The sequence below is a fragment of the Eubalaena glacialis genome, chromosome 3, assembly GCF_028564815.1.
Source record: "Eubalaena glacialis isolate mEubGla1 chromosome 3, mEubGla1.1.hap2.+ XY, whole genome shotgun sequence".
Taxonomy (NCBI): Eukaryota; Metazoa; Chordata; class Mammalia; order Artiodactyla; family Balaenidae; genus Eubalaena; species Eubalaena glacialis.
The window spans coordinates 134,229,712-134,465,962 of record NC_083718.1 but is presented as its reverse complement, the minus strand read 5'-3'; the positions used below and the strand labels follow the sequence as shown (position 1 = coordinate 134,465,962).

Here is a 236,251-nt window from a genome sequence, read left to right as displayed (position 1 = left end):
AGTGTAATAAAATGGCAAATGCTTCCTTTCAGCTTTATTAAGTTTTTCTAATGTGGATAAGGAATCTTTTTCTATTCCCTTAGGAAGGCAGGCTTCTGTCCCTCATATATGTTCTTTTCCAAAAAGGACAAAGTTTCAGGGGACAGTGAGAATGTAAATCTCTGCAGTATGGTCTAGAACAAATCATATCTGGGAGGGATGGTCACTAAGCTAGCTAAGTTCTCGCTTTCCTCTTTCATTTGTCTTTGTCCTTCCTAGGGGCTGCCCCTTAGGAGTCAAAGTCAGAAATCAAGGGCATCTCCTCCTTCCTGGAGGGAGGGCACCAAAGCCTGATAACAAAGGCCTACTGTTCCACTTGAAGAGATCAATCTCAGGAAAGGAGAGAATAGAACAGTTAACCTTCAGCGTCTCTTGAAATCTTTGCTTTAAAATAATTTGTATTTTAAACACCTTAAAAAATGTACATACTTTTGGTGGACCTGCATATTCTAAATACTTATGTACCTATATATAAGGAAAAGGTCACACTCTTGACTATTAATAAACACCCCCATGTTAGGAAGATGCTTTCTTTGTGTTTAAGAACAGAACAGGACCCATTAGAGTTCAGTAAAAAATGCAACTTGAGCAGTACCTATGATAAAATTTTCTAGAAAGTAGAAAACTAAAGAGTGCCTAGAACTATGCAGATACAGACCAACTCTCACACATATCATTTAGATGGACAGCTGAAATACCTATGTGGCCAATCCCCGCACCCTTCTTTAAGTGTTGACCGTTGCAGGTGCCCTGGCAACATCTCTTAAGCACTAAGAAGTGGAAGCCATCTAAATTCCCACAAGTTATTCTGAAGGAGATTCTGAAGAGAAATAGCAGATACGGTTTTATATGCAACAAAACCCCTGAGGTTTTGTTTGCTCTTTGAGGTTAAAATCAAGGATTGTCAAACTCAGGTTAGGATTAGCCTAAAGGTGGGACAGCAACTGTATAATAAAGGGGGTTTCAAAAAGTATATGAGTTCAACCATGGTCTGGAAAATTAGCTGCCATTTGGCGATGAAGCGGTGGGTTTAACCTTGAAGCAAGGTTAGTGTCTTTGTGCAGCAACTTAGAAAATGGGAGTTTATTAAAACTATTTGCAATGGACTGTGTAGCACGCTTGAATTTGAAAATGAGATCATGCTTCTTAAATTCTTAATCAGAGGGATTCTGACCTACAGATATCACTTTGGGCATATTTCTTAAGATCAAGTTTGAAAGGTATTGAAAAAGCCCAGTATCTACATATCTACGTATGGTCAGTGGTCAGTATGAGAGGCCATTTTTTTTTTTTTTGCTCTGTTAAATTGAACTATCTGTTTATTTAGTCAACACCTCACCTTAATCCAGAAAGGACAGCTATCGAGTGTGATGCCTCCCCCTTTTAAGTTTTTTAATAAAAATTACATATATTTAAGGTGTACAACATGATTTGATATACAAATACATAGTGAAATGATTACTACAGTCGATCTATTTAACATCTCATCTCCTTACATAGTTACCATTTTGTGTGTGGTGAGAGCATCTGAAATCTACTCTTTTAACAAATTTCCAGTATTCAGTACAATATTGTTAACTATAGTCATCATGCATATTAGATCTCTAGACTTATTCATCATATGCCTTCCATGCAGAGATCATCATTCCACTCAGCTTTTTTGATTTCCAAATACTTGTGGTAGCTGAAAGCAATAAATGTCCTAATATTGGCAAGACTGGCTATTTGTGAACTATATGCTGAACTGTATGATAAACTAGAGAAAACTATGTAAAATTTATGTCTGTAACTCTTTAAGGTACATGATACAGCAGGGAATCACTTACACAACCTCAAAAAAATTGAGAAGGGAAATCAATCGTTTAAAAAAATGAAGGAATCAAATTTAAATTCTCAATACATCATGAGATGTGTTATAACTGTTTCAAATTCTTGTCTGAAGAATGAAGGGATGTTGTAGAACTATTAAATATATTAGTGTCAGGTGGCCTCTTGGCCTGGTGGAGAGCTCAAGTTTGTCCAAAGTATGATCTACCAGTGAGAGAATTAGTATTTTAAAAAAATCACAGCAAAAGATAATCATTCTTTAGTTTAAGGCAGACCATTTAGTCTTCCTCCAAGCAACTGCTGCCTGATTTCAGAGATAACAGAAATTAAAAGCAGTCTCTTATTTATCATATGTCAAATTCAAAGGCATTACTGCTTGTGAAGACCCTATTATATTTTATTTGCCTATCTCAGAAAGAGATCTGCTGAACTGTCCTTAGTGCTTCATGTAGCTTTAAAGATTAGTCCTGCATCAGGTTATTCTAAGGCTTTCTACCCGCAGAAACATACATGTCTCAAATCCTGAAACTCACTGAAATATTGATATAAGAAGTTATTTTAGCATAAGCAAGAATACTGTACTCAAATTTCTGTTTATTATCAAGTTTGCCTCCCAACTCTGCAAGTAGTAGAAAATAAGGTGTTTTACTGCATTTCAGAACTCTGTATGCACTCTTGGAAAAACAGAAATTTAATGGGCTTCTGGCATTTCAAGAACTCACTGCTGAGACTGTCAAAGGATTCAGTAAGGAATTCTAACAACTAGAACAGCAAGTCATTAGTGAGAAAGAAAAAAGCATCTCTAGTGAAATCTATGGCCAGTGGACTTTAAACCACACAAACAGCATATTTTATTCAGACCATTTGAAGTTAGACATACCCCAAAGACAACTATACAATAATGGCTTGTCTCCTACTTCCTGGGTGATGTTGTTTTTAGCTTTTAATTGTTAGGAGGGTGGATCAGGTGAAGGGTTTCACTACTACTTGAAAACTAGCTCTCCAGGAAGGGTGAAATCAAGTCCTCTATAGTGTGACCTTCCCTCATCTCCTCAGGGGAATTACATTTAAATATGGGCCAAAGGCTGGTCACAGGAATGAGACATTAATCATAGGATTTCAGAAAGTAGCCTTTTGGGAAGCTAGAGGACAGGACAGGTGTCTCCCTGGAGCCTCCAAAAGTGCAATATGTAGGTCTGCTTTCTCAGATTAGGCTGAAACTCCAAGTGCTTGTTACAAATTGTCTTGGAATCCTCATCTGGTTTGTTCAGTTTATTATCAACTCCAGAATGACAAAGGAGGGTACACAGGAGTACTTGTATCAGGTAAAGTGAAATAATTGTTTCCTAAATAAAACTAATTTAAATTCTAGGTTAATTAGCTGCCTTGTTGGGGGGAGGGGGGAGAGGGACCACAGATTTGAAAGCTGTGTTTTTTTTGTTTTTGTTTTTTAATATTTGGGAAGATTTTCAAGCAGTAACATATTAGGTGTGCAATACTCTTGTCAGGTAGTGTGTGTTGGCTTTGGAAAGGTGAGAATTGTTACAGCAGGCTGCTTTCATTTATCAAGCTAAGCATGGACATGCCTTTTGAAGGGCATCTTTGATCATATGGTTAATTTAACCTTTGGGCTGAAGAGCTCAACATCACCAGAGATGGATCTGAATTTTACAGAGTCCCCCTTATCCAAACTACAGCACGCTTACTGCTTTCTTCCTGCATTCCCCAGATAGCCTCCAGGACCAGAGACCGGCACGTCATTTTGTCCATTTTCATTGGTCTGGCCACACAAGGAACATCCTGTTTAAATCTCAAGTGCTCAAATTGCCATGTTGAAACCAACTATCAATTTTCTCCACATTTAATTCTCAGCTTCTTGTCATTTTTTCATTTTTCTGCATTGGTTCCCATGGTAACAAGTCTGTTGGCAGAGAAAGTGTGACTCTGCTTTTAGCCTTCTGCACAATACAAAATCCTTCCAGTGATCCTCAGGCAAGTGTCATATAAAAAGGCAGCAAGAGTACAGTTCCCTAGGTTAATGCCTCTAATCCCTTACGCTACCACATGCACTTCCCACCCTATTCCCCAAACCAGGCCTGCTGACCCCAGAGAGGAAAGTCAGCATTCAAGGACACTGTCCAGAATCCCTTCACCTGTCGATACAAGTACTGAAAGGGCCAGGGCCCTATATCCAACTACAGAGGCAAGGATTGAACCTTTTGGTTCAGATGGCTTCCTGTTCTGTCAGTGACTTACCTGACATAAATGCATAATTAATGACATGTCTTCTGGGGGCAGATGGAGAAGCAACTTGCCCTCATTTTTCTATAAAATTTTCTCAGTATGCATCTGAGATGTATACAGCCCAGGAGATAAGTATGTCTTGAATTATCCTTAAATCAGTGTCTAGTGATAAGACAGTAGGGACAGTTAAACAGATTTTTTCCTAATAAGTAAAGGGGTACGTGAGAGGGGGCCAGGGAGTCATCCCAGAAAACTGAGCTCCTGAAGAGGAAGAGATAAAGATTTAGTTAAGTGAAGAAGACATTGTACCTTGTGGCTGAATGTGAACCATGGAGCTTCAGTCGGCACAATTCAGGGTTCAAGTATGGAAATCTAAGGAAATGAAATAAAATGAAAGCTAAGGAAATGGGAGTGTAGGGAAAGGAGTTTTTAAGAGTGAATCATCTGCAGAAAGGGAGCCTGCAAATAAGAATGGCTTCATGCAGACTTTGGCCCAACTCTATCCACAAAATATTTTTCCAAGTAATGTTTATTATATATTTTCTTTTGAATTTTAGAATTCCTTTGTGGCTTGACATTAAGTTATATGCCTAGCAACCCCAAATCTCCTGTGTCCTCAATATTTAGAAAAAAGCAGGAACTGTTCATCAGAAATTAAACAGTCCTCATATTTGAATGTGCTTTTAACTTTTTTCTTTTAGAAAAGTTAATGAATTCAGGGGAATGAAAATAGATGTTAGAAATTAAAATATAGGTATCTAAGCTATAGTTAAGAAAACTGTAAATGATTCCTTTTTTTGTTGGGTCTTAAAAAATACGTGATGCTTATGCACACTGAGTTTTAAAGTTAGCAGATTATATTGTATAAAGGTATTTTTGGCCCTTTAGAAATTATTTTCCTACATTAAGAAAAGTTTTCTTATATTAAAAACTTTTTATTGTGACTCAGGTTTTATGTCTCTGTATAGACATACATAGGTGTTTTTCTTTGCACACTTGTTTTGCACATGTAAAGTAATGAGGTGAAATAACGCCCAGGTATGCAGGTCAACTGACCTTTATGATAGCTAGAGTAGTGAAAGTATTTGATGAATGGGAAAAAAAAAAATCACATTATATTTCTTTGTATCTTTCTCTCCCTAATCCCCTTCCCTTATTTAGTCAGGAGATCTTACGTAATTTTTTGAATAGTCCACAGGAAAACCAAGATGAAACTCTCAGGCAGATAGAACATAAAGCAGTTCCCATATTTGCTATGGTGATTTATTTTCAGAATGTACTGCTAAAATAAATGTTATTTTCAATACTTGCAGTCTTTCCACTCAGAGGACTCTTACTGGTCTTGAATATGGAAAGGCATCTGTTCAGGGCAGAAAGGAATGTTTTATGTTAAGTTTTACTCTAGAAAATTTGGTTTTAGCTTTGATGACACCTAGTGTCAATGGAATGCAATAAATGTTTAATACTGCTTGATGGTGTTTAGGCATTTCCCTTCAACATCCTCAACTACATTTTCCTCCTCAAAAATGCAAGCCTTAGTATTCACGAGAAAGATAATTCATAGACAGATAAACCAGATATTTTTGTGTCAAGAGCCAATCAAGTTTCTCTCTGTACTCAGTGTACAAAAGGGACTAAAGGAAGCTTAAGGACAATGACACTGTCTTCATATGAAAGAGGAATTTTTTCCTAGTTGAAAAATCGGAGGTAAAAATCTACTGAATTCTGTTTGTAAATTTCAAAGACCATCAAAAACAACCTTGCAAAAAGTAAGGTTTGCAGGTACTGTAGTTTCATTTTTCCCACTTTATAACCAGCCAAGGGCATGACCCCACCCAGATGTATATAAGTAAACCATAAATATGAACCATGGTCTCTTTTTATTCAGAGAAGAAATATTAAATTAACAACAGCAATTCTAAACAAAGATAGTGATTAAATTTTAATTGGTTTGTTAAGAATTAAAAAGAAACTAGATACTATGTTTTTAGGATTTTTAAGTATCCATGAAAATTCTCTCATTCCTAAACTATTTGATAACTGATTTCTTTTGACCTCAGTTATTTTGGGGCATAATCCTTTTATTACTGTATAATGAAGCTCTAATTCCACCTATTTATATTAATATTTTTCCATATGCTAAACACATGCACACACACACAAATTTTCCATTTTTCATTTGAGGTCATATAATTCAGTTAGTGAAATATTTCACTCTTCTGTAAGTTTAAAAAAAAATCCTAAGCAGTGATGCAACATTGGGCCACTAATTCAGTAAAATGAAGACAGTCTCTAGACTCATATTCTTTTATGACATCTGACTTCTCTACCATATGTGCAGCTAAACAGTGACATCTTAAGGCCAAGTAACTAGAGCTCCTTTAGCCAGAGAAAGAACTTGAATTGGGATCTGTTTTCAAAGAAATTCCATTATATTATCAAGTAATTCTCAAGTTTACAATTTGCAACTGGTAGATCTTTGTAAGTGCTTCTTTATTTATGACTTCTTTTGCAGTCTTTATGAACATTTTAATGTGCACTAGAGTAAACACTAATATTTTACAGACATACTGTATATTAATGCATGCATTTCACTGCATAGTTTATTGACACTACCCTTGTAAAGCTTTTATGGAAGAAACAACAAGCCACAGCGGTATAGCAAAAGAGGCTTAATTTTTATAAATTGGGGCCTTTTCTGTCTCTTTGCTAGCTTAGGTGGCTGTATACAAATTCGGGTGGGAGGGGGCTGGAAACACCTCTTACCATTTAAGGTTTTCTACGTGGGTGAACTCTAGCCAATTCAAAACAAATTGCTTACTTTAATAACAAATTTTACCATTTTATAAAAAGTTAAATCATGACATGTTTAATTGAAATGGCTGTATTGTAATTAATATTTTGAGATAATTGTGATTTTGAGCTCAAATTATATACAAAAATTGTCATTTTTGTATGTGTTAAAAAAGAAATTACTGTATCACAATTAACATACTTTTTAGTTGAATTACATATTGATGTAAATAAAAACTGAATGAAGACATATTTACTACTTTATTAACATAGATTGTGAATGTAGTTAATGTTTTTTTTGCAGTATTAGACCATGACAACCTTGAAAGCTGCTTCATTTTATGTGCAAAGAAGTCCTATGAATCTATATTTTAAATTTACTGAATCAGTGAAATTACTTTGTCAGTTAATTTGCAAATGCAAGCTGTATTCTCTAGTTTTATTTTACGTATTGACACTAATCAGTAAAGGTGTACAATGTGATTAGAATGCATTTTGAAGATGCTTTCTGTACAGATACAAAATACAGGGACTAAAATAATGCTGTGCAGTGTATAGCAGAGCCATTTTTCGGCTTTGGTGTACTCAACTTTTTCAGTATTTAAAAAAGTGTTTTGAATAACATAAAAGTCTCTTTATTGTATAAATAATAAAATGTCACCTTATTGTAAAATGGCTTTTGTTTAATACTGAAGCAGATTTCTTAGGCAGCCACAGAGTTGTTGTATGAAAAGGGCATGTTTCTTTTAAACCAAAAACATAAACATTGTAATCAATATTTGAAAAATGTAACTTTTTAATGAACATGTAGTATTTATCTTTATTAGCAATGATTTTTTTTCATAATATGAGCATGTCTCAATCATCCAAAAGCTATCTATCCATCCATCCACCTGTCTATCTATCTACCTACCTACGTACCTATCCACCCATCTATTTATATAAACTAATATACATTCTATTGATTAGTTACTTAATAGAATCACATAGTATGCTTTATAATGACTGACTAGCCTATTTCTGATATTTTTGGTATAAATACAAATGTTTATATTTGATTTTCATCAAATATAACAAATTCCCTTTTAGAAAATTACCAATGACTACAAGCATATTTAAAAATTTAAGACCCTGGAAATAAAAAAAATGCACAAGGATGGATTAGAACACATCAACAGAGTAATTATATATACAAATACCTGCTTAGTAAGTATTTAAACAAAATACATTTCAAGATGTCTATGTAGTATATGCTATTATTTTCTGTTGCTGTTATCCATAAAAATTAATAAAATTTCAGTACTTTTTTTTTAAAGAACAAAAGGTATTTTTTAAATGCTCACGCGCTGAGGGAAAAATATGCAGATCCAGTTTCTTTAAATTTGTTGAATCTAGAAGTACTAGATTACTGTATGGAAACTTAACACTAAGACATCTTAAAAAAAAAAAACAACCCAGTCAAGTTTTAAATTCAGAATTGTGAGCGCAATTATAACAACATTTTTATTATTTTCTCCACTAATAACTATATCTTATGTAGCATTTCTGTGACATTAGAAACCCCGACAAAATGATTTCATGAAACATGTAAAAAAGGCTAGGAAAAAATATTTCAACTACATAAACAAAAAAAAGACAGTAAATATTAATTTGAAACTTATACTGACACCAACCATGTCATAAAAGTTCTATTATGGATAATGAAAAGTCTTACTTTTTTAAATGCCAAAGAACAGTATTAAATAAAATTCAATTCAATTTTATATCCAATAAAAAGGTAGAAATTGGATGGTCATATTCAAGTCAATTGGTCATAATATACGTAACACAAACAGAAATGGGAAAAAAATACCCATCTCTACAACAATGCTTTGTCATTATAAAAATATTAAACTATGATAAATAAAAATTCACTTTTGAAGAAACTGTTTGCTGTGTTATAAGGGAATGAAAGTGAGGATAAATCTTATGCAAAACATTCAGAGCAAATGTATGAACGCTATATGTGGTTACACCATTATAAATGTACATGATACCTTAGAAATATGTTAGTTATCAATTTAAGAACTCTAAGAATTAACATGACCAAGATTATGTAACAACTCCAATTTAAGTAGGAATTCGGTCTCTCAAATATTCCAGAATAGCAGCTGTTCCTTTCATTAATATGGCTGCTCGAGGAACGCGGAACGGATTTCCATCTAGTAGCAATGTCCTAAACAAAGGAGAGAAACTAAGAATTTAAAACATTTTCCATTAGGGAGGCTTTTCTTCTAATTTCATTTGCTATTTTATAAGTAAAATTTGTGTGTTTTTAAAAATTTGTCCCTTTTCAAATCTAAGCATTAAAACAATTGGAATTGTAACTACAATAATGACTGAAACAACATTAAATGAATATTATTATGTGAAAGGTATTGTTCTAAGTAACTTACATTCACTGACTCTCTTAATTATCTTAACAACCCTGTGATGTAGGCACCATTAATATTTCTATTTTATAGATAAGGAAACACAAGTTCAGGAAGGTAAGAAAGGCTTGTCCAAGATCACACAGCTATTAAACAGAAGAGCTGCGATACGAACCATCATTTTACCCATCACCTTCTCAATCCTATAATGACCATATACTAAATGGTTGAGTTATATTTATACAAGTGTTAGAATGAGCAAACTGACAAATACTCATACCAAAGACTATAACATAGTCGATATATCCTTTTCCACACTGGGAACATTAACACGTCTGCCTTCATACTCCTTCCCTTGACCAGACACATATATAAAATCTATTTTAAATGTTCTGAAATGAGGTTCAGTTTAAGATCTAAGGGCTGGTTGATTTGTTTCTTTATTTAATTAATGAAATATCTTAAATTATAAGATAGAGACTTTTATATTAATTTTCAATAACTTAAGTGTTTATGTAAATAAAAGTCAAAGGATTCACAGCATATTATACCGTAGATCTAAATTATATCTTCAAATATTCCTATGTGCCTTGGGAATTATTTTAAAGAATGATTTTCTTAATTTATAGAAAAAAAGTTAATTACAGTCAATCTTCATTACTCAAACAGACTTCAAATTTGCTAATTTGCCTATTCACTAAAAGTTACCAGTAACCCCCAAATCAATACATGTGGCATTTTGAAGGTCATTTTGGACATGCACAGAGCAGCAAAAAATTTGGGTCACTTGACAGGCACATTCCCAACTGAGCTCAAACAAGGTGACACTCTGCCTTTTTTGTTTCAGCTCCCATACTGTAAACAAATGTTCCTTCCATGGTCTATTTAGTGCAACATTTTTTGTATTATTGTACTTTTTCTTGGTCATTTCACTGTTTAATATGGCCTGCAAGCGTAATGCTGAAGTGTTTTCTAGTTTTTCTAAGCACAAGGATGTCATGTATCTTACACAGAAGATACATATGTTAGATAAGCTTCATTCAGGCATAAATCACAGTGCTGTTTGGCCATAGCTCAATATTAATGAATCAACAATATTAAATAAGGCGTCTTAATACAGAAACACACATAACACAAGGTTATATGTTGATTGGCTGATGAAAACGTGACCAGAGGCTTGAAAGAGCCTAACTCTGTTATTTTCCCTAGGGAGTAATGGTTTAGTATTCACGGAATTTGGTGTTCACGGAGACTTTACAGAATACAACTATTGCACATAACAAGAATCAACTTACTTGTCTTCTATAATTCAGTATTATGAGGTACCAGAGAAAGATACCAGTGCTGCTCTAGTAAAGTAAAATATGCTAAACCATCACATGCAGTTTTCAATAATTAAATTTTTCTGACACATTCTGTTAACTACTGGGCTTTCTGTTCATGTCTCAAATTCCCTTTATATTCACTTAACAAGCACTTATTAGGTGCTTACTATGGTCTAGGCACTGGGGTAACTCTTTTCCAAAGGAGGACAAAGAAATGGTATAAATGAGTCCAAACAAAGCAGGATGGGAAATCAGAGGAGGGACTAACTCTGCCTGGAATATCGGAAAGGTTTTCAAAGGTGATAATTAGGTTGATTACTGATAAAAGCAGGGTAAAGGCACTTGAGGCTCAGGTAACAGCAAACACAGAGTAAGAAAGACCATGCTGGCCTTGAAAAAATGGTAGTAGTCTGTAATCAGATACTGAAAAAACTTATATGCACAGCTAAGGAATTTATATTTCCTTGACATTTTTATGCAGTAGAGTTTCAGATTATACACATACATAGTGATGAGAAAAGTATCACTAGAAACAATCAATTGCTATATTTACACATATACGTACTGTATAAACAAAACTAAAAAATATATTTGGTAACATTTGAAAATCAGAATTGGGATTCGGAGTTTTGTTACCTGTTATTTTTAACGGGACATTAAATTTTTTATTTCAACTTGCCTGCAAGAGTACCTCAAAAAAACAAAACAAAACAAAACAAAAAAACAACGCTTCAACAAATCGAATGGAAAAACTTAGTAGAATGGTGCATTTACCTTAAGTTCACACAATTACCAAGCTCTGGTGGAATTTGTAGGAGGTCATTATTTTGAAGGTCCAAGGTAATCAGATTTTCCATTGTCTTCATTTTCTGAGGGTCCACAGACCCAACCTGATTGTTACTAATCAAAATTGTTTCAAGTGTGGGAATTCGATACAGAACTTCAGGTAGTATTTTGAACCTATTAGAACATGAACAGAACACCTAAATATATTAGAATCAGAAGCAAAATCATTCCTTCAAATAGATGGTCCTAAGTTTGATATCATGAGATAGTTTTCTTAATGTAAGTTTTTAATATTTGGTATAAGTTCTGCATTTAAATTTTTCAGAAAATTTTTAAAAACTGGATTAATTCTGGAAACCTTGAAATATATGTTAAGTGGACAGACTTGTAACAGTTTCTATTTAATGTATAAAATCAAACAAAAGTTTGGAGTAAATTCTCCTATGTTTTTCTTTTCTCATTCAGGAGACAAGGAAATCTTCCTGAAATGCTCTCTGTATAATGTCTCCATGTAGGTATTCTTCCTTAGTTCACTTTTACTTCTTATGAAAGAGAATCACTGCCAATATCTTAAGTAAAAGTTAGAGATTTATAATTTGCTTTGACTTAAGCTTCAAAACTGACTAGTTTTGTCATTTTTTCAACAACCAAAAATACACTCATTTTGGTTTTTGAAAAAATGACAAAACTACTATAGGCTGCTGGCTTTCTCACCCAAAGCAACCCTGAAGATGCCACAAGAGAGATGGGAAAGCTTACGGCTCTCAGAGCAATTCTCAGTAATTAACACAAAATCCCTGAGGATCTCTTGGGGGACAGAAGCTAGTTTGGTTTTAGTGTGAGGCAAACTGCTGCCTCAACTAGAAAAGACAAGGATGAGCTGAAAGAAAGCTTTACAGTTGGCCTTTTCACTTCCCCATACTGCCCTTCCTTTGCTGCCTTGATGTTTAAAAAAAAAAAAAAAGCAGTAATGAAGGGTAAACTCAAGGCACCTCTGAAGTTACAGAGGGATCGGAGAATCAATAACAAGGAGTACAGATGGACCAAACCACCCTAAGTAGTACCTCCTCTTTTTCCCACACAACCCATAAACAAGGTAATTAAAAAAGACATAGCTCACCAGTTAACACAGAAGTTAGGGTTAGGTTTTGCCAGCTCCCCAAAAGACATTAATTAACAATGCAATTGATAGCTCAATAGAGAACCGATAGTTCAATTCACAAATAAAAATTAGAAGAACCCTGAGAAGTGCATATATTCTTAAATAATGACAACAGTGGTATAACCTACACATGAGAAAACACAAATAGAGTAGACGGAACAAAAACTTAAACAGGCAATATTTTAACATCACTGCGCCTTAGATTCCTCATCTGTAAATGAGGAATAATAATAGTACTAAACTTATATACTTGTTATAAGGATTAAATGAATGCATATGAAGACCTTGGTATAGTATCTGTAATATATTAAATGATAGCTACTAATATTTACATTAACTTGTTACCAGAATCAACTTTCACCATAGGAAACAATATGACATAGCTGTTAAGAGCCCAACTTCTAGAGTCAAACCACCTGAGCTCAAACCCCAGCTCTATAATCTATGTGAACCTTAAGTGAGTTACTTAATTCCTAATCCTCGATTTCTAAATGGACATAATAACAGAACCTACCATGTAGGGCTTTTGTGAGGATTAAATGAGGTAATACATGTAAAGTACTTAGTCCGGTGTCAGCAGATAATAAATATTAATAAATAAGCTCCCAATAAATATTAGCTATTCTTAATTATTAGTAGTATCTTCATAGTGTTTACAGAATAAAATCTAAATTTCACTAGGCATAAAAAGCTCTTGAAGGGCTGGCTACTGCTTACACACCCAACTTCATCTGTGACTTCCACTCTTCTACTTCCCCACTTTATGGTCCGAGCCATATTGAACTTCTTGACGTGTCCCATCATTTTCTCACATCCTTGTGCCTTAGTACATGCTATTTGCTCTACATGGGATGCCATATACCTGTGTGTCTGGCAAATGTCTATTTTCCAAGCCTCAGTTTCAGAGCTACCTCCTCTACCTTCAAGTAATCTCTGGAAACACCTATGTCTATGCACTGTGCTTCCACTACAGCGATTAGAATTATTTATTTGCATATTTGTCTTCCTACTAGCTTACAGGTTTCTTAAAATGGGTAAAAGAAACAAAAAATCTACTAGACATCAGTTGTGAAAATTCTAAAAAAGCAACATCACTTTTAATTCTAAGTAGAACTAAGTGAAAATAAACCTGGATATTTAAATAAAGAAAACATATAGGGCCTTTTTGTTTATTTGGCTCTTTTAGTTGTATTCTCTAGTAAGATCTACAAATTTTCCACAGAAAATTGTTATTCAGATTTGTCTGTTCTGTTTCTCACCTATTAAAGGAAAGGTTGATTGTTTGTAGTCTTATCAATGATTCCATTTCTTCAGGCAAAGAATTTAAAAAATTATTCCTAAAATAGAGAGAAAAAAGATGATTTACAAAGTTTGAAAATTTGTACAACTTTAATTTATAATTAAAATGTTGACCAGACAAAAATTTATGCAGCTCAGTTTGTCAATTTTTGATTTCATTAAGGCTGTGTCCTGAGAATTCTGAATCGGTCAGCTGCTTCAAGTATTTGATTAATGTACCAAATCCTAATAGCAATGTGCAACCAACTGATACTGCAATTAACTCTTCAGTAATAGATTTAACAGGGTAAACACTGTAAACTAATCCCTTATCTCTTTCAAACTGCAATCAACAATACTTTCCACAGCCAGAGCCCTTTCGGTTATGCTTATAAATACTACATTATTTGATATCACAAGTATTATAAGTATTTGATGAATAGAAATATTTCACATATAGACATTAAATTCTACTCCAAAAACAAGTGATAAATTACATGAAAAAGATGAAACAGGAAAATAAAGAGATTCTATATATTTAGAAACTTGGAGCTTTCTACTACATAAGTATTAAGTAAGTCCATTTCTACTCTAAGTTTAGAATTTCAATTTGCACAATGTGTAATTTTTTAAGATCTTACAATAAAACACAGCAGTAAAGGGAATCTCATTTACTACGGAAAAGGTCTGGGAGCAATTTTAGAAGAAAGGTTAACAAGAAGGTAGAAGCATTCTAGAGGCCGTATAAGTACTAATAATAGAAAATATTTGTGAAAAAGTTATATCCAACTAGATGACTATCTATCACAATTGAATAATTTTCTCTAACCTATATCTTTGCATTCAGAAGTCAAGCCTAATATATGAGTCATACTTTCTCAACTCAACATATGTTCTTTTTTCTTTTCTCTGTACTTTTCTCCAGTTATTGTCTTTATTAATTTGTGCTGAATAACACAATGATGGTTTCTATAGTTTCCTGGAATCTTATACCTACTGACAGCAAACATAAAAGCGTATTTTAGTCACTTAATTAGAAATTTCCAGGTATAGTTATAGACAGAGGCATGCGCGCGTACACACACACACACACACACACACACACACACACACACAGGAGAATGGGATGAAAAATAAAGTCAGCAGCAATGGGGGCAGGAATTTATTCTCACTGTTCCATTAATACTGAACTAAAATGAGGTTTTAAACTGTTTTGCCAGTGTAATTGCCCCTGGAAAACAGAAGCAATTCCACATTTAGCAGGAGCAGAGTTATTAGTATATTTGCTTTAATCCCATAAAAAAAAAATTTTGTCTGTACAGGAAGAATAAATCATCAAACAGATATAAATAGCTTATTGTAATTTAACTATTGTTTGAGCAAAGCAAGAGCAGCTAAAAATAACAACATATGAGCAGTAAGAAGCCCAGGTAATAGAAACATATTTTACAAATTAAGTTTTAAAGCCCAAGAAAATAAATGACTATCTAACCCTGAAATACCTATTATTACCCTCAAAAAACTGTGACACTTCTGATCCTGTCACTTCAATTTAGGACATATTTAAACTAAACTTCCTATTACCTCTGTAGAGCCTTGAATAGTTTCTTTTCTTTTTATTGCCACTCATAGTGTTCTTTTTCTTTATTTCTTGCCTTGCATGGTTAATATAATATTTTGAAACCAAACAGGTTCTTTTTGAGAGAAGTCAAGCTAGCTGTTGTGCCAGCATAGCGTTTTGACAGTTTTAGGCTAACAAAGAAACAATGTGAAGCGAACACTTTCCATGTGCTATCTGTAATTTTGCCTAAGCATGAATCTAAAGAATGTATTAATATTTTCTAATATTTTAAGTAATTTTGTCTTGTCACATAACTTGTAAATTACCTTCAAATGACATCTGATTAAAATATTTCCTAAATGCTTAATTACAGATTTCTCCTAAAATGTTATTAATAAACTAAAGACCAATTTCTTTTCTTAGAAAAACATGAGGGAAAGGGCAAAAGTTAGGTAAAACACAAAGCTAAGTTATTATTAAAAAAGGGAAGCAAGGCTTCCCCGGTGGCGCAGTGGTTAAGAATCTGCTTGCCAGTGCAGGGGACACAGGTTCAAGCCCAGGTCCGGGAAGATCCCACATGCCGCAGAGCAACTAAGCCCGTGGGCCACAACTACTGAGCCTGCACTCTAGAGCCCGCATGCCACAACTACTGAAGCCTATGCGCCTGTGCTCCGCAACAAGAAAAGCCAAAGCAATGAGAAGCCCGCACACCACAACGAAGAGTAGCCCCCACTCGCCACAACTAGAGAAAGCCCACACACAGCAATGAAGACCCAACGCAGCCAAAAATAAATAAATAAATAATAAATAAATAATTTTTTAAAAAGGGAAGCAATAGTATCAATAAATACCTCAGATCTAAAAAAGTTAATTTTTGAAGCATACATAATTCCAAGGATATAAAGGAAAGCTTATTAAAACTGAGATTGACATCAGAAACCATTTCCTTCAGTTCCACAATCCTGAAACAAAAATAATTTTTAAATGTTAATACTATTTGAATTCACTGTCAGAACTTCAAAACTACAAGCAGACTATAGAGGAAAAAAATCTTATATCATTTTTGCTAATTAAGATTTTCTGTAACTGTTACTTTTCTCATAAAAATTGCAATCAGTTTGGATGTGTAACTGATCAAAATAGGTTTTTAAAAACAACCATAATATTATCTGTCCAAGAATTTCTATTTGACATTAAGTGTAGATTGAAGTTTAAGAAACCATTCAGTTTATATTTAAACCAATTATGGACAAAAAAAATTAAACCTAGGCAATGTTTATACTATATCTGTGACTTGAATCCATAAAATAAATTGTTAGACAAATATTCTGTAACATCGTAGTTATCATTTTAGACTCCATAATATAAAACCATCTAAGTACCAGAAGTATCTGATACATCAAAATGCTTTTTAAATATGATATGGCAACATTTTATAAGTATAGTATCTCTTATCCAAATTATCATTTAATCATGATTGCAAGAAAACAGTAAGTTAATTCCTAGGTTTGCTAAGTGTTACTACTAAGCAACTTAAGCCAAATACTTAGAGAGGAAGAATTAAATACTTCTAAGTAAACCTGATCATAATTTAAGAACAAGAGATGTTATATATGATTTGCCAAAAAACAGAAGTTAAACTGTACATCATTTTTTTCTATCATATTAGCAAAGAAAAAAAAAGAAAGAAAGAATATCAAATGCTGTGCTAAATAAGATTCTGTGAAAGATACCATGAGTCTGGATATGTAACTGATAAAACTTTTTTGGAAAGCTTTTGGACTTAGGTATCGAGAGCCATACTCTGATTTAGTAATTCTTCTGAAAATTTGGCTTAGAGATACAATGTTTTGTTTTATTTACTGCCATAATCAAGCTTATGGTATATATATAAATTACATTTTTAAAGTATTGTTTACAACACAGGAAAATGTTTATGACAAATAAACCAGTCAAGATATGAATTATATGTATAATTCTAAATGGGTAGCAGCTTGAAATAAAATATGCCAGGAAGTCAATAGAATAAATCAGTGATGAGACCATAAATTACTTGTCTCTTCATTTAGTCCAATATTTTATAAATAAGTATTATTTTTGCAATCAATTTTGTGACTTGTGAAAAAAAAATGACGAAATAACTGTGGTAACAGAATAGCATACTGTTTTGCATAAAAATAACCAGACTGTGGGATAAAATGAGAAAGTAAGCAATAACATAATATCTTTTAACTCCTTCCATCTTCATCTCCAATCAGTTTGTTTGATACAGGATCCCCAAGGCAAACTTGTCCTATCTAAGAGCCAATCTAAATGCTCAACTATTCTATCAAATACCTTCTGAACACTTTAAACAAGAGAGAAAGAGAAGATGAACTAGATCTCCTTTCTCAGTGGAATCTCTTAAAGTTATCATCTTTCAAGATCTACATTCCTCAAACTATTGTCTGTAAATAAAAAGCAAATAATAGTTTGTCTGACTTTTTAAAAATTTTAAGCATCTAAAAAAAATTTTGGGCAGTCAGATGAAATTTCCCCAATACATCATCTTTTTTTTTTTTTCTTTTTTTTTTAAGTACTTAAGTATTTATTAAGTGCTAGGCACTGGTTAAATGCTTTAAGTGGATATGTCATTTAATTTAATTCTTATAAATAGGTCTATTATTATCCCTACTTCACAGCTGAGGAAACTAAGAGAAGCTAGTTAACCTGCCCAAAGCCACAAAGCTCATAGATCTGGGATACAGATACAAGCAACTGGCTCTATTGCCCAAATTCTTTATGATTACCCTATCCTGTCTCCCATACTGCTGTTTTAATTGCAAGGCTATTTGTCAACTTTCTTTGGGTATATAGTTAATGGCAAGGTAACAATCATTTTTATAAGTTCAACACTATACTAAACTAATATTCTCTCAAAACCTAAAGATTTTGCTATAATTAACATCCAGAGAGATGTATTAAACAGTACAAAGTACAATGCAAATGACTTCTAATGTTTGTAAATGAAGAATCCTTTTCTAGGAGGAAAATGTTAACAGAGTTGTCAATTTTGCTTTTACTATCAGTGGAAAAATTCACTGGCTTGGCAATTCATTAACATAAAGCCCAAAATTCCTATTAATCTACATGAAATTGGCTTTAGATGGTCTCTTAAAACTTTCCGCTGATATTTCACTATATAGGAAAAAAGTAATATTTTTAATAATTCTAATACCTATTTTCCAAGTTTAAAATGTAAAAGAAAAAGGAAGTTTTAACCTATCTCTCAGAACCAATGTTAAAAGTGTCTCAGGGAATACTTAAGTAAATTTTACCAAATCCCTCAAATATTAACAATGTAAGAAATTTTACATATACTTTTTAATTAAAAAACTATGAAAAATAATTATTCTTGCAACTAAGATGCAAGTACAACTGAGAATGATTCACAACTTAACAGAAATAGCATCACGAACAGTTCTTACCTTTTGGGAATTTCACATAGCTGATTCTTACTGAAGTTAACAGAAGTGATAATGTTACTTTTTACTGCATCAAACACTTCATCAGGAATCAAAGTTGTTTGTTTATCACTAAATGGAAAATGGTTTAAAATGCATCATTCTTAGCAATCTGGAAAGATATGATTATTGCTTTTCATTTTAAAGGCCTTTAAGGATTTCATAAGGAGATTTTTCAAGGTAGTTGATTATGAAGTTCTGTAAAAAATGCCAAAAAAACCTGCCAACCCACAAAATGTTAACTGTTAGGCATTCAGACAACATATTGTGTCATAACACTTTGCGCCAGACCTTCTGTGTAGTCATATACTCAATGGGAATAAAAACAGAGAGATACCTTCAGAGCCTAAGATGTCCAAAAGTCATACAGTAAAGGAACAGTAAATAGATTCCTCTACCTCAGAGTAAAACTAAATGTATAATTTAAAAAACTGTTCTCACCCCTTTTCTTAAAAATCTCTAACAGAGGTTAGCTCTCAACTTTCTTTGGGTATATAGTTAACTATAAGACAACAATCATTTTTAAAAGTTCAACACTGTACTAAACTAGTTTTCTCATAACCTAAACCAATTTCTCTCTCATTTAGCATGTGAAAAGGCACACAGGGTAGTGGCCTTGGATTAAACTATTCCTGGTTCTTCCATTAATAAAATAAGCTTTGTAATTTACCTTCCTTAAACCTCAGTTCTATGAAATTACAATCTGAAGAATTATTCATTGTTATTTATGTCAGATTTTTTGCAAATATAAATACATTTCCTTTTCATTAAAATTTTCAGTTATATTTTCAATAAAATATAAATTTAATCTTAAATGAAAGTATAGTAGAACTCTGACATTTGGAGATTTAACAATTTGATGTTACAATTAGCTGTTATGCTTATGTTATTCTTTTACAATTTTTAATGCCTAACCTCATCCACTTAAAAGAATCTTCAATGGAATGTCGAATGACTGTATGAGCAAGAAAACAATATTACATATAATGTGTGTTATGGGAGAACTGTATAAGAAAAGCATACAGTATACAGAAAGATAAAAAGATTAAAAAAAAAAGATAAAAAGCCTAGATTTCACTGTTATTATGCCTTCCACTTTTGCTTTCAGGACCCATTTTCTGCTGTGCAGATGGAGCACTTCTATCTTTTCCATCAGAAATGCTCAAGTCATGGGAAACTGATTTATTCAAATTAAACTTTGAAGATTTATACTACTTTTAAAACTTTAGTTAAAGGCATTTATGCCTTAAGATTGGGAAATAATTTATATTTTAAATAGGATACTCCGGTCCAATTAAAGTCTCCAAGGAAAACAAATTACAATAAATTTAGAATCAAAACAATTTAAGATGTATGGTCTTAAGTGCTATCTTCATTATGCTTTTGTGACATCTGTACCTTTAAAGAATGGGAATGATTATACCTCACCAAAAAAAAATATTGTATCAATACTTTATAGATTTTTTAAATGATTAAAAGCAAGAGCATATGTGAAGCACCTAGTACAATGTCCAGCACAGAACAGAAACTCAATAAATCATATCCATGCAGGGTGGAGAGAATGGAAGCCAGAGATAAAAGGAATTTTAAGCTAAGAAATTCCAAGGCAGGAATCAAGTCTGTCTGATCATTCGGTGTATTACAACACCTAGCATAGAATTTGACACATGCCTAGTAGACTCCAAAAATATCTACTGAATAAATGGATATATTATGTGTAAGATAAGACATGCTAAATTGCTATGTTATGCTATGAGAAGAAGGACACACTACAAGTATGGAAGAGTACTACCCTGTGTTACAGTGTCAAAGAAGGAAGGTGGTTTAGGGTAGTAATTTCTATGTGAATGGAACATAACAAATCTGAAACAGAGACTGAATCTTAACCACTCAGCAGGTGGTACCTACTGATACATTAAGGAAAAGAGGCCAGAAATTAATGCTGGCTGTGTGGGTAACTGAACAAATCCAGTCACTATCTGACTTGAGTCTGTATTCTTTCTTATTTTCATTACAATACCCAGACATGAGCTAATCACTGCAAGAGCTTTGACAGTATTGGTTGTTTTTATCATTGTTGCCTTAGATAGTACTGAAGAATACTTGACAACCACTTCCAATCTCTGCATAGGTATCTTCTTTCTCCAATCGAACACACACCCATAATATATAAAAATTATTAGGCTTCTGCCTCAGCTTATATAACGACATTGTAATTATTTCAGGTTTAATATATGTGCTACCAGAGCACATTATTATGACATATTATTTGACTTGTATTCAAATATATAAACAGAGTACAACCTCTCACGCTTTGCCTGCTTGAGGTGTTCATTAAATAAATGATACTTATTTTTTAGTTACCAATATAGGAGCCCCTCCAATATAAAATTCTCTCTGGATGCTGGTAACTGAGTCAGAAAATTTTATTACCAATGAATACTGTCACTCTTATTTTTTATAATAATAAAATGTTCTTTATTATAAAAATTTTACTATTAATGACCATTTATCTATCTCTTAAGCCTAATAAACACAAATCACCTAAGGAATGGGCATTTAAGTTCACTGTACTTTTAATATGCTTTTATCTCATCACTGTTTTTGCAATTGCTATTATTCTAAGTACTAATGCACTCTGATGAATTCTTCACCAATTTTTCTGAAGGATTATTTCTGAAAGTTTCCTATGTGTTTTGCAACATTTAAAAGAATGAATTACATACCTATAGTCTAATATTTTTAATGTGATGATGGCGTGTACATTGACTCTAGATTCACTTGGTAGTGTCATGGCAGTCTCAGTAACAGAATCACTTTGGCTAGGTCCATCATCTGGCAAAAGAAAAGTTATATAAAAACCAATATTTATACTGCAAAGTCATTTTTAAAATTCTTAAAAATACTTAAAAATAGTTTACATGATTTCTATTGATAGATATTACTGGTGAAAATATCTTTTCATATGCTTTATTTCCAATATCTCAAATCTAGATCTAGAATTTAATCTTATTTAATAGAAATAAAGTTCAAAATATTTTAATAAATCCTACCATAAGAAAGTTTAGGAGTAGGAAAGAATAAAGAATAACTACAATGTCTCAGAAGAAACAATGACAAGCAATCCTTCCTCTTAAGCAAAAATAATATGGTATTACTTCTAATGAAGGAATTTGTTAACAAAGGAAAAGTATTATTTCCCAAAAATTTCTACCAAATAGGCATCTGCCTATCTTTTCAGTTTAGGATACTATGAAGCTGATTATCCCCAATCATTTAAAATCTGTCAATTTGCATAGTCAAGTAAGCTTTTGGTACATTACTCACATTAAGATCTTTCTTAGCAAATGTAAGACTTTATTTTAAATAGATATTTCCTAACATGCATACCTACTTACACATTTACATACAATCAACCCTTTCACTAATCTCCAGAGACTGTTTAATGTTTCACAGTCATAATATGGCATAAAAAACAAAACAAACAAAAATCATACACATTTAAAAGAGACAGCTTTGTGATTTTTTGGCAAAAGAGACTTCAGCAATCTAGACAGAAATAAAATAAGACTATTAATTTTTAGCGATGTAAAAATGATAAAACGGTCCTAGTATTCATATGTTAAGAGCAGAGGCTTGCCAAAAGAACATTAAAAAAAAAAAAAAAAAAAAAATCAGTAGTATCCCTGATCTTGCTTCAACCCAGTAGGCATTTAATGAACATTTGTTGAATAATACCAAGTGTATTTCTCTTGCATTAAGCTCATCAGTTATTCATTAATCAATAATTATTAAGTGATTATTTTCCACACAAATACATATCATATAAATATTTTATTTACAGAGGTAGCACAGAATAAATGACAGAATATCAAATAGAAATAAAAGACACCGAGAGAAATATTAATACCAAGTGAAATGCTTTGGTATTTAGAAGTTCCCTAGTGATTTGGTTATATCACTTTAAAAAATATGTAATACGTATTGCCAAATTACATCAGCAGAGACACATATTAAACCAGCAACAAAACCCAGCATTATTTTTTAAATATACATGTATATCAGCATGATTACATATTGAAATAGAATATTCTCAACACTTTCCAAAGAGCTACTTTTAATAATCAGCATCAAGGAGAATGTAAAGAGAGAGGCTGTTGTCTCTTGGGAGGGGACTACTGTGAGACATAGATTTATTTTTCATTGTACGTTCTTGTATATTGCTTGAATTTTTTTTACCATATACATTTATTGACTTTTTGATTAAAAATACTAAGATGGCAATATTCCATAAACTGATCTAGATTCAATGCAATCCCTAGCAGAAACCCAGCTGACTTCTTTGTAGAAATTAACAAGCTGATTCTGAAATTTGTATGCGATTGCAAGAAACCCAGAATAGCCAAGACAAACCCGAGAAAGAAGAATAAAGTAGGAGGACTTACACTTCCCAATTTCAGAACTTAGTACAAAGCAATGGTAATCAAGATAGTGTAGTACTGGCACAGGATAGACATACAGATCAATGGAATAAAATTGAGAGTCCAGAATAAATCCTACATTTATAGTTAAGTGATATTCAACAAAAAATGCCAAGACCATTCAGTGAGAAAAGAAGTCTTTTCAACAAATGGTACACAGAAACTGGATAGTCACAAGCAAAAGAATGAAATTATACCCTTATCTCATACTATATATAAAAATTAACTCAAAGTGGATCAAAGACATGAATATAAGAGCAAAAGTATAAAACTCTTAGAAGAAAAAATAGGAGAAAATCTTCATAAAACAGGATTTTGCAAAGGACTTTTAGATATGAAACCAAACACATAAGCAAAAAAAGAAAGAAAATGATTCCATCAAAATTCAAAGAAAACTTGTGTTTCAAAGGACCCTATCAAGAAAATGAAAAGACAAACCCACAGAAGCCTAGAAAATATCTGCAAATCATATATCTGACAAGAGACTTATATCTAGACTACATAAAGAATTATTACATCTCAATAATAAAAAAAATTAAAAATTGGGCAATGTATCTCAAGAGATATTTCTCCAAAGACGTACAAATGGCTAATAAGCACATGATGTTCAACATTATTATTCATCAGGGAAATGCAAATCAAATTTACAATGAGATACCACTTCATACCCACTAGAATGGCTAGAATCAGAAAGTCAGAAAAGAAGTGTTAGTGAGGATGTGGACGAATCGGAACCCTGATACAATACTAATGAGAATGTAAACGAGTGCAGCTGCTTTGTGAAAAACAGTCTGGCAGTTCTCAAATGACTTAACATAAAATTACCATATGACCCAGCAATTCCACTCCTAGATATATATGCAAGAGAAATGAAAACACGTTCACACTGAAACTTGTAAATAAATGTTTATCACTGCATTATCCATAATAGCTAAAAGGTACTGCAATTCTTTTTGAGGTGATGAAAATGTTTAAAACTGACTACGGCAATGGTTGTACTTACCTGTTAATATAGCAAAAAACATGTAGTTGTACAATTCTAATGGAAGAATTGTATGGCATGTGAATTACATGACAATAAAGCTGCTTCTTATTTAAAAAAAAAAAAAGCTGTATTTCCCAGCTCCCCTTACATGAGTGGCCGCAATATAAGTTCTGACCAATGGCATATGAGAAGAAGTCATGTACAATACAACAGCTTAGTATATATCCTAATACATTTAATCAACCTTGTACCTTATAATGCCATAAAACATACCTTTTTAAAGTACAGAAATCATACAATGTCTACTCTCAGAGGACAATGAAATTAAACTAGAAATCAATAACAGAAAGATAACTGGAAATTCTCAAAATATGTGATTATTAAACAACACATTTCTAAATAACACATAGCTCAAAAAAGAAATCTAAAGAGAAATTCTACAATATTTTTAACTACATAAAAATAAAAACACAACTTATTAAAATCTGTTGTATGCAGTGAAAGCAGTGTTTAGAGGGAAACTCACAGCACTCAATGCATATACCAGAAAAAAAGAAAGATCTAAAATCGCCAATCTAAGTTTCTACCTTAAGAAATTAGAAAAAGAAGAGAAAATTAAACCCAAATTAAGAAGAAAAGAAATAAGAAGAATTAGAGTAGAAATTGATGAAATTGAAAACAGGAGATCAATAGAGAAAAATCAATAAGACCAAAAGCTAGTTATTTGAAAAGATCAATAAAATTAGTATGCCTCTATGCCAGGCTAACTAAGAAAAAAGGAGAGAGGACACAAATGACTAATATCAGAAATGAAAGAGAAGATATCACTGCAGGTTCCACGCACACAAAAAGGATAATGAAAGAATACTAAGAACAATTCTATGTTCACAATTTTGATAACCTAGATGAAATGGGTGAATTCCTAGAAATACACACTCTTCCAAAACTCACACAAGAAAAACCAGACAACCTGAATAGGCCTATTATCTATTAAAGAAATCGAATCAATAATTAATAACCTTCCAAAACAGAAAGCGCCAGGCCCAGACAGTATGACTGGTGAATTCTACCAAACATTTAAGGAAGAAATTATACCAATACTCTACAATCTTTTTCCAAGGAAAGAAGCAGAGGGAATACTTCCTAACTCATTCCATGAGGCCAGTACTACCCTAATACCAAAACTAGACAAAGAAATTGCAAGAAAATAAAACTAGAAAGCAAAATCTCTCATGAACATACATGTAAAAATCCTCAACAAAATACTTGCAAATCAAATCTAAAAAAGTAGAAAAAGAATTATACACCATAACCAACTGGGATTTAACCCAGGTATGCAAGGCTAGTTCAGCATTCAAAAATCAACTAATGTAATCCTTCATACCAACAGGCTAAAAAAGAAAAATTACATGGTCATATCAGTAGATGTATAAAATGTGTTTGATAAAATCCAACAGGCATTTATGATAGAAACTCAGTAAAACAGAAAAAAGAGAACTTTCTTAACTTAATAAAGACCATAACAGCCCTACAGCTGTTATTAATGTTGAGAAACTTGAAGCTTTCCCCCTAAGATCAGGTACAAGGCAAGGATGTTCCCTCTCTCCACTCACCCCTCTTCAGCACTGCACTGGAGGAAGTTCTTGCTAATGCAATAAGACAAGAAAAGAGATACAAGGTACACAGATTGGGAAGGAGGACATAAAACTGTCTTTGTTCACAGATGGCACAATCATCTTGTTAGAAAATCCAAAAATAACCTCCTGGAACTAATAAGTGATTATACTATAGTAAGGCTGCAGGATATAAGGTTAATATATAAAAGTAAATTGTTTTCCTCTATATCAACAATAAACAAGTAGAGTTTGAAATTAAAAACACAGTACCATTTACATTAGCATCCAAAACTGAAATACTCAGGTATAAATCTAATAAATGTGAATAAGAACTATATGAGGAAAACTATAAAACTTTGATGAATGAAATCAAAGAAGATCTAAATAAATGGAGAGATATCCCATATTCATGGATGGAAAGATCCAATACTGTCAAGATGTCAGTTCTTCCCTATTTGATCTATATATTCAATGTAATTCCAATCAAAATCCCAGCAAGTTATTTTGTCAGTATCAACAAATTGATTCTAAGGTTTATATGCAGAGGCAAAAGAGTCAGAATAGGCAACATAAAATTGAAAGAAAAGAACAAAATTGGAAGACTGATGCTATCCAACTTAAAGACAGTAATTAAGACAGTGTGATACGGCAAAAGAACAAAGAGATCAATGAAGAGAATAGAGAATCCACAAAGAGACCCCCATAAATGTAGTCAGCTGATCTTTGACAAAGGAGCAAAGGTAATACAATGTAATATACAAAGGCAAAGGTAGTCTTTTTCACAATGATGCTGAAACAATGGGACATCCATATGCAAAAATTAGCAGCTTTATTCATAACTGTCAAAACTTCGAAGCAACCGTGACGTCTTGCAGTAGGTGGGTGAGTAGATAAACTGTGGTACATACAGACAGTGAAATATCATTCAGTGCTAAAAGGAAATAAGCTATCAAGCCTTAAAAAGACATGAGGGAAGCTTAAATGCATATTACTAAGTGAAAGAAGCCAATCTGAAAAGGTTACAGACTGTATGCTTCCAATTATTTGACATTCTGGAAAAGACATAAATACAGAGACAAGAAAAAGATCAGTGGTTGCCAGGGATGGCAGGGATTGTGGGAGGGAGGGAGGATGAATAGGCAGATCACAGAGGATTTTTACAGCAGTGAAAATACTTTGTATATTACAATGATGAATATATGGCATTATACATTTGTCCAAACCCATAGAATGTACAACACCAAGAGTGAACCCTAAGGTAACTATGCACTTGGGGTGATTATGATGTGCCAATGTAGGTTCTTCCTTTGTAAAAAATGTACTATTCTGGTGAGTGTTGCTGATACTGGGGGAGGGTATATGTGTGCAGGCAGAGGACATACGGGAAATCTCTGTACCTTCCTCTCAATTTTGTTGTAAACCTTAAACTAGTCTAAAAAAAAGGCTTTAAAAATATTTTTGATTATTCTGACATGACTTCTAACTGATTTATATCAGAATAATCAATCTTTCTTGAGGAGAAAGTATATCTGGAGAAAAAAGGGCACTCTCTGGCAGAAAATGAGAGTCTTAGAAAATTATGTCAATTTATTTGAAGGGCAAAGTGGAAAATATAAATTACTTAAGTATACAATTATCTTATTTATTTAACATCTACTGACTGACAATATGGTGCTAGACTAGGCTGTGCATAACCAAGAGTTGTGAGCTAAATTAACAGCTACTGTATTTAGCCACTAAGTTTTGGAGTGGTTTGTTATGCAGCATTACACTGGCACAAAAAAATTTTTCTTAATGTTCTACATGTAGTGTGTGCTACAATAACATACATGAAATAAAAACTGGAATAAATCACAATTTTAGTGAAACATTAAAAATTAAATTTATGGTAATTTTTCTGTTGGTGCATGTTTATGCTAAATTAGCATATCCTAAAAAATGTGTTTTGTCTTTATTTTTGTCAGAACTTACCAAAACTATGAATGCAGCAGAGATTCAAATGCCTGTTAATATACTTCCCAGTCAACAGAACCCTTATATTATACCATAATAGTCAAGTTTTGCTCTTTTTTCAAAGGTAAAGCATTAGGTGCTTACAGAATCTTTTTTTATATTTTCTAATTGGTACAGTATAACACAACTCAAAGAGATTAAGGATAGAACAGTATTATTGTGAATTTAATGATTTTTTAAAATAATTTCAGCATATTTATGGCCTAATGGATTCAGAATTAGAGCCACACCTGCCAGGGACCATTTTCTCTAAATATTTATACCAAAAATACATGTAAATTTATATACTATTAACTCTTTACCACTTTTCATGTTATCCTTCAAAATATGGGAGAAAATAGAAAAGTACCTTTAATCTTGCTTCGTAGATATTTTAAGACTTCTTGGGTTCCTTTCTGAAAATGTGGGGAGAAAGACATATTCACCAAGACATACATTGCAGTTTTATAGGTCAACGTGTATGTTTCAATATCAAATTTTAAAACCAGCACTGAATTCTAAATATGCTTACATTTATAATTTCTCTTCGAATTGTTCTCAAAGGATTTCCTTCTAGTGCCAGGAATTTCAAATGAAGTTCTCCCAATGAACAGGGCAGACTACAAAAGATTAAATTGATTTCAAGGAAGACATTAAGGGTAAGTATAATTCAACCAAGTAGTAGATTATAAAACTAACATATAACAAACTATACACCATAAAATAGTGTCAAAGAAAGCCCAAGTAATTTAGGCCTAAAATATTTCCTCTCGAAATAGATGCCAAACATGTTTAAAAAAAAAAAAAAGACAGAGATTTGTTTCGATACTATCATATTGTGATTACTAAAAAAAGAATGTGAGCTATAAAACATTTGCTAAATTGTATCCAGTGCTAAAAAGTAAATGTAAGCAAATAAAATATTTCCTAATTGAAAAAAAATGAGAAAGAATAATTTTCAACTTCATAATTCATATTTTCATTTAGTAAGGAAAGTAATTTTTATCTTTGGTACACAAAAAGATAACCAGTTTATACACATAAATATTAAATCTCAAAATCTATTAAGCATCTATAATATACTAGGCATTGGTGTAGGGATATCAAGAACTTTCCCTTAAAAAGTTTTTAGTTGAACAAAGGAAAAGGACACATGTATGGCTAACCAAAATATAGGAATTACCTTATGTTGCTGGTGAGCATATAAAATAGCACAGCCACTCTGGAAAGTGGAGTTTTTTAAAGTTAAACATACACTCACCATACAACTAAGCAATCCCACTCCTACATATTTACCCAGGAAAAATGAAAATAATGTCCAACCAAAGACATACATGAATATTCACAATAGTCAGAAAATTGAAAGTAATCCAAACATCCATCAACTAACTAGTGAAGAGATGAATAAATTGTGGTATATCTGTATAATGAAATAACACTCAGCAATAAAAATGAATAAACTATTGATACACAAAATCACATGAATGAATCACAAAAGCTTTACACTACAAGAAAAAAGACAGACACAAAAACTATATGCTGTGATTTCATTTATATGATATTTTTAAAAAGGCAAAACTACAGTGACAGAGCACATCACTGGTTGCTAGGGGTTGGGGATATGAAAAGGGGATTGACTGCAAAGGGTAGGAGGAGAATTTAGGGAAACAGAAATGTTCTTCATGACTGTAACAATGGTTATACAATTACATACATGTGTCAAAAATCATCAAATTGTATATTTTAATTGGTAGATTTTATTGTATGTAGATTATACGTCAACAAATGAATATATTTTATATATATATGTAATAAGACAAGTGCTAAACAAGTAAAGTTGCTCTGAGAGTACAGAAGTAGAAATTAGCAAGGGGAGTAGAGGGAGAAGGGAGTAGCAAAGCCTGGATTTGGGCTTAAAAAGAATGGAATTCCATCAAGGCAGTCAGGCAGGAAAAGGGCATTCTAAGGTAAAGAAAATGAAGAAAAAGTCAGTGCATTTACAGTTCAGTGTTGTCAGAGTAGGATACCTGTGGGAGTGAAAGATGACAAAGAGAGAATGAATGAAGTCTGACTGTGAGATGTACTTGACTGTTACACTAAAAATTCTGGACGTTATCTTGCAAGACAGTGATTCCCAACTGCTGGATGGAAAACCAGACGCATCAAAATCTCCTAGGAATTTTTTAAAACAAAACCCAAAACAATTCTAAGGTTCCATTGTTAAAGATTCTGATTCATTGTTGCCTCAGTATCTGCATTTTTTCTTAAAGCTTCTCATGTGGTTCTGATACATCGCCATATTTGGGAAACAGTGCTATAAGAATGGAGAATCATCAAAGTTTTTTAGTAGAAGAACAACCTGATAATTTGTACTTTATAAAAATAACTCTGGTAGCATTGCAAGGAATCAATATTTTAGTTAGAGGAGATTCTGGAGGGGTACAAAATGCATGGAATGGTCTAATATCTAGGAAGTATGAGATCAGATGAAAGGAAGGAAAATACTTATTAGTTTCATTATGTTCTAGGCCCTGTGATATATACACACTTTATATCCAGAGCTCTGGAGAAAGAGAAACATATATATCAGAAATATTTGTACCCATTACTTTATTTATTTAATATTATTTGTCATCATTTTTGTTTTAAATATTTGCTTTCTGCTGCTTTCACGTAGTAGCCAAAATAAGACTGTTATGGGGAAAAATGTATATGTCAATATTTATGAGGCAAGCGATTATTTCATTCATTAGTTATAAGTACTTTTAGGAATATGCAGGTCACTTATTAATTCTGTCAAAAATAGAAGTGAGTGGAAAGAATGGTCATTGTCCAAGCATTCAAATCTATGGTCAAGATGTGCCATATGGGGCTTCCCTGGTGGCACAGTGGTTAAGAATCCACCTGCCAATGCAGGGGACATGGGTTCAAGCCCTGGTCCAGGAAGATCCCACATGCCATGAAGCAACTAAGCCCACGCGCCACAACTACTGAGCCTGCACTCTAGAACTTGCGAGCCACAATTATTGAAGCCCGCACGCCTAGAGCCCGTGCTCCACAACAAGACACACCACCGCAATGAGAAGCCCGCGCACTGCAACAAAGAGTAGCCCCCACTCACCGCAACTAGAGAAAAGCCCGCACGCAGAAACGAAGACCCAATGCAGCCAGAAACAATAAATAAATAAAATAAAATAAAAAGATGTACCATATGCCACATGTACATTGTGAAAACAATTTTGATTTTTAAAAATAGTTATTGATATATACACATAGAAGAAAGTCTATCTTGCTTAACCTTTCTCCTTCTGTGAAGAGCAAACCATGTTTCTGACATCCAAACATAAAACTTCAGACACCTAACTGGCATACAATCCTAGGTGAGTCTGAGTCTTTTTTTTATGTATCTGTAAAATAATTCCATCTCTAAATATTATGGTTTTATAACTCCTTATGATTCTTTGCTCACTACCCTCTTCCTCTGCAGCTCCAACACAATCAATTGCTAAATACTACTTATTCTAACTCATCACACCTTTCACATCTTTCCTCTTCTTTCCATTCCCATTGTCACTACAGTTTAGGTCCTTATTACATAAGAGAAAAATCTACAAAGCTGTCAACTCAGTAAATTGGATATAACAAGTGCTCCTTAGTGATCATTATTAGATTAATAGAATTTTTTAGAATTCCCGTCTACAAAACCACTCCTATCCAAAGTATCTGACCCACTATCACCAATTTATTTTTTAATGAGATTACAATCAAGTTGGTTTTGTTCTTAATCTCCCCACCTCTTAATTAATGAAAACTGGCTCTTCACAGGCATTTTAAGGACCTCTTTCACATGGCCTCAACTTATCTTTCAAGACCTAAATTCTCATAATCTCCTTTCATGCACCCTACCGTCTCAACTCGATTCCTTGCAGTTCTCTCTATATATACCTACAATTTATTTTCTAAACTTTCAGAGCTTTGTTTGTGCAGTTTCCTCCTGCCAAATGAGTCATTCTGACCACCTTACACATGCACTTGAAAATAGTGGTCATCCTTCAAAGATCACATGGTAGGACTATAATGAGGCATGACCCTGTGAGTACATTTAAATTTTGTGCTCTAGGCAATTAACTTGCTTCACCCTGGTCCCAGTTCTATAATATCATCTAAAAATTTTACTTCTTCCACAAAGTCTGCCCTGATTCTTCTCAATAAACTGTGATTCCTGTATCTCCTTTAAACCCCCAAAGTATTTCGTATCTCTCCCATGGCTTTACGTCATTTAACAAATTCAACAAATATTTACCAGGCAGCTTCTATGTACCCACGCACTGATCTAGGAGTTATTCATAGAGTTTGTGTCCTAGTAGGCTGGAGTAACTGATTCCATTAGCATATTAAGCTTGCTGCCAAGAACAAAATCTTTGTAGGTCTACACATGATACCTACTCAATAAACATTTATTGAATTCAATTTACAAAAGAGATCTCTACATGCTTTTATAACTTATGAATTACAACCAAATACAGACATGATTTCTTATTCATTCCATCTTTAAACTTACCTACTAATATCATTGTTGCTTAGGTCAAGCCTTTCCAAAGATTGCAGGAGTGTAATTTCATCTGGAACAGATTTTAACTTGTTATCTCGCAGGTCTAGCACAAGGATAGAATTCAGATGCTTAAGGTGTTCTGCCCCCAACATTTCAATCTGGTTTTCACCTACATGTAATTCCTACAAAAGCAAAGATCAATCATGTGTATTTCTGTATTCAACTTTATACTAGATAATGAAAATAAAATTGAAATCTTGATTTCAAATCATTGAAAAACACATGGAAAATTTTCTAATTACTAAGATGCTTAAATCTTTAATTATATTTAAGCGATCTTACAGTTAAAGAAAAATGACAAAAAGGAAAATTTTCAAGAATTTCCTAGTAATTTAAAAATTAATTAAAGGTTTAGTCTGGAAGAAAGTTCAAAGTTTATAAAACCAAAGCAGAGAAATGATTTAGTAGTTACATTTATAGAATTAATAAAAACACAAATCCAAGAACTATACTGATAAAAAATTAAAGTTTTAAAACAAATCAGTACAAGTTTAAAAAGTTATTTATATTATAATAAATGTTTGTTACTCAACATTTTTATTAGTGATTATTATATATACTGATTTCTCACTAGCAGAATCTAAGATTATCAGATAGATAATTAATCTTATTAAATGATAACTTTTTCAGTTATTTATATCATTGTCACCATTCTGTTTAAAAGAAACTCTTGTTTATGGTTTCCTTTGCTGTGCAAAAGCTTTTAAGTTTAATTAGGTCCCATATGTTTATTTTTGTTTTTATTTTCATTACTCTAGGGGGTGGGTCAAAAAAGATCTTGCTGTGATTTATGTCAAAGAGTGTTTTGCCTATTTTTTCCTCCAAGAGTTTTACAGTGTTCAGTCTTATGTTTAGGTCTTTAATTCATTTTGAGTTTATTTTTGTGTATGATGTTAAACTTAAAAGCTTTTGCACAGCAAAGGAAACCATAAATAAGACGAAAAGACAACCCTCAGAATGGGAGAAAATATTTGCAAACAAAGCAACTGACAAAGGATTAATCTCCAAAATATACAAATAGCTCATGCAGCTCAATATTAAAAAAACAAACAACCCAATCAAAAAATGGGCAGAAGACCTAAATAGACGTTTCTCCAAAGAAGACATACAGATAGGTGGCCAAGAGGCACATGAAAAGATGCTCAACATCACTAATTATTAGAGAAATGCAAATCAAAACTACAATGAGGTATCATCTCACGCGGCTCAGAATGGCCATCATCAAAAAAAATCTACAAACAATAAATGCTGGAGAGGGTGTGGTGAAAAGGGAACCCTCTTGCACTGTTGGTGGGAATGTAAATTGATACAGCCACTATGGAGAACAGTATGGAGGTTCCTTAAAAAACTAAAAATTGAACTACTATATGACCCAGCAATCCCACTACTGGGCAAATACCCTGAGAAAACCATAATTCAAAAAGACACATGTACCCCAATATTCATTGCAGCACTATTTACAACAGCTAGGACATGGAAGCAACCTAAATGTCCATCAACAGATGAATGGATAAAGAAGATGTGGTACATATATACAATGGAATATTACTCAGCCATAAAAAGGAATGAAATTGGGTCATTTGTAGAGATGTTGATGGACCTAGAGTCTGTCATACAGAGTGAAGTAAGTCAGGAAGAAAAAAACAAGTATCGTATATTAACGCATATGTGTGGAATATAGAAAAATGGTGGAGATGAACCTATTTGCAGGACAGGAATAGAGACGCAGACATAGAAACTGGACGTGTGGACAGAGGGGGATGGGGGCACAAATTGGGAGATTAGTATTGACATATACACAGTACCATGTGTAAAACTGATAGCTAGTGGGAACCTGCTGTATAGCACAGGGAGCTCAACTTGGTGCTCTGTGATGACCTAGATGGGTGTGATGGGGTGGGGGGGGGGTTGGAAGAGAGGTCCAAGAGGGAGCGGATATATGTATACATATAGCTGACTCACTTCGCTGTACAGCAGAAATGAACACAACATTGTAAAGCAACTATACTCAGAAAAACAAACAAAAAACAAAACAAAACAAACATTAATGTATGAAAGTATACATACAGAAAAGCGAAGCATAGCAAATTTAAATACAATGTTAATGCTATACACTTAATACCAAAAAAAGTAATTAATTTTAAACAGACTTTATGATGAGGTAAACATGAGTTGGCAACTTATAGAATTAGATACGTATTCATTCCTGGTATTCCAGGTTTCCTGCACTATGGTCCCAACTTACTTTGTTAGTCTCATCATCTACTACTTCTCCAGTTATAAACTACTCTCCAGATGAAATGGACAAATTCTTATTTTTAAAATTGATTACTGCTTTTTTAAAAAAAATCTATTATTAACAATACCATTAATATATTTAGTCTTTAAAATTCTAAAAATAGGAATATAGGAAAAAATAACACATAACTAATACATATTCTCAATGTAAAATATGTTTAAAATTTCATTTTCATGATTAACTTTCAGAAAATGTATAGTTATTTAATAATCAACTAAATAGTACCTTTAATAATTTACAAGAAGGAAATTCCGGTAGAAAACGTAATTTATTCCTCCGCAAATAAAGCAATTCTAGTGATTCCATGCTAGCCAATTCAGAAGGTATAGTTTCCAAGAGATTTGAATTACAATCCAAATGCTTTAATCCTGTAATATATATTTGGTGAAACACAAAGATATTTTAATAGAGAAAAAATATTGGTTTATAACTGTATATACATTCAAAGAATGTGTACGTAATCACGAGGACTTACAAACCTGTGATGTTCTATACTGCTATAATAATCAAGAATCCTAGAATACCATTGAATTACATAAATGTAAACTAAAAATGTTTTACTTTTAGTTATAATTAAAGAGAAACAATGATATTAAAATCAATGTTTAATAATAGTTCAGGTCATCTTTGTAAAGATTTAAAAAACAAAGTACTCTAGTACTCCTTTAAAGTACTCTACAATATATAAACTATATACTACGAGATTATTTCCCTCAGTAATTATACATCTTTAAAAAGAAAAAGCTTAAGGTAAACATACATGCATACTACTCATGTGAAAGAATGTCAAGTAACTCTGGCCAGTAGTAGCTTAGACACATCTGTATTTAAAACAGGCAATTGATGTTCTGTCAAAAACCCTTGGATTTCTATGTATTCCCTCCTATTCTTTCATCTACTCATACTGCCTCTCTCCCTGTCTTCTTTCCTTCCTTTCTTCTTCTAATTTTTTTTAAGTTACATTCTTTCTCTAACACCTTAGCTAACACTCTTGGTAAGGTATAAGATAGCTCAAGAAGAATGTTCTCACTTGCAGCATCTCTCTCACCTCCTGGATCTTTCTTAAAAGGCAGAACAGAAAACAAAAATGGAAAAAAAGTAAAGGTCTTCTTTCTCTTAAGACTTTAATAAGCAGTTTTCTCCCTAATCCATATTACAGGTTCTTCCACTTAACAATGGCCACTATATATTTTCCACTATATATTCTCAACCCTAAAGTTTGAATAGGCAATATGCATTTTACAACTTTTTTTCCTGTACTTTGAGCCTGTCAATTTTAACATAATTCAACACTGAATTGATGTACTGCCTTAGACTACTTCTTTCATTGTTTAAAGAAGTTAACTGCTTTCCAAAACAAATTTAATAGTACTACTTTCAACTTATAATATGATAATTTGTGTATTATTTGGCTAGATCACTGAGAAAAATGTCACAATCTGATCTACCCTAGATCCAATAAATTCTATAAAGCAAGTTTGTTTTAAATTTAGAAACTAGTTTTCACAAGTGCTTGCATCTAAGAGCACTGATTGAGAATAGAAGCAGTACATAGAAGAAAGTGAGGTGGATGGACCTAGAGTCTGTCCTACAGAGTGAAGTAAGTCAGAAAGATAAAAACAAATACTGGGGCTTCCCTGGTGGTGCAGTGGTTGAGAATCTGCCTGCCAATGCAGGGGACACGGGTTCGAGCCCTGGTCTGGGAAGATCCCACATGCCGTGGAGCAACTAGGCCTGTGAGCCACAACTACTGAGCCTGCGCGTCTGGAGCCTGTGCTCCGCAACAAGAGAGGCCGCGACAGTGAGAGAGGCCTGCGCACCGCGATTAAGAGTGGCCCCCGCTCGCCGCAACTAGAGAAAGCCCTTGCACAGAAACCAAGACCCAACACAGCCAAAAATAAATAAATTAATTAATTAATTTAAAACAAACAAACAAACAAATACCGTATGCTAATGCATATATATGGAATCTAAAAAAAAAAAAAATTGGTACTGATGAACCTAGCTGCAGGGCAGGAATAAAGATGTAGACATAGAGAATGGACTTGAGGACACGGGGTGGGAGAGGGAAGCTGGGGCGAAGTGAGAGTAGCATCGACTTATATACACTACCGAATGTAAAATAGTTAGCTGGTGGGAAGCAGTAGCATGGCACAGGGAGATCAGCTTGGTGCTTTGCGATGACCTAGAGGGGTGGAATAGGGAGGATGGGAGGGAGGCTCAAGAGGCAGGGGATATGGGGACATATGTATGCATACGGCTGATTCACTTTGGTGTACAACAGAAACTAACACAGTATTGTGAAGCAATTATACTCCAGTAAAGATTTAAAAAAAAAAGAATGTTTATATATGTATAACTGAATCACTTTGCTGTACAGCAGAAATTAACACAACATTGTAAATCAATGATACTTCAATAAAAAAATAAATTAAAAAATATAAATAGTAAAAGTAAAAAAAAAGAGCAATGGGGATGGAGTAAGAAGATGCAAACGCTGGCTCTACAATTTACTATATAATTTCTAAGCCTAGGTTTCTGAATCTTTAAAATGTAAATAATATGCATCCCTACTAACTTGTAGAACTATTGTGGCAGCAAAATAATATATTTAAAAGTATTCTGAGTTACAAAGAACCATACAAATGTTAGATACTGTTCTTGGAATCTCATCATGAATAGTGAAATAATAACTAAATGTCCTACTGGTGATAGCTTAAAAGTATCATTGTCATGGCTAAAGGACAGAAAGCATCTGAGCATAATTATATAGTATATTAGAAAAACTGCTGTAAGTTCAAAGTATTTTTCTATTGACTTCGATATTTGCTCCTCTCTCTCAATATTTCTACTCAATTTGTGAAAAAAAAAATGTTTACATATGCACTCCAGATATATTTTATGTTTAGCTCTACTTTCTGATACCTTTATTGAAAATGGCAAAGGCAAGCAGAGTCAACTACTGGTATCACAACTAAAGGCTCCCCTGAAATGTCAATTCAATTTATGGCAGATTTAATTTATGCATTCCTGTTATAAATTACAAATAACCATTAATCTAAAGTAAAACAGCAGTGATCATTTTGTAATGTATAAAAATATCACTATCTTCTACACCTGAAATAATATAATATTGTTAGTCAATTATACATTAATTTTTAAAAAAGTCAAACAGCACAATTGTACAAATTCACTGCAAAATAATCTGTAATCAACTGTACGAAATCACATCTATGACTTCCTCCACAAAAGGGAGGTTTAAAAAAATGAAAAGGCTCATATATGATTAGCAAAAAAGAGTAGTAAGATCTACAGCTGACACAGTGTGGTCATCAGCTAAGAAATAATAATAGTTTGCCTTTAGACAAAAAAAAAAAATCACTATAAAGATTTTGGACTCTAAATCAAGAATTCTAACATGATTAAGTATACTTACTTAAAAGGTACTGAAATGTACCTTCAGTTTTTTTTTTCCCTTAATATTAGCTCTACAATACACCAAATATAATGGTTCAATGGTAAACTTTAATGGAACCACTAAATTTTAACTTTTTTTTTAAAAAGAATTGACAATTTGGGCAAAACTAGACTATCTCTTGACATTATTACTTATGGACCTCAAGGAGGATACAGCTATAACACAACCACGTATCATAGGTGGCATCACCTAGGAAAGGGGAATGACCTCTTAGTAAATGTTGAATAAATGACTGAAGACATAGAATAGCTCAAAACCTTAATCAATTTCTCAGGTATACAATATTACCACAATTTATAACCTTATATTCTTTTTCTCTTTTTGATATGCCAAAGTATTATTTTGGCAGTAATTCTTTTTTTTTATTGTTTTGTTTTATTATTTATTTATTTATTTATTTAGGCTGCGCCGAGTCTTAGTTGTGGCACACAGGATCTTAGTTGTGGCATGCGGACTCTTAGTTGCAGCAATGCGGACTTCTTAGTTGCGGCATGTGAACTCTTAGTTGCGGCATGCATGCGGGATCTAGGTCCCCGACCAGGGATTGAACCCGGGCCCCCTGCATTGGGAGCATGGAGTCTTACCCACTAGACCATCAGGGAAGTCCCCTGGTGGTAATTCTTTACAAAGTTGCTAGACTACAGTGGCCTAGAGAAAATCTGACTAGTTGTTATTGTTTGCATTTACCACCACAAAATCTATTATTTTACTTCTCTGTAACTATACAAAAATTTATTTTTTTAAATGTAAGTTGCACCAACTTCAAATTTTTTTATTTTTTAAAATAGAGAAGATTTACTTTTCATTCCACTTATTTCTGCAGGCAAACTCTTCAGCTGATTACTGGAAAGATTGAGTTGCAGCAGCCTGGATAGAGAAGCAAAACTAGCAGGAACAGTTGTAAGATGATTGTTCGAAAGATCCTTTAAAAAGAGAAAGACAAAATGAATGAATGAACAAGTAAATAAAGAAAGAAAGGATCCCTAAGGGGAATTTCAGAATTTTGAGGGCATTGCAACATTAAAAAAACTATTTACAGATGATATGTTTTGTAACTCTCATTCACTGACAATTTCACAGATCATCATTCATTACCTCAATATACTCTGTGGGCCTACTATGTGCCTAATAATGTAGCAGAGAGGAATTAAAATGAATTCTGACTTCAAAAATATTTTACACAAAGGTTTCTGTTAATATTAAGTCATGCTGTACCATGTTATCATGTTTTCAAAAAAAAATCTATTTGTTCATCCAATATTTGTTGAGTACCTATGATAAATCAGGCAAACTGTATGGTTAAACTGTAATATGAAATGAAAAACATCTTTGCAAGAAAGAAAAATTCTTGGAAGAAAAAAAAGTAAGCTGAAAAAAAATGGCCATTTTAATTTGGGAGGAAAAAAATATTCCCTCTTGGTTCTGCTGACCTCAGCAAGTCTGCTTTAACTAAGTACAGAAGTCTACTCTACTCTCTAGTTTTCACTCATTCAAGCTTGCCTAATTAATCTATACCTTGATGTTGCTTTAAGTCTTTGTTTTTGTTTTGTCTTTTATGACAGAATATTTTTTTGAAACTCCCTTTAAAAGACAATGTTATGAATCAGGTATTCTTCTTACGACATTCAAATCAGATATAAGTACTACACCAGCTATCATCAAACTGTTAGGTAAGGCAAGTGGCAACAATGAATAAGAAAAAAATGACTTAAAGGAACTGTTCTCTGAAGACTATGATTTAGTTTAACGTTAAACAACTGTAACTCCAAATAAATTAAGATAGAAAAAGGAAAAATGCTAGATCAGTGTATTTTTTAAAACATACTGTTATTATAATAACATAAAATAACATATTATCATAATCTACAACATCAGTATAATAATGTACAACTCAAATACTCTAAGGTCTAAGAATCAACAGATTACTAATAAATAAATATTTTGTAATATCAAAAGTTACTGACACTAAATGCAATGTAGTATTCTGAATTGGATCCTGGAACAAAAAAAAAAGGACATTAGTGGAAAAACTGGGAAAATATTATAAAATCTGTAGTTTAGTTAGTAATATTGTACCAACGTTAATTTCTTAGTTTTTACAAATATCCCATAGTTATGTAATATGTTTGCCCATTAAGGTGGGTGAAGGGTATATGGGAACTCTCTGTACCATCTTTACAACTTTTCTGTAAATCTAAAATTATTCCAATATCAAAAGCTAAAAATAAAAAAAGTTTCTGATAAAGAAAAGATTCACAAATTCTTAAGTTTTAAAGAACCCAAAACAACAGAATTGCTAAGAAATATTTAATTACTGCAGTTAATGACTAAATTAGATACAAAATAAGTACAGTGCATATAAATTAATCATTATTTATGCTAAGTCATTTCTTCAATATTTAGTACCATTGTGTTAAGCAGTTTTTATATAACTTTAAGAAATATTACTAGCTTAAATTATTATAGATCTTACACTTTTAATGTTTTAATATATTGTTGCTCACATTTACGATTTATTTGACAATGAGTCCTTAAGAACACAGTTCTCAGCTGAAACATCCTTTCATTATGCAATGACTATCTGGTAACCCATACGGAAAGTTTATTAGGTTTCCTTTAAGCTTTCTACTAGGCTCTTTTTTTTTTTCTTTTTAAATCAATTGCTATCTTTTACCAGTAAATTTTATAAGGAAATCTGATGGCTCCTTCCTTTACCATTCATTTCACCTACCTATGCCTTTTACTTTCCAAACCTTATTTCCAATCTGATCAGATTGAAAAACAAAGAGCTACTGAAGAAATGGTTGAAGAGAGTATGTATTTTGATTTCAAACACTAGAGCAGATGGGTGAAATATCAAGAAAAAAATAAGTAAAAGAAGCAATTTTTCCTTGAATAAAAAATAAACTTTAAGGCTAAAACGACTAATGAGTTTTTCAAAACATGTAATTGTGACTAGAACAAGAATGTAACATGAAATAACTATGTGGAGTAGAGATTTATATTAGAACATCTGATCTAATATAGCTGAAGTCTTTCAGATAGGATACCTTACAGTAGAGTCTTACTTTTTCTGTGGTAAAGTGGGGGAACAAAAAAAAGGATACACTTTGAAGTCAGATTATTTTATGTTAAATTCCTAAATTCCTTATATATTAGTTATATGACTTTGGATGAGTTACTTTTTACAAGTCTTAGTTTCTTATCTGTAACGAGGATAAAACTATCTACTTTGTTATATGTATAGCAAAGTAATATGTAATATGCTATATGCATAGCAAATACAGTAATATGCTATATGTATAGCAAAGTGCCTATTGTTTGTATTATTCTTAATAATATGACTAAAATAATACTTGTATTGCTTTATGGTTATCTCTATTTAAGATGTGAAGTGGATAGAATAAAAATTTTTACCAGGAAATATGGCCATTTTGAAAAATAGGGTAGAAAAAGCAGGCCCTGAAGGCATTATCTGGACACTCAGAGGACAAAAGGGCAATGAGGGCTACAGAGGAGGAAATGAGAATGGATATTAAAAAAGGGAATTGGGATACGCTAAAAACACCTTTCCTCTATTGTGCTAAGCCATAAAAGCCTATGAATAACAAAGTCATCCTCAATGGCTCCTTTCCCAAACTCTATTCCTAAATTAAAATCTAAGGTGATTTCCTTCATAAGAAAAACATAAGAAAATCAAATTTACAATTACTAATTTAGCAATCTAATTGTAATTCACAGTTTCTGATAATCTAGTCATACAATCAGCTGCCCATGTACCCATGATTTCAATCATACATCCAATTTTTCAGTTTAATGAAAAATCCCACCAGCCCCAAATTATATAAATATTGCAAAATCAAAACTTACTAAATCTTCTAAGTTGGAAAGTTGTTCAAATCCCCTTGGTATGCAAGTTAGTTCATTATGCTGGAGATATAGGCCCTTCAGGTTTCTTAGATTTGTAATTTCTTCAGGGAGTATTTTCAGCTTGTTATGGCTATTGATTGATAAAACAAATGCTGAACAATTTGGTGACAACACAATAAATATTTATAAAGGCATTTTTGCTAATCAACTACCTGGGTTCATTAAAAAAAATGAAGTAAGGTTACTAATTTTAAGTACTTCCAAACTTTACATCCTAAAAGTAAACACCCATTAAAATGACAGTAATCTAAAGTAATCAAATTGAGAGTTTCAAAGAAATAAAGATTTTTAACCAAACATAATTTGTGAACTTTTGATTGGTTCCTTTTAATCAACTTGATTTTACATATAAAAGAATACATTGGGCTATAATTTTTACACTGCATATGAGTTTTAGAATTTTGACAAAGATGTGCACATACATACACTACAATGAAGTCACATTTTACATGGGGATTAGGTTTCAACTTAGCACTCAAGACAAAAATAGCTATTTCTGTTTGAGGGCCTGGCATGTCCAGATGAATGCAATATGCAACTCCAGTCTTATTTTTCACCAAATAAGGACTGTTATTTGAGGAACTGTTCTCCCTCAAACCAGTTAACTCCAGAAAACTGCAACTTTATCATGCTGTGTTAGATAGATTTATATCTATTTTATAAGCCCCAGCTTTTCAAACTATGTTTTGAACACTTAAACTTTTTCATTTTTTTCTCCTAAATTAAATCATCCCTAATCCCTTTCCCCCTGTGTATATATAACATATAAGGCAGTTATTTTTCTTGAAAGTCTGAGTGTGTACTGAAGGGCAAACAGAGTTAGCTAGGGCCTTAGCCACCTGGCTTCCCATGTACCTATCAGTGAGTACCAGATGCATACCCATGGAATCCCAGGAGTCCTCAGAAAAGTTTAAAAACTACTAATATCGAAAACATGAAATTTTCCTCATTATAACCACTAAAAATTATTTCATACAAATAAAAAGTATTTTTTAAAAAATCAACTGGCCTTAAATTTGTAAAACCAGAAAACATGCAGGCAATTCTAAAACAAAAAATAAAATAATCTGAGAATTAAAACTTAAAATTATTATTCTGCTTAATCACTGTCTGAGATAATACAAAACATTTTTTACATGTTAGAAAAAATGTTTGAAAAAAATTTTAAAGAATGTTAGATTTACACCCTTATATTCGCAATACTGAAATAAGCTTAAATTTTACCTGACATTAAGTTTCTGAAGATTTTCTAACTCTCTTATAGCAGAAGGAAGGGATGTCAGCTGATTATCATGTATCTAAAAGTTATTAAAAGACACAGTCAATATCTTAGTCTTATAATTAACCATGAGTTTTGCTATTGTACAATATTCTCTGATGATAGTCTCGTTATTCTAGCTCAAACGCATAGTTGGGCTATTGGTAATTTGTTTTGAGTATAGAAGAGAAAAGGAGTTTGAAATTGACCAAACTGCTGCTCATAAATCATGAAGTGATAAGAGATCAATTTTAAATACTACAGTTAAAAAAAAAAAACTTCACCTCATTGAGTGGCACTTCAATCTCAAATGAGAGATGACAGGGTCAGAAATTAACAGTCCTCTGATGGTATGATTTATGTCAACATTTACAAAAAATAAATGAGGAGGGGGACTTCTCTCATGTTCTTACAGAATCATATTGCTTTCAAGGTACAAGGAACCTTTAAGAGAACACTTATGCCAATCCATTCATTTTACAAATGAAGAAAATAAAAACTTCTCTAGAAATCTGACTACATCCAACTTTTTCAGACATGAAATGGAAAATTTTTGATGATCCTAAGTAAAGTATATCAGAAGTCTGTGGATTATGAAATAAACTACTCATGACATGGCAACTAGGGATTAAAAACATAGTCCCTGAATAAACACACAAAAATTTAAGCCCAATAATTTAAGTCAGTCTTGGAGATAAGTTACCCAAAAAAACCCCCAAAAAACCAAAAAAAAAAAACCCAAAACCAAAAACAAAACAATATTAAATACTTGCTTTACCATCTAGAATAATAATGATGATAAAAATAATAGCAATTAAAAAAAAGACGAGCAGCAGCAACCACTTGTTAAATACCAATTCTGTCTGTATGCATTAACTCATTTAATTCAAAGAACAATTTTTAAAAACAGGTAGTAGTACCAGTCTCGGTTTATAAATGTGGAAACTGAAGCACAAAGAGGTAACTTTCCCGAGATCACACAGCTATCAAGTGGCAGAGTCAAAATTTGAAGCCTGATGTTCTGACTCTGCACTCTTAACCATTATGCTATGTCGAACACAGTAATTTATTCTTCCTTGCACTCTACCAATTGAACATGGGTCTTCTATTTCTCAAAGCCTAAATTTAGCTTTAGAGTCTCTTCAGACAATGACCCATATTTATAATCAGTCAACTTACATCAAGAACAGTCAGTGCAGGAAGGAGTCGGAGGTCATCAGTAAGTGACTGAAGTTTATTGTTTGATATGATTAGTTTGGTCAAATCTGTCTGTTCCCACCATCGCTCAGTAGCACTGAATGAAAGATTCTGATTAGCTTCTTCAGGGATATCCACATTTATTCTCCAAACACACTGAGGCACTATTTCCACCACCACCACACCAAAAAAAAAAGAAGGGAAAGAAGTGAGATACTAAGTACATATGTTTATAACAGCTATTCTGCTTATCTACTGAAAAGTTGTTTCTGAAACACTAAAAAAAAACTTTCAAATAAATCAAACAAATAGCAATGAATTACAACTACATTACAGTGGAAGTTGATTTTATTCCAAAACAGAATATTGGATATGTATTTTTCATATAAGATCTCACTTTTATCTTCATTCAACTATATTTACTATATACATTCCCTGCACAGCACTAGTGGTTAGATATACAAGACAAATAAAGAATGGACTCTACCATTATGCTACCATAACAGAGAACGTATGGAAATCAACATTTAAACTAACTCATTTATATCTCATAGCAACTCCGTGAGGTAGGTGTTATTTTCACTTTACAGATGAGAAAAACGGGGCACAGAGAATGTATCATTTACCCAGGGTTATATAGCTAGATGGGATTTAAACCCTGGAAAAACTAAATTGTCTTGCTTCTCAGTGAATATTTGTAAGGTATATCTGACTCTGGTAGCTGCTTTCTATTTTATCTGACGTACAATTTTATTTCTTATACCATCACACAACATTGTATTACTTCTGTTGCAGCATATACAGCAATTCCTTTGACACTGCAAATAAGACTGTTCAAGTTAAACAGAAAGAGTCCAGGTTTATCACTATAACACTTGAAGATCTAGAAAATATTAACTTGCTCTAGTGCTACAGCAGAACTATTTTAAATAGTCCTTCATTCCTTGATACCAGTAGGATGATATATGGGTATGATCTAGAACTTTAGCTAATATTAATAAAGGCAACCATTGGTTATGCCTTACAGTTATTAACTATCATTTTAGAATGACATTAAATGGAAAGGTGTGGTCAAAGTTTCAAGTTCACGACACAATCAGGTCGAGCAATCCAACACAATGGTTTTACAGAAGCAAAGCAAAGTTCCTGAAATCCGTTTACTCAAAAAAAATGAGGTACCTATATTTGTATTAGAATAAATTATAAGATCCCTTTCCTACCCTTCTCTCTGCCTAAGCAATCTGCATTTCTCTACTCTTCTATCAATGAATCCCCAGCAAATGGGAATAAAACAGAATGAAAATCCACCCATGTTTATGGACAGAGGTTTATTTTTAAAGCAAAGCAAAGAAACAAACAAAAACCACTCTTTCCAACTCTTTGAGCACAAAAGCAGCATAAAATGTATCTTCACTGTTGTTGTTATTATTATTTTGGTGGGTAGATATGGATGACTGAGTGGGAATGAGAAACACACATCAGCCCAGCACTAGCATGTGAAGTTACTGACACCAAATGAGTCAATAGAAATGGGTACGTTTATGTATTTGACTAAAAATCAATGTTACCCTTAAGCAAAAAAAAGTTACAAATGTGCCATACCAGTTTGGATCACCAACAAAAAGCTCCAGAACAAGAACAACAACAAAAAAACAAGGCAAGACAAAACAATACAAAACATAAAAAAAAAATGTATGGAAGAAGCTATGTGATATGCACAAGTCTACTCCTAAAGAAAATATGTAGAGCATTGTGCATATATTTTTCTCTTAACACCTATACATAGGTACATTAAGACGATTATATTTAAAAGGCAATGTAATAGAAAATATCTTTTTTTGTAAGGAGGAAGGTGGAGAACACAAGAAAGTTGTATACAACACAACAACAATATCTGTTACCCATCAACTACACTAAATGAATGTTAAAATTTTATCATTATTACTTCAGATATTTTGGTTAACCAAATTTGTCTTTGTAGGAACTATCACGGGATGGATAATTGTTGATACCATACTGCTGTTATTAAATATGTATCAATTTGCTTTTCCATAAACATTGACTTACTGCTCATTCTTTTCCCCATTGTTTGTGAAATATCTCAATTTCTTCAAGAGTTTATAGCACCAAGATTCATGTCACTTTTCTTCCCTCCCCACAAATATGAAGAACCACTGAAAGGTATATTGTCCTAATTATTGAGGAATTCGGTGGAGCCATCCTAAAAGTAGCTTACCAAGTCACAAAACAGAAACTACTAGGTAAAAAATAAATGTCAATAGGCATATAAATGTGAAAAAAATTTACTATGGAGTTAGGTTTATTTGCTGTATGTAATTTTTAAAGTTATATATATATAAGTCAAACATATACATAAATTAAAAAATAGTACAATGAAATAATGCTCCACATACCCACCGCCCACATTTAACAGTTATCAACTCATGGCCAATCTTGCTCATATATAATCCCATCTCACAATGATCTAAACTACAATCTTAGGAAGATAGAAGAGAACAAAGTAAACCCAAAGTAAACAAACAAAGAGTAGAAATCAATGACATAGAAAACAAATATGGTAATAGATAAAAAGCAATAAAACCAATACCCAGTTCTTTGAAAGTGGGAATATCACTATCAATCTTACAGATATTAAAAGGATAAGGGAAGGGGCTTCCCTGCTGGCGCAGTGGTGAAGAATCTGCCTGCCAGTGCAGGGGACACAGGTTCCAGCCCTGGTCCGGGAAGATCCCACATGCCACGGAGCAACTAAGCCTGTGCACCACAACTACTGAGCCTGCGCTCTAGAGCTCGCGAGCTACAACACTGAGCCCGTGAGCTACAACTACTGAGCCTGTGTTCCACAACTACTGAAGCCCGTGCCTAGAGCCCATGCTCTGCAACAAGAGAAGCCACCGCAATGAGAAGGCTGCGCACCACAATGAAGAGTAGCCCCCCCACCCCGCTCACTGCAACTAGAGAAAGCCTGCGCGCAGCAACGAAGACCCTAAAAATAAATAAATAAATTTATTTTTTAAAAAAAGGATAAGGGGATATGATGAACAACTTTATATCCATACATTCAACAACTTAGAGGATATGGACAAATTCCCTGAAAGGGGGAAAAAAATAAAGCTCAACAGCAACAGGAAATCTAAGTAGCCTTTTGAAAGGGTTCCTGGACCCAATTCCAGTGTGCATATTGTTCCCCACACAATCAATTCTCAGACACCCTCCTGGTGTCTCAACTCTGATACTACTAGAGGACATAGAATCAGATTCCACAAGTAAAGGGCTCAGTCCCACAAAACTGCCCTCCACTTCAGAGGCCAGTCACAAGCCCAGCTTACTACCAGTACTTCTGATCAATTGCCTGTAAATCAGAGGTTCCCACGACTCCCTCCTTGGGTTTAGTTAATTTGCTAGAATGGCCCAGAGAACTCAGGAAAACCCATTTACTCACTAGGTTACAGATTTATTACGAACGATATTAAAGGATACGAACCAACAACCAGATGAAGAGATACATAGGGTAAGGTCTGAAAAAGGGAGCTTCCATCCTTGTGGAGCTCGTGGTCCGGCACAATGGCACATGGGAGCATACTGGTTCCCTAATGTGGAAGCTCTCAGAACCCTCTCCTTTTTTGGTTTTTACAGAGGCTTCATTACATAGGCATGATTGATTAACTCATTTGCCATTGGTGATTGATTCAACCTCTATCCCCTCTCTCCTCTCCAGAATCAGGGTTTCTGATTCTGATTCTATCTGTGGTTAGTTCTCCTGGCTACCAGCCTCCGTCCTTAGGTGTTTTGCAAAAGTCACTTTCATTAACATAAACTCACTTGTGGTATTAAAGTCTTGTTAACAAGACACCATTTCACTTTTATGGCTCTGAAGCAGTTTTTTGGGGGTTTTGTTTTTGTTTTTCAGGAACTGAGGAGAAGAAACCAAATATTATAACAAAGGATGCTCCCATTGCTCTTATTATTCAGGAAAATTCCAAGGGTTTTGGGAGCTGTGGGCCAGGAACTATGGATGAAGACCAAATATCTCTGAGAAATATATTTTGGTCATCTGAATGACCAAATATATATATTTCTTATAAATCACAATAACGTACATTGTATCTACCAAAGAAATTAAACTTGCTATTTAAAACATTCCCACAAAGAAAACTCCACTTCACTGGTGAATTCTACACACATTTAGAGTAGAAATGATACTGATTCTACAGACTGCTTCAGAAAATAGAGGAAAGAAAAATTCCCAGCTCATTTTATAAAGCCAGCACTACTCTGATACCAAAATCAAAGACATTAAAAGGGGGGGAAAAAAAACAAAAACAAAAAACCAAATCTAAACACCATGACCAAGTGAGTTATATAAGGAATGCAAGGCTGCTTTAACATTTGAAAATGAATCAGTGCAGTCGACCATATTAACAGAAAAAGAGTAACACAACATGACTGTCAAGGAATGAAAAAAAAAAAAAGCATCTGACAAAATTCAACAATCATTCAAGATAAAAACTCTCAAAAAACTAGGTATGAAAGGGAACTCCTTCAACCTGATAAAGGGTATCTTTGAAAAATCTACAGCTAACAAAATACTTAATGGTGAAAAACTCAGTGCTTACTCTCTAAAATTGGGTACAAAGTGAGGATACCCATTCTTACTGTGTCAATATTTTACTAGCAGTTCTGACTAATGCAACAAGGCAAGAAAAATAAATAAAAGCCATTCAGATTGAAAAGGAAGAAGCAAAACTGTTTCTATTAGCAGACATGAACATCTATATAGAAAATCTTAAGAAAGCTACAAAAACAATTGTATGTAATGAGTTTGAAAGGTCACAGACTTCAAGCTTAATATACAAAAATCAATTGTGTTTCTACATATTAGCAATCAGTAACTGAAAACATTCTTAAATGCTTAAAGATTTACAAGACATAACATCTAAAACCACGAAATACTCAGTGTTAAATTTAACAAATATATGCAAAACCTATGGTATGAAAATACAAACTATATGAAAGACTTATGGTTTTTGCTGTAAAAACTTAAAGAAGGTCTAGATAAGTAGAGAAATATACCACGTTACAGCTTGAAGACTCAATATTTTTAAGATGTCACTTCTCAAAGTGACTTATAGATTCAGTATAATCCTAATCAAAATCCCAGAAGGCCTTTCTGTAGAAACTAACAAGCTAATTCTAAAATGTATACTGAAATGCAAGAGAACTAAAATAGATTAAACAATTTTGAAACAGAAGAAAGCGATAGGATTTAACAGTACTTGATTTTAATTTTTACCGTAAAGCTTATCAAGACAGTGTGGTATTAGCATAAGGACAGACATACAGACCAACAGGAAAAAAAAAATGAGTTCAGAAAAAATTCTAGGCAATAAAATAATGTCAATTAATATTCAACAAAGTTGCCAAAATAATTTAATAAGAAAGGAATAGTCTTTTCAACAAATGTTCGTATAGATAAAAAATGAACCTCAACCTTTACCTTGTGACACACTCTAAAATTAATGCCAAGTAGATCACAGACTTAAATGTAAAAGATAAAACTATAAAAATTCTATAAGAAAGCAGAGGAGAAAATCTTCACAGCCTTGGGATGGATAAAATTTCTCAGTATAGAAAAAGTACAATCATAAAAGAAAAAAATTGATAAACTGGACTTCATCAAAATTAAAAACTCTTATGTTTTTCTAAAGAAATTGTTCAGAAAATTAGGCAAGCCTCAGACTGGGAGAATATATTAGATAGATACCAATATAGATATATAATATATCTGAGGACTTGCATCCCCAGAATATAAAAAGTCTTATAACTCAGTAAGACAAACAGCCCAATTAATAACAGACAAAAAATCTGAACACTTGGCAAAAGATATACAAAAAACTAATGAGCAGTTGAAAAGATGCTCAACATCATTAATCATCAAGGAAATGTAAATAAAACCATAAGGAGATACTGTAACACAACCACAAGAATGGCTAATGTTAAATATAATGACAATACAAAGTGTTGGTAATGATGTGTGGCAACTGAATCTCTCATGTTACTAGGGACAAACAGGTTGGTGAATTCTTATAAAGTAAAATATGCACTTATTATTATATGTCCAGCGATTCCACTCTCAGGTACTTAACTCAACAGAAATGATAACATATGTCTACACAGGCTGTACTTGAAAACTCATAAGCATTTTCATTCATAATAGCCAAAAGCTAAACACAGCTCAACAGGTAAATGGATAAACAAACTGAAATACATACATACAATGGACTATTACTGTTCAACATTAAAAAGGAACTACTTATGTAAACAATATGGATGAACCTCAAAAAACATTATACTAAGCAAATCAAAAATTGCAAATGTATAATTCTATTTGAATTAAATTCTAAAAGAGGCTAATCTATATTGACAAAAAGCAGACCACTGGTTCCGGGGAGCTAGCAGTGGGGGTAGACTGACAGCAAGGGGAACTTTTCAAGTACTGGAAATCTTCTTTATCTTGATTTTGGTAGAGGTTACACAACTGTATATATTTGTCAAAACTCATTAAACTGTACACTTAAAATGAATGTACATACTGTTTCTAAATTATACCCCAATAAAGATAACTAAAGACAAAGAGTGACAATTTTTTAAATATAGATGATGTAATATATCAAGACAATCTTATGAATGCAGATGTACACATATGTATATATGTGAATGAATAAAAAAATTGAAGTGTGTATATGTGTATGTGTGTATATATATATATATATGTTTCTCACAGGGTAGATAATGCCCTTAAGCAGCACTACCCAAAAGACCTTTCTGCAATGATGGAAATATCCTGTATCTGCCCTATTCCATATGGTAGCCACTAGCTGCATATGGCCAATGAGCACTTATAATGTGGCTAAAGTGACTGAAGAACTTGATTTTTTATTTTATTTAATTTTGGTTAACTAAAATTTAAATAGCCATATGTGACTAGAGACTTCCACAATGGATGGCATGATCCTTAAACACTGAAAAAAGATTTCTTTACATGTTTTTTTGGGCAATTCATTCTTTCTTCCATTGACAACAGCTAATTACAGAAATAGGGAGTCACAAATGGGTTGACAGCAGAGAACTGTCTAATTTGAGGAAGATACTTACAAGTGGGTAGGTGAAGAAACAGAGAAGAAATAAAAAACACATCTAAAATGGTGTTTACATGGATGAATAAAAGAATGTGCAGCCAGTAAACTACAGGAGCAATAAATCATGAGATTTAAAAAATTTTTTTGACTCCTTTGGACAGTTTCATAAATATAATGATCATGCACAGTATACAATAATAACTGTTTACTTAAGGCAGAAAATCATACCCATTAAAGTCTATATCTAGTCTAGGTTGATTACCATCTTCTAAAAGATTGTAAATATATTCAACTATGATACACAGTATAGCATCATGGACATACCACTGACCAAAGAGTCAGGGACCTAAGGCTCTGGTTTAAACTGTATAACTAATCAAACTGGCCAGTAACCTAGTATCTCTGGTCCCCAGTTTCCTCGTTGATTAAATGAGAGGGCCCTACTGTCACTTAAATGCTAGAATCCAATAATAGCAGTACAAAAAGGCTTTTGCTAGGTGCAGGGTAATATTTTGATAATAGTTTATCTTACAAATGCCATTTACTAGACTGTCTACCCAATTATGAGCACTTTAAAAGAATAAACCAATAGATCAAGTCACTCTGTAAAGGATCCGGGAAAGCTCATTGATAAACATTCCAATTTTCTCCACAGTAGTTTATGTATGGCCACCAATGGCCTCATTACATTAAACAAAGAATTCCAAATTGATAAACCATAATATTATAGTGTCACTTTGAGGCTATCTTTAAAGTTTAACACACACACACACACACACACACACACACAAACACACACCCCAAAGTAAAATTAAAAAGTTATATGGAAGGCATTAACTCAGTTGCAGCTTTAGGTTGATTCAAAGGAATATATCTTTGTGGTTTAGAACACCTGAACCATTGTTATTTTAGAATGCATGAAGAGAACACTTCTTTCCTGAAGTCCAGGATACTGTAAGAAAAAAGCGAAACAATGTTAAACATATAAAAAGGAAACATGTTTACTAATCACTTTAAGAGAAAAACATGCTTGAATTTATTACATTAACTTGAGGGTACATTCAGTTTTATAGTGAAGACAAGCCTCACTGAAACTATAATTCCATTCTTCCCAGACTGTATTTTTTCTCTTCTACTCAAGAAAACATATTAAAATGCAAGTGAGTGAACATGATATTAATATAAGGGTAAGTTTAAGTTTGCACTAATTTATTAAATAAACTTTGGCATTGGCGATAACTTGGGATACACATCCCATCAGGTTAAAATATTAACATTTAGAAATATATCAACAGATCAAGAAATAGGAATGGGATTTTCAATTAACTATCAAGGTCCTTGTTTTATAATCTAAACAAGTAGACTTCCCTGGATTTCAGTATACTAAAAATTAAATGTTCACCTCAGATTTTGCCATTACATATGGATTAAGGCACTTTCCTCGTGTTTTCATTTCTAAGAACTGTTTAAGAAATAGCTTGTTTTGATGATCTACTCACCTGGAAGCATAGTTTCTTTCTGGAATTATTTGTTATAAAATCTGGATACTGTGGTTAATTCTCATTAGCTTTTTAGAATATAACAGTAAATTCCATTAAGACAATCAGGAGTCAAAATACAGAGTTAAGCTAAATAGTAAAGCAGAACATGGTTAATACAGATTTAAGGATGGTTATTTAAAATCTTAGTAAACATACGGTTTGTTACACTTTTTATCATGTCACAAAAAACTGTACAAACTGAATATGGCAAATTTTCATTACCCTAAAACAGACAACATGACATCTTGAGGCCTAGAAGCCCTAGACCTATTTACTTAATTCCACAAACAGAAACTAACCAAACTGCTCTCTTCAAGATAAGGAACGATAGCCTTACACCCATATTTCTCTTTCAAATAGTATGGTTTCCAAACTAATTTAATTGGCTTATTTAATAAATTATCCACTTACCAATGTTCCTGTCAGTTCAACAGTGTGGTTTCCTTTAGAATTTACAGCATTTGTTTGTTCCAAACACTGGCCCCTCTTACTTTCATTAAGTTTTTGATGAGTCATTCGAAAACATTCCTACACTACTGTTCTGCCACGGTCATGCAAGCACAAGGCAACAATCAATACCTCCTTTTCAATTCTACTTTCATTTTATCTGGTCCAATGAAAAAGAGCTGCAATATCTATACTGAACAAAAGATAATATATTCCCACACTGCTGCTCATAAAAAGAGCTGTCACTTAAAATTTCCAGAATATTTCTAATATTCTTCTTTGAAGTTGGTTACTATTAGTTATTTTGTTTGGGTATACCTTTCTAAGTAACTTATAGAACTGACACTCAGAATGATGACTCTAAAACTGCCAACAATATTTGGATGTTTAAATTAATCACAATATTCATAAGATAGACTATTATCTGATTATTTTAATGACTCTATTTTTCAAGTGTCCCTGAAAAATGTACAAATAGAAGTCAAAAAAGCAGAACTCAGTACAATTCCAAATTTGTTAAAAATAAAAAACAGAAAGTAAATTAAATATACATATTCACACACACACACACACACACACACAAACTATAAAAGGAAAACCTCTAAAATATCAACAATGATAACCGAAGACGGTTATTTTCATTTTTTATGCTTTATATAGATTCTACTTTTTCTATAGTAGACATATTGGTTATATAAAGAGGAAAATAATAAATAGTATTTTTACAAAAAAACTAGGACCTAGTTCTTTCGCAAAGGAACTAGAAAAGAAAGTGTATTTAAAAACCCTCAAGAGTCGACAGATTTCAGTTACCGGTAAATATTTATCTGCACTGTACGGGTACCAGTTAACAACCCCATCTAGTTAATAAAATGCCTCACAGCTCTTAGAAGTGACCGCATTAAGAAGAATCCATTCCAGGAGGCCACCATTTAAGAACAAGAATCAATAGAATTTTTGGGGGGAGGGATAAATTGGAAGATTGGGATTGACATATACACACTACTGTATATAAAATAGATAACTAAATAATAAGGACCTACTGTATAGCACAGGGAACTCCACTCAGTACTCTGTAATAGCTTATATGGGAAAAGGATCTAAAAAAGAGTGGATATATGTATATGTATAAGAGATTCACTTTGCTGTACACCTGAAACTAACACAACATTGTAAATCAACTATACTCCAATAAAAATTAAAAAAAAAATTAAACCAAAATAAAACAAGAAAAAAGTAACAAAATGGAAAGAATGAAAATAAAATAATATAGATTTAAACTCAAATGTATCAATAATTATATTAAATGTAAACAGATTAAATGCTGTGATTAAAGAAAAAAAGATTATAGCAACCATGCTACAGGAAGGGCTGAATTACCTTTCCATTCTTACAACAGAAAATGATACTGCAAAACCACTGTCATATGAAGAAGTGACTAAAGAATTTGATGTCAAAAATGTAGGAAAGAAAGCATTATAGAAATCATGCACTGTATATAGCTGTTAGGTAGTTAGTAAAAAAAATATATATTGTTATCTTTCTGAAAATTGGAATGTTTTTGGTATTTGTTAGCTTTAAATTTTTTGTTAGCTTTAAATTTTTAAAAAATGTATTATGATTCCTTTCAAAATAAAAATCCACATTTGCTCTTAAAAAAAAGAATCAACAGAATTTTAACTCCTTTTTGTTATATACACCAAAATTAAAGGCTAGGTTCTATTTTTCCAATTTAGAAACACTGGACCTGACTGCACTTTACAAATACATTTATATAATCACATAAATATAAAGGAGGAAAGAAAGACCTGGAGTATACAGTCTGCCCTCTGTATCCTTGGGTTCCGCATCTGCATATTCAACCAACTGCAGATCAAAAATATTCAGGGAAAAAAAAATTCCAGAAAGTTCCAAAAAGCAAAACAAAGGCCCTCCTAGGTTTTTACCCAAATGAATTGAAAACTTATGTCCACACAAAAACCTGAACACAAACAGCAGCTTCATTCATAGTTGCCAAAAACTGGAAGCAACCAAAATGTCCTTCGAAAGGTGAATGGATAAACAAAATGGTACATCCGTACCATAGAATATCATTCAGTGTTAAATGAAATGAGCTATCAAGCCATGGAAAGACATGGAGGAACCTTAAACACACATTACTTAGTGAAAAAGGGCAGTCTGAAAAAGCTACATACTGTATGATTCCAATTATATGACATGTTGGAAAAGGCAAAACCATAGAAAGAGTAAAAAGATGAGTGGCTGGGACTTCCCTGGTGGCGCAGTGGTTAAGAATCCGCCTGCCAACGGAGGGGACACGGGTTCGAGCCCTGGCCCAGGAAGATCCCACATGCCGCAGAGCAACTAAGCCCATGTGCCACAACTGAGCCTCAGCTCTAGAGCCTGCAAGCCACAACTACTGAAGCCCGCGCACCTAGAGCCTGTGCTCCGCAACAAGAGAAGCCACCGCAATCAGAAGCCCTCACACCACAACGAAGAGTAGCCCCCGCTCTCCACAACTAGAGAAAGCCCGCGCGCAGCATCAAAGACCCAACACAGCCAAAAATAAATAAATAAATAAATTTATTAAAAAAAAAAAAAGATGAGTGGCTGCCAGGGCTTCTGGAGAAGCAGGGTAAGGAATAAATAGGTAGGGCTCAGGTGATTTTTAGGGCAGTGAAAATATTCTATATGATACTGGAATGGTAGATACATGACATCATGCATTTGTCAAAACTCATAGAACTGTATAAGACTAAGAGTGAACAGTAATGTAAATAATGGACTTTAATTAATAATGATATATCAATATTGGCTGATCAATTGTGACAAATGTACCACATAATGCAAGATGTTAATAATAGGGGAAACTATGAGCTGGGGAGAGAGGGTGTATGAGAACTCTCTGTGCTGTCTGTTCAACTTTCTGGAATCCTAAAACTGTTCTAAAAAAACCTTAAAGTATGGTTGTTGGGGGGAAAACGATTTGCTATTGTTGTTGTTGTTAAAGTATAGGATTCCAAAAAGAGACAGGAGGCTTTACTGTAGACACTTAGGGGCAAGATTTCAAAAGACTTTTTTTGTTTGTTGTACTAAGAACTTTATGCTGAATCTTGTGGGCTACTGGGAGTCATTAAATGTGAATGACATAGTAAGATCTTTGTTTTGGAAAGATAATTCTTGGTAATGACACTGATTTAGAGGGTGAGATTTAAGACAAGAAATTCAGGAAACCACTTAGGAGGCTATTGGAATAATAATAGCAATGGCCATTTTTTACCATGTACTTTTTATGTACCAGGCCTTTTGTGTGTATTATCTCATTTAAACCTTAGTAGGTCCTATTCCTACTATCACATTATAAACGAGAAAATAAAACACAGGGAGATTAAGCATCTCAAAATTACCTGAGCAAAGATATGGAGATAAGAAGTATGGCCCCATACTGGACTACAAATAGTTCAGAATTACAGCAGTTTGGATATCAAAGGCTGAGAGACAAGAGGTGAAGTTGAAGGCTACAACTAGATAAAGAAACACCTTTTATATTATGATAACAAGAATTCCTTTTTTATATATAAGCTATAGATACCATGTGCCTCTCCCATTTACATCCTTTGTCTCCTATGAAATATTGTACCTTCAACATAATTTGCTGAGTACCTAGTATGTGCCAGATATTATGTTAGGCTCTGTTTATACAATAATGACCTAAACAGCCCTGATCCATGTCATCGTGAAGCTAGGAGTCAAAATTCATTTGCTCCCTGAAACTTTAATAGACTAAACCATCTGGATCCAATCAATAAGTACATTCCAGCACACACTTAGTATTTGGGAGTACTCATTCATTTACTTATTCCTTCCACAAATGTTTAATAAGAATCTACTATGTACTAAGCACTATTCTGAGTGCTAGGGACACAACAATTCATAAAACAAAGCTTCTTGACCACCTACAACTAATACTCTAGTGGAGAAGAGAAGACAATAAACAAATAAATACATAATATAAATTCTGATAGTAATAAATGCTATTAAAAAAACAGAGAATACATGTTAGCAATGGTATTTAGATAGGGTAGTTAGGAAGGGCCTATCTGAGCAGAGTCCTACAGGAAGCAGAGTGAACCCTAGTCAGGTATCACGTAGAAAGTTCCAGGCTTTGGAAAAAGCAAGTGTATATGCACATCTGTAGTTTTAGAATACTAATGTCCCCATTGATTAAAAGCTTTTCTAGGTAGAGCAGAGATTTTGTCATATACCCTTTCATTCATTCAGCAAGTATTTGTTTGCATGGTCAACTCTATACATGGCACAATAAAAAACGCAGTCATTACAAGGAAATGGAAGCTTTTAATCCCAAGTAGCCTTAAACCTAAATATAAGTAGAGGAAAACAGGAGGAATGCCATAATCTCTCTCTCCCCACTTCCCACTCCCTCCCGTATACAACAGAAAATCAGAAGAGCATCTGGCTATTATTCATTCATGGTGTTCAGATTTGTGCTTTTTATCTTTACTAGATTTTCAGCATAGCCCCAAATTCACTCTGTATGGCATCCATCTTGATCTTCAATTTAGGATTATGTTCATTATTCCTTGTATTTAGGATTCTGTCCAGTTGCACACAGAAAAGGGTCTTGATAGAGAACAGTGGCATTCACTCTAAGTTCACAAAGGAGCAAATAAAATACAGAATTTTAGCGCTGATAACTGCCCTAAGTGATTAAGTTAAGAGGAGGAACAGAGGGCCAAAGAAACAAAGCATGTGCCCATCACTTGATAGCTAATTTAGTCAAACATTATGTTGTTTATTCCATAGAATGTAGGAATCCCAGAAAGCGCCCCGTTTAAATTTTGACCGTATTCCCAGCACATTCCCTGCACCAGACATTCCTGGAGCGAAAGGAGGAACCGAACGAGCTGACCGAACCAGTGGAAATGTTATGAGTGCCTGAATTCGAGCACCGGTATCCTGGCTAGGAGCCTGGGCCAAAGGCGGCCAAACCCAGGCCAGAGGAAAGGGAGGCTACGTGGGGCAAGTGCTTTCTGCCAGGTCGCACAATCGGGTCGTACTTCTGGATCTTACCTTCACTGAGGTTGCGGCCCGACAGGTTTAACTGCCCGCTCTTCCTCGCCGCCTTTAATAGCCCCTGGGGTACGGAGGCATCGCGGTCTCTCCTCTCAGCTTGGAACCCCGCTCGGGGATCCCGCCCAGCTACTCCCTTCAGCCGCGACATGTTCAAACCCGGCTGTTCAGAAGCAGAGCCCCGTCAGTGACGCTTAAAGGTGGCGCCGCGGAGCCGCCCAGCCCCTGTCGGGAGCGCGCGCTCCGTGCGCCGGGCCTTCGCTTTCGGCGGCGCGGCTCGGCTGTCGTCACCGCCAGCGTCTGGGGCAGGAGGACCGAGGGGCCCTTCCTGTTGCCGGTGCCGGCCTTGTGTCTTGGAAATTACTTCGCTCAAGTAAGTGCGTTTAACGGGCTGAAGAGGGGGTTTGCATTTATTGTGGGCACTATTACTGCGACTCCAACCTTCTCTTCTGTGCTCCCGCCGCGGCGAGGGTGGCAAGAAAGGATAACCTTCTCTGCTCCCCTCGCCTGGCCGGAACGTGGGCCTTGACTAAAACTTGAGACCTGGGCGCGGTCTGCAGCCTCTCTGGACCCCTGCCTGTTTGTCGCTTTTGGTGCTGGCGCCAGACCTCCGTTCCGCGTAGGAAGTAAAACCAATTTCTGTTCTTCGGGCCTATACTCCGGCTCCTAGCCTTAGTGTACCTCGACTGTTGTTGCACGGAATTTGTAGCCCAACATAGGAGGTAGTGTGAAATGGAAGGGTTGGCAACAGAGAAGGAGACAAAAAAAAGAAAAGAAAAAAAAAAAAAGCTTCATAATGAATGTTCTCTCTACCGGACTGTTTAGGGAAGCCAAGTGGAAGCGCAAGCTTGAGTGTAGCGAGAAAAGCTTGGATTTCGGAGCCCGAGAGCTACGAGTTCGAATCCCAGCTCCTTCTGTAGCTTACAAACTGTGTAACTTTAGGCAGTTTACTTGACAGCTTTTAAAGCTCACTCCTTTTTCATTAATTTAGGGTTAATCATTCCTCTCTCATTCGGTTTTTTTTAAATAATTAAGCGAAGATAAAGTTTTAAATATTGAGAGCTTGGTGAGGAAACGGATTCCATCCAGTTCAGAACGGAGGATGAAAGTTTTGTGCAGTAAGTCGCATATCTTGGACAGTTAGTTTCTGCCTGAAATATACAGCTTTAGTGAGTCATTCAATAAGTAATTAATAACTCATCCTCTTTAGTATTGTCCTGGGTGCTACACTTTTCTTTTGCCCAAAGTAATTTTGTTTTAAAAGCATACACCGGGAGATATCCTTTTAACCCCCCCATCAGCTCGGCTGTGGATCATTAGGATAATTAAAAGGTAATATGACGGCCCGCTAACAAATTCTGCAGCGCACACGGTTTTGCCTGAGTCCACGTTCTTGCCAACCGTAAAATTAGGTTTCTAAATCCCCACCCCCTCGATTATTTTTCTTCTTAATTCTCTGGAGTCCTTTGCATTGAAAGTGAACAGCAGAAAACTACCAGTAATTACACTATCAAACAAGCTAAGAGTGGGTTTTAAAGCAAGGAACATAGCAGTTTTTGCAAGGTCGCTAATAAACACCCCCCCCACCCAAGTTTGTCTTGACAATAATCATTATAGTTACCTTATTGGGCCCTAAGTATCAGGCTCAGTGCTGATAATACCTCTTTTACTATCTCTTATTTAGCACAAGGATCAGTTTTACAGGTGAAGAAATTGAGGCTAAAAAGGATTAAGAAACTTGCCAAAGGTCATAAGTTTCTATAAGTGGTACGACCAGGCCTTTGAACCTAGATCTCTCTCTCTCTAAAACCTTTCTTGTTAATCATTATGATTTGCCTAGTGGCTTTTATTTCACCATTTTCAACTTCTGTCTTCGAACCATTTTTAGGGAGACTTCAGTTATGTTTTAGAAGGTAATTATTTATTAGAGAAAACCCTTTTTCTCTTTTGTAGGATGTAGCAGCCTACCTTTGGAGGATTTAGTCAAGTATAAAATTTTACAGTAGCCACCTCTCCCCCTACAATAGATTCTTCTTTCAATTTTTTTTTTAATTATAGGAAAGATACAGTTTTTTGATTTATTGTGCTTCTACTTGAAGTTAAACATTTCATTATTGACATTTATAGTATTATGTTGAAACATTGTTGCATTTTATATAAGAGAAGCATATCCTGATTAATGGCAGAGTAATTCTGAAAAATCCAAGTGACTGCACGCTTGTGGTAAACTTCGATAGATACAAACTGACATGTATAAAAATTTTACAAGTATATATCTGTAGTACACCGCGTATTGTACCTCTGTAGCAAATGCAGATTGAACAAGTGAGGGTGAAAATTATTACCTCATGCAATCAGGAAAAGCATGTTTCATCTCAAACTGATACAAACTGAAAGCTTATCAGCTTAATTGAGGTTCTTTATGAGAAAGTGTAGTTATATATAGTTATATTCGTGGGAATTAACACTGTATATTCATTGTATTACTTTCGAAAGAATGCATTAAAGCAAAAAATCCGAACCTTTTTCAACATGAGCATTGAAGCTAAAGTATTTGCTTTTTAAAACAAAAAGATGGATTATTAAAATAATATGAAACGGATATCTCCTGTGTAGGGGCTGGAGACTACTGCATAGCTGCCATTTGTAACAGAATTTGCCTAGCTACTGTTTATTATATTCATTTTATTAAAGTATGGAAGGTTTCACTCTTCTAGCTTTGCTAAATGAAAACAAAGTGAAGAAACCAAAAATATATTGACTCTAAGAATTGTATCAGCCAAAGAATGCTGTTCTGTTTCATAATGGGAAGTATGACTTATCAAAGTAAGACAGAGCAGCTTATCACCACCATTAAAATTTAATAAGGCATTTTAAAACATGGCTGTGTTATTCTTATGAACATTGCTACATGTTAAATATTTTCAAAGTTGAAAGCTACAGTTGGTAAGATGAATTTATTGTGGCAAAGGAAAATGGCATGAATTTGTGCAAATTTTTGAGCACAATTTTTTTTAAGGTCATCAGGAGCAAAGTGAATTTGATTGCAGACATCTCTAGGAAGTTTTCTTTTTCTGTAAAATAGGAGATTTAGATTTAGCCTATACTGAATCAGTATAATGTTCACCTTTCAGAACATTGCCTTATCTGTGAGAACTGCTGTTTTATGCTAACGTTATTTATTGAGAGAACATTCTACTTTTTAACACTGTCATTGACTGGAGCTGTTGGACCTAACATGTATTGCTTATTAAGTATTCTTTGAGTTGAATTTTTTATTCTCATATGCTTATTATTCAAAGTTTTCTTTCTATGTTTGTCCTTAGTCTATAAATAAGTTGGTTTGAATTATCAAAATCGAGAGCAAAATTATATTGCACATGGACTCCTCGTGTTTTAAATATTCAACTTTAATGGTGCTTGTTACACATCTTTAGTTTCCTTTGAAAATTGCATTTTGCCCATTTGTTTTCCATTTAGGCTTATAACTGCCAACTTAAAAGTAGTCAGTAGAAAACATGCTGTTTCCTTGAAGGTAGTACATATTTTGTATATTTATTCATAGTTTCAAATGTGGCTTTGAATTGTATTTTGTTGTCATTGGAGCTTTGTGTGGTAATTTTTTCTGGAGACAGTGCATTTTATTTTAGATTATTTATTTGTGCATCCTTTGTATGTTCCCTGTGCTTCCCTTTCTTATTTTTGAATCAGGAAGCAGTGAGCTTGCTCTAGGAGGTTTAATATTTGATATAAATGTTGTCTTCTATTTCTCTCTACTTTCAGTGTAAAAGAATTACAGTCCACTAGCTTTAGGAAAATATTTTTACTTTCCTCTTATAAAAAGGTTTTTACATTGCTAATGTTTTTCACATGAAGTGGAAGAAGTAGGTTTTTTTTGTTTGTTGTTTTATCTGAATTACTTTGTTTTTTTTGTTTGTTTATAGTTTGTTTAAAAAAAAGAAGCTAGAACACAGGTGGTGGTTGTAAAGCAGTCGCTTATGTCACTAAATAAAAAGCACTTATGGTATTATTTCTTTTTCTAAAATCAGCTGAAAATATTTCCCATTATCCCTAGTGATTCTTACTCCTAACATTTAATAGCTGTTTTCTTGATCGTTTTTCCAAGATTAATGTGTTGTGTGATTTCAAGTCTTAATTTTAACATCAATTGTATAGGTTTTATGAATTTGTTTAAAGTAGTAAAGTAATACAGAGATAAAATTAGGGCACCAAATCTGAGAATGTACTTCATAATACTATTCTTTCTTTGTGTTAACAGATACAAAACCACTGTCAAATAAATCTGTTTAAAGAAAAATCATTTTAATTAAAATCCACTATTTTAAAATTTGACTTTATATCACCCCTGCCAACATTTTTATTCTATTGGATTTGGCTTGCCACTCCATTTGCTCAATACTTCAAAAAGAGACATTAAATAATTATACATGGTAAATGTTCTATATAAGCAAACGTCCCCAACAGTTTTAATGAGACAAGATATGGCCCCTGAGACTTTATTCTTAGTACCAACTGAAGTTGATACGGGGGGAATAGTAATAATTTGATAGTTTGTTGACATTCACAATTGATTTTTATTTAAAAATTTGATTGTTAAATTTGGAGGTGGAGTATTTATACTCACAATTGCAATTAAGAAAAATGTTAGCTTAACTTTCAAAATACCTTCAAGAGTGTCCACTACTTTTTTTCTACATCATTTTTTTTTCCATCCTTTAAAATATCACAGTTACATATACTTAAGTGATTTGAATGGTACTGTTATTGGGGGGGTTGAAATACTAGTGAACGTTTAAATACTTGGTCTCCACAGTGCAAATCTGTGAACCCAGAGCTTTTGCTCTTCATCTTTGTAGAGATACATGTTTTGCACTCATCACTAAATTTATCTGCCATTAATAAAGCTTTGATTTTTTTCCATTATAGAGCTGCTGACCTTTTTGCTTCTCTTTTGATTCCTCGTTTCCTAAAAAGTTATCTTTCCACAATCTCTTCCTTCCTTCACAATAATTATTTGATCAATGTCTCCACATGCTTTAGACTTCAACATGAGCTAATTGTGGCTTGAAACTAACTGCAGTTCATAGTTAAAAGTGGCTGAGATGGAAATTGAAGGAAAAAAGCATTGTGGCCTTTCACTTTAGCGTGTATCAAAAATTCATACTGTTTTGTGTATTTACTAATATTTTGCTTTTTTTTTTTTTAATTGGTGCTTTGGTTATTTGATAGTCTGTTGCTCTGACCCATGTCACAGTACTTTTAAGATTGATCAAGCATATGTGGAGTTGTTTGTCTTTTGAAAATTAGAATAGCAATCTTGCTCTAAAAATATGGAAAAGTAATTGAAGCCTTCCTAGAAAGAGTTTTCCATGAAGCATTTGTGTTTTATCAAAAAAATGTTTTGTTTAGCTGTCATCTATCTACACATGCTATTGGTAAAGTGCTGCTTTAGGAACAAAATGAATATGAAAATCTGAAATCTGTCATCATGTTTCCATTGCAGCAGCCTCTTAAAGGAGAAGGAGCATCTAATAATAGTATACCTCACATGTTTACTACCACTTACGAAGTATTTTCACATTGACAGTAATGCTCTAAGGTTAGACCAGAAGTATCATTGTTATTACTCATCTGTTGAAGAGAAGAGCAAGTGGAACACAGACTTTCTTGTAATGGTATATATACCATTTGTTGAATACCTATGTCCTGGGCACTGTGCTAGGTGTTTCATATCCATAATATTTCTAATCTTAAACACTTTAAGTGGTATCATTATCTCCATTTTTCACATAAGGAAATTGAGGCTCACATTGCCTATTACAGTAGTTGAGAACATGCATAGGGGAATGGGAATGAGGGACTTCTACTTTTTTACACTCATATAGTTTTAATATTTTACATTTTGCATTTATTATTTTATAATCTTTTTTAAAAAAATATGCCACCAAAAGCCTATATTAAAATGTGAGATCTTAAGTAAGAAACTCCTCTCACTATATAAATTAACTCTTTTGATTCATATCTTTCATGTAAATGATGAAGTAGTAATAGTCCAAGATACTAGCCTAAAATAGAGTGATGGTATAAAATGGAACACAGTTGAGGTAAACATTTTTCAAACTGAACGTTTTTAAATTGTAGATTAGGGATAATAATAGTAGTTGATATTTATGTTTTCTAAGCAATTGTATTCTCACTTCATCCAAAAAACAACCCAGTGAGTTGGACATTATTATTATCCTCATTGTTCAAATGAGGAAATTGAAGCACAAAGGAATGAGCCAAAGATTGCAAATACCTTAATTGGTGGCAGAGCCCCTTTGGTTTGACTCTAGGCCTGCATTCTTAATCACTGTAGCACCTTTCAAGTGTTGTGAGGATTAAAGCACATTTTAAAAGCATTCAGTTAATGCAGATCCTCAAATTACTGAGTTGAGTACACTTTCGGTTTTATCAGTTTCATAAGACTCTTTAGAAATAATTTTCCTTCATGATGAGAAAGTTAATTTTATAGCGTAAGGGGAAAAAGAGCTCAAATTGTGCAGATGTCTAATTCCTTGATCAGGCAAAACTCTTTAGTATTAAAATGCTTGAAGCTATTTACTTAGAATAAAGATACATGTAAGTACTGGATTTTTTTTCACTTTTTTTTTTTTTTAAGATTATGATGCAGTCCCTGAAATGGCCTTTTCTCAGTTGAGACTAAAAAAATCTCATATAACATAGAGGATAGCAGTGAGTAGTCAGTACCTGGAGCTTTCCCCTCCAGATATTTCTGTTGACCCTATTCATTCCAAACGCCAATAAATCTGTTACAAATAAATTGATTGTGATTGTATGGACCACAGCTGAGAGTACTGTGCATCTGGCTATAGGCAACAGTATCCTAATGCCCTAACTCCTTTTCTCTCTATGTTAATCATAAAAACAAACTTTGAAAAATGAAATGAAAAATACAGATTTTTGCCTACAGTTTCAAGGTGTTCACAGACCCTATGCTGTCAATTTTAAAATGCAGATATAGAATCTCTGCTATTGACAGACAATATAAGTTAACAAAACAAGTATTTGGAAGTAAGTAGACTTTTTCTGTTCTGGTGTGTGTCTGTCCATCCATCTGTCCATCAGCCCCCTAATGCTAACTTATCCTTTAGTCTCTCCCCTTCATTTTAGATGGAGCAGAAAAGGGAGTGTGGGATTTACAATTATGATTTTAAAATAGATACTAATCATTATAGAATCATCTAATTAATAGAATTAGAAATAGAAGAGAAATACAATTATCTAATTTGTAGAAGAAGAAAAACAAAACAGATCTGCAGGTAAGTTTGTTTTTTTTTAAGTTATGGTTTGTAAGCAGCAATTTATTTCCCATGTTTTTCTTACTGCTTTCTATAGCTCTGGGGGGAAAATGTATAGCCAAATACTTTGAGAGTTTCTCAACCAAACTTCCTTGTAAATCTAACAAATGCATTCCTGCCTTCATTCACCAAGCCTTTGTTGAGTAGATTGTGTTAAAGCTTCTAGCACACAGATGATACTCAGTAAGTTTTTGTCAAATGCTTACTTTGTTCCAGTAAAATATTGTTGGATATCAGAAACACAGAGATGAATACATTGCCTTCCCTGTCCTCAAAAAGTATATTTGGTAGAGGGAAAGAGCTGCTTAACAACTAATTTGGTAAAAGACCTGTTGCTTGTGCAGATTTGCAAAATTGTGTCAATTTACGGCAGCGGTCCCCAACCTTTTTGGTATCAGGGACCGGTTTCATGGAAGACAGTTTTTCCACAGACTGGCGGGGGGGGGGGGGGGGAGCGGGGGGGGAGGGGTGGTTTCAGGATGATTCAAGCACATTACATTTATTGTGCACTTTATTTCTATTATTATTACATTGTAATATATAAGGAAATAATTATACAACTCACCATAATGCAGAATCAGTGGGACCCCTGAGCTTGTTTTCCTGCAACTAGGTGGTCCCATCTGGGGGTGATGGGAGACAGTGACACCTGAAGTATGTTGCTTATGTCCAGTCTACTCTGTAAGATGCAGCTTAATTGTCACTTGCCACTCACTGATAGGTTTTGATATGAGTCTGCAAGCAATTGACTTATTATGGTCTCTGTGCAGTCAAACCTCTCTGCTAATGATAATCTGTATTTGCAGCCACTCCCCAGCGCTAGCATCACTGCCTCAGCTCCACCTCAGATCATCAGGCATTAGATCCTCATAAGGAACACGCAACCTAGATCCTTCGCATGTGCAGTTCACAGTAGGGTTTGCACTCCTATGAGAATCTAATGCCGTTGCTGATCTGACAGGAGGCGGAGCTCAGGTGGTAATGCGAACAATGGGGAGCGGCTGTAAGTACAGATGAAGCTTCGCTCCCTTGCCCACTGCTCACCTCCTGCTGTGCAGCCCAGTTCCTAACAGGCCACGGACCCATAGCGGTCGTGGCCTGGGGATTGGGGACCCCTGATTTAGAGGACTCTACAATCTTTTCCAATAGTGTGAACAAAGGTGGCTAACAGTAACAGGTAAGTTGACTTACCCAACTGGGAACATGGTGTCCAGTGGGTAGAGTTATTGTACATACCTATGGCTATTCTATTTTTTAATTAAAGAATTTCCATCTAAATACATGAGGTCTTTTTCTTTTCCTTAGAAATATCTTTATTGCAATTGTTCTTTTTCCCAGTTTTATTGAGATATAATTGACATACAGCACTGTATAAGTTTTAAGTGTACAGCATCACAATTTTACTTACCTATATCTTGAAATGATTACAACAGAGTTACTTAATATTCATCATCACATATAGATAGAAAATAAAAGAAAAAAAAAAACTTTTTCCTTGTGATGAGAATGCTTAGAATTTATTCTCTCAGCAACTTTCGTATATATCATACAGTATTGTTAAGTATACCTATGTCATACATTATATCACAAGTACTTATTTATCTTATAACTGGAAGTTTGTACCACTTGACCACCTTCTTCTCATTCTCCCTCCCCTCACCCCCACCTCTGATAACCACAGATCTGATCTCTTTTTCTGTGAGTTTGGTTTTGTTTCTTTGTTTTTGAGATATAACTTCTTTATCTATACATCCATCGATGGACACTTTCCATGTCTTGGCTATTGTATATAATGCTGCTGTGAACATGGGGATACAGACATCTCAACATGGTGTTTCCGTTTCCATAGTGGCTGCACCAACTTACATTGCTACCAGTAGTGCACAAGGGTTCCCTTTTCTCCACATCCTCCTCAACTTTTGTTATCTCTTGCCTTTTTGATGCTAGTCATTCTAACAGATGTGAGGTGTTTTGGAGTTCCCTGTATAGTTTAGATATTAACCCCTTATCAGATATATGGTTTGTACATATTTTCTCCTATTCCATAGGTTGTCTTTTCATTTTATTGATGGTTTTCTTTGCTGTACAGAAGCTTTTTAGTTTGATGTAGTCCCACTTGTTTATTTTTAATTTTGTTGCTTATGCTTTCGACGTTCAAAATATCGTTTCCAAGTCCTACATCAGGGAACTTTTTTCCTATGTTTTCTTCTAGGAGTTTTATTGTTTCAGGTGTTACATTTAAGTCTTTAGTCCATTTCAAATTAATTTTTGTGAGTGGTATAAGATAGGGGTGTAGTTTCATTCTTTTATACATGAGATCTTTTAGAACCTTGATACTGGAAAGAACTAAAGCTTGTTCATTATGACTGATAGGATTGGTACTGTTTTGAGGATTTGCATAAAGTATTATTTTCTAATATTCTTTGAGAGACTTTCTTTCCAATATCAAGCATCTCTTTAAATTTTTCTTAGTGTGGTGGTAGCAGCAGTTCCCCACCTGTGAGCAATAGGGCACTGCTATCGGGAGTCTTATTTTTCATATTTCAAAAGCCTATCAGAAATTATGCACTATAATATGCATGTATAGGCCAAACATGACTAATAGGCCATAATATGACTAAAGAGGCCAAAATGACAGGTTACTTTTTGCTTTGGAAATAGCATCAACCATTAGTAAGATTGGTAATAATCTTCATTCAAATATAACTGGAAGCCTTCCCAAACCCACTCCCAAAAGTGAGCAGTGGCTCTTTCCTATGCATGCTTCTTTCACTTCACTTTCCACATGATACTGACAGGATTTTCTTATAAGTCTCTCTCTGAAATATAAACTGTAAAGCATTTAATCAACAAAGAAAATGGTCTTCCTACTTTCCTTGAAAGCTTCAAACTTGTTCTCACCCTGAGTACCTTTCTAATCGGCTATTTCCTCTGCTTGGATTGCTCTTCTGCCGGAAATTCAAATGGCTTGCTTCCTCCTTTTAATAAAGTTTCAGCTCAGATAACACCTTCTCCCCCATCTCCTATCCTGGTTTATTTTCATCACAGCACATTACTCCCTTACGTCTTTGTTTTTGTATTGAGAGTTTGCCATACCGAACCTGGCATTTCATGAGATCAGGAACATTGCCTATCTTTTGTCTCTGCTGTATTTCTAGGGGCTAGGAAAATCCTGAAACATAGCAGGAGCATAATAATATTTGAAGGAATTTGTGAGGCTTTTTTTTTTTTTTTTTTAACATTTTCATGATACTGGGGTTAAAGTAAATAAGACAGACATGATACTTGTCTCCAGGTTCTGTACTTTTTATAGTCTTGTTTAATTGGGAGCCTAAATAAACCTAAAGTGATTTAATACTAGTATAGATTGGATATATTTATTTGCTTTCATATGTTAGTTATTTGCCTTTAGCTATTTCATTTCTATGGGAAACAGACAATAATAACACAAGGTAGTTACTTAGTTATTTAATCTATTTATTAGACCTAAAAGGATCTTCAAAATTATGATTCAGCTCCTCACTCAGCTTCTGACTGAAGTAGGTTCTTAGAAGTGAAGTGAAATTTCCTCAAATCACAATTAATAACAAGGTAGTATTTTATTTTAAGCCAGTCTTCTGGCTGTAAGTCCAGTATTTTTTTTTTTTTTTAGCTGCTAGATGATTTGAAAATAAAATATTCAGAAATCCTCCTTATTAGAACTATTCTTTTTTTGCCACTGTTTCTCCATATGGAAGCACCATCTATTTGTGTGTTCAGTAAGTTTTTATGTGTAACCTGGTTTCTGAGGACTTAAAAGATTTATCACAGAACTATGTTTTTCTTTGGCTTGAATTTGTAATTTTAATTATGTAATATGTCAAACATACAGAAAAGTGTGGACTAATAGAAAAGATTTCTGTGTATCCACCCCAGAGAATAAAAAGATGTTAACATTTAAAAAAACAAAAAAAAGACAGGCATGAACCCTGCCCCTGTATTGTTTGCCCTTTTGTCATAGAACATTGTAGTGTGCTTGGCACATTGTAGCCACTTCTAATAAGAGTTAAATGTATCAAGTGACAAAACTGAAACAATTTAGTAAGGTGTTTGATGCCATTTATTCAAAGGAAAACAATCCATGGATTGGGAGAGTACAGTGCCTGGCAAGCATGGAGCATTCTTCACAAGGGATTTTGGGCAAGAGGGAGTTTTATAAAGAATTAGAAGAAGCATTGGCCAAGAGGTGGAGAACTTCTTCATAAGGCTAGCAGGTCCTATTTTCTAGGGCAAGGTAATCTAGCTAAAACTGAGTTGGAAGATTGCGATTTGCTATGTTAGGTTTCCTTGACAGGTGTTTCCTGTAAGTGCTGGCTGACTTAGGTTTAGATTTGTTACATGGGCTGGGCTACTGTGGCGGCCTCCATTTTGTGGGTACTGATATACTAATTTATCAAACTGTTAAGAATCTGTATTTGGCAGTTACATATGTCTGATTCAAAATAAGAAAATTAATTATCTGGCATCTTTTATATTCACAGATACACATTTATGAATGACATGCAATTAATTGTAATTTGTAATTTTGCTAGGCTTATATTCAACCTACCCATCCCTTTGTATAAGAACTAGCAGAAATGATGTAACTAGTAAGAAAACCTAGCCAATTGGCTCTACATCCAAATCTCAGTAACTTTAGTTTCTAATCTCTAACATTACACTCTCAGTTGCATTATTCCATAGAAGTATTTACTAAAGAAAATATTGTATAAGTCCTCAGATTTTGGCCTCCAGAAATATTTAGGATCAAGTAAATTTTTAACAATTGTCCTAGAATAAATGACAGTCATTAAGACATATTTGTGCATGTGTTCAACACATTTATTGGGCATTGACTATGTGACAGACATTGTGCTAGGTCCTAAACTGACCCAGAAAACTCAGAGCTTTGTGGGGGACATGTCAGTATAACAAATATATGTACCTCTGTTGTTGAGTGGCGAGAAGGAAACCCTAACTGCTTGCAGAAGTTGTGTCAGTGAGGCAAGGAAGGCCCTATGGGGGATAGCAGTTAGATAAAATGAGGGAGGTCATTAATAATTTGTGTAAAGGCACAGTGAAATAAAAGATTTTGTCAGGTTTGGGAACTGCAAGTCATTGGATAACACTGGATGAAAGTGGGCGAATAACTCACATGAGCTTGAAAAATTAGGCAAGGATCTTTTTATGATCAAAAGCTTCAAAATTATTTTAAGCAAGAATATGCATGTAAAGCAGGTTTTTCTGTGGAAATTTTAGATCACATACTTGTACATATTCAGGTACTGTAAAGTGTTCTTTAAAAAAGTGAATTTGTATCACTTCTCGGCCTTTTGGCTAAGATCAAGTGTAAAAGAGTGAATTTGTGAAATTAGCTTATAAAGCACTAGTGAGTGTAACATTAAAATATATTTTTTCTGAAGATTTTAGTGGGAAAGCAAATTCGTCACAAATTCAGGGTTACAAAGGTGTGTAAAGATTTAGAAAATTTTATAGTGGTAGGGAGGAAAATCTTGATAGCTAGGGTGTAAATTTCATTAGTAACTGGACAGATCTGTAGAAGATACTCTGTACAAAGAAATATCGTGGGCATTTTTAATAAGAATAGTTGCTAAAGTATGCATGCAGTTTTTTGCCGGGGAGTGGAGGCTTGCTTTAAAAAAAAAAAAAAAAAAGTTAACGCCTTCCACTTTTCTTGTCTTTAAAAGAAAAAAGGGAGCCGAGAGGGATGGAAATGACTCCTTTCACTAGACTGCGGTGCCCCTCGCGTTTCTCCGGCTGTGAGTGAGGCTTGCTGGGCCGGCACGGGGCGGAGCCGATGATGACGCGCCCTTGCGCCGCAAGGCATTGTGGGGAGCTCGGGCCGCGAGTAAGGTGGTTGGAGCGAGGTGGGGGCGGCCGTTTGTTTTCTCGTGGTCTCGAGCTCGCGCGGTCTCTTCGTTCCCCGCGGCGACCGGCGGGGCGGAGAAACGGCGGCGACGGCAGCAGCGGCTGCAGTTTCGGACACCGTCCTGTCCCCTCTCCGGCGAACCGGTTCCTCTTCCCCCTCCCTCTCACTGTTTGTTGTGTGTTTGATGTGTTAAAGCAGGAGCGAGTACGCGAGCAGCGCCATGAGCAACACTACCATCGTCCCCAGCACTGCGGGCCCGGGCCCCAGCGGCGGGCCGGGGGGCGGAGGCGGCGGCGGAGGCGGCGGCACCGAGGTAATCCAGGTGACTAATGTCTCCCCGAGCGCTAGCTCTGAGCAGATGCGGACCCTCTTCGGTTTCCTAGGGAAGATCGACGAACTGCGCCTCTTCCCGCCTGAGTGAGTATCGTCCACCATCACGGTTTTTGCTAACTCCTGCTCAGCCTGGGCCTAACGCACAGCATTTCCTGCAGGCCCTTGTTCATGCTTCCCTGGGCTGGCTGCTTTAGTTGAGGTTGCCTATTGCGTTTACTTATGCAAGCAATCTGTGCATTAGGCCTAATAATAATGCAGAGAGGCAGGGCCAGGGTTTGGGGGATTAGGAGACGCTTCTAATCTTGGGTTTTTTTTTTCTTTTTCCTTAAATTGTGCCAGTGTGGTCGTTCTTTGGGCACTTAAATCAAGACATACTGCCCACTTGATGTATTTTGTATATAGGTTAATCTCTTTATAAACAAATGTTTGAATTCTTTGGAAAGTAACAAAAATATTCATTTCTATGTTAATTTGATATTGAACTTTATAGGCTGGTGTTCAGTTAATGCTAAATATTGTTGTTCAGTGATTCTGGCCCAGTGAACATAATTCAGAGTTAATACTCGTTTGGACAGACAATTAATTCAGTGAGCCTGAGTAGTTTTGTAAAATGAGAAAATGAGTTATAGCTGAAATCTTGGGTTTTCATTTGTTTAAATAATGTACATATTTATATTTCAGAATTGTTCTTCAGAAGGAATTCTGTAGAATGTTAAATTTTTTAATTTGGGGTATATGGTTTTTGTTTTTATCCTATTGTCTCATTTCTTATTTGTATCACAAAAGTATTGAATGAGTGCAGTAATTGTAAAGAAAAAAAATAAGCTCTGACAAAATGTGGTAAATATTAGAGCAAAAATTTGAAATAATAAAACAGTCCAGTGCTCTTGGGGAAGAGTGAAAATTCAGATTTTACTGTCAGTGGGTACTCAGTACCCGCTGTACCATAAGAGTTTTATGATGTCACTTAAGTACTAAACAGGAAATTGGAATCCTCAAGGAATCCACAGTTGTGGATGTAATAAATCGTTAACCTCTGTACACTTTTCTAAAATAATTAATGGAAGTTGATCATACTGCGGTATTTAAGTATTACTGTATTTCATCACTTTCTACTGGAAGTATTTTCAGATGATTATTAGTGTTTGCAAGTGTTGTGTTGTCTTTAATTTTGAGGGAATATACATGTGGAGGGAGATTTCAGAGTAATTTACATGAAGTGTAGACGTCTAGGAACAAACATGTTTTTGTTACAGTTATTTTGAACAGAAATTTGCTTTGACAGTGAAGGACAAATAGCTTTCATAATAGGAACTTATAGATGTTTTGCTGTTATTTTCTCACAACGTACCCTTTATTAAATTGTTACTAAAATTAATAAACAGTAAAATGGCAGAAAATAAAAGTGACACATCTGATTATTATCGATGACTTGATTGTAATCTTTTTGTTTCTCAAAGTATGTGAGATACTGGATTTATTTATGAAAAAATTATTTCCGGTCCAGCAAGTCATTAAGAACTTTTTTGTAGTTGCTGACTGTAAAATGCTTTTATTTTGAAGGTGTTCTTTTTATGATACTTTTATAAAAAGATGACGAAGTGTGGGAAGTTTACTGGATCTTTTACCTAACGCCTGGTCCATATCTTAGAGGGAGTCATGATGGAACAGAGTCTGGCTTTTGATTTGTAGTCAAAGGAGTGGTTCCATCATAACCAGGAGAGTTTTGTGTACCAGGTAACATGATCTGGGGTGCTATGCGTTAAGAGGATTCTTTCCCCTATATTGGGAGGAATAGATAAATATTGACACATTTTTGCTCTTTGACTCCTTCATATATGCTCCCACATACAGATCATTTTCTTTTCTGAAAATGTATAAGGTAACAATATAGTGAACGTTACGTTGCCTAGTGGCTTTTCCAGTTTGAATAGTGTGAATGTAGATGCTTACTTTTGTTCATTTAACATTGTTGTTTTTGTTGTTTTTTTAACTAATTTAAGCCTCAGTAGCTAATCTGACCTGCACAATTTGGAAATACTTTATTGACAATTTCTTTAAGCTCGCTACAGTTTTCAACAGTAGTTTGCTGGGGATAATGTGCTGTGGAGCCCCTAGCAGTCTAAAAGGGGTTCATCATTCCAAAAATACTACAAAAATTTACCCTTATTCGTAGAATAACATTGAATGACTCAGATCACTTAAAATTCTATTGATTGTAAACACATTTGGTGTTTGATTTTTTTTTTTTTTTTTCTTTTAATGGGTATGTGTGTATTTCTCCCAAAAGATATTCTTATCCACCTGGAACTCTTATCCTAGATATGCCTGTGACAGGCTTGCTTTCTTTTGTTGCTCAAATGTCACCTAATCACACTATATAAAAACACAACACCCCTGCTCCCTGCCTTCTCTATTCAGTTTAACTGCTTTTTCTGTGTAGCACCATTCACCAACTTACAAGTTTAACTTCCTCCCTCTTCTAGAATGAGGTCCCTTGGGGTCATCAGCATCACCCTAGGGGCATTTTTAAAGAACTTACATGACTGAGCTCCAACCCACACCTGCTGAAACTAATTTCAGTTCTAAATGCCTGTTTGGGGGAAAAATTCCTAGGATCTGGGATTATGCCAGACATTTCACTGACAACCTCCTCAAGAAGGTGTCTCCCTTTGTTTCATTGTTGAACCATCTATTTCTTGGTTCTTTTAAGCCAGAAATTGCTGGCTTATAATTTCACCCAGTGATAATACAAACTCTCTTCACAGGAAATAGTATTCTATCCCTCTCTTCAGTATGATAGCCCTACCTACAGCTATCTGAAAGCATCTGTCAGTGTTCCCTCATTCTTCCTTTTTAAAAGAAAACGTTACTTTGATTCTGGTTTTTCTTAAAATGAATATTGAAAATTCAACATGGTTTGTCTCTTGTATGCTAAATGCTTTCCTATTTTATCTTGCTCAGTCCTTACATATTCAGAAGAAGAAGGTATTTTACCCTGTTTTACAAATGAGTGAACTGAAATTCACATACGTTGTTCTGTATACGCGCAAGCCCCTCTACTAGTGTCAGAACTATTATTCGAACCCCAATGTTCTGATTCTTTTTTGCCACTTGATCAGGATTTCCTTGATTTAGCCAAACAACTTGTGAGTGGAATCATTCTTTTACGCCTAGTAGGTATTCTTCAAATGTTTGATTTTAGTGGGATTTCAGAGTGGAGAATGTAACAGGAGTCCTTACCAGGTAATGATCCTTGAGACGCATATGCCAGTTACGCAGTAACTGAACGCTACTTATAACACTGCAGATAAATTCATTACTAACTTTTCAGCGACCAAAAAGAGATACTTTAATGATCATATAAGTAACTTAGTATAGTTAGGTAAGGGAAAGAACATAGTTTACCTTTTAAAATTTTTTAAATAAATGCAACAATTTACTGGATTTCTTTAGAACTGGATAAGAGCACATGATGGAAAGGGCATATGAGGTCAACAGAGTTGTTAACTTTGCCACACACTTGCTGTTTTGCAGGGTTTAGGAGATGCTTTGTTTATAAGCTCAAAATTCTCTGCTCAGAAATGGTTAGCTCAGTATTAAGTTGGGGGTTGAAAGAACTTCTGACCCAAACCAGCAGTTCTACTTTAGCAGGCACAAATATCAGCTGCGGATCTTGTTAAGAATCAGAGCCTTCCTGTAAAAAAAAGGGATTCTCAGATTCAGTGGGCTTGAGATGGAAAAGAGTAATCTGAATTTTATGTGTGCATCCCAGAAGATTCTGAAACAACCCTTAGAGGTCACTTAAGAAAGTAGAGACAATACCACCACCAATCTTGCTCCTCAGTTCTTTTCAGCTGCACTGCCTCTTCTATATTAATTCTTAAAGATAAGGAGTAAAGACAGTCTTATTTGTAGCAGTGGTACTTGCACAAAATTCTAGGGTATGAAAATTAATTTCCAGTATCAATTCTTTATCTTAACATCTCTTTTATTAATTTTAACTGAGAAAGTATGACAGTATACTTGTGGGACCAAATAGCAGTGGTTTTAAACAAGACCATTTAAAGTGGAGAGAAATTAATTATTTGTCCTTCTGAGTTGTCTTACTGTGACTTTCTTTTCCGTGATATTTAAATTGTTTGTATTTTGTCTTTACTTCACCACCACTTACAGGTTTGATATAGCCAAATGTTGCACAGACGTGAGTGGATAGAAAAAATGTGAATTATTTAAGATCGCCAAGTAAATGGAAATACATTGGGAGCATGTAGGCATACTTTCCTAATTTTTTTTTTTAATTTTATTTATTTTTTGGCTGTGTTGGATCTCTGTTGCTGCGCGCGGGCTTTCTCTAGTTGCGGCGAGCGGGGGCTACTTGTTGTGGTGCGCAGGCTTCTCATTGTGGTGGCTTCTCTTGTTGCGGAACACGGGCTCTAGGCACCCAAGCTTCAGTAGTTGTGGCTCGCGGGCTCTAGAGCACAGGCTCAGCAGTTGTGGCGCACGGGCTTAGTTGCTACGTGGCATGTGGGATCTTCCCCGGATCAGGGCTTGAACCCGTGTCCCCTGCATTGGCAGGCGGATTCTTAACCACTGTGCCACCAGGGAGGCCCCCTACTTTTTTTAAAAGAAGTGTTATGTTTATATTCTTTAAGAACCTAATATTTGATAGTCATTATCTTTTTCTTTTAGTTAAATGGCAATAGATGGTATCAAAGAAATGGTAGAGGTCACTTTTTAAGAAATTTAAGTGCTTACTACCTGCCAAGGCATTGTGTTAGATGTTAAGAACATAAAATGATAGCGTTTAAAGAGCTTTTTAATTTAGTGGTAACAATGTGGATGTCAGAAAAGAAATAGGAAGAGCTATATAGCTTTGGTACTAAAACTAATGAAACAGCATTCTTTTCAGTATACTGGGTGCAACGTTGTTAATTTAGACCAGTGATGCTTTACACTAAAAAAAATTGTATCCTTTCAAAAACATTTTGCAGTAAACTTCTGTAACAAGATGGCTTAAGTCCATTTCGATATCTATGATACATACATTGACAGCTTTGCTTTGAACCTATCTTTACCCTGGGTGCATATTAAAATTGTCAGGGAGAATTAAAATAAAGAAGGCAGCACTCAGTACTTCATTCATCAGAGATCTTGGTGTAATTGTAGTTCCGCACCCCCCCCTCCAACTCCCGCCATGATTCTAATATAAACCAGGGATGAGATGATTACTATTACTACTGCCTTAGGGTATTGATTTTCAAATAGCTTTTGGTTTGGTGTTAAGGCAACCCCTGCCTTTGTTTATTTAATCTTTCCCTTTCACAGAGAGTTTAGTGGCAGAAATTTAACCATCTTATATTTTTAAAAAACAACAAAAACTCTGCTCTTTTTCTAATCTTATCTTACTTAGACCTCCCATTGCTTGCACCTTAGCAACTTGTTTTTGTTTTATATAAGAACGCAATTGCCAAGGAGAGTGACTCTTTGCTTATTGAAATTTTGCCTAATTGGGGGGTGGGGTGTAGTATTATTCCCATGTGTGCTTAATTTTCTTTTTCTCTGTGAAAGTGCTCTAGTGGGAGAGCCTTAACTATTTATAATGCCTGGGAGTTTTAATATGCTGTAGGTTTAAGAGGACAGGGCATTTAGTGGCAGATCAAGAAAACTCATTGTCAAATAGATGTACTTTACCACAATATTCGTTTGTCCCTAAAATGGAAAGGTTTTGTTTTTAGCTCTGAAAAGTTAGCCATAATGAAAAGTTTTCTAAGCCAAAACTAATTACTTGTTACTTGTATTTTTAAATGGTTGGTATTGTTATTATGAAATAAATGTTGACATTTTTGTGACCTGTTCAAACTCTGAGACTTTACAGTTTCAAGCTGTTTGTAACTTGATGCATTGTAAATTTAAACAGTGATTGTTTTTGTGTAGGTGCAGTTTGCTACAGTCAGTTCTGTGGGTAGTACTTTATTGGAAATGTCACGTATTTTTGAACTGGTTAACTAATATGTGTGCAGTTACGTATTTTTATCTGCCTCTTTTACTTTTGGAATGCAAGTGTCGTTTGTGAATCATTCATTTCTGTTTTAGCTGATATTTTTCTCTCCTTTTATGTTATCTGTTTATTTTTTAGTGATTCGCCTTTGCCAGTCTCATCCCGAGTCTGCTTTGTTAAGTTCCATGATCCGGACTCAGCAGTTGTGGCACAGCATCTGACAAACACTGTATTCGTTGACAGAGCTTTGATAGTCGTACCATATGCAGAAGGTTTGTGCTTTGTTTAACTTACCTATGTGGGCATCCTATGATGACCATCTACCTCAGTGTAGTTTTAGAGTGAGCATTAGTAGCATGTTAAAAATCTAAGCTATTAACATTTTGAAACCCTTGTTATACTGTGGTCCATATTTTTACATGAAGGCTTTCTTTTTAACTTAAAAATTCAAAATCAGGTCTGTTTGTATAAGATATTTAAGCTTTTGAATTATTTTAAAGCATTTTCAAGTTCATTAAAACCATATCCCTAATATCTACTTAGTTAATTTAATGTTGTTTTATGAAAAAGTTCTGAAGGTGAACAGTTCACGCCATGCATATTTACACAGAAACCTTCAAATAAATGCATGATGTTGTTTCTGTTTTGAATAAATGTGACCAGGTTGGTTTTATTCCTTAGTGATTCCTCTTAGTGATTCTTCTCACTGATAACTTTAAAAAATATATCCCACATTGAATTTCAGTATACCAAGGGTCGCAATGATTTTGGTTTTTATGAAAGTTCAAGATTTCCTATAGCTTAGGTGCCAGATGGGCACTGGGTGTTTTGTTTTTATGCCAGATTTTCTTGTTCATTCTTGCTATATTTTCTAGAATATCTCTAAATAATAAATTCTTCTCTCTGTTATTTGTGTGTGTGATTTTTGTAGTGGAGAAGGCAAATGCAAAACTCTTCCAGATGACTGAAAAACAGTGGGTCCTCTGCAGCTACAGGGGATTCTAGACATTAACTAAAGGCCAGCAAGCACTCAAGTCCCCCAGGTGTTTTCCTGGTGTAACCATTTGTTAACTACATTTTTCTCTCTTTTTACATTTTAGGCTGTTAAAGTAATTTGGCAGAAAAATAATGAGCAGGGTTTTTGGATCTAAAAAAGCCACTGTGACAAGACAGCACTCTATTAATTCCATTTTGTAAAATTTTCTAAGACATATATTAGTTTGTTCCCAATGTACTGCTACTTTATTTGCTTTTTGGTAACTATAAATTTGAGTCAAAGACGTCACTGAAATATGTTAAAACTACTGGATTTTATTAACATATATGCTGACCGGGATATAAATGCTTTCCCCTTTCCTTAGTGAACTGGTCAGTGGAAGCAGAGTCTTGATATTGTTAACTTTAGATGCTATCTTAGATCTTTGAATACCGATGTGAACATTTACACCATTCCTTGTAAAAGTTGTGAAATGTCTAGTCCTTAAAATTTAGAAAAATTGCCTCTGTGGTTTTCTAAAGAAATTAAATTGCATTCATAGTTGGGTTAAGGCATGCTATATAATAACAGTAGATCTATGTCCGTGATATTAAAGTGTATGAGCCCAATTTTAAGGTTTTAAAATATATATATGCTGATAAACTTATGAGTTAGTATGTTTTGATTAAGCATTTTCTTTTATATCAGTGTGCCTGTTGTAGGATAAGACTTATCACCAAGAGAAAATTTACAGAATTCAAATTTAGGATAAGTAAAATGTAGAACATAGCTTTTGGAACAAGGGTCAAATCATGTGAGTAATTTACAAAACATTAGTTAGCCTTTTAATTTAAAGAATTCTTATTGGCTAAGTATTATAGTTCCCAAGCCCTGAACATAATACAGTATATCATATAACTGGCTTTCATAAATATTTTTAGACCATAATAATTTTTCTGGATCTGTTTTGAAAATGAAATATTTAGGGAGTACATATATAGAATTACAGAAATATTTAGTTCCAGAATCTATTAGTGTATTACTGTAATTTTTGGTATGGTATGCTGTATTAATGTTACCTCCGCTAAATATCTGATGTACTCAATCCCTTTGTCACCATTCACCCTGGTTTTAGCTCTTACGCTTTGGTGTTGGTTCTTGGTCAGTGTTTTAGAACAATAGACACAAAGTCTACGGTAAGGAATAGTCTTAACTGGTAAAACTGAGATAGCTGGATTTGGAAGGAACTCTTAATAGTAATGGATTTGGGGATTATTTAGGTTCCTTGGTTAATGTTTGTTTCTTTTGTCTGTTTCTTTTTCTTTCGTTTCTACACATTCATGCAGTATTTCATGGTTCTATCAAAGCAGCAGTAAAAAAAAATACTCTTGACGCATGAAAATTAACTGGTGAGGGGCCTCATTGCTATTTTTAAATTGTAGTTTTATTTTTAAATAGTCTTTTTTTAATCAGAGGATCAGATGCATGACTTTTTTTTTTAATGGATGCAGATCTTCTATCAGGTGTCTCACAATAAATTCAAGAGGATTTTAGTTTGCCAGAAATGTTGCAAATGCACTAATTTTAGTAAGATGTTGATACTTAATATTATCCTCTTGAGACATAATTTTGCATGCAAAATTATCCCATAATCTTTGTAGGTTTGTTAATAATGATGCATTAATGCCCTATATCTAAATGATCTTCTCCCCCCCTCCCCCCTCCATAACTCTTGGTATCTAAATTGATGACAGCTCTGACACAAGCAAGATAACAGTGCTGTGTAGTATACATTTGTTTATATTATCGGCACTTCTCAGTTTAGGTGGAAGGAACCATTACCTTTATTTAACAGTGGTTTTTCTTTTTTGTTGTTGTGTTTTACAGTTCTTTTCCCTGGTTCAGCCTGAACTATATACCAGGCCCTGCTGAAAATACCACCCAACAGTTTTCTTCTGCAGCTTATCCAGTTTCTCTTAAGTGCCCTGTACATATTGTATGTTTTATGATGAGATGCAGTTTCTTAATATGTATTACAGAAATACTACTGGTATTTGCAAATATGTAGTTTAATTGTATTATTGAACTCTCATTTTGGGGGCTTGGGCACATTAACAGATTAATCCATCTGTATAGGGCTTTTGCTGTTGGATAGAATTTAAATTGTCTACATAAATATTTGTCTTAGGGCCCTTAGATTTTATCTGAATACACAGATAAGGCTTTAAAAACAGACATACATGTTGTTTTTGGCTTTAGGAGTTTGGCTAAGTTAGCTTTTCAACTGACACTATGTAGCAGCATTTTTGGTATGGTTAGCATGGCACATGTTGGAACATAAAGCATTTTACTGTACAGGTAAGGAATGTGCCATGTTGTTTTACTTATTCTCTCTCTCTTTCTCACTCACTCCCACACACACATCCTGTGTGTATTCAGAGACCTTCAGAAACATTCATATTCATTTTCATGAGTCAGCAAAAGCCCTACGCTTGATTCCAACAGAATATTTCCTTTACATACTTTTCTTCTCTTAATTTTTACAAAATTTGTATGGTAGGTGTAAAAGAAAATCATAGTAACTGTACCATATTATTAACCCCTAAATCAAACTTTTTTTGTCTTGTGTATCTTGATTTTTCTGTGTGCTTTATAGTGAAGCAGCCGACACGAGTCGTTGTTCATAAAACAGCTTTTGAAAGTTGAGAGCACACCCCTGGAGAACCGACTGTGCTTGCTTACGTTTGGTTCATGACTTAAAAATCGAGTACAGGTGATGAAATCTTGGCAGTGTTAACAAAAAAGTAGTGTGTATTGTGCTATTTTTTTTTTACTCTAGAAACTTAACCATTTGTAGAGAAAAAGGAAACAGATTTTCACACATTGAAGTTTCATTCTGACATAAAATTAATGATAAATAATCATAGAAATCAAGCTTTATATTTTAGCGAACATAAATACTTTCAACAAACTCAGGTGGTGTATCAGGGAGACATTTTCTGGGTGTTTTTGTGTGTTTTCTGTCTTGGAAAAGAGTGTGTTCTAATGCATGGATGTTTCTCTGCAGGAGTTATTCCTGATGAGACTAAGGCTTTGTCTCTGTTGGCACCAGCTAATGCAGTGGCAGGTCTTCTGCCTGGTGGTGGACTCCTGCCTACTCCTAACCCACTTACCCAGGTATTCGTTCTGTTGAATTCTTGAAGAATGGAAATATATTTGTGCTTTTTGAGCGCTGTTGTGATTCTGGTTCATATACTGTTATCACGTGGTCAGAGCATTGTAAAAGGCTGTAGTTTTGTAATCATAAATATTAAAGCGATAGTTTGTGTTTTAAGAACATTCTGAAAATTGTAAATATCTTTTATCGGTTTTGTCACTGGCTCTCAAAATAGCCCGTAAGTCAGGAGGCGTAAGATTTCTGTTGCACATGTTGTTTAAAATAGTATGTTCATTTGAACTACAAAAGAAAATTAAGGTGAAGTTCAGACTTTTTTTTTTCTTTCTCCATGCGCTTTTATCTTGCTCTTGGGCTTTAAATTAAGTAGGTGGCTTAAAGTAAAGATGAATTCAAAGATCTGGGTAATTTGTAGATACCTTTGATGTATAAAATTGTGTAATAAGCCATTTTTATAACAGTACAATTGATCCTTGAACAACATGAGTTTGAACTGCTTGGTCCATTTATATAAGGATTTTTTTCTACTAATACATATTATAGTACTGCATGATCCAAGTATGTGGACCAGCAGATACGGAGGGCTCACTGTAAAGTTACAGGTGTATTTTCTACTGCATGAGGAGTCAGCACCCCTAGCCCCCATGTTGTTCAAGGATCAACTGTATTAACAGTGTTTTAACTCAGTAAACAGTTACATTGCAGGAAGTTTGGTAACTTATTTTTACTAAATAATAATGAAACTAGGAGAAATTTCAGCACAGTGCTTGTAGAGAAGGTCAACGGCCTCCAAAGTTATAAGATTTTGCATGGTTTGTGTGCATTAAACTGACTAATCAGAATTATGTCAGGCAGGAGACAGAACCGTACCATAATTCGAAGGAGAAAAGTTTTAGTATAAGGAATTACTAATTAGTAACAGGCGATTACTAAGGGAACTCTAATGAGTACCAGAATCGCAGGTATAGGAAGCAACCTCTGCTTCTAAGCTAAGGAAGAAAACACAAGAAAGAAACACATGTAGGTGAGGGGGCGCATCTTCCCCCTCAAGGCTAAGATTCAGACCTCCTTCAAAAAGGTAGATACAGTAGAAAGTTCTCTGGGGTACCATGGAACTTGCTAGGAAGCTGCCTAAGAGGTTGGCACTGAAACTCACTGAGGTGAAGGCCACTGAGTGTCCCATGTGGCACTGCCAGTAAGAATCAGAAAGGAGACATAAGAACTAGAAAGACTCCCTTCCACAGTCAGTGTCCCTCCAGCTCCCCCCAAAAATAAGGCTTAACATCGTGCCAGCTGTCAAAGGAGAAATGCTTATGAGGGTGCTGCCTTCACTATTACACAGTAGGACAACAGACAGTGGATTTGGAGCTAAGAAGCAGTAAATATTTATAAATGGCACAAGAATGTGTGAAAATCTTTGCATTTTTTCTGAATTCTGATTTTAAGGATAAATGCTGTGATGAGTGAAAAATGAGGCCATCATGTTATAGCAGGGGTAGGCAAACTATAGCTCTTGGGCCAGACCCCTGTTATCTGTTAATTTTTATTGGAACACAGTTATGGCCACTTATTTATGTATTGTCTCTGACTGTTTTTGATCTACAATGGCATAGTTAAGTAGTTGCACCAGAGTCCGCACAGCCTACAGACTTAAACTAGTTATTATCTGGCCTTTAGAGGAAAAAAAAGTTGACGCACTCCCCCAACCCCCACAGTATAAGAAACAAACAAGATTTTAAATAAATAAAATTTGAAATTTCACAGATTGGCGCAGTTCCATTGGCTGCTTTGGGAGCTCCTACTCTTGATCCTGCCCTTGCTGCACTTGGGCTTCCTGGAGCAAACTTGAACTCTCAGGTATAACTTAATACCCTTCAACTCTGAGCTCATTTTTGTAATTAAAAAATTTACTTCATTAAATGTTAGTTTGCATTTCAAGAGCAGGAGATAACTGACTGTTATATATTGTAGTAATTTTTTCTTACGTAAACTTGTTAATGAGAGATTTAAAAGGTCACTGCATTATTAGCCCCTTGCCTGTCAAAGAATTTCTCATTTGTTAAAGTTCAAAGTAGACTAGTTTCACAGGAAGCCAACACCACATCAATATGTTACGAAGTCAAAATAAAGTCATGAAATGATAGGAATGTGTGTTCATAATTTATTCTCTTGTCATCTACTCACTGAGAAATTTGTGTTTTCCCTCATTGCGATTTGGCTGAACTTTTTTCTGAAGTCCTTTATGGAATTCTTTTGATTATTATACTGACTAAGCACTTTGAGTTTTGTTTTACATGTTTCCTTAAAATGTTACTTTCCCTTAGAAAGTCTTAAAATAAGCAAGAGGTGATTATTCTATAAAATCTGGACTGTTCAGCTTCATAATCTTCATAATTAACTTGATAAAGCAGCTCTGGGTATCCAGTACTACAGTCACTAATGTCACCAGTTTACTTTTTTAATGTTGCGACTAGAAAACTTAATATGACATATTTGGCTGGCATTATATTTCTATTGGTCATTGTTGTGCTTGGGATATGTTAGTTTCTATAAGTTTGCCAGATTGTTCTAGGACATTTCAACATACTAAAAAAATTAAAATAGTAATCATTTATTGTTCTATGTGTTCTCATTGCTATTTTTTTGTTTTTCCAGTCTCTTGCTGCAGACCAGTTGCTGAAACTTATGAGTACTGTTGATCCCAAGTAAGGATTTTTTTCTTCTGTTTCCATTGGTGGTAGAGATATAGTAATATCTAGAGAACAGGTATTTTATTTTTGATAGCTAAAAGAAAGTTTTCTCAAGGCATGCAGTATGTAATCCTATTTTCTAGAAACAAGGAGAAAAAATCCAGAGGTAAACCCATCTATAAAGGGTTTTGTTTTGGAATAATTATTGGTCTTTGAAAATCATTGTAAATAGGTTAAACCAGGATGACAAGTAAAGAGCTAAGTGTTGTCTTTAGTTGATTCATTTAAAAAATTATACTGACTACCTACTATAAGCTTGTGCCTTCATAGCATTTATACTCAGAAAGGGAGACACTGTTTAACTATAGTAAAGCATGTGCATCCAACTGGAGGAAGTACAGAGGTGCTATGGGAACTTATTGCAAGGAGGAGAACTTAGTTCAAAGATCAGAGAGGCTAAGCCCTAGGGCAGGGGTCCCCAACCCCCAGGCCGCGGCCTGTACCGGTCCACAGCAGCCTGTTAGGAACCGGGCTGCACAGCAGGAGGTGAGTGGCCGGCGAGCGAGTGAAGCTTCATCTGCTGCTCCCCATCACTCACATTACGCCTGGACCATCCCCCACACCCCCGTCCATCCATGGAAAAATTGTCTTCCACAGAACTGGTCCCTGGGACCAAGAAGGTTGGGGACCACTGCCCTAGGGGATGAATAAGAGGAAGACAGAAGTGAGGGAAACACTAGCCCAGAGTAAAGGAGTAATACATGTCACATAATAATAGCATCTTTTTAGGGGCTTTGAAAAGTTTTCTTCATGCTGTAACTTATATTTCCTACTTGATATATCACAAATTCATGAGATGTTTTCATTGGTAATTTCTTAGTATATTAAATCTGAACTTAATGCTGCTGCTTCTTAACTTGGTGAAAGTCACTGTCAGTAAGTGGGAGAGCATGTGGGGGAGGCAGGACAGACTCATTTGATTATAGTAGTTAGTGGCATTTTTTTCTTAAAAATTATCAGGTAAAATCCAAGTATCTACCACCCTGCTTATAAAAATATCACTAATACAGTTTTTTAAAACTCCCTGTGTACTCATTCTTGTTTACATTTCCCACTCTACCCACAAATAACTACCAGCCTCAACTTGGTGTCTACAGTACTTTTTCACTTTTATAAACCCTTAAGGTGTATCTTTAGCCTTTCCATTCAGGAATTTCATAAGTAATGGTGTGCCATTGGCTTTTGCCTCAGTTTCTCCCCATCTGCAAGCTTAAAAGTAATTCTCTTCCCCAACAAAATTATGATGATGTAAAAGTTTTTAAATCATATTAAGGAAGGTTCTGTTAATCAAAAATCTTTAGCATCAGCATATTCCCATGTACTAACATTTCTCAAAATGTGCATAGAAAGTTCATGGATGTTCAGCAAAATTAAATAGATTTGTTTTTTCTTATTCCACATATCTCAGTCTTTTAAAATGCAGGTGCCATTGTAAATATTCAAAAGCTTACTATACTATATATATATTACATATAATTTTATCAAAATTATTGTGGCGTTCCCCCCCCCCACTTTTTTTCAAGGAGTATCTTACTAAAATGATGATAGGAACATGTGTTTATTTGAAATGCTGTTGTACATTTTTAAATATTTAACATGCAATTCTTGGTTCTGTTCCAGGTTGAATCATGTAGCTGCTGGTCTTGTTTCACCAAGTCTGAAATCAGATACCTCTAGTAAAGAAATAGAGGAAGCCATGAAGAGAGTACGAGAAGCACAGTCCCTAATTTCTGCTGCTATAGAACCAGGTAAAATAGGTTTATGCAATTATGTTTGGAAATTTGTTGAACAATACTTCAGTCATTTTTTTAAATTTTATTTTCCGTATTTTGATAAAAGATCATTTAGTGCAGTGATTCTCATTTGGAAGTGGGTGGGTGGTATGGGTAAGAGTTGTCACCCCGGCATATTTGGAAATATCTGGAGACACTTGGTTGTCATGCTGGTACCAACTGCATCCAGTAGGTAGAGGGCCAGGGATGTACTAAACATCCTACAGTGTACAAGCACCTCCTACTCCCTAAACAAAGAATTCTTCATTCTGAAACATGAGTGCCTAGGATTACCTAATGCTTCGCGTGATATTTTGGTTGTTTTTAATTTATGAGGTTTTTTTTTTTGGTGGTTTTTAATCATTTATGTTTGCCTAAGTTGGGGTAGCCTAATTGATTTCAGTCTTTTATTTGACCAAGAAAACCTACTAAAGATCTTCTGTTTATGCCATTTGTTTAAAGAAAAGCAAATATATTATTCTTTGCAGATTGTCTTTTTGAGATGAAATGAATGGTTGTCCCATTGTCTTCCTGTATATATTTGGATCTTTGGTCCTGAATTTTTTTTTTCCCATTAAAAACAATGTTTTATTCATTTTTTTCACTCTATTTCTTAATAAATGGGATGGTTTTTATTATATATAGTATTAGGCAAATAATTGTTAAGTATAATGGATAAATTAATATCAGATGCTTTGTGTATTATTTAATCAACAAATTATTAAATAATTAGCTCAAGGTCACATGGCTGGACCTGTATGACTCCAAAGCCAGAACACCATTTCTGTTTTCAATGAAAACTCATAACTGAAATGACTAAAATTAGTTTCTTTATGAATTTTTTTTTGCCCCAAGATTTTTGTTAATTTATTAATGACATTCACAATAAATTGAATCCTATTAATGAAATGATCTAAATGTAAAAGAGGAACTCAGTCTCACTTTGATAGTCCATATACGAAGAATGCAATGGCTGTATTTCTCTTTCATTATGTCCTAAGTTAAAGGAGTAAGTTAAGGAGTTTATGTGTTATTTTACAACTAGGAAATGGTGATAGATCTTTCTAGCTCTGCTCCCTGCACTTACACAGTTGAAAATGAGTGAGGAAGAAGAAGGACAGACAGATTAAAAAAAGAGCTAGCTTAGTAAAATCCAGTTCTGTCTCAGCAGTATAGTGAAAAGAGTTAATGAATGAGACACTATTTATTTAGGAAAGGAGCATAGAGCTAAGTGATGAATGAAAGAAGGAACATTTTGCTGGACCAACAATTTTAAATGTTTATTTTATATTTTTATTATAAACGTATTTTTTAAACATATTTTACACTTAAGTACTGGTTGGGGAGATGTTATTAATACAGAAACATGTAAAGATTAGAGTTTTAATCTGGGTGAATGGTAGCTATATTTGGGGAAGTAGAACCTAGGAATGGAAAAAGGGACTCATGATTTAGAAATCTCTAAAGGGTAAAGAATGAGAAAGGTAATTATTTTCATAGATTGTTTTATGGATGACACTTGACAGCCTTCTAAGTCTGGCAAATGAAATAGTCAAAGGAACCTTTAGCTGCCTGAATTTAAGAATTTTGTATTAAAGCTGAAAATTAAGGTAATAAATTCTAAGAATAACTCCTGAATGGGAATAATCTTCCTGCTTGATGATGTCTAAAGCCAGATTCCTTTTCTTTTAAATCCAGATAAGAAAGAAGAAAAACGAAGGCACTCGAGGTCAAGATCACGTTCTAGGAGGAGGAGGACTCCCTCATCTTCTAGGCACAGGTTATTAGATTGATTGCTTTTTGGTAGTAAGTTGTAGCTTAGACAAAGATAATTTCTCTGTATGTCACATCTGCTTATCTCTTAACCTAATTAGCTCCTGCTTAAAGTGGTTTTGGTAACTACTGCTATTAGCAGAGTATGAGAATTAGTGTTCACACATATATAAATGGAGAAAAGATATGGATGATTGATACTTTAAAACCCCCAAAAATCCAGGGTTAGGAGGAAGCCACTGGGATTTGAGCACTAAGATGAATTAGTACTATGGAAAGAACACTGGACTTGAAACTTTTAACTTGAATTCTAGTTCTGACTTTTCACCGGACTCCTGAGAGTTTGAACATGGAATGTTGTCATGCAGCCTGCAGATTACCATCTAAAGCTTGAATATTTGCAGATGACAACTTGTTATCCTTTTTTGAGATTGTTCTTTGTATTGGACAAACCACATGATAGTACCTATTATTCTTTATCCTACCTAGAGTAAGACTAAGCAATTTAAAAGGACCAGTGTATTTTCTTTTTCACACGACATTCCTGTATAAGTTTGTAAGGGTCTCTCTAGCCCAGTGGCTCTCAAACTTGCTGGTATTAAGACCTCTATACTTGTAGAAAATTTGAGTACTCCAATGAGCTTTTGTTTATGTGGGTTACATCTATCAGTGTTGGCCGTAATAAAATTTGAAACCATCATCTGAAATAACAATAGTAAACCCATTTGTATTAACTTAGCTTTGAAACAAAACTTTTCCAGAAAAATTAAAAGAATGGCTTTGTTTTAAATCTTTGCAAATCTCTCTAACCTTTGGCTTACTGGAAGACATGTACAGGATTCTGCATTCAACTTATTGCAGTATATTTTGGTTAATATATGTAGAAAATCTTACACAAATATATAGTGAGAAGAGGGAAAAGTAATTTTATAGTCTTTTCAGGTAATTGGGAATAGTATTCTTTGATAGAATACCAAAACTTAACAAGAGTACTTTCTTAAAAGATAGTAGTAATATGGAATCTGAAACCGTAATAGTGAACCTTTTATATTTTGCTACTTTAAAATCTATTGATCTTTCTTACACCTAGATGTATCTTTTTCCCAGGCATGCTTTTGTACAATTATGCATTGATGGTTTGGAAAATGATTGATTTATTGCATTATCCAAGTTTTCAAATGTTGACACATTTTGTTACACAAGATCAAAAAATGACTTGGTAATATCACCACACATCTCATCGGTAAACCGTTTTAAAGTGTTAGGAAGCTGTCAAGTTCACAGTGGTGTGTTCAAGTTTTCCAAAATCTAATTTTCTCTTGAAAGCTCAAATTTTATTATTGGCAACAAATTTGTTTTCCTTGAAATGATAAACCTCACTCATTTTCCATGAAAGTGTTCTACCAAATACCCAAGTCTGAACAACCATGGTTTGTCACTTGTTCTTTCAGGTAAAGATGATGTTTCATGGCAAAAGCAATTAGGTGAGCTCACACTCAATCACACAGGTGTCTTCCTTGACACAGTCATTGAACTATAAAGTATCAGAAGTGATTTATGAAGTGATTATGCATACCCATTTTGTTGCACAGAATATTGCTGAAGGGACTAGATTTAATATTACTAGTCAAAAATAATACTACTCTAATATTACTCAAGGGACTAGATTTAATAAAATTAATAGTTTTTACTGGCTTTATCAAAGACATCCTTAGTGAAAATGGCAGGTTTTTTTTTTTTCTTTCTTTCTTTCTTTTTACTGCAACTGCCTACTACAAATGCCAGTGAAGAATACAGTAGATAATAGGGAGGTTCAGTTGCCACTACCTTGATTTGTAATAAGGAGATGCCAGCACTTGTACACCACCATTGCTTTTGCACCATTAGTGCAAATGTCACAGTGGAAAAGGCAAATAATATCTTGTTGTTATTTTGAAAAAAAAAAAAATTGACAGACCCCATAACATTGTTAAGTCATTTCTTAGACTGTGTCTTAGTCCATTTGGCTGTTCTAACAGAATACGATAGACTGGGTGGCTTATAAACAATAGAAATTTACTTCTCACAGTGCTGGAAGCTGGGAAGTTCAAGATCAAGGTGTCAGCAAATTTGGTGTCTGGTGAGGACCTGCTTCCTCATTTATAGTTTGCTGTCTCTTCACTGTGTCCTCACATAGGGGAATGGACCAGGGGGTCTTCTGAGACTTCTTTCATATGGGCATTAATCCTATTCATGAAAGCTGCACCTTCATAACCTAGTCACCTCCCAAAGGCCGCTACCTCATAATGTCATCACATTGGGTATTCAGTTTTGCATAAGAATTTTGGGAGGACACAAACATTCAGTCTGAAGCAGAATGTTACAGGGTGGTGGTGTCTGGTGTGTCTGTCACCCACTTTCCCCCAGCCCATCTCATTCTTAAAGATGTCTTTCAAAAACCCAAAACTAAAACATGTCACAGCTCTATGAAACCTTTAGAAGCTCCTTATTGTCTTAAGAAGTTGACACATAAAACCTTAGAATGGTGTTCAAGGATCTTTACTATTCATCTTGGTTTAATCTTTCCACACTTGTCAATTGCCACTCCAAAATAGCTAACCTCATTATTATATTTGTTATGGTGATCTGTGATTAGTGATCTTTGATGTTGTTAACTATTGCAAAAAGATTACGGCTCACTGAAAGCTCAGGTGGTGTTTAGGAATCTTTAGCAACATTTTTAATTAAATTACATACACTGTTTTAGACATAATGCTGTTGTACACTTCACAGACTACAGTATAGTATAAACATAACTTTTATATGCACTAGGAAACCAAAAATTCATTGTGACTCACTTTATTGCGATACTCACTTTATTGCAGTGGTCTGGGAGCAAACTCATAGTATCTCTGAGCTGTGCCTGTACTTAGAATCCTAACCTTCCAGGACAGGTGCTCTCATAGCTTAGTTTAACACTTAGAAAGACTTAAAAAGGAGAACCTATATCTTTTTCCTTTGTACATAACAGGGACATGCTAAGGCTTTCAAATACTAATTTTAATTATGACCAATGGGAAATAACAGTGAAACATTTATTTCCCTGAACAAAGTGCTTTTGAACACTTGTAGTAATGCCTCATAACAGAAAGATAAATATTATGAGTTGTAGTATTTTAAGCATCTTGGTATATAAAATGACCATTACGTTCAATAAGCTTTTTACGTATTTAGAATACATAATATGATAATCTATATTTTTCTCATTTTTAAAAGCTTATGTAAACTGTGTTGAAGTGGCTCTGCAGTGCAATGCTGTTGAAAAATAACTTTCAGCACCTTATAATAAATTGATTGATGTAATACCTCTGCTTATTAGATTTTTTTAAACTATTTTGTATTATTAATCACTTTGTTTAGAAGGAAACCTACAAGAATGCACTTATGATTTTTTCCTACAACTATATTTTTTTCTATATACATTAGAGGTAGGATAAATGTGTAACAGTTTTGCCAAGATGATTGTTGACTTAAATTTTTGTTAAAGCCAGAATTCTCAAAAGATGAGCACTACTTAATTCTAATAGCATCAATTTTGGTTTTCCAGAATTTTTTAAAATTCTTAGTAAGAAAGTGATGGATCTGATATTTTATAGGGTCAATATTTCACTCAAAATATATTAGTAGTACCTTTTACTAGTCAGACACTGTAGTAGTTGCTCAAGGGTACAGTGGTGAATAAGATAGACATATATACCCCTTGTCCTTATGGAGCTTAGAAAAAGGTAGGTAAGCATTACATGAAAATTTCCTAGGATATAGACATGTTATTGAGAGGGATTGCTTTAGTAGATAGTTTCAAATATGGTCAAAAATAAGAGATGAGCAAAACATAAAGTTATTGAATTTGATGAGACACTGCTACTGATGGGTTTTGAAACAGCTGTTCTAGAGAATGATGGCAATACTATGTTAGCACATCAGTAAGAGAAGAGGGAGTCAGTATATAATATATATGTCTACAGTAAGGCACTGAGCTGGGCTTTATAATTTCAACTATTCTGTGATGGAGGTGCTATTTTTCTTGCTGAAGTAATACGCTCAAAGAGGTTAAATAATGAATGCTGTCAGTTAACTGGCTTATAAATGAGATTTGAACACACATCTTTTACATTACTAAAATGTCCATCCTTTGGCACTTTGAAAAAGTGAAAGCAAAAAGTTTAAATTGTATTTGAAGTTTTCCATGGAAAGAGGTTGAATGGTCCACTAGAAATTAAATGACCAAGTCTAAGCAAAGAACTGCAATTTATTTTCAATTATTCTTAAAATAGAAAGGAATAAAATATAGGAAAGAGGATCAAAGAACATCAAAAGGTTAATTGCACTTAACCTTTCAGAGAAAGTATGGGGGGCGGGGTGGTATGCGGTAGGCACAGAGAGAAACATCTCTTACATGGCAGGAAAGAGATGATGATGTAATGTTGAGGACACATAAGAGTAGAAAAGACAGTTTGTACGGAGTTGTATGTATCTGTATCATGCCTGCATTGCTTGGATTTCTCTTAAACTGTAAATCGAAGAAGTGGAATGTATTTCAGAGAACAACAATTGGAAATCATAGAAGGCAACGCACTGTATGGTTTCCATTTTTAAAATGGGAATAATAATGGTACGTACTTTATTAGGTTTATTATGAGGGTAAATGAGTTAGTATTTGTAAAGCATGTAGTGGGCATAAATAAGTATTCGATAAGTAGTAAATGGGTTTAACTTGCAATAGTGAGGAATCAAGTAAGGTGTACTTGCAAAAATGCTATATAATTGCGAAATGATGCAAATGAGTCAGATATTTTTTGTTTTCCTTCATTCTCTAGCAGTATTTTTAAGTTTGGAGTTGTAGTTTCAATGGGCAAAGTAGGATTGGTTTGACAGGTTGAGCAAAAGATTAAAAGGTGAGGAATTCCAGGTGTTAAAAGGTATTTACTAATTTCTAGGATATCAAAGATGTTGTGTGGAGTAAATAAATAATGGCAGGAAATTACCCTCACTTACTGATGGCTCGTCCACGTGTCTGAATCTTTTGTCTGATGCTTATATGAAATAGTCAGAAACAGAGCTAGTGTTTTTCCATTTACATACATGTGTTTGCTTCCTTTTACATTATAAGGCGGTCAAGAAGCAGATCAAGAAGGCGATCACATTCTAAGTCAAGGAGTAGACGACGATCCAAAAGTCCAAGAAGGAGAAGATCTCATTCCAGAGAGAGGGGTAGAAGGTCAAGGAGCACATCAAAAAACAGGTACAGTAAAAAACTATTAACAAACACTGAGTGGGAAGACAAATTTTAGAGTTGCCAACACCCCCAAATACTGCTGCTTTAATGACAAAGAAGAGGTTATGATAGGAGATAGGACTATACTGAGGAAGAAACTGTTGGAGGAGGCTGACATTGTTTTCTTGTGCTCCTTCATAAACTTGAGATTTCTACTTACAGCTGAAGGCCTAGCGAAAATTTCTTTGTAGTAGAAATTCTTAGCTGTTTCTACTGCCTTTTTTCATTTCCTCTTTTCCATTCAACCATTACTAAGGATTTAGTGTTACCAGCCACATCTCTTGGTATGCCAAAGAGTTTATGGCAGACAGTCATGCCTTCCTAATTCATCTTTATATACCTCATCTTGAGCACCTTTGTAAATATGAATTCAGTATTGCTATATTCCAGAGACTGAACCATACTTAACAGTCTTATCCCATGGTTTGGGGACCCGTAGAGAATTAAAGTGAGGATTCATTAAAAAACAGACATCCCCACCTTAACATTGTATTTCAACTTAAACATGCATTCAGTAATTTGTTTTTTCATATAGGGCCAAACTGTTTGAAATTAGGCCTAGTCTTGAGTAATACATACCAAATCACTTTCTTTTCATTTAAACCACCTTTAAAAGTGTTGAGAACTCTGTTACTTGGAAATACCTAGATTTTTTCCCCCCATTTTTAGTTGTCACACAATACAATTTCACAACACTTGATTTTTAACAAATGTCCTTTATCTCTTTCTAAAATATTTGCCTTAATTTTCTAGAAGCAGCCCTATGTTTTATACTACTTTACCCATTTTTAATTATGTAATTAAAATAGTAAGGATCACAGGGAGGGGGCAACAAAATTTATTCTTGGTCAGCATATAACTCAAGTGGGGACAGAGGTTCTGGGATAGCTTTACTGAGTGTTCATCCTCTAACGAGGCTTTTACTCATGTTTTAGAGTTAGTCATCTCTTAATTCAGTCAATCAAACAAACAAGCTTACTTAATGAAACATCTTTTATACAAAGCAATTAGGCATTCCTTCCCTCAAGGAACTTTCTTTATACTAGGAGAGAGATGAATGTAATTACAAAGGAAGGGCCATTGTTAGGGATGTTGGAAGAGATTTATTGAGAGGTGACTCTTGAGTGTTGAATTCTGACAGATTTGACTGGACTCGGGGGCATGGTTTCAGGTAGAGAATGTTTACAAAGTTAGCATGAATTCTTGAAATAGCAAGTATTTTGGTATAGAAGGACCAGGAAATGAGGTCAGGAAAGTTAAGGAGACAGATCACCATAGAAGGCTTTGTTGTTCACACTAAGGAGTTTGCGGCTGATCCGGGAGGCAACAGGAATGAATTGAAAAGTGATGAGCAGGGAATTAATATTTTCATGTCTGTACTTCGAAAGATTTCTGATAGGGGGTATAGCATCAATTTGTGGAAAACATGACTGGGGCCACTTACGGGACTCTTAAAGTAATCTAGGAATTCGATGATAAAGACTTGAATGAATAGAGAGGATAACTGATGGAGTAGGATGAGCAAAGATGGGAGGGAATGAAATACAGAATATAGGGTGGGATTAGTTTAGAACAACCGAAGAGATACTTTAATCTCTAAAATTATAGAATAGTTGAAAATAGGTGTGTGTTTATGAGTATAAGGATATAAGGGACATATATATATTATAAATATGTATATATTTTACCTTTTGCCTAGAATCTTGGGACGAAAAAATGCTGTGGGGAATAAAAGTAAACTTAGAAGAATCTGTAAAAAGACTTTAGAGTTGAGGCCTAGGTTGTAGTAGCAGTCCATTTTGATGTTTTTTTCCTAAAAGCATTGAATAGCCCAGAATATATAGCAGCAGGGAAAAAGTTAGAAGGTTGGCTTCATCCATGAAGAGGTTACATCGGGTGTGTGCTTTGAAAGAAAAACTTAAAATAGTGATGGGGTTTTGGCCTGTCAGTAGAGGATTTAGAGCCAGGGTCGGTTGGGAAACTGGTACTTAGCTGAGAGAAAAACAGAGTGTTGAAGAGCCTAGAGAAAATTATTTAAACTATTAGCGTTTATCGCCAGACATACTAAGAAACTGGCCACCATCCTTGTTTTCTTGCCACATAGCCTGCTTTGCTCTTGGAGAGAAGTTTTACGGGGAATACCAGGAAAATAGAATTTTTAAAATTTGTTTACCACAAATACGCCACTTGAGTTACTATTTTTTTTAAGTTTGTATCAGAATAACATAAAATTTAAGAATCAGATTAGATTTCACTGTACGTTTTTATTTGTAGTTTGATAGAAATATATATTAGTTGAATCTTCTAATACATTCATAAATTGTTTTCATTTATTAGAGACAAAAAGAAAGAAGACAAAGAAAAGAAACGTTCCAAAACACCACCAAAAAGTTACAGCACAGCCAGACGTTCCAGAAGTGCAAGCAGGTAGGGTGGCATTATGAATTCTTGGCATTTTTTTACGCTTTCATTTTTTTAAGCTTTGTTTGCAAGACTATCAATAGGCTGTGAACATGAAATGTTTTCCAGTACATAGCTACATACTTCAGTGGTGAAGTTTTTTTAAAGGCAATTTGTGAAGAATAACCTAAAGTTCATTTTTCTTTTCACCTAATGTTTTATGGTGTAGAGTGTATTTAAAATAATGTGGGAATTCAGAGGTCAGTTTTTATGTTTGCTATATGCATTTCACATCATAATTTGAATTGTTTGTGTGGGTTTTTTTCCCCTAAACATCTAAGTTTTAATGGCTAAAGTATACTGCATTATCACATTAAATTCATTTTATCATAGTAAGTTATATTTAAAATATCTACATGTTAATACTCAGAATAATTTTTTTCCCATACATAGTGGTTCATTGATAAAATAATTGGAGGCAATGCAAGTTCTGATTTGTGTCATTCTTAGAGTAGTAATTCTATCTTTAACCTGCTGTAGTGAAAATTCAGTGTTGCAAACTTTCTCCTCAGAAAATACATTTTTCACACTTAACATGGAATTCATATGATAGTAGTAAGGGCTGGCCATACTTAATTCCATTTTCTTCCAATCTTTTGTTTTTTGTTTTGTTTTTAACATTTTATTTTAAAATTTTTATTGGAGTATAGTTGATTTACAATGTTGTGTTAGTTTCAGGTGTACAGCAAAGTGAATCAGTTATACATATACACATATCCACTCTTTTTTTTAGGTTCTTTCCCCATATAGGCCATTACAGAGTACTGACTAGAGTTCCCTGTGCTATACAGTAGGTTCTTATTACTTACCTATTTTATATATAGTAGTGTGTATATGTCAGTCCCAGTAACATTTTCTTGACATTGTTCATTTTCCATTAAGCAAAAGTAAAGGGTCATTGTACTTTTTTTAAACAGTAAGGAAATAATTCTCCTTCAAATGTTAGGACTCCTAGCATCACTAAGAATCCTTAAATCTTTTACCACAGACACAGGTGAGGCTTAGTTCTCTCAAAATTTAAAGCTGTTGAATTTCTCAGCAAATCATTTTCTTCCAATCTTGTTTACACATTTTACTGCAGTGTTTGTTTTCTTAATCTTGATTAAATTCACTTAGGAGGTTCACATTATATATAAATATTAACTCAAAATGGATAAAAGACTTAAAAGCCAAAACTAAAATCCTATTAGAAGAAAATATGTAAGTTAACTTTCATGACCTTGTGTTTGGCAGTGATTCCTTAGATATGACAAAAAGCATAAGCAACAAAAGAGAAATAGATAAGTTGGGGATAATGAAAACTAAAAACTTTTTGTTTCAAAGAACACTCAGAAGGTAAAGACAACTGTCAGAGTGCTAGAAAAATAATGTTTCCAATAATGGACTTGTATCTAGAGTATATAAAAAACTGTTACAGCTCAATCTTAGAAAGAATGTAAACTTGTGCAGCTGCATTGGAAAACAGGTTGGCAATTCCTAAAGAAATTAAACAGAGTTTTTTGACACAGCAGTTTTGCTCCCAGTGATACGCCCAAGAGAAACAAAAACATGTCCGCACAAAAACTAGGACATGGATATTCTTGGCAACATTATTCAAAACCAAAAAGTTAACCCAAATATCCACTAACATATGTAAACAAAGTTGTACATTCCATACAATAGATTATTATTCAGCAGTAAAAAGGAACCAAAGTGCTGATACATGCTACAATATGCATGAGCCTTGAAAACATGCCAGATGAAAGAAGCTAGACACAAAAGACCACATATTGTAAGATTTCATTCATATGAAATGTCCAGAATGGATAAATCTATAACAACAAAGTAGATTAGTGGTTGGAGTGTGATAGCTAAAGGATATGGGGTTTCTTTTCAAGGTGCTGAATATTTTCTTTAAAAAGATATATATAAATATATAAAAAAAGAAAGTTAAACCAGATATAAGTGCTCAAGGAAATGCCAGAGTAGGTCTGAGGTGGCAAAGGGGCATAAAAGATGGGATGCGCAATATGTATTTTCTTACCTTAAAAACTGGAGGCATATTGTTTGCCTGTTTATTTAATGGATTTATTCATAAGCACCTTATCCTATTTAATTATTGAATCATTCTTAAATTATGGCATATTCTGTACATTTTTATTGAATATCTATGGCATATTCTATATGTTTTTATTGTTTGCCACTGTACTACAGTCTATCATAGGGAACAGAAATACAATATAAAAAACATCTTTTCCATCTAAGGAATTTGGAATATTAGTTACACAAAGCAGTACAAGAAAGTGTAAGGTATACAACCCTGACAAACTTAAATATTTGATGAAGGGAAAGTTCTGTGTAATGCTTCCAGGACAGGGATCACAGATGACTTGTAAGGTGGTTTTTGTTATTTAAAGCTTAAGTTGGAAGCTGAAATGAAGACAACTGAAAGTATAGGGCTTTATTTAGTTTTTTGATTATTTTGTTTGTGCCTAAATCATATAATGGTCATCTTCCAAGTCCTATAACTTTTTTTCATTTAATTAATTTTTAAAAATTTTGTATACAATTTTTAAAGGTTACTATCCCCTTACAGTTATTACAAAATATTGACTATATTCCCCATGTTGTACAGTACATACTTGAGCCTGTCTTACACCCAATAGTTTGCTGTCGTTAGGTGGGATTTGTTTTTTTGTGTTTTCTTTTTTAAGTTTAGTTGCTGTACAGTATAGCGATTCACAGTTTTTAAACATTATGCTCCATTTATAGTTATTATAAAACATTGGCTATATTCCCTGTGTTGTACAGTGTATCCCTATAGCTTATTTTATACCTAATAGTTTGTGCCTCTTAATCCTCTACCCATATATTGCCCCCTGCCTTCCCTCTTCCCACTGGTAATCTCTAGTTTGTTCTCTATATCTGTGAGTCTGCTGCTTTTTTGTTATATTCACTAGTTGTATTTGTTAGATCCATGTATAAGTTATGTCATACAGTATTTGTCTTTCTCTGTCTGACTTTTTTCTTTTTTTAGCATCTTTATTGGAGTATAATTGCTTTACAGTGGTGTGTTAGTTTCTGCTTTATAACAAAGTGAATCAGTTATACATATACATATGTCCCCATATCTCTTCCCTCTTGCATCTCCCTCCCTCCCGCCCTCCCTATCCCACCCCTCTAGGTGGTGACAAAGCACCGAGCTGATCTCCCTATGCTATGCGGCTGCTTCCCACTAGCTATCTATGTTACATTTGGTAGTGTATGTATGTCCATGCCACTCTCTCACTTTGTCCCAGCTTACCCTTCCCCCTCCCCATATCCTCAAGTCCATTCTCTAGTAGGTCTGCATCTTTATTCCCATCTTGCCCCTAGGTTCTTCATGACCATTTCTTTTGGTTCCATATATATGTGTTAGCATACGGTATTTGTTTTTCTCTTTCTGACTTACTCTGTATGACAGTCTCTAGGTCCATCCATCTCACTACAAATAACTCAGTTTCGTTCCTTTTTATGGCTGAGTAAATATTCCGTTGTATATATGTGCCACATCTTCTTTATCCATTCATCTGTTGATGGACACTTAGGTTGCTTCCATGTCCTGGCTATTGTAAATAGAGCTGCAATGAACATTTTGGTACTGTTTTTGAATTATGGTTTTCTCAGGGTATATGCCCAGTAGTGGGATTGCTGGGTCGTATGGTAGTTCTATTTTTAGTTTTTTAAGGAACCTCCATACTGTTCTCCATAGTGGCTGTATCTATTTGTATTCCCACCAACAGTGCAAGAGGGTTCCCTTTTCTCCACACCCTCTCCAGCATTTATCGTTCGTGGATTTTTTGATGATGGCCGTTCTGACCGGTGTGAGATGATATCTCAGTGTAGTTTTGATTTGCATTTCTCTAATGATTAATGATGTTGAGCATTCTTTCATGTGTTTGTTGGCAATCTGTATATCTTCTTTGGAGAAATGTCTATTTAGATCTTCTGCCCATTTTTGGATTGGGTTGTTTGGTTTTTTTGATATTGAGCTGCATGAGTTGCTTGTATGTTTTGGAGATTAATCCTTTGTGTGACTTATTTCACTTAGCTTAAATGCCCTCCATGTCCATCCATGTTGCTGCAAATGGCAAAATTTCATTCTTTTTTATAGCTTACTAATATTCTATTGTATAGATACAGCACATTTTCTTTATCCATTCTTCTGTTGATGAACACTTAACATAGCTTCCATATCTTGGCAATTGTTAAAAAATGCTGCTGTGAACGGTGGGGTGCATGTATCTTTTAGAAATTGTGTGGGGTTTGGTTTGTTTGTGGGTTTGTTTTTTTCTTTTGTTTTTTTGTGTGTTTTTTTTTTTTTTTTTGGACATGTACCCAGGAGTGGAATTTGGGTCATACGGTAGTTCCATTTTTAGTTTTTTGAGAAACCTCCATACTGTTTTCCACGGTGGCTGCACCAGTTTACATTTCCACCAACAGTGTAGGAAGGTTCCCTTTTCTCCACACGCTCTCCAGCATTTATTATTTTTAGACCTTTTGATGATGGCCATTCTGACCAGTGTGAGGTGACAGATACCTCAGTTGTAGTTTTGATTTGCATTTCTCCATTGACTAGTGATGCTGAGCATCCTTTCATGTGTTTGTTGGCCATCTGTGTGTATTCTTTGGAGAAATGTCTGTTTAGGTCTTCTGCCCATTTTTTTGATTGGGTTGTTTTTTTTGATATTGAGCTGTTTGTATATTTTGGAGATTAATCCCTTGTCAATCTCATTGTTTGGAAGTATTTTCTCCTATTCTGTAGGTTGTCTTTTTGTTTTGTTTATGGTTTCCTTTGCTATGCAAAAGCTTTTAAGTTTAATTAGGTCCCATTAGTTCATTTTTGCTTTTATTTCCTTTACTTTAGGAGATGGATCCCAAAAAATATTGCTGTGATTTATGTCAAAGCGTGTTGTACTTTTCCTGTAGTTTTATAGTATCTGGTCTTACATTTAGGTCTTTAACCCATTTCAAGTTTATTTTTTGATAGGGTGTTAGAGAATGTTCTAATGTCCCTCTTTTGCATGTAGCTGTCCAGTTTTCCCAGCACCACTTACTGAAGAGACTGTCTTTACTCCATTGTATATTCTTGCCCCCTTTGTCATAGATTAATTGACCATAAGTGTGTGGGTTTGTTTCTGGACTCTCTATTCTGTTCCATTGATCTGTGTGTCTGTTTTTGTGCCAGTACCATACAGTTTTGATTACTGTAGCTTGGTAGTACAGTCTGAAGACATGGAGTGTGATTCCTCCAGCTCTGTTTTTCTTTATCAAGATTGTTTTGGCTCTTTGGGGTCTTTTGTATTTCCATACAAATTTTAAAATTATTTGTTCTAGTTCTGCGAAAATGCCATTGGTATTTTGATAAAGATTGCATTGAATCTGTAGATTGCCTTGGGTGGTATGGTCATTTTAATAATATTGATTCTTCCAGTCCAAGAACAGGGCAGAACTTTCCATCTGTTTGTGTTGTAGAAGCAGAATTTTTTTTAAGTCAGAATTTAAAGAGAGAGGAGAGGTACATCTTAAAAAGCTAATTGCTCAAAGCAGGGCGTGAATTGGGCATGGTTTGCTAGACAACAGGAAGTCAGTTTGATCTGTGTTTACCACTAAGTCTAGTTCTCTAAATTTTACCTAATGATTTAGAAGTAATTTTGAATTTTATTAGCAACTGCCTTCCATAACACAGCATATTATCCTATACACATTCTGGCCACTGAATGAATCTAAAACTGATTCCATAGATAATAATTTACTTCAGACTGTTTTTCCTTGAGTTAGAACTTTTGTTAATCAGTTTTTCCCCAAGTTTAACATTTCTAATGTTTTGATGACATAATGTCTTTAAGACGTATTGCTAGAAATTAGGGTTTTCTTGAGGGCATTAAAGGAAAGGCACATAGTTTGCAAAAAAGAATTGCAGTTTTTTAGTATTCATTTGCTTCTTAGGCTCAAAACAGTATTTGAAAATGGGTCTTTCGTTGTCAGAATTCTGTTTCTAGTGGAGCTCCATCATAGACACATCTGCTATGATGTGTCTGCAGTTTTGGGATAATACTGTATTTTAAAGTCTAGTTTGCACATTTGTGGTTCTAGAGAGAGACGACGACGAAGAAGCAGAAGTGGCACAAGATCTCCTAAAAAGCCTAGGTCTCCCAAAAGAAAATTGTCTCGCTCACCATCCCCTAGGAGGTAAGAATATTAATCTTTTATTAAATCTATCCTGTTTTTCAGGAACTGTCCTAGAGTTTTTCTTCCTTTTCAGGAATTAAAATGCTTAAGAATGTGCTGATATATTCTCTTCATGACTTGAGACTGTGTTATAATAAACACTGTTTAGGATTGAGCATTTTAGACCTGTAATCAAGTTATAGTCTTCTCCGCTATATTACTTATATACAGCTTGTATCCAGTGACTTGAAATTGGATCTTTGCTGTCCTCTTTATGGCAAGTGAAAGTGGGTCAAGTTTGCCATCTAAAACAAGTTTAAACTTATTCCTATTTAATTAATGGTGAAAGTTCTTGAGCAGTTCGTTTCAAGCATCTTGTCAGCATTTTACTGTCATCCTAGACATAAAAAGGAGAAGAAGAAAGATAAAGACAAAGAAAGAAGCAGAGATGAAAGAGAACGATCCACAAGCAAGAAGAAGAAAAGTAAAGATAAGGAAAAGGAACGGGAAAGAAAATCAGAGAGTGATAAAGATGTAAAAGTATGTTTACAAACTAATTTATTTTGGTGTTTTGGGTGTTGCTGGTACTTTAAAGCAGTGATTTTCCTGTGAAGACGTTTACTGTTATTATTCTCCTTGGCAAAGCAGGTTACACGGGACTACGATGAAGAGGAGCAGGGGTATGACAGCGAGAAAGAGAAGAAAGAGGAGAAGAAACCGACAGAGCCAGCTTCTCCTAAAGCAAAAGAATGTTCTGTGGAAAAGGGAACTGGTGATTCACTAAGAGAATCCAAAGTGAATGGCGATGATCATCATGAAGAAGACATGGATATGAGTGACTGAATATTGCCTCTGTGGGAATCCACCTGTATACATGCATCAGTGTCATTCCTCTGTGTGATTTCTTAATGCTGTATTTGTTCATCTCAAATCTAGATGTATACAGCTCTGAGTCATAAATGGTTATAAAGCTCTTGATGTTGATATTAGTTATTTACATCCAAAAGCTTTTACAAAAATGATACATGGGTAACCAGTTCTTGACAGGTTGAAATCTGATTGAGTAAACAAGCAGTTTTACTATTCTGGTGCTGCTTCATAACAAAAATGAAAAGCTGCATGCATCTACAGCAGGCATGGATTGTTTATGTTGTATGATCTCCTTTATTAAGTTCACTTATAGTATTTCTAGAATTTGATTCATTGCCGTAATAGAGCCATGTAGGGAATGCACTGATTGCATGTTAATTGTGGCAGGAATATCCTAAATGTCATTCAAATCCTCCAACATGATGGATCTACTTATGGTCTTGTTTGTTGACATGACAAATTAACATTCTTATAGCTACATCTGGAAATGAGCATTTGAAATAGATAATCCTTTAAGCCTTGTGGCTAAATTTTTGTGGCTTTTGTTTAACTTTGAAAGGTTATATATGCACTAACCTTTTTTGATGGCTATAATTAGGCTTTAAGTACAGAAACAAGATTTCAAATGAAACTGTCTTTGGCAGTAAGTAAATAGCATATTTTGAAGTAGAGTTGTATACTTTTTCATAAGGTGTTTGGGAATTTTTTTTCCTAAAATAATTTATTGAACATCTACATCAGTGAAAGTTATCTGCCTATCCTGAAGTCCATCTGTAAAAGAAAGTTATCTCTTGTCCTGATTTTCAGTTGTCCACTCTTTTATTAATTTGTTTTAATCTCATTGTTGGAAAAGGGGGATAGTGCATTTTAAATTGACCTTCATATGCTTTTAAAAATAAGACAAATCTACTTGATAATGTACTTTTTATTTGATCTCAAGTTGTATAAAACCAATAAATTTTGTGTTACTGTTACTGCAGTAGTAATCTTATGCACACAGTGATTCCATGTTAAATGCAAAGTAGTTAGGCAACTGTTTTCTTACAGGAGTTTCCAAGCTTCACTTTTGTGCAGTAAAAACAAAAGTAGGCTACAGTCTGTGCCATGTTGATGTACAGTTTCTGAAATTGTTTTACAAGACTTTGATAATAAAACCCTTAAACTTATGTTTATGTTCCTGTAAAACCGTATTTGTATTTATTTACGTTGTTGAATGTATGGCATTTACCTCATTCATTTTACATATCAAGTTCTTTTTCCTTTCAGTCCACATATTTTAATATAGTAGTAAGATGGAATCCATCACTGTAGTGATTAGTTGCCATTAGAATTGTCAAAATTAGTTTAATTTCTATCTAAAACAGTCTTTTTCTAAGTGTAATTTTCTTTCTTATATTTTGGGTGTAGGACTTGGGTTGAGTAAAGCAATGAACTTTAGGATAAACAAATGATCCCACCTATATCTAGTAAATTTATATTTTTGGTGAATATAAACATACTTTTCTGGAATAGTATAGAAACTCAATGGTATGTATCTACTGTACAATACTAAATAGTATATTTATTCATTTATGAAATGAGTAGTGTTTGAGTGGCTGGGATTAAGGGGAAAATGAGACTTGGAATTGTAGCTTTTATCCAAATTGGAGTATAATTTTTTTTTTTAACTTTTAAAATTGAAATGCCGTATAGATAAGCCAGCATTGTTTTTACAGTTTGTAGTAACTTTTTAAAGATATTATGGAAGGGAATTTTGTCTGTAGTGAGTAAGACGTTCTAGTAATGGTCCTAAAAATCACTGCATTTTTAAACACGAAGTTGAACACAAATGACATTCTTTAAACTTACAAAAAATTTTAGTAGAAAAACATTTAAAGATTGAACCATATGATATTGTCGGTTTTGTAAGTCAAAAACAAGTAAAATATTGGCAGTTTCACTTGGTTAAGCCTAATACTACTCAAATTTTATTCCCTCACTTGTAGTCTTTGAATATATAGTATGCTAATTTCTCAAAAGGGATTAAGAAATTTTGGGCTTTAAAATAGTACCACTAACTTAGGATGCTGTCGTGAAGGGAGTCTATACTTAGGTTATTTTTCAGTGAACATTTATGCACAAAGGTAGGGTTGCACGGGACACAAGCCTTTAACACATAACCAGTCGAAATTAAGTGAACACTGCCTCCACACTGAATTTTGTTCTGTACTTGGTAGTGAAAATGATTAAAAAATAAAAGTGGTTTTGTTAGAAAAATGTTTGTGCTATTTATTTGCTTAAATTCTTCATGAGTGAATGAGGTGGTAGCTATTTAAGAGCCCAGTCATGAATTTCAGCTTCATTTACAGCTGGGGAGACCTGTGGGAGACCTGTGTTTCCTACCTTCATTTTCCTATCTGTAAAATGGGAGTGATATCTACCTTGTAAAGTAGTTGGTAGAAAAAAATGTAGCCCTGTGCGCCTGGGTCAGTAAATGGTACCTGCTATTTAATTATGGAGCTTTTCAAAACTATATGAAAATTTAGTTTGGGGTAACGTTTTAGCAAAAGCACTAAAATTGCATGCAGATATGGCTATGTTTCCCTTTACATTTTTGTGAATATAGGTTTTGGATAATAAGCTCCCCGGTAGTGATTCTATGTGGAAGGTAGAAGAATATTAGTTACTTAGGGAAGAAAGACAAACTGGGCTTCTACTAGAACAGTGAAAACTAATTTTACATTCACCTTGGAGTTGCATCTTAAAACTGATGTTCTGCTCTCAGTGTCATATAGCCTGTACAAGCCTACTTTTCCTCTGGCAAAACAATACCACTTTCTTCACTTGGGCACCAGATTAAGTGGTCTATGCTGTTTGAAGATTGATAGACATCTTTTAAACTGGAATTGAGATTTCTGTTCCTTTTGTCTCAAATCTAGCTGGTGCATTTCACTCCTGTCCTATCTAAAATATTTTCTCTAATCAAGCACACGTAGTTGTGTTTAAATATGGAAACTCTACTGATACTTTTAAAGAGCATCAGAATATGTTACTAAGGGTTTATTAGCAGAGGTAGTTTTTAAATGAGACTAATTCTGGAGTTGTTGATTTTGAGTCTGTTTTACTTAGTTTTATTTTCCCATTTTCATTTTATAATATCAAAGTATATGTAAAATTCATTTAGACATTCTTTAGCAAAACAACGTGTGAACCATGCTAATTCTTTGCTAGTGGGAATATTCTTAAGAATATACTTAAAGGTTATAGTAGGCGTTAAATATCAAGTTTCGGAAGACAAGCATCCTGTAGGTTAGCATCATGTAATTTTGTTCTTATCAATCAGTCAGCATTCAATTCCAGGGAGCCAAACGACCCAAAAAGATTTGTTGACAGAGATTTGACCTTAATTGTGGGAGCTGGTTTAGTAGTCTCAAAGTTGTCTATGCTGTGCATCTGATGCTGGAGACTAAAGCCCACAGGCAGTCAAGAAAAGAAGGATAGTTGAGAGGGGTAAGAAGAAGTTGGAACCATAAGCTGGAACCCACAAGAATGGGCTGAAACTGCAGGACCAAGCAGATAAGCCACAACGTGTATGAACTACATAATTTCTGCTTCACTTCTTCAAAATTCCTAACACTACGTATATTCATTACTTAAAACATCCCCGCCAGTCACTGTCAGCCTTCTTCAGTGACCAAGAGTTCTATGGGAGGTACAAGTGCGTCTTATTTTTGTGTTTTTATATTACACACAGTTTCTGCTTTAGGCTAATTAATCATTTTCACCTGCAAAACACGAGCAAATTCAGGAATGATTGCCAAATACCTTTCTTTAAAACCCTTAGGAAATTTGCTTCAGTTTTTTTAGGTGCTGTGGCAAAAGGAAAATTCTAATACCATGTACCATATGTGCCATATGGCCAGAAGTACTATTCCTAAAATGAGCTCTAACAGTTTTTTTTTAAAGTTCATCACTAGGTAGTACTACAGGGATGATCACATGATCTAAAAAGTGTGCTATTGAGATATTTTTAGATGGCATTCTAAGATACTATTGGCCCAGATTTCTGATATAAAATGCTTTACAAAAGCAGTTTTTGCTAATTCATAATACACAAATGATGAACTTTTACCAAATTTAGTTTTAATGTCTTTACAAGTGATTTAATACCTCCTGTCCATTTATCTAAATTTCACTGTCAGTTGTCTTTGAAAGTTCCCAAGTATAGCAACTTTGGTAAGGATACATTTTGTTAATTTTGGAAAACACAGTTAAGATACCTTTTGCTGGTGTTAAGCACAGGCATGGTGTGTCCATACTAAGTAAGTTGCTCAATTTCAGAGGCTAGCATACTACAAGTAGGACTTTGAATTCACCTCGTTTTTTACAACTTTTTCTCAACCATATTGTGACAAAAATTAACAGCAAAAGGAACTCAGGATTTTCTTAATTCAGTATTTTCTTTAGTCCTTTTGTGGCCTCGAAAGAAGCTCTTTGTCTGCTTTAGGCTTAGTGAAAACTAGGGAGAAATTTCACTTAAGCACTCATTATTCACCACCCTTCCCCAAGATGTGAATGATAAGCTGTGCATGAAAAACTCTATGAAAACACATTTTTATTTGTGTGAGTGGGGCTCAATACCAGTTCTAAGCAGGAGAAAAACTGAATAGTTTTTCAGCTTCTGTTGGCTATCAGCGTCTCTGAAATGTGTTCATGTCTAGACAATTGTATGTAGCTATACTCACAATAATAAGAGCATCAGCTTTATGCCTCCCTTTTTATGAAGCTTGATAATTTTCTGTACATGAATGTCTAGACAGGCAAACTGTCTCTAGGGAATTTTCTTAAAGATAAGAATCCTATATTCTTTTGAAACCATACTGGTGGCAGGATATACTGAGCATTTCTAAACGGCCATTTAAGGTAACCATTTTATAGCCCCCCAATTTTAAACAATTTTTTCAGTCACAAATGGAAGGCAAAGAGAATTTTATGAATCTACATTACAAAATCTAGATTACCATGTAAGAGTATCAAAATATATAGCGTTTTTATCTACTTACTTGAAACACGGCATATAGCTTCATTCATTAGCTGGATTAAAAGGCACATTTTGAAAAGTCTAATACTGTGAAAAGTTTATTTGCATTAAATAACTCCTATTTTTACCATCATAAGAGATACTGACATTTGCTTGTCCTTTGTGATCAGATAAAAGACATTTTGGAATGGATAATCTCTACTATTCTTTATGAAAGAAAAAGTTAAAAACAAAATTCAAGTGCAAAAGTTTTCAGTAGTCTTCCAACCTCCAGTGTACCCCAGCAAAACAGTCACAGCTTTTAGGAAATTGATAAATCCCAAGCTGCAATTTACCATGTTTTTTCCCCACTGAATTACAAAAAAAGTCTGCAGTATATTCCTGAAAGTATACCATATTCCCACAAAGTAAGGGAGCCTAAAAGCAACAGTGATCATTGCCTTTCAGTATCTCAAACCTCATATAATCATTGACAGGATAATAGAATCTCTAAGTCCAACAAACATTCCCAAAATAATAGGGATCAACTTCTATTTAATAAAACTAGTCTGGGTTTACCCACCCTTTCCACAAAATTCAACAGACCCACGTAAGGTAGAAACTGGTCTTTGAATTTTTAACTATGATTATTTTTCTTCATTATAAAATGTATTTAATAAAATGTCAACATATGCAATGTAGTATGTACCAGCATGGAAGATGCAGCTTTAAAGATGTTTATTACAAAATTTTTCTTATGGTTGATGCTTCGGATTTTTAAGTCATCTCTTCAATAAAGGTCTCTAAACATTCAAATTATTTAAAATCCTGAAAAAAGTTACTGGTCACTCTAAAAAACTTGACAGATGCATTCTGACACATTTTTCAAGATACATTTAAAAAACATTTCTTTAGCTAAGCTCTTTAATACAACATAACATTTTAATGACTGTTATACATTATTCTCCCTAATTTATTGTCATTCTTGGACCTTCATCTTGGAATAAGTATGAAAAATTTTATGTGCAAAAATGAATAATGCATGATTTTAACACTTTGGAGATAATTAAAATCAATAAATATTTTCTTGTGACTTACTTAAAAAAATAAACAGTAGGAATTGTCAATCTTGTGTATGTTTCTGGAATTTAACTTGTAACAAATATATTCTATTAGCATATAAAATGTTTTTACCTTATTTTGAAAGCATTAAATATGATGTAGGGATGCCCAAAATATGTGGATTGTTTTTAAAACTGACACAAATGCATCCATATTCCACTAAAAACAAAATAATCAGAATGATGTGCGCTTATTAGGAAGCAAGTTTAAAAATTTGGAATTTTTTTAAAGTGCTCAGATTTGGAAGAAGAATGTCTTTAAGCATGCTTATCATGAACACAGAAAGGACTTTTAAACTCAAGTTTAGAAGAAAAAAAAAAGAGTTTCTATGAAAGGAAGATTATTAACAAACATTTTCCATTGAAGAAAGAATTCAGGTAAAAACAAATAGCACCACAATGAATTGCACTAAGGTGCTAAAGGAGGTACCTTATTCCCTGCAGAGAGAATGCTCCTTCTGAAGTGTATTGCAACATATAAATGCAATTGTTTAATGGTTACCATTTGGTTCATTCAGCTACAGAAAACTGCATTCCTTCTAGTTCATTATATTGAACAAACATTCAAATTACTGAACTATACATAATGTTACATACTTTACATTTTATGAAAACAAAGCTTGAAGGAATATTTATAAAGGTCACCTTGAATATAAGATGACAAGTTTAAAAGGGCTTCATATCTCTTAAGACATTTAATTTATGTTAATGGTCCAGGAGTGTTTTAGATATAGATATAGATATATTTATATGCATATATATTTCAACAAGAAGTGTAAAAATTTTAAAAAACAAATCACAGCACTCATAGCTGTTTTACATAAGAAGGACTTGGGGTCATTAAGGTGTCAAACTATTACACTTATAATATGTATATTTTTAAAAAGACTGAAAATGGCACATCAGGAAACTTGCTGGAATTCTTATTAGAGGCCCATTTCATTATATCATATCACTGATGTGTCGATCCAACATAATTCCCTTTTCTTCGATGAAAACATTTGTCCCTTCTATTTGAATTCACTTCTGGGGTCTCTGCATTCTCTAGCTTTCCTTGGTTGAATGGCATCATTTTCTGTGTCAGTTAAAGATCAGGAAAACGGCTTGGGTCTTCCTTGTAGTCTTCAGGTATGGTAAAGATGGAGCCATCAAATTCATCATATCGAAACTCCTGAAAAGTCACAGTGGCTGTGATCGTAGGAAACACGGGTATATCTAGAGAGGACAATCAATGATAACACTGTAAAATGAAATGGTAACCTATTTATAGATGATGAAATACTATTAGAGATATCTATACTCCTTAAAATGTAAAAAAGTGTTATTCAAGGACCAGACAAATCCTAATATACATCTAATATTGAGTATGTGTGTTTGCAGGAAGAGTTTGGCTACTTGTGAGGAGAGAAAGACACCAAGGCATCAAGAATTACATCAAAAACTCAAGGTCCCACTGCTTCCCAGTCTTAGCACTATGATGGCAGATTCCACCAGACTATTTTTTCTTGGGGCAAAGGGATGGCTACATTTGTACTTTTTGCATTCTGATATCTTTTCTTCAGATTGTAGTGTATATACTCTGAATCTGAGCTGATTTTTTTTTCATTTAATACAAATGAAATACATTCATCCTTTTTTGTTTTAAAACACTAAAAAACAATCCATCACTTAAATATATGGGATAAAAATAATCTCATCAGAATTGGAGTAATATCATACCACCACAGCCTAATATTCTTCTAAATAAAATACATTTCTAGCTGAAATTATGAGTGAAATCTGACATCAAAAATGGCCAAATACTTTAATCACTCTGCAGTTTTATTCCTAATACGATTTATTGGAAAGAACACAAATTATAAAACCTGGATTCTGATTCCTACAAATCATTTAATTCATGAGGCTCAAGGATTTCGTCTACAAGATAAACTCTAAAGGTTCCTTAAAACTCTGAAATGATTCTGTGAAAGCTAAGTTGAATGTCTGCCTAGAATAAAGGCATACCATAAACTAAGGCTGACTGTTACAAGCCTAGTATTCTATTGCAGAAAGTAATATTCTCATTTAAAAAAAATTTAAAAACTTAAAGAAATCAACATAAGGATTACAGAGTTTCCAGTTATTTCTGGTGGAAAAGATCATTCATTTGTGCTTATTAAGTAAAGATGCTGTTCTAATTCAGAGGTCAGCGAACTAAGGCCTGTTGCCTGGCCTTTTTTTGTAAGGCCTGTGGGCTAAGAAAAAATTTTACATAATTTAGTAGTTTTTTAAAAAACACAAAGAATAATGTTTCATGCAGATAAAATTACATGAAATTCAAACTTCACTGTCCATAGTAAAGTTTTATTGGAACATGTGGTTTACTTATTGTCTATGGCTGTTTTCATTCTCCAACAAGAGTTGAATAGTTGTGACAGAAACCATATGGCCTGTAAAGTCTAAAATATTTACTATCTTTCAGAAAAAGTTTGATGACCTTGATGACCCTTGTTCTAGGCATTGGATATGCACCAGGAAACAGTAGAAAACAAATCATGCATTTATGGAGATTACATTCTGGTTGGGAGATACAAACCACAAATAGGTAAAAAATAATTGTGACTAAGTATGTAGGCAAAAATAAAGCAAGTAGGGGGATAGGGAGTTTCAGTGTTGAGGGTAAGAGTTCTTGATTAGGGTTCAAAGGAAAACCTCAATAAAGTGACCTTTCAGCAAACACCTGAGATAAGAACAAACTACACAGTTTCCTAGAGGAAGAAAATTCCAGGTAGAGGGAATAAGTAAAAAAGCCCTAAAATGAAAGTGTATGGTTTATTCTGGGAACAGCTAGGAGATCAGTGTGGCTACAGCCAAATGAGTACGGGAAAGAGCAGCAGAAGATGAGGTTTGAGAAGAAATAGGCAGCCAGGTCAAGCGGGGTTTAGGTCAAGAAAAAGTCTTTGGCTTTTACTCTGGATGAGATGGAAAGCCAGTGGATGGTTGTGAGCATGGTAGTAACATGTTCTGGCTTAAGTTTAGGCAGATGTAATGAGAATATAATGTAGGGTGACAAAAGCAATAGGAGGGATGTGCTCCAGAAGGAGCAGTCAGAGAGGCAGGAAGAAGATCAAGAGAGAGAACTCTATCAAAGAAGTGCGAGGAAATCTGAAGAGAAACTACCAGCTTTCACTGGGACAAGGACTCCACCAAAAGAATGAAATCTTGGAGAGATTAAGTCAGATAACAGAAAAGTGTCCAGTAGACTTAACGATATGAACATCAGTAATAAACACAGAGTGGAAGAGATGAAGAGAATCTATACCGAGCAGCTGGGTTGTTTCTAGCTTGAGGCTATTACAAACTTATTTTTGTATACAGGTTTTTGTGTGAACATATCTTTATTTTTCTGCGATAAATGCCTAGGAATGCAATTGACTGATCACATGGAAGTTGGGTGGTTAGTTGTTTGGTTTTTTTTTAAGAAACGGCTAAAACGTTTTCCAGGGTGGCTGTACCATGTTACATAACCACCAGCAATGTATGAGCAATCCAGTTTTTCCACATCTGCACAGACATTTGGAGTTGTCACCATGTTTCATTTTAGCCATTCTGTTAGGTGTATGTAATGACATCTCACTGTGGTTTTCATTTGCACTTCCCTAATGGCTAATGATTCTCAACACTGTTTTTGTGCTTATTTTCCATTTATATATCCTCTTCGGTGAAATGTCTTTATTTTGTTACTGATGAGTTTTAAGCATTCTTGTGTTTTTTTACTCTTAACTGGGTCTTTCACAGAGCAAAGAGATTTTTACTTTTGAAGAAGTCCAATTCATTGATTTTTTTTCTCTTATGGGTCATGTTGTGGTGTGAAGTCTAAGAACTCTTTGCTTAAACCTAGATCCCTAAGAATTTCTTCTACGTTTATTTCCTAAGTTTTGTTTTATTTTACGTTTAAATTTAAGTCCATGATTCATTTTCAGTTAATTTTTGTATAAGCTGTAGGATTAAGGTGGAGTTTCATTTTTTTTGCCTTTGCATGTCTAATTGCTCCAGCATCATTTGTTGAAAAGGCTATCTTTCCTCCACTGAACTACTTTTGTACCTTTATCAAAAATCAGTTGAGCATATTTATAAGGATCTATGTTTGGATTCTCTTTTCTTATGTTGACTTATATGTTTATATCTCAACCAATACCATACAGTCTTGATTACTATAGCTATACAGTAAATATTGAAATGGAGTAGACTGACTACTCACACTTCATTCTTTTTCAAAATTGTTTTGGCTATTGTTCTGAGTCACATTCTTTCCCCTCCAAAAAAGATCTATTCCAGTCCTAACCCCCAGAACCTAAGAATGTGACTGTTTTTTGAGACAAGGTCTTTGCAGAAGTAATCAAATTAAGAATCATTAGAGTGGTTCCTAACCCAATGGCTAGTGTCCTTACAAAAAGGGGAAATTCGAAGACACACGTACAGGAAAAGAACACCATGTGAAGATGAAGGCAAAGATTGGAGTGATGCTTCTACAAGCCAAAAAACATCACCAGAAGTTAGAGGAGGGCCATGAAACAGATTTCCTCTCATAGCCTGCAGAAGGAGCTAACCCAGCTGACACCCTGATCTCAGATTTCTAATCTCCAGAACTGAGACAATAAATTTCTATTGTTTAAGCCACTCACAGTTTGTGGTATTCTGTTATGCAGCCCTCGAAAACTAATATAGATATTCTAGTTTCTTTGCCATCCCATGTAAATTTTAAAATAATCTTTTCTCAATCTACAAAAAAAATATGGCTGGGATTGTGATAAGAATTGTGTTAAACCCATGTATCTCTTTGGGGAGAATTAACATCTTTCCTATGTTGAATCTTCCAATCCATGAGCATCGTATGTCTCTACTTTTGTTTAGATCTTCTTTTATTTCTTTCATCAGTGTTGTATAATTTTCTGCATACAAGTACTGTAAATGTTTTGTTAAATTTACATCTATTTGCTTTTTTTCGCAATCATAAAAAATATTTAATTTTTAATTTTGGTGTCAGTGTGTTCAATGCTAATATACAGAAATATTACTGATTCTTGTATGTTTAACTTTTATCCTGCCATCTTGCAGAATGCATTAACTCTAGTTTGTTTCTAGAACCTTTGGGATTCAACTCATAGAATCATGTCATTTGCAAATAGAGAAGATTTTATTTCTTCCTTTCTACTCTGAATGCCTTTTTTTCCCTTTCATTCATTATTACACTTACTATCCTTTTGATTTCTGCAGGATCTGTCATGCTATCCTGTTTCATTCTCTCTTTTTTATCTGTCTTGGTACAGATTTGTTGATTTTATCACTCTTCAAAGGACCAGCTCTTTGCATCACTGACTTTCTCTATTTGTTCTCTGTTTTCTCTTTCATTTATTTCTACTCTTTATTATTTCCTTCCTTCTGCTTGCTTTGGGTTTATATGTTCTTCTAACTTCTTGAAGTAGGAGCTTAGATTATTGATTTAAGTCTTTTTCTCTTTTTGTAATGTATGCATTTAGTGCTATAAATTTCCCTCTCAGCATGACTTTTGCTATATTATACAAATTTTGATATTTGTAATTTTACTTTCATCCAGCTCAATATATTCTTTTCCCTTGAGATTCCACCATTGACCTACAAATTATTTAGAAGAGTGCATAACAAAATATCACAAACTGGAGAGTCTCGTTATCTTTCTATTATTAATTTCTAGTTTGATTCTACTGTGATTGTTTTTCAATTATTAAGGTTTGTTTTATAGCCCAAGATATGGCCTATCTTGGTATATGTTCCATGAGTACTTGAAAAAAATGTGTATTCTGCTGATGTTGGGTAAACTGTTCTATAAATGCCAATTAGGTGCTTTGGTTTATGGTGTTGTAGAGATGTTCTATAATGTCCTTGCTGATTTTCTTTCAAGTTGTATCACCTGTTGAGAGAAGGGTGCTGAAGACTCTAATTATAATTGAAAATCTATTTTTCCTTTCATTTCTTTCAGTTTTTGCTTCACTTATCCTGCAGCTCTGTTGTTTGGTATACACATTTAAGATTGCTATTCTTCTTCATGGATTGACCCCTTTATCATTACATAATGCCCCCTGCACCCCGGTAGTTTTCTTTGCTCTGAAATCTACTTTATCTAATATTAATATAGCTAGTCCTGTTATCCTTTGATTAATGTTTGCATGATATATCTTTTTCCATCCTTTCACTTTCAACTTGCCAATATCATATTTTTTAATTATTTATTTATTTACTTATTTATTTTTGGCTGTGTTGGGTCTTCATTTCTGTGCGAGGGCTTTCTCTAGTTGCGGCGAGTGGGGGCCACTCTTCATCGTGGTGCATGGGCCTCTCACTATCGCGGCCTCTCTTGTTGCGGAGCATAGGCTCCAGACGCGCAGGCTCAGTAGTTGTGACTCACGGGCCTAGTTGCTCCGCGGCATCTGGGATCTTCCCAGACCAGGGCTCGAACCCATGTCCCCTGCATTGGCAGGCAGATTCTCAACCACTGCGCCACCAGGGAAGCCCCAATATCATATTTGAAGGGAGTTTCTTGAAGATAGCATGTAGTAGAGTCATGTTTTTTTAATCTGTTTTTCCAATCTATATCTTTTAAATGTTCTATTTAGACTATTTATACTTAATGGAATTATTTATATACTTAAGACTTAAGTCTGCTGTTTCATTTTTTGTTTTTTTGCTTGTTGTCTCTCTTTTTTCATATATTTTTCTTTTTCTTGCCTTCCTGTAGGTTACATGACTACTATTTATTTATTTATTTATTTATTTATTTGGCTGCACCGCACAGCATGTGGAACATCCCTAACCAGGGATCGAACCTGTGCCCCCTGAAGTGGAAGCGCAGAGTGTTAACCACTGGACCACCCGGGAAGTCCCAACATGACTACTTTTTAGAATTTTATTTTTATTTATCTACAGTGTTTTTGAGTATATCTCTTTGTACACCTTCTTTAGTGGTTGCTCTAGGTATACACTATATATAACTAATTTATTATAGGCTCCTGGTGTCATCACTTTAGCAATTCAAGTGAAGTAGAAAAATTTTGCCTCCCTTTATCTCCTTTCACCTTCCCCCATTTATAATATAACTATAAATAGAAAGAAAGAATGGAGAGATAAAAGTAGACTTTCAAGAAACTTAGCTATGAAAAGCAAAGAGTAAAGGCAAGTGCTGGGTAGGGTGGAGCTAAAGGGATTGTTTCATTAGATTGGTTGAGTTTTATTTCTGAAGTTTGGCCATCTTCCCCTCACCTCCCTGGGCCTGACTTTTTTTTTGGGGGGGCCATACCGTGCAGCTTGCAGGATCTCAGTTCCCCAACCAGGGATTGAACCCGGGCCACAGCAGTGAAAGCCCAGAATCCTAACCACTAGGCCACCAAGGAACTCCCTAGATTGGGTGAATTTTAAAAGGAGAAAGACCTTTAATTGGTTTAACTTTAAAAGGAGAAAGACCTGAACAGAGCCTAACAGCTAAGAGGAAAAAGGCTGTACAGAAGGAGTTGGAAGATAAAGGAGAAATATGGGGAAACTGATGGAGCAAGCTTTTTAAAAAAGCGGGGAGGAGAACAGATCCACAGTACAAATGAAGAGAATAATCAAGCTAAGAAAAGGGACACCACTTCCACTGAGATAGAAAAGATGGAGGAAAAGATAGGGCTTGGGGCAGAAAAGTTTGTATGAGAAGTTGGGAGTAATGAGGGAGGTCTCATTTCTGATGGCCTTTTTTTGTAACTAAGAAAACAAAATTCATCTGCTTAGATTGTGGGAGGAAGTAGTGGGGGGCTGGGGATGGAGACTGGTGAAGGAGTTTCAAATTTAGCCTTTGAAAGCAGAATGAGGGAAGCAGCAAATCAGAGAAAAGATCATTCAAAATCAGCATTTAAAGCTCTGGCTGCTTTTGAAAACATGTAATTGTGTTAACAATACCCAAATTTTTCCCCTCAATTGTACCTGCTAGCCTAAATATAGAAACAGAAATGACTGAAGATTAAACTGACGTAGGACTGGAGTTTTATAGGGTCATTTTGAAAGAAGGACAAAGAGACAAGAGAGACAGAGGTAAGCAAATTCCCAATAAGTATACAAGCAAAAAATTATAAATCCCTTGTTAATATGGCTCTATATCAGAGAAATGCCTGCAAAAATGTATTGTAGACTTTTTTCCTTTCTATATAATCAAAGTATTTCTTTTTCATAAAAAAACTTGTATTTTGAGGTTTGATTTGTGTTTGGGACTTTAAAAAATGTGAATACAGTAATAGTTTCACATATTTAATCCCGACCCTCTATTCTAGTTTGTCACTGTGCCCCTTAAATACAGTATATAGAAGAGAGTCCAATGCTTGAACTATTTTCTGGCTATAGACAATTACAGTGGGATTTTAAGCTTCTGCAGAAATACTCATGTAATGATCCACAGCTCAAACACTCAGCTTTAGTTTTCTAACAGTTTCTGCCTAGAATCTTATCACTGGTTTACTCAGGTGGACACTGGGTTCCCAGTGCTTTTACATCACAAAGGGAATCTAGAATGACATAGTTAGAACATGTTTTAAAATCAATTTTAATTCACAAAATGTATTGCCAAATTTGGAAAGTTGAGAAGGTCGAGTTTAATTTTAGCAATAAAAGCATTACTTCTGGGAGTAAAGCATTTTGGCCTAATTATTCTGAGACGTGGTTTCAGTAATATTGAGTGAAACAATATAAAATATATCAGAGGAATTATATAAAAGTTATATTATTATATAATATCCCCCCACCCCATCCATAATGTAAACACCAAAAGGGCAGGGGCTTTTTGCTGTCTCTCATCCCCCCCATAGAAAGGGGTCCAGTACACAGCAGGCACTGATTAAATATTTGGTGGCTGGATCGATGGATGGTATTGAAGGCCCTCCTGGAGCTTAAATCAATGCTAAATCTAAGCCTCAACTCCTAAAGAACCTGCAAATAGCGTCTTGCTCCCGGTTTTCTAATACAGTTAAGAAGATAAATATATACGAAAACGAGAGTTTACTGTTTTGAAAGATCATTGTTTAAAATGAAATTAAGTTTACACATTTAAGACTGAAAAATAAAATGTAATGAGTATTACTGTATCCCTGAATAATGACTGTTGACAACAGAAACATTCCCACTATTCAGAAACTCAGAGTCTGCTGAAAATTTGGGCTAAAATCCAGTCTCCCTATATTTCGCATTAAAGCATTATCACAGTGCATCATAATTCACCCACACCCTCTTGAATGAAGTATTTGCATATCCCTTACATTTGATTTAAATCAAGTAGAATTAGAGTTTTCATCAGGAACTTTATATATTTGACAAAACATGAATATCAATGCATGTAATTACAGAAAAACCATATAAAAATATAAACTAGGAAATCCATTTTCCTTCAAAGCATATTTCTTCTTCTTAAATGTTAGTAAACAGCTCCATATTTCTAATAGACACTGAACTTACATGAAAATTTTTCTCTTACCTAGTTTTACAGGAAAGCCTGGAGGAAGCTTCATCTGAACAAATTCTCTAAGCTTATTAAAGTGCTTGAAGGGAGCTATTACTTCCAAAACATTCAATAATCTGAAAAATGGAAGGAGAAAAAAATTTTTCAAATTCATTTCATTGTGTCTTTATGTTGTTTTATAACTACATGCTTCAAACTTACACAGTATTACTGACTTCCAGATATTAAAGATGAGAAAATGACACCTCCTTCTACCTCCTGATTTTTTGTTTTATTATTCCTTTCACTGTGTCAAAGTTTATAACTTTCACATTTTTTAAAAATTTATTTATTTATTTATTTATTCTTGGCTGTGTTGGGTCTTCATTTCTGTGCGAGGGCTTTCTCTAGTTGCGGTGAGCGGGGGCCACTCTTCATCGCGGTGCGCGGGCCTCTCACTATCGCGGCCTCTCTTGTTGCGGAGCACAGGCTCCAGACGCGCAGGCTCAGTAGTTGTGGCTCACGGGCCCAGTTGCTCCGCGGCATGTGGGATCTTCCCAGACCAGGGCTCGAACCCGTGTCCCCTGCATTGGCAGGTGGACTCTCAACCACTGCACCACCAGGGAAGCCCAACTTTCACATTTTATTGGGCAGCCATAATTTCCACAGTTGTTGATTTTAGATCTATATTTCAGCAGATTCAAGGCTTACACTAGTCTTCTACCTGAAGTCTACAAATTCCCAAGTTCTTTAATTAGCCTCACTGTTTGGACACCTGAATTTCACTGTCAATTTTGTGTGTGTGAAGCGCTCTTATGTACTTATTATTCCTTAATTTCTTATAGATTTGATAACTGAGTGTTTCTTTTTTACATACTAAAGGGAAATCCGACTAGCATAAAATTTCAGTTATAATCTTTCCCTCTTAACCACAATTTCACGAGGTGTCTTAGCATTCAGTATTATTATGTTAGTCATTATACTATAACTTCTTTTATCCTTTGGCTGGATGAATTTCATTTTCAAGTAGTAGTATTTTTCTTTCAAAAAAGGCCCATGGCTGCTATATTTATTGAATTCTTCTGTGTCCTTTTCTATTGCCTTGATATGTAAATGACATCTTACCTAGATATACTATCAGATCACACTTTCTTTGCCTCAGCAATGTCAAGATGTGAAAAAATGTAAGGCCAGGCTGTTTTTTACCCTTTTTCGCCTGAATGCCTTTAGAGGTCTCTATTAACAATTGAAATACAATAGTTTAATCAATATAATCATTGTTACTAATCCTTCTCTATCAATTTTTCTTGGAGCCTAATGTTAGGCTACAGATTTAGTTCTTCCATACAGAGAAATTTTCTTTTCTTCTATCATGTTTTGAATACTATTTTGTTTACATTTTGGAGGCTTTCTATTTAAGTGGAACAGCAATGATCCTTATATTGAACCACTCTCCTCCATAAATATTACTTCTCAAATTTCTTTAACCTCTTCTTTCACTGGATTCACTATAAGCTATAAAAATTTAATTTTTGGTCACATCTATCCTGTTTATTGTTGTTTCTAATGTATTTGTTTTGCAATAGTGCTATTTAGTGCTTAATTTATTTCCTTAGCTTTACAATCTCCTTTTCATTTCATTCTATTGTCTTAGCATCTCATCTTAGAGTGATCTAGTTTACCAATTTCATGTTCTTTTTATGTTTTCCTATAGTATTTACAAGGAATTTTCTTCTGTTCTTTGACTTATATTTTATTCTAGAATGAGTTCTTTTTCTGGCTTTTACATGCTATCTATATTCCTTATTTTACTTTTTGCAGGAGGAATGGCTATAATTCCACATTTTATAAATTCTAAAATACCCATTTTTTTTTCACATATTAACATCTCTGAAATTGGGATAACTCCTAAAATTGAGAGCATCTTATAATTTGCCACATTATTCTTCTTCATTAGAGTATATATCTGGTGCATCTTGGAGTCATTTGGGTCCAAGATATGATAAATTATGCATATTTGTATGTATGGCTAATTCCCTTCCCGCATCTTCTGAGAACTATTTATTTATTTCCCTCTTTGATCAATAACTTGAGGACTGTATACCAAATTCTATCTACTCTTCCAAAGTTTGGCTGTTGAGGAGTATGAGATGTGCATAGAATTTGTAGAAAAGAAGGGTCCTGCTCTCTTCCGTGAGAATTTTTTTTTTAATGTATTAGGCCAGACTGAAAGTGGAAGGATCTACAAAGGAAAGCCTAGGACTTCAATTCATCCCCTACTTTAGTGAGAAGCCTAAAGGTACAGTTCTGTCAGAATCGGCTCTAGCTACCCACCTCCCATTCCACCCATCTCTCCAAATCGATTTTTTTTAATGAGCATCTGATGAATACAGGTTTGGAAGGATATATTCAAGTACTCCAGGAGTACTGTTTATAAGGGTGACAAACTACAAATAATTAAAATGTTTATCAGTAGGGGGATGATAAAATAAATGGCAGTACATCAATACTACAAAATACCAAGGAAAGAAGAAAGACATAGATAATAATGTACTTATTGTAAGAACTCCAAGATAACTCACTTTTAAAAGGAACTAACAGAACAAAATGTAGACTGTTCCCCCATTTTTATAAAAATTCTAAAAAAACACAGAAAAAATCTAGACAAAAATACAGCAGTTATTTACCTGAGGTAAAAGAAAACTGCCATTTTTATTCTATAAACTTCCAAACTGTTAGTTTTTTACAATAAGCATGTATTCATGTATTACTTTTGTAATTAAAAAATAATTATTTGAAAATTTATCTGGTTAAAATAATTAAAATGTTAATATTTTGTGAGCTGGAAAATTTCTAGAAGGGAGCATGACACACTGTCAAAGCAATGGCTATTTGCTTTTACATTTCAAAGGCCTCAAATGCACCACTCAGATGCCAACATTATTATAGCCTTTACAGTTTAATAGCTTTTTTCATAAACTTGTGCAGTTAATAACAAACTTACGACTCAATTCCCAAGGGAAATTCCTGGCTCATGGCTATTGTGGCTTTAAACGTTTTCTTACTCTCTTTGCACACCAGTTCTCTACCCAGATGAGGAGCTCTAAAATGAAAAAGGAAAAAAGAAAGAAAGAAAGAAAGAAAGAAAATATTAGGAAATTTTTTCCACATGCTGTCATCTTCCTAAGAAGAATCTGTCATCTTCCAATGACATTCATTAGTATTTCAACTTTTCTTACTCTGATAGAAATAAAATTATGCTAAAAGGGAATGAAACATGTATAATAAATGAGACAAGGGTAACAAGAAAAAGAAAATAGCAAAGCATAAAAGTTCAGAAGAATATGATCAAAACCCAGAAAATTTCATACTGAATTTTAATAATCACTATTTTTAATAACAAAGCAAATCCATAGGAAAAAAACAAACTTTAAAAATATTTTATATCTTTTAAATCACTTATTCAATTCAATCTCTTACTGTCTATGGTTCTCAGCACTGATCAATAAGAAGTGATATAAAGAATACAGAATTTTATATTACTTGTAGAATATTATAAGATGGAAACATTTTAGAGAAGTTAGAAAAAGTATAACAATAAGCCTTTCAACATAAAAAAAAAAAAAAAGACAACTTCTTACTAAGCATGAGGGTAGGTAATATTTTATTCTCCACCAAAAGAATATTTTCTACCAAGGACTGTATTTTCTTTGACATGGTCAGCTAGAAGAAAATTCTTATTTATTTATTCATTCAAAATAAACCATTCATCATTCTTTTATTCAGTAAGTATTTACTGGATACAAAAACTATGTACTAGGTACTCTACTAAGTATTAGCAATATAACATTACGCAAACGTCTTGGGTAAGGATAGTAAGAAGTAGTCTGGCACAGGCTGAAACAAAGAGATGACGACAGGAGATGAACTTGGAAAGGCAAAAAGTAGATAAACAATGAGTAGCCTTACATACCTTGCAAAAGACTCTGGATAATAACGGAATATAAAGTTCATCATACAGTGCAAAAACTCAAATAAGCAACTGCACTGGGCAAGTCCTCATATTTCCTTAGAACAATGTCCTATAGGTTTTTTGGTATATATAAATTGGCAAGAGGGATGTAAAAAGAAGGCTCTACAACTTATTCAAAAAGAGAATGTAAATGGGGATGCTTCTCCCTCATCATGCTTCATCCATATTTTTAAAAGGAAAAAGAACTGCTTCAGATGAAACTATACTAATAATTCTCTGTAAAAAAACATTTCATGCCTAAATATTCATGTTTTTACAAATTGTCTTTTCTAAAAACCAAAGAATATATAAACAAACAAAACAACACTTACTTTCCATTTTCAGAAGATGTATATTCTTCCCATGTAATAGTGTTCTGAGGAGGAGGGGTAAGGGACTGTCTTCGAATCGGCTGCCAAACAATAACAAACAGAGAGGGGGAGAGAGAGAGAAAGAAAGAGAGAGAAACAGAGACAGAGACCAAGAGGGAGGGAGAAAAGAAAATTATATTTTTTAAAATATAAAATTAAAACATACAATAAACTATAATCTACTTAATCTCTTCAATATAATGCTTTAAGAGGTTATTCTGAGATACTTCCATGGTGATTTAAGCTCCATCAATAATATTTATTATCATTTTTTTAAATCTCAAATAAAAAGAAAAGTGTCAAAGTAGTAAAATCCATTCATTCAATGTCTTTTTGTTTGTTTGTTTTGTTTTGTTTTTAATTTATTTATTTTTGGCTGTGTTGGGTCTTCGTTGCTGTGCATGGGCTTTCTCTAGTTGCAGCGAGCAGGGGCTACTCTTCGTTGCTGTGCGCGGGCTCTCACTGCGGTGGCGTCTCTTGTTGTGGAGCATGGGCTTCAGTAGTTGTGGCACGTGGGCTCTAGAGTGCAGGCTCAGTAGTTGTGGCGCACAGGCTTAGTTACTCCGTGGCATGTGAGATCTTCCCAGACCAGGGCTGGAACCTGTGTCCCCTGAATTGTCAGGCGGATTCTTAACCACTGCACCGCCAGGGAAACCCCATTCGATGTTTTAATCATCTAAAATGTCCCTGGCATTATGCTAGATGCTGAACGTGGGAACTACAGAGAAGTATAAAAACTAATCCTGACTTCACAGAGTTTACAATTCAAAGTTGGAAGAAGAAACACATACAAACATGAATAGTTAATCAGGAATACAAAGTATTAAATGATTAAAGATCAAATGAGCTTACAAAAAACTGAGTAATACAGGGGTTCAGAAAAGAAAGCAGTTTTCTATAGACAATAAATCGAGACTAGGGGATTGAGGCTCAAATTTAAATGAAAAGAAAATAAAAAGAATATTTTGGACAGAGAGAATTAACAGTGAAAACACTAGATTGATTTGAACTAGGGAGGAAAGTTCAAAAGGGAGATCAACAACAGTGGTAAAGGTCATATCAGATTTAAAACTTACACCTCATCTTTGGTAACCAAGAGCTTGGATCACTATAGGATGAACTGGCAATAAAGAACTAAGGGAGTGGCAGTAGAAATCGAAAATTGCTAAGGAGAAACCAACAACACAAACTGTAGAGCAAAAGGGCAATAAGTGAAAGACACATAAATAACAAAATGAATAGTAACACTGGGAGAGGGTCCCATTCAGAGAAGTATAGTTTTGGATATAATGAGTTTAAGATGTTAATAGGCAGCATATTAGAGTTGTTAAAATCAAGGATTTTGAAGACACAAAAATGAGTTGGAATCCCACCCAGCTCCACTACCTGGTAGTTGTGTGAATTGGGGCATGTTATTTATATTATTGTCAATTTAACTCACCTGCAAAATGGGAATATGACCACCCAACTCATAGTTAAGAATTCAAGGAGATAGTGTACGGAAAAGCTTAGTGCCTAGCACAGTATAAAGGATTCAGTAAATAATAGTAACTATTTTATACTGGGGAGTTCCTAGAGGGCAGTTACAAAAAGAAAAGGAGAGAAATCATATTTAGAGATAATGATTTAAGAATTCTCTGACTAAATGAAAAGTAATAAAACAGAGGACTGATGACTGAGTCCTAAAAACTACACAGATTTGCCAGAGGGGAGGGTGGAGAGGACAGAAGGGAGCCAGATATTAATCAATAAGGGAAAAGAAAAAACCAGAGCATCAAGTATCAAGTATCATGACAAGATACAAGACAAGTATCAAGTATCATGACAAGATGCAAGACAAGTATCATGGAAGTGAAAAGACTGTTTCAATATCATAACAAAGACTTTAAAGGGAAAGAAAGAAGCCTGGAAAAAAAGCCATAGATTTTGTTGGTTAGAAATCATTGATGATCTCTGAGTAGCAACAGAAGAATAGGGGAAGAAAGGAAACTAACAGTTTCTGAGCATCAGGCAATATGAAAGATGACGTTCTGCCCCTGAGAAGTTTACAAAGAGACACACAGGAAGTAGATAATTACAATCCAGGATGGGTGTGCTATGACAGAGGGATCAAGAGGATGGCATGAAAGCACTGAGAAGAGGTTTCTCTGACCCAGACTGGGGTAGCCAAAAAGATGTGCCAGCAATGGTGGTTCCTGGTGGAGAAGTCTAAAAGAAAGAGAACAAAATAACCAAATGAAGGACATTGAGGAAAGTACAATGGTGAGAAAAAGCATGCTGTACTGGGAAACTGCAAGTGTGGTGCTATTTTTCCCTTCATGTGTAGCATACATGAAGGAAAAATAGCAAGATACAAGGTAAGAGGGCAAGACACAGAAGAGAAAAAGCAGTTTGAAAGGGTTTTGTGCACTAAGTAGATTGTATTTTACTCAGAAAGCAATGGACAAATATTTTGAGCAATATAATGTTTTAGAACACAAACGTTGGAGCCAGACTGACCAAATCCTGGCTTTGCCAATTACTAGCTGACTTTGGACAAATTATTTAACCTCTTTTGTCTCAGTTTAGTCAACTACATAACCTCAGAGGGTCGTTGTAAGGATAAAACTGGCTTGTTAACATAAAATACTTAAAATAGTGCCTGACACATAGTAAATATTCTATACATTTTAGTTATTGAGGCTTTACATAGTTCAATCTATTTCAGAGAGGTCATTCTGGTAGCAGTGAGTAAGTTAGGAAGCTATCTCAGTAATCCAAATGAGAAATGATAGGCTATTTCAAAATGGAAGAAGAGAAATAGATGCACGAGATCTTTAGGATTTTGTAATCGATTAGACACAGAGGTAAGGAAAGCTAAGAAGTCCAAGGACAAATTTCAGATTGCTGGTTTGGGTAATGGCAGTAGATAATGGTGTTACCACTCAAGACAGAAAATAAGAAGAATGAAAAAATTGATCAGATTTAAACATACTAAATCTTAGATACCTATGTTTATCCAAGTGGAGGTAGGCAAAATACTATAGATCTGGTGATTAAGAGACAGGTCAGAATTGAAGGTATATATTGGGTGACAGTTACTAGTGTTTATGTGGTAACTGAAGCATCAGGTATGTATCTAACAATGAGACATTAGAGAATACTAATTGTCTACTCAATCAATAATCTATCTCCTGTTCTTTGTTGTAAAAGAACCTCCCTACCAATTTTTGGCTGGACACATGACTTCCTAGATTAAAGACTTCTAGATATCTTTACAGCTAGCTAAATTAGTTATACCTAAGTTCTAACCAATGGGATTTGAGCAGTGATGTATGCAACTTCTGATTGGGTACTCAGACAGAACAGGCATGTCCTCTCTTTCCTAATTACTACTAGGAATTATCATTCCTAATAGCTGGAATGCTAAACAGGTAATAAAACATCGTATACCATGTGAATGAGGGCCAGATCCTAGAAATGGTAGAGAAATAAGACCAAAAAAAAAAAAAGGCTAGGTCTGAGATTAACTCACAGAGCAAAGAAACCATATAAACTCAGATTTTTCCATGAGAGAAAAATAAACTCCTGTCTTGTTTAAGTTACTGTTATAATCAGCCAAAATTATATCATAACCAATACTAAATATGATATATAAAATGTGATACTACACACAATAGTATGGCATGTGGCAATGGCTATTAATAGAATGACAAATGGGCTTAATAGGTAGTGACTGTCATAAATATTGTGGCAAAACATTAGGTAAAACAGTGTCTTGTGATCCTGCAGAAGGCAGGCAAGCTAATAGAAGCTGTAACAAACAAAAGAAATGACTGAAAAAATTTACCACTGATGCTCCAACCCAGAACCATAGCAAAGGTTAATCACACCTCCACCCAAATCTCTATCTAACTAAGCAGATCATGGTCAATTTCTCTTTCAGAACACTGCTTAAAATTTGTCTACTCTTGTTTCCAGTCTATTTAATACCTATATATATTTAATACCTGTATATACATTTGGCTTTAACTGATGTTTTTATATATATATATATAAAATCATATATATATTATCATAGTAAAGACTCATTTTCCTGGCATGATTAGATAATGCGGCATGTCATATAAGTATATTTTTTCAGGTAATAAAATTCTCTAAGCAGTTTCTACTATTTCCAATAGAATTCTTTCTAAACTATACATTATACATTCCCCATCTTAGTAGAGACTGTAATGAATCTAATTTAACCTTCCACTGAGCACTTTACTTCATCATTATGAATATCAGTTATTATATTTTAATAAGGTCTTTCTTAGTTTATGTTTATTCTAATTGATCCTTTGTTATATACTGATACTCACAGCTGAACCCATCAGTGTTCCCACTATACTGTTCCCATAACTATCCAATGAAACAGGAAGACATGAAGGCTGCCACAGGACACCAGATGGCTTTCTAAGTTTATTTCCCTAAGTCAGTAGGCTCTGTAACTAAAATGACATCAAACCTTTCCTACATAATTAAATGCAAACTTTTAATGCTTTGAAGCATATAAGAAATAGTTTTGATTTATTGCTAGATTTGCTGAATTCTAATATTTTATATGGCAAAGGTTTCTGGAAGTTTAACACATTCATGTATTTTATATCTATATATTCTTATTTTGATTTTATATATTAAAAAAATACATAATCACTAATAGAGTTTAACTCAATATTCTGTATATATAGCTGGCATACAATTAATGCTTTTATCAATGACTGTCTAAGGTATAAATGGGGCATTACTCCCCCCTCCAACAATAATTGGTTAGAACAAAGTGGAAAAAAGCACCAAAAGTGGAGGAGCAAGTATCCATAACTTAAGAATTTCTGAGCACTTAAATTTTACTATAAAAAATATTGTCAAATATATATACTAAATATTAGAACTGTCTGGAAAGGAGAGGGGAAAGAAGGAGTAGGCATGGCAAAACTAGTTAAAAGGCAAATAATTACTTCTAAGTGTTACCTATAAGCTATTTCTTATAGAAATTAAAACAAATATTTGTCTGAAAAAAAAAAGGAAACTCAAAAGCTATTCATTTAGAATAAAGAACATAAATTCATTCTGAAAAGGACATACATTTTTAAGAACTGAAATTCTATTAAAATGTGGCTTTAAAATATAATATTTTCGGGAATTCCCTGGCGGTCCAGTAGTTAGGATTCCACGCTTTCACTGCCAAGGGTGCAGGTTCAATCCCTGGTCGGGGAACTAAGATCCCACAAGCCGCACAACATGGCCAAAAAAAAATATATATATATATATATATATATAATATTTTCATGTCTTTTGAAAACAATCATAATAGTCATACATATTTTCTAGGTTCTTGAAATTTTCAATAATGTTCCAAAGCCAAAAACATGCTTTTTACTAATATGATCTATATGCATCATTGAAAAAAACACCACAATACTGATTTTTACATTTACCAATAGCAAGGTTCTCTCATTCCTTTTACAACTTCAACTTCACAATATTTTGAAAGAATTGCTAAGACGTGTTGAAAATCTGGATACACACAAAGAAGAGACTTTAACAAAGGCGATCTGGGAAGCAATATACTTAGACCAAGAACAAGAAGAACTTGGGGTAAGGGTCCAAGAATCAAAACCCATCTTTGCTACTTATAGCTTTGTGACTTCAGATATATTAATTTCTTTAAACCTCATTTTCCTTTCTATACAATTGGGCAATGATAGTTATCTCATTAGGTCATTGTGATAATTAAAAATTAAATGAGTGGGGAAGGGGCGGCAGGCGCCATGTCGGGCCGCGAAGGTGGCAAGAAGAAGCCCCTGAAGCAGCCCAAGAAGCAAGCCAAGGAGATGGACGAGGAAGATAAGGCATTCAAGCAGAGACAGAAGGAGGAGCAAAAGAAACTCGAGGAGCTAAAAGCGAAGGCAGCAGGGAAAGGCCCCCTGGCCACAGGTGGAATTAAGAAATCTGGCAAAAAGTAAGCTGTTCCTTGTGCCTGAGGCAACGATGATCCTTAGTTCCATTCCTGTTTAAACATCTGGATTAAACATCTGGATTCCCTGCCATAACATCTGTTGCCACCTATAGCTAGAATGAAGTGTTGTCTTGGAACCTATTGTACATTTAAGAATAAACTTTTGTAAAAAAAAATAAAATAAAAATTAAATGAGATGATATATGAAAAAATACTTCACACAATGCCCAGGAACTATTTCCTTTGATCTGATCAGAAGTCAGAAGCTTAATTATTTAATTCATATTATTTTGTTTTATTATATAGGCATCTGGGATTAAACTATGTTTTAATTTCAACGTGCCAAACTATATGTGATTAAAATGTTATTTAAAGACCCCTTTACCAATTCAAGTGCATCAAGTTACAATCTCTGCCCTAAAGAAAATAAATTTGTGTACTCATCCCAAAATGGTTTGCTGCCAAAATTAAACAAAGGTAGCAATAAGCACCACCACAACAAAATCGCTTTTTTAAAAAGAACTGTTATAAGATTTAAATCACAATATAGTCCAAAGAAATAGTCTTTATGTCTGGTTAACAATGGGAAAGGGTAGCAGCTTTGTCAAAGATTAAGCTCATCATTCCCTCTCTTCAATTCATCTCCATTTCTATTTCCTGAGCATATCACATCCTATTACCTCCTACTGATCGAGAGATCAGCAAATCCCAGGAGGCTTCTGGAAAATAAAGCCTAGTGAGGCTCTAATCCAAGGACAAAAGAAAAATGAGGACTGCAAAGAGGATCTGGCAGGAAGGGGACAGGATCACACTAAACTGGATCACGATTTTAACTTAAACATTTAATGTGGATTCTTAAGCACTTTACATCCTATACTCACTTAACTAAACTATGGTTGATTCACTCAATATATAAACTTTCTAGACATTAAAATAATTTTGCTGCCACACACAGTATCACCATGAATTAGCTGAGACCTGGCATACTATTCTGAAAAGTTTGTCTATCCTGAAAATGTAATCTGGCACAATACCACAGGGGAGAGGCTAAACATTCAAGGAATTCAAGTCTCCTCATAGTAGCCTTTCATCTTTTTCTGACTGTGACTCACATTTTACACTATAACACAGCAGTCACACATATGCAGGTAGACACAACATACACCCCTGACACTATTGTTTCATAAAGTAATAAGGACCCATACTATGTTCTCTAGTTTTTCCTTATTATCTGAATTTAGATTCTACTTCAAAAAAAAAAAAAAAAGTGGGGGTCACAGCCCACAAATTGAATTCACAATCCACTAAAGGGTCCCAATCCTAAAAAACACTGCTATAAAAAATGTAGTAAAATGTTAACATTTGGGAATCATCTTTTTTCTGGTTTTAAAGTCTAAAATTGTTAAAATAAAAAATAAATTTAAGAAACCCTCCAATTCATCTTACTAGGGAAATAAGATTATAGAGCCAAGTTACCTTGTCTCATATAGCTATGTATTTCCTTGATTTCCCTCCCCTTTTCCTACTGTCACACAATTCTTTGCATGTACCATGTTTTCAATAAATACACACTGAATAAAAAATTTATGGGAAGGTATAGGCTAGAAATGACTTCATGAAGTAGGTAGATTTTTAGCCAGGTCTTCAAAGCAGCAGAAGATTTCAGTTGGTGAAGTAGGAAAAAGAATATATGCAAAGTGACATGGATTAAAAATTAACACCAGGTTTCATGCTTACAAAATGATTTTAATCTATTTATTAGTGAAGACTCAAAGATCAAGAACAGGTTCACAAAAAATCACCAAAGACCATATCACAGAAAAATAAAAGGTGATACATGGTAAACAAAACCTATGAGCATACTTATATAAACTCACTGAATGCCAGGAATGAAGTCTACCCCCTCTCTCTTTAGAACATTATAAATTAAGAAAAGTAAAAGTTATACCTCAAAATTCTGCTCCATTATGTTTCCACCTTTACTCAAACTCTCCATAATGGCCTTATTTCGAAGAATATCTTCTTCACTGAGATGTTCTCTTCTTTTTCTTGATTCTAAAACAAGTCCATTCACCAGATAAAAGTCGGCCAAAAAGTTTCCTACCCTTTCCTAAAACAAAATCAAATATTTCAAAATAATAAAGCTTATCTTAGATTTTTTTTAAAGTTTCAAAGTAATACACAGTTTCTTCATAAACATATAACATTTAGATGTAAATAAAATATTCCTCTGGTACTTGAAATTATCAAATTATTTTATACATTCTATTAAGCTAAAAAATACATAAAATAACATATTTCAAATTTATAAAGGAAAATTTAAAACACACAAGATATATGGTAGTTAATCTGCAAATGAATTAAGTCTAAGTAAAAACAACACATAGTATTCCTTTAGAATCTACTCCCAAGTAGCACAAAACTATCTGACAACTTAATTTAGCTAATAGTCAAATATCATGAGTTACAAGGAGGGGTCAGGGATAATTAATGTTCCCATTTTATAGATAGAAAAAAATGGAATAAAAAGAAATAGTCTTAGTCACATAAAAATTTCTAGTACAACTAAAATTAATTACCTGTTCCAATATTCTCTAACAGGCCCAAACTTCAAGTTACAGTTGCTTGCTTCTTTCAACAAAGGGAGAACAACCAAGTAGTTTTGCTCATCAGTATAATTATGTATTTATATTATGGATTGGGGATAGGGAAACTCAAATGGATTAAAAGGACATCAAGAAAAGAGGGCTCCTTCAACATTAACCTTCACTTTTTTTCAGACCCACAGGTGGTCAGAGTTTGAAATACCTTACCTCAAAAAACATGATCAGTAACTTACTGAAAACAAGTTTCCCATTTCTACCTGCATGCAGATCACTTGCTCTCCTCTTGCTGCTGTTTTCTGGCATTCCAAAACTAAGTGTTTATTGTTGCTTCCATTTCCACCTTGCTTTTGGTGGCTTCCTTACCAGTCATTAGAAAGCAAGGCATTCTGTACCTGTTTCTACCTACAAAATGGGAACCATAAGCATTACTGACTCCCTCCTTACCTGTCAAAGATTTAAGAAGATCACCTAGACACTCTTCAAGAGCTTTGAGCTGCTTAGCAGTAGCACTAGATGAACAGCAGCTTCAATTTTTATCTTCTCTTGAAGTGATCCTTCTAATGCTGTCCAGAAGAACAGAGTACAAACAAATAAGACTTCAAGCCAACAAATGGATTGCAGTGTAGGATCTCACAACTGGGAATCCTATAATGCTACTTGTTGCCAAATAGGCTTAGAGAGGAAAACTGATGAACCTAGATCTCACAGTGAGAATTTTTCTGTGGTTGGGAAACACTCAAGTGATAATGATCAATTTTTGAAATCTTATAATGAAAAAGCATTTATTAAAAATAAATCATATCAATAAAAAAATGTAAATGTATATTCCCCATAATCCAGCCATTCCATTTCTTGCTATCTATAAAAGACAATGCAAAGGCATGTAAAAGGATAGTAAACATAACATCATTTATAGTGGGAGAAAACTGGACACAAATGTGTGTCCATCTAAATGTCCAAAAATAAGAGACTGGATAAATAAATTACAATATATCCATACTATGGAATACTATGCAGTTGCTAAAAAGAATGAAGTAATACTACTGAAAAGAAAACACTTCTAAGACATTGGGGGAAAAAAAGTTGCAAAACAATAGATAAAATGACACTTTATGAAAAATAAACCTATCAACAACTAAAGCTAAATATTATTATAGATAGATATTTATGTACATAAAGCATAAAGAAAGGTCTGGGGGATATACAGCTGGATAACCTTCTGCAAAGGACTCTGGGATTGTGAGTAGTGGTCAAGGGAGATTTTCAGCTTTATGTGTAAGACTGTGTGGTGGTTAATTTTATGTCAGTTTGCCTAGACTATGATGTCCAACTGTTCAATCAAACACCAGTCTAGATGTTGCTACGAAGGCTTTTTCTTTTTTTTGGCTGTGCTGTGCAACTTGCAGGATCTTCGTTCCCCAACGAGGGATTGAACCCAGGCCACAGTGGTGAAAGCACTGAGTCCTAACCACTGGACCACCAGGGAATTCCACGAAGGCATTTTTTAGATTCATTAAAATTTACATCAGCAGACTTGAAGTAAAGCAGATTACCCTCCATAATATGGAAAGGCCATATCCAATCAAATGTAGGCCTTAAGAGCAAAGACTAAGGTTTCCCAAAGGAAAAGCAATTCTGCCTCAAGACTGCAACACAGAAACCCTGCCTGAGATTCTAGCCTGCAGATTTCAAACTCAAGACCATATCAACTCTCCCCTGAATTTCCAGCCTGCTAGACTGCTCTACAAATTTCAGACTTACCAGCCTCTACATTCACACAAGCCAATTCCTTAAAATAAATCAACCTCTCCCTCACCCTTCTCTCCTTCTGTCTATAGGTATATATACATCTATATGCAGATATATACACATACACAGAGAGATACAGAACTCCTACTGATTTTGTTTCTCAAAGAACCCTGACTATTACAGGCTATTTTTGTCTTTCTAATGAGGATATATTCATTTCTACTGTGTGTAATAAAAGATAAATAGAATTCTTAAAATCTTGGCCCTTACCTAATGTGTTACTTATCCTTGACTTTAAAATTTTATAAGATGCTGCTTCATACATCCAACTAAAAAATGTTTGAATATATTTTGAATATATTATGTTTGAAATATTATATATTATATATCCTCTTGCTGACAGATGAAATGGGAATTATGGAAAGAATTTACAATTCACTAATGGGGAAACCGCCACTGAGATTTAATTTAATTACAGTGTTGTAGGAATGTAAGCTTATTTAATTTTAGTCAAATATATGGAATACTGAGGGACAGACACTGGGTAAGTAAACAGTTTAAAATTCTAAAAGAAGAAAGAAAAAAGGTCCAGGGAAATGAATTTTAAAGTATATCCTTCTTTGTGGTCTTCCTAAGAAATAAAGCATTAGAAATATAATGGAACCATGTGAAGACACTGTTCCCTGTATAATAACAAGGCCACCAACAACAAGAATATTTTTCAACATAAAATTCAAATGAACTAAACTTTCTCTCCTGGCTTCTGTAAGAATATCTTCCAACTCTGTAACCAACCAATATAATTCCCTATTTGGATTCAAGGAGAAGAGAATAAACTACTTGAAAACAAGTAAGATACTTCTTTCTACCTGCATTTCCATCACATTATTTTGGCAACATTAAATACTAAACAATTTTTAAAGTGTAAAAATCTCGATTTGCACATACTGTTTTATCTTCCCGAAAAAGCCATCCTGTTTGGGCACGTGTGAAAGAAATTGATTTGGTTGATAAAGTTGCAGAGTAAATATCGCTACTCATTAAAATGTCAACCTCTTCTTCTGTTTCCATCTCTGATTCCTGGGGTGGGGGCAAAAGGTAAATATAAGAATCTAGGTTTTCAAAGGTTATTAGCGCCACATATGAAAATGTCAACAATTAAAACGTTACAGATTTCAAAAAACAAAAAGGACCAATTCTAAAAAAATGTGAAGTGCTAGTTACTCTAAAAACAATTACAGAAGTGTAAACTTCATATAACTAAATAAGTTAGAATTATAACCAATTATGAATCTAAAAATACAGGACACATTAAAAATATACTCACACTCTTCCAGATATGTAATGGAAACAATACTAGATTACCTATTACAGAAGTACAAAGTATGCAGAGTAATTGTAAAAGATTACTTTAAGAATTAAGTAGACAGGTCTGAGACAAAATGCCTGTAAGAAGGTTTTGTTTTCTTTAAGTATAGATGAATCTTACTTTAGTTCTTTTTAATCTAAAGACCCACCACTATGAGCCTTTCTTTCCCAATAGTTTTAAGTGGAAGGAAGGAAGGGAAGGAGGGAAGGAGAGAGGGGATAAGGAAGGAAAGAAAGGAAAGGAGGCCACATGGGATCTTCTCTATACACCTTATAGAAAGAAAAGGAATCCATAAATATCAACCCATAATTTCCAAACTCAATTAGCAGCCTTGCTTCAACATATTCCCCAGTGCTGGCATATAATAATTGATCGATAATTATTTTTTAAAAGAGAAAGCTTTGTGCTTGTTTCAGGGACAGAAAACTAAGAGACCAGGTACAGAAGAGTAAATGAGTAGGTATTAGATGAGGTTCTATTCTAAATATAATAGGCCAAGAGAGATTCTCTGATATTTAGGACCCCAGAATCCGAAGAAAAGAGGGAGAAAAAAGGCAGAACCTAGAGAGTTGACTGGAGAATGAGAACCATCCATAAGGTTTACAATAACTAGAGGCTCTATTTTCCCTACCTCCTGATTTCTAGATTCTCAAGAGGCCCATTTTCTATTTGTCACCACAAACTTTCACCCAGATATAACCCATTTCCTTCACCCTTACAAGTGAGGGATAGAAAATCTTGACATTAATGCTAAGGCTGTAACAGGTGAAAATGTATTCCTGGTAACCCAAACTAACTCTGAACACAATTTCCTAAAGAGAAATTTTGACTGGCATAGATTGTACAGAACTGTTAACCATCATGATGTAAATATATTACAAATCAATTAGGATTTTATGTACTAGCTTGGAAACAACACTATATACAACACTGCCTATGAAGAAATTTGCCTTAAGTTTCAAACATCCCAATTTCAAATAAACTTTTGAAACATAACTCTTCTATAAATCATAGACTATCTCCTAACCACATCATTGAAAAAGACCTGTTGTTAATTACATTCATTCAACAAACATTTAATGAACAATTATTACTTATGTATACATATTAGGATAAAAAACAAGTATTCCCTGCCCTGAGGATTATTGCTCAAAATCTAACATTTCTGTATTCTTTTAGACATAAAATACACACACATATACCTTAAATACCAGACCACTGGTGATCTCATTGATACTATAACATCAGCTAATACTTACACTACTAGCCTTAATCTCTGGCTTCTCTTTTAGTACTATCTTTCCAACTCATCTATTGCCCAGTTAGCTATCCTGCTGTTATTTAAAACATAAGAATTTGAATTATTTAGTACATATATGAGAGTCTAGAATTAGGGTCAGCAGACTATGGCCAGCAGTCAAATCCAGTCCACCATCTGTTTTTTAAGTAAAATTTTATTAGAATACAGCCATACTCATTCATTTATATATTGTCTATGGTAGCTTTTATGTTAATAACAGCAGAGGTGAGCAGTTGTGACAGAGACCATATGACCTGCAAATATAGTTAAATATCTAAAATACTGACTCTCTCCCTTTACAGAAAGACTCTGCCAAACTCTAACTAGAATGTACTGATGCTGTATTAGGTACCAGAGACTACAACTAAAGAACCCCAAACCTCTGAGACACTTAGCCCAAAAAAAGAAGAAAGCCACATAGATAAAAACAGCCTTAGCAGCTCTATGGTACCAGATTTAGTGAGAACATCAAGGAAACAATGGTCACTTGGCAGATGAGGAAGTAACACTAAGTAGGTGCCCCACCAGGGTGAGGGTACAAGAAGAAGGGTATCCCCAGAGTTGGAAACAATATGAACAAAGGAATGAAACACTAAATAGCCTGGAAAAAATTGCAAAGAGTTCAGCATGAAGGTATCTATGATAACAGGGTAAGAAAAAGGCTGGAAAAGTGAACAAAAGCCAGGTCACAGAAGGAACCATGGCATGCTAAGGAACTTGGATTTCATTCTTCAGGCAATAGGGAACTTTTAAAGTGTCTTTAAGGAAGACAAGTGTCATGAATTTGTTTTCAATGTTCAACCTATCTCCAATATGTGAAATAATTTAAAAGCAGACAAGAAGGGGGCCAGGAAGATCATTTATGTGACAGTCCAGTTGACATAATGAATATCTAAATTATGGCAATAACAACATGAATAAAAAAGGGATAATTATAAGACATGAGGGAGACAAGAATAACCACACATGTTCTCTAATTAGGAAACGTGAGAATACAAGAAAAGATGTCAAAAAAAACCTCCAATTTTTCTCGCTGAACAGAGAATGATGTCAATCACCAAAGGAAAGAAAATGGGAGAACGGGCACCTTAAAGGGAAAATAATGAGTTAAGTCTTAAATAAGCTAAATTTTGAGGTACCTAGGAGACACACACGATATTCATTAGGCATTTAAATAGATAGGTCCCCACTCAGAAGATCTGAGTTACAAATATATACTTGTGAACTATCAACTGATAAGAGGTAGGGAGAGCTGTGGGAATGGAAGAGATTCTTCTGGCAATTTGTAAAAATGAGAACAACATCAAGCGCATATCAATATTCAAGAAGTGAGCAGAGAAAAGGAAACAGGCAAAAGAGAGTTAAGAAGGAGATATGGGAAAAGAACATCTAATGATCAAGGTCAAGTCATAAGGAAATGCAAATTTTAAGAACTGAGTTACCGATAATAGCAAATACTTCAGAGAAGTCTATATAAAGAGAGGGTTGAAACAAATACACTGATTTTAGCAACAGATTCAATGTGAAGGTCATCTAAAACCCCAAACCTGTTTCCTTTTCCAAATGCCCCAATTCTGTCAGTGGCACCACCATCATTTACTCTGTATTGTAATCTGTTCAGTGTGCAATAGCATCATGCTTAAAAAAACAAGGTACATACCTTAATTTAAAAATACTTTATTGCTGGAACTTCCCTGGTGGCACAGTGGTTAAGATCTGCCTGCCAATGTAGGGACACAGGTTTGATCCCTGGTCCGGGAAGATGCCACATGCCACAGGGCAACTAAGGCCGTGAGCCACAACTACTGAGCCTGTGCTCTAGAGCCGTTGAGCCACAACTACTGAAGCTCGTGTGCCTAGAGACCGCACTCCGCAACAAGAGAAGTCACTGCAATGAGAAGCCCAAGCACCAGCAACAAAGAGTAGCCCTGGCTCGCCGCAACTAGAGAAAGCCCGCACAAAGCAACGAAGACCCAACGCAGCCAAAAAATAAATTTAAAAGAACCCACAAAACTTCATTGCTAAAAAATGCTAACCATCATCTGAACCTTCAGCAAGTCATAATCTGTTTGCTGGTAGAGGAGTCAAAATATTTCGAGAATTACCAAAATGTGACACAGAGACACAAAGTACGCAAATGCTGTTGGAAAAACGGCACCAATAGACTTGCTCAACACAGGGTTGCCACAGACCTTCAATTTGTAAAAAACGCAATATCTGTGAAGCACAATAAAGCGAAGTATGCCTATAACCATAAAAACACATATTTTCCCCTCTTCCATTCTCTCCCTTTTCCAATCCATCTTGCATACTAGCTGTGTGATCTTAGAGATATCATTTAACATTTATAAGCCTCAATTTTTTCATCTATAAAATAGAGACGGTACTATTTAGACAGGTTATTTTAAGGATTTAATAAAAGAGCTTTAAAGTATTTAGATTATAGTCCCAGTATGCTGGCATTTAATGCTTAATATATGATAGAAATTGATATACAGTTGGCCCTCCATATTTGCAGGTTCCACATCTGCAGAGTCAACCAACCAGGGATCAAAAATATTTGGGGAAAAAAATATTCCAGAAAGTTCCAAAAAGCAAAACTTAAATTTGCCATGCAGGCAACTATTTACAAGGTATTTACACTGTATTTACAACTATTTACTTAGGCTTTACATTGTATTAAGTATTATAAGTAATCTAGAGATGAATTAAAGTATATGGGAGGATGTGTGTAGCTTATATGCAAATACTACACCATTTTATATAAGGGACTTGAGCATCTGTGGATTTTGGTATCCTTGGGGATTCCTAGAATCAATTCCCCACAGATACCAAGGGACAAACTGTATACTATTAATACAATGCCACTATCCATAGCACCTAGCAGTGTCTAGCATTTATTAGGTCCTTGATAAATGTTTGAGGAAGAGAGGGAAGGAGGAAAAGTCAAAAAACTATTATATATAAGATTAATTCATTTAAATTACTCTTTGATCATATCAATACCTTGTTTAAGAATCTATGACTCTCTATTACCGACTATAACAGATCCTAAATTATTTTATCTGGCTGTTAAGGCCTTCCATAAACCATGTTCCTATGCTCAGTAAGAGAAACCTTCACTGCAGTCAGATAGATTGCTTTTCTGTTTCCCAAATAAACCATTCTTAGTCCTACTTCCCTGACTTTACTCATCCTGTTTCCCCCACAAGGAATGTCTTTTTTTCTTCTCTTCGAATCCAAATCTTCCTTGCTCAGTGCCAGTTAGGAAACTATTTATTTCAATAGTACACATACAAGGTAACGAAGGTCTTGTCAACAGCTTTGACAGTAGGAGGGTCTAATCTAAGAGATGTTGAGGAAGGGGGTAACAAGATGTGGTAAACGTAAGGAAAGGAAATGGTGACAAATAAAAGCCACAGTGACAAAACAAAATATTGACCTAAAAACATTTGTAGGGCTATCAGTGATATATATAGATACTAGAAAAGCTTTTTCTTTGGTTTATAAGCATTCAGGGAACAACGGATAAAAGATAATGGTGAATATGGTCTCTCAAAGGTCGTTGTGGAGGCAATTCCAACATGGAGATATGGTGTTTAGAAGCAGTATAATTTTGTACTTTAAGAGTGAAAAGACTGAGAAAAGAAAGGTGGCCAAAGAGTTGGGAAAAGTAAAACAGTACAGACAGAGAGCCAAGAGAGGTGTTCATATTAAAGAGATAGAGATGGTTCACAACAATAAAAGAAACTAAGATAGGAAGATAAATGGGGACAGGGTCAGAACAGGTTCAACAAATGAGAACTATGAGAAGTTAGAGTTTATTTAACTAGGAGATCATCAGTGAATTAAGAGCAAACAGACTCAGTGGATTAGTCAGGATAGAGAACAGATGATAAAACTTTTTAAAAAAACTAGAGGTAAGAAAATGAAAGCTTTAGGAATGAACCATCTCAATTATGCCTTACGCCTTTTAAAACAATTACACCGAGGCTTGGTTGCATACACAGACTTCTTTTTTTTTTTTGGCCGCACCCCACGGCATATGGGATCTTAGTTCCCCAACCAGGGATCGAACCCTCACCCCTTGCATTGGAAGGTGGAGTCTTAACCACTGGACCACAGGGGAGGTCCCTACACAGACTTTTTTAAACCATTTACAGGAATACTGATAAGACAACATGCTCACCTCATGGTGTATTCGCTGATAAACTTTTTGTTCATTGTCTAATACTACAAAAGATTCAGAGGGTGCCGCATCCCCATTGAAAATGAAGCTTAAATCCCCTCGTTGGCACTTCATGTCAGTAAAGTCTATGAGAGTAGTGTCAAGCCTGTGAAAGATGGATAGATGAGAAATTCTGACGAATAAAATTTCAATAAAACTTCATATTAATTAAACAAGTTTTGCTCCTTCTAAACTCAAACCAAGATGCTAATACCATATTTCAAAGTCAAATTTATAGATAAAAGCTAAATTTAAAATATCTCATTAAAAAACACCAAAAGAATATTTAAATATATATTCAATTTTATCTATATTTCATTTTTCTGAATATATACTTCATTAATCCAGCAAGAAGAAGGTTGTTTCCCCATTGTTGATGCATTTCTCTAACTGTACCCTTATTCTCTACTATTTCCTATACTGTGGCTACTCCATAAAAGTTACTTCAAGGGGGAAGGGCAGAAAAGGAAACCAGACCTGTCTAACATTCTGTGATACCTTCAAGACCAAGTTGCTACCTCAGCAGAGTACAGCTGACCCTTAAACACCAGGGTTTGGGGCGCTGACCCCCATCCCCTCCACATGTAACTTTACAGTCGGCCCTCCATATGCACATTTCCACATCCTCAGATTCAACCAACCTTGGATCACGTAGTACTGTAGTACGTATTTCTTGAAAAAGATCTACGTATAAGTGGGCCCAAGTAGTTCAAAACGGTATTGTTCAAAGGTCAACTGTATATAAGAGAGGTATAGCCATGGATGGACCACATTCTTAGACTAAGGACTGTGTGTCCACAGTCTTGTCCTCATGATCTGCATCTATGCTTATGCTTGATACCAAACCTTGCTTCATCCTTCAACTCGATAAACCATTTAACTTACTCTAAATTCTTGGCCTTTCTGCTTGACTTCCCAGATTCAGATTAGTATTCTTTTTCCCAGCATTTTCTTTTCCAACATCTCCTCAGCCTGAAAACATTATGGATCGTTCCTATGGCAAATATTCATGGACTCACACATTTGTACGTTTGTTGTGCTCATTGTAACCAAGACCTGGCATGGTCGACCCAGTGGGTTGGTCTCAAATAAAATCTACAAATCACTACTTGCTGAAATTTGGGAGAATAATGGAATGGAAAAGTTCACAAGTACCCTGAAGCACTTCAATCTTGCACAAGGCTTTGTAGGAGATCACCACATCAGCGTATCTCTGACTGATTGCTCAAAACACAGTACTTAATCTAAGAAACAGGTTCTCACAGCTGTTAAGAGATGCTGATCATGCCCAAGGAAACTCCTTTAAGTCTTTGTGAGAGATCCACCTGGCTACTGAGTTTCTAATGCAATATAAGAACTCATTACTTCGTAGGTTTTTCAGTTCTCACCATAGATAAGGCAATGTGAGTGGGCATTTTTGGTTTCCCTTTATAGGAAAAGCTGAAAAATGGAACATATTTCGCATGCTGCATCAAAAGAATAACTAGGGTTACACATAATTTATCACCAAAATTAGTAGTTTTTAAAGGTGAAGGTGATACTGTTAATAATTTTACCAGGACAACAGAGGTGAACAGGGAAATATGGTTATCCTATGTATAAGAGGCTCTTTTCTGAGCCATATAAAATATACACACCCCTCAGAACCGAATAAGAAGTGAAGGTGATACTGTTAATAATTTTACCAGGACAACAGAGGTGAACAGGGAAATATGGTTATCCTATGTATAAGAGGCTCTTTTCTGAGCCATATAAAATATACACACCCCTCAGAACCGAATAAGAAGTCCTAAAAAAAAAACCAAGTCACCAACTCCTATATGAGTGAACTCTACCTGCTGCTTTACAGTTGAATTCTAGCCCCTGGTCCACTTCCAGTGGCCTGCTACTGTACTACTGGTGCCCATACTACTAAACATATCCTGTTATTGCTTGTACATGTGGCGTAAGAGAAAATAATGCCAGTAAAAGGGGCTTATCCCCTACCTCTATAAGATTTGGGCTACTGAAGTCTCAAAAAAGGAACAGATCATTTTACATGCGTGGCCTATTTGGACTCCAAGCTTCAGCTACCAGGGAACTCTATACCCCACAAAAAAAGAAGAAAAGGGTCAGAACAGTCTTTTGCCTCCATTCCCTTCTTGCCCATCCTGGGTGAGAGTAGTAGTGGGTTGCAAGGGGTGGGGGTAGGAATAGTGAGAGAAGAGATGTACAGAGAGACAGAGAGACAAAGACAGACTGACACTGGCAACATTTGAGCCCTTAAATCTAATTTATCATAATGATATAATTTATAATATAATTTTTTATATAATTTATCACAATGATATTTTAATGTATTAACTAGTCCTTGGCTTTCAGCTTATAAGCCTAAATACTTTTAATTTTGCCATGTAATTCACCATGAAGAACAAAAAATTCTTTATACAAATGCAAAGATTTGAGTAGAAGATGTTCTGTTTCAGATAAAAACTTGAAAAATGCCCAAGTAACAGTGAAAAGGAAATAGGGCCTACTCGAAATAGGAAGAGCCTGACTGAGAAAGTTTGCAATGATTATTTTAGTCAGTGGTTATATATAACCTCAAAATTATTAACAGTGAAAATATTTGTTAGTATTCTCAACAATAAAGTTGCCCACACTTTCCTATTTCTACTAAAGTATTAATTTCTCTTTGACAACAAAGAAGATACTTTTTTTTTTTTTTGGCCACATGGCAGGCAGAATTTTAGTTCCCCGACCAGGGATCGAACCGGCGCCCTTGGTAGTGAAAGCGTGGAGTCCTAACCACTGGAACGCCAAGGAATTCCCAAAGAAGATACTTTAAATGATCACATAGCTGTCATGAGATACAAGTAAAATTCATTTGAAGTGATGTTTAAAAGAACTAATCATCTCCTGATGTTTAAATTTGAAAGTTTATATTTAATGTTAACAAACTTCTTTTTCTTTAAAATAATTCTTCATCTATGCAAAAAACCTTTGCCATACATCCTAAACTGCAGCTTCTCCATTAGTCTAGTAAACTTCGTTTTGATAACTAGCACTTTGAACCTGTCACATTTCTCCCTCAACCTCGGCTGCTAGTAAGTCCCAGGTTTCAGAGTCTTGCTAAACTGCAGTAGCTTCCCTTAAACTACATTCTTTGACACAATTATTCTCTCTCAGCCTCTTATTCTCATGTCTCTATCTTAACCATTTTGTGGTTTTTTTATCATCTATATTTATTAGGTAATATGCATCATGTCATTTACTTTTAAAAGTCATATATAAATGTGAAACAATTTTTTAAAAGAAAGAAGCTCCTTTTCTCCTAAATTTAAGAATCAAACAGAACTAAAACTAACCTTTAGTTAAAGTAGCATATGGAAGATAATACTATTCTCCCAAGTTATCTACTAACTTTGGCAAGCACCTATATTAAGCATTTTTAGACTGATAATTTTTTGATAACCATAATATATTGCTAACAATAGGCTACTGAATTAAATCTACATCATTATCAAATCCTTTCCTAGTTTTTTCATCTATACTTTTCTGTATTTTCCAAGGTTTCTATAATGACCATGAATTTAATGTGCATGAACACTTTCATCATCAGAAACATCTGAGGAGGTTATTTTTAAAAACAAAATCACAGAAGCTTCTACCTTAATAGAATTTTGCTGGAGAATAATGACCCTAGAACTTACTTCCATCTAAAGATTATCTCTTCATTATAATTCAACATATTGAATAATAAATCTCATAAAGAGTTGATATTTTAAAATTTCTGCCTTGTGACATGATAAGATCTGACAGGAAGTCAGAGAGGTCCTGGCTCAGTTATTAATTTGCAATATGCTCATAAAAATCACTTCACTTGTCAGAACGTTCTAATCTATAAAACGAAGAGTTTATATGAGATAACCTTTTAAGACATCACTAGTTCTAGACCCTTACATACTCAAATTAATATTCTGGATTTTTATAAGATACAGACATGTAAAATTTTATGTATATATAAATATACTAATAGATATGAATATACTAAAAAGTTGGCATATTCACCAGCATTATATATAGCTTAGATATATATGATTTATAAATATACCTACATTAATAGAAAGCTAAAGAGATAATGATAAAATACTGAAATAAATAAAATAGATTCCCCATGAGATCCAAACATCAATCTTAGTTTTAAAAGGAAACAGAAGAAAATTAAAATTAGCCTTAAAGTGTTCACTAGAATGGATAGATGACTGAACAGATGAATGGCTAGAAGCATGGATGGGTAGACAGGGGAGGGGAGGGTTGGAGAGGGATGGAGGGAAAAAAGGACAACAGTTTCGTCCTCCTTATGCGTCCCTTATTCCCTACAAAGCTAGGAAGAGGGAGATAACCATCTTAAATCTTCTTAGTGTTATATCATGATCTTCACTCTACTTGCCTTCCAGATAGTCTATAGTTAAATAGTAATACCTTTGTTTTAGTCAAGATTTTATGCCTTTGGTTCCTTATCTGTAGTATCTCAAAGGAGATAAAATATTGTGAATATATTACAACATGTTATAAAATACTACATCCAAGTATAAGCTATTACTACAAAAAGAAAAGCTACCTCTAAATCTCAATTATCTGTTACTCAGAAAAAAATCAAATCACCTTACCTGATATTGATACCTTGTTTGTATATTTTACATGCATCAGAAGGCAGAATTCGGGAAAGTAAAGGCACTGTATTTGTAAAAAGAAAAGGCAAAAAATAACCACCTAAAGTTCTGAGAGATTACAAATTTTTAAATTAGAAGAAGAGTAATGTAAACATTTTACTATTTCACCAAAATTGTAATAATTTCCTTTAAAATAGTATTTTCCAATTAAAAATAATATACAAAGCAATTTTGAGCAACTTCAAATACCCACTATTTAATTGTAATTGCTGTATAGTTCACCACCACCCCCCACCAAACACATGTAAGAGTAGCAGAGTTGATATAATGCCACTCTTGGGTACATATTGTAGGATATTACTGTAAGTTAGAAAACGATGCCCTGTGGTAACTAAAACCTCCTGAACGGGTAACCAGATAAGCCTGGATCCCATCTGATCCTCTAAATATAATTAGATTAAATACCAGAAAAGTAATACGTGTAATAGAAAAAGACACTTTCAGAGCTAGGTAGTCGAATTTGAGTCTGAATCCCAAATATGTTGGTTACTTAAGCTCACTGTAGCTCAGTTTCAAAATCCATAAAATGCAATCATACTATTGACTTATAGATTTCTACATTCCAGTGTTGCTTACATTCATATCACAAGCTATATTCTCATAGTTTTTTATTATTTATTATCTGCTATATTTTGAGGAAATATGAGTTATTCTATGGATAAATAAATCTACATAACAGGCTATATAATTAAACTACCACATACCAAAAGAAGAAAAAATGTGAAACTCAAAATTCTTGAAATTAAAGATTACATCACATGTACCTGTGTATGTAAGTGGGTGTGTGTATCTATGTAAGATATATTACATGTATATTTTACAAAACAGTGTTTTAAAAATGGGTGATAAATCAACCTGGGTTAGAAAGAAACAAAGACTTTGGAGAAAATTAAGGGCTAGTTTTTTAGTTAACTTTTTCAAAAGCATCAATATTTGCTCATTAACATTAAAGGTATACCAAATATAAAAATGTCTTTTTTAAATACTTAGAGGTCATTTAATCCAAAATGATTTCCAGCATTGAAGACAGTTTTCTAGACTTTTTATTTTATAAAAGCAAGAAAATTTTACTGTCCAGAGGGAATATCAACTAAGAGTTACCCTGGTCAAAGAACATAAGAAATCATTTTCTGATAAAATTTTTCCTTATATGAAACAACAGAAGTTTAGAAGATTAATAATGGCATAAATCTACGTAAATGATCAAAGCTCTTTCATGCTTATTGAGATCCAGTTTTTCTGTCCTTAAATATTTGGTGTAGTATGAAAAAGACGATTACAAGAAGACAGCATTCTAACAATTTAAATTTAACTGATTACATCTTTTGAAGTAGTATGGTAACCTATAAAAACAAAACTTAGAATCACATACCAATACCCATTTATCAAAAATCAGAAAAGGAGGAAAAGGGGAATGTAGAAAAAAAATAAGAAGCTTGGGGTTTGAAAAGCAAAAGTGAAAAAAAAAAAAGATATCATTGAGAAAAAAAGATTTTAATGCATTCCAAAAATAAAGCAATTTTCATTTTCCCAGTTCTGTGATGACTTTTTCTTCCCCCATGTAAACTGAACAATTAGGCTGTCTATATCTTAAATTACCTCAGCATAATCTGAGAGTCTAACACATTACTCCAAAGGCAGCATAATCCTCTGAACTGAAAAATGGAAAGTCTCAAAATTTTAATTTTGGTTTTGCTATCACTTACTCCCTGATTTTAAGAAGAGTTTCTAGGTCGAATGTTTTCCAACTATAATATGCAAAAAAGTCCCAAATACAGGATGGACATTCTGTAGATTATGAGATAAAGAAAAAAAACTATTAGTTTTTCTGCTGAAACATGCTATATACACATAATGTTAAATTTGTAGTGATTATAAAATTATTTAACACTTTACAGTATCTGAAGGGCTTCCTTCAAAAACATGATTTCATTTCATCTACACCAAAATAAAGGCTTGAAATAGGTGGGGCAGTTATTATTATCCCCATTTTTAAAATGAAGAAACTGAAGCTCAGGAAAGTTATGTGATTTGCCATGTCAAACAGTTAGGAGCCAGTACTTCTGATTCCAATTTAAAGCTTTTCCATACCTAAAAACTCAAGCTGTAATAATTTAGTCACCTTCAGACCTGCTATTAACCAAGTCTGAGGCTATTTTCAGCCAAACACTGAAGGAGAAAGAGTAGAGTTTGTGGGCTCCACTACCTCTAAATTAAACTTAATGCCGGACCTCAATATTTCTTAACTTCCCCTTATTTCTGGGTTGCCGTTTTTTTAAATATTAGGGGCTTTAACAAGGGGAGGAACCATGCCTAAACTCTGGAAAAAAGCTTGATAATCAAATCAAATAATAGAGATTATCCACTTTTTTTAATCCGAAGTGTCTAAGCTAAATCTAGCCAATGAGTTTAGTTTTTAAAATTATATATGACATCTAACCATCAGGTGCTAATAATTTGACATGAAATCAGTAAAAACCTTTATCAACAATGAAACAGATGGGCTGACTTTTTTGCATCAAAGTCAAGTTCTCAAAGAAGCAATACTTTAAACAAGTACCTCAGTGGTTGCATAATGAACTTGATTATGCAACATTTATAATGTGTTTGTAACTATAGATCATATGCACAATTTCTAGAGTAATTACATCCATTTCTATTTCTTCATGTAACTGAAATGTCACTTTTAAAATATTTTAGAACATTTTGCTCAGCAACATAAAGTGACTATATTAGAATTCAAACCACTAACAATTACCAAGACAATCAATTAAAGAGCCAGTACACTCAAGGGACAATCTCAGTTTAGGATCGCCAAGAATGACTGGGGTCTTTACAGATAGAAAAAAACAGGGTGAAAAAACAGTACTCAGGCTTTAGACCAATCTAACTTAGACCTCTTTTATTATACAGTGCTATACAAACCTTTTTTTCTCTCAGTATTCTAGAACACTGGGACTTCTGAATAATTTATAGAGCATAAAGGACTATCAGAGTTAACAAAATCATGTGTGATTTTTTTTTTTTGGCCATGACATGAGGCTTGTAGGATCTCAGTTCCCCAGTCAGGGATTGAACCCAGGCCACAGCAGTGAAAGTCCAGAGTCCTAACCACTAGGCCACCAGGGAACTCCCTCATGTGTGATTCTGATGGAGCCAAAACTAGCCTGATGAGCTAAAGTTGTTAACAATGTTAGAAAAAACTGATTATATTTAGGGATTAAAATTTTACATTTAGAGATTAAACACTAGAAAAACCTTAATCACCCATGCTGTACAGTATTATGCAGCTGTTAAAAAAAAAAAATGAAGCACTTCCTCATGAACTAAAATGTAAGATACCTATGATATATTAAGTAAAAGTGACAAAATGCATAATGATATAATAGTATGATCCCATTAAAAAAAAAACTAATGCTGAGGATATATATACATATATACATTTATATTTATATATATGTACATACACACACATTTGTAATCATTGAAAAGAGTTTGAAATATTCATATGAAACATTAACAGTGGTTTCTAGAGTTGTCAGTATCTGATTTATTTTTATGATTACTTTATGATTTATTTTTATGATTATTTTGGTGATAATAAGCATTCAAATATCTTTAATATCATAAAGATTAATTCAGATGCTTTAAAAAACACACATAAGCACACTATATTCAAACCTATATATAGATTACATTAAAAAAATGTTTAACCCAAAAGTTAGTGGTTTGGATAGTTGTTTACTTAGTAAAGTAAAGGTCACTAGGATCAAACTTCCTATTTGGACACGAAAGTTTTCTCCCTAAGTAGACTCATGTTTAAAATGGGGAGGAGAGAAAACTTACCTTGCCAAGGTAAATCAATAAATGACTGTAAAATATCTAGGAATTAACGTCTTTCATAAATAAGTGGAAGAGTGTGCAACCAAATAGTATGTTAAAACAGTGGCTATAAAGTATGCAATAAAAGCAGCAAATGTGATTGAAAGATGACAAAACATACAAAATCAATTAATGTTAACCAAATTCTTCACATTCAGGGATCTAAATCCTATATGTCAAACTTCCCTAAATTCAGTAATCTAATAATCCCATAATTATTCTTCTCTTCCCTCTGAAAATTCCTTATATTAAATTATTATAATATTTGAACCGGCATTTTATTTTAAAAAAAGAGAATTTTTAATCTTAAAAATAATAATTATGAAAGTTACTAATCAGGTTAGGATAATTAAGTATTACTACAGGGCTTTATAGCCATTACATTCAACATGATGAAAAATATTTTAATTTCCTTAGGGCAATATTTGTTATGTTAACATTTCTATATAATAGTTATATTTGCACTTGCATTTCTGCATACGTACATATTTTATAGTAAAATATAGCACACTCTTACCCCAGCTTTGAAAATCCCAGTGAAGTTCTAGATAAAAGTCACCTAGCTGAGAAATGAAATATGAATAATTATTGAATGCACACCTTCGTTAACAGCTCTTACACCTACTTAATATTTTGCTTAAAAAAAAAATCTATTATCATTAAAGGTCTATAGACAGGAATAGGAAATAATTTCAATGTATGGAGTTGGAGAAAGAACCAAAAAATATATATGGTTATTACTTAAAATTACATTACAATAGCAGACATTACTACACATATCTACAAAGGAAAACTCACACCACTCTAGATTTTACAAGAACGTTTTAATCACATAAGAACATATCTGAAACTGACAGGCATTTAAATTTGCATCAGTAAATATTCCATTTCGCATAACAATAAGTAGTATTGTAAAAATAATAACTTTAGAAGTGTTATTAAAAAAATGAGTAACTTCCAAAATGATTATTGTGTAGGCTCATAATGGTCTAATAAAATCACCCACTGCAATAGAAACTTTTTTTCTATAAAGTGATAACACAGGTTTACTAAATCTGAAATAATATGTCATCATATGAGATCTACAGAGAACGTTTTTATTTCACAAATTAGAAGCTAAACATCAAAGACTATAACTGTTCAGGGAACTATTAATCAAATATTGTCAAAAAAATTTATCCCTCGAGATTTCAAAACCAAAGCATACCTAAAAGACATAGTCATGATGATATATCTTTCTCCCACAGTTCTTTCACGCATCCAAAATACAGAGGAAAAAACAACAGAAAACAAACCTCTCTCCCTTTCTGTGCCAGCACACCCAGCTCTTACCATCATGAAGTAGGACAGACAAAAAGAGTTTTGTTACATAAAGAAAATGCAAACTGCTCCTAAGGCAGTAGCACTTCAGCTCATAGAAAATCTTTCAATCCAAAGGACAAAGGAAAACTACTGCCATTAATTATGACTTACCTCCTTTTTTCTTAGAGCTCTTACCTAATTTATTGAAAGCAATAATTCTTTAATCTGCCTTCTAAGATCAAAGCAAATAATGCTTCCCATAAGATTACACATCATAATCAGAGTATTTTGTAATGTCATTATTGCTTAATTGAGGCAGGATTTTTACCATTTCTTGACCCTTAATAATTAGTGAGAAATTAAACTGTATTTTTAAAATGCTTAAAAGTACACTTACAATTATCCTTTAGTGCAAAGTCAGCAAAGAAATTTAGCCTACCTCTTTCAGGGCTTTTAATAATCGAGGTCGTTTTTCTTCAACACTTTCCCTGGATTGCTGCTTAAGCTTCCTTAAAAGAGCTGTAACTAAAATTTAAATTTAAAAAAATTTTTTAATTTAAAATAAATTTCACCATGCTAGATTGCCAATTACACCTCAATAAAAAATTTATGAAAAACAATTTCACCATGCTAGGAAACACCACTGGCTTATTACACAGAGATATAATATAGATACTGTGAATAAGTTAGAAAATACCTTTAGCAAAACTGTTATGATCCTCAAGGAAAACTGAAAACAGATACCTCGACATCAACTTATTCATACTAGTTTTGCTAGTTTTTAATCATCAGTAGGCTTTATGTGACTGAGTCAAGATTACCAATCTCAGTCAGATGATGCAGTGTCCTGTTGTCTACACTGATCTAAAAGATGACCTCAAAGATAGATCTCAAAAATCCCACTGGACATTATTTTTCTAAAAATGTAATTATCTGCAATTGTTACCAGTTGCATCTGTTCTTCTTTCACTTGAGGCTGTACTCTCACATACCACCAACACAGCATAAAAAATACTAAAATGAACCCTATTCTATCTGTGAAAAGAACTTCTGATGCTAATAAAACCTGAAACCCCCCAGAGCGTCTTCTCAACAGTTAAGAGATGGAGATTTAGACAAATTGCCTAAGCGCAAACCACAGCATTACTACTTATTAGCTGCATAAACATGGAACACTTAATTTCCCTAAACTTCAGTTTCTTTTTTTCATATGTCAATTAAGAATAAAGTGAAATCTACTACATGGAGTTACTATAGAGGCTCTATATAAATTGCTTACTACTGTGCCTGCAATTAGGTAAGTATAAGTTTTGTTTATTAGAATAAAGGTCTAAAATTAACTAGCAAAATCAATCAATCCCTAACATTTATTGAAATAAGGGAAAATATTAGCCTTGAATGAAATAAGATGAAAAAATGTACAGATGGGGGTAAAATGTATACATCAATACACGCTGATTTCCTCCTGGTCCTGTTTTCATATACATATATATACATACAAACAAATAAAAATACTATTATTTTTACTATTTTACAGTATGCACTCTTATAAACTACTTAATGCCTTATGTGGAATACAGAAGTATAAGGGAAGTATAAGGTTGGGGGGAAAATAATGTGGAAAGAAGACAGTAATAAAAGCTTATTAAATCAGAATTGTTTTGTCCACAAAGGCCAAATTAGGAAAAGCTCAGGGAAGAATATGAGAAATAGTAGAATCTACACTTATTTTTAACCACAGGTCTAACTTTAATCCCAATGTATTTTTAAAAGTCAAAAATCAAAGAGCAATGTTTAAATTACTAAAGGTCTTTTGGACAGAAGAGGATGAGACCTAAAAGTCAGGGAACATGGGACCTAGTTTCAGTTACACACTAGCTCTGTGATCTCGGTCAGCAGTTCTCAAACAGAAGTCTACATTTCAGTGGCCAACTGTTCAACTTTCCAGTGATATGCAGCCAAATGAAAAAACTGGGAACCAGGGTGGATTTTTTTTTCTTTATAAATTATATACTTTTTTTAAATTTAAGGACTATTCTTTCTACTATTTTTGGTTTCAAAATGTCTTTTTTTTTAAATGAAATTGTGATCGCAGAAGAAAGTACTTTTAAAGTTCTTATATGCTAAAATGAAAAGGTCAGCTACTCTACATCAATCCTTAAATAAAATTCTTTTCTGGTCTATAAAATCCAAATAGTGTGAGAACCAATGACCTATATAAACATTAGGGTTCTTTACAGATTCAAATTTATATGAATCTGGTTAACCTTCATGTTCATTATAACTTAACTTTAATATCAAAGCGATATTACCTAAATGTAGAATTCTTTTTATAATTCTTCTCCACTATAAAGGCAAATACTTTAATAAATGTTTATTCAATCTACCTTGCCTTCAAATTCAAACAGACCCCTGTTGACATAAAGAACAAAAAGAATTAATTTCCTAAATAGAAAAGATATCAATGAAAAGCAGAAGTCATATAGTTTCCATTAACTAAATATACTGTAATTGACTGAAGACATTTAGTAAATAGAAAATCATGTTAAAATGACCAAACATTATTAAAAACGTAGTGACAACAACTATATATAGCATAGTAATATATGCAAAGAAATTCCTGTTCTATGCGACTTCACATTAAAAATAACGTCACCTTGTGGAAGCAGAAATGAACACTCAGAACACAATTAGACAGGGACTTCCCTGGTAGTGCAGTGGTTAAGAATCCGCCTGCCAATGCAGGGGACACAGGTTCGATCCCTGGTCCGGGAAGATCCCACATGCCGCGGAGCAACTAAGCCCATGCACCACAACTACTGAGCCTGTACTCTAGAGTCCGCGAGCTACAACTACTGAGCCTGTGTGCTACAACTACTGAACCCACGCGCCTCAAGCCCGTGTTCCGCAACAAGAGAAGCCACTGCAATAATAAGCCCGTGCACCGCAACGAAGAGTAGCCCTCGGTCACCGTGACTAGAGAAAGCCTGCCCGCAGCAACGAAGACCCAAAGCAGCCAAAAATAAATAAAATTAAACAAATAAATTTATATACAAAAACACAATTAGACAAAATTACCATCATTTTGGGGGGAGGGTCAATATTTGTACTCCCATACTGTAAGAATCTTATTAACAGTGATTGATAATGAAAATAAAATCAGCTTTAGAGGATTTGGATGATATTAGACAGAATTCATACAAAGACTCAAATGAAGAACTCCAAAAAACCACAACTAATTTAACTTTCTCTTTCCTTCTTCTCCCATATAGAGTACTTTTAAAGTTTTCAGTTTTTTGTGTCTCAAGTTTTTGGAGCTAAGCCCTACTGCTCCAAGTATTACTTAAATGTGTATCTTCTGCCTTCCACTTCCATCTGTGCTCCAGTCTAATTATCTCCTACTTCTTACTTGTACAGTTCCACCTGCATATACTACAGAAAACTCAAATTCAACAAACCTAACACCAAATTAATTAAAATCCATACTGTTCTTTTTCCTATTTCTGTATATCAATTAATTAATGAGATAGCCATTAATCCATGATAAAGGCTTTGGAATTACTCTGAATCCTTCCATTACTACCAGTATCCAAGAGATAATCAACCACTGTAGATTCCTTCATTTATCTTTCTAATCTATCCCTTACTTTTCTAAATACACTGTTCTTCTTTAAGTCAAGTTTACCACATTTGTTCTAAAGATTGTTTTTCTAAAAATCTCTTGCCTCCCTACTCAATTAAACAGTCTTCGGGCTTATCTAATAATGTCAATTCCTGCTTTAAAGTCTTCTGAGGTTTTACAGTGACTGGAGATTGAGATTAAAACCTTGAAAAGCACATAAAGCAGATCTCAGTCAGTGTGGCTCCTTTACCATCAAACTTCATCTCTCAAAACTACCCTTCACCCCTTCACCCATGGCTGCCATGTAGCCTCATTTAGGGAGCCACACTGAAATATACATTGTTCCCTAAAACGTGCCTTGTTCTTTATATTTCCATGCTTTATATATATTCTGCTGTCATAGGCTAGAATGTCCTTACCCACCTTATTAACTCCTAAAATCCTTTGAGACTCAGCTTAAATAAACCAAACAAACACCTTGCCAAAACTGAAATTACTTTCTCCCTCATCTTTTTTCCTCTAGTACTTTGTGAATACTTCAGAATGCTGCAGAATATTCATTGGTTTCTCTCCCCCAACTAAGATGAGTTCCTCAATGTCAAAGCTAATTGCACATTCCTACTACGTTTCCAATGCACCTGATATGTACTTAAGAGACAAACAGACAATCCCTACTCTAAATGAAGCTTACTGCCTAATGAAAGTGGCAGGTAGCATTCTGGCATAGTATACGGGCAGAGAAAGCTTCCTTGTACTTGAACTGAGATCTGAAGAATTATAAGGAGCTGGGGCAGAAGGGGAAGGATATGTGAATATGAGAAACTGAAAAGCCAGCAGAGCTGACATACAGAAACCATGTGGAAAGAACAAGATAAGGATGGAGATTAAAAAGTGACATTATCATACTAGATCTTATAAACCAAGTTAGAGATTTTCGTCTTCATCTTAAGAATAAGAATTTTTAAAGGGTTTTAAATAGGAAAGTAACATGACTAGAAAAAGAAACTAGAAGAAAATATAATAACTCTCTGGGTGAAATTATTTCCTTTTTTTCTTCAATAATTTCCTAATTTTCTACAACAAATGTTATTACTTTCTTAAAAGAAAAAAACATTTTAAAGTTTTGAACATCTCAGGAGAGTTATAGTAAATAAAAATCCTAATATAATACTTTTCAGAAAAATGTTAATTCTTGATTAATCTCAAATTTTCTTTGCAGTTTTAATTTTCTTTGTTCTAGGAGCCAGAAATGAAAGGATGAATAAGAAAACATATTCATGACTTGAGTTCTCACAAAGACTATATCATCAGGATACAGTGTAGGGAAAAGACATTGAACAGTTATTTATAAGTGTGCTGTGTGCTGCAAAGGAAAATAATGGACCACTTTGAAAACATATAAGAGAAGTTAATCTACTTAACGAGTTGGGAAAAGAAATATAAAGTTGAGACCCAAATGAAGAAGACTGCCAGTTCCTGATAAGACTGCAAACCAACATAGACTGCTGTCTCTTTCCCTCCAAACTAACTTTTGATGTGCTACAAAAATAAGACAGAGGCTGATAGAATTCCTAAAACTACCCTAACATAAATATACCACAATGAAAATCTGTATAAACTATGAGTAAGTCCTGGAGAGACAAAAGACAGCTAGGTCTCAGTATAGATAAGAACTGGAGCCACCAACAGTCAGGGATGGGGTGCAGGGAACAGACAGATAAAGGGAGTCAAAAGGTACCAGCTTCTAGTTATAAAAGAAATAAGTCATACGGATGCAAAGTACAGCATGTTGACTATAGTTAACAATACTGTACTGCATATTTGAAATTTGTAAAAGAGTGTATCTTAAAAGATCTCATCACAAGAAAAATAGAAGTACTGTAACTATGTATGGTGATAGATGTTAACTAGATTTATTGTGGTGATCATTTCACAATACATACAAATAATCAATATGTTGTACTACTGAAACGAATATAATGTTGTATGTCTATATATATTTTTACTTAGGTACACTTATATATATAATATATATGGTAATTATATATATATAAAAGTCATGAATAATTCATATATAAGTTTGTAAGTAACTGCAAACTTCTCATAGTATGGAAAGTTACGCTGAATGACAAATATCTCAAATGCATCACTTCGTATTTTTAGAATACATATCAACAATAGTAATTTATATTGCTTACTCATCTGTCTATCTCCATAACTGATGGCTTCCGCCAGCGGGCTCCATCCCTGAGCATTTTTCACCTTTACTGGAGCATTGTGAGCCAAAAGTAAATGGGCACATTCTGTAACATAAAATGGTGATAACATCAGACATCATGCAACTCTAAATTAAAAAGTCATGTAAAAATTCAAGAAATCAGTTAATATAATAGATCTATGACATAAGTACTATACTATAGAGAATTAAATAACTTTTTAAATTCCTCTGTATCTAAACCAGGTTATTTCAGATCCTTAGATTCAAGAAGTATCTATTCTATTACCTAAAAACAAACTGGATCTCTCTGCAAAGAAACTTATATTCCCTAATAATTGTTCCCAAGGGTATTTTGAGAATGTTTCCATACTATAAAAGACAACCCAAGAAACTCAAGAGTAATTTACCTAAAAATTTCTACTATCTAATAAGACCCCAAAGAGGATTTGTACATCTGCAAGGTCAAATGGAAAGCTCATTATTTATTTCAGGGGGAAAAAAAAGTATTTTCAAAAAGAATCACTAATGTTTCCACAAACCCTTATTTTTCAAATTTTACAATTTGTTTATTTCAGAAAAACACCCAAAAGGGACAAAAACTTGTTTATGACTACAAGGACAAATCTAGACAGTCCTTCTAGTAATCAAACAAAGTCTAAGGTATACTTGACTCACCATCCAGCCCAGGCACAGTCACCCACTGAAACTTAAGGGGAACACTGAAGACTGTGCCACAAGTGACAGAACAATTACATATAAGAAAAATCTATGCTCAGGACACAGTTCCCAAGCCACTGGATTTTTCTTTTTTCTCTTCTTTTTTTTGGGGGGTGGGGGGCCGTGTCCTGCGGCATGCGGGATCTTAGTTCCCGGACCAGGGACCAGGGATCGAACCCACGCCCCCTGCAGTGGAAGCATGGAGTCCTAACCACTGGATTGCCAGGGAATTCCCAACACTGGATATTTTAGGATGCACCGAGGGATCTCTGGCGTCTTGGATCTTGGCTGATAAGTTCAGGGGTGGTGGGTATAAATCATTGCTCTCAACGTTTCCAGTTATTCATGGGAAAATTAATGTACATAGTACTTCATCAATGGATTGTGTGGTTTCAATTGTTTTGTTTATATAGTATTTACTGTTCCCAACTCCAGTGGCTGGGGCATTTCCAACATTTAACACTGAGGATACTTGGTAATCTGAACCGAGTCTTAAAATAAGAACATAATATATGACAACATGAATAAAAGTTTTCTACAAAAGAAAAAAGAAGTCTAAGGTATAGACACTTGTATACATTGAGGAAATTTGTTTCTAATTCAAAATAAGAAGCATATTAACAGGCAGAAAAACATTTGAAACCAAGGCTCATGGGAAATTTAGGATGGCTATCCAACCTAAATTCCCTAAATGAATGATTCATTCATTCAATCAGTCTTTTAGCAAATATTTACCAAGTGCCTATTATATGCCAATTCTAAGTACTAGGTCCTGGATATAAGTAGTGAGAAGAAAGATAAGATCTTGCTATCAGAGAGCTCCCATATTAAAATATAATTAAGTAAACTAATAAATAAAAAAAGATAACGATAAGTGCTCTGAAGGAAATAAAGGTGTTATGACAGTTGTAATGTAATGCAAGTGAGCTGAGGTGGAGGAAGAATGGCACTGTGTTAGCACTATTCCTAGTAATAGAAGGAATATCTACATTAGCAGGAAATTACATTAGAATAAAGTAAAAGAAATACAGAAATTTCACAAAGGTGTTTAAGAAAGTCTGCTAGTAATATATAAGAATATATGTACATGAATGTTTATTTTAGGATTATTTATAATGCAAATATGAATATCCATCATGACTGACTAAAGTATGATGCTTCTATATCCCTGGACTAATAACATGCAGGCATTTTTAAAGAATAGAGTCAAAAGGACAAAGGAGCCACCTGAATGGTCAGCCACTGGCCAAATTTGAGAAACTGAGCATCAAAAAGAAAAATGACTAGTTACAACACATTAAACAAAAAATAATTGATAGGCCCATAATGACATCAAAAAATGAGAGGACAATGAGTTCTCCTTTATAGAAGAATGGCTGCTAATAAATGTAGAAGAAATGATAAAACTAGAAAATCAGCAATAACGACAATGTAATAACTGATATAGGCAAAGGACCTCAATGAATGCTAAAGGCACTAGGTAAAAGGCTATGTGCTGGGAAATAGGATATTTACTTAAAGTATCATCCCAAGATTACTTAATAAAATGAAAAGTGTTCCCTTACAGTAGAGATATCTGAAGATCATCATCTCAATCAAGTGATCAAAACTTAGTGGCAGTAATAGTGGGATAACTTAAAATTATGTTTCCTAATGTGATACAATATAAAGTTCATATGCCTCTGCAGTATTCTTTCCAGAAATGTTTAACCTGAATCTAATCAAGCATCGATACCTAATTTTTGATTCATAGAAAAAACACAGTATAAGGAACAAGTTAAATAACATTATGAGAAAATAATCAGGCAAAACTGAGATGGGAGACATTCTACAAATTAACTGGGGAAGACACTTCAAAAAGTCAGGTACAAAGGAAGGGGGAAAAAAGGGGGCAAACTTTTCTAGATTATCTGAAACAAACAACCAAATGTAATGAGTGAATCCCAATCAGATCTTGATTCAATATAAAACACTTATAGAAGACACTTTTTGAACAACTGGAGAAATCTAAATATGGATTGGATATCAGATATTATAACAATATTATTATTTTTCTTAGGTGTGATAATGATATTGTGGTCATGATAGACAATGTCTTTATTCTTAGAGATGCATGCTGAAGTATTTGGTGGTAAAATGTCATGATGCTTACATCTAGTTTTCAAATGGTACAGCAAAAATAGTAAAAAAAAATATATATATATATACACATATAAAACACTAAGATAAAGAGAAAAATACAGCAAATATGATAAAATGTGAACAATTATTGAAGCTAGGTAGAGAGTATTTGAATGCTCATAGTGATAAGCTTTCAGTTTCTCTGTATATCTGAAATTATTCATAATAAAGCATTGAAAGAAAAAAATGAATAAAAAAGACAAATATTAAAAACAAGGATGAATTTAAGTCTTCACAATAGACTGAAAGAAATGTCTACATTGCACTGCTAAATCATATATCTGCTCAATGGAGAAGTATATTATGATCACATTTTTTTATAAAGGAATAAATAAAAAACTACACATATGAATGTGTGTTTAGATACATAAACACATATTTGTACATAATAATAAGCATGGAGAAGAGTATGGAAGAATACCTAGCAAGCTGTTAACATGGGTTACCATGTTTAATGGGAGAAGGGGGTTAATAAGGAGAGAAGATGATAGAGACACCAGCTAAAAAGAATTTTTTTTAATATATAAATAAATAAAATGGACCCTCTAGAAGACCTAAATAAACATTTCTCCAAAGAAGACATACAGATGGCCAACAAACACATGAAAAGATGCTTAACATCAGTAATTATTAGAGAAATGCAAATCAAAACCACAATGAGGTATCACCTCACACCGGTCAGAATGGCCATCATCAAAAAATCTACAAATCATAAATGCTGGAGAGGGTGTGGAGAAAAGCGAACCCTTTTGCACTGTTGGTGGGAATGTAAATTGATACAGCCACTATGGAGAACAGTATGGAGGTTCCTTAAAAAACTAAAAATAGAACTACCATATGACCCAGCAAACCCACTACTGGGTGTATACCCTGAGAAAACAATAATTCAAAAAGACACATGCACCCCAATGTTCACTGCAGCACTATTTACAATACCCAGGACGTGGCAGCAACCTAAATGTCCATCGACAGATGAATGGATAAAGATGTGGCACATATATATAATGGAATATTACTCAGCCATAAAAAGGAACGAAATTGGGTCATTTGTAGTGATGTGGATAAACCTAGAGTCTGTCATAGAGTAAAGTAAGTCAGAAAGAGAAAAACAAATATCGTATAGTAGCGCATATATATGGAATCTAGAAAAATGGTACTGATGAACCTATCTGCAGAACAGGAAAAGAGACACAGAAGTCGAGAACAGATTTGTGGACACAGAGGGGGAAGGGGAGGGTGGGACGAATTGAGAGAGTAGCATTGGCATATATACACTACCACGTGTAAAATAGATAGCTAGTAGGAAGCTGCTGTACAGCACAGGGAGCTCAGCTCAGTGCTCTGTGATGACCTAGAGGGGTGGGACGGTGGGGGTTGGGGGGTTGGGGGTGTGCGGGGTGGGAGGGAGGCTCAAGAGGGAGGAGATATGGGGATATATGTATACGTATAGCTGATTCACTTTGTTGTACAGCAGAAACTAACACAACACTGTAAGGCAATTATACTCCCCTCCAAAGAAAAAAATCAAAAAATTAAATAAATAAATACATAAATAAATAAAATGGACACTCTCCTAAAGAAACCTACCAGGCGGGTTTATGTAAATATGTGTTTGTGTGCATAAATAAAGAAGTTGGGGAACATGAACATGGATAGATATCTACAGACTTTGTATTTCATGATAAACTTTTGAGTGAAAGGAAAAACATGGCAAAGTACTATATGCAGTGATTCAACTTCAGTAAAAACAAACTAAGCCCCTATATTACAAGGAGGAAGGTGTGCAAGGATGCCCACTAGGCTATTAATGTTAATTACATCAGAAAAAAAGTAGGAGAGATGATGCTTTTTATATACATCTTTATACTGTATTATTTCAATTGTTTCATCAAGCATGTATTAATAACCTAAAAATCATTAAAGAAAAAATATTAATTTAAAAATATTAAAAAGGAAGATGCACAACAGTATCTAAAGCAATATACCAATTGTGTAAACTAAGGTATAGAACTCGTATGATTTATATATACGTTAAAGATGTCAACTGTTTTCTCATACGCCACAGACCTTGCCACAGGCCTTTCGCTCACATCACAACTCAACTGACGTAGAAATGAGCAACTAACGATAAGCCAGAAAATCAAAGATATGCCATGATCTCTGACCTAGTCTCATACATTAAAAAAAAAAACAGGGGCTTCCCTGGTGGCGCAGTGGTTGGGGGGTCTGCCTGCCGGTGCGGGGGACACGGGTTCGAGCCCTGGTCTGGGAGGATCCCGCATGCCGCGGAGCAGCTGGGCCCGTGAGCCACAATTGCTGAGCCTGCGCGTCTGGAGCCTGTGCTCCGCAACAAGAGAGGCCGCGACGGTGAGAGGCCTGCGCACCGCGATGAAGAGTGGCCCCCGCTTGCCACAACTGGAGAAAGCCCTCGCACAGAAGCGAAGACCCAACACAGCCATAAATAAAATAAATAAATAAACATAGAACAAAACCTGTTTTAAAAAAATAAATAAATACAATTGATGGAATAGTATTAGGATATATTTAACATAATTGGGAACGATATACAAATAGTAAAAAAAAAAAAAAAAAACTGGAACAATCAAATGCCTTCTATCAGCAACTGTAACAATGAATAATAAGAAAAAAAGGTAGTTAACAACCAGGCAGTAAGGCTTAAAAATGTACAAATGCGCCACAAAGAAATTATGACTTGAGGAGTCTAAACAAAATGAAATTATGATAAACAGAAATCACATATAAATATACCAGAGCTATACAGGTGACAAAATATAAAGAGAGTGAATGGGATAAATAGGACAGCTGGGAACAAAACAGAATATTCAGAGAGACCCTTATGAAAGTGAAAAATCATACTAATTCTAGACTTATTCCAGAAAAAAAATGGAAAACTGCAGTTCCAAAAGAGACTGAGAATAAATTAAAAGTTGCAGCAACTGGTTTGAAGAATTTCTTCTGATGTCTAACCAAAAGGATAAGAATTAAAGGTTAGTTTTCTAGTTCACCTCCTAAAGATTCCTGAAATCTTTTAAGTATAATGTTTTTCTCCATTTCAATTCAAATCCATAGTTGAAAAACTTGCCAGCCAACATGGCGAACATGGTCAATAGACTCAGAAATTCAGATAAAATCAGACTTCAGTGGTGAAAAATAAGGTTATTCAGTAGGTTAAGATGAGTAAGAGAAGTAAATAAAGGTGTACAAGTCATAGGGTATCTCTCTTTAATTCAATCAACAAATATTTGAATGCCCTGGGAATTTTTACTGTATTTACAAACAAGTATACAAACAGAAAGTGCCCTTCAACAGTGAAGTCACTAGAGGCATAGTATATCTCTAAAGGAGAAGATAAAAGTGGCACAGATTGAACAATGGTATAATGTAAAATTGCTTTACAGAATTAAGTATAAAGTAGATGTTTTATCTTCCACTACATATTTCAATCTCACTCCTATGCAACCAAATATCAAAAATATTAAAAGGTCAAAAAGAAAAAAGCAAAAAAGAGTATTCAACTGGAAAAAGGTAAATGGAAAATTATAAATTGATCAGTATATTAATGGCTGTACCTACTCTACATGAAAAAGACTCAGGAAGAGCAAATACTGACATTATTTGCAGATCCTGAATCATCTAACCAAGTGTTTCCCAAAATATGTTCCACAGAACTCTAGTTTCTCAAGATACTTGTGAAAAAGAGAAAATACCAAATAACTATGGGGAACAATGACTCTATATCCAACAGAAGGATCCAATTCAGAAGGTCACAATGAATATTAGCATATCAAAAGTTCTAAGAAGGTCCACAATAAAGAAAACTGCTTAAAACTTAGTAACTCACTATTTTCCAAATCAATTTGACCTGGAAACACTATTTTCCTCTAAAAACTTATCAATATCCAATGAAACTAATTCTATGAAACACATTTTGGATAGGCTGATACAATCCTATGATGAAACCTAACAATACCTCCACTGAAAATTAGAACACTTAGACCTAGGATGATAGATATGTTTAATTTCATATTCGAATCCTGGTAAATCCATATTTACTACTAAAGTGCTAAATTTAGAATAGTAATCAGACTTGGCATCAAATTAACTATATTTTCCACGAAAACAGGAGGGAATCACGATGCATGTTAGCTAACTTTGATTTAGACCATTTCCTTTTTGAATGGTTCACAGTGAAAAGAGAGCAAGGCAATTCACCATAGTAATTAGGAATCCAGGCTCTGGAACAAGATACTCCAAGTTCAAGTCAAAACTCTGCTACTTTACCCTGGGAAAGTTGCTTAACTTCTCAGAGCTAACTTTTTTCATCTGTAAAATAGGGATAATAATAGTATCTTCCTCACATGGTTGTTGTGTTAAATGAGTAAACATGCATAAAGCACTAAAAAAAGCATCTAGCATATTGTAAATAAATACATTCCAGTTATTTTCTAAAGTTCTGATCGAATGTTCTTTGAAAGAAAGCATAAGTTTTAACTGGTCAAATTTAGCTAACTATATCTGATATCTTTTCACCAAGGTAGCTATACTAAAGATGACTATCATCATCTGCCCTGCCAATATTCCTGATAAACATTCTTCCTCTGTATTCCTGATTTCCTCTTCTACTCCCAACTCTCACCCAAAGCCAGCCAAGCTAAAGCTAATTTCACATGAGTAACTATATATCCCAAAGTCAATTCATGAGATTGCCAGTCACTCATCACTGTGACTTGGCTCGACATGAACTAGACCAATCAAACTTTTTGTTCAGAAATTCAGGAACCTAAGAAACTGAACTACTTGGTGGAGAACACTGAAATCAGAAAGCCTTGAAGGTTTAGAAACCTAGAACAGTTATTTTGGGTCATGGTCAATTTCACTAAACAGAAAAATCAATCAAGAAAAGGGAGAATATTTTATATATATATATATATAAAGAAAGAACAGCAGAGGCACCATAAGAGACAGACAGATGATAGATAATTGATAGTTGGATAGACAGATAGATGGATAGATATACATATCCGAAGGGAAGGAAGGAGGAAGGTTGTGGTGGGGGAGGGGCGGGGGGAGGAGGGAAGGAGGGAGGGAGAGAAGAAGAAGGGAAGGGAGGGAGAGAGAGAGGAAGGAAGGGAGGAAGGACAGAGGGAGGGAGGAAGGGAGAAAGGATGGCTGATCTCCCAGACTGTCTTGGTTACTACTCTTCCTGAGACATAGCTAGTCCCCATAGCTTGAATTTCTATAATATGTAGCACCTTAATGAATCTCTCTTTACTTAAAAGTTACTTGACTGAGTCTCTTCCTTGTAAGGAGAAAAGAATAGCATAACTAAATAAAGAAATAAAGATTTGAGCCCCCAATTTATGTAGTATTAAATTTCCTACAAATCATATGCTTCACCTAAGCACAAGAACTTAAAACCAAACCAACAAAAGAATTTTGTTTTTCAACAAAGCAAGTTCTAGTAACATCCTTCAGATCATCATACATTCAGATCAAATGTTTACAGCAACAGCCACATTACACTATATAACAATAATAGATGTTCATAATGATACAGCTAGATCATCAGAAAAGTGTTAACAAAAATTAGCCTGTTTAAAAATTAGAGTATACGTTTTCCAAAGATTTTTATCAAACACATCCAAAATTTAAAAATCTAGCACTCAAAAGGTTGCCAATAAGCTATCTGGAATCCTCACTCTCCAGGGTTACTGGGAATCCAGATAACTAAGACTTATTGCATCTAGGAATAGCCTTAAAAAGTAGATCTTTTAAATCACCTGTCTATGAGTTGTTGCTTTCCTTTTGTTTTTTTGGAGAATAAATAAGTACTAACTTTTTATTATCATCTACCATAAAAAATCTAGACTTATGAGTTTAGGTATATAAAATAGTCCATATTAAAGAATCTTATAAAACTCTTTGAATATTAAAAGTATTACAATAATTAATAAAACTTAATATTTGGAAACAAGAGTCTCCTGAAATTATACTTCCTTGATAAAATAACCAAGCAAGAAAAAAAAAGCTTCAAAAGGCATAAAGATTAGCACAAGACTTCCACTAACTCTTTGAAAAAAGTGCTATGAAAAATGAGAAAGTATTTGTGTTTTTTAATATACTGAATCCTAAACTCAATTAGCACATCAAATAATCAGGTGAATTTTTTAAAACTCAAAACATAAAACTCATCTTAAAATTTTTAAACTGACTATACATGAGTGAAGTTAAACAAAAAAAGAAAATATTTACTAACCTTTATTTCCTAACATCACAGCAAGATGTAAAGGAGTGTTTCCTAAAACAAAAGCAAAAACAAATTAAATTAGTGTAGAAACATCAGAAAAATTATTTTAAAGTGGTTTCAGCTCCTTCAGAAATTTCACTGACAAATTTTAAGCAAAAATAATTTGACCACAAAATGATCCTGCTTATGTGGCAAAGTCAGGGTCAGAGGATGCCATGCTTTCTAAACACAAGGTATCTTACTCCTCTTCCCCCCACCTCCCATAAAAGATATCCATTTTGCTTTTGGGATTTCTTCTCCAAACAGATTTCAGATTCCTTTGCTGCTAATTTCTCTATTATATCAATCTTTGTTCATTCAGCACACAATTTAAGTACCTTACTATATATATACTCATCCTTGCTCATAAATATCAATAAGACCCAATCCCAGTCCTCAAGTTTTAATAAATAAAAGAAAATGAAAACACTAACTGGAAAAAATATATGCACCCCCATGTTCATTGCAGCGTTATTTACAACAGCCAAGATATGGAAACAACCCAAGTGTCCATCAACAGATGAATGGATAAAGAAAATCAGTGTGTATGTGTACACACACACATACACACACACACACAGTGGAGTATTATTCAGCCATTAAAAAAAAGAAAGAAATCTTGCCATCTGTAACAACAGAGATGGACCTTGAGGGCATTATGCTAAGTGAAATAAGTCAGATAAAGACAAATATTGTATTATCTCATTTATATGTGGAATCTTTTAAATATATATGAATATATATATATATACTGAGAATGAACTGGTTGTTGCCAAAGGTGGAGAATGGGAGGGTAGGCGAAATGGGTGAAGAGAATCAAAAGGTACAAACTTTCAGTCAAAAAAATGTCATAGGGATGTAATATGCAGCATGACTATTATTATACTGCATGTTAGAAAGTTGCTAAGAGTAGATCTTAGAAGTTCTCATCACAAGAAAAAAAATATTTTGAACTATGTATGGTGATGGATATTAACCAGACTTCTTGTGGTAATCATTTCACTATATACAAACATGAAAACATTGTTATACACTTGAAAGTAATAAAATGTTGTATGCCAATTATACTTCAATTAAAAAAAAAGTATATTGCAAAGGTAAACAATTTCTTCTGTCTCAAAATGCTAAATCCTAGGTGGGTCTGTAGAAGATAAACATTTTCTGTTTTACTAAAAACAGTACCTTGTTATTCTAAATATTTATTTTGTTTCTGATCAGCTCCAGAAAAAAAGAAAAGAAATCCACATGTATAAGTATCAATTTCCAATTTGATTGGTCTAGAATAAGATCGTCTTCCACCTTTTCTAAATATTGAACTGTTTTCATAAGTCTGCATTCATATTCTATGACAATTTATCAAAACCAAAAAGCAGTCATAAAAAGTAAACAAACTTGTTGACAAATTGGTGCCAGAAACAAAAGCTCAACACTATGCCAAAACCAAAGCCTTTACTTTGGACTATCATTCTTAATTCCCACCTCTTTTCTAGTTTAAGCGCTCATCACCTTACCTGAATATCTACTGCTCAACCTTCAAGTCTCCCTGCCTCAAGTTTTGCCCCATTTCAATCTCCTCTCTATATTGGAATAATAATTTTAAAACAAAAACTTGACCATGTTACAGTTCCTCTTAAAAGGCTGGAAGTGGTCCATATTTTATCTTTAACATGGCATAAAAGGTTCTTGAGATATGTCCTTACCTTCCTTTCTTCTCCTATTTTCTTCCTCACCCTGTATTTCACCTGAACTGCATACAATAAATTCTCCAATAAGCCAGGTTCTCGATATTTTACACACATTTTATTAATCCTTCCTAAATATTCCTTCCCCATCTGCCTGGCAAGTTAATACTCACCTTTTAGGGCTTAGCTCAAACATCACCTATTCCCTGAAGTCTTCTCTAGACAATCAGATGTCCCTCTGCACTGCTCCCAAAGCCCTCTATACCTATCTTTTTATTGCAGCACTTTTCACACTAAACTGTACTTTTAATTTTTTGTGTAAACATCTGTCTCCTTCATTAGACATTAACCTCAGGATAACTAGATACGTATTTTGTTCATTTATGTATATGAAATGCTTCCAATACACATCTAACATTCAAAATAGTCAATAAGCATTCGTGAATGAAGGCATAAGAAAAAGTTCTGACTATAGAAACAAACCTTAAAAATATCAAGTTACAGAAACCTGATCACTAAAACGCAACAGGCATTACCTTAGGCAACGGTTGCAAACTCAAATGTTTCCATAATTAAGTAATGTAATTGTAAAACTTTTGGTGTTATTTTTCCTAAATGTTTACACGAATACACTTGTAAAACCATCTAGCCCTGGAGTTTCCTTTGAGTGAACATTTTTATTATGGATTCATTGTCTTTAATAATAACAAGAGTACTTATGTTTTCTAATTCCTTTTTGTGTGCATTTTGACAAATTTAATTTTTCAGGGATTCTGTCCATGTCATATAAATTGTCACCTATTGTCATACATTTTGTTCACAGTATCCTTCTATGATTTTTTAATGACATTAAAATTTATGCAGATGCCCCACTTTTCATTCACATTTGTTACTTGTGTTTTCTTTTTCTTTGATCAGTCTGAGGTTTATTAATTTTATGCACTTTTTTAAAGAACAAAGTTTTGGCATGTTGCTACCTAATGTCTGTTTTAATTCAATAATTCTTGCTCTTTTATAATTTCTTTTCTTCTACGTTATTTGGGTAAAATAGACTCAACTTGGGAAATTAAGCAAGTTAAGTTGTTCTTTTTCTAATTTCTTGAAATGGATTCTTAAATGCTTGATATTTTTACCATTTCCTAGCATATTTACCTTTTTATTAATAATTTCTAGTTTACTTGCACTGTGATCAGAGAACAGACTCAGTATAATCTCAATCTGAAACATGCTGAGAGTTGCTTTATGGTCAAATTTGGTCAATTTTTGTAAATGTTTTCTGTAACCTTGAAAAGAACATGTATCCTAAGGGTTTTGGGTACAGCGTTTCATATAAACCTACTAGATCCAGTTTGTGTTGTTCATATCTTTTATATCCTTACTGGTTTTTTGTCAGCCTGTTAAAGAAAGAGGAATGTTAAAAATATCCCACTGTAATTGGGGGTTTCTATGTCTTCTTGTACTTCTAGCAACTTTGCTTGATATATTTTCAGCTATGCTACTAAGTACAAATCAAATCCTTATACTTTCCTAGTTCAACGAATGATTTTCATCTTGAAGCACCTCTCTTTATCTCAGATGTTTTCTGCTTTAAAACCTACTATGATGCTAATATAACTATTCCAAATTTTTTGATTGATATTTACATGGAACATATTTTTCACTCCTTTCACTTTCAATTTTTACATATTGTTATATTTCAGATGTGTTTCCAACTGTATGTAGTTGGGTGTTTTTTCATACAGTATGACAATATTTGTCTTTTAACCAGAGCATTTAATCCAGTCTCATATGTTATACTTACTGATATTATTGGAGTTTAAATCTACCATCCAGCTTTGTGCTTTCTATTTGTCCTGCTGATTCCATGTTCCTTTTTCTCATCTTTCTTACCTTCTTCTAAATTGATTATTTTCATTATTCCATTTGGTTTTTTATCTGTGGATGGAAGGTATATATTTTTTTATTTTACTATTCTTTTAGTAGTTATCCTAGAGATGCACTGTCCCATATGGTAGCTACATGTGGTTACCGAGCATTTGAAATGTGGCTAGTCTGAACTAAGATGTGCCATAAGTGGGATTTTGAAGACTTAGTATGAAAAACAAGAATGTAAAATATCTCAATAATGTTTTATATTGATCATCATGTTAAAATAATGTTTTGGATATTTTGGGTTAAATAAAATGTAGTATTAAAATTAATTTCACCTACTTCTATTTTATGTGGCTATTAAAAAACTTAGTTATAAATGTGGCTTGCATTGCCTTTCTATTAGACAGCACAGCTCTAGAGTTTACAATATGCATCCTTGATTTATCAAAGTCTAATGTTAAATGGCACATTCCCTTCTTGAGAGCAAGTCATTGACCTTAGAACACTAACTTCATTCCCTCCATCCAGATTTATATGCTGTTATCTAATCCCATGAGTCTCTATTTGTACCTTATAGAATCAATATTCATTTAAGATTTCTTACCATTTTTATTGCTCTTCATTCCTTCCTACCACTTTAGCCTTCCATTAGAATCATTTTTCTTCGATCTGAAACACATCCTTCAGTATTTCTTTTAGTGGTGGTCTGATAAGTGAATTCTGTTAGGTTTTTGATTGTAAATGTTTATTCAACTTCAAAGGATATTGTACAGGGTATATAATTCTTGATTGGCTGTTATTTTCTTCAGTATTCTATGTAGTCTTATGGTTTTCTTTTTTGTTGAGAAGTCAGCTGTAGGAATTTCTACTGATCCTTTTAAAGTAATATGACTTCTCTGGCTGCATTTAAGATTTTTTTTTCAGCCATTTCACTCCAATGTGGAATCCTTTTTTTATTCTACTTGGGTTGGACTTGTTAAATCTCTGAATTGATGTCTTTCATCAATTTTGGAAAATTCTCAGCAACTGTCTCCTCAAATATTGCTTTAGCCCCATATTCTCTCTCTTCTCTCCTGGGGTTCAATTAACATAGAACTGCTCTTACCGTTTTTAATTTTTAAAACATTTCTTTCCCTTTTCCATTGTAGATATTTTCTCCTGACATATTTCCAAAATCACGAGTTCTGTCTTCTTCAGGATCTAAACTGTTATTAAGCCCATTTATTTAGTTTTTAATTCAGTTATTATATATTTTCATTTGAGAATTTCTATTGAATTCTTTTCCAAATATGTTACTTCAATTTTCATAGTTTCCAGTTCTCCACTAAAATATTCAACCTTGTCTCTCATCCCCCAAGAACATAATAAACATTGTTATTTAAAGTCTCTGTCCATACAAACTACTATATATGAAATAGATAAACAACAAGGTTCTACTGTATAGCATAGAGAGCTATACTCAATATCTTGTAATAAACTACAATGGAAAAAAATCTGAAAAGGAATATATATATGTATAACTGAATCACTTTGCCATACACCAGAAACTAACACAACATTGTAAATCAACTATACTTCTATTAAATAAGTAAATAAATAAAAAATAAAGTCTCTGTCTAGTAATAATTACAATAAATGAAGCTCTGATGGCTCTGTTTCTCTTATTGCTTCTCTCTGGTTCTCATTCATGTTGTCTAGTTTCCCTATAATGCTGGTCATCTTTAATTGTATACTGAACATATTTAATTAACTCCTTCTGCAAAAATCTTGAAGCCTAAGAAACAAATTCTACAGAGACTTTTATTTGCTTCTGACATATGGCTGGGGGTACTAGATTAATCTAGGGATTGACATTTTTTTTCTGGCCCTCACAAATGACTCAAAGCTATGCTTCAACCTATATCAGAGCTAATTTACCTGCAGTTCACCCTTATTCCTAAGCTGCAGCTCTTCAAGTTTCCATCCCAAAAAGCAGCATGTTTAAGAGATACCCCACACCTGGTAGGCCCTGACCTCCATCTTTTGTCCTCTTAGCTCACCAAGGCTGTCAAAAGTACTGCTCAGCCTCTTAACTGCTTCTTCTGGATTCACAAAAGCTGCTGGGGAAAAATAACCTCAAATGTTAGGTTTGCATCTTTGGATTTCCATCTTCTGCCAGATCTTGGCCCAGTATTCCTTCCTACCTCATTAGATCTCCAATGCCCTTAAAGTAGAATATTTTATTCTTATTGCCTTCTAAAGAAGAGTTGTCCTCTTTATCTAGTTCATCATTACTAGAGGCAGAAATTCTACTTTGATTTTATGTGTCAACTTTTCTCCATCTTAGTTAATACTTTGCTTTCTATTTTTTTATACTTTTTTGATTAGTGCATAAAGATGCAATACTTTTATGAGTGCTAATGATCATAACTTCTATCAAAATATAATTACTCTCTTAGCACTTTTAAATCATTTTTACCTCAAATTCAATTTTATCAGCAATTAATCTTGAGGATTCATAGCTTTCTTTTCTTTACCATTGACTCAACAATAAAATTTCCATTTTTCACTATTCTCCTTCAAGTATGTGTGAAAGTCCTTTTCTTCCCTTTTAGTTAGTAGATGTCATCGTTGTTACTTTTGGAATTTCTTCACTACTCCTTTCTCTTAGTAACAAATGCCATACCTTAAGTACACGAACCAGGGAAGACACATGACACAAACCCAACTAGTCTGATACTTAATTAGAAAATTGTTTCAAGGAAGGGCACAATTCCCACCTGGGTCAAGGTTCTTTTCTGCAATTTTTTTTTGTACTTGAGCCAGTGAGGAAAACTGTCTCTTGCCATTGGAACCTTAGTACTTTAAGATTCTGAGTATGAGATTGCATATTCTCTACCATATAGATTAGCGGGTCTCAATCAGGGACAATTTTATCCCCCAGAGGATATGTGGCAACGTCTGGCACATTTTTGGTTGTCAAAACTGGGGACTGGGGGGTGTTAATGGCATCTAGAGGGTAGAGGCCAGGGATGCTACTAAATACCTATAGTGCACAGGATAGTTTCCCACCACACAGAATCATCCAGCACAAAATGTCAAGTGCAGAGGTTGAAGAACTCTGACATAGAAGAAAGCCCAACTGCAAGAGGGAAGAATTAAGTTCTACATAACACCAGATCTAACAAATTGTACAACACCCGCCCCGCCGCCAACAAAAGTCCTGATAATACTGCAGGAAATCTGGATACAATCATGTCACTATTATCTCCTACCCTATCATTTTCAGTTATATGAATCAATAAATACTTTGGGGCTTAAGCTAGTTTGCAATGAATTTCTATCGCTTGTAAATCCAAGAATCATTACTAACACAATATGGGAATATAAAGCTTTATTTGACACAATCATACTTTTGGAGACTTCTGTTTTTTAAGTCTTGTGGCTTTGCTTTTCTACTTTTTTTTAATTTGGACTTTTAAAATGCATCTTCTGCAATAACAGATTATAGATAGATTTTAAACTCTATTTATAGCAAACTAACACTTTTTAGAACACATTTTTAAACTCATACTTATCTAACACTCAAAGTAAAAAAGTAAACTATACTTTTGATTCCCATTACAACAAATGAAGAGGTCTGTAATTTTTCTTTTTTACTGAGGTATAGTTGGTGTATAACACAATGATTCACAACTTTAAAGGTTATATTCCATTTATAGTTATTAAAAAGTATTGGCTATATTCCCTGTATTATTATCCTTATAGCCTATTTATTTTATATATGGTAGTCTGTACCTCTTAATCCACTACCCTCTTCTTGTCCCCCTTTCCCTCTCCCCATATCTATATCTGCGACTCTTCTGTATATCTGTGACTGTTTCTTTTTTGTTATATTCACTAGTCTATTTTACTTTTTATATTCCACATATAAGTAATATCATATAGTATTTGTCTTTCTCTGTCTGACTTATTTCACTTAGCATAATACCCTCCAAGTTCATCAATGTTGTTACAAATGGCAAAATTCCATTTTTTTATGGCTGAGTAATACTCCATTGTATATAAACCACATCTTCTTTATCCATTCATCTGTTGATGGACATTTAGGTCGCTTCCATATCTTAGCAATTGTAAAGAATGTTGCTATGAACATTGGGGTGCATGTATCTTTTTGAATTAGTATTTTCAGCTTTTTTCAGATAAATACCCAAGAGCGGAATTGCTGGGTCATATGGTAGTTCTATTTTTAGTTTTTTGAGAAACCTCCATACTGTTTTCCGTGATGGCTGCACCAATTTGCATTCCTACCAACCGTGTACTAGGGTTCCCTTTTCTCCATATCCTCGTCAACATTTGTTATTTGTGGTTTTTCTAATTAATTTTTATTGGAGTATAGTTGTTTTATTATTTGTGTTCCTTTTGATGATAGCCATTCTGACAGGTGTGAGGTGATATCTCATTGTGATTTTAATTTGCATTTATCTGATAATTAAACAATGTTGAATATCTTTTCATGTGCCTGTTAACAATCTGTATGTCTTCTTTGGAAAACTGTCTATTCAGATCTTGTCTCATTTTTCAATTGGGTTGTTTTTTTGATGTTGAGTTATATGAGTTGTTTATATATTTTGGATATTAACTCCTTGTTGGTCAGATCATTTGCAAATATTTTCTCCCATTCCGTAGGTTGCCATTTCATTTTGTCAATGGTTTCCTTTGCTATGCAAATGCTTTCAGGTTTAATTAGGTCCTGTTTATTTTTGCTTTTTTTTCCTTTGCTTTAGGAGACAGATCCAAAAAAATTTTGCTACTATTTCTGTCAAAGAGTGTTTTGCCTATGTTTTCTTCTCAGAAGCTTTATGATTTCTGGTCTTACATTTACGTCTTTAATCCATTTTGAGTTTATTTTTGTATATGGTGTTAGAGAATGTTCTAATTTCATTCTTTGGCATGTAGCTGTCCAGTTTTCCCAGCATCACTTATTAAAGAGACTGTCTTTTCTCCATTGTATATTCTTGCCTCCTATGACAAAGTCATAGATTAATTGACCATATGTTCGTGGGTTTATTTCTGGGCCCTCTATTCTCTTCCATTGATCTATGTGGCTGTTTTTGTGCCAGTACCATACTGTTTTGGTTACTGTAGCTTTGTAGTACAGTCTGAAGTCAGGGAGCATGATCCCTTCAGCTCTGTTCTTCTTTCTCAAGATTGCCTTTGCTAATCGGGGTCTTCTGTGTTTCCATACAAATTTTAGAATTATTCATTCTAGCTCTGTGAAAAATGCCCTTGGTATTTTGATAGGGATTGCACTGAGTCTGTAGACTGCTTTGGGTGGTATAGCCATTTCAGCAATATTAATTCTTCCAATCCATGAACATGGTATATCTTTCCATCTGTTTGTGTCGTCTTCAATTTCTTTCATCAGTGTCTTATAGTTTTCCTAGTACAGGTCTTTAACCTCTTTAAGTATGTTTATTCCTAGGTATTTTATTCTTTTTGATGCAACTGTAAAGAGTTCAGTACTTTTATGTCTCCTCTAGCTCCATTTTTGTTTCAGTAATTTAATCAGTGGTTATAAACCATTTCCTTACCCATTATAGATTACATGTCTCTCAAAATTTGAAGCAAAAGTGTTTTTTGGGGGGAGTTTTTTTGGAAATTTGCTCTCAGGATTATAATCATATTTGCTTTAATTATTAGACTTATCTACGGTATATTTAACTGGTTTAAAATTCATTATCAGTCCTTTTCAGACACACGTCTCCTTTCTTGGGGTAGTCATTTAACTCTTCCAATCTGAGATACTTCTTTGAATAATATTTTTCAGGAATGATATCATGATGGCTGGTCTATTTTCTAGAATGTTACTATTGCTTTCACAAATGAATACTTGGCTAGAAAGAATTCTACAGTTGGCAGATGGTGTATCAAGTATGTTCTAACATTGGCGAGGTCTGAGGCCAAATTGATATACATTTTAGTTCAATATTATAGTAATCTGTGCTTTTTACTTGTATATATGTAGGATTCATTCAATTTTAAAATAGCACCAGGAGGGAATTCCCTGGCAGTCCAGTGGTTAGGACCCTGCACTTTCATGCCGAGGACCCGGGTTCAATCCCTGGTCGGGGGAACTAAGATCCCACAAGCCATGCTGCTCGGGCAATAAAAAAAAAAAAATAGCGTGAAGATATGCAGATCTCTTTTCATTAATTTTCCCTGGAACAAATTATGAGCTCTAACTTTGGAATCAGAACAAAGTTTAGATAAAAAAATGTTTTCTTCTTTATTTATAGCTTTGGGTATTGCCTCTGATCCATTTCTTCTGTTTTATTCTCTGGAAATTCATATTATTCATAGAATAAAATCTACACATGTATAGTCCATATTTGTAACTTGTCCTTCATTCTTTTAATCTGTCTCCTTTTCCTCTACAGTCTTTGTTTTCAAATTATTTTTGTACACCACTCATTCAATTTTCTTTACTGTCAAGACTTTATTTACTGTACTCAATTTAGATCATTTTAATGCAGTGACTATATTTTTTAAAATTTCCATAGTATCTCCATAATTTGGACTGTTTTCTTCACATCATGATTTAACAGTTTTAGAGAAACAAACTGCTTTATGTGTTACTGAAAAACAAGGCAATTATTTTCTAAACTTTTCTTCTATTTCTTATAGTATTCCTAACAGTATCTTCAGGATACTTATAATGATGCTTCTTTTATAATAACTGTTTTCCAAAGACTCTCAAATGGATTTTTTTTTCTGCTCATCCATCCTGAAATGATTTATTCAGATCTAATATGGGAAAAGACAAGCATATTGCCCTCACTATCCTCTCAACATTCAAGAGAATAAATAGCAGAAACTCCTCTAAACTCTGAAGCTAAAAGAACAAGCTGATATTTAAGCACTTTCCTATGAGACTCTAATACTCTAAATAAACTCTTACAACTAAATAATAAAAAGACAATCCAATTTAAAAATGGGAATATATGAATAGCCATTTCTCCAAACAAGATACACAAATGGCCAAAAAGCACATGAAAAGATGCTCAAAATCATTAGCCATTAAGAAAATACAAATCAAAACCATAAGGAGATACAACTTTATGCTCACTAGGATGGCTATAACAAGTGTTGGCAAGGAGGAAAAACTGAAATCCTCAAACACTGCTGTTGGGCCAGTAAAATAGTGCAACCACTTTGCAAAACAGTTTGGTAGTTCCTCAAAATGGTAAACACAGACTTATCACATGACCTAGCAAAAGATATATACCCAAGAAAATGAAAACATGTCCACACAAAAACTTATATACAAGTGTTCATAGCAGCATTACTCATAATAGCCAAAAAGTAGAAACAACTCAGATGTCCATTAATTGATGAATGTGCAAACAAAATGAGGTACATCCATCCAATGTAATCTTAATCGGCAATAAAAAGGAATGAAGTACTGATACATGCTACAACACGAATGAACCTTAAAAAACAATGTGCTAAGTGAAAGACCACAGATGGTGTGATTTCCATTTACATGAAGTGTCTAGAATAATAAAATCTAAAGAGACAGAAAGTAGATTAGAGATTGTCTAGGGCTGGAGGAAATGGAGTGGGGGGCAGTGAAAGGTAAAAAAATACATTTCTTTTTAAGGTGATAAAAATGTTCTCAAAGTGATTGTGGTAATGGTTGCACAACTCTGAATATACCAAAAACCATTTCATTGTACACTTTAAATGGTTCAATTGTATGCTATAGGAATTATATCAGAATAAAGCTGTTTAAAGATAAATAAGAGATAAGTGGCCGATAAGTAAAAATGTATTCACTCTCCTAATAATTTTAAATGAAGAAGTCTTCCTTAAAAACGCCTTTTTACTGGATTTATTGCTCCTTAACAACCGTCACCAAGGTTAGTCTAGCTCTCAACTAAAATAAGCTCTCTTGCCCACTTGCTTCTTTAGTGTGAATTTCTCTATTCAAAATAAGGTACCAGAAAAAGTTTTATTTTTTTTCTACTGTTATAAGTCTTAATGATAACAATAAATGAAGGCAAGAAGAAGGGATAAGCTTGCTGTCGGGCACAAACTTGCTCCTGCCATCTGTTTCCCATATTAGAAACTTCTTCATCCTCTAATTCAGGGACATGACGTAAAGTTTTACTGGAACACAGCCACATGCTGATTGTTTATGAACTGTCTATGGCTACTTTCATGCAACAAATGGTATGGCCTGCAAGCCTATAATATTCACTATCTTGCCCTTTAATGAAATGTTTCTGGACCAATGCTCTAATCACTAAGGGTTTCATATCACATTACAGGTGACAGGATAGAACACCTGTCATTCATCAATATAATTTCTATATGTAATCACACTACATTACTATTATTGAAAATTTCTCTCATTATCTAGTTTACTTGATTCTAGAGTCATCATTGTATTTTAATACAAAGTTAGAAGGAGTTCATAGGTTCTGTTATTTCTCCAACATTTTACCCAGAAGGAAAATCCATTCATTTCCATTCAATAAATTTTTACTGAGGATCACTATGTCCTAGGCATAGTGCTAGACACTAGAGATTCAACCATTAATAAGCTAGAAATAATTCTTGCCCTCATGGAGTTTATATTCATAAAAGAAAAAGAAATATAAAATGAAACAAAATAGATTGTAAGTGTTGAGAAAAATAAAAAGCTAAGACTGAAAATAATAAGGACAGACATATTTTTTGATATTTAAGTCAGGAAAATCTCTCTAAAGAGATAATGTTTAAAATGAGATCTAAAAGCTAAGTAAGAACTATGAAATCAAAGAATGAGAATTTCCAGACAGAGGCCAGAAATAACCTGGCATGTTCAAGGAACTGAAAGAAAATAAGTATGGCCAGACATAGAAAAAAAGGAGGGATTGGTACAAGATTATATCAGAGAAGTAAGAAAGGGCTAGATCATGCAGGGTTCTATAACATATGGTAAAAAATATGAACTTACTTTTAAGTAGAGAAGGCATTAAAGGACCTTGAGCAGGGACATGACATGATACAAGTTACATTTTAAGATCACTATTCTTAACATGCAGAGAATGGAATGGAAGGGGACATAGGGAAACTAGTTATGAGTCTGGTGTAGTATTCCAGGGAAAAGATAATAAAAATTGGTTGGTCTCAAAGTGGTAGCAGTGGAGACAGAAAGTAGACTGATTCAAAATAACCTGTTAATTAGACATGTATGGGTAAAAAGAGGGGGTAAGACAAAGAATGATCCCAGTGATTGACGCTTGAGAACTGGATAGCTAAATGATGTGATTTACTAGATGGCCAGGTGGGAAGTGGAAAATGATAACTCCATTTTGGACAAATAAATTTTGAAATATCTCTGAGATTCCCAAGTGGAGATAATTACAAAATCTGGAACTCCAAGGAGAAGTCGAGGCTGGAGATATAAATTTAAAAGTAAGAAAAAAGAAAGACATTTAAAATCAAACATACAAATTTCTGAATATCCATTTTTGTCCTAATAGTAGGAAAGGTTGTAATAGTTCTTTCTTCACTTCCCTATCTTTCAGGAGAAAAAAAAAAGTACCATGTTCTAAATGGTAGCAGAAAAAGAAAACAAGGAACTGATAACACTAGCTGCTGCCAAAGAGGATAACTGGGTGGATAAAGACGGGTGGGAGAGAAATTTTATTTTTACATCATATCCTTTCATATCTTTTTATACTTTTGTAGCATGTGAACATAGTAACTATTCAAAAAATTACACAAATTAAGGAGAACCTACCACAGTCTAGACAGAGCATACAGGTGAAGAAATCAAGGCATTTATGCACCTAGATAAGTACTCTTTGTTTTCTTAAACCCTCCAAGAACATATAGATGAAAAGGTAAAACCCTCAGCATCTACTTAAGTTACAAATGAAACTTCCCATTACAAGTCCAAATTAATCACGATTTCAAAAGATTTATGAACTAGAAATGATTTTGAGTTCAACAATCCAGTCCCTCTCACTTTAAGGTAAGAACATAATCAGAAACACATACTACTTACAATCAAGGATGCCAAATGTCATGCTATGATTTCAATATTTTAAATGCAAAATAATCTTCATCAACATCATTATCTACCCAATACCACATTTACTTTACTGACTAAATGTATCATGAAACTAAGTGCTCAAGTATCCTAGCTTTACCCTTCACCTACTATCCCCTCAGTTTTCTAAGTCCTCAACCTACTGCTTAAACTAATTTGTTACACAAAGGACACTAAAAGCTTAAAATAACTTTCTCCGTTAACTTTTCAAAATATACTTTAAATCTGAAATTGGATGCCTTGGTTCTAACTTGGTAAACAAAACTGAACTCTGTTTTGTTAAATGAATAAAAAACATTCCAGTAATATTAAGACCACTATAGTCAAAGTATGCAAATTATCAACCAAATGGCTGGCACTTACAGGGCATATATTATATACTATGTGCCCAGCACTATGCTGTATACTTCAGGTATCTTATTTAATTTGCTCCCTAACCCTGTGAGACAAAGATTATTCTTATTTCACATGTCATAAGAAAAATACATCTAATAATGGTTAAGTAATTTCCTAAAATTACATATCCAGAAATTGTGGGAGTCATGACTCTAAAATCAGTATTCTTTTTACTATACCAACAGATTTCAAACTTTCTGGTTTCAAGACCCCATTATACTCTTAAGAATTATTGAAGATCCCAAAAATCTCTTATATGAATAAATCTATTGATATTTACCACGTTAGAAATTAAAATTGTTTTAAAATTTTCCTTATTAATTTTAAAATTACAATAAAACCATTACATGTTAATATAATTTTTTCACGAAAAAAATTGCAATTTTCCAAAACAAAACAAAAAGAATGACAAGAGTGGTACTATTTTAAATTCTTTAATTAAAAATAAAAACAAATTTAATTTAATGTCTGGCCTAATAGAAGACAGCTGGGTTTTTATAACTGGTTCTGCATTCAATCAGGTGTAAATGTTGTTGTGACGTATATGAAGAAAATCCAGATTCAGACGATATGCACTTGAAAAAAAAAGGAGTATTTTAACAGTCTTTTCAAATAATTGGGGGTATTCTTTGATATTACACCAAAACTTAGTAAGTGGTTATTTCTTTAAGGTTTGTTGCCACGTGAGATCTCAAACAGTATCAATAAATTTTTTGTACTGTGGTACACTGAAATTCATTGGTTTCTCTTGCACTTTGAATGGATCTTTTACTGATGCATGGTTTTGTAACATCAGGCATTGATCAGTCTAAAAAATACTGATTTACTGAGTTATGCAGATCTTCCAAATGTCAACACATTTCACTATACAAAAATTTTTAAATCACATTTATTAATATCACCAATCTGACCAGAACAGTCTTTAAATACTAGGAAGCTGTCAAGCTTACAGTGACAGAGACAAGTTTTCCAAATTCTAAATTTCATTTCAAAGCTTGAATTTTTCAATTGGCAACAAATACTGTCAATTGTTTTCCTTGAGGTCACAGGTTCACTTCATCCAATTTCCAGAAAATGTATGCCAAATATCCAAATTGTGATAACCATAGTTTGTGCGTAAGCTGTTCTTTCAAATAAAAATGGTGTTCGATGACAAAAGCAGCTAGTTTGGCTTACAACTCAACTGCACAAATGTTCTCCCTTTTTTTCTCTTCAGTATGCAGCAGAAAAGCATTATGCATAATTCACATTATGTCACAAAGAATATAAAAAGTATGTACTCAAGATTAAGACTTTAAAATTAACAATTTCTACACCTTCATCAAAGACATTGTGAAATTGGCTTTTTTTTTTTTTTCCTACTTCAAGTACACGGTAGTGAATAATACAATGACTACTAGCAGTTTGGTGCCTTGACTCATGCTAATGTTCCAACAATTTTACCCACCACTGCTTTTGTACCATCAGTGAAAATGTCAGCGCTGTGAAAAAGGCAAACAATGACTTTGGGTTATTACAAAAATAGTTTTGACTTCATGTGCCCCCTAACGAGGGAGCAAAGCAGGAAATTACAAGTCCTAGAACCAACACAGCTCCAGCTTCCACAGACATCTTCCATCCAAGTCTCATCCAAGCAAGCAATAAAAAGGGAGAATTTTTGTGCTTTCTCTCATAAGTGGTACTGTAGTACTAAAACTCTCACACACACATATTACTTTCAATCTATCATCGACTCCTAACCAGCTCTACCTTCTCATTATTTCCAGTTACCCCCACTTATAATAGCATGTTAAATTGACCCATGCCTCCCTCGCTCAAGTTTCTTTTCTGCCTCATATAGCAGCCAGAAAGAGCCTTTTAAAATCAGATCATGTTACCTGGCTACTCAAAACCCTCAAATTGCTTCCTATGTTACGCAAAGTAAAAGCCAAAATCCTTAACAATGGTCTACAAAAGTTCTACATGTTTACACCCCGGTCTCAAAATCTCCCATCTCCTACCACTCTCTGCCTTGTTCCAGCCACACTGGTCTTCTTCCTATTCTTTGAACATGGTACCTTTGTGTTTGCAATTCTCTGCCTAAAACTCTTTTCTGCCATATTCTCTTTACCATATTTTTATTAGTTCGTTTACTATTTATCTTCCCCCATTAGAATGTAAGCTCCCTGACAGCAGGGACGACTTTGTTCATTTTGTTCACTGCTGTAACCCCAGCACCTAAAACACTGTTTATCACATATCGGGAGTTCAGTATATATCCGTTAAGTGAAGGAATGAATGAACAAAAAAAGGGGGAAAAAAACTATGAAGAACCATTAGAATAGTGTTAAAATCTGTTTTTACTCTCCAAAAAGCATTTTACCTCAGGACATTGCAGGTCTCCACATGATTCTCTATGAAAGCCAACCAATATCCAAGAGGATATGCAACACAGCCCAGGTGGCTTTATAGAAGTCAGCACAGTGCTGATTAAGAGAGGATAAATTAACACACCTGACAATATCTACAGCCAAGAATCCAAATGCACTGAACCCAGTTACACCAGTAGTAGACGAAAGATGACTGACAGGAGAGTCAAATAAACCTTTTAGCAAACTGATAGGCAGTATAAATTCAAGAATCAGATAAAACCTCAATTGAATGAAGTCCTAACTAAACCTCAAAAACTAGAATGTCCTCTGCTGAAAGGTACGTCACAGCAAAAGTAGAGCAAGATATTGATATTAATGATATTACTATGGTATGAGCCTTCATCGTTAAAATATTTTCAAGTGTGGTCTCCCATTTAAGACTATAATGCCCCAAGAGATAGATATTATTATATCGACTTATTCAGCAGTTAAATAAATAGTATAATTACATAAAAACCAGTTTGTAGAGAAGCATGGTCTCAAACTCAGATCTGATTCCATATATAGAAAAAGCCTTCTAGTTTTACAGATGATCTTTGGGATATCAACAAGACTAACAGGCTTAAGAACAGATGAAATGCAACCACACAGTTAAACCTCACATATCCTGATAACTAACACCATTCATAATCTTTAAACAGTTAGAAAAGAGACCTTTTCCCTTTTTCCTACCCTCATTTGACATGCTTCTGTCTTGCTCTAAAACTGATCTTCTACCTCTCCCCAGTGAAATAAATGGTATATGAACAGGAATATACTGTTTGTCTTTCCAGCCCCTATCCAATTTTTGAGAATCTACACTCATTTTCTAGAACACAAAGCATCCTGACAATTACCTTGTACTCTTCATTTAGATTTCTATGACTTATGAATGCCATTAACTTGGGACAGACATATTCAGTTCTCCAATAAGTCCTCCAGAATTCTCCTGCCTCATTGCTGATACCCAGGACACAATATCATCAGTAATTGCTCATTTCTGCTTCCTTTTTTGCCAAAGTTTGAAGGTCAGACTTCCTACTTCTACTGTGGTTCAATGAAGGTAGCTCTCCAGAGGTAGCTCTGCAGATGTGTTCATATCACAATTTCAAGCAGCAGTTCACGTTCTATAGTGCTAATGATGATGGCATCAGGAAACAGTCATTTAACCCCAGGACCGTCCTATTCTGTTGGAGATGCACATGCAGGAAAAGGTGAAAGGAAGAAGGTTCTATTCATACAGTCATGAAGATCAACTGAATCAACCCCACAGATCAGTGGAGTGACAGATTTCACAGTCAAATCACCCTCATACCCAGTGACAGTGCATAAAACTTTAATGGATTATCTTGGGCCTCCAGAAACCACTTTTTTCCTAAGGGGAAATGAGGTATGCCTTCCAAAAACAAAATTCAGAGAAGACTACAAAACACGAGGAGGACAGATACAAAACTACTAGTGTTCTTTTAAAGATGTGCCTCTTGACTAAAATTTTTCACTTGAGACTTCAAGATTTTTTTTTCCATGCAAAGTTTACCTTTATAGTCGCCTTTTCTCAAACAGACATATTGTGCTTTATTCTCTTGTATCACCCATCATGAATGTTAGTGCCAAAAATGAAGCAGAGAAAATGATATCAAAAGAAAGATCAATTCATATAGAATAAGCCAAAATAAACATATTGTATGGGCACCAAAAAGATTTCCTATTGCCTCCATTCTCAAATGTACATTTTTAAATTTTCTGAATGTAAGATGTTTTAAAATCTGTCTGAAGAAATCTGTCAGCCACCAGACACAAGTTAGCCATTTCTTTATCACTTCACTGAGTTACCTGCATTGGCAGGAATATTCTCAAACTGACTTTTATCTTAAATTTGAAATCTCTAATCACTATGTAAAATAGCTTCAAGAAGATTACACTACAATTCAGTAAAAATGAAAATTAACTGTGTATAGAGAAGATGGCTTGTCACATGCCAGACGATGTAATTAAAGGCAGTAGAAACTGCCAAACCTCTCAGAATAGATCAGAAATTTTTCACATCTAGGAAAGGCTGGTTTGAGCAATTCATATATCAAGGACTTTTGTCACTCTGGCCCCTAAAAGCTTCTGACTAATGTCCATGATAAGGTGCTTAACTTCCAAAGATATTTGACTCAATTAAGGGAAAAAACAGAAGTACAAGTTTAACAAATAGGATGCAGTCAAAATCAAGAAAGTCTTCTATAAACTTCATAAGCATTCTCAATTCTAAAGGGGAAGAAATAAAAATCATTAGCATCAACTATAAAAAAAATAGTATGTTACCATGATGCTTTGTTTAACTACCAATGGCAAAAAAGGATTCAGAAAAATCTTCACACCAATGTGAAAAAAAGCTTAGACTTAAACTTTAATCCCATACTAAAAAAAAGGGGGGGTATATAACTAAAGATATACTAATGATATAAGGTTTAAGTAATTTTTGTACACTTAACGTATCTTTTTCCCCACCCGAGAAGAGCTGTTATTAAATATACCATGTGTCAAAATCATTGGCATATTTGAACACAGTATATATATGATATTATGGCTGTTACTGTATTTAACTTATATTTCAAGAGATATGTTTGGATCCAAATACAATATTCCTCAATATAATTGATGGCTTAGAAAAAGCAATTCAAACTCAACTAACATTTTTCCATAAAAGAAAAAGCTCTATCCTTGCTCCTACTCAATTTGACAATAATTTGTAAATATACATACATACACACACACCAAAAAAAGTTTTTCAATTCAGAGATCACTGCAAACTGAAAGAGCTAATGAATAGTGAGCTAAATAGTGGCCAAATTAGGATTCAATAAGCTTTCCAGGTAGGTAGAATAAAGGATCAAGACTAACAAGATAAAAATTAATAAATGTAAAGTCCTATTTTGAGGTTAAAAAAAAAATATATGGGCTTCCCTGGTGGCGCAGTGGTTGAGAATCTGCCTGCCAATGCAGGCGACACGGGCTCGAGCCCTGGTCTGGGAAAATCCCACATGCCGCGGAGCAACTAGGCCCGTGAGCCACAAATACTGAGCCTGCGCGTCTGGAGCTTGTGCTCCGCAACGGGAGAGGCCGCGACAGTGAGAGGCCCGCGCACCGCGATGAAGAGTGGCCCCAGCTCGCCGCAACTAGACAAAGTCCTCGCACAGAAACGAAGACCCAACACAGCCAAAAATAAATAAATAAATAAATAAATAAAGCTTTCATTTAAAAAAAAAAAAAAAAAAAGCACAAGAAAGGACAGAATGGAAAGACAGCCACTTACTTGAGAATAAACAGTATTTAAAAATCCACATACTCTTGTACTATATTATTTAATGTATGCTCTTTACTAATATACATTACTAAATGTGTATTGCTTAGAGCAATAAATATAGTCTCTTTGTCTTTGCTGATGAGGCTACTATAGCTTCAACACTAAGGCTAGTCCTGGGCACCATCCTCAAAGGAAAGAACTAACAAACCAGAGTTTCACTAAAAGAAGATGACTAAGATTTTCATTTACTTTTTTAATATACTTCTATAGCATTTACTGTGTTTCAGGGACCATTCTTAACACTTTATAAACCATGTCATATGAAGAATGGATACGGAAGTTAGGAATGTTTAACCTGAAGATAAGGAGAACATGATAGCTCTTGCTTGTCAAATACCTAAAGGGCTATCATGTGGACAAAGTAGCCTATTTATCCGTGCCATTACATAAAAAGAAACATAACAACAGTGAGAGATTTGGGCTCTACAGAAAATCTCTGTGAGCTGTTCAGTGGCATTCTCTCTCTACAAGTACTAAATGAGAAATATATATTAAAGAACTTTGCCATAAATTGCCACATACACATTATTAAAATTGACTTCTTTGCAAAATAGTGCATCCTGATCAACAGAAATATTTACAAACAGGCTGATCATGTGCTTTGGAGTTCTTTTTTTTAATATAAATTTTATTTATTTATTTTTATTATTATTTTTTTTTTTGGCTGTGTTGGGTCTTTGTTTCTGTGCGAGGGCTTTCTCTAGTTTCTGCGAGCGGGAGCCACTCTTCATCGCGGTGCGCAGGCCTCTCACTGTCGCGGCCTCTCTTGTTGCGGAGCACAGGCTCCAGATGCGCAGGCTCAGTAGTTGTGGCTCACGGGCCCAGTTGCTCCGCGGCATGTGGGATCTTCCCAGACCAGGGCTCGAACCTGTGTCCCCTGCATTGGCAGGCAGATTCTCAACCACTGCGCCACCAGGGAAGCCCTGCTTTGGAGTTCTTGCTGTCAGTTCAGTTCCCAGCTTTGGAACTTATTTACTAAGTATGCAACTTTGGCAAAGTTTCCTTGCCTCTCCAGGCTTCACTTTCCTCACCTTTAAAACAAGGATAAAGCTACCCTTTATAGCAGGGTTATTGTGAGAATTAAATGTAATAATGTATGTAAACACTTAGCATAGCGCTGATGTATTTAATAAGCTGTATCTGTGATGATGATGATCATCATCATTACATTATGGAAGGAACATCTAGTGAATATAAAACTATGTCATATGATGTGATATAATTGTATGGCTCTGCTATGCATCTGTATGAGTGTATGATTCTGCTACGTACTCATCATGCTATAACAATCCAAATATAACAAAGAGCTTGTTTTTGTTGGGTGACTCAAAACGCATTTATCTTTTGTAATTTGAAATGAAAAATAATCTAAAAAGACTCAAGTATCCAGGTTAGTAAAATTTCATGAGTAAAAGTAATATAGCAGGGAAATTATGCAGCTACAGGGGAAAAGAAGATTAAAGAAGTAGCACCTTAAATAGAAGCTACTCTTCCTTAGGAGTCTTCACTGCAGGAGATGAGAATGTAAATTGCAGGCAAAACAATTACACTTTCCACAGGTATGTGAACCATTGGTTACATTCATCAAAAATATCAACAATGTAACAGAATGTAAACTGGTACAGCCTTTAAGAACAGTACTGAGGTTCCTTAAAAAACTAAAGATAGAGTTACCATATGATCCATCAATCCCACTCCTGGGCATATATCTAGAAAAGATGAAAACTCTAATTCGAAAAGATACATGCACACCAATGTTCACAGCAGCACAATTTACAATAGCCAAGACATGGAAGTAATTTAAATGTCCATGAATAGATGAATGGATAAAGAAGATGTGATATATATAGACAATGGAATACTACTCAGCCATAAAAAAGAATGAAATAATTGCCATTTGCAGCAATATGGATTGACCTAGATTATCAGACTAAGTATATCAGAGAAAGACAAATATCTTATGATATCACTTATATGTGGAATCTAAAAAAATGACACAAATGAACTTATTTACAAAACAGAAATAGACTCACAGACATAAAAAACAAATTTATGATTACCGAAGGGGAAAGGGGGGGTAATAAATTCGGAATTTGGGATTAACAGATACACACTACTATATATAAAATAGATAAACAACAAGGACCTACTGTATAGCACAGGGAACTATACTCAATATCTTGTAATAACCTATAATGGAAAAGAATCTGAAAAAAATCTAAAATACATATATATAAAAAACTGAATCACTTTGCTGTACACCTGAAACATTGTAAGTCAACTATACATCAATAAAAATAAAATAAAATCAACAATGTAAGGGCAGCTAAGTACAATGCAAGCATTTAGTATATCAAGACGACTTAGAAAGAGAATTTCAGTGGGCTAAGGAAGAGTTCAAGGATATTCAGGATTCTAATTACTTTGAACAGAATTCGTACTTTAACAAACCAACTCGTAAATGCTAGATGACAGATATGCAAGCCCAATAATCCTGCAATTCAGTACCTTCTGTGATCAATCAAGAAAATCAGTTCTAACATACTATACTATCATACTTTGTCAGTCATAGTCACCTCTCTCTTCTTTCAAAGGGAATCACCTCTCAAAAACAAAGTTTTATCTGTTTTCAGGTACATTTCAATGTAATGGAACTCTATATTTTAAAGGCAATGGCCATAAGATAAACCATATATATATAGCTACTATGAAGACCAAATCTGAAAAATGTCCTAATAACTAAAGAACCCGAAGCTACAACAGATCGCCCACTAAAAACTGTTTCCCAAAGGGTTAGAATATAATTACCATCAACGAACAATATTATGTCATTGCAACAATAGTAAAGTAATTAAATAAATTAAATGTAGGAATGAAAAACTGGGTGCAGCTTTTAGGAGCACTCTGGGGGATTTGATTTTTGATAAATGAGAGGTAGTAATTCTTACAATATTGTAAATTCAGAATACAAATGCAGTTGTTAGAGAATTATACAACCAACAGAAATCTTACTTTTTTTTTTTAATCTCAATTTTTGCCCTAATTGTACATAAGAAGCGTAGAGTCCAATGGAATTAAGGGAGGTTATTCCACAGGCAAGTATTTCATTAATGGTTACACTATTTTGAGCAGAGTTGAGTGTGTTCTAACTGAATGTATACAATACTCACGTTCAGTTAAAAGCCGAGCTATTAACAATATTTGTCAACTACCCAGTTTAAAATGGCCTATCAAATGTTGAAAATATCAGTGTTGACAATAGTTTTCATTAATTTACTGTGGCTTAAATGTCAACTCAGTCACATTATGTTTTTAGAAGAAACAGAAAAAAATTCAGCTAATAAATTAAAGCAAAAAGTAGAAATACAGTCCTTGAATAACAAATGACACTATATGTTGTCATGTAGGATATGATGAGGTTACTATGAAAAATCATAGTACTATTTTTAGTCACAGATCATCAAGATAAAACATTACTATTAGCAATTATCTATCTAAAACAAGCAAAAAACTCTAAGCTCTACTTCAACAAAATCTTAGCCACTCAAAAGTCACTTTACATGCTCTAGGTATCAAATGCCAATAAATTTGTACTGTGGCTTTCAGAAATCAAAGCATTTGCAAAATGTAAACACTTTGTACCAAACTAAGCTTCCTAAAAGTAGAAGAAAAAAGAAAGAAAAGAAACAAACAACCTGATGGCACGTAGAAATCACAACCAGTTGCAGTCAGGTTGGGATTTGTACCTGGGCAATGAAGGGAGGTGGGCAATTTATATGTTCGAAATTCAAGATCCCAAGGGGGTAGGGGGGTTGAAGAAGAAAAGATATAGTTCAATAAACAATGGATGATGACCAGGTTGGATGAGAGGCAATCTAAAATTTCTTATGGTCAAGAATCAACACACTGAAGCCCTGTCTCAAACATAAAACAGCTTCTAAGAGTTTGAAGTAGCCAAGGAAGGAACATTCCTTCGCACCCACAAGAACCAATCCCGAAACCACTGGCATGCTATTACAAGATTTACGGGCATTTGGCTTGGAATGGTGGGCAAAAGAGAGGAAAGAAGGGTCTGTTAGGATTTCAGAGGCCTGGGGAGGCACAACCTAGGCTCTGGGAAGGAGAGGTGGACAGGGGCGAGCACTCCTCACCGTGATTATCTTTCTGCCCGATATTGTGCGTGCGGATGAGAGAGGACAGTCTCCTCACATCCCCCTTGAAGACGCACTCGTGCACCGGGTAGTGTGCGGGGCAACTGCCTCCACCTGCGACGACAGCAACGGGGTTGGTGCCCGCTAAAAGAGCCGGGGACTGGGAGGTGGTAGTCACGGAGGAATTGTGCAGCGGCAGGGCCGGGGCGCCGGGGGCATTGGAGGAGGCCGGAGCTGTCTTCAGCTGTAGCCGGTGGTGATGGTTACTGAAGATCTTATGACAGGCTCTACCGCCCTTGCTGCTGCTGCCTGTGCCAATCCTGCCTCCGGTAAAGGTGCCGCCGAGGGCAGCCGCCGCTTCCTCATCCCCGGGCTCCAGCAGGTCCCCCTCTTCTTTGCTGGGCTTGTGGTCCCTCCGCAATGAGCGGATCTTCTCCCCGGTCATCGCCGCCAGGGGCAGAGAGGGGATCCAGGAGGTTCACCCCTGGCGACGAAGCTTGCGCTGCGGCGGCACAAGGCGATTAGAGCGGTGGCCAGGATACTCCAGCGCAGCATGAACTCCCAGGGCGCCCCCGAGCCCGGGACAAACGCATCTCCCGGAGGAAGAAGAGCCGGCTCTCGCCTAGGCACGAAGGGACGCGCGCTCGCTGGGGGGAGCTAGAGTTCAGGTGCCCACGACACCAGAATCCCGTCCCCACCGCCGCAGCCGCCGCCACTGCCTCACACCGAAAAACAGGGCACGGCCATCTTCCCCTGGCTTCTCTCGCGAGAACTCCCCTGGGAGGGAGGAGGAAGGAAACACCGCGATAAGTGAGCTGCCTGCTCCCTCCCTCGCAGGTTCTGTTCCCAGAGTTGCCGAATGTCGGCGCTTCCCAGGCAGCAGATTCCCGCCCCAAGCTGGAGTCTTTGAACTAAGAGACCGGGATCCAGCGTCCTGGTGGCCGCGCTTCTTGTGGGCCGTCTGAAACCTTAGCCTGCGTTTGAGATATTCGATGCACGTTATAAACAATGACAAACCCTGCGACCTCTGGGCCTCCCCCAGGAGTGCTGACTGACGCCAAGGCACACAGGATATGATGTCACTGAAATGCACAGGACACTCATTCAATAAACTTTCGCTAAGCACCTACTTCGTGCCGTACCCTGTGCTAGTAGATTTATAAAACACCACTCCTGTCTCCAAGGTGCTCGTTAGAGGAGGAAAGATAGTCAAGCAATTGAGTACAAAATGTAACTGCGAATGAAGTGGATGCGGAGTGCTGGGTTGCACGAATTATAAAAAGGGGGGGGGGAGAGGCAAATTTTAGTGTTGGAGTGTCAGAAAAGCCACCACAGAAGTTTAGGGACTGACCCTGGAAAACAGGCTATTCAGCAGACTGGGAGAGGGGAGATCACTCAAACATTTGTCGGATGAATGAATTTCGGGCAGGCGTCAGAGTTAAAGCATGGGGAGTGGACCCTGAAGGATGGCAAACAATAATTGTGTAACCGGAATACCGCTGGACTAGTTCATGGCCAGCCTCGACCTAGCGTCAAATTCTGAAGAACATAAATCTGACCTTGACAAATAACTAAAGCTGTTGGGAACTGGAGGGCAGAGGAGTTAGCAAGGTCAGAATGATATTAACCTGTTCATCTCTCCTAAGTCCCATTTACTCTGACAGCTGCTTCTCTCAAAACTCTTCTTTCTTAAACCAACTTTATCACTACCTCCATAACACCCCACCTCCACCACCCCTCCAAATAAAAACTGTGGGAACTGTCCTGTCTTCATCCTTCCCTGCTACTCAGGTTTCACCTCCCATCGTCTTTCAAATCTATTCAAATTAATGTCATTCTTCCCTTCTTCCTTTTCTTTCTTGTGTGTGTGTGTGTGTGTGTATGTCTGGGGTGGGGGGAGGCCGGGGGCTGGGGGTGGGGGGGTTTTCCAATTCTGTTCAAGCATTGCATGGGCAATCTGCACCTCAAAGGATCCTCCTACTCAGAAAGCAAGAGGGACTGAACACCTATGTACAAAAACATTTTCTTCTTCCACAATAGCCTCTGAAACAGGTGGTAGGCTCAGCACTTTATATGCTATTTCCTTGTGATAAGTATTATTTTCAATCTTCATTTGACAGTTGGAAAAACTTCCCAATGCATCAAAGGTGGAATGTAGCACAGTCAAGTCTAACTCCAGGGCTAGAGAGATAGGAAGGGGCCAGATCGTGTAGGATTTTGTATGCCATCTCAAAAGTTTAGACATTATCCTACAAGAAATGGATAGCCTTTTAGGGATGTTAAACAGGAGAATAGTACACACACACACACACACACACACAAAGCAAAAAAGAACAAAATCAAAACAGGGGAATAGCATGATGCGATTCGCCTTTTAGAAAAGTCACCCAGTCACTCATACCTTAGAAAAGTATGTATCCAGAATAGATTACAAGGGGGCTACTATAGAGACAAGGAAACTGAGAGATTCCTGCATAAATCAAATAAAAATGTGTGTAAAAATATGCATGTAAAAGTCTGGTAGAATATACGTCACACAGGGGGAACAGTGGTTCTCTCTGGAAGATAAGATTGCTAAATCACATATTCCCTGCATTGCTTGAATTTCTTTTTACAAAGAGAAAGTATTCCTTTTTATTAATCAGAAAAAATAATAAATTAATTTTTAGAAGAAGTATGTGATTCAGGAGGTGAGAGATTATGCGAGTATAAACCAAGTTAATAAGAGTGAGGCTGGAGAAGGTTTAAGAGTTTAGAAAAAACTGAGTTCAGTTTTGGCATATTGAATTGAATGTTCGTGTTGCTCACCCATAAGGAGTTAGATGGCAAATATTTTGGTATTTGGAAATGAACCTTAGGAAACAGAAATCTGGGTTAAGATTCAGAAGTTATCATTACACAGTAATTGATGCCACAGAAGTCATTGAGTTCCCCAAGGAAGATTGTGTAGAGTGAGAAATTAAGGTCCAGTCTAGAACGAAACCTTGAAAACACCAATATATAAAGGATGTGTACAGGAAGAGTGGCCAGAATCCTATTAATATATTAAAAACAAAAACAAAAAACTTATACCAAATTGTCTACCATTATATCTGTGTTACCACTGAATTTAGAATTTAAAAGTACCTTATTAGTGGCTGCCACCCATGGACAGATGTGGAAACTCCTAAGGGTCCCCTCAGTAAAATCAAACACTAAAAACATCAAAAATAATATTCAGCCCTTACTTTTAGGAGCTCCACAGTATAATAGGGAAAAATGATACAGAAATATAAGTTTATAGTACATTGTGGAAAATACAAGAATTGAAATTATATGAGATCCTGGTATACTACAGAAGAGGAGGTTATTAATTCTATCTGGAGGAAATGAAAGTTGGGTGATCAGAAAATCTTTCTGGAGGAGGTAATGTCCACACTGGGTTTTAAAGAATGTATAGGAGTTGGCCAATTGGGCAAGGGGAAAAAGATATTATAGGTAAGAATAAAAATTACAATAATAATAATAGCTATCATTTATTGAGAGCTTACCACGTGTTAGGCATTGTTCCAAGCAAGTTTCAATAACTATTTGATTTAATCCCCACAACAATTCTATGAGGTACTTTCTGTCCCTATTTTACAGATGAGGCAACTGAGGCACAGGAAGTGATCATCCAAATGATGAATAGAGATAAAAAGAATAGTATGTATAAATATAGCATGATATTTGAGAATTATCAGAGCATGGTATGTGGCAGGAAAAGTGGTGGTAAATGAGACTAGAAAGGAAAGCTGGGACTTGATTACAGGAGCAACTGTATGAAACTTGGGCTATATATGCTAGGCAGTAGAGAGTTTGCAAAGGATTCCAAACACATTAAAGACAGAATCACATTTAATACTATAATGTACAACCAACCAATACCCCAAGGATATGAGATTTTGCCAATCTTTCCAGCTTAACCTCCTCGCACAATGCCAGATTCATTCTTCACTCTACCCAAAGCAATCTGCTGACAGTCCCTTATCTGCTCTCATGCCACCATGCCTTTGTACATGCTATTCCATACATCCTGAATTCATTTGTATTTCACTTACCTAGATACCTCGTTCAATCTATCAAGAATTAGTTCAAATTTTCTCTCTTCTTCACACAGGGATTTTGTTGTTGTTTTTTTTAACTTGGCATAGAATTCAGGAGTCCAGGAAATTACATTGAATGAAACCACTAAATAAAATTTAGCACATCCTTCTATTTTGAATGTAGGCCACAAATCACAATAATATTAGAGGTACCTGTGCCTCTGCAACCAAAAGAAACCACAGATATTTTCATATCACATTACAGTTGCGGCAGATAACTCAAAATATCATTTACATTCATCACTACCTCAAAATTATGTTAATAATTATGCCCACTGATAAATCTTGTTCTTCTGAGTTAATAAAGAAGCACATATATTGCTATATCACAAATTTGTTTTTTCAAGTATTTTGATAGCTATTTCAATACTCTAAATTTCCTTCGTAATCCAAAGCATTTTACACACTTAAAAACATTGTTCTGAAAATGGGTCCCTAGACTTCACCATACTGCCAAAGAGGTTCATGGCACAAAAACAGAAGTTAGTAACCCCTTCTTAGGAGTCTCTAATGACACCTGCCCTTCCCTCTCCTTGTCTCCTCTCCAACACCCCACCATTCTGAATATGTGTCCCTTCTTTGCCTTCTTCTGATTTCCCTTTCTTTCCCAAATCTTTCTGATTTGCCTTTTCTGATTTTAACTTTTGCATGCCTCTTTGATATTCTTGTCCACCTCTTCAACTAGTTCTTTGAGATTTCTCAGTACTGAAACTATGTTTATCCCTGTTGTATGCACAGGGCCTTACAGAGAGTGAAATAGTGAATGCTTAATATAAATAATAAACAGTTGTTGAATTGATCACCCATAACATAAAACCCCAAAGTATCTAAAATGTACCAAGAGAACTGTAAACTAAGTGATGAGACGTTAAGTAAACTTACTTACTAAATAATCCCAATCTGACTATACTTTAGCTGACTACTAGTTTCTTGGATTCTTATGTGAGGCCCAAGAGTAAATATATATCACTTTGGATTTTTTTTTAAACAAATAACAATAAATTCAATTGAAACGGTCTTAAATTAAAGGGATTTATTGACTTACATACAGAACGGTACAGAGATACGTCTTCAAGAGGGGCCCCTCCAAACCGCATGTCAGTTTCTCTGTGACTCAGAGCACCTTCTCCCCGTTCGGAGCATTCTCCGAAGGCCAGCTTCTCTCAAGGACACAAGATGGCTGCCAGAGGTAACAGGGGCCTCGAGCTTCCTCCTTCACGTCCAGAAGGAGGGCCCAAGAACCCACAAGTCTGCTGCTCGACATTCATAAGATGATCCTGTCCAATCTCCAGGTCTGGGAGAGTGTTGATTGGCTCAGGCCTGGGCTACCTGAACCAATCCCTGTGGCGGAAGAGATTACCCTTATCAGGTTTGCCCAATCACAACTCATCTCTGAGTGGGGTGGTGGCGGGGGAGTCGGGGGGGTGGAGCCAAGCACTCCAAACTGCAAAACTATTTTATAATGAGAATGAGGTGGGAAAGACGACGGGGAGACAAAGGCAAGAGCAGCCATGAAAAGTACTACATCCAATGGCTTAAAGTGGGATTTTCCTTGTGGGGGGTGGTGGGGGAAGAACTGGCCTGTTATCACAGTGTCAAGACTAAATATGATGAAATATGTTGGTTATCAATTATATCAATAAGTAATGAGTAAATAACTTCACCATCAAACAACATATTTACGTTTTATTCAAATGTTACAGAGATAGATTCAATCCAACAACTCAACTATATAACTCAACTTTTCAATATACTATATTTACTCTGGTCTTACAGACTAGCACTTCTTAATTTCCCTCTTGGTATGGCTAAGAATCCAAATAATGATCAGTTTGCCTTGAATAGCAGGAAGAAGTACTTTCTTTTTTTTTTTTAATTTTTTCCCTGGTCATTTGAATTTTATGGGATTTTTTTTTAAAATTTATTTTTGGGTGTGTTGGGTCTTCATTTCTGTGCGAAGGCTTTCTCTAGTTGCGGCAAGTGGGGGCCACTCTTCATCGCGGTGCGCGGGCCTCTCACTATCGTGGCCTCTCTTGTTGTGGAGCACGGGCTCCAGACGCGCAGGCTCAGTAGCTATGGCTCATGGGCCCAGTTGCTCCGCGGCATGTGGGATCTTCCCAGACCAGGGCTCGAACCCGTGTCCCCTGCACTGGCAGGCAGATTCTCAACCACTGCGCCACCAGGGAAGCCCGAAGAAGTACTTTCTGATAAGTGGAGTCCCAACTTTTTCTAACGAAAATTTTGTTAAATGCCTTACTGTTCACTATCACCCAACAATAACTGGAGGATTAAGCGTGGTTCTAAGAATGAATATTTCTGAATTTTAGGGGAAATGTATGTACCTGTATTAGCTTTAGACAAACATCTAATCCCCATCCTGGTGTCTTTATTTAATAAAAGCAGTAGTATCACAGTATGAAATATGGAATGTACTGTATAAAATAATAAAATCCCACTGTTATAATTTATAAATGCTTCAACAGACCTACAGTTAAGATTGGTAGTTATGGACTTCCCTGGTGACGCAGAGGTTAAGAATCCGCCTGCCAGTGCAGGGGACATGGGTTCGATCCCTGGTCTGGGAAGATCCCACATGCCGCAGAGCAACTAAGCCCATGTGCCACAACTACTGAGCCCGCATGCCACAACTACTGAAGCCCGCGTGCCCTAGAGCCCACGCGCTGCAACTACTGAGCCAGCATGCTGCAGCTACTAAAGCCAGCAGGCCTAGAGCCCTTGCTCCACAACAAGAGAAGCCACCGCAATGAGAAGCCCGCACACCGCAACAAAAGTAGCCCCCGCTCTCACAACTAGAGAAAGCCTGCGTGCAGCAACAAAGACCCAACGCAGCCAAATTAATTAATTAATTAATTAATAGAAGATTGCTAGTTACTAATCTTATGCAATCCTCTTTACGTTGTATACCAATATGTTTCTAATGTAAACATTACAGCAAGTTTAGTCTACATCTTTTATTCTCCTTCTCTCAAGGTTTGTATCTCATACTTTCACAATAATCTAGAATATGATTTCCTACACTCCGTTTTTGTTTTGATAGGCCTAGGAGAATTTTGCTTGGATAGATGATATAGCTGCCTAGCTAATGAGGTACTGTCTTCATCAGCCCTGACAACACTCCAAACAGTGCACTGACAAATGAAAATAACAAACTTTGTAAATCAATACCTTCACACGTTTTACATCCATCTCCTTAGGTCTCGGTATTTTTATTTCCTCCAAATTTGCCTACTCCTTTTCTCAGAAGGTATGCTGAGCACTTTTAATTCCTTTTACTATTTATGATCAGTGATTATTAGTGATTTAGTCAGATTTCTCTTACGTAATCAGAAAAAATAAGAGAGGCAGGGGTTGCCAAGGAAACCAGAGCCAATAGCTGTGGAAGTTCCTGAAGGAAGCAATTACTCTGAGAAAGATAAAACACACAGACTTTTTTGTTTTGGTGGGGGAGGAAATATGCCAGGACCTTAATGAGAGGACAAGTCAATATGAAATGAAAAGGAAAAGATAAATTGCAACATAGGTAAACGAGATTATTTTTAGATCACCAACAGAGGCTTGGAGCAAGAGATACAAAGATATGAATAGGAATTTTAGTAAAAGAAGAGGTTAAGACACGATAGGTATATATGTAAGAAATTAAATGGAGCAGATAGATCAGGGTGAGTGTACTAGTGTCCATGGCTTCCTAGTTCTGCTTAATTGCCCCAAGATACATCCAATTACGTGCTATATTGATTAGCCTAAATATTCCTCAAGAGAACATCTAATTCAACATGTCCAATATAGAATTTATCTCTGTCAGCAATCCCACTAGCCAGACCTGTACATCACTTTTAATTATTCTCAACTACTCCCTCTCCTTTACTCAGACAGTCAGCCAGTCACTAAATCTTGACTTTTCTACCTCCCATATAGCTCTAAAATTGAACTATTTCTCTCAATTTTACACTGGCCAACTTGGGTTCAGGCCACTGGCACTTGAAACTGTCCTCAGACTCTTTTGTCTCTGGCTCCCAGTTCCCACTCCTGCATGCACACATCCACAGAACCCCACATCCTCTCACCACTTGGATTGCCAGATTTATCAAATAAAATTACAAGACACCCAGTTAAATTTGGACTTCAGATAAAAAAACAAATAATTTGTTAGTATAAGTATGTCCCAAATATTGCATGGGACAATATTGCAAGTATTACAAATATTCATTCAATATTTGGGACATAATTATACTAAAAAATTATTTTTTTAATCTGAAATTCAAACTTAACTGGTCAACTTGTATTTTATCTGGCAACCTTACTAACCTCTCAACCATTTGTTTGTATTATTTAGAGTTACATATGTAGTTAAAGTACAAAACCAAATGTACAGGAATAGTAACACCAAATTCAAGAGAGTGGTTTCTATGGAATATGAACGGGGAAATGTCATCAGTTAGGGATAGAGAAGGAAATTCCAACGTATATGTGCTTGTATTAAGTATGTTTTTTTTAATTAAATTTAATTTATTTATTTTAAAAATTTATTTATTTTATTTATTTATTTTTGGCTGCGTTGGATCTTCGTTGCTGTGCGAGGGCTTTCTCTGCTTGCGGTGAGCAGGGGCTACTCTTCGTTGCGGTGCTCAGGCTTCTCATTGCGGTGGCTTCTCTAGATGCGTGGGCTCAGTAGTTGCGGCTTGCGGGCTCTAGAGCACAGGCTCAGTAGTTGTGGCACACGGGCTTAGTTGCTCCGCGGCATGTGGGATCTTCCCGGACCAGGGCTCGAGCCCAAGTCCCCTGCACTGGCAGGCAGATTCTTAACCACTGCGCCACAAGGGAAGCCCTATAAGTATGTTTTTTTAAATTTTTGCTTTTTGGAGTTTTCTCTTTCTAAGGGGATTTATGTTTCATTTCTTAAGCTTAGTAGCGCAAATAGATCTTTTTTAAATTCCTATGCTTTTTTGTGTGTCTCAAATATTTATAATAACTATTTTTAAAAGCTTAACAGCCCTCTAGATAAAGTCCAAAGAACAGAACATGGATTACAAACACCTTCATGGGTTCACTGATCCTGTTTACCTCTCTAATTGTACCATGTCCAGCTTGTACACAAGTCTGGTCATGCTCAACAATTTTCCTCAAAAGATGTCCAAGCCTTTGTCCACACTATTTCCTCTCTCAAGAACTCAGCCCCACCCTCCTCCTCTTGCCATTAAGTCTCAAATTAATTGTCAGTATCTTCAGGAAAACTTCTCTGGCACCTTATCCATGTCTGGGTTAGGTCCTTCTATGGATTTCCAGAGCACTGAGTACTTTCACCATTACTTACCATCTATTTGCACAATAGTGTAACGGCTGACTTACTTCTCTGTATCTGTATACCATTAGAACATAAACTCTAAAAGTATAGAGTATGTTGTATTTACCCTAATATCCATAGCCCCTGCCCCATTAATGAGCCCTCAATAAATATTTGTGGTAGGAATTAATTAATTAATGATGGGCTGGTTTATTGAACATTCTTAAGGCATGCTATAATTTTACTTGTAATATGAATCCTGATTTATAATCAGTATTTAGACGGAATCATAAAATCTTACCACTTCATAGTGTGAAGATTGAAATCATTACCTGGAATAAAGTTCTCTTCTGTTATTCATATTGCAAAGTTTGGTTTCAATATCATCTGTCACCTAAACTAGGTCTTCTTTTGCTGTTTAGGATTAGCACATCCTAAGCACTCATCAACTTCTACAAATGACACTTAGGCATAGGTGATGTTTCTGAAAATTGCTTTTTATATTACTGCATTCAAATTTGATGAATATAGTAGGTATTATTCTGTTATACAGCAGGCATTAGGTATCGATACTCACCACTGGCATTTATTGAATCTAATACAAATTTTGTTGTTACCTATGTTTTCTGCTCAGTCTGCCTTTTTCCTTCATTTCCTTTAAAGTCCATGTGCTAACTAAAATTGTGATTTACTAACAACTCCTAACCCCATATGTAAAAAATCAATACATCATTATCTTAATGAAATAATACAACTTTCCTTTACTATACAGATTTGCCTTCTTGAGTTTTCTCTCTCCTGTTATCTGTTTTCTTGATACCACTATAAATTTTACCAGCACTCTTCCTTCAATTCTGATTTTAAGATCCTTCATAGAGTCTTTGCTCCTCAGGATTTCCCCATTGTCATTAATAGAAAAATAAAGGCGGATATTGGGAAAGCGTTGAGGCTGGAGCAGTTGGCACAGGGAAAAACAGTATGTGAGACAGGTATCAAGAGGATGCCCTCTTTACTCCAAATGCACTCTCTTTATTTATTTCCACTTCTCAAACTTTATAATTTCAGCTCTCAGTTAAGTCTTATCCTCACATTCTACTTTTGCAATTTCTAAAATAATATCATCTGGATCATTTTGAGGCAATATCAAGAGAAGAAAAATAAGTCAAGCGATCATATAATTATTGAGGACCCCCTATTGCTAAAATCTAACCTACCATGGATCCCTGACTGTTATGAACATTTGGCCCAGGGAATGCAAAGAGCTACCATGTGGAGAATGTTGGCTGACAGTCAAGAGCCTTCTATAGTGGAACTTGCTGCGATGGATTCACCATAGTCCATGAGCTGGTCCCCAGTATGACAAGTGAAGAAATCTAACTTTGTCAGCTTCTTGAGAGTGAGTCTATTTTCCAGGGATGAACTTAACATAGCCAAGGATAAAAGACTGGTATATGTGTATTCCAGTCTAAAATTAATGATCAAGTGGACTAGAATTACTCATCAGCTCATCCCCCTGTAGACAAACTGCATACAAAGTCAAATAAGCAGAATGCTGCTTGGTGAGCATGGAATCAGAATAAGAGGAGCCAGTTATTTGATTCTAATGTTTAATGGAATTGTGTCTTGTGAGCCTGATGTGCCCTGCTCCACAGGAGTGAAATTTCTGCCTGTGAGGCAGATGGAGATTTACAAGACCTGAGGAGCACCAGCCCACGCCTCACCAGCACACCGTGCTTGGATGGCCAGTGCCAACTTGTGCCTCTGTGATTCCTTTTTCTTTGAATTCCTGGATGACTAATACCCCTATCCCCTTATCTCATATACATCTACTTGTCACTTTTTTCTTTAGATACATTAAAACATTCTGTGTGGTCATTGTCAAGTATGACCCAGGAAGCCATTATGTTTTTTTAGATGACTCTGTACATCTCTACTCAAATTCACTATGTGATCATTTCAAATTTTTACTTTCAAATGACTCTGCTTACTTGTAACCATTATTTTTCTTCTGCAGGGAAGCTCCTCACTGTGGTGTCTATATACAGTTAACACATAAAATAAAAGCAAAATATTTTTAATATTTCATCTCAGGAAGTAAGGATTAGGAATATTACTAATGGATGTGATCTACCAATCGAAATATTTGTTAGACTTTTTAAACTACCCTCTGCATGTGTGTGCATACACACACAATATAGGACAATTATTCTTAGTTCTTAAAGTTTTTCTAATTTTTTTTTTTTTAACTTTGGGTTTATTTATTTATTTATTTATTTATGGCTGTGTTGGGTCTTCGTTTCTGTGCGAGGGCTTTCTCTAGTTGCGGCAAGTGGGAGCCACGCTTCATCGCGGTGCGCAGACCTCTCATTACCGCGGCCTCTCTTGTTGCAGAGCACAGGCTCCAGTCGCGCAGGCTCAGTAATGGTGGCTCACGGGCCTAGTTGCTCCGTGGCATGTGGGATCTTCCCAGACCAGGGCTCAAACCCATGTCCCCTGCATTGGCAGGCAGATTCTCAACCACTGCGCCACCAGGGAAGCCCTCTAATTTGTTTTTAAATAACCATAGATAAATTTTAAAAGGAGGAGGAACTGGAGGTGGAGGAGGAAGACAGGGAAGAAGAAGAGGAAGGGAAGTGGAAGGAGAAAAAGAAACTCATCCAGATTAATTTTAAACAAGACATTATAACATATGTACAGCTTCATTTTGATCAGTCTCTAATTTTTAAACACCATCTAATTTTTAAAACACCATCTTTTCCAAATGCTCTTTCATACTCCAGGCATTTACTATTACTCTGTGTTCCTGAATTTTCAACGAGTCCTAGATATATGCTCTTGTTTCCTTCGATGCTCTATTGTTCATTGAACAAATATTATTTCCTTTTGAATGCAATTTCAATTTGCTCAATGCTGTGGCTATTCAACATTTGTGTTCTTTTGCTACACCTATTTTTTTTTAATTTATTTATTTTATTTATTTATTTTTGGCTATGTTGCGTCTTCGTTGCTGTGAGTGAGCTTTCTCTAGTTGTGGCGAGCAGGGGCTACTCTTTGTTGAGGTGCGCAGGCTTCTCATTGCGGTGGCTTCTCTTGTTGTGGAGCATGGGCTCTAGGTGCATGGGCTTCAGTAGTTGTGGCACGTGGGTTCAGTAGTTGTGGCTCACGGGCTCTAGAGCACAGGCTCAGTAGTTGTGGCACACGGGCTTAGTTCCTCCACAGCATGTGGGATCTTCCTGGACCAGGGCTTGAACCCATGTCCCCTGCATTGGCAGGTGGATTCTTAACCACTGCGCCACCAGGGAAGCCCTACACCTATTTTTTTAATTGTCTAATTTATGTTACTTCAGCAACTCCTTATTTTCCAAGATTCTTTCTTCAAGCATTTTATACAGCACATATGTTCTCTGAGTGACCATTTTGTAATTAAAACCTTTTGATTGGGTATGTTTCATTTATACAATTACAATAATATTTTTATTGGTATCACAACACATTGGCTTATTAGTAATTAAGGCATTTTGCATACACAGTATACAAGTGTGGACAAAAAAATTTTAATATTGTTTATTTGCTATGATGTTTTAAACTGTCACAGTCTTTTCAATATAACAGCTGCACACATTTATCAAATAAAACACAATAAAAAATTAATGATGATTGGTCTTTGTGGTTCCTAGTAATAAATCTGTCTTTTAAAAAAATCATAGCATAAATTATATTCTTATGCAATATGCAGGATTGCATGAAGACCTAGTAGTTCTTAAACAATATTACCAAATAACCATATAAATTCCAAATGCAGCAAAGCCACCACAAAATTAAGAGGAAGATGCAGAGATATCCCATTTACCTCCTGCCCTATACATGCACAGCATTATCAAAATCCCTCATCAGAGGGGTGCATTTGTTACGATTAGTGAACTTGCATTGACACATCATGCTCACTCGAAGCCCATGTTTTACATTATGATTCACCCAAACCCTCAAGATGATTACCAGTCAAATAAGATTTGAGTAAGTACAGCTGCTTTTACCATTTTATTTTATTTTGAATTTTATTTTACTTTATTTATTTTTTAAACAGCAGGTTCATATTAGTTATCTATTTTATACATATTAGTGTGTATATGTCAGTCCCAGTCTCCCAGTTCATCCCACCACCACCCCACACCTCCCCCACCCTCCCTACCCCCACTTTCCCCAGGATTCACTCTTGGTGTTGTACATTCTACGGGTTTGGACAAATGCATGGCATCACTATAGTACCATACAGACTATTTTCACTGCTCTAAAACTCCTCTGTGCTTCACTTCAATTGCAAGACTCTTTTTACTAACCCAAATACAAATTTTCATTAAACACTTGGAGTAACAAACTTTATTCCTTACATACATTTTTTACACATTTTTCAATCAAAAGCACAATCAATCATTAGAATGAATATATTGCTATTAACTCATAGTGACTCTAATTTATTGTACCTTATGGCTGTTCAAAGAAATAAAGACTTATAGGCCTGGACATAGTTAGCCAGACACAGAATAAACCAATGGGATTCTATTCTGAGCAGTCCAAAGGAGAAATTGTTTCTATTACCTTAGAGACTGAGAAATTACAAGACTGACATTCATAATAATAGCCATTCATCAATTACTTGCTACATAACAGGTACCATTCTACACCCTTTACTCCCATCTTTGCAGTGAATCTCTGACAGTTTCTCTCAAACCACCTGTGATAAAGTACCAGCTTTGTTTTATTCACAGTCTGTTGCAGACTAATATTTTGTAAAATACAACAAAAACAAATAGCTAGAAAAATTTAAATGTCATAAAAATTTTATTATAGTCAAAAGATATAAAATTACTCTGTCAAATTTTTATAAAAGTTTCTGTTGCTCACTCTTCATTTTTAAAAAATATTTATTTATTTATTTATATTTATTTTGGCTGCGCTGGGTCTCAGTTACAGCACGAGGAATCTTTGTTGCGGCATGTGGGCTTCTTAGTTGCAGCCTGCAGACTCTTAGGAGCCTGCATGCAGACTCTTAGTTGTGGCATGCATGTGAGATCTAGTTCCCAGACCAGGGATCGAACCCGGGCCCCCTGCATTGGGAGCATGGATTCTTACCCACTGGACCACCAGGGAAGTCCCTCACTCTTCATTTCTAACCTGCAGCAAAGAGACTATTGATGGACACTGATACGAAGACCACACTTTGAGTAGTAGCACTATCCTATACAAAATATGGATTATTATTTCTACTTTTCTGCTGAAAACAAAAACTGAGGCTTGGCTCAGTAAAATAACTTGCTTAATTTCACTCAGATAATCAATAGCAAAGACCAAATTTGTAACCAGGATTGATTCCAAATTCTGAAGTTTTAAATAATTGTGGAACATGGTTTCACTGACAATTCTAAAATTGTACTATCCAATACAATAGCTGCTAGCCACATGTGGCTATTTAAATTTAAATTAATTTTCGTTATGTAAAATTAACTTTATCTCTTCAGTTCTTCAGTTGCACTAGTGACATTTCAAGTACTGAAAAGCCACATATGGCTGGCTCGTGGCTACTATATTGAAAAGTACAGATAGGGAGAATTTGCATCCTCACAGAAAATGCTGTTGAACTGCCCTGCTCTAGAATATCAATAATTCCTCATTTATTTCATTTATAAGTTAGTATTAGACACCTCGGGGTTGCCTGCTTGACACACAATGACCCTTCTTCTTCAAGAAACTGCCCTCTCATCCTCGGTCCACAAAACAAGGAAGTTTTTATCCTCCATGACTCTGCCCCACCTCTCCAGTCATGGCTGACTGAACCAGCTGTGGACAGTTTATGAAAGCCAAGCCAGATAAATGTGTCTTTTATCTTTAGGAGAAGGTGCACACAGATCTTAAAGTGATTTACTTTGGTGAAAAGAGAACATTCAGAATCTACTAATGTCAATTATTTCTCAAGAGAAAAGAAAATAGTAATTAAGGCCTGAAAAGGAGAATTTGACCCAGAGTCCTGCAGAATACCAGCTCCAAATCAAACAACTAGAGTCAATTATTGAGGCTGAGTTGTACTAATATGGCAGCTTGTAGCACAGCCTATGGATCAGGGGAAGGGAATGCAAGGAAGAGGAAATAATCATGAGTTTTGAACCTATAACTATAGCCAACGTTGGGTGTTTGTTTACTACCTACCAAACATTTTTAGGCACTTACATGCCTATTTTCTCTGTTGTCCAAACAAACCTTTGAATACACCAATTTTCAAATAAGGGTATAGAGAAAACTGAGGTTTACAGAGTGCTAGGGCATAGTTGAAAGCCTTGGCAGTTGTTGAAATTTCATACAGTAAGAAAAGTACTATACAACACCATAAAATTTTGAGTTGGAAAAATCAATGTGAATTCATAAACTTACAAAGAAATATTGTGTTCTAGTTCTGTACTAAAAATGATCCAGCAGCAATAGTAGTAGCAGTACTTTTGCCCACCACCAAAAGTCATGGGCAACCCTAGCAGTCAAGATTTTTATCCCTAATGCTATTTTAGGAAAAAAATAATGAGATTGAATAGAGGGTGGTTGAAAAATATTTTAATGTCTATTTGTTTACTTATCTATTGTTATTATTAGAAAGCAAGGATAATTTCAGGAATGTCAGGGACATGGTTTAAGGACAAAGGAGCCATCTTAAAGGGATTCTCATCCACCAACTTGTAACAATTTGAGCATTAAAATTTTTATTATTATGATTTTGTTAATTGAAACAAGTTGAGTATATAAAGCCCATGAACTCAGTAATGGTTTGGAAAAAAGAAAGATTAATAAACTATGTGCAAAAAGGTATTTTTAATATGTGTGACTATAATAGATGTTAAATTTTATTGATTTTAATATAAATAGAAAACATTAATATATAGGTATATTTTGTTTATTCCATTAAGTATGTGTCTATAAAATATGGATAGGTACTTTTTTCCAAGTATAAGCAAGATACAACATACATAGGGAACTCTAAGTGAACCAAATGCTTCCAGAAAAAAAATAGGTACTGTGTCAGAATCAAATGGACTGATAAACTCCATTGGTAATATATTATAACCAAGCAGAAAGTGGATCCAGCAATTGCTCATTACTGGTGGTCATATACGTAGTAATTCATTTAAAGAGAATTCAACAAGGACTCCCCTGGTGGCGCTGTGGTCAAGTCTCCGCCTACCAATGCAGGGGACTTGGGTTTGAGCCCTGGTTCGGGAAGATCCCACATGCCACAGAGCAACTAAGCCCATGCACCACGACTACTGAGCCCGCGTGCCACAACTACTGAAGCCTGTGCACCTAGAGCCCATGCTCCGCAATAAGAGAAGTCACTGCCATGAGAAGCCCGTGCACCGCAGCGAAGAGTATCCCCTGCTTGCTGCAACTAGAGATAGACCGTGCGCAGCAGCAAAGACTCAACAGAGCCAAAAAAAAAAAAAAAAAAGACTCTGCGCTTCCAATGCAGGGGGCCTGGGTTCAATCTCTGGCCAGGGAACTACATCCCACATGCATGCCTCAACTAAGAGTTTGCATGCCACAACTAAGGAGCCCACCCACCTCAACTAAGACCCAGCACAACTAAATTAATTAATTAATTAATATTTTTTTAAAAAATAAAGAGAATTCAACAATTTCTTCCAAAATAATAAATTAACAACTATCCCAAATATAAGAATTAACTGAAAAGTTGATCGCTTATCTTCTGGTAAATAAAACCTTTAGAAGTTCTTTAAATAACCCTACACAAAGAATTATAAATACTATTCTGGTATGACTTACAAAGTTTCCAATATTTGTATCAGGCCAGATCCAGTAACAACAAAATAACAAAATAGTATCATCTCAAAGAGCAGGATGGTTAATTTGTTATGAACAATAGCACTGCAGCCAACTGTCTTAGGCTCAAAATAACTTCCTCTAGGCAAGTTATTTGATCTTTCTGTATTTTAGTTTCCTGATCTATTAAATGGAAGTTATAATAGTTCCCAGCAGTTTCTCATCTAAAGTGAGGGTGATAGCAGTTTCTATATCAATGGTTATTGTGAGAATTAAAGAGTGAATACGTGTGTTATTGTAGGATTGACACTACCTGATTTCAAGACTTATTGTAAAGCTACAGTAACCATGACAGTGTGGTATTGGCAAAAGGACAAAGAGATCAATGGAACAGAATAGACCCAAAACAATACAGTCAACTGACTTTTGGCAAAGGAACAAAGGCAATGTTGGAACAACTGGACAAAAAAAAAGTCTAGACACAGATCTTACACCCTTCACAAAAATTAACTCAAAATGGATCATAGATCTAAATATAAGATGCAAAACTGTAAAACTTCTAGAAGATAACATAGGAGAAAACCTTGATGAACTTGGGTATGCCAACAACTTTTTAAATACAAAGGCACAATCCATGAAAGAAATGATTGGTAAGTTGGACTTCATTAAAATTAAAAACTTTTGTTCTATCAAAGACAGTGTCAAGAGAATGAGAAGACAAGCCACAGACTGGGTGAAAATATTTGCAAAAGACATATCTGATAAAGGACTGTAATTTAAAATATACAAAGAACCTTTAAAACGCACAATAAGAAAACAAACGACCTGATTAAAAAATAGGGCAAAGATCTTAGATACCTTACCAAAGAAGGTATACAGATGGCAAATATGCACATGAAAAGATGCTTCACATTTCATGTCATCAGGAAAATGTAAATTAGAACAATGAGATACCACTACATGCTATTAGAACGGCCAAAATCCAGAACACTAACAACACCAAATGCTGGTGAAGGTGTGGAGCAACAGGAACTTTCATTCATTGCTGGTAGGAATGCAAAACAGTACAACCACTTTGGAAGACAGATTGGTGGTTTCTTACAAAACAAATATATTCTTACCATACAATCCAGCAATCACTCTCCTTTGTACTTACCCAAAGGAGTTAAATCTTATGTCCACGCAAACACCTGAACACATATATAAGCTTTATTCATAATTGCCGAAACCTGAAAGCAACCACGATGTCCTGCTTTAGGTGAATGGATAAATAAACTATGATACATCCAGACAATGGAATATTATTCAGTGCTAAAAACAAATGGGCTATCAAGCCATGAAAAGACATGGAGGAATCTTAAATGCATATTACTAAGTAAAAGAAATCATTTTGAAAATGTTACATACTGTATGATTCCAACTATATGACATTCTGGAAAAGGCAAAAACTGTGGAGACAGTAAAAAGATCAGGGGTTGCCAGGGGTTAGTGGAGAAGGAGGGATGAATAGGTGGAGCACAGAGGATTTTTACGTTAGCAAAACAACTCTGTATGATACTATAATGGTGGATACACATGTCATTATACATTTGTCCAAAACCATAAAATGTACAACATCAAGAATGAATCCTAATGTAAACTATGGACTTTGGTTGATTATGATGTATCAGTGTAGGTTCATCAATTATAAAGACATACCATTCTGGTGAGGGATGCTGATAATGGGTGAGGCTATACATGAGTGAGGCCAGGGCGTGTATGGAAAATCTCTACATCTTACACTTAATTTTGCTATAAACTTAAAACTGCTCTAAAAAATAATGTCCATTAAATATGTATACATATATGGACATAATTTTATATAAATGCAATTGTATAATACTTTTTAAAGTCACTTAAAAAAAATTTTTTTTTTAGTTGACTCCTTCCATTTCTATTAATATATGTTGATTTTGGTTTGTTCTCCTGCTTCCCACATTAACAATCTAATATACTACTACTACTACTACTTAATAACATTTATTTAGAACTCCCTATGTGCTGGGCACTATCTATTTGCTTTATGCACATTACCTCACTTAATCATCCCAACAAACCTATGAGGCGTGTACTAGAATCATCTCCATTTTTTAGGTAAAGAAACCGAGGAAGGAAGAGGTTAAGTAACTTGTCTAAAGTAACATAGTCATTAAGTGGTACATCTGGTGTTTGAACCTACAAAATTTGATGCTAAACTGAATCGCCTATCCATTATTTTATAATGACGCCATTTAGCTTTCTTTGTTCTTTATTTTTCTCCACGCTTCTATAATTCGATCATCTACACATATACGTATAAAGATTTTTGGTAAATTTTTATAAGTATGGGGTTATATTATATCCTGTATACACTTATCTCCCTCTTCCTTCTCTCATTCAACAGTACCTTAAAGAAATTTTATAAGTCAATTGTTATAGCTCTAATTCATTCTTTTTTGTTGTGATCATAGTATTCCATTTTCTGATATATCGCCATCTAATTCACCATTCCCCATGAATATCCTTGTACAAGTATCTTCATGTGCTGTGTTTTTTTCTTTTTTAAAGTATAGTTGATTTACAATATTGTGTTAATTTTGTTTTATCTACATGAGCTAGATTCCCAGGTGTGGGCTTGCAGGTTCAAAGACTATATATATTTTTACTTTTAATAGATATATGTCAGATGGTTTTCCAAAAAGGCTCCTATCACATCTCCATCAGTAATGTGTGGGTGCCCTTTCCCACACTTCAGAGGGACAGAATAGTGTAGTAGAGAGCAATGTTCATACTGGAGTTAGCTGCTGGAGTGTAAATCTTTGCTCTGCTTTTCACTTGCTGGGTAAGCAATATCTCTTTCTTCTAACTCTCTTTGCCTTGGTTATCTATTCACTGCTGCATTTATCTATTCCTATCCTAATATCATATTGATATAATCATGTAAGCAGTTAATTGAATGAACTGAAATTAGTAGGGGACAAGCAGAAGCAACTTCATTTATTCTCATCTCTGTAAATTTAAACCCAAGTTGTCAGATGGTTTTTCTGCCCTCACCTCCACCCCTATGAAATTCCAATCAGATATAATAAGATCAGATTATTTTTCCATTTTCATTCAAATATACTAAGTATTAAAGTGCCAATCATGCATCTACTATAAATCCTTCTGTTTCTCCAAGCTCATGCCTGACTCAGGCTTGGAACTGAAAGGGTAGGGAGGTAGCATGGTCGATCTTTATCATTCTTTCCCTGGGTCCTACTCTTGTTTCCCATTCAGTTGCCAACTTCCAATTCCTTTTGGGTAGTGGGGTGCAATCGACAGGGTTTTATGGGCTGTGTATGTGTTATATAACTAGTGAATTCTTTAGTTCTCTTTTGGCTGTCAAACATATTCAGTCTTGGTAATAGTCCAAATGCTAACTCTTTTGTAGGGATCTTTTGTGACCACCCCTGAGGTACACATTGCTAAGGATTGTCCCCTTATAGTTCCCTGATGTAGACACTCCTCTGACTGGCCACATGTGACTTCGCAGTAAGTGGATTCCAGTGGTTCATTCTACACGTAGACTCTCTCTCATCCCTCTAGATAGGCTTCTTGGGTGGGATCTTTTTCAATATTTCCTATTATAGCCCCTTTTTGGTGGGGCTCAGCCAGGCTCTGAGAATGTCCAGCTATTGTAGAATTGCAGTTTACTTCAACTGGTGTCTTCTTTCATTGTTCTATCATCAGACCCAGTACCAATCATCCACTCTCCTTTAAATGTTTTCAGATATCAAAAGATAATAATCCTTACATATCCTGAACTCCAGGGATCCATGTCAAATCAATGGTTCTCTGAAATCTCAATTTTGGGGCTCAGGTATGGGAGATGGGGAAAATACCTTTTTCTTCTCTCCCTTAAGAAGGACATGGGTGATAAATATACAGCAGATTGAAATTTGTTTTAAAAAATCCTTGCTACCTGCCTCTTGATCGATCTCTTCAAATCCTCTTACAAACAGGAGACTACTAGTTGTCAAACTGGCTTTATAATCTCTTACGCTGTCCCACATAAATAGGTTCAGATCCAATCATTTTAGACCTTTCAGACACAGAAGTAGTCAATTGTAACCCTTTGTTCCATTTACAGTAGATTTATAGTATGTTTTGAAATCTAGCAAAACAAGCATACCCTTACTGTTCTTCTTTTTCATAATTTTGTTGGCTCTTTTCTGACATGCTTTCTTTTAAATTTATTACATCTACCACCTCCTCCCCCATTTACTATTGGGATTCTAACTAGAATTGTATTAAAATGCAATATTAATTTTGTGAAATCATTTTTATATTATCAAATCAAGAACATGGCATTTTGGGACTTCCCTGGTGGCACAGTGGTTAAGAATCCACCTGCCAAAGCAGGGGACATGGGTTTGAGCCGTGGTCCAGGAAGATCCCACATGCCATGGAGCAACTAAGCCCATGCGTCACAACTACTGAGCCTGTGCTCTAGAGCCCGCGAGCCACAACTACTGAGCCCACGTGCCACAACTACTGAAGCCCATGTGCCTAGAGCCCGTGCTCCACAACAAGAGAAGCCACCACAGTGAGAAGCCTGCGCACCGCAATAAAGAGTAGCCCCTGCTCGCCGCAACTAGAGAAAGCCTGCGTGCAGCAATGAAGACCCAACACAGCCAAATAAATAAATAAATTAATTAAAAGGAAAAAAAAAGGCATTTTTTTCAATAATATTTGGGTTTTTTTCTGTTCTTTTCTCATTATATCTACTCCCATACATTTTATATTTTATATTTTTGTTCATATTGTGAATAGAATATCTTTTTCCATTTCCTCTGTAGGTGATTATTTAGGTGATAAGGTATTGATTTTTGTGTATTTTCTTCTATTTGGCCAAATTATCTTATTAACTCTAGGAGATTGTTTTTGTTTTTAACCAGTCTCATGTGTTTTTAGTAATACCATCAGACTATTGACAAAGAGATATTTTTCTTTTCTCTTCTGATGTTTCCATTAATTATTTAATTTTCTGATTTTGTTTCCTTATCTTGATTTTACTGTTTAATGAGAAAAACCACAGGCCCAAAATGGCATTACTTGTGCTAAAGCTTAGATTTAATACCTCACCTAATTGCAGTTTTGACCTTCCCAAGAAAATTTAACCAACCAGTTTGGAATTTTCTGATCCGCACCAAAGAGGTAATCTGTCATGTGGACCCTTTTGATCCCCATTCCCTCCCCCAAAGGAAGAAGAGGCAATCTGCATGATAAAATCTTTGCATTTCCTTCCCCACCAAAAAAAATGTCCCAGTCCCAAATAACACTTTATTTTCTTTTATTAATGACTTCCTTGCCCCACCCCTCTTTCTATAAAAGTCTTCCACTTTGTATCACTCCTTGCCTTTCTAGTTGTCAGATGGTATGCTGCCCAATTCATGAATCACCTAATAAAGCCAATTAGATCTTCAGATTTACTCAGTTGGATTTTGTGTTTTAACACACTGACACTGTCAAAACAAATTTTAATAGAATAATATAAAGGTTTAACCATTTAGGATAATAAGACAAATTTTAGTAAATGATTTTAAGGTTTAATTATTTAAGATAGTACTTATGTATGGTTTTGGACGTGCTCCTTATTACATTTAAGTAGTTTCCTTATGTTACTATTTTACTTAGAGGTTTTATTAGGAATAATGCCTATATTTTTATCAAGTGCCTTCTTAGCTCATGCTGTTATAATCATATGATTTTTTTCTTTAATTTGTTGTTTTAATGGATTAAGTTGATAGATTTCCTGATCTTAAACCATCCCTTAGTCATACTATATCTTTTTTTTTTTTTTGATATATTTCTGGAGCCTATTTTCAATTAAGTAATATTGTTCTAAGCTTTAATTCTCCCTCCTTCCTCCCTCTCTCTCTCTCCCTTTTTTACTTCCTTCTTTTTATAATATCATTGTCATTTTTCCATAGTAAATTTATGTTAGCATCATAAAATTTAATAGAGGAATTTTCATCTTTTGCTCTGACTGGAGTAGTATAAATCCTTGCTGCTCAAAATGTGGTCTATGGAACAGCAGTATTAGCATCACAGGAAGCTTGTTTGAAATTCATAATTTTAGACATAAAATCAGATTTAGGAATTAGTAACTGCACTTAACCAGATCTCCAGGAGTGATGCTGAAAACTCGGCCTCTGTGCACTGATGCCAAATCGAATCTCAGAGACAGTTTTGCGTGAAGTAGAAAAGAATAGCTTTATTGCTTTGCCAAGCAAAGGGGGACACAGTGGGCTCAGGCCCCTCAAAACTCTGTGTCCCAACATTGTAAAGCAATTATACTCCAATAAAGATGAAAAACAACAACAACAACAAAACTGTGCATCCCCACCTCGGAGGATTTTGTAAGGAATTTTATAACAGTGGTTTAAGGGTGGGGTTCTGATAAGGATTAGGGTATATGCAGGGCCTGCACTCCTTTAATCTGGCCTCAGGTGGTCTGATGAGTTTCTGTAGTTCCTTTAATCTGGCCTCGGGTGGTTCCTTGAAGAGCTTCTCTGGTTCCTTTAATCTGGACTGAAGAATACTAACATCTTCCATTTTTAGGGGGTTTTAGTTCTATAAAGAGTTCAAAGATATCATTATGTGTATCCCTTGAGGGGGAACCAGGACCCTGCCCCAAGGCTGCACTATTGTTTCCTGACTGCTCCTCCCTTGTCTCTGCATTCCCTCCCTTCCCTGATTAGCAACTGTTTAAAGGTTTCCATGCCCAGGAGCCCCACGGGGTTCTGCTTGATTTCAGGAGTTTCCTATGAACATTAATGCTTTGGAAGCATTGTTTAAAGTAACATTGAAATTATCTGTGCTGTTAGGTGTGTGATCAGTTTTCAATGGTAGAACATTTGTCACTTTCCTAGTCTCTGTTATTTAGTCTATTCAATTTGCCCTCTTTCTTAAGTCAATTTTGGTAATGCTTATTTTGCTAGGATATTATCCATTTCCTCTGTCTTGTCAAATCTGTTGCCATAGTTGCTGTTAGTATTCTCATAATTATTTTAACATCTCTTACCTTTACAGTTATATCTCTATCATTTTTTTTTTTCTATCATTTAAGTTGATGTCTAGATTTGAGACAGGAGGGACGGGGGCAGGGTACAACTGTTAAAAGAATGACATAGCTGTTGAGGATACGACATAAACTGGTTAGAATTATTTCAGCAAAAATAGAAATGAAGCTTTCCCTCCCCTGAGAACAAGGAAAATAAAGGGAACAGTGAACAGGCTAAAGAAGAAACATAACCTGACCTGAAAGAGTTAATCATGTTGCAATGTAAATAGAAGTGAGTTTTCTTTCTTCTTCTCCTGAGAGCAAGGGGGGAAAAGGAACAGCGAACAGGCTAGAGAACAAACATAACCTGGCCTGAAAGAGTTAATCACTCCTTGTTTTACTTTAACTGTCACTAATTTGTAGTAACTAGATTTGTGCTTTACAAAGCTAACTTCACTCCCTGACACTATGTAATTTACATTCGGCACCTATCACCCCTAACTCTGTCATGTTACATCCGGGCCTCTCACTCCCTAAACTTATTATGTCCCAGCCCTTACATTCTATACGCCCCTCGTAACAAGTCACCCTCTATAGTTTTTGCATTTCACAGACAAGGTCACCCCCATAAACCAGAGGCAAACGGACACAATTACCAGACTGCCGGACCCCAATTACCCGGTGGCCTGACGCCAGCTATGACTGTTTTGAAATAATGCAAAGGAAAGGAAGAATGCAAGATCTTCACTACTTTGATCCTTATCGTATACCCTGGACTGCGAGCCTCACATATAAAATCTTCCATGATTCCCAAGGACGAGGGGCACAGTTCTTGAGGCCCTAGCCTGCTGTGTTTTCCCTTCTGCTTGGCAGAAAAATAAAGCCATCTCTCTCTTCCTCCAAAAGTCCTGTCTCAGTATTTCTGTTCAGCCTTGGTGCACAGGGAAGCCGATATTTCAGCAACAGAACCAACTAGGTCCAAGATGGCAGAAGATTCAATCCCAGTAGACCTTGGACCTCGTTATACACTCATCATATTACATTAGGATGCTAAACGATGCACCCACAGGAGCCATAACAGTTCCAAGGCTGATCATAAAAAGCCAAAAAGTGGGCAGTGTCCCAATTCCTGGAAATCCCTGCCCCTTCCTCAAAATAGTTGGAATAATCCTCCCACTCATTAGCCTATGAAATTACCCAGCCAATAAAAACTAACCAACCCTGCACCCCAGGGCTGCTCTCACCTTCTGAGACGGCCTGCATTCTGCCTATGGAATGTGTATCTCTGCTTTCACTTTACTATGGCTTGCTCTTGAATTTTTATCTGCATGAAGCCAAGGACCCTCACTTGGTGGCCTGTCCCAGGAACTCACCTGAGACCTGGGATATGACCATCCTCTCGCACCCTATCTCCCTGCAACCTCTTTACAAAGGGTATTAATAAATCTACTTCTTACCTATCACTTTGCCTCTTGCTGAATTCCTTCTGTGCCAAGACATAAAGAACATGAGCTTCACTGAGTCCTGAGACAAGGTGTGTGGTTTCAGTTGGAAAATTGTGGATTTGAGTCCCATCTTAGGTGTGGTTTCAGCTTCTCTAACAGCTCTTTTTCACTGAGTGTTTATTCTATTTGACCAGACTAATCTTGCTGTCTTTTACTGTCAGGCCCTGGGTGGATGCTGTAGTATGCCACCTGGATCCCCAGGACTCAGGCACTCATTCTCCCAGCGGCTTTGATTGTTGATGGATGATAATTCACAATTAACTCTCTCTGGGAATTGCCTTAGCAAAAGAAAATCACCTCACCCCAGGACATAACCCCTTCCTGGGGATAGCCCACTTCCCCACTGCTCATCCCCCTTGCCTCAAGGCAGGACAGCTCTGAAGGGCAATTCCAGGTCCTGAGTGCCCCATAGTTACTGCTAAAGCCTCTGTTGCAACTGCACAGCAGTTCAACTTTTCCTTCTGCCCAATTCTATTATATCCATCATAATTATTGTTCCCCAAAACACTCCCTAATAACCTTCCCATACAAAAATCTTAGAGTTACAAAGGTTGTTTCTGGGGGAACCTGACATACCATGTTCCCTTAAATGGGTTGTCTTTTCCTTTGTCAGCTTTTGAGTCTTCAGTCTGGTTGTAATGGTAGCCTGAGATATGGCAGTGCTGCAGGTGAAGGAAAGCAATTCTCTCTCTCTGCATGGACTAGACGTAATCTGCCAGCCTCTGGTGATAGAAGCAGAGAGGGTATGGGGTCCCCAGACAAAGAGAACTAGGCATGGCTTTCTTGACATAAGAGAAGACATTTTTGGCCTAAGCCATTTTGTGATCTAAGCCTGGCCACAATGCTTGCCCTTGAACAGGTCTCAGTAATTAAAGATCTTAAGGGAAGAGAGGGAATGAAGGAGTAAAGGAAAAGCAGTCAAGAAACAATAGTTCAGGGCTTCCCTGGTGGCACAGTGGTTAAGAATCCTCCTGCCAACGCAGGGGACAGGGGTTCAAGCCCTGGTCTGGGAAGATCCCACATGCCGCAAAGCAACAAACCCTGTGCACCACAACTACTGAGCCTGCGCTCTAGAGCCCACGAGCCACAACTACTGAGCCCCTGTGCCACAACTACTGAAGCCCACACGCCTAGAGCCCGTGCTCCACAACAAGAGAGGCCACCGCAATAAGAAGCCCGTGCACTGCAACGAGGAGTAGCCCCGGCTCGCTTCAACTAGAGAAAGCCCATGCACAGCAATGAAGACCCAATGCAGCCAAAAATAATAAAATTAAATTAAATTAAAATAATAAAAAAAAAAGAAACGATAGTTCAGTGATAAAATAGTCCTAGTTCTTCCTGAAGGGATATATATAACAATCTGATATGTTTCTTTGAGTTCTGCAGGACCTGAGGCCCTCACCCAGGTGTAGGATGGAAGAATGATGTTGACCCTCCTGACTTCAGTCAACTAAAGATAGGACTCTGTCAGCCTTTGCCCCAATGCTGTGCTGAATTCTCCTCTGCTCAAGCCCCTTCACGAATATGTGTGTACCCTTAGCTTAAAACTTCCCCACTTTTGCCGTTTGGGGAGACACTGCTTTGGGAAAGATCCCCATGTTCTCCTTACTTGCTGCAAGTAATAAATCCTTCCTTCTCCTGCTTTTTGCCTTGGTTGTATCTTTTTGTTGCAGGAGAACGGGAAGTGAGAACATGGTCACATCCCAGGTCTCGGGTTAGTCCCTGGGGTGGGCTGCCAAGTTTGGGTCCTTGGTTTCATGCAGGAAAGAATTTAAGAGTGCGCCATAGTAAAGTGAAAGCAAGTTTATTTAGAAAGATACACATTCCATAGGCAGAATGGGGACTGTCTCAGAAGGTGTGAGTGACCCCAGAGTATGGGGTGGGGTAACTTCACAGGCTAACAAGTGGGAGGATTATTCTAATTATTTTGGGGAAAGGGTGGAGATTTCCAGGAATTGGGCCACCACCAAATTTTTGGCTTTTTATGGTCAGCCTTGGAACAGTTATGGAGCCTTTGGGTGTGTCATTTGCCATGCTGATTATTACAATGAGGTTCAATGTCTATGGGAAGTCAAATCTTCCACCATCTTGGGCCTAGTTGGTTCTAACTAGTTTTTGTTGTCTCCTCAATAGTTGTGTCATTCTTTTAAAGGTTGTGCCCTGCCCCTCCCCCTGCCCTGTCTCATTTTGGCTCAATACCCAGCAAGAGGTAAACCCAGTTTTTTGGGTAACTGTGAGGCCTTACTTCCTCCATGGTCCCCATTGTCTCCATACTTTCCCTATCACAGGACAGGGAGGTCTGGAGGAGCAGGACTTCCCACTGGGGGCCGATGTTGACTCCTGTCTTACTTCTAGCTTCCCATAAGCCCCATGTCACCATTTGGCTCAGGAGAAGCATATGAATGGGACTCAGAAGTGGAGGTCAAGAAATCTCATTCAGGTCAACAGATTTCCAAGATCCTACTCAGTTTAATTTTTTAAATTCTTTCAACACAAGTAATCAAAAACTTTTCAGATGTCAGATATTTTAATTAAATTATGTCCTTTAATGTTTATTGTAAAATTTTCATATGGAAGTTCTCTGAAATTTGGAAGAGAAGGGGAAATGATGCACAGGAAGAGGGGAGGGGGAGATTGAAGAGTTGATTTTCTTTTTAATTAATTAATTTATTTGTTTTTATTTTTGGCTGCATTGGGTTTTTGTTGCTGCGTGCAGGCTTTCTCTAGTTGCGGCGAGCGGGGGCTACTCTTCTTTGCGGTGTGCGGGCTCCTCATTGTCGTGGCTTCTCTTGTTGTGGAGCACAGGCTCTAGGCACGCAGGCTTCAGTAGTTGTGGTGCGTGGGCTCAGTAGTTGTGGCTCACAGGCTGTAGAGCACAGGCTCAGTAGTTGTGGCGCACGGCCTTAGCTGCTCTGCGGCATGTGGGATCTTCCCAGACCAGGGCTCGTACCTGTGTACCCTGCATTGGCAGGCGGATTCTTAACCACTGCACAACCAGGGAAGCCCCTGAAGAGTTGATTTTTTAAATACATGGATGTACATGTTACTGTAGTTTTTGTTTTGTTATTATTACAACTGCTGTTCTAGCACATTGATTCTTACCATATCTTGCCACAGATTTCTAGGACATCTCCCTAAGGAGCTGTGGAGAAATTAGGAGTCGACACTGAAACTAATAATAACTATTTTAAACTTAAAATGAAAGTTTTAAATTCTCAAAATCTTATGTTCCGAAGCTGTATACTTATAACGTGATACTTAGTAGCTCACATGAAACAATCCATAGGATAAATATCTATGTTACAGGGTGAAGAGTTACAGGGTGCTTTTATACTGATTTTTATTTTCTCTGTCTTCCAGGAAATCTATAGTAAAACAGTTATTATAAACAGTTATTGTAGTAACTATTGTCCTTCCAATTCCTTGCACAATTATCTTCTCTGCCTGTCTAGAGGTGTTGGCTTGGATTCTGAGTATTGTGGATTTTGATGTGGCTGAGTGTCTGGATTTTGTTTCCTTTAAAGAATGTTGAAGTTTATTGTGGAAGTGGTGAAATTACTTCTATCGGCTTGCCCCTTTAAAGGCTTGTTTTTAAGCTTTGTTAGGTTGGTCATAACATATCCTTTACTTTGTGGCTGGTTTAGCCTACTACTGAGATGCTGCACTTACAGAGTCACTATTGAATGTCCCAGAAGTCTGAGGTCTTACCCTGTGGTTCTAACTCATATGTCTCCCAGCCTTGTGTGAGCTCTGGGAATTGTTCAGTTTTCAGCTATCCAGTAGTTGTTCTTTGCCCAGGTTTGTGGAATTTCACTTATGCACTTGTAGCTTAGTTTTCATCCAAAGACACAAGGAAATGCCTTATACAGATTCCTAGAGCTTTTCCCTAGATAATTTCCCTCTCTGACATTTTACCTCAATCCTCTGAACTCTGATCTCTGTCTTCTCAGCTAAATGAGGCCACCATGTCCTTTTTTTAAAAAAAAAAAAAATTATTTATTTGGCCGTGCCAGGTCTTAGTTGTGGCACGTGGGATCTTCATTGCGGCATGCGGGTTCTTTAGTTGCAGCACGTGGGATCTTTAGTTGCAGCATGCTAACTCTTAGTTGCAGCATGCGAATCCTTAGTTGTGGCAAGTGGGATCTAGTTCCCTGACCAGGGATCGAACCTGGGTCCCCTGCATTGGGCCATCATGTTCTGCTTGAGATCCCTCTCTCTCTGGTCCAGAAAGTTACTCCAGGTTTCCTATTGGGATGACAATACAGCTCATCTTGTTTGTTTCCTTCTCTAAGATATAATAGTTCTGCATTGCCTGTTGTCTGATAATAGTTTTTAAAAAATCATACTTTGTTCAGTTTTTTAGCTGTCTGTGTCAAGAGAGGAAGTCAGGTAGCAGTTACTCTGTCTTTGCTAGAAGTGGAGACCAATTCTCTTATTTGAAAATGTGTGTGTCTTGTTTATTACTGTATCTATTAATGTAACCAGCATCTAGCACAGTGCTTGACACAGTTGGCATTCAATAAATAATATTCAATGAATGACTAGATGGTGATATTATCCACCCTAATGGTTGTGACTCAAAACTTTTGCTTGAGGCTCTGTTAATAAGTGAAAATTTAGCAAGAGACAAATAAACAGACTTGGAATTTCTGCTTATGGAAGAAATATCTCAAAGGATGTATCTAGTGTTGAACATTTTTTGTAAAGATTGAAGGAATTTTAAATAAATAACCATGAAATTATAAATGAGAGAACATGACTTTCAGGCCTGTTTCTAATAAAAATTATTATACTAGGAGCTCAACAGTGCCTAAGTATAATGTATAATTGGATATATTTATCCAATCATCTTGAAGCTTGAATAATTTGGTTTTTTGATGATTAGATAAGGTAGTCATGTAGAAGACAAATTATTTCTTGTTTATGAGTAAAAATCTGAATATAGAAGACTTAGGAGCAGCAGCAACTATTATGCTTTTCTCCTCCTTTTCTTGAACTGCAACCACAGGAAGAACAGTTTAACCTGCTAACTTACTTTTCCTACTCTGCCATTTTCCCTTATTTCTTAACAACTACCCCTCCATTTTCATATTCATTTCTTTCTATGGTCCGATTTGTACTTCAGAAAAACCACTCCAATAGGCATCAAGAGGTTTATGTATATATCTATAGATTTCTTATAATACACTGGTTAATAATTCATCTGGGAACAAATTTCTTTTATAAAGAAGTTAGCTTCATTTAAAACAAATAAACAGCACAGTAAATAGTATGACAATACTGATGTGTTTCCACTACTTACTTTTTAGACTTCTTGAGGAGAAGAATGAAGTCTTGGTATTCCCTCGATTGCCTAACATTTATTCAGTCACTTAACAAATATTTATTGAGTGTTTTCTGTATGCCAGCTACAAAGCTAGGCACTGGTGACACGAAGATACTGCTGCCTTCCTTCCAGGAACATATAACCTAGCAAAAGACATTTAAACAAGCAATTTCAAATAAAAACAGTAAGAATTGTATGGAACTCACATCTGTGGGAGGGAAACCAACTCTGGGGATAGTAACTTCAGATAAATCTTGCCAGAAGAGGAAAAGCTTGATCTGAGATATACAGAACCTATAGCAGTTAGCTCATCTGGTGAAGAAGGGGGAAGAGAATTCCAGCACAACAATATGTATAAAGACCCATAATCATGAAAGGATATTGGCACATCCAAGGAACTGGATGTAGCTTGGTATGGCTGGAGAAGGGTAGGGACCGGCAAGATAACCAAGGGTTTTGGATGTCAGGTGAAGGAATTTAAACGTTTTCTGGGCAGGGCATACCATAATCAGTTTTGCACCTTCATTTTCAAAGTTCTTCCAGCTAGAATGGATAGAATAGATAGTCCAGGTAATATATAAGAAGAAACTTGAGCCAAGACAAACCATTATGCTTATACATAATTGGCATTGAGTGGTTGTTTGTTGAATGAATAAATTAATAATGAATATAGCTCAGTGTTGGTCATTGTCACACACGTATGTACAGTTCTAGGAACAAAGTACAAATAGGAGTCCTTTCTTGAGAAGAGGGACTTGAGGGTGCCAACGTGATCAAAACTGCCCTTTAAGGACTTCCCTGGTGGTCCAGTGGGTAAGGCTCTGTGCTCCCAGTGCAGGGGGTCTGGGTTCGCTCCCTGGTGGGGGAGCTAGATCCTGCATGCATGCCTCAACTAAGAGTCCACTTGCCGCAACTAAGAAGTCCGTATGCAGCAACTAAAGATCCCGCATGCTGCAACTAAGACCCGGCACAGCCAGAATAAACAAACAAACAAACAAACAAAAAACCTGCACTTTAGAAGAGTTATTCTGCCTGTAATGTACACGGTGAACTGAAAAGGGAACAGGCAGGAGCACACGGTAGCACCTGATCAAGGATGCTGCAATGGACATGAAGAAGAGAGGATATATTTAAAAGATACATTGATTATAAAAAGAAGAAGATATTACTGTATAGCACACGGAACTATATTCAATATCCTCTGGTAAACCATAATGGAAAAGAATGTGAAAAAGAATGTATATGTATGTATGTATAACTGAATCACTTTGCTGTACAGCAGAAATTAACACAACATTGTAAATCAACTATACTTCAATAAAATAAGAATTTTAAAAAAGAAGAAGATAATTAGAGTCATTGCTAGAGAATGATGAAGTGTTGAGGAAATTTTTTTGTTTGCTTTATAAATTTATTTATTTATTTATTTTTGGCTGCGTTGGGTCTTCGTTGCTGCGCACAGGCTTTCTCTCGTTGTGGCAAGCAGGGACTACTCTTCGTTGCGGTGTGCGGGCTTCTCATTGTGGTGGCTTCTCTTCTTGCGGAGCACGGGCTCTAGGCACGCAGGCTTTAGTAGTTGCAGCATGCGGGCTCAGTAGTTGTGGCTCGCCGGCTCTAGAAAGCAGGCTCAGTAGTTGTGGCACACAGGCTTAGTTGCTCCACGGCATGTGGGATCTTCCCGGACCAGGGCTCGAACCCATGTCCCCTGTGTTGGCAGGCAGATTCTTAACGACTGCTCCACCAGGGAAGTCCCTGTTTGTTTTTTTATGGGAGGGGCTTGAGCATGGTTGTAGCCTGAGAGGAGGGAGTTGTGTGGGAGAACATAATAAAAATGTAGGAAAGGCAGAGGATGGGATCTGGAATTTAGAGTCTCCATTCACTGGCTCTGTGACTGGAACAAGTTACATAAACTCTTTGAATTTCAGTTTACTCATTTATAAAATTCAGATAATTTCTATCCTTTGGAATTGTTCTAAGAATTAGAAGATAATTATGTAGAGCCCTTAGAATAAGTAGGCACTCAACAAAAGGTAGTTGTTATAGCTATTATTATTATTGTAAGGGTGTGACTTTCAGAGAAAAGACAATAAAGAGGTGGAGTAAAGTTAGGGGGTAGCAGAAGGGAAAATTAAGTGAATTCACACCTATTTTTCTGTGAAAGTGTTAAAAGAGAAGGAGGGTGATGAAAGAGAGTGATGAAACCTTACAGTAGCTATAGTGGCCATTCAGAGAAGAAATTAACCAGGTGTGGGCATTCAAAGGAATTTCTGATTGGTTGAAGGATCAGAGGAGAGAACCTTAAAGTACTGCCCATTTCTTTTACATATAAAAAAATTAGTGGAAGAGTTGGAATTACTCTTTACTATTTAATGACATCTTCCCTGATGCTAGAATTATTTTATATTTTTTTCTTAAATACAGGCCTATCTCATTTTATTGTGGTTCACTTTAATTGCACTTTGCAAATATTGGGTTTTTGATAAATTAAAGGTTAGTGGCCATCCTGTGTCGAGCAAGTCTATTGGTGCGAATTTTCCAACAGCATTTGCTCCTCACAATATTTCAAACTTTTTCATTATTATTATATGTATTATGGTGATCTGTGATCAGTGATATTTGATGTTACTATTGTCATTGTTTTGGGGTGCCACAAACCACACCCATACAAGACAGTGAACTTAACTGATAAATTTTGTGTGTGGTCTGACTGCTCCACCAACAAGCTGTTCCCCTTCTCTCTCCCTCTCCTGCGGCCTCCCTATTCCCTCAGATGCAACAATATTGAAATTAGGCTGATTAAGAACTCTACAAAATGGCCCCTAATGGTTCAAGTGAAAGGAAGGTGTCACTTTAAATCAAAAGCTAGAAATTAAGCTTAGTTAGGAAGGCAAGTTGAAAGCCGAGACAGGCAGATAGCTAGGCTTCTTGCAGCGGTGAGCCAAGCTGTGAATGCAAAGGAAAAGTAGGAAACTAAAAGTGCTACTTTCCAGTGAACAAATGAATAATAAGAAAGTGAAACAGCCTTATTGCTGATATACAGAAAGTTTCAGTGGTCTGGATAGAAGATCAAACCAGCTACAACATTCCCTTAAACCAAAGCCTAATCCAGAGAAAAGTCCTAACTCTCTTCAATTCTATGAATGCTGAGAGAGGTGAGAAAGCTGCAGAGGAAAAGTCTGAGCTTGCAGAGGTTGGTTCATTAGGTTTAAGGAAAGAAGCCATCTCCATAACATAAAAGGGGGGGACTTCCCTTGTGGTGCAGTGGATAAGACTCCATGCTCCCAATGCAGGGGGCCCGGGTTCGATCCCACATGCATGTTGCAATTAAGAGCTTGCCTGCCACAACTAAGGAGCCTGCCTGCTGTAACTAAGACCCAGTGCAACCAAATAAATAAATAAATAAATATTTTTTAAAAAAAGTGCAAAGGGAAGCAGCAAGTGCTGATGTAGAAGCTGCAGCAAGTTATCCGGAAGGCCTAGCTAAAATAATTAATAAAGGTGGTTACACTAAACAACAGATTTTCAATGTAAATGAAACAGTCTTATATTTCAATGTAGATTGAAACAGCCTATATTGAAAGAAGTTGCCATCTGGCCCTTTTCATAGCTAGAGAGGAGAAGTCAGTGCCTGGCTTCAAAGCTTCAGAGGACAGACTGACTTTCCTGTTAGGGGCTAATGCAGCTGGTGACAGTATGAAGCCAATGCTTGTTTACCAAAAATCCTAGGCCCATAAGAATTATGCTAAATCTGCTCTTCCAGTGCTCTATAAATGGAACAACAAAGCCTGGATTAATAGCACATTTGTTTATGACATAGTTTACTGAATATTTTAAGCCCACTTTTGAGACCTATTGATTAGGAAAAAAAGATTCCTTTCAAAATATTACTGTTCATAGACAATGCACCTGGTAATACAAGAACCCTGATGGAGATGTACAGTGAGATTAGTGTTGTTTTGTGCCTGCTAACACAACATCCATTCTGTAGCCCATGGATCAAGGAGTAATTTTGAGTTTCAAGTCTTATTATTTAAGAAACAGAAACAGACCCAAAGACATAGAGAACAAACTTGTGGTTGCCAAGGGGGAGGGTGGGTGGGGGAGGGATGGACTGGGAGTTTGGGATTAGCAGATGCAAACTATTGTTTATAGAATGGATGTCATTACGAACATTGATGACTCATGAGAAGCGGTCAAAATACCAACAGTAACAGGAGTTTGAAAGAAGTTGATTCCAACCCTCATGGTTGACTTTGAGTTTGTTCAGAGTTTGAGAGGATTGGCTCCATTTGTGAAGGAAGTTCTACTGTGGGTAAGATGCTATCAAATAGTATTGCATGCTCCAGAGAAACCATTCATGAAAGGAAGGGTCAGTTGATGCAGCAAACTTCATTGTTCTCTTATTTTAAGAAATTGCCACAGCAATCCTAACTTCAGCAATCACCACCGTGACTAGCTGGCAGCCATCAACACTGAGGCAAGATCCTCTTCCACCAAAAAAGATTATATCCCACTGAAGGTTCAGATGATGATCAGCATTTTTTAGCAATAAGGTATTTTTAAATTAAAGTACATACATTGGTTTTTAGATATAATGCTATTGCACACTTAATAGATTATATTATAGTGTAAGTAAAATTTTATATGCACTAGGAAACCAAAAAATTTGTGTGACTCACCTTATTGTGATATTCACTTTATTTTTGTGGTGGTCTGGAACCTAACCCACAATATCTCTGAGGTATGTCTGTATTTTAAAGCCTGTCCAGAGAAGCTCTTTTTATTTATTTATTTTAATTTTTTAATCTTTTTTAATTGCTGTTAAGAGAAAAATGTTACATAGAAATGGGAGATGAGCCAGAAGAAGAGAGCACAGGTCTACGGAGAAGAGTCTTCCCTTTTGAAATATTTGATACTTGGTTTCTTGTTCTAAGACTTCTCTGACCCTTATCATGGGAATAGTAGGCATTGTAACTCTAAAGATGACTGATTAACTGTGTAGTGTTTCCTAAACATTTTTGGCCACAGGCTGTTTGTTTTGTACAGAAATTCCTAGGGACACAGTTTGGGGAGGTTTTGTCTAGTATGTCTTTTTTTTTTTTAATTTATTTATTTTTATTTATTATTTATTATTTTTGGCTGTGCTGGGTCTTCGTTTCTGTGTGAGGGCTTTCTCTAGTTGCGGCGAGCGGGGGCCACTCTTCATCGCGGCGCACGGGCCTCTCACTTTCGTGGCCTCTCTTGTTGCGGAGCACAGGCTCCAGACGTGCAGGCTCAGCAATCGTGGCTCACGGACCCAGTTGCCCTGCGGCATGTGGGATCTTCCCAGACCAGGGCTCGAACCCATGTCCCCTGCATTGGCAGGCAGATTCTCAACCACTGCGCCACCAGGGAAGCCCTTGTCTAGTATGTCTTACATGTCTTGCTTTCCTTTTCCTAGATACCAGAATCTTCAAGATAAGGTAATTTTCTCCCAAAGTTCTCCATGTGTCTTCATTACCAATCCATTCTCCTGTTGGTAAGATTAAATTCAGAGCAGTCCCTTAGTTCCTCTAGTCATGGTTCTCAACTGGGATTGGTCTTTCCACGTTTGGAGAGCTGTGGAAATATGGAGGGGTGTGCCATTGTCCACCAGGGAGGTTAATTGCTCTGCAGTGGGCCAGCCAGTCCTGAAACTTGGAAAATTACTCTTAACACCTTTTCCCTATGATATAAAATTGTCAGCAAGTAAGTCAAGAGCTTTTCAAGTGTTGTATTACCAGTTGAACAAGACTTCTGCACATCTGAATAGTTCAAGTCACCTATCACTCTCATATCTTATCTCTGTGGTGGTCTATGGGCTGTGCAAAAAGGCACAGCTTTCTCCATTGGACCACGTGGCCTATGTAGAGTATACCTCTGCAAAGATGCTGAAATATCAAAAACATCAAAAAGTAGCTTTCTGACCTAAGTGTTGCCCACTCAGTCTACTGAGCCCATATCCTATCCCTGTCCCATATTATATCCCTGCCCCATATCCTATCCCTTGCCCCATATCTTATCCCTGGCCTGCCATGAGCTTCTAAGGACCTCTTTTTGAAAACTGTCAAGTATTATTATTTTTCTCATTTTTACAGAGGAGGATACTGAGATTTACAGAGGTTCAGTAAATTGACTTCTCAAGGTCACAGAGGTAGCAGGTGCTAGAGTTGAGCTTCAAACTCAAGCATTCTGACTCCAAAACTCAGCAGCTTCACTGTTACTCAAAAATGCCCCGGTTGGTACTTCATGACATTTTTCAGTCATACTTGGCTACTTTTATATCACTGTGGAATGCATCTTAATGATTTCTGGGCTACTTTATTATCCCAAATATCTGAACTCTGTTTATTATCAGATTAGATGTTCACCATATATGCCAGCATGAGCAAGCCACAGCTTTTTTCATTTCATCACTAAAAGACAGCAATTGTGCTAGAAACTCAATCTCTCTTGATATTAAATTTAATAATTCCATCAACAGTGTTTAGACTTTTAAACTCAAGATTTATCACTTTCAATTATGTCATACCAAAACCAGATTCAGGATTTTTTTCTTATTATTTAAAAAAACTATTTTTACAGGCAAATGAAAGTAGGTTCATAAGTGATATCCTCAGGGCTTTGGCTCACTGTGGTGATCTACAAAACCCAAATTAAGGACTTGTGTTGTAAAGTCTTTCTCCTCTCCCCGAGCTTCAAATTGCCTTGTCAAAAATTTGATTGTCAAAAGCCAAGGAAGAGCAATTTTTTTCCCCTCTGAGGTAAAACAAAGCAGATCTAATCACTGCCTATATTTATGCTTTACAATAATAACATATTATAGGAACATCTCACCAAGGTCCCTACTGTTTTTGCTGTTCAGTCGCAATATCTCTATCCATAGCCTGACTTTAATGACAATGCTATTTACATAGTGTGTAAAAAGTATTTATTATAAAAATATTAATGAACTTTGTGTTATGAAAGAAATGTAAAAACTAAGAAGTCTCCCATTTATGGGAGAAAATATATGCCCATGCAGAATCCCATTACCAAGAGGAATTAATCTTTTTTCAATAAGTGTTATGATAATGCTGTTTGGTGTTTACAAGCTAATTTACATGAAAAATTACCACACACTCCAAACTATATAGCATTTATTATATTTAAAGTAGCTGTCTTCTATTCACTTAAAAAGTTTCTTTCTAAGTAACTTGCTTAACTGACACTTTAAAATTAGGATTGCTGGTATTAATTTTATTGTTAAAAGGTAACATATACCCATGGTATAAAACTTGAACACAAAAGCAAATAAAAAGTAAAAAAGTTGTCTTTCTACTGCAGATCCATGGTTCAAACTACCAGAATGATTTTTAAAAAGTATTTATTTAGCTCTTAGATAGACTCATCCACCAGAGGGCAGACAGAAGAAGCAAGAAGAACTACAATTCTGCAGCCTGTGGAAGGAAAATTCACAGAAAGACAAAATGAAAAGGTAGAGGACTTTGCACCAGATGAAGGAACAAGATAAAACCCCAGAAAAACAACTAAATGAAGTAGAGATAGGCAACCTACCAGAAAAAGAATTCAGAATAATGATAGTGAAGATGATCCAGGACATCAGTAAAAGAATGGAGGCAAAGGTCGAGAAGATGCAAGAAATGTTTAACAAAGACCTAGAAGAATTAAAGAACAAACAAACAGAGATGAACAATACAATAACTGAAATGAAAACTACACTAGAAGGAATCAATTGCAGAATAAATAAGGCAGAAGAGCAGACAAGTGACCTGGAAGACAGAATGGTGGAATTCACTGCTGCAGAACAGAATAAAGAAAAAAGAATGAAAAGAAATGAAGACAGCCTAAGAGACCTCTGGGACAACATTAAATGCAACAACATTCACATTATAGGGGTCCCAGAAGGAGAAGAGAGAGAGAAAGGACCCGAGAAAATATCTGAAGAGATTATAGTCGAAAATTTCCCTAACATGGGAAAGGAAACAGCGACCCAAGTCCAGGAAGTGCAGAGGGTCCCATACAGGATAAACACAAGGAGAAACACACTGAGACACATAGTAATCAAACTGACAAAAATTAAAGACAAAGAAAAATTATTGAAAGCAGCAAGGGAAAAATGACAAACAATACACAAGGGAACTCCCATAAGGTTAACAGCTGATTTCTCAGCAGAAACTCTACAAGCCAGAAGGGAGTGGCAGGCTATACTTAAAGTGATGAAAGGGAAGAACCTACAACCAAGATAACTCTAGCCAGCAAGGATCTCATTCAGATTCGATGGAGAAATCAAAAGCTTTACAGACAAGCAAAAGCTAAGAGAATTCAGCACCACCAAACCAGCTTTACAACAAATGCTAAAGGAACTTCTCTAAGTGGGAAACACAAGAGGAGAAAAGGACCTACAAAAACAAACCCAAAACAATTAACAGAACGGTAATAGGAACATACATATCAATAATTACCTTAAACATGAATGGATTAAATGCTCCAACCAAAAGACACAGGCTCGCTGAATGGATACAAAAGCAAGACCCATATATATGTTGTCTACAAGAGACCCACTTCAGACCTAGGGACACATACAGACTGAAAGTGAGGGGATGGAAAAAGATATTCCATGCAAATGGAAATCAAAAGAAAGCTGGAGTAGCAATACTCATATCAGATAAAATAGACTTTAAAATAAAGAATGTTACAAGAGACAAGGAAGGACATACATAATGATCAAGGGATCAACCCAAGAAGAAGATATAGCAATTATAAATATATAATCACCCAACATAGGAGCACCTCAATACATAAGGCAATGGCTAAAAGCTATAAAAGAGGAAATCAACAGTAACACAATAATAGTGGGGGACCTTAACACCTCACTTACACCAATGGACAGATCATCCAGACAGAAAATTAATAAGGAAACACAAGCTTTAAATGACACAATAGACCAGATAGATTTAATTGATATTTATAGGACATTCCATCCAAAAACAGCAGATTACACTTTCTTCTCAAGTGTGCATGGAACAGTCTCCAGGATAGATCACATCTTGGGTCAAAAATCAAGCCTCGGAAAATTTAAGAAAATTGAAATCATATCAAGCATCTTTTCTGACCACAGCACTATGAGATTAGAAATCAATTACAGGGAAAAAAATGTAAAAAACATAAACACATGGAGGCTGAACAATATGTTACTAAATAAGCAAGAGATCACTGAAGAAATCAAAGAGGAAATCAAAAAATACTTAGAGACAAATTACAACGAAAACACAATGATCCAAAACCTATGGGATGCAGCAAAAGCAGTTCTAAGAGGGAAGTTTATAGCAATACAAGCCTACCTCAAGAAACAAGAAAAATCTCAAATAAACAATCTAACCTTACACTTAAAGGAACTAGAGAAAGAAGAATGAACAAAACTCAAAGTTAGTAGAAGGAAAGAAATCATAAAGATCAGAGCAGAAATAAATGAAATAGAAACAAAGAAAACAATAGCAAAGATGAATAAAACTAAAAGCTGGTTCTTTGAGAAGATAAACAAAATTGAAAAACCTTTAGCCAGACTCATCAAGAAAAGGAGGGAGAGAACTCAAATCAATAAAATTAGAAACGAAAAAGGAGAAGTTACAACAGACACAACAGAAATACAAAGCATCCTAAGAGACCACTACAAGCAAGTCTATGCCAATAAAATGAACAACCTGGAAGTAATGGACAAATTCTTAGAAAGGTATAACCTTCCAAGACTGAAACAGGAAGAAGTAGAAAATATGAACAGACCAATCACAAGTAATGAAATTGAAACTGTGAATAAAAGTCTTCCAACAAACAAAAGTCCAGGACCAGATGGCTTCACAGGTGAATTCTATTAAAAATTTAGAGAAGAGCTAACGCCCATTCTTCTCAAACTCTTCCAAAAAATTGCAGAGGAAGGAACACTCCCAAACTCATTCTATGAGGCCATCATCACCCTGATACCAAAATCAGACAAAGATACTGCAAAAAAAGAAAACTACAGACCAATATCACTGATGAATATAGAAGCAAAAATCCTCAACAAAATACTAGCAAACAGAATCCAACAACACATTAAAAGGATCATACACCATGATCAAGTGGGATTTATCCCAGGGATGCAAGGATTCTTCAATATATGCAAATCAATCAATGTGGTACATCATATTAACAAACTGAAGAAGAAAAACCATAGGATCATCTCAATAGATGCAGAAAAAGCTTTTGACAAAATTCAACACCTATTTATGATAAAAACTCTCCAGAAATTGGGCATAGAGAGAACCTAGCTCAACATAATAAAGGCCATATACGACAAACCCATAGCAAACATCATTCTCAATGGTGAAAAACTGAAAGCGTTTCCTCTAAGATCAGGAACAAGACAAGGATGTCCACTCTCACCACTTTAATTCAATATAGTTTTGGAAGTCCTAGCCATGGCAATCAGAGAAGAAAAAGAAATAAAAGGAATACAAATTGGAAAAGAAGAAGTAAAACTGTCACTGTTTGCAGATGACACGATACTATACATAGAGAATCCTAAAACTGCCACCAGAAAACTGCTAGAGGTAATTAATGAATTTGGTAAAGTTGCAGGATACAAAATTAATGCACAGAAATCTCTTGCATTCCTATACACTAACAATGAAAGATCAGAAAGAGAAATTAAGGAAACAATCCCATTCACCATTGCAACAAAAAGAATAAAATATCTAGGAATAAACCTACCTCAGGAGGTAAAAGACCTGTATTCAAAAAACAATAAGACACTGATGAAAGAAATCAAAGATGACACAAACAGATGGAGAGACATACCATGTTCTTGGATTGGAATAATCCGTCTTGTGAAAATGACTATACTACCCAAAGCAATCTACAGATTCAATGCAATCCTTATCAAATTACCAGTGACATTTTTTACAGAACTAGAACAAAAAATCTTAAAATTTGTATGGAGACACAAAAGACCCCGAATAGCCAAAGCAATCTTGAGGGAAAAAAGCAGAGCTGGAGGAATCAGACTCCCTGACTTCAGACTATACTACAAAGCTACAGCAATCAAGACAATATGGTACTGGCACAAAAACAGAAACATAGATCAAGGGAACAAGATAGAAAGCCCAGAGATAAACCCACGCACCTATGGTCAACTAATCTATGACAAAGGAGGCAAAGATATACAATGGAGAAAAGACAGTCTCTTCAATAAGTGGTGCTGGGAAAAGTGGACAGCTACACGTAAAAGAATGAAATTAGGGACTTCCCTGGTGGCGCAGTGGTTAAGAATCCACCTGCCAATGCAGGGAACATGGGTTCGAGCCATGGTCCAGGAAGATCCCACATGCCATGGAGCAACTAAGCCCATGTGCCACAACTACTGAGCCTGCGCTCTAAAAGCCCACGAGCCACAACTACCAAGCCTGCATGCCACAAGTACTGAAGCCTGCGTGCCTAGAGCCTGTGCTCCACAATAAGAGAATCTACTGCAATGAGAAGCCTGAGCACCATAACGAAGAGTAGCCCCCGCTCACCGCAAATAGAGAAAGCCTGTGCACAGCAACGAAGACCCAACACAGCCAAAAATAAATAAACAAATAAATAAATTTTTCTTAAAAAAAAGAAAGAATGAAATTAGAACACTCCCTAACACCATACACAACAATAAACTCAAAATGGATTAGAGACCTAAATGGAAGACCGGACACTCTAAAACTCTTAGAGGAAAACATAGGAAGAACACTCTTTGACATAAATCACAGCAAGATCTTTTTTGATCCACCTCCTAGAGTAATGGAAATAAAAGCAAAAATAAACAAATGGGACCTACTGAAACTTAAAAGCTTTTGCAAAGCAAAGAAAACTACAAACAAGATGAAAAGACAACCCTCAGAAAGGGAGAAAATATTTGCAAACGAATCAACGGACAAAGGATTAATCTGCAAAATATATAAACAGCTCATGCAGCTCAATATTAAAAAAACAGACAACCCAATCCAAAAATGGGCAGAAGACCTAAACAGACATTTCTCCAAAGAAGACATACAAATTGCCAAGTAGCACATGAAAAGCTGCTCAACATCACTAATTATTAGAGAAATGCAAATTAAAACTACAACGAGGTATCACTGCACACCAGTTAGAATGGGCATTCAGAAAATCTACAAACAACGAATGCTGGAGAGGGTGTGGAGAAAGGGGAACCTCTTGCACTGTTTGTGGGAATGTAAATTGATACAGCCACTATGGAGAACAGTATGGAGGTTCCTTAAAAAACTAAAAATAGAACTACCATACAACCCAGCAATCCCACTACTGGGCATATACCCAGAGAAAACCATAATTCAAAAAGACACATGCACCCCAATGTTCAGTGCAGCACTATTTACAATAGCCACGTCATGGAAGCAACCTAAATGCCCATCGACAGACGAATGGATAAAGAAGGTGTGGTACATATATACAATGGAATATTACTCAGCCATAAAAAGGAAGGAAATTGGGTCATTTGTAGATATAGAGACTGTCATACAGAGTGAAGTAAGTCAGAAAGAGGAAAACAAATATATTAACGCATGTATGTGGAAACTAGAAAAATGGTACAGATGAACCAGTTTGCAGGGCAGAAATAGAGACACAGATGTAGAGAAGAAACGTATGGACACCAAGGGGGGAAAGTGGTGGTGGTGGTGGTTGTGGTGGTGGTATGAATTGGGAGGTTGGGATTGGCATATATACACTAACATGTATAAACTAGATAACTAATAAGAGCCTGCTGTATAAAAATATGTATATATATATATATATATATATATTTATTTATCTATTTTGGTTGTGCTGTGTCTTAGTTGCGGCACGTGGGATCTTTAGTTGTGGCATGCATGTGGGATCTAGTTCCCCAACCAGGGATCGAACCCAGGCTCCCTGCATTGGGAGCACAGTGTCTCACCCACTGGACCACCAGGGAATTCCCCCAGAATGATTTTTATACACATTAAATCATATATGTTCCTCTAAAAATAACACAACATGGTATATACTCTTTTGAAAAAGTAGGAGCATAACATATACATTGCTTTGCACCTTGCTTTGCTGTCTCAGAAATTAGTGATCATGACATACCAACTCAGATCAATCTCACCTGCTTCTCAGCTATACTGAAGCCGTCACAGAACTGTATCAATAACACACTGACCAGTCTCTTATGGATGGATAAGTAAGCTGTTTTTCATTCTTTTGCTATTAAAAATAGCAAAAATAGGTACAAAGAACATCCTTATTCATCCTCACACACAGACAGGAATACATTTGAAGGATAAATTCCTACAAGTAAAGTTACTAAATCATAGGAATCCTTGATACCTAATAGTGAGCTGCCACCTAACAGAGTTTTCTCAATTTATGAGCGTGAAAAAGGCTCGATTTAGAGCGTTTATATTAGTGTTATTTTTATTTATTATTCATCTATTTATTTATTTTTGCCTGCGTTGGGTCTTCATTGCTGCGTGCGGGTTTTCTCTCTAGTTGCGGAGAGCAGGGACTACTCTTTGTTGCAGTGAGTGGGCTTCTCATTGCAGTGGCTTCTCTTGTTGCGGAGCATGGGCTCTAGGCGCATGGGCTTCAGTAGTCGTGGCACGCGGGCTCAGTAGTTGTGGCTCATGGACTCTAGAGCACAGGCTCAGTAGTTGTGGTGCATGGGCTTAGTTGCTCTGCGGCATGTGGGATCTTCCCGGATGAGGGATCGAACCCGTGTCCCCTGCATTAGCAGGCGGATTCTTAACCACTGTGCCACCAGGGAAGTCCAGTGTCATTTTTAAAAGAATCTTTTGTTATGGTAATACTAAATAAAATATCTCTATTCATGCAACTCAGTGTTTGTTCACAAATATTAGGAGGTAAACTAATTAGGACTGTTTTAGACCCTCCGGGTCCCTAAGCATCATATCACATAAAAACATACCCATGTACAGCTATGTATCTCTTGAGATGAGTTGCAGTTGATATATTATCTTTTAACAGAAAATATTAATTAAATATACATTAATATCTATTAGTGTTTTGGAGTCCATCCATTTTCCCCCCAGGGCTAAAAATTTTGCTAGGTCTCTAAAAGTTTGCAGGTCCTTAGACCCTGCTCTCCTAGTGCTTAATGGCTGTGTCCTGGTAGTTAATTTGAAAAGCCAATTGCCTCAGTCCTTCCTGTAATTTTAAGAGCCGTTTATTCTGTATTCTCTTCTTTCTTAAATGGTTTAATAAAGTTTCAGATATTTAGCTAACACTCCGCAGGAACAGAAGTATTCCTAACCCTAGTCCTAGAAAATAGTCACAATAGTAAATAGGTCAAGTCTGTATTGTTTAGGGAACAAGGAGATTTTTGTTGTCTGTTTTAAAGGAGTGCTCCTTGTGAGAGTAGGGCTCTGGATACAGGTGAATAAATTGTGACAGGGGACTGCTTCCTTTTTCCTACGGGGATGTTGCTGTCAATTGTGTAACAATGAAGGCATTTTGTGTAAGGATTTGACGCTCCAATAAGTTTTTCAAAGACACACACTATATATATACTTTTCATCAGGGAGAGTTTCTCTGGGTACTTCAAAAGAAGATAATGATGCTTGAAAAAAGTCGTTTGAATAGCTCTTAGGAAGCTGCCGGAATCCTGCTTAGAGATCCTTACTACAGTAGCTCTACTATTAACGTAAGAAAAATATGACCCTCACTCCTGTTTCAATCAACGTAAGTACTGGGTCATTACAGAGTTCAGCGTTGTTTCAAGGGCAGGCTGCCCTCAGTTAATGAGAATCCAAGGTGCCCATTTGGCAGCTTGGGCCACCGTTTTCGTCACCGATCTCCACTTTGTCGCTTCGTCCGTCAGAACCGCTCTCAGGACAAAGGGTGGTTGGTGGAGGTGGGAGGGGTCGGGGCAAGGGCTACGGTAAGAGGAGGATATTTGCGTGGCCTGTTTACAGGTTACTCGGTTTCAGTGTCAACCCAGTTTTTTTGCACATCTCCGGCGAACCTCCGGTCTGAGGTCACACAGACGCCTGGGTGGCTCACAGGAGCCAGCAATGAAGCTTCCC

The 236,251-nt window shown here is 35.1% G+C and overlaps 4 protein-coding genes and 1 long non-coding RNA gene across 10 annotated transcripts; 3 read left to right on the top strand and 2 right to left on the bottom strand.

The window, feature by feature from the left end:
* Positions 1–8,728: 8,728 nt before the first annotated feature.
* On the bottom strand, positions 8,729–59,167 carry LRRC40 (leucine rich repeat containing 40). Its single transcript, XM_061186457.1, has 15 exons — positions 59,017–59,167; positions 44,760–44,941; positions 43,547–43,620; positions 42,263–42,392; positions 39,192–39,315; positions 35,140–35,282; positions 32,565–32,737; positions 28,536–28,623; positions 28,374–28,419; positions 21,656–21,764; positions 18,894–19,001; positions 16,278–16,388; positions 13,847–13,924; positions 11,414–11,599; positions 8,729–9,118 (listed from the first exon to the last, which is right to left on the bottom strand). Exons 1-15 carry the CDS (start codon positions 59,165–59,167, stop codon positions 9,013–9,015), a joined length of 1,809 nt encoding a protein of 602 aa, XP_061042440.1. The 3' UTR covers positions 8,729–9,012.
* Positions 59,168–59,293: 126 nt separating this feature from the next.
* On the top strand, positions 59,294–105,104 carry SRSF11 (serine and arginine rich splicing factor 11). 5 transcript variants are annotated; one of them, XM_061184034.1, is made up of 13 exons: positions 59,294–59,389; positions 72,502–72,723; positions 78,779–78,912; positions 82,684–82,793; positions 84,556–84,648; positions 85,447–85,496; positions 87,162–87,289; positions 89,012–89,093; positions 94,236–94,367; positions 96,738–96,827; positions 102,954–103,070; positions 103,451–103,589; positions 103,695–105,104. In XM_061184034.1, the coding sequence occupies exons 2-13, from the start codon at positions 72,527–72,529 to the stop codon at positions 103,890–103,892; spliced, it is 1,470 nt and encodes a 489-aa protein (XP_061040017.1). In that variant the 5' UTR covers positions 59,294–59,389; positions 72,502–72,526; the 3' UTR covers positions 103,893–105,104. The 5 variants fall into 5 exon arrangements, with proteins under 5 accessions (XP_061040017.1, XP_061040018.1, XP_061040013.1 ...); XM_061184035.1 differs by having other exon boundaries at positions 59,296–59,389; positions 102,975–103,070; XM_061184030.1 differs by having other exon boundaries at positions 59,306–59,389; positions 72,505–72,723.
* Positions 80,611–82,349, top strand: LOC133087228 (uncharacterized). Its single transcript, XR_009700387.1, has 3 exons — positions 80,611–81,025; positions 81,504–81,612; positions 82,273–82,349. It is a non-coding gene; the product is annotated as an uncharacterized LOC133087228 (long non-coding RNA).
* Positions 105,105–110,721: 5,617 nt separating the features above from the next.
* On the bottom strand, positions 110,722–190,762 carry ANKRD13C (ankyrin repeat domain 13C). 2 transcript variants are annotated; one of them, XM_061186455.1, is made up of 13 exons: positions 190,001–190,762; positions 166,044–166,085; positions 156,849–156,953; positions 151,468–151,553; positions 150,244–150,289; positions 145,782–145,848; positions 141,091–141,235; positions 135,181–135,312; positions 131,826–131,987; positions 123,859–123,938; positions 122,519–122,617; positions 119,551–119,651; positions 110,722–111,254 (listed from the first exon to the last, which is right to left on the bottom strand). In XM_061186455.1, the coding sequence occupies exons 1-13, from the start codon at positions 190,443–190,445 to the stop codon at positions 111,124–111,126; spliced, it is 1,641 nt and encodes a 546-aa protein (XP_061042438.1). In that variant the 5' UTR covers positions 190,446–190,762; the 3' UTR covers positions 110,722–111,123. The 2 variants fall into 2 exon arrangements, with proteins under 2 accessions (XP_061042438.1, XP_061042439.1); XM_061186456.1 differs by lacking the exons at positions 150,244–150,289; positions 151,468–151,553.
* Positions 129,673–130,047, top strand: LOC133088492 (translation machinery-associated protein 7). Its single transcript, XM_061186454.1, has one exon. The coding sequence runs from the start codon at positions 129,690–129,692 to the stop codon at positions 129,882–129,884; it is 195 nt and encodes a 64-aa protein (XP_061042437.1). The 5' UTR covers positions 129,673–129,689; the 3' UTR covers positions 129,885–130,047.
* Positions 190,763–236,251: the final 45,489 nt, after the last annotated feature.

Bases quoted from the DNA above. Each gene is read 5' to 3' on its own strand.
- LRRC40 (XM_061186457.1), bottom strand. From the start codon at position 59,167: ATGTCGCGGCTGAAGGGAGTAGCTGGGCGGGATCCCCGAGCGGGGTTC. The intron at 44,942-59,016 runs GTAAGATCCAGA...TGGTGGAAATAG, and splicing joins GGGCCGCAACCTCAGTGAAG to TGCCTCAGTGTGTTTGGAGA. The intron at 42,393-43,546 runs GTAAAATTTAAG...ATCAATCAATAG, and splicing joins CTTCAGAAACTTAATGTCAG to CCATAACAAGCTGAAAATAC.
- SRSF11 (XM_061184034.1), top strand. From the start codon at position 72,527: ATGAGCAACACTACCATCGTCCCCAGCACTGCGGGCCCGGGCCCCAGC. The intron at 72,724-78,778 runs GTGAGTATCGTC...TTTATTTTTTAG, and splicing joins CTGCGCCTCTTCCCGCCTGA to TGATTCGCCTTTGCCAGTCT. The intron at 82,794-84,555 runs GTATTCGTTCTG...GAAATTTCACAG, and splicing joins CTCCTAACCCACTTACCCAG to ATTGGCGCAGTTCCATTGGC.
- LOC133088492 (XM_061186454.1), top strand. From the start codon at position 129,690: ATGTCGGGCCGCGAAGGTGGCAAGAAGAAGCCCCTGAAGCAGCCCAAG.
- ANKRD13C (XM_061186455.1), bottom strand. From the start codon at position 190,445: ATGACCGGGGAGAAGATCCGCTCATTGCGGAGGGACCACAAGCCCAGC. The intron at 166,086-190,000 runs GTGAGGAGTGCT...CTTTTGTTTTAG, and splicing joins CGGGCAGAAAGATAATCACG to GAAACACTCCTTTACATCTT. The intron at 141,236-145,781 runs GTAAGGTGATTT...CATCTTTCACAG, and splicing joins AAACAAGGTATCAATATCAG to GCTTGACACTACTCTCATAG.